This window comes from Diadema antillarum, unplaced genomic scaffold, assembly GCF_040938485.1.
Source record: "Diadema antillarum isolate AM-2024a unplaced genomic scaffold, OU_Dant_1.0 seq00000637_RagTag, whole genome shotgun sequence".
Lineage (NCBI taxonomy): Eukaryota > Metazoa > Echinodermata > Echinoidea > Diadematoida > Diadematidae > Diadema > Diadema antillarum.
In genome coordinates this window covers 10,273-260,169 of record NW_027271554.1, presented here as the reverse complement: position 1 = coordinate 260,169, position 249,897 = coordinate 10,273, and the positions used below count along the sequence as shown (strand labels likewise).

At 38.7% G+C, this 249,897-nt stretch overlaps 11 protein-coding genes across 43 annotated transcripts in view; 5 read left to right on the top strand and 6 right to left on the bottom strand.

Moving 5' to 3' along the window:
- Window positions 1–5,365: 5,365 nt before the first annotated feature.
- LOC139736343 (uncharacterized) lies at window positions 5,366–36,152 on the top strand. The gene is made up of 9 exons (XM_071647099.1): window positions 5,366–6,016; window positions 8,576–8,624; window positions 22,411–22,502; window positions 23,943–24,074; window positions 27,624–27,764; window positions 29,839–29,896; window positions 30,321–30,534; window positions 32,438–32,587; window positions 33,763–36,152. Exons 1-9 carry the CDS (start codon window positions 5,748–5,750, stop codon window positions 36,150–36,152), a joined length of 3,495 nt encoding a protein of 1,164 aa, XP_071503200.1. The 5' UTR covers window positions 5,366–5,747.
- A 930-nt stretch (window positions 36,153–37,082) lies between these two features.
- LOC139736342 (uncharacterized) lies at window positions 37,083–71,901 on the top strand. The gene is made up of 20 exons (XM_071647098.1): window positions 37,083–37,152; window positions 40,051–40,580; window positions 50,942–51,072; window positions 58,728–58,883; window positions 59,547–59,741; window positions 60,017–60,139; window positions 60,768–60,872; window positions 61,407–61,502; window positions 61,741–61,851; window positions 62,297–62,410; window positions 63,943–64,053; window positions 64,828–64,959; window positions 65,816–65,932; window positions 66,415–66,543; window positions 67,047–67,133; window positions 67,463–67,552; window positions 68,443–68,524; window positions 69,809–70,092; window positions 71,071–71,213; window positions 71,737–71,901. The coding sequence occupies exons 1-20, from the start codon at window positions 37,144–37,146 to the stop codon at window positions 71,899–71,901; spliced, it is 2,910 nt and encodes a 969-aa protein (XP_071503199.1). The 5' UTR covers window positions 37,083–37,143.
- A 14,604-nt stretch (window positions 71,902–86,505) lies between these two features.
- Window positions 86,506–123,073, top strand: LOC139736341 (mucin-5B-like). Its single transcript, XM_071647096.1, has 35 exons — window positions 86,506–86,780; window positions 88,556–88,611; window positions 89,436–89,534; window positions 90,311–90,500; window positions 90,996–91,345; window positions 94,472–94,620; window positions 96,441–96,621; window positions 96,900–97,146; window positions 97,869–97,915; window positions 98,895–99,208; window positions 99,791–99,935; window positions 100,402–100,569; window positions 101,105–101,272; window positions 101,762–102,005; window positions 102,802–103,089; window positions 103,452–103,498; window positions 104,177–104,377; window positions 105,142–105,326; window positions 106,555–106,662; window positions 107,174–107,459; window positions 108,512–108,793; window positions 109,535–109,770; window positions 110,505–110,709; window positions 112,336–112,659; window positions 113,458–113,619; window positions 114,381–114,488; window positions 114,662–114,897; window positions 118,232–118,439; window positions 119,161–119,484; window positions 119,898–120,068; window positions 120,745–120,849; window positions 121,154–121,389; window positions 121,789–121,996; window positions 122,568–122,891; window positions 123,069–123,073. The coding sequence occupies exons 1-35, from the start codon at window positions 86,698–86,700 to the stop codon at window positions 123,071–123,073; spliced, it is 6,690 nt and encodes a 2,229-aa protein (XP_071503197.1). The 5' UTR covers window positions 86,506–86,697.
- A 195-nt stretch (window positions 123,074–123,268) lies between these two features.
- Window positions 123,269–153,051, top strand: LOC139736335 (IgGFc-binding protein-like). Of its 4 annotated transcripts, none has more exons than XM_071647089.1 (27): window positions 123,269–123,469; window positions 124,140–124,244; window positions 124,549–124,784; window positions 125,182–125,389; window positions 129,914–130,237; window positions 130,594–130,764; window positions 132,706–132,810; window positions 133,123–133,358; window positions 133,755–133,962; window positions 134,538–134,861; window positions 135,262–135,432; window positions 136,109–136,213; window positions 136,518–136,753; window positions 139,521–139,728; window positions 140,457–140,780; window positions 141,197–141,367; window positions 142,070–142,174; window positions 145,881–146,116; window positions 146,517–146,724; window positions 147,649–147,972; window positions 148,330–148,500; window positions 149,085–149,189; window positions 149,502–149,737; window positions 150,130–150,337; window positions 150,909–151,232; window positions 151,845–152,015; window positions 152,910–153,051. In XM_071647089.1, exons 1-27 carry the CDS (start codon window positions 123,319–123,321, stop codon window positions 152,990–152,992), a joined length of 5,454 nt encoding a protein of 1,817 aa, XP_071503190.1. In that variant the 5' UTR covers window positions 123,269–123,318; the 3' UTR covers window positions 152,993–153,051. The 4 variants fall into 4 exon arrangements, with proteins under 4 accessions (XP_071503190.1, XP_071503192.1, XP_071503189.1 ...); XM_071647088.1 differs by lacking the exons at window positions 123,269–123,469; window positions 124,140–124,244; window positions 124,549–124,784; window positions 125,182–125,389 and adding exons at window positions 126,694–126,845; window positions 127,532–127,636; window positions 128,498–128,733; window positions 129,141–129,348; XM_071647091.1 differs by lacking the exons at window positions 123,269–123,469; window positions 124,140–124,244; window positions 124,549–124,784; ... (4 more) ...; window positions 150,130–150,337; window positions 150,909–151,232 and adding exons at window positions 126,693–126,845; window positions 127,532–127,636; window positions 128,498–128,733; window positions 129,141–129,348.
- A 133-nt stretch (window positions 153,052–153,184) lies between these two features.
- Window positions 153,185–207,742, top strand: LOC139736330 (uncharacterized). Of its 30 annotated transcripts, none has more exons than XM_071647073.1 (25): window positions 153,185–153,562; window positions 155,081–155,131; window positions 157,093–157,140; window positions 158,091–158,132; window positions 159,039–159,312; window positions 159,505–159,986; window positions 163,177–163,450; window positions 166,071–167,017; window positions 170,983–171,256; window positions 174,672–175,924; window positions 179,459–179,735; window positions 182,543–183,963; window positions 187,373–187,646; window positions 188,141–188,748; window positions 188,893–188,964; window positions 189,085–189,639; window positions 190,998–191,271; window positions 191,772–193,243; window positions 196,236–196,509; window positions 198,196–198,878; window positions 199,095–199,745; window positions 201,261–201,540; window positions 203,684–203,853; window positions 204,462–204,640; window positions 205,527–207,742. In XM_071647073.1, exons 3-25 carry the CDS (start codon window positions 157,110–157,112, stop codon window positions 205,698–205,700), a joined length of 10,941 nt encoding a protein of 3,646 aa, XP_071503174.1. In that variant the 5' UTR covers window positions 153,185–153,562; window positions 155,081–155,131; window positions 157,093–157,109; the 3' UTR covers window positions 205,701–207,742. The 30 variants fall into 30 exon arrangements, with proteins under 30 accessions (XP_071503174.1, XP_071503173.1, XP_071503178.1 ...); XM_071647072.1 differs by having other exon boundaries at window positions 188,141–188,964; window positions 189,085–189,132; window positions 189,226–189,639; XM_071647077.1 differs by having other exon boundaries at window positions 188,141–189,639; window positions 191,772–192,400; window positions 192,857–192,928; window positions 193,025–193,243.
- A 2,545-nt stretch (window positions 207,743–210,287) lies between these two features.
- On the bottom strand, window positions 210,288–217,444 carry LOC139736326 (mucin-5AC-like). The gene is made up of 5 exons (XM_071647051.1): window positions 217,024–217,444; window positions 215,830–216,109; window positions 213,932–214,002; window positions 212,389–212,549; window positions 210,288–211,759 (listed from the first exon to the last, which is right to left on the bottom strand). The coding sequence occupies exons 1-5, from the start codon at window positions 217,427–217,429 to the stop codon at window positions 211,577–211,579; spliced, it is 1,101 nt and encodes a 366-aa protein (XP_071503152.1). The 5' UTR covers window positions 217,430–217,444; the 3' UTR covers window positions 210,288–211,576.
- A 1,255-nt stretch (window positions 217,445–218,699) lies between these two features.
- Window positions 218,700–220,985, bottom strand: LOC139736329 (mucin-5B-like). Its single transcript, XM_071647055.1, has 2 exons — window positions 220,499–220,985; window positions 218,700–219,157 (listed from the first exon to the last, which is right to left on the bottom strand). The coding sequence occupies exons 1-2, from the start codon at window positions 220,968–220,970 to the stop codon at window positions 218,715–218,717; spliced, it is 915 nt and encodes a 304-aa protein (XP_071503156.1). The 5' UTR covers window positions 220,971–220,985; the 3' UTR covers window positions 218,700–218,714.
- Window positions 220,986–221,890: 905 nt separating this feature from the next.
- LOC139736327 (mucin-5B-like) lies at window positions 221,891–224,266 on the bottom strand. Its single transcript, XM_071647052.1, has 2 exons — window positions 223,780–224,266; window positions 221,891–222,438 (listed from the first exon to the last, which is right to left on the bottom strand). Exons 1-2 carry the CDS (start codon window positions 224,249–224,251, stop codon window positions 221,906–221,908), a joined length of 1,005 nt encoding a protein of 334 aa, XP_071503153.1. The 5' UTR covers window positions 224,252–224,266; the 3' UTR covers window positions 221,891–221,905.
- A 9,981-nt stretch (window positions 224,267–234,247) lies between these two features.
- On the bottom strand, window positions 234,248–236,336 carry LOC139736328 (mucin-5B-like). Its single transcript, XM_071647053.1, has 2 exons — window positions 235,850–236,336; window positions 234,248–234,771 (listed from the first exon to the last, which is right to left on the bottom strand). Exons 1-2 carry the CDS (start codon window positions 236,319–236,321, stop codon window positions 234,263–234,265), a joined length of 981 nt encoding a protein of 326 aa, XP_071503154.1. The 5' UTR covers window positions 236,322–236,336; the 3' UTR covers window positions 234,248–234,262.
- Window positions 236,337–238,762: 2,426 nt separating this feature from the next.
- LOC139736340 (mucin-5B-like) lies at window positions 238,763–240,860 on the bottom strand. Its single transcript, XM_071647095.1, has 2 exons — window positions 240,374–240,860; window positions 238,763–239,295 (listed from the first exon to the last, which is right to left on the bottom strand). Exons 1-2 carry the CDS (start codon window positions 240,843–240,845, stop codon window positions 238,763–238,765), a joined length of 1,005 nt encoding a protein of 334 aa, XP_071503196.1. The 5' UTR covers window positions 240,846–240,860.
- Window positions 240,861–246,291: 5,431 nt separating this feature from the next.
- Window positions 246,292–249,897, bottom strand: part of LOC139736324 (uncharacterized) — a 13,872-nt gene continuing 10,266 nt past the window's right edge. Inside the window, exons 11-13 of the mRNA XM_071647050.1 lie at window positions 249,267–249,698; window positions 248,178–248,603; window positions 246,292–246,839 (exon numbers count right to left, since the gene is read on the bottom strand). Of these exons, the coding sequence (XP_071503151.1) occupies window positions 246,307–246,839; window positions 248,178–248,603; window positions 249,267–249,698 (1,391 nt within the window). The 3' untranslated portion in view covers window positions 246,292–246,306. The remainder of the gene's footprint in view (window positions 246,840–248,177; window positions 248,604–249,266; window positions 249,699–249,897) is intronic.

Below are 249,897 nucleotides of genomic sequence, written 5' to 3'. Positions count from 1 at the left end.
AAGGACGCCCTCTAGACAATCTACTGTGATTTTTATATTTTGGATCAAAAATCTATCCCGCAGTGATACTTGCAGGTTGAAAGAGCTTCACATCAGGGCGGATCTACAGGGGGGTTCGGGGTTTAAACCCCCTCCTTGGGCTGCCAGGTTAAAAAAAAAAAGAAAAAGAAAAAGGAAACAAAGCAGAAACAAACAACAAAATTAATCAATTACTTTAAGACCAAAATGAACATAAAGGCACTTTTCTCGTCTAGAAGTTGTCAATTTCATAACTGAAAATGCACAATTATAATAGATTTAGTGTATATCAAGATGGCAGTAGCCTCGCGTCCTCGAGTGTGTCCCGTGGAACATAACTTTAGTATACCCTACATTTTTCCTTTTCATTTATGCTTTCTAGTAATATAAGAATAATTTTTATTGCTCGAACAATGCGATTACGTTTTAAGTTTTGATGAATACATTTCAGACGAATGACAAAGTGAGAGTGGCTCGCTCGCTCTGTCCGTTATGCTTATAGAAAAATGAATAGTTTGCATAAGTTATGATCATAGTCCTTCGCAGTGATTTTTTTATTATGTTTAATTCCCTAGAAATTTGCTTTTAAATGCTCTATAAACGCGACTTTTGTACTCCGTTTTTACAAAAAGTCCCTATCGTGGGAGGGGGTATCCCCCTCCACACCTTACCCCCACCCCCCCCCCCCCCCCGCTCGGTCGCTTCGCTCCCTCTCCGATGATCTCACACCGTCACATGAATGTGCCCCCCTCGAGATTTTGCCCCTCCCCCCCCCCCCAATTATTTGGGGGAAAAAATAGAGCATGCAAGTATGCTTAAAATCGCAAGCTGGCAACCCTAAAAATGAAAAATCTCCCTACCCTCGCTCGGGCACGGTCGCTACACTCCCTCGCAATATCCAGCTCAGCCCCTGAAACCCCCTTCTTGGCAAAAAAAAAAAAAAAAAAAAAAAAAAAGCTAGATCCTCCCCTGCACATGATTATGATTATGGATATTTTCAGCCATATCAGAGAGTTGGCGTGTTTGAATAAAGTAGGCCTACTATGTGCAAAATGACGTCACTCCTATGAAGACATTTTGCAAATACAAGGTGTAGTGTACTTTGCAAAAAGATGTCACAAAGCATTTCTGAAATTGTACGCAGCTTTTGTGAAATGTAACAATTTTTAACACACAATTGTTGCGTCACAAAACAATTCTGACATCGCGCACTGCTACCGTCTCTCTAAAATGTAACAATTTCTGAGAAAAAAAAATCAATAGTGATGTCACAAAGCAATTTGAACAATGCGCGCTGCTCGTACCGTCATGTCTCTGAAAATATTTATGTACAGCTGTATCCATACGTAGTACAGTGTATGTTATTTCTTGTAAAGCAATATTGTGACATCATAAAGCAATTCTGACATCGCGCATTGCTCCGTACCGTCACGAAATGCAATCACAAAGCAGCCTGAAATCGTGCGCTGTCTACTAGAGTCCCTTCACCGCAGGACGGTATGCACCCTGTATGCGAGCAATGCTTAGGCAAGGATTTTTTTTTTTTTTTAATCCGTCGGTTCGCTCGCCCACATCTTTACTTCTGCATGTCTTTCTTCCTGTATTGTTTTTATTTTTTCATTTCATTGCGCTCAAATTCATAATAAAAGACGTTGTGATGGTGAAGTACATTATTTTCATATTATAACATCCTAATACAAAACTGCCTGTTGCCCCTTATTGTAAACGCCAATGTGTCGTAAGATTTTGTATTCAATTATGCCGGATAAAATGGTCTCAAGTGGCCACAATCAATGTCACAAACAAAAAAGATAAGTCAAATTCACTTGTTTTGTTTGAACTTGAAACAGTGTTACTTGAAATCATTTTGTTAGTATCAACACGTCAAATGAACACGTACAGCTCTGCCGTATCACTTCGACTGTAATAAATAACAATGGTGTTTTAATTTTCCTATAGTGTTTATGTAACAATGGTGCATGCTCCCTTTTTTGTGTATTTTTGTGTGAGTGTGTGTGCTATATTGGTCACAACCATTTGCGCAATTGAAAACTAGATTGATGTTATGAATACCTAACTTGTATATGGTCGTGTGGAATCAACTATTTGAAGTCAAGACAGTGCATTTGTCAAAAGTATTTGCCAACACAAAAAGATTAATAATACAATTGTTATACTAATCTACAAGCCTATACGAAAAGAAATTTTGCCCACTTTGATTTTGACATTCATGTTGTGCTTGACATGAATTATAGGCCTATAATGAAAAGGGCTCTTGTAAACAAGGATTACAGGGCGGATCCAGGAATTTCGTAAGGGGGGGGGGGGGGGGGGAGGGGGGGGCAACGAATTTTTGGTGCTACTTCCGGGTTTCATCTCTTCTTTTTTCTTCTTTTTATTTCTTTTGTTTTAACAAGAAGTAGAGAGGGTGCGCGCGCCCCGTGCGCCCCCTCAGAGTCTGGATCCGCCACTGGATTATGCCGGTAGCTTCACAATGAAAAGTATGGATATCGGGCCTACTTGGCTTGCATTTCGTGTCAGACTAAGAAATGCAGTACAAACATTTTTATTGATTGTAACCATCGCGTCAATTAGACTCAAGATGTATCATTTAATCACTCTCTGGTTATTTGATTTACATTAAAAAAAATAGAGAGAACCTGTTCATAGACGATATATTTAGCTAAAAACCTTTGTATCCTTTAAAAGTAATCGTTATAACAGCTTATGACAAGACTGCAAAAAATTCGATGTTTATTGAAAAGAAACATTTTTACCTTTTTCTAGTCGAATCATGTCCAAAAGTGGAAGCAAAAATGATGAAAGTTATTCACAAGTCAAACGAAGATATGTGAAGAGATTACGTCATCCCCCTTCCAATTATAAGTCCATGTGTTCCATGCAGCAGTATTAGTAAAATGCATCAGTGAAAGTTGGGGGAAAATCGGATAATCCGTTCAAAAGTTATGAATTTTTGACGTTTCTGTGCAGTCACTATAACGGATGTTAGTGAGAAGACTATACAGTACTATACAGTATATGACATTGTATGGTGTCACATAAGCGTGGCATGATGAAGGAAAATATAAAGATATTATAATTTCACAAAATATGACTTTTTTAAGTGCACATTTCCTCGACTTATCACCGTAAAAGTATTCCCCCTGCCTTCTGAAAGAGGCAAGTGTAATGAAATATTCTTTTATTCTGCGAGAAATGTGATAAAAATTGTGAATTTTCTTTATAATAGTTCTACACGTATGTGACATCACAAGCTCTTTAGTCTTCTCATCCAGTAGTGACTGAGCAGAAACTTAAGAAATACATAACTTCTGAATGGATTGTCCGATTTTCCTCAAACTTTCACTGACGTGTTCTATACTGATATTGCTGCATTCACTCAATCCACATGTCTCCCTGAAGGTGAATACTCTCTAAAAAAATCGAGTGAAAATTTTCACTCTAAAAAGAGTGAATACAAAAAAGAGTGAATTTCGAGTGAAATTGGAGTGAATTTTGAGTGAAAATGCTCATTTTCACTCATTCGGAGTGACGTCAGGGATCACTCGAAGATTTTGGAGTGATCCTGACGTCACTCCAAAATGAGTGAAAATTAGCATTTTCACTCAAAATTCACTCCAATTTCACTCGAAATTCACTCTTTTTTGTATTCACTCTTTTTAGAGTGAAAATTTTCACTCGATTTTTTTTTAGAGAGTAGGGTCCTTCAATTGGATTACTATATCATTACATGTGCCGCCCTCTCTTATTTGTGGAACTCCATACAACAGTTCTCGAAATTGCAAGAACTGAAAGGTTAAATAATGTTCAAAGATAGAATGTGAAATTAACGTCACAAATCTTCGTATCTTATAAAATTACACGTTTTCTTAACCATCCAGCTACAACTGGAATATTTCTGAGGTATATCATTTTCCATATCACCTTTCGAAGGAGCGGGACAAGTACCCTCCCAATATCTGCATGGGAAGACTCTACATGTATATTAAAGTTTGAGAACATTTTGAAAATATTGTCAGGTTTTACCCACACTTTAAATCACTGAGGGATTTCCACAGCTTTCATCATTCGTTGAATCTCCTCAATATAGTAATAATCATATTTTCTGGAATTTTCTTCTCAGTGATCGTACTGTGACACAATCTTAGAAAACAAATGTTCATTTCCCGTGATGGAGGATGCATGCTTTTTCTTAAAACCGGTTATTTACATACAGTATCCTGTATAAGTGTGAATAAGGATAAAATTCGTAAAAGGGAGATCTGATATTTGATTCCCGAATTCGCGGCGGCGCATAGGCCTACATCTCAAGCCAAGTTGTGTAGCCACGTAATGTCCCTGCTGAAATATTTGCAAACGAAAATGTAGGCAATGTCAGGGAGAGCGATAATGAAATAACTATTTAGACGATCGGGTGCGTTGATGATGATGATGATGATGATGATGATGATGATGATGATTATGATGATATAATGATGATAATAATGATGATGGTAGTGATAATAATAATAATAATAATAATAATAATAATAATAATAATAATAATAATAATTATGATAATAATAACAATAATAATAATAATAGTTTATAATGAAAATAGACATAGGCAGCCTTAATAAGGTAATGATTATTCGTAATAATGATGGTATCATTATCATCATCATCATCATCACGATAATAATGATAGGTACCCTACTTATCATCATTATACCACTATCTGAACATTGATAATGTTTATCTTGATCATTGCTACAATGAATTGGACATTTGATTTATTTCAGTTCCTTATATTTTTTATACTGTATTTTAAAAGTATCTTAATTGTCCGAGAGCTACGATAAAGAGCATAAGTCACTAGTGACTATATAGTGACTTATGCTCTCTATATGGTTTCTTATCTCTTTGCTTTGATACGGAGATGTCTAATCCCGTTGACCGGTAAACATTTCCAACAAAGGCGTACCCTTTTAACTGACGATTAGGGATCACCCCGTCTGTTAGATTGTGTGTGGATTTATCTGGCTTCATGTCAGAGCCCCATTGAATTACTACAGTGTTCTCGCTAAACTCTAGCGGCACTTGTTACTATGGACAACCAACACAGCTGTTGACAAGCCGCTTGTAAACAACGTCCCAGCATGCACCACGGAAGTTACACGGCGAACATACGCGCGTACACTCGATACGTGCAATACTGCACTGATATGATACTGACCCTACCTACTCACAGCGCGAGCCCAGCTAGCTAGCCGCGGGTACTCTCGGTGTGGGCGCTCTGGCATTGCACGCAGTGTGGCATATCATAAGAAGGTACCCACCCAAGAAACAGTAGGGAAGAACAGGCAACTCAACAAAAACAATCTCAAGAAACCTGCGTATTACCTCAAATAAGTTTAATAACTGAATGTATTAGGAAGTTCATTCCAACATATGAATTTGAAACCAGTGGAGATTACTGCTATCCCGCGAACATGACATTACAAGAAGAGGAACGTGTGCTTCGGAAACCAAGTTGTCCGAGGTCGTGCTGGCTGTGAGCTCCGAACGAGGCGAGGGAAGCCCTGCAAAGGGCGGAGGCGAGAATTGCTTTGCGGCTGTGGAACTGCACGGGACCCTGTCGGCTTGCGCGTCCATCGAGATCAGCTGCTGAAAATTTTGAAGTCCAGATTTTCTTTTGCTGAGTGGACGTATTGGTGAAAATATTCAAGATGACTGCGGTAACGAACGGCAAGAACATCTTTGTGTACCGGAATGGTGATGTCAACTTTCAGTGTAAAAGGATTGTCGTGAATCCAAGACAAGTGAAGAACTGGGACTCGTTCATCGAGCTCATGACAGCTCAGATAAAGGCCAAAAATGGTGGTGCGATCAGAAGAGTTTTCACGCCAACAGGCAGAACTAAAGTTACAGCTCTGGAAAAGATTGAAAACAACCACTTTTATGTCGCAGCTGGGGTAGAATCATTCAAAAGACACGAGTGAGTATTCTACTAACAGTAGAAATCTAGAGTGGTCTTAGTTTCTATTTTAAATTTGATTGGTTTGGTTACTTCTTAGGCAATGTCTATCCAGATCTGGTGAGTTTGATAAACTGTTCAGCAGGAATGAAAATCCATTGTAACTTTTGTGAAATAACATTTGTATCAATTACTCTGTATTAGATTGGCTTCAGTAAGGTGTGAAGTAGACAGAAAGATCTGTTTGTCCGGAGGAGTCTTTTATTTTTTGGACGTTATTGCTCTCCTCCGGAGGAGGGGATCCGTGAAGCCAGACGCAGTCTCCGTGGAACATTTCTCCAACGACCAGATACAGACTGATCTTTCGGTCAAGGTGTTAAGTTACTGTCACTGATCAGTGTCTGCAATTTGGAACCCTAAATCTATATGCTAGGCAGCCTATCGTATTATCAGTATAAATCTACTCTATATTCGTTGATATTGATAGCAAGTTACTCATTTTAAAGTTTAAGTTAAATGGCATTGAATTTAAGAAACTTAATACTAATAGCTGATGCTGCCTAAATTGCGAACCATGTTTGGAAAGAAGTAGAAGGGGAGAAGAGTACACACTTTCTCAATGCTGTTATTAAAAAAGGAAACCCACTTACTGTTTTATCAGTTCGAAGTATGAATATGGTGTTACAACGTGTTTAATTCAGTTTCAAAGTTTCATGCCTTCACAAACCAGTGTTCTCAGTGGTAATGGCATTCACAAAAAAGGATGTTTTGGCCTCTTAAGGTCTATCAAAATTCAATTAAAAAGAAACAAAAACAACATTCATCCCTGACATCATTTCTAAATGTTGCAGCTACCTGATAGTGATGACTTTGAGGGGAAAGAGTCCAGAATCCAACATGGAGTAGAATTTCAGTTTTAATAGATCTTTTCTTGTGTAAGTTGTGGAATTCTTTATCATGTGACTAAATCTTTTCTGCACATAACATTGTGCATTGAACCAAAGTACTGAATCGTGCAGATAACCCATACCTCATGCTTCAATTTTGGTGCTGTACATTGTCTACAAAATGTGGGATATTATCTAGATGTATTATTGTACAATGGCATTGTAGTTTGGATGAAGGGCAATTACCTGTACTGTATATACCTCTGAAACTCAACAAATTGAAAAACTCTGATTCACTCAATGTGTTTTTAATTGGCAACATACATAAATTTGTTGTTTTTTATCTCCCCGAATTCTTATCAGCATCTGCTATAGGAATTAAGTCTTAATCCTTTAATACTGTTAGTGTGATAAGGAATATTTGACAACCAAGAAAGGATGATGCCTTTTTAAAAGGAAATGATCATACAAAGTGTTCAATATGAAAATGCTAAAGAGAAAAATGTTTTGAAAGATACATTGTATTTTAAATATATTGTACATGTATTAGATGTTTTCAAGTGAAATCAGAGCTACAGATTCATGGGGAATCAGACATGTGCTGAGAAGGATGTACGTGTTCAACAGTACAATAGGCTACATACAGTGTACTGTGCATTGTACGTGTATGTACACCGAATCTCGGGAGTAGTTTGTATCATGTTCAGATGCCATGACATCCTTTGAAAGAATCCTTTAATACAGTGTAACAACTAGTCATTGTTTTTTAGTATTGCACATGTGTGTCACTTTCCCAGAAGTTATTATTCATCATGTATTGTGACAAAAAAAAAACAACAAAATTGGAAATGATTCAGTATCATGATTTGCAATTTATGGTGTTTTTGTTTTGCTTTGTTCAAAGATTTGTTGTTGTTTTTTCTCTCAAAGATGTGTCATCAAGGTCCATTTCCAGTTTGAGTGTGATCCATGTACACATGTTATTTCCTAGGAGTCATAAATGTCACAGTGAACAAAAAAGATGACATAAATGTATGCTTCATGTGCAGAGTATGGGTTAAAGGAATGTTGTTACCATGAGTTTTGGATCTCATCATAGTTAACCTGTTGAGGACGAGTCAGGAGTATACTCTGTCAAGCGTCTGTGGAAATGCGTGTTGTAGCAAAATCTGTCCATCCTCAAGGGTTTACAACCACCGAGTTCAGTGTTGCAAAAGTAAAGATGAATTTCATGAGTATACCCAGATTTGTACGTTGAAAGCCTGTAATTTACTTTGCAATTGCCCTGTGATGCTGAAAGAATTCTCTGAGCAATAAATCACTTTCAAAATTCTTTGGAAATACAGTTAATCAAATATATTGGTACTACTGAAGAGATCTTCCCAGTTTAATAGCTAATATGCTATATTCACACTCTGTTGAGATTTCCAGAATTGGTATTCCAAATTCGAAGCAATTTTGAGACTGTCATGTAGTAGATTATCAAGTTACCCAAGAGAGTTATAGCCACCACAGTACCTTTCTATGTTTAAATACCGGTAAGATTGTATGTGTTCTGCCTCAGTTTATTAACCGAATTGTAAAAAGGATGGAAAATGAATGAGTTTAAGAGAAATGAGTGAACATTTGCCAAAAAGTCTGCAGGTTTTCCTTCTAACAATATGTTATACAATGTACCCTGTTTATGTTTCAGATATAACAAGATATCAGGTATAACAAATCACAGATCAAGAACAATAAAGGTAAGTTCACATACTTTAATAATTTGACAATTTCACTTTTGGAACAGATTTATCATGAATGTGGTGAATGACTGTGGGAAACAGGCTCTTAAAATGCAAAAGTTTTAAAAAAATATTAGGGTTGATACAGAATCCTCCGTGTTGTACTTTGCATGAAATTTGACTTGCATGTTTTTAGTAGAAACTGCCTTTTTGGCAATTGACTATGAAAGGTACACATGATGCAAAATATTTCCAGTCAACTTCATCGTTATTACCTACAATCTTATAGTATAGAGCTCTCAAAATAAAAAGTGGAGTCACTTTATAAATGCAAGAAAACAATGTGATTGTGATAACATTGTTTGAGAATATGAAAATGAACCATTTCCCTGTATTCCACAGTGAAATATCATGCTTAATTGGTAATTTCCCAGAAATTGTTTTCTTCTTTTGAACTTGATTCCTGTAGAGGACAATGATTGATGACGTGGTATTTGCATTCTCATTGTTAAACTCCAACAATGGGTTTGCTCACTTCTTTCAAATTTCATATTCCAAATTGCACTTGGAGCTTGATGCAAATGATGTTCTTTAAATTCACATTGACAGCTCCTGACTAAAGTGTGAATGTGATACAAATGTAAAAAGTACATTGTGTAGCAGAATTAACACAGTTCTTTCCCTTGCCTCCAAATGATATGAATTTAACATATCAAAACCTACATGGTACACTGTAAAAGAAGGTACAGACATATAACTTTCCACAAATGTGATGTGCTGAAAAGATCCATAAGAACAGAAGGGGATTTGTGCTACAGTAGGAAAATACAGTGAAAAATATTCAGGAGCATGCACTGTCAGTGGCAGATCGAGAGGGGGAGCAACCGGCACACGGCCCCCTTTATTTTTCATTAAAAACAGAAGGATGAAAAGAAAAAAGTGAAATGAAACCTGGAAGAGGTTCCAGAAATATTAGTTGCCTCCCCCCCCCCCCCCCCCCCCTTTACAGAATTCCTGGATCCGCTCCTGATTGCGATTCAAAGTTTGTATGCAGCACTAAAAATCTCTTGGTCAATGTTCTACTCTGTCCCAGAGGGAAATGGTTGAAGAAATAAACCAAAAAACAAACACACAAACAAACAGTTGGAAATAAAGAAAAAAGGGATGAAGGCAGGGGCAGATTGTGCCCAGCAACCCTGCAATACAGAAATAGTAAATACTATGTACATGCCTGTACAAAGTACAAATTGTACATTTTGTATAATACACATACAATGTACCTGTACAGTTGCAATCTGAGAAAGAATTCTCTTGAAACTACACTGTAAATTTTTTTTTCAAAGCTTGTGAATTTCAAAGCTTCTGAGTTTTTCACCTTAGAATCTAAGCTGTAGCTGGTAGAATGGATGCTGTTCCTTGGTATTTATTGTACCTGACAGGTGTTACACTGTACCACAGTGATTACGATGGCTGCATGCGTCTTCTGGACCTTTGCATTCTGTATGACATCAAACTGAAAGCCGCTGATGTCTTTCTGTCTTCTGGTGTTTTCAAGCACAGTTGATAAGGTGGTAGAAAGGAAACAGTCTTTAGGAGATGCTTTTCGAAGTGGATGCTGAATTGGTTACTGTGCAATCAAGAAGAGGCTTGTGAAAGGGGATGCTTTATTGGCTTTGAATACTGTGCAAATTTAGTAGACACTTCACAGTGGATGTTGAATTGGTTACTGTGCAAATTGCCGAAGGGTTACATGGAGCAGAAAGGAGTGCAGTTTGTTTTGCGTATTTGCAACTGTTTGACAGACCAATCATTCTTCTTGCTGTTTGCAGATTAAAGAGGATTTCTACATTTGTGTACAATATACACAACATGAGTGAGCCTTTTTCAAACAGGAGTGTACAAGCTTTCATTTTTTTTTTCCATTTTGTGTATGATGGATCTTGGGTACAAATATGCAGTATTAAGGTATTTTCAATAAAAAGTACCTTTCAAAAGAATTTTGATGAAAATTCATGACAAATAAGATGAGCTCAAATGCATTTTTTTTTTTTACCTTTAAGTTTTGATGTGTCTGAACCTTACCACGAAAGTTTGATAGACATTGTCAAATTCACTGTCATCACAAGAAAAGAGAAGAATTAATCAATGTCAAATCATGGGAGTACTATCAGAGTAGACATCGATGATTCAGGACAGTGCATTTTTATGGGTTCATGATACTTCCATTGTGAATCCACATTGGGCTTGGACTGGCAGAACTCTCCCAAGAGTACACTGTAAAAGCGCTACACCCACTGTTTTAACACCATACAAGTTCATGACTGGGTCTATCACTTGAGAGGGAGAGAATCATGTTTTAAAGTGCATTTCCAATGGTGTTTATTAGGAGCGTGGTTTGAAACAGGATTCTTGGGGTTGGTGCATTTACAGTATCTGACCATCATGTAGATTTGAGTGTTGTCACTGCACAGCTGCTTTGTGCCGTTTGACCCGGAAAGTAGGTACACTTGTAATCTGAGGCACATGTATGCTTTTTTGTAAGCGATGGGCGTGTATTTAAAATACTAGCAGTTGACTTCGGAAGTTCAGAGACATAAACATGTTCCTAAACAGCATTGCGTTATACTCGCAGAAGAGCAATCATGGTCTCAAACACATTTCAAATCATCCTTTTTTTTTTTCTTTTATAATTGCTAAAATTTCTAAACCCTGTTGAAAACACAAAATTGCATTAAAATTTTTCTATTTCCTGAATGTGCATCAAATGTGATTAGGATCCCAGTTACACTGTATGCCCCAGAAAATTATGTTCCTCATGTTGAACACTTGTCCCACTTAAGAATCTCTCACATCACAATGTTTGCACATTAAATAGTGTTTGGACTCACTTGTGAACGATCAACATTAAATGCTCTTCAAAGTTACTCTTGAAGGGGAACTTGGCAAATACTGTAACTAGCCCAACATTTACCTGTACAGTATGGTGTTTTCCCATTATAATTCCTTCTTTTGTTAATAGGGAGTATCAAAAAGGAGAGTGTTTGCAGGTACAACATATATTGTGTACTTGACTGAATGGGTACGTGTATCCACAAACTTGTACAAAGTATTCTTTCAAAGTCATAGACCGTGATACATATTTGCAAGCAGCGTCTTTTATGGTTGCCTGGTAACATGTCAACAAGATCGCCTCACAGGTCCACTGCAGGGTGGCAGTCCATATTTACAGAGCCTGTCAACACATCACAGGGAAAAAAAAAATAAGAGGCCCTTTGTGTGTGTGTGTGTGTGTGTGTGTATATTTGCATGCCCTTGACTGGAATCATCTTTAATGCCTCCGTTAAGATAAGAGTCCAAAAGAGTGGTCACATCAAAGTTCAGATCTTTGTAAAGTTTCATGGTAGATTTGACCTCCACTCAATATCACTACCATTTATTTATTTGTTTCTTACCATGGTGAATTCATTTTCTTTTCTTTCTTTTTTTTTTTGCTTTAAAGAGCTGCTCAGACATTTTGTAATGAATAAATCCAATATTTGTGGAAGGCAGTGTATGCACTTTATTTCATACAAGACCTTTGGACTTGATTTTGATGCAAGAAATTGATTGGAGTTGCTTTAATAGCAGTGATTGTATGTGGAGGACCCTTTCAGTTTAGACAGGACGAAAAACAATAGAAACAACAAGTCTTGTGTGCAGTTCTGACTGTTCAAATTGTTTGACACGTCTTCAACATGTGATTAGATTTTACATACAGTTGTAGGAGAATTCATTATCAAGTGTGGAGGTACAGTCTGTAGGAGAATTCATTATGTGGAGGTATCAGGTAAAGAAATGGCAAAGCTGCACAAAATCTGTACCAAGTAGTGAGTCATTCTTTTTTTAATTTGGCATAACACAAATCATTCCCAATCTATTTGTATACATCATCCAGTATTTGGTATCTATACTGGTAGTTACATGTATTTTGATCAAGGCACTAGGCTTGGTGTAAGCCAATATTACTGAAAGTTGCACGTAAAGTTGTGCAGGTCTGTGCTCGTAAAATGTATTTTTAGCGTTTGCTCCAGAAATAAACCTTTACTACATATACATGCAAAAACTTTATTAACATTTAATTTAGTGGCAGGGTTCCCAGCCAATCAGGGAAATCAGGCAAAATTATTTTACTTTTTTTCCAGTCAGGGAAAAGTCAGGGAATTTGATAAAACTGCCTCAAATCAGGGGAAAAGTCAGGGAATTTTGATTAGCCCATAAATCAAAAGTAACTGTCAGTCAGACTCTGTTATATTTTGTTGCATATCGAAACAATATCCATTGGATGACCAGTGCTTTATACTGCAAATAGTTCACTGCAACAACATAGAAGACATGTTAAACTGGAAATGGGTGGAAATAATTATCACAACTGGAATTTTGAGACTTCATCAGGGAAAAATCAGGGAAAAATCAGGGAATTTCGTTTTCTTGAAATGATGGGAACCCTGAGTGATTTTCATTTGAAGCACCATAGAGTGTACAAAGGATTCAAGTTTCTGCTTGATGTGCCAGAGCATTTAAAGTCCAAATAGTATAGGTCCTGCTATGTGTCGTCAGTTTAGAATCAGAAGGGCACTATTACATTTGTACATGTGTACATTCTAAGATTTGAACATTAAGTAGAAACAAAACCATTAATTTTCGTGAAATAGTTTACTTTAATAATCAAAAGTACTAGAGTCATCAGCATTGTTCCAAATATCAGGTAGAATAGCGCCCTTGTGGTTTTGGCTTTTAACATTTCACTGAAAGTGAAAAGTAGTTAAAAATTGACATAATAATGTAGAGGAGATCAAGCTGAACAATGTGGTACCAATACCTCAATATTCCCCAATTTTTTATTTACTATACCCTTTTGGTTCTCAGCCAACAATATGGAACAATGCAGCACTGTCGTCTTGTAAAAAAAGAAGAAGGTGTCAATGATAATGATAAAAAAAAACAAGAGAAAGAAATGGGGCACCTCTATAAAAGAAAAAGAAAAAAAAAGTGTAATTAATCAGACTGTGTTAAATATCATAGTGTTGAAGTCTCGTTCATAAAATTGTGTTTGGATATAAATGTAATCGACATGATATCTTTGCATTTAGCCATGCTCTAAAATGTACCCTAATTGCAATAGCTTTATCCTGAAAACTTACTTGGCCTGTCATGTACAACGTACATGTATCAAATTAGAATTTTGCCTTTTGGTGCTACAAATGTACTTGAGCAGTACACATGGTTGGTTAAATTTGCAGTGTTGCACAGAACTGGCAGGACTCCATATAATGTGTAATACATGTACAATGTACACTGTAGTGTTGAAAGCACTGTTATTAGATTAGGGGTACAGTGTAGTTGAAACCATGTTTTATGAGACTGAGTAGAAAAGATGCAGGATGGTTAGGAGACAGTTTCCATGGTAACATTCTGTGTGCGCAGATATGTAGTGATAATAAAATTTGCTGATATCTCAACTGTAGGCTGCTTGTCAGGTGAAATAAGTCTATATATACTGTTAGGTTTGTGGCAAATGGCTGAGCCAGTACATCATAGAACATGTATTGTCTGACAGCGAGCTACTTTAGTTGTTTATGACTGTATGAAATCGTACATGCTCAGTAAAGCAGGTTACGATTTGGTATCTTTTCACATTTGTTGAGATATTGATGTTGAATGATGATTGAATTGCATGCATATTCAGTGTAATTTCTTTGTAACCAATGATATAATAAACCATCCCTAAAGGTATCTTTTACTGTCTGTAGATCTGCTAGAAAATCTGTTTTATTTCTTTCTTCTAAAATAAAGTGAAAAATCAGCCCTTACAATCCTCCATATACAGTATGGCAAACCGGTGCGTGATTTCAAGATTCATTTCCTGACACCAAACTACCACCATGTGTGCAGGTCCCTATCCTACCGACCACGCTTTGCGGATCAGTGTTTGTTGCTAGGGACGTGGACTGCGGTCGCCGGGGATTAATTGATTTTCATCCCCTGTCCCCACCAATTTGTGTTCGCCCATTGTTGCCCCATCTCCCTGGCTTTATGCCCCGGAGATTGGGCCTATAGTGGTCCCCCTCTTTCGCACCATTGTTATCCCATTGATTTAAAAAAGCAGGGATCCTCTATGGAAGGGGCATGGCAAAGGATGGGCACAAATAACTTTCTGTTTTTGTTGTTGTTGTTGTTTTTTATTGATGAGATTGGAAAAATCTCTCAATGAACTCAGTCCATGTGTGCGTTGTATTGCTGTTTCCAAGGAATTGATATGAATGGCAGCTGCTGTGCACAGACATGTACAATAATTATAGACGTACACTGTATGGTAGCAGCAGCATACAACCTGTTCTTTTTGCAGCCATTTGCACATGTGCATGTACACATTTGTGTATTATTGCATCTTATTAAAGCACATTCCAAGATCATAACTTGAAAGATAAGCTGATCATCAGCTACATAGTATGGACTAGCTATTAGGGCTCTTCTGTTCTGCAGACAAAGTCCTGGGTATAATTCAATAAAAAATACCAAGCCAGCAAATTTACCAAGCAAACAAATTTGCCAATTGCAAAAGTGTCAACCTTCAGTTTGACTCAACCTACCATGGTAAACTTGTTGTATTACTACTGTAAATCTGCAATGTTGATGGGCAAGTCCAAGATAACACGCACGTTACGTATGGGACATTCAGAGACTTTTATGACCTGAAAAATAGTGTTAATGGCCTTTGATCATATTGAACTTCATCATGGTGATTGATATCTAGGAGAAGTATAATCTTGTAAAAAATTGAGAAAAATTACCTTGACAATTATATTCTAGAAGAGAAAATATGTGCCGTTACGTATGGGACCAGAAAAATTTTGTTTTTTTGAACATTTTTTTCAACCTCAAAACTCTCTGAAAGTATATCATTCTACAACTTGTAACTTACTGTGATGAAAGTCACAACACTCAAGATTATCACAGGTAAGTTTCATGTCATCAGGCAAAAAGCTCTAATTACAGGTTCTAATTAAAGACAGACATGACGTGTTACGTATGGGACAGTTACGTATGGGACAGTTTGTCCCCCATTCATTTAGTGTGTGAAGAACCATGTTTATGGGTATTTTGCATAATCATTGAAGTAGAATCAGTTGAAACTACTCAAATACTGATCCAGATTGTCAAGGAAACAATATTCCCCAAATATTCACCATCATAATCATATTCAATCATATTTTTATATCTTTATGACCAACCTGGGTATGCATGCCCTTTGTCCCCCATTCGTTAAGTGTGTGGAGAAGCATGTTTATGGGTATTTTGCAAAATAATTTTGCAAAATACCCATAAACAAATTTTTGTATAATTATTGAGGTGGAATCAGTTGAAATTACTCAAATACTGATCCAGATTGACAAGGGAACAATATTCCCCAGATATTTACCATCATAATCACATTCAATCATATTCTATATTTTTTATGACCAACCTGAGTATGTATGCCCTATTTTTATCAGGATAGTTACTACTGAAAAATTGAATACCTGGTAGTTTAAAGTGTTTACTTCCATTGATGAAGGGCAGTTTGCCATTTAGTTTCAATAAAAAACAACTTGACACAAGAAATATTAAGTTTAATAAATAAGCAATACCTGCTGCGTGGAACCCCAGTGATCGAGTAGACGATGATGTCTGTCTAGCAGTCAGGTCATTGATTCGAGTCACACCTCAGTATGTATACCCATGAATTTTGTTGTGGCTACTACTGGAAACTGAATAAGGACAATTTGTGTATAACTTGCAATAAAAAAAAAAAATCATTTTACATTTTATCTTTTTTTCTATATATATCGCAACCATTTCAAATTGGATCTCCATCACATAAACTTTGAATTCCTCTAGTCTTAGGATTTTATGCTCCTAAGTAATTCATATAATTGGTTTCCAATCATCTCTTTAAATGTTGAAAACTGAATCCCCATTTCTACAAAAAACTATACCATCCCTTTAATGCTGATTTTTCATTGTGTATTTTGCCATTTTCCCCTCCCCCTTTCTGAAAATTGTTCAGTCAAGTTCATGTATTGTTTCAAGTGTCTATAACTCAAAAAGTAGCTACAATGTTGGGATGCTTTCTTCAGGATGATTGACCATTTGTGTACTGAGAGACCTTCCCAGCTAGCTACATGCATTCACATGCAATATGTATGAGGATGTCCCATACGTAACGCATTTGTCCCACACGTAACATTATTTCAATGCCTAATAAACAATATTTCTTTTACTTTTTTTTCTTTTTTCTCTGGTATTTAATTTCTCTAAACAATAAATTAGAACTTTCCAAAAGGGCATTAAAATAACCTTAGCAATTTCAGAATAAACCTAAAAAAATGACCTCATTTTGTTACGTATGGGACATCTCATGATAGGACACGAGCTAATTTGCATAATCATTTGCATAATCCCTAAATTTTCATACCAAGTTAAACTATGTGATGAACTTCTTATGTCCACATATTAATCAAATATTATTTGCTTTCCTTTGAATTAATATGAATTTTCATAAATGTCCCATACGTAACGCTGTGTTTCACATTTATGCAAATGAAGCCCTTGAAATTTGCATAAATTTACATAATATCATTTTTTCCTCCACGGAAATCAAAACTTCAACTCATAAGCTTCAAAATGATACCAAACATGTCAATATTGAGCAAAGATGAAATTTTGCCTTCTGAGGGGACCTTATCTTGGACTTGCCCTGTAAACAATAGATGCTTACCATAGCAACCACTTGAGCCATAGCCTTAGCCATTCAAGGTTTTAGTAGTTTTGTTTATACCTATTGTTTTGAGAGCTGTAATTATTGTAAGATGTAATTATGAAATTAGACACCAACCTTGACATATACAGGTAGTAATATTCAAGCATATTTTTGTGTGAGGAGAGAACTTTCATGATAGAAATGTATGGGAGTGTTTGATCTCATCTTCTCCAATTTGATCTGTAACTTTCATTTTATTTTTCTGTCTAGTGACCAGGATGTTACTAAAAGCCCCTTGCTAACATTTATATATATATAAAAAAGTTTTTATTAAAAATTGTTTCTAGGATATACAGTACCGTCACCATGACGATTTATTGAGGAAACTAGTGATATCGCTCTACATGTATATTTGCAGTATTGTACTTGTATTGCAAATGTTTTAAACCGTACATTGTGTAGGGTGTTTGTGATACAACTGAACTATATCAAATTTGATAATTTGAACATTTTTGTAATCACTGCTCCAAATGTTAAATTGTGGCTTTATTGTAGAAGGGACTGATATTTGTATTAGATTTATAGATGCCCTGAACTACTGTGTGATACAGCAACAGCGCAATAATTATTTGTATACTGAGTCTCTTTGAGATTATGATAAATGTAGGACATCCTGTAATTGTTCCTTGTTATCATATTTTCTCTGCATTGTCTATGAATCATCAAAAACACATTTTATGATGCATTAATCCTCTGATGATACATGTTCATGTGCTGTTTATAATCATGGGTACAATGTGTACAAAATTGATAGTTTGTACCAGTAATTTTTAGAAAGATGGCCTACCAGTACACATAAACAAACACTCTGTCAAATTTTTCCTTTCAGTCATTTTGACTATACATGTACATTGTTTAATTATTTGCTTAAATTGCAAATGTTTGCTTGATTCCTTATAAATACTAGCAGTAATACAGGTCTATAGTAAGGAAAACAAAACAGCAACTAAAAGTTACTATTGTCTTTGATGTATACATTCACAACAGCTTCAACACATTATGTACATGTAGCATGCCATCTTTGATAACAATTGTATAGAAATATAACTTTAGTGATATTTGTCATGCCTTGAGCTACACTATATGCTGGATACAATGTACAAATTGAGGCACTTACATGTAACAACTGTACTATGCCATTTGACTGTAACTGTATGAATGCTGAGAAAAAGAAAAAAAAAAGAAATTTTGAATAGAATGATTATTGATTTATCTGCCACAGATGGGAGAAATATTGACTTTGTGTACAATGCGTATGATGATAAATGATATCCTCGTGGTAAAACGCAAGGCACGTTGTGAGTGTCCTCGGCATAAAAATCAATACCTCGTCAATTAAGGGGGGAAGATTTTGATTATAAACCCATACATCAATGCCTTTCAATGGCATGTGAATTATTCATGGGATGCGGTGGTGGTTTCTTTTTCTGGTTGAGGTTTAATTTACATTATGTGTGGGTACAATATAACACAGCCTTCATTGAATTCTTACAGTACTACTGTATAGGTACATGATCCATGCTGCATCCATTCTACTGTGACAAGTTATGTTTGCAGATAAAGGTAGCTAAAGCCCCATTTGCCCATGATAAACAAATCCTTCAATATTACAAAGCAAAAATAGAAAGGAAGAAAAAAAAAAGCTCCTGGATCCAGATGGTGATCTGAATCACTACCAAAATATATTCATCTGTTCCTTGGGTCATTATCAACCTTTTCTGTAAATTTCATACAAATCCACGACAACTCTTATTTTTGTATTTATTTTTATTTTTTTATACAAGCAGACGAAGAAACTTAATGCAGGCAGAAACATTTGAACCTCCTTGATGGAGGTAATGAATTGTTTAAAAAAAAAAATTATGCAAAAATGCAAGAGCAAACCACAGAATGTGTTTCTAGAATCTGATGGGTTTATAAACTTCTCAACTTCAGGCATTTACTGCAAGACAATCAAAAACTCTGTTTGTAGGTATTAACAGCAGATAAGACTGAAAAGAAAAGAGAAAACCATAGAAATGGGAAAACAGTATCTTAAAAAATAATGATGATACATTGTTTGTGCATTATAAAACACTGGATGATGCATATATTCTTCCATAGATTGAGTTAATTTGTAGATATATCTGGAAATTAACTCAATCTATGCAGGTCACAATATGTATTTTATGCTGCTTGGCAAACAGCATGAGTGGCCAATCTGCACTGTAATTGCCATCAGCCATCTGGTGTGCAATAGTGTACATTGTACTATACATTATGTACAGTGTATGTACAGCCTGTATGTAGAATTTATTCAGATTTGACCCGTAAAATCAACGATGTGGCAAAGATCCATGGAGGATATCATAGATTAAGATTAAGAAGTGACAAATCGTGTCATGTGTTTGATATCTTGAATTCTATGCTGAGAAAATGAGTTGAATTGAAATGAATGTGTGTACATGTACATGAACTTTGCCCTTCCAGTCTGAAGTGTCAGCATAATGCAGGCAATATTGTGCATAGTACACATTGTATTTTCCTCCAATTTTTCTTTTTTCATGTACTGTTTATTTTTTTTTTTCTCCTGCAGTTCACAATATCCCCCCTGCATAATATCAGGGTTGGGAGTCTTTTCAGTTTAAAGGGGTGGTACAGTTTCGGTTGAGATGGGGTTTGAGGTCTCCAATGTTTTTTGATGATGATTTTTTTTTTTTTTAGATAATGACAAAACTCTTATGAAATATGAAAGAGCATGTAATTCTAAGAGGAATTCAATGTTTATTTAATGAAAATTTGTTTTGTAATGGCTTTCTATCCAAAACCAAGAGATCCTAATAAAAGTTGGGACCACCTCTTATTAGGACTGCTTTGTTTTACTTTATTTTTTTTTTAAACTATGTATATCTCAGCAATTTCAAAACCAATTCTCATCAAATAAACTTTGAATTTCTTTTAGAATTGTATGCTTTTTAACATTTCGTAAAGTGTTTTTTTACATACAGTATCTTGCAAAAAGTTAAAAGCTGAATTTTCACCTCAACCAATACTGTACCATCCCTTTAATCAAATGTCCTCGAGGAGATAATTATATCGAAAGTCTTTTATAGTTCATGTAATGACTGGTGCTCCCTTGAATTGCAAGTCGTGAGGCGGGCTGTCGATATCAAGATTCGGAGCCGGGCATTGGATTGCACTCTGTGTACGCCGGCCGTGACTTACCAAACAATGGGGTGAAACCTGTCGCCATGGCGATGATAATAAACATGCAGGAGTGCCACTGCAGAATATATAAGGAATCCCGTAGCAGGTGGGAAGTGTAGAGCATCCATTATCTGGTTTCGCGGCAGATGAATAGAGAATTTTCTTACTTTTCTTTTTTTTTTTTTGTATCTACCGTCAGCCCTCATGCCGTGGCCATTCTGTATTAAATGCTCCTGTGCTCCAGTCAGCAAGAGGCACAAATGAGCAGCTCACCTCTTTGGTTTACACCCCAGTTTGGGCAGCTATTCATATTGCTATTATCATCGTCCATTTGATGGCAGGTGATTTTCTGTATGAACAGAGACGCCCCAAGTGCTCTCTAGCTATTAATAGTGTCTCCATGTCAATAGCTTCAATGTGACAGATATTCAAGTAGTGTCAACTTGCTCTTTCTAATCCTTCCCTGTCCCCCTTTCTACGCTACCCCAGTTTCTCCCCACCCCACCCTTACCCCTTCCCCATCCACCCTCACCCCTTCCCCACCCACTTGTCCGTTCGTACAACTGGGAAACGTCAACTTTCAGTACCATCTGTCTTTTGCAAAGTCCCGGAGGAAATGAAATAGATGGGAAGTTTATAATGAGCCTTTCACACTAACCGGTAGAACGGGAGAGGGATATAATTGGCAATTTATCGTTGGTGTCGTGCGGGTGTGATAAACTTTCTAGTTCTGCTCTAATTGCCGTTGGATGAGAGAGAAGAGATGGATAGAAAAAATGAGAGAAAAACCGGCCGAGTACTTAGCTCTCATTAGGGCAGAGAAGTGACTGCTAGGCAGCTTGATGCGCACAGAGGAAAGTGGATGGCCTTGGCGCAAAATAGATTTATGTCCACCCTCCATCTCTCAGCTCGGCGGTCATTTCTCAGATTTGCACTTGACTGCGTTGATGTCCTGTGCTTTCAGGCTCTTCATCGGCAATCTGCTCAATGCGGAATCTGCTCAATGTAGCGATTCCCATCTCGCCATAGGTGTCATCTCACCGGAGCTTTTGAGGAAATCTTGTTCTGGGAGATACTTTCATAGTTGTATTTAATGCTTCAGTGGCCATGGATGTGGACTTACTGAAGGTATCTTTGGAATGACATGATAACTTTGTCAAGCTTAACGTAGCATGCTCAGCTTGCGATAAATGTGTCTTGATGTTCAGTGCTGCCGTTTGCGGTATGAACAGAAATTTTAGTGAGGGAGATATCTCTGGAGCGTGTTAACAGATGTTTTACTGCCAAACTCACTGCAGCACCGATCTTGTATGAAATTATCAGACTCTGCATCAAAACTGATTCATTTCAGTGTAGAAGAATGTTAAGCTATTGCATCAATGTGAGGTTTTATTTGTTTGTATTTTTTTTTATGCCTGGGTGCCTTTCAGCTACCCTCCAGGTTTATATGAAGTGTCTGTTGTCAAAAAAATCTGCAATGGTGACATTTCATATTTGAATTTCATGAATCAAATTTGAGGCATCGCATGAAGGCTGTGTCAATTTCAATGCATAAGTGCAATGACCATTACTTTTCCCCCTTTTCTCTTTTGCATCAATTCTTCACTGATGAACAGTGAGTGTAGTTCACATGTACTTCATATCGTAATTCTTGACAGCATCTATCTCAAAACAACTGATATACACACATACTGGTATACCTATTTGAAATGATATGTCGTATTGTGTATCTTTCTTTGTTTTTCATTCTTCAATTGTGTGATTGTGTTTCTTCCTCAGCTTCCACCCATCCAACCTGTGAAGCACAGCAGGCTCAAGGTATCGGCAAGATGTCGGCGGGCGGCGATATCTGTCGGCAGCAAAGTCATCTAGTAAGTGTGGCCAAACTTTACTCTTCAAACTTTCTTTGCTCCTATTTTAAGTGAGCTTAAATGGATAAAATAAAATTAGATATAATATACAGAATGATACAGGCATCATCAAGATCAGACCTGGAATAAGAAGTTACATTTTGTGTGTAAGCTGTTTTAAAGGTTCCCAGACATTCAACAATTCAGAGATATCATTTGCAACCACTAAATTCAAATCAGAAGCATTGATGATGTCATCACTGAACTAGTCTCCCATTGGATAGAGAGTTGTGAGATAATGACATCATCGTCCCTTCTGATTTGTGTCTATTCAGCGAAGACATGTGGAACTTTAAAGGTACCATAACTTTTGCATTTTTTGTCCAATTTTGATGAAACTTCCCCTTTCTGTTTGTCAGAGTATGTCTTTTTGTATGTCTGATGGTCAGACTCTATTGGAGTCTTTTGAAATATCTTGTTTGCTCTGCTACTCGAATGATAATTTGTTTCCTTTTGCTTGATATTTCATCAAATCAAGTTCAGATTGAAATATTACTTGCAGTCTAATTCTGCTTCTGTAGTGGATACCACCATAGGAAAAGGGACATCTGGGCACCGTTTCATGAAAGTTGTCAGCTCCCTAACAAATTGTCAATCTCTGACAGTCACCATGGTAACAGTCAGTGACCAGAGCTTTTCAGCCAATCAAAACCAGGGATTTTTACTGAAATTGTCAGAGACTGACAACTTGTCAGGGCTCAAAACTCATGAAACGTGTCCAGAACCAGAGGACATACAGTTCTATAGATCAGTGTAAATTGTTGTTTGTTTTTATTGATTGTTCATATGTTAAAGGACAAGTCCACCTTCATGCATGGAGATACATAAGGATTGAGAGAATGCAGCAGTATAATAGTAGAACACATCAGTGAAAGTTTGAGGAAAATTGGACAATCTGTTCAAAAGTTACGAATATTTTAAGTATCTGCGCAGTCACTGCTGGAAGAGAAGACTACTACAGTGTATGATGTCACATGCATACAACTATATAAGGAAAATATTAAAAAGGAGAATTTCACAAAACTGTACTTTTTTAATAAAGTGCCCATTTCTTCGACTTGCTATTGACGTATGTTAAGGGTAATATCATTCCCCATGCCTTCTGAAAGAAAGAAGTCGAGTGTTCTTTTGTTATGCGAGAAAAATGGAAATATGTTGAATTTTCTTTATATCGTTGTGCTCATGTGACATCACAAGCTATAGTAGTCTTTTCATCTAGCCATGACTGAGCAGAAACTTCAAAAATTCATAACTTTTGAACGGATTGTCCGATTTTGCTCAAACTCTCACTGATGTGTTCTACTAATATTGCTGCATTCATTCAACCCACATGTCTATGAAGGTGAACTTGTCCTTTAGTGTATACAGCTTTCTTACCCTCATTGCCCTATTACCCTGTAGTGTTTTTCGCAACGGCGATGCCAACAGCCCAGCAGTCAAGATCCTCTTCACAAAGTTCATGCTGAAGAATTATGATGTCGTACTCAACGAGGTCACACGAAAGGTCAACATTCTCACAGGAGCAGTATGGAAGTAAGTACATACCAAATTCCGTAAATTTGTTTGTACATTATACTGTATGTGTGCGCTTTCTTCTTTTTCCAATAAAGCTCAATTCAGTGCAGTTGTTTTGGTTTCTTTCTTCTTCTTTTTTCATGTCAAGACAAGCATCTTAGACCTCAACTGATACTGGGTGATTGTTCACCTCTTACAAAAAAAAAAAATAATAATAATAATATCGGTGACAGCTCCCCCATCGCTATGACTTTTGGACCCTAGATGAAGAATGCTCACGATATTCCATCTCGGTAATGAAATTTTAAGGAGAATCGGGTTGGTGCAAGGAATTTGATGTCTGCGTTGCTTGGCAACGGAAAGTTGCAGGTGGGGATGAACGGAATGGAGTCCTCTTTTATTCATTGGGATGCCGTGCCTGCAGTTGTTGCTGTAGGGAGGAATGCAAGGGCGGGGCAGGAGTAGAGATGTCTTATGTGATATTGTATGCAAATTGTGAGAAAAAGAATCTATGCGGTGCTCCATGTACAATGTACATGAATGTCTGTGTCTGGTGCAAATGGTATCACCCCATGTATCACTTCTGTATAAGCCCTCCCTTATGATGTTTCAAATGTTGCATCATTTACCAATCTGACATTTGTGTACTTTGACAAGAAATTGCATTTTATACATTTTGTGAGTCTGTTTTGAAAGGCTGCGTACAGTATAGATGTGCAAATGTGTACAACTTGATAGATCACGGTAGTGTTAGATTCAAGCTTTCCCCTTTCTTTTTTGTATTGCAAGCATCCTCTAATTCTTGAAGTCTGATTAATTATCATTCAATCGCTCAAGATGTTATTACTTTTGCTTTATAATTTGAGATTCAGTCATGGATTACAGTTGTATAGTGTCATACCATTCGTAGAATTCGTAGTTGGTAACAATTAACGCCCCTTTTGTGAAAGGGCTCTATCACTCACTGAATGTTTTTCTCATGCTGTTATATGAAAACGTCAATTATGCAGAGTTTCAAATAAAGTAGAATCCAATATTCCACTACTGTCAGGGTACAAAAGTGATGATGTGGAAGGCTTTTATCCAAATTGATTTATCATGCGAGTGCCCACAAAGTTCTGACAATTAAGAGCTGTTGTCGAAAACCAACTTTGGTGAGAGGTTGACATTAATGGGCGTAGAACAGGCAATAAAACAATGGAGCCAGTAGCTCACTATTAGCTCATCAATTATCAATTAGGGCATCTTTTATTTATGTAATAGATTACAGAGGTTACTCCTTCACCATAGAACAAGGCCATTACAAATGGAGAACCTTCACTCAAATGGTTGTCTGTGTGCATGGTAACTCCGTGCCAATCCAGCGTGGTAGATTTTCAAGTTTTTTCATCTTCTGCTACCATCATCATCGATAATTAGTTTCCAAGCCTGTGGCTATAAAGTTTATAATACCAGCAGAGACAAATGCAGAAGATACTGTACATGCAAAATAGCCAGACACCACATGAGATTTCAGGGGAAAACATCGCTGCAATGTCGTAACTTTTACATCGGAAGCCAGATCTGTCTTTTGATGATGATGGTGGTGATGATGATAGCAATGCACTGTTCTCTGAATTCTACAGCCAGATTTGATGTACACTGTATGAGATGTGATTCTCTGGTGTCATATTTTTTAGTGTAGACCACTCACAGGTCACAAATGCTTGTTTGTTTGCGTGAAAAAAAATCCCAAATGGAACAACAACAATCTTACATGTTGTTGTTTTGAATGAGTGAGATATTATGGGCAAAGCAAAATGGTCTTCCTAGCTCCTAATTACACTCTTGAACATTTAAAAACAAGGCTAGGAGGTATGTGGTTCAATGCTTTTAAAATCATATTACGTTGGTGTTTATGTAGAATGCTTTATCGTTTGAACAGCCCAATTTGCATTGATGGTACAGCAGGTGTGTAGCCAGACCTGTTAGAATTGACACCATATTGTGTAGTGTGTCCATTGATGTAATTCAATTAGGGTTATTTAATACATAAAGAGAAGTGGGAAGGTCAAAATTATTATCTCAATTAAACTAACCCAATTACAGTTACTGTACATGTACCCCCTCTCTCCATTTCAAAGCTCACACTCTCCTCCAGAAATGTAAATTTTCACACCAGGATGAAAAAATGAAAAAATGCCACCATTCCTCACTGTTATCTGAATAGCCTCCTGCATCCTATTCAAACATGTTCTTGAAAGGTTGCATTTCTTACCGCCCCCCTTTAACTTGATTATCATTGTTGCTATGCCATCGAATCTAAGACTGTACATAAAAGAGACTCTATAATGTATCTGCAAGGAAGCATGCACAATCAGCAATGCGTAATGCCCTTCATAGTGAATAACGATCGAGTCCGGAATTAGAGGTGTGTTGAAAGCAGGAGCGACAATAGTGAGAGTTTACATTGGGAATAGTAAACTTGGAGGGGAATTTAACTTGTGAAGTGGAACAAATGCTACCTATTGTAGTTGTAGCTTTTTGTTTGTTTTCAGCACATACTGTCACGAGGTTTGATCTATTCAAAACAGGGTACAACTTTCCTTTTCTATTTGGTAAACTTCTACAAACAAAAACAAAAAGATTGATATTGTATCACGATTTAATTCATCTTATTAGTAAGATCGCAAAAACAAATTATATATTTGATGATATTGTAACATTTGTTGGAAAAAGAAGGGAGCTGTTTTACTTGGACAGACAGTCACACACACAGGCACACATTCATTTATAAGAAAAGTCATTGCACTGGAACCATATTGTCAAATGGTTTTCTTTATTTCTAATTTTCATCCGGGTAAAAGCTATTTGGTCAAGGATCCTGAACAAACTGATCCAATAGGATGTGCAAGTGTATAGAGGCACCGTAGTGTGGAAATTTCCCTGACAATGGTCTGGCCATGCTAAAGCTGCGTTTATACCATGTTCCTGGCAACCACAGCAGCCCTGTTTCCAGCCACCGTGGACAAAATGGGATGGACTTGAAAGAACGGGGTGAGACGTGATTGACGAACGCGACAGGCCGTGATTGCCGTAGATGCCGTGTGAGATTTTTAGACTGCGAAAAAATCTGCCGCGACAGTCCCAGTGCTAATGAGGAATCTTGTATGCAGTGATAAAGTGGGGTGAACGCAACGAAACGGGGTGGCAGGTAACAAAACTGGGAGCTGTCCGTTGCGGGACGCGATTGAAAATATTGATAGTCTAGCCTGACCAGATGCTGTGAAAACAGCGTCTGATAGCTGTATGTTCACCGGGGTGAGGACTGGAATGAACAAGACTGGAATGCAAAGGGGGGAAAACAGAATGTCTCATCTACCCATGGCGCACTACGTTACAGGCAAATGGGGCTGCCGTGGCCGCCAGGAACATGGCGTAAACGCAGCTTAACAGTTGTCATGGGCAGTCGGAGGTGTGGATTCCTTCCTCCCCTCTGTGTAGTTCTCCTACATGCCTCCGTCTCCATGTTGCCACGATAACGACCTCTAACAACACACTGATATGCTTCTTCTCCATCACCTGCAGGTTACACGCGCTGGACGGCCGCCAGCTGCAAGGGCCCGAGGAGTTTGAGGACCACCAGTTCTATGTCGCCTGCGGGCGCGAAGCCTTCAAGAAAGTCCCCTACCCCAAGGATGGGGAGATCATCTCTCCAAGAGCTATCAGGTGAGTACCATCACCAGGATTTCTGAGAGCAATGATGGCCTTTTTAATAACCTGCTGAGGAAGGACTGCTTTTGCTACAACACGCATTTTTCCCCATAGACCCCTGCCCGAGTATACCTTGGACGACTCCTCAGTGGGTTAAGGTGTATGTGGATTCGGCAACAAAAACAGAAATAGTTAAAGAACACGTCAGTGAAGTTTGATGAAAATCTGCACATCCATTCAAAAGTTGTGAATTTGTAAAATTTTCCGAAAATGAAGATAATTCCAGAACATTTCATTGTTTTTATGATAACATGAAAAGGACATGTTTCGTTGACTTGTGACTGACATATGATCGTGGGAATATTATTCCTTTGCCTTCTAAAGGAGGTAGCGCATGTCCTGTATTTATGAAGATGAAGCTATGATTGAAGACCAGGTATACATTCATTTTCGTAGAGGATATTTTGTTTCTTGAAGGCACCAGAAGAAAAAATGCAGAGAAACAGGTGAGTTTTTCTCTCCTGAAAATATACACAGCACTCATGGAGTACTGAGATGCAGTAAAATTGCGGCCCGCTGCTGGTCTGTTGAATAAGGGGTGCTTGGGGGTGGGGGAGGTGGAACGAAGGGACCTAGAGGCTGTAGCTTCAGCTGAAATGTATTGTGTGGTGCTTGGATACCATAGGATGTTCTCGTAGATGAAAGAGGATTCACAAGCCAGCATTATTCCAGTCACTTGTAGGATTTCTACTCCTTTCTCTCAAGGACTTCTTCTCTATATCAAAGTGTAATCAACACGCTGCCCTTTAGGCTGAAGCTGTAAAATAGCTTTGGCAATAGGCACCCGATCAAGAAAACATGGTTCGGGCAGCAGATCAGATTAGATGCAGTGGTGTTGGGCAGTATAGGTCTTCTCTGCTGCATGCTCAAAGTGTTGTTTGTTTGCAAACTATTCAGGCATTAATTCTGATAATGTTAACCTTGCGTCTCTCACAAATGCCTACCGGATGGTGGCTGGTACATTTGTCTGCATTACTTATATGTGTGTATAATGTTTGTACTTTGTAATAGATACTAACAGTGAAATAAAGAGAAAAAAAAGCCCTACAATAGCAACAACCAGGAGACCTCACAAAACAATTGCTGTGACATTATCCTTTTTTGATACCCTATGATGAAATGCCCTGTGTTGACAGGGGCTCTCCTGTTGCTATAGCAGCAGCTAAATAACTAGCAGTGAATACCTCTCTATCCCACTGTGGGATTTAGGGAAGTGGGGGAATGGGCTTACAGTACGAAATAGTTATTATGTTTCATGCACGGCGCATTAACTATAAATCCCATCGGTCAAATTACTATCTGGGAGATTACATGAAATGAAGTATGCTTCTCCACCCCTACCCCAATTTTGCATACGGTTAACAAATGGGAAGTTGAGATGAAACAGTTTATTAGCTGATGAAATTAGCCAACAACTTACAAAAGCATCTGCCCAAGAGCCTTTACGTTGACTGACCTCAGCTATACTAATTATCATTGTCATAAATGTTCTTGTGGTTGCCATAATTTATTTTTTGCTCCTTGAACAATTTGATCAGCAAAGGATACACGACATGGCAGACTTTACACTGTTACCACAACCACTGATTGGCTGATTAAAAAGATTAACAGAATGGACTGTAGAGCACTTTACCTATTTCCCTCAATCACATAGGCATGATTGGCTATTTTGATAGGGTCCAAGTACTTATGCTTTGGCAGAAATAAGATCGTATTCAACTAGCAGGATATTCTTTTACTCTTGACTAGTAATTGCAGATGCTAGAATAGGGGAGATGTATTGAAATATTACAAAATTTAGGAAGGCATTCTCTTTTCTTTATGCTTTGACTAATTAATATTTCCAGATTTTAGTAACATACTGTAATGAAGCAAGGGGAGGATTTCGTCTATGATCATTGTTATGATTAATATCATTCTTGATTAGTACATATAAATAAGGTTCATCTTCTGTGCATATTTCGTATTTTACAACTTTGCAAAAACACTAATTTACTTTTTTTGTCGATGCCATTTTTGCTCTCCGCAGACCGACAATGAAAAGGAGGATAACAAGGCCGCCATTAAAGCCGAAACCACCTCGACCAGTAAGTAACTGTCTCGTGAACACTCCAAGTGCATAGATAAAAAGCATTAATTTTTGCTTGTTTTATCAATGTCGTTTTGTATCTTTGAATGCAAGGTAAGCATATTGTGACAGTATGCTTATTTCTATTATGTGATTTGCAGTTTTCCTTCATGTTCACTAGTCCTCTAGTGTGAGTGAATTCCATGTCGCAATGGGGAGTGGTTACCTACCAAAGCCCCTAACTGCTGGGTAGTGGGAGCTGTTTTACAGTGTAAGTGCTCGCCCAGTTGTTGTGACAATCCGCGAAATTGAAACCATGTGAAATTCATCCTACCCAGCTGAGTGCAAAAATTACTGGCACAATATTTCTGCTTTTGCAGTATCATATTTTTTTTATTCATCTTTAATATCTATAATCCCTTGTCCTTCTCTCTGTCTCGCAGAAACCAGATCAGGAGGCGGAGTCGCCCAAGACCAGCAAGCCGGACTCCAAGGAGGCGCCGAAGCCCCCCACGATGGCCCCAAAGCCGCCCAAGAAGAAGAAGTCGGAGAAGACGCCGGAGCAGAGGGAGGCGGAGGAGGTCTTCCACTCCAAGCCCATGATGGTGAAGCGGAGCCGTGAGAAGGAGCACAAGGACAGCCTCGACTTCTCTGACGGTAAGACGGAGACTCCGACTCACCCGCTTTCAGGTCTCAAAATCTCCTGCTCAACTTTGAATTTCTTGGTTCCATGACATTTGCTCCTGCGACAATTGCGCCCATGAAATATCTGCATGCTAAGCTCAACATAAATTCTACCTACAAACATAACTCTACTCCAAATCCTCACATCAAACTAAATCTAAAACCCTATCACAACCCCAACCCTAACACTAAATCCCTGGAGAAAATAAGACCGGAGAAATTGTCGCGGGAGTAAATGTCATGACCCCAAATTTCTCCTACTCTAGCTGTACGTAAAATACCTCAAAATCTTTCCTATTAAAAAAACAAACAAAAAAACAGAGGAAAGATGTGCAGACCCAACCAAAAGAAAAAGGAATTTTTATCTGAAAAAGTAAGCCTGATCCCTGACCCTTGTCAGTGATGACATCAGTCCTCGTGGATCTGTGCCTAGAAAGCCTAAGATCACGATTTGTATTACTTTCAACTAGCCACTCTTGAATGTATGAACTAAGGGTTAGAATATTAAGCAATTGGTATAAAGGAAGTTTTTGAGAAGAAAGACTTCTGTAAGGGCTGAGTCGATTGTGTATCCAACATTATCTCGTACCATAAAGGTCATTGAACAGGAAGTGAAAGTGCTCTCATCACTTGTCAATTTTCTATATCTCATCAGCACGTTGAAACCATTGTCGTGATGTGGCTGTTCATCATACATTTTAGTCGTGAGTGCTGCATGTTTTGAAGCAACAAAAGCGCTTCGAAAGAATCTCATGAAGGTTGATGACAAATTGCCCTCAAAGTCATCACAGTAAATGATGTATGTCCATTTCCTCGCGATGGTATCTGCGACATATCTTGCCCAGCATCCGGATGTAATTGCGTCGTCAGGGCAACCGGCATGATGCTGATGATGTTTGGGAGTTGGGTGTTTTTGCGCGAGGTTGGCCGAACTGGTCGGTAATTGACATTGGAAAGCTGGGTGATAAAGGTGATTGGAGCAGTGCACCTCATCATGCACTCATCAGACTGTGTCATCCAATTCATTTTTTATCATAATATTGTGATAATAAGCAGAATAATGAGCACTGCGTGATGTTCAGGCACACGATGGGGCAGTGATAATTGGGAAAATTATATTTGAGAGTGGGAGAGGCAAGCGGAATGACATGAATGATACAACATGAAAGTTGGGGGCTTGGTTACAATCGTGCTACATGTAAATCTCCCTCATTGTGAACGTGGTTTTTTGTTTGTTTGTTTGCTGTTTTGGACTGTCATATTTTCCTCAGTACCTGTTCTGTCATTTTCTTTATTAATTTTTCTGTCTGATTTGATTTGATTTTTCTTCAATTTTTTCATGATCTCTTGCCTTCATGTCTGTCTAATTATTGTTTTGTTTTGATTTTATTTTATTTTATAAATTTTCTTTTAGCTGAGAATCTAATGTAATAAGTTTTTTGGTCATTCTGTTGTAACCAGATATCTCAGATATGTCAGCTGTTACTTTTTTTCTTCTGGCTGTATTTTTATTTTTAAGAAAAAAAAAATCCTGCAGATTTCATGAAAAATACAATTTTTCCCAAATTGTAATACTAGGCATGTCTATTGCAGGAAAGGTAGAAATACTGTTTTCTAACAAAAACAGGCTGTCTCATCCCTCAGTATACTGCAGTGCTGTTTGCAAGGTCGCCATCCCTGCATATACTCCGTGCACACAGCAACTTGTACAATTGTATTTACTGTTTTCAATAAATGACCAAAAAAAAAACCATTTAATCTTCTGTGTGCAACAATAATTTTCTTGTGCAGAGATTTGTGTGTGGAATTTGTGCACATTTAGCTAATCGGCACAGAAAGGGTTTAATTACACATGCTTTCTTCTCTTCCAACCAAGATCCCAACGGTGTTTTCAAAGCCAAGGAGGAAAGGGACGAGACCCAGGGCGCCACCGAGGTCCAGGAGACGAGGGAGACCGTGGTCGACCTCCCCATCGACCAGGTCGCCGCTGAGGAGATTGAAGACGAGGAAGACTTGGCCAATGCCAGTAAGTATCTCACTTTGATTGATGTACTAAATTTTGGAAGGAGTATGTGAGGCGATTAAAGGATTGAGTTTCCCTTTTGTTCCATCTGAGATTGTGTCTTTCAGTGCAATTTCTTCCTAAGTACTATATTCGCTGGTGTAACATTCCAGAGTTTATTAACAAAAGGATATCATCTCTCCCCCCCCCCCCCCAAAAAAAAAAAAAAAAAAAAAAAGATGATGCACTTAACACCTGTAATTATATGTAAGGGTCTGGCTTTCATTCATGGTCAGGTTTAGCTAATTGGTAGCTGAGGGTTATACATCTGTAATTATGATGGCCTTGAGTGTGTGCCAAGCTCAGCGGGAACTTGAAAGCGACTCGCCATGTGCTAAGCCAATAACATTAGATGTATAATAATCGATATATCACTTTCACTGAGAGTATTTTTTACAACATGGATGATTTACCATTAGAGACAGACTGTTTTTTTTTTAATTGGATCAAATTTTGTTGTTACAATGTTTCAACTGCACCCCTCTTGAGGATTTTCCTCTCATCAAAAACAAAACCTACTAATAATTTGGTATAAATGGCATGTCATCTCCCTTGGGGTGTCTTGTGTGTAAATGTAGCACTTTCACATGTATTCTTCTTTCTGTCCATGGCTTTTTTGGGGGGGTTTGTTTGTTGTTTTGTTTTTGTTTGTTGTTTTTTTTACAAGCAATCTTTTCTCTGACATTTTTAAAGTTGTCTGTCTGTTACCTTTCTGGGCACTTCAGCTCACTTATTCATAAATACTGATGCATCTCTTACACCTACAGAGGTTTTCAAAAGCATGCGTCATATATTCTTGATCAGATGTTTCATGACAAAATGCTACTAGGGCTTGGTAATGGGAGTGGATGGACGTGCACTCTTCTTGCCTGACTACATAGATGTTTCATTTGTGGTATAGTGATCACATGTACAACAGAAGTGATATTGGTCTCAACAGAATGTCAAGGTACTCTTGTGTTGAGACTCTCCTCAAGGTTTCATTTGGTCTAGCAGAGTTTCAAAAGGACAACAGACAAGATTTGAGAACTGTACCACAATATTTACTGAAAATTTAAGTGAATGAAACATGTAAAGTGGAGGATTCATTCATCCCAACCGATCTTAATATCAATTACTTTGCTTCTTACTTTTTACAGATCAAGACCCCATCCCACAAGAGGCATTCCAGGAAGCTCCTGCACCTCCTCAAGATCTCGGCCAAGACCCGGATCAGGAGGCAGTCAACCAATATGAGGCAGACACGAGAGACGAGGTACCAGAAGAGATCCCCGCTGCACTGGAGGTCACCAATGATGGTGGTGCTGATGCTGCTGGTGATGATGATGGCGTGGTCCCAGAAGACATCCCCACTGCCCCGCCCGGCGATGATGAAAATGGTGTTGATGGTCGCGATGGTGTTGATGAGGTACAGGAAGAATTGCCTGCTGTCCCTATTGAGAATAGCAATGTTGCTCCCAATGATAGTGTTGAAGAGATCCAGGAAGACTTACCCTTGCCTCCGGCTGATAATGTTGATGATGGACTCGGAGATGAAGTTGACGAGGAAATATCAGAGGAATTACCTCCTCCTGATCCTCATGGTCATGATGATGCTCATGAAATCAATACTGATGATGTTGCTAAGGTAGCAGAAGCAGAACAATCACCAGCAAGCCCTGCTGGTGATGTTGTTCCTGATGACAATATTGGTGATGCCACTGAGCAACCAGAAGATCTTGCACCCTCTGCACTGGCTGATGTCATCAAGGATGATGCTGCCAGTAGGGATGTAAGATTGGAGGAGGAATCGGTACCAACTCAAGTTGCAAACGTTGCACCAGATGGTGGTGGTGTTGATGTTGAAGTGGAAGAAGATATTAACCTTCCACCAGTAGAAAACTTGGAGGGTAATCCTAGCATTGTTGGTGATTCTGAAGTGCCACAAGAAATTCCTCCATCTCCACCACAAAGTGGTGGTAATGACATTGGTGGCAGTGCTGGTGATGAGGTTCAGGAAGCACTTCCCACAAATCCTGATGATGGTGTTCTTCCAGAATCACGGCAAAGTCCTCCAGCAGGAAACCCAGGTGATGCCAGTGATGAAATTCAGGAAGAAGCACTTCCCGCTGATGACTATGATGCTCCACTTGTTCAGCGTAGTCCCGTTGAACTTTCCGATGATCTTGTTGCTGCTCTTTCTGCTGTCAATAATGACGGGGATCCTGATGATGATCAAGGCAATCCTGCCGAGGTGGCAGACGAGATTCCTCCGGCAACCACTGATGGTGAAGGTGCTGGTGAATCTGCTCTTCCTGAAAGGGTTGATTCTCCTGCAGTAGTTGATGATGATGTTAATCTTGGTGATGATCAAGACAATGCCCCTGAGGTATCAGAAGAGATTCCTCCAGCATCCGCTGACCATGAAGATGCTGAAGAAGCTGCTCTTCCTGAAATAGATGGTGCTCTTTCCAATGGTGATCTTGGTGATGGCCAAGACGATGCCCCTGAGGTGGCAGAGGAGATTCCTCAAGCAACAGCTGGTGGAGGAGGTGGTGATGAGGATGCCCTTCCAGAAAGGGATGATGCTCCTTCTGCTGTTGATAATAATGGTACTCTTGGTGATGATCAAGATAATGCCCCTGAGGTATCAGAAGAGATTCCTCCAGCAACTGCTGATGTTGAAGATGCTGGAGAAGTTGCTCTTCCTGAAAGGGATGGTGCTCTTTCCAGTGGTGATCTTGGTGATGGCCAAGACAATGCCCCTGAGGTGGCAGAAGAGATTCCTCCAGCAACCCCTTATGAAGGAGGCGGTGGTGAGGATGCCCTTCCTCAAAGGGATGATGCTCCTTCAGCAGTTGATGGCAATCTTGGCGACGGTCAAGACAATACCCCCGGGGTGGCAGAAGAGATTCCTCCAGCAACCCCTGTTGACGGAGGTAGTGGTGAAGATGCCCTTCCTCAAAGGGATGATGCTCCTTTGGCAGTTGATAATGATGATAATCTTGGTGATGGTCCAGCCAATGCCCCTGAGGTGGCAGAAGAGATTCCTCCAGCAACCCCTTATGAAGGAGGCGGTGATGAGGATGCCCTTCCTGAAAGGGATGATGCTCCTTCGGCAGTTGATAATGATGATAATCTTGGTGATGGTCAAGCCAATGCCCCTGAGGTGGCAGAAGAGATTCCTCCAGCAACTGCTGATGGAGGAGGTGGTGGTGGGGATGCCCTTCCTGAAAGGGATGATGCTCCTTCGGCAGTTGACAATGATCATAATCTTGGTGATGGTCAAGACGATGCTCCTAAAGTGGTAGAAGACATTCCTCCAGCAAACGCTGATGGAGGAGAGGGTGAAGATGCCCTTCCTGAAAGGAATGATGGTTTAGGTGATAGTAATGACAGTGGTGTTGATGATGGTGTGAATGGTGATGCCTTGGCTGGCGTCAGCCGTGGTGGCAGTGGCGTTGAGGGCGTTGAGGGCGGGGCACCAGAGGCTAGCCAGTCGCCGGGGAGAGAGGATGGGGAGGAGGAGCAAGTGAGTGCAATCGAGTAGCGATAGAGGGTTCACATTGTCGTGATGGGAGCCCCTCGGTCCACTAATCACTGTCTTCCTCCTTGTCCCCTGTAGTTCAAACAAACAAAAATTCTTGCTGTCCATTGGTGACCTCATCAGAGCACCCACACAAAGAAAAGTGCATAAAAAATGTTGAAGTGGTCAGTCTCCATCTCACTCCATTGTATGTTGCATATTTTGTGTTGGGAGGGTTGCACATCGGCTGATCTCTATCTTTTGGCCAACACTATTCGCACAAAGACACTTTGAAAAATCAGACATGCTTGACCTGTACAACTACAACAACAAAGGAATACAAAGTCATGATGAACATTCATAACTCACCGATTCACACACATATGTCACTCTCCTGCAAGTGTATCCTACAAGATATCAATGATTTGAAGAACTGTAGACGGATAAATTTTGGGATGGTGATAACTGTATCAAGAACAAAAGGATCATTACTGACTGCATAGGCTAATTCACCAAACTAAGACAAACAGTATTCAACAACAACAGAGGTTGATTTGAAACAAGTTTAGAGTTACAGTACACCGGTGTATGTGAGGCAATTTGATTTGTGTTCTTGTGAAACATTGCTGTGAACACAAGCAAACATACTGAAAGGTTATATTGGTAAGAAGCACACAAAATACAAAAGAAAACAATATATACAAAAGTAAATATGAGAGGCATTAAAATGCTTTGGGATATTCTGTACACTAGTATTGTTCAGGGAGTTGTCTTAGATGGTATCACACATACATACAGGCAAATAAACACACAAACATACACATGTCTACCCAAACACATGTAGGCAAACACACATACAAAAACCCTCACATGAAAAGCAACCTTGGAGACCATGGAATTTGTTCTAGAACCTTCTTGCCATAGTATTTTGCTGTGCTTACCTCCCCACTGCCCAGGTGAAACAACCTTAACTGCAGGGCGAACTCAACAAGTGCAATAGAAATTCTCCCCATTCATGGTTGAGGTATAATCTTACATTGTTTGCATTCTACTTCCCCAACCAGCATGCCCGAAACCGCATGGTTTGCACTTCAGTATGTTTAGTTAGTTCGTTCATTCATCCTTTTTATAGTTCATAGCATGAATTAATCCAGCAAGGAATTTGAGAAATAAAGAAATTGCTAACCACAAATACATCTCTAAACTCCTTAAATACAAACACAGAAAAGAAAATTTGTAATCTGTGACCCCTTCCACACCTAATACCATTTTTCCCTTTCTCCTTGTGATCTCATTATTAGCTATTGCATGAGTAGATTAGTCAAGAAATCAACAGTGGACATGCACATACTCTTTGATACGGCCTTGTACAGAAGACTGTTTATTCTATTAAATAGGAAATATTTTGAATTCTATTTCACACTTCAGCTGTCTTTTAGAGTGGTATTAGGGAGCTTTAGATTTTAGACGCGCGGACGTTCAAAGGGAAAAAAACATGATCTGAGCATGCGCAGTAGCGCGGGTCAAGTTGACGCACGCTTCAGCACACACTCAGATCATGTTTTTTTTCCCTTTGAATGTATGCACGTCTAAAATCTAAAGCTCCCTATTTACAGTGGGAGCACACAATTTCCAGGGAACTTTGTAAACTCATCCTAATGTCTGTATCACTTTCTTATTTTCTTGTTATGAGGATTGGAGATTGTTATTTTCTTCTCAATATTTCTGATTTCTGATAAAGATCAATTTAGTATCATGTAATTGATATTTATTGCATACATTCTTACAAAGGTCAAACCTGAAAAGACAGTTTTGGCAGTAAATTAAATCATTTATGACAAGATTGCAGCTAAACAACTCATAATGTATCACAACTTTTGTTCTCCAGATGTCCTATCATTTTCTTGACAGTTGTTTAGATTCTCAAATTCAATGTTTAGTAAATAAGCTGTTGCAGATATGTTTAATCTAGGCAGAAATTACTGGCATTAAAGCTTTTCAGAGCATAGTTTGTTTCTGTTGGATTTGCAATTAATATGGATGATAAGATATTTAAAGTAGAGGAATAATTATATTCACTCCCTCTTTGTACAGCTTTTATTTGTCATTGCCAACAAGCAGATGTTAGTGAAGAACTATACTGCTTTCGAAAGGGAAACTATAGCCGAGGCAAATCACTTTGAAAAATTCTTTTTTCTCATCAACATCCCAAATATGGTCAGGTCAGTGATTAGGATCATTTGCCCTTGCGAAAAGGAAAGTACATGTGTAGTGCCTTCCCTTGTTCACTATAAGTAGCAAGTATTGGAGTGGCCTTGTTTACATTCTGTTCATGTTTCCTATGTTGCAATATTCATGTGAGGTTTACGTTCTCGTGTTTGTCCTTACCCCTTTCTTCCCAATAGCCCAATACTTTCTTGACAGATAATATAGGTGAGAGAAGAGTGTGACAGTACCGTGTGCCATGGTCCTATCGTTAACAAACCCCTTTCTTTAATCAGAATGTGTTTGTGCAGTGATACTTTTACATAAACTAACACCTGAATGTGCAGAAGGAGTCCAGAGTATTTTTTTGTTATCATCAAATTATAGGAGTTGATTTTTTTTTTTGTTAAATAAAACAGATATGTTACAGTTGAGTTACCTAACATCAAGATTTGATTGACTAATTGTTACTTGTTTTGTTCGACGGAGCCAGAGTTTTTTGTTACTAGCGAAGTTATTTCAGGCGCCGGCAGCAGTGCTGATTTCTTCACCGTATGTTTGGCGTGCTTCGTATAGTGGTATCTGTCACCTACTGATTTGCCTGTGAAAGAATTAGAAAGCCGGCCGTCATCAGATCGCACAGGCCATTTGGTGGCTCGGATGGCTGGTGGTCAACAAAGTTTGTTCTGAGGGTGAATGGACAGTCACTACGACACCAAGACAAAATGAAGTTTGCAATTTTATTAACCAGAGTCACACCATCAACTTTGAAGTGGCTTCACCTATACATTACACTTAATGATTTTTTTAATGTGATTGTGCACGTTTGTATCTGCACATGTGTTTGTATGTTTTTTGTATGTGTGTGTGTGTGTTGTTCATGAATGCTGAAGATTATTTGTCATACATTGTAGTATGCTTTTGTGCATTCTGCTATTCACAAATATTATGTTTGAAGTACCCCTCTATGATCATAGAGTTGTTTGGCGTGGATATCCCTCAGATTTGAATACAGTTGCACTTTATTTGGGTTTGTTTTATACTTGCATTGTAAGTTTCAAAGATATAGAACTTTGATGATACCTCAGTTTTGTTATGCTTTGCACAGTCAAGTGCCTTGAGATATTATGTAGATGTAATTTAACCCCTAAATGTACTTCTAAAAATGAGTAATACATTTTTTTTTTCAAAAATTTAGGAGGAAGAAACACATTCTTGCCAATCTATAGTTCGAAGCTTTCTAGCATGATATGGGTATTATTTGACTTTTACAGTATGTGGAAATATAAAAGTGTACTATTACGGTAAGCTGCTGCAGCATGGTTTCATGATTAAGATGTGCTAAAAGTTCTCGAAAATCCATACAACCAGTAATGATGGCATTGAACCGCACCATATATTAATTGTTCTTTCTTTTTCATAAATATCCTCAACAGTAAATATTCTTATTTTGACGAATGCTAAACAAGATTATATAGTACCCAAATTTATAATTCAATAATTTTTGTCTTCTTTAAACTTAATCAACTATTAAAACAGGTTCTAGTGTTTACACTAACACGCATGTGACTACTTCTTTATTATGATTGAATTTTTAAATACCCAACTCATCAACTTTAATAGCTTGTGAACAAAGTTTTAAATTCATTCATGTATTCCCGCAACTGTCAAAAAGTATAAATCTATGATTAAAGATGTTGCTATCTTTTAATTCCAGAATGATGAACCGTCCGGTTTCTACAGCAAGCGAACCCCTGTCACCAGCAAGAGCAACCCAAGCCTAGCCAACGTAACTAACAAGGAGGAAAGTGCCCCTCCCTCCCCCGCGGGAAGTGTTGGAAGAGCCCAGTCACCTAATGAGAACAACAGCAATAGTGCCGAGGTCCGGGAGAGCCCATTGCCGAGTGGGGGTGGTGATGGTGGTAATGAGGCAGAGAAATCTGCAAATGAGACTGCAGCGCTCCCCCAGGCCGATGGGGACGGGGCAGAGAGAGAGTCAGAAGCTGCATCGGCACAGGCGACGTCAGAACCCCCGGCAGAACCCGCGACAGAACCCACGGCAGAGCCGAAGGTGGACCCTGCATCAGAACCTGCACCAGAACCCACGCCAGAACCAGTGCCAGAACCCGCGCCAGAAACCCCCGCACAACCCCAGGCGGAAGAAATGGCGCCAAAGGACCAGAAAGTGTCGCAGAAGGAGAACAATAATGCGGGGAATGCGGAGGCGCGTGACGTCGAAATCGCAGCGTAGTGGAATCGCTTCTCTGCCCATCCGAGATCATCCCCCTGTACCCACAAGCCTTGTAACAGAGGACCACTTTAGCAGCGGAGGAAACCTCATTACTGACCCTTCCTATCCACCAATAGTAACTCAATATCTCAATGTGCCTGTGTCCGCACTTCTTACATTGTAAATATTCAGATCCAATTTGTGATGTACATAGTAGAGTTATATCAAGCAGCACTAAACTGATAGCTTCCTCATTAATCCAAACTTCATTTTTTTTTTGTATATATTGTACGCTTAGTTCCCCTGACCTGTGTTTATTATATTTTTTTTCTGTTTGCTTATTTTATTTAGTAAGTTATATTTGATGTGTGTTTCACTAACACATTCTGTGGAGTCTTTGTTATATGTATGCAGGTTCAGTCATAGAATAACGACATACCTTTGAGATAAGGTTTGATGTCAAGTTTAAGAGGTATAATCGTCTGTCCCACATCAGAGCATGGCATACGTGCTTCAGCTTCGATCTGCTGATATGATTTCTGGAGACCGTCGTCTATATTTCTTTCTTCCGTTGGACTCACACTTGTTCCCTTTGTATAATAAATCCTTCATCTGCGATATGAGTGTGTTCATTCATTCATTCATTCATTTATTCATTCATTCATTCATTCATTCAGTCAGTCAGTCAGTCAGTCAGTCAGTCATATTTTATTTTCATCAAGGTACTGGGCTCAGCCAGATGGCTGTTTATTTGGCCAGTCGGTGTCCAGCTAGTCCGTTTGTGAATTTGAGTCACAGATGCACTGTTTTTTAATATGTCTTCAATGACGACATTCCAGTCATGGTCCAGTCTTTAGTACTTCCGTGTTCGCAAGAAACCGAATTGTTGTTTCGAAAGATACACATTTGTGCATGTACTATATATGAAGGCTACACAGTCCATTTCTGCCGGAATATAATTTAGGGCTCAAATTCATGAAGGTGGTTTAGATTTAGACCATGGTTTAAATTCTAGTTCATGTATTATAAAGATAAGTGTGAAACACCATAGGCATACCTTTGATCTACGTGTATCAATGCGCGTTTGGTTATTGAACGTCTGTTAGCGTACATGATCTTTCATGCATATTTACCCAGGAGAAATTTGCATAAATCATGGTCTAAATTTAAACCACTTTTGTGAATTTGGGCCTAGGTGCGTGAAGTGTAATGATTAAGGGCATGTGTTTGTGTTTACTTTACAAGTGTAAACGATGCGTGTGAATGATACCTTGCTATATATGTAGTGGTTACATTTCGGCACAAACCAAGGTCTTGTTTATTTCACTGTCACTAGAGAACAGCATTTACTCCTACATCTGTAATTTTGTCTGACATTCCTCTTGGGTTTTTTCCCATTGTGCATTCAGGAAGTGTGTTGATGTTCCAGACAGATCATTTTGAAAAGCATATTTCAAATGCAATGGCGATATGTTTAAAACTGCCACAAGTGAGTCCTTTCCATAAAAAAAAAGGAATTCAGAACAAACAATAGTTAACTTCATTCATGCATTTTTCTGCCAAGAGCATACAAGGTCAATTTTCAAAAGCTTGTCAATTTTCAAAAGCTTGATAGACAAGGTTGTTTATAAAGGACCCTTGTATGCCCCTAGAAAATGAATCTTTTGTTTTTATCACGCACATGTAATACGTATATTTAGCTAACCTCATATCTTCTGTCAAATGCAAATAACACTTCATTCAATTTCTGTTGGAGGAAAACAAAAAGATAGTGAATGTGCAAGCATTTTTTAACATACTTTCACACTGAGAAGCTTTTCCACATGTCTCTTTTTTTTTTCATGTGAAAGAAAGTTGTAACATTTTGCTGAATATTACACTATATAAATGAAGAAATATATGTTTGAGTGGTGCTGAACATTGCCATATTGCCAGGTAAAGAAAAGAAATAAGAAAGACTCAATGAGGTAAATATATGAATTGAAGTTTTGATAAGCATGTTACAAGTTATATCTCATATTTGATTTTTGTATTTAACTAGACATAGAAAAAGTTACCATGAACGATGTGAACAAGGATAAATGTTATATTTCCTGGCATTTTTACCTAATTCTTTTCTTGTAGAACAATGGAGGTGATGAAATCATACATTTACCATAAAGTGCATAATCATAACAAAAAATAAACGATTAAGATGATGTGTTTGATCAAGTGCAGATCAAAAGTGGAACTAGAACAATGCATAGTCTCAATTGTGAGTGATGATTCTTTCAACAAATTTTTTCATAAATTTTGGACACAGACACATGTCAATGAGCAGTCTTCCAGTCAAGGAATGTAGAGTAGAAGAAAGGGGAAAATGAACCAGATGAAATTTGAACCACTCTGTAAAAGTTATGATTTTTTGTGGCAGATACATATTGCTTGTGCAGTATATTGTTTTGAAAGAAAAAAAAAAGGCCCAAGATGTCTATATTTTGAAAGACTTTACACTACATGCTAACTGATGTACCTTTGCCCATTTTGGTATTTTGTAGGAAACAAAACCAAACAAATAAGAAGGGTTATCTTCCAGCCATTTAGATTAATTTTTTCTTTCTGTTTATTACTATATCACATGCAGAAGTGAGTTACTTGGCATTGTAAGTACAAGTACATTCAATTGTATTTTTTTTTTCTTTTTCAGGAAGTTGCTTATTTTGCTATCCATAGGTGGAAAGGTACATAGATATTGAACAGCAAAATGATCTTTAATTTATTTGTGTATTTATTACTTATTGCTTTATAATGAGATATGAGTGGTCAGTTGCAGGGATAATTGCTTTGATTCAACACACATATATGGACAAATGCAACGCTTTTATAATGTGATACAAGATCATTGTTTTCATACTTTCATATTCAAATTTTCATTTGAAATGAGAAAAGAGACTTTTTTTTTTCTTTTTTTGCCTGAACAAACTTTACAAAAAACTGCTGAGGATCAAGTTTCTTTTGAAGTGGTCAATGGTATGGATCAAATGTAGTGCTAAAATAAAACAAACCTGAAGCAAGGGGTAAATGTGCTACAGAAAAAACATAGACATGCTTGGCGATAATGTGTAAACACGTAGTATGTTGACATTCTTGTGCTAAAGAAAAGTTGGTAAAGATTTTGCAGAGCAGTGAGCATGTAGATTCTTATGATTGTTTACTGACCCAGTTTGATGAAATGCATGTGCGTATTTACGTGTGCTTGATAGGAACGAGAAATGCTGGAATTTGGAGCAGTTAAAAGGCACTGAATGGCATTGCATAAACGTATGTCCAAACAGGTGTGCAGTAGAACTTTGTTTGAGGAGATTGCAGAGGACAGAACCCTCTTTATAATATATCTGGGTGACTTTTGCAGGTTTGAACTCTTTGTGTCTTTGTTTTGTGTGCCCTGATATGACAAGGTAATATTTATAGTTTTTAGGTTCTTGTTATACCAAGGTTCCCCTGCATTTTGGAATAACAATTGTGAGCTGGGTTAAGTACTTGCAAGATCTCTGCACATGCAAGTGTGTAAAGAATTTGTGAACATGTCCTTAAAAGAACATGTATCTGTAATGGTTTCATTGTATTTTCATAAATGATTGTACCTTAATGATGATTTTATTGGACTTCAGAGGGGCGTGGCACCTCATGGTATAAATCAAATAATAGATCTCAACAGGAGAGGAGAATGTCAGAAATACACAAAGCCTTCCTTTGGCACCATTGAGCTCGTTTGGTGTCTTTGACAATTTACATAAATCAGTTAGTTGCCAGATACAGAATAAAGACTTCTTTCATCTGGAAGCTATGCTCCATGCATTTTTTAGGCCCCACTGCAAGTAACAGTATCGATAAAAGTTCTTTATTTTTAGAGAACAAATTGGCCTTATTGTTGTTGGAGACATTATTACAAGTTTCCTTCTGTAATTGACCTGTTGCTACCTACACAATCAGACTAGATATTAACAACTACAACTTAAGAAATACCAAGATTTTGAATGCTTCAGTCCTTGCGTACTAAAGGCTAGTTTATTATCCAGGATGTGGATGATTTGGACATGTGCACCAGCCAACTTTCTTGTGACTTCTAAATGAGTATGCTAGGAATAAATTGAAGAAATTCTCTGTTAAGACTGTCATGGCATGAAAACGCTACATGCATTGTGTCTGAATGATTGATTATGTGCTGTTTATGTGGTTCAGTATTGTTTTTATATATATTGTACACCCTTGTGTAAAATTGTTTAAAAAGAAATAATGTATGTATATAATATGAAATCAGAACTTGGGTGAAGAGAGGTAGAGGTGTTATAAATACAGGTATATATTTTGTGTACATACATGCATATGATTATGCATGATTCTGCCAAGAATGCTGATGTTGACAAGTTGGAAACGTGTATTTATATTAATACCCCAAGCATTTCTTGCATACTTGTACAGTATACTAAGACTGCCTTGCTTAAAGATATGATGTATGATAAAAATAAAATGTGATACAAAACAGATAATGTTGTTGCTTGTCATATCAGTATTGTTGTGTGCTTTCATATTTTTATTAAAAAGCAAAAAAACAACAAAAACCTTCATATTTTTGCTAATGATTGCATGTGAGCAAGCAACGACCTTTAGCGTCGTAATGTAGTAAAATCCATTCTTCAGTTTCGTAAACTAAATCTTAGTAATTCAAACAGTTTATACATTGTAACGTTTAAAGGTCCTGTTTACCTTTGGGAACAGTGATTTACGTTTTTTTCAAGATATGGCATTTAATGCATTATGTGTAGGTCTGTTGTACCACAAAACATCCTATCATATAAATTTTTTGCGATAAAGCCTAAAATATAAGGAGATATCTGTATTTTTCTCAGTAAACCGTAACTGTAGACAGTTTAGTATGGAAACATTTTTATTATAACTATTGTTCACATTGTGCATATCTAACAATACCATTTTACTTTTTACCCATTTTACCCATTCAAATTTTTACAGTGGTTGTTTCTATCCCTAACTCACATTTTAGAACTATTTTAAAGCACTGATGGTGGGTTTTTGTTTCATCTGCAAATGGTAAATGATGCCTTTAATGTCAGAATGCATTTGAAGAGTTTGTTCGCAAAAAACCGATAAGTCCATTTTTATAGATGTTGAAGTACCGTTTCTGTCATAAAGTACAAAATAATACCTTTTAAGTGATATATTGGTTACTACCATAAAGGTACATTTTTGAAGTTATGGTCAAAAGAAGCAAAAATTTTCTTATTCTCTTTTATGTTTCTTGACCTTTAATCGCAAATATCTCCATTTGACAAATATGGACTTTTCGGTATTTGCGAACAAACTCTTCATTTATGCATTATTTTACCCTTCCTTTCTGTTTCTTGAAGCTTGGAGAGAGGGTGAAAGATAGGAAGTGAGATAAAGAGAGAGAAAGGGAGAGATGGGGAAGGCAAGTAAGCAAAATAAGGAGGGAGGGATAGAGAAAAAGGAAGAGGGGGATAGATAGATAGAAAGAAAGATAGATAGAAATATAGATAGATAGATAGACAGATAGATAGATAGATAGAGAGGGAGAGAGATGGGGAAATGCGAATACTGTACCTTGTGATGAAGCCAATCCTGACTGCACGTCTTCTTCGTAAGCCAAGAACAGGATGCCGCGGACTAAACTAGTACAGGTACCATGCAAAGAGATCTGTAGGGCTGACTACCACACCGCCCTCTAGTGACAAGATCTGGTGCAATCTCAAGCTGACTTGAATAAACGTCGTTACAACGGAAAGGTGTCTGAAACTCGGCGTCTAAGTAGTCCGCAGTCACGAGTGTGGATGTCATTTCTGCTAATGATAAAACAATGTACATGTAGTATTAATACAATACATTTATTAGGTGCTTAATGCAGATGTTTCTGCCTCATGACATAATATCGACTCCTGTTGGTTACGAGTGAATAATTGGAAGAAGGAAGTCGAAGCCTCTGAATACACAGTTCGAGAAATGACGACATTTTTAAAGAGTTTCATCGCAATACGAGCAAACTGTATTCATGTCAAGTTGAGATATTTGCGATTTAAGCTGCTAAAAAAGACAATAAAAGTAAATGCTATACGATTTTAATCATAACTTCGAGAATAATCTTGTTATGTTGTATAATAATGAGGTATCACTGGAAAGGTTTCATTTCGCTCTGCATGTCTAATTCGATGGACTTTAAAATGTTTGAAATGACGCTTGATTAGCCCATCTTGGGATGGATCTCTTCATATGTGAATAAAGTTAAAGGACAGGTCCACCTTCATATACATATTGTGGATTGAGTGAATGCAACAATATTAGTACATGTAGAACACATCAGTGAAAGTTTGGGGAAAATCGGACAATCCGTTCAAAAGTTATGAATTTTTTGAAGTATTTGCGCAGTCACTGCTAGATGAGAAGACTACTACAGTGTATGACGTCATATGCGTACAACGATATAGAAAAAAAAAATAAAAAGAGATATTTCACAACACTTTTTGAATAAAGTGCACATTTCTTCGACTTGTTACTGACATTATCATCAGGGTAATATTATTCCCCTGCCTTCTGAAAGAGAGAAGTCAAGTGTTCTTTTGTTATGCGAGAAAAGTGAAAATATGTTGAATTTTCTTTATTCTTTCTTTATATTGTTGTACCCACGTGACATCACAGGCTGTAGTAGTCTTCTCATCCAGCCTTGAGTGAGCAGAAACTCCAAAAATTCATAACTTTTGAACGGATTGTCCGATTTTCCTCAAACTGACACTGATGTGAGCTACTAATATTATTGCATTCACTCAACCCACATGTCTATGATGGTGAACTTGTCCTTTAAGAACACGATAAAAGACGAATCTTGGCAGCAATGCTGACTCTCCACAAAATTGTGTGTGTGTGTGTGTGTGTGCGTGTGTGTGTGCGTGTGTGTGCGCGCATGTGTGTGTGTGTTCGTCTGAACTGTGTTGTGTATAGTTCGGGCGCCTTGACAGATTACATTGTGCGGCGAAACCGCGGCGCCACCGTTCATCGGCGCTTTGAGCGGAGGACCTCTAAAACAGCCCGTTGATGCTACGGGGCAATCAAGCGTACTCTCACTTTGGCCCGATCTGCGGCTTTTCTTTCAAAACGCCGCGTGGGTCTTTCCAATTATTGAATGAATAACAAACTCCATGTTAAGATTCACGAAAAAGTCCATGTTGTCAAAAGTGTGACAAATCGCATTTTTAGCACAACGCCATCTCGTGGCGGCGTTTGTGACCAGCACTACAGTAAAGTTATTGAAACATTACGTTTTCGAACCTTGTAGGTACTGTACTATCAGAAAGGTTGTTACGAGACTCGTGGGGCTGATCTATCACTCCCTAAGTTCACACTATAAAAGTAGCCCCAAACGTTAAAAAAGACAGAACTATTCTAGTCATTGCAGTGTCTACGCTATGCTGCTTTGTTTTAATAAGCTATGATTCTATAAATTTTTAGAGCTCTATAATTCTATTTTTGTATTCAAAGTTGACCCATGTTACGGTGCATTCTTTTGACAAATTTCTGCACTGATATTGATTGACTGGGAAATAAATTTATTTTTGCCCCTGTGCGTTCGGTTTTCCTTGTAGATGCGCCATTCTTTTGTAAAACAAATAATTCACAATCTTGCTTCGCGAAATGGCGGAACTCCGGATGCACTCATTTTTACTCTCGCAACGATTTGAAACCAATTAATCGAACCATTCCAATTTGAACCCGTGATGATGCATGGCTAGATAGTACACAGTAATTTGGTACAGATCCTGACGCGAACCCACATTAAACACGGTGATACAAAACAGAGAAACAAAAAGAAACACACTTGGTCATAACCACGTATTTTACAGTTGTGGTATTGAGGAACAAGCATAAACACTACTACACGAACACATGCACCCACACACACACGCACACACACACACACAATTACAAACGCACACACTTAAAGTAAAAGATCATCATACCGTCCTGTTAGATTAATACGTGTGATTGTACTCACCATTACACACAAAAAAAGGGGGAAAAAACTTGCCCTTGCATCGGCTCACCCTCAATAGACTGGCCATGGACACGCGACATCGATCACGATGAAAAGCAGAGAGGCAAGCAATGTAGCAGTCACATTGATATACTCCCTGAACCCCATAAGTAATACATAAGTAATAGGGCCCATATCGAAAGCAGAGCTAAGAAGACTATTTTCATTCTGCACCAGCTTTGAGAGGTTGTGGCCGGTCTGAAATATTAGACACTACAGAGATGGGTGTACGAAATGGGTTCGTAAAATGATCATTTTGATATTTTTCTTTCACGATTATTGTTCTTGTTGTTTGATGCTTGCTGTGAAGTTCGATTTGCTGCTGTTATTTGGCTAACAGATACGTTTTTCAGCTAAGAGGAATAATGTCAAGGTTAGGCAATTGCGTTCAAAAGGGCATATGTGGTGTTTCAGCGTATCGTCTCCGCCACATGATTTCTTGTCGGGTTCTATGTGATTTTTTAAATAGTTTTTCATCATTTTCATCAGACTGTAATGGAGAATTCGTTTTTATCTCCATCCTACAATATAAGTCTGGAACAAGATACTAGTACAGCGATGTCTGTCATTTACTACATTTTTGTTTGCGTTCCCAAAACTTGATTCCTGCGCAACCGTTGTGGTTATTTCTGAATCTAGTAATCAGGACCGGGGTAAGTAAGACCGATCCGTAATCTTCCAATCAAATATTTATATAAGATGGAAGAATGAAGCAGCAAGTATCATTCATCACACCCAAAGAAAGACGAAGTATACACCAGCGATTTGTTAAAATAATCATGTAACCGGTATACTCTTAATACACCTAAAGTTATCCAGGATAACGAAACTCAACTTACTGAACAAAATTAATTAGACATAAGAATGGCCCGAATTCACGAAGGTGGTGCAAATGAAACCATGGTTTAAACCATGGACAAAAACCGTGGAGCGCCAAGTGTCGCATGGAATATCTCGTTACGAAATTGGTCATTTCGTCCATGAAATGATTGTTTTGTAACGAAATGGCAACATTTTGTAAGTAAATTAACATTTCGTCCATGAAATGATAATTTCGTAACGAAACGGTCATTTTGTCGACGAAATGACCAATTTCATAACAAAATGTTCCATGCGACACTTGGCGCTTCATGGTTTTTGTCCATGGTTTAAAACCATGGTTTCATTTGTACCACCTTCGTGAATTCGGGCCAATGACTCAGCTATCATCACGACAAATCAACTTTTAAATTGTGCGCAGGAGTTAATCAGCATGAGCATCATAGTGCTGATACTCAATAAACTCACAAGTGACGCTTTCTGATGTTTTCAATATTCAACTATTTTCCATGACTTCTTTTTGATCCGTTTATCCTCTTCGTTTCTATGCCGTTTACTTTACTTTCTGATACTTTGATGGTTTTGTATGTCTCTTGAACTACAATGGATCTGGAATGTAAAAGCTTTCTTTCTCGATCTCTCTCGCTCTCTAGCCATCTATCAATCAGTACACCCATCATTTTAACATTTGTCAAAATCTGCAAACACCTGAACACGTTAAAGAAAACGGCACCCATTCTAGTTTTCATATTATACCCTAAGTTTTATGTTTAGTTTAATGTGTTCGCTTTACTTTTGACTTTTGCAGCATGTGGCTTCTCTGAGTCTTATCATTATGTAGTAACATTAGTTTTACTTAATCACTCCTTTCTTCTTCTTTTTTTTTTTTTTGTCAATCAGCCCTGTTGTTTCGTCTAAATAGAAATCCCTGCTCCATAGTTCCCCAAATCCAATTTTATATAGGGGCCTGTAATCAAAGGATGCTCGCTTTTATATTATAGGCCCTATCCTATTTCGTATTGAAGATTATAGTCACCATATCACTACTACTGTAATTTGACCATTAAGTTTATATTCATATAGGGATTGTTTCATACATAATATCTTGGATAAATGTTTCACCTATATTTGTATATTGTTAGGTCTGTATGGTGGTATTCTCTTTTGTCTTGTGTAGGCCTATGTTATTTTCTCTACACACTGTAATTGAATTTGAAACATACTAGTACCAAGCACACACATACAAATCTCTAAATTCCTCATGTATCCACTCAATATAGAACATATTATTTTATTTACATTCAATTGTAGTCACTTTGCCTGCTTATTAGTTATTCATCACTATGTATGAAGCATTGGTTATAAACATTAACAAACAAAGAAACAAGCAAACAAAAAACAAACACACAAACGACTTAATCTTATAAAAGCAGACTTCTTTGTTGTTCTTATTTGAGGCAGCCGCGGTGCCGAAGAAGGCACGACGACGAAGTCGACGGGCACGCCGTTCGGCGTTGTCGTGATCGTCACCATGCTCGTACTCGTCATCGTTGGGATGATTCTCGGCATCGCTCTCTACATCTACTACACAGGTTGGTGTCTTTTTCAACAACAACAACAACAACAGCAAGTACTACTACTACTACTACTACCACTACTACTACTACTACTAATGATAATGATAATAATAATAATAGTAATGATAATCATAATAATAATATTAATAATAATGATAATGCTAATAATAATAATAATAATAACAATAACAATAATAATAATAATAATAATGATAATAATAATAATAATAATAATAACAACAACAACAACAACAACAAAAATGCCACCCTGAAACGTCGCCAAAAAAAAAAGCAAGTGTACAACCAATTCATAGACCTTATTAAGCACGCATGGTTTACACGACCAATGTAAATTCACTTAACATTCTGGAACATGGCGACTGGTCTATCAAGTCCATCCCAATTATTTCGTTTAAGTTTTTTGATTTTTTTGATTTTTGATTTGATTTGATTTATTGTTTTCTGTATTATCATTGTACATACACATTCATATACAAACATAAATATAAGTTGCATTTTCTTCTTCATTGCCTTTGTACAATGTACAGCAAGAGTGCAACAAAACATACAACAACAACAGGAAAAATGATAGAAGAAGAAGAAACAAAGGAAAGCACTTTTTATACCTCGTTTGGTTATCAAACGGCCTATGACATGTACAAATTCTGATTTTTGTTCTCTCTCTCTGTTGTAGTGCATTTGCTTCTCTATGTCAAACTTACATGGGTACCTGCTTTTGCGTATACACCAAGAACAAGGTTCTAACACAACGTGCCGTTAATACCGATAATCAATTTGACAAGAGGAGATTTCTCCTCATTCTATTCTGCTAAGATGATTAAATGAATAGCTACCTGCGGTGACCTTTATCCTTTGTTAATCTTGTTATTATAGTTATTATCCAGATGTTGGAAAAGAAAAACGTGACCAAATACACTCAATATCGTAGGTTGCGTCTTCAATTGATAAATGTATGTGATGCATGTATGTGTGTTTGTATGTGTTGGAGCTGTTATGAAATTGATCGAGATGCCCCTCGCTCAAGGCGTAATGGTAGATGAGGAATAATAGTAGACCTGAATAAACTATATAACCAATCTAAGGTAGTTTAATACGTTTTTGATTTTGTTTTTGGTTTGGTTTAGTTTGTTCTTTTTGAGGTTGCCCTCCAGGTTCTCGACGTCGGCCATGTCTTCTCTTAAACTCGACCTCTTTTTCCTCCAGGACCTCTTCTTCCTCTTCCTCCTTCTCCTCCTTCTTCTGCTACGTCATTTGTATGTCGGGATAATGGATTGTACAGAATATCTTCGTCCAATAAATATCATCGGCATGCGATGAAATTTTAATGCCTCAGCCCGTGGATTTTCTTCTTGTTGTTGTTGTTGCTTTTTGTTCAATTTTGTTCCGTTTAATCCTGGTTGATTACATGGGATTTTGTTAAGTTTTGTTGGTTTAGTTAATTAGTTAAAGAGCTTTGGGATTTAGGTTTTCCGTTATCGCTGTTCCCGCGCTAGGTCGACCTAGCATAATTTTGGGCGGAAACTATTTTTCCATTTTTGACGCTATACAGATTTATGTGGTTGAATGAGTACAAAAACCAGGTCGAGGTTATAATTCCAAAGCTATGCAGCGGCTATCATTCGACATTTTTCTGGTGGTTTACAAAATGATATGATTGAGCTTCGTGATCTGAATTACAATACCAAGGTGAATATCAAACTACGAAGTAAAAAGAGAATCAGAGGTGTTTTCATTTACAGTGTTTGCTCTATACATTTAATAGCATCTAGCCAAACGAGGTGATTCGCTCTTTCCTATACAGATATCGCCTCCTAAAAGGACAAAAGAAAATGAGTATAGAAAGAGATCGAGGACGATTCTGTCAACTCCCGAATATCGTCCATTCAGTTGTGAAAGGTCAACTCTTTTAAAGCCCATTGAAAGCTGGAGTTGGGGTGACGGGGAGGGGTGGCTTGTATGTAAACTACATGATCACAGAGTGCTTCAAAGCTCCTCTTAAGAGTCCATGGCTGTAAAAAAAATTGAAAGCCAAACAAAATGAATCCTCTTGAGGGGAAAAAGGGGGAGGGATTGAATTCTCTCATTTGATGTCCCTGGAACACAAAGCGAACCAACTTTCCGAAGATCTTCTTCAACAAGATCAGAATTTGTTTATTTGTTTGTTTTGCGCGCTGGCATGGAATATACAGTTCTATCTTCAGAGCTGAAATCAACTGATGCAACTATTTCACTGTTTTCACTCCCCTCTGAAAGCTAAACAACGCGTAGATAAACATGGAGTGTAACATATCTAAAGAACAAACTTATCAAAAGCGATATTACTCTTATGCAATGTGTCATTAATCTGACTGAAATCTATACAACATTGCCAAATACGGTAAAATATAAAGATCAAGCTACATTTCTTTCAAGAATCAACTTAAAGTTCTCACAGCGTGTGTGGATTCATCGAATGCCATATAACACCTTGACTTTGAATTCGAACAATTATTTCCTGAAATTCTAAATTAGTGCAAAACAGATACCGAGACAAATGGCAAATGCTATAAAAAATAATAGCGGTATGTCGTAATACACACACATTCAGTTGTTGCCAATTTACTTTTATTCGCACCTAATTCGTCAAGACATATCTAAATACGTTATATGTATGCTCTATAAGATGATTAAAAACATATCCCACATCTATATATGGCATGTATTTGCGGGATTTTGATAATGAAGGCATCTATAATGTCACGTGAAATACAATTTAGTTAACATCATTTCATGGCTGTCGTCATTGAACTTTTGAATGGTGGCTGGAAATATCATAATAAATCTAGTCAGAATCTCTTTCGAGTATCAGCAAACAGAAATATGATTGATGTTTGAGAACTAACCATTTCTCCTGAATACACTATATAATCCTCATACACTGTCCCTGACAACAGATTTCGATTCTTCATTTTTCATCTATTCCATAGCGCCTGCAACGACGTCTGACGTAACAACAATTCCAAACGGTGAGTGAAAATTCAAAAATGTTGTAAAATGATGTGATAACTTATCATCCTATTTTCCCAGACTTGACCTATGTTCTTGTGTTATGACGTATATATAGGCCTATATAACTGTGTGGAAATCTGTCCGCATGTAAATACTGACTCCTCAGATGGTCTTGCTGTTCCAAGTCGTAAATATCTATATATCAATATGATAATATGTCATAATCATTTATTGTTACAAGCTGTGTAATAAACTAAATTCAAAAGCCTTCACGCAGCCAGATATCAAGTGTGCTTTTGCCACAAAATTCTGTTTCGTAAATATCACAGTTTGTCCAGTATTTCCGGAGGCTAATTCGATAATGGAATAAATCTGGAATGTACAAAACAGAATTTCCATTGTTTGAACAAATAAAAGAGATGAAGAAAAGGATCCAAACATTTAGGAACGAATCGGAAACTTAGCTCTCTTGTGCATAGGAATATCCGTACCGTACACTTCTAATACGCCTGTAATAAACAGCCGAGCAAATCTGTCACGAACAATTACCTTTCAACAGAACTGCAGAAAGAGCGGAGATAGCGAACTATAGTTGTAAGGTTGTTGTTGTTGCTACTCGGGCCGAAAGGTTATTGAGGTCTGCACGGGGGGAATCTTGTGTGATAGCCGTATACATACAATTTTCTTTTCAAAATTGTCTATATTTTGCATCCCTTGAACTTTGTGATTGTGAAGGTGCAAGGTGGGTGTTTGCTGAATAGCAGCTTTGTTGCCCTGCCTAGAGGGCCTCAGAAAAAATCTTAGGCAAAAGATTCAAGGGTTGTCTGTTAGGTACCTAGGTAAACGAGGGACACATAGAATTTTCATAGTCTGTTTGACCTGGCCGAAGGGGGGGGGGGGGGGGGAGGGGTGGTAGGGGAATTGATGGAATGCAATAGGTGTGACAGCGTCAAAACCCATAGAACTTTCCGACGGGTAACTATCATACAATAGTCCTGTGGACCTATCTAGACTCAAAGGAGTAATGCGCGCTTCGCGCAGTACGATGTTCGCAATACCCACGTAACAATGTTAAGAACAACATCAAGAGTGATATTAATCAATCAATAGCTTTAAGGTAGTTGAAACAACAACGACAAAAGTGCGACTGTGTCGAATTTTCGAGATTCCCAGAGGCAACATCTTCCTTTCACTTTTATTTTTTATGCCAATGTAGCATGTTAAATAATGATCTTATTTGAACTTTGATTAAGTAAAACATTAAGATGGAAATACAGTAAACATTAAACGCATGAAAAACTATCAACCACGCGAACACAAACGAGGGATGTCAGAGAGCTGTATCAACATTAAATGAAGATGTACTTTTCGTTTCTGTTTCTTATTTGTGTTTTTGTATTTGTGTGTTTTTCTTCTTGATTTTGTTTGTTTGTGTTTGTTTGCTTGCTTGTTTGTTTGTTTCTTTTATTTACTTATTTTTGTTGGGGGGTATTTCTTGACTCTTTGTTGATGAGACACTCGAATGGATAAACCTGAAAGTGTACAGATGGGATTGGCGCTAGGATGGGTATGCCCTAATGGTAATGAAGGGGTAACGAAAACACATCTACGAACTTACATAAACAAACGTACACAACAAGAATAACTTAACATTAAGGGAAAAAACAAGAAGTCAAACTGAACTGTAAAGACGTAGTTGTTGCGAGATAATTATGCTCTCTGGCGCAACAGTGTTTATCTCTCTTTTCTTTAGCAACTGTGTTGTCCCAGCATTCTTTATAAAACATTCAATAATGATGTAAACAAGTTTCTTTTTATTAGTCTAGTTTTAGTGTGGGTGGTTATATTTTTTATCAAGATACAGACAAATAGACCCGAAAACATGGTAAAAAAAAGTTAGACTTGTATCCAGCAGAGTAGGCGCCTGCGTCTTTCAGAATGACCACTGGAGCTTAACTTGAAAAAGAGTTAGATATCATAAGAACAGGCCATCTGTAATGGATTAAGGCAAATAGCATGCTACCAAAGGAGCTCTGATTTGTAGGAAAAGACTGTCAGAGATATCTACCTTGCGTGGGGTATTCTACCATTAGGGAGTAATACCGAAATTCATACGTGTTTATAGATGAAAAGGATGGAATTATGACTACGCATTTTTTTTTTCATTTCATGATGATCGCGGATCATAATATTGGACAAACGTCTCAGTTGATGTTGTTGTCGATATTTTCCCTTTGAACAAAATTATTATCCTGATGTAGAAATACCGTGTGCTAAGTCATCCTAATTACTTACTTAATGGCTTGCACTTATGAAGTATTTAATGTAAAGTAATACTATGATGTAACAAGATGTAACAGCATTTGTATCTTTATCTTACAACAGCCCCTGCTGACGCGACGGGTCCAACACGTAAGTGTTCTAAATGCTCTTCCTATTTGTCTATCTCTCCATCCATATATACTCTACCCGTTTACCTATCTTAATTCAAACAGAATCTATGAACAAATTAAACCATAGGATATTATGATTATGTACTAGGAACAAAATGATGTAAAGAGTAACATTTATATATTGAATAGAATAATATATAGTAAAACACACACACACACAAAAACAAAACCACAGAAGTCAAAACTTTTTGACTCCTGAGGTGTGTGTATTTGACTCTTCCTTCGATATAATACATACACATATACCGGTACATTATTATCTATGTAAAACATAATTATTATCGTATCACATGTTTTCACAAAAAGCAATAAAAAATTAGGGTTATTCGATTCATAAGTGTAAACGGCAACGCTACTTAACACCGATTCCCGATGTTGCATATGCATTGATCTAGGACCAACGATATGACCATTAATGATTATTCAGACATGCTGTTTCACGGACTATGACTCTTTGTACATCACACCACTCTGATGGAAATCGCACTGAACTGAAAAGTGACTTTAGATATTGCCTCAGGGTATATTCGGCGCGGTCTTCTTTATGGCGAGTTTTTACCCAAACGACCCGAATCCAACAGGGAATAAAAGAATATGATATTAGAATTCTTACAGCTAATAACACTGCCTGTGCCTGCAATAACATTGTGAGTTCACTACTGGACTATTCCAATAGTGTTTGGGGGCTATGAACTAATAGTTACTTGTTTTTTCCTCCACTGTAAAAGACATGTTTAAACGAAACAATTGGGCTCTAAATGACGTGAAATTTGGAGGAATGTCATAATTCCACCATACCAGCGGTTGTCGAGTTATTACTTTTGTTTGTTTTTGTTTTTTTTTTTTGTTTTGGGCAGTGTTTTGGGGTGGTCTATCCAAGATCTAGTTCAAAATCGTTTGGGAACCGTAGAGTGTATTTTATGTTTATCATCAGTCATCATCAATATTACCCAAGGGGCAAGATAGGTTTACCAGACACGGGTTGTTGTAAAAGGTTGTTTGGTATCAACGTGTTCAAGAGACCCTCCTGAACAACTTCTACGTCGACTACCTTGACAATAAGCTGCTGGAAAAAAATGGCGGCCATTTTTTTTTTTCAAAATGGCCTTCATGTTTAAGTAATATTTAAATTTTTGCAAATAACTTTGGAGTCTTACCTTTAACTACAAGTAGGATGTGTATGGTATCATACTAAAGAGGATTTGATTTAATTTAGAATGATTCCTCGCTTGACTGGTTTGGTGATAGTTTACATAAGAATTTTAGGCAATAATATGATGTTTTATTACGCTTTTTACCAAAAACTTGAATTCTGCAAAATTGCATTTTTCATATTTCAAAAATTATCTTCTCTTGAGAATTAGAACTTTGTGGAAAACAGTCCATACATATGGGTAGTATTCTTTGAAAATTAGAGGTTCATTGCATTTCTCATAAAAAAAAAAAATTATATTGTAAGCGCTTTGAGACCATAGATTTTAGGTGAATATATCATTTTGGTGGTGGACTTAAATGGACGTTGATAGGAATTTGCAATTTAGTTTCTGATATTTCAATCATTTTCCATCAATATTTCAGAGTGCACAATGCCCGTCGAAGCTGGGATAGGTGAGTGTAAAATGTTGTAGTTATAGAAATAAGTATACTTGAACATTTAGTGACTTTATATGCCTCGTATCATAAACATAATAATTGTAACGAAGACCTTGATTGATTTGGATAATGAGGTGTATACTTATATACAAATTGTAAAAATTGTGTTCTAAGTCATTGAGTGTTCCATACCAGACACTATTTGAAAAAATGATAACATTGCAAGTCTATTGTAAACTCGAAAAATGTGTGTGTGTGTGTGTGTGTGTGTGTGTGTGTTTTGGTATTTATCTTCATACATCGCAAACGAGATTAGGATAGTTAGGTCTGTAATAACAATGTCTTTCAGAAGAATTATATGACTTTGTATTTTTTTAAAGATTTGAGAACTTGATGATGTTGTGCATGGGAACCAATTATGTAGAAACTAAAGTAGAAAAGAAGATGAAAGAATCTCCCTCGTAGAAACTGTTGTCGACCACCGTACGGAAGAAAGTCAAGATATTAATTCATAAAATTGCACAAAATTCTATCAGGAAAATTCATGTTTATCTCGATGTGACAGGAATATGATTGTCAAAAGATATATCTATTTTGTTCCTATTTCTTCCAAAGAGCGTATCTACCTCGGTACCGGGGAGACACGCATTGTGACGTCACCGTGTTTTCCCTCCGAGGACGACTCACCCGTGGGAAACACTTTCGTGGTGATCGCACCGGAAGGGTACAGGGTCAAAGTTCACTTCGACGAGTTCCGGTTCGACGACATTTGTACGTGCAGACCATTTTCAAATCTCACACATTGTTGAAAATAAAAGAGAGAAATGGGTGAGGGGAAGGAGTGTGCTATGTCGGTTTGAATTTACTTTAGTTTTGAGTAGCTTGATTTCTAGAAAGAAAACAAAAACAAAAGCTTTTCCTTACGTAATGACCTAAGAGGATAATCAACTTCAAACTTCAGCACTCAAAAATCGTCTTCAAGACTCAAAATGCGTTACGAAATGTGGAACATTGTCTAGTTAGATATGGCATACGTGGGATACGTTATAAGAAGTTATACAAAAAGAAGAAAAAGAAGAAGAAGAAGAAGAAGTTATAGAATCACTTCGAGAACACCATAAGGCATCAGAATATTCGATGTAGACTGACCCTGTCTTCTTGATGGGACGTATGAAAGGTGCAATGTCCAATCAGTATTATACCTGATCATTTCGTCGACGAAATGACTGGTTTCGTAACGAAATCGACCGTGCAACACTTGGCGCCCCATAGAACTTATCATCGAATTTAGCTTATCCTTGAGTTAGCTTATCGTCGAAGTTAAGGACCACCGTTTGAACGTAACTAAGGATAATAATTACCTAATGGTTACCAAAAATGTCTAGAATGGAATAAACAGATTGTTATTGTCATTGTTATTGTAATCGGCTGCAGATTTCGCTAATCGCCTGCTCATCGGCAATGGAGACACCCCGCGAGCGGTGGCTACCGTCATATCCTCATTCCAGGGCTGGGACTTACCACCAGACTTGGTGTCGCGAGACCACGGCATGTGGCTCGAAATGTTCTCCACTTATGTTGTGGTCAACGGCGCCTTCAACGCAACGTTTACGGCCGTGACAGACGAAGGTGAACCGAAAATTGCCTAACACGCCTACTTCTACGTCTAGCCCTCTGGTTGTCCCGTTTGTAGGACTCCAATTTACCGTTTTGAAGTTCTCCAACATAATCAATAACAATTGTACATCTGTAAAATGACTAACAACGGGGGTTCAGGTGTGTGATTCTTCAGTTTGTCTCCCTCTGCAAATCAAATTGATTAAGATTGCAACTGCTGATGTGTAAGTTAGCAAACATGTCGAAAAATGGAGGGGTTATTTGTTTTATAATAAATCTTCTCTCAGAGGCTGATATCGGATGCATGGGAACGGACAGGCAGTGCCGGTACGCTCAGAAGTGCTTCACCGAGCAGCAACAGTGCGATGGCGATTACGAATGTCCCAGCGGAACGGACGAAATCGGCTGTCGTAAGTAGGCCAAGGAAACAAACGAAGACTGGAAGAAGCTAACAAATAAACAAGCAAACACCAAAGTAACAGTAAATTTCATACTCAGTCGTTAGTGTGTTTGTCTATCTCTGTCGGAGGAAGTCAAGTACGAATCGTGTATTTACATTGGCATTTCACTGGTGTGATATAATACATGTAGACAAGATCGCTTCGGACACTTGTATCACAAAACATCTTAGGACTGGTGAAATTTAAACAAAGCTACTAGACAAGAATGCAATCGTTTAGGTTTAATTAAAAGTGCATCCACAGTCGTATGCATAATTATTCTAACTTGTTTTGTGCCATAGCAGTAGGGTCCTGGAGAATGAAGGGTATAATTTGAGGTTATAGGTAATGAGCAGCAACATCCGTTGGAAAAGGCGGATCTTATTTGCCATTTGTGTAATCACGTTGACGCAGCCGCCGCTTTGACAACAGATTTCCAGCAAACCCACAAGAGTTTAAGAATGGATTTGGCTGCCCAATTTCCAGTTGCAAATGGAAATATTACTTTATTAAAGCCCTCAAACATTAGGCGTAGAAAAATTATGATAATATATACATATTTTCTTTTACCACGTTCTTATTAAATCGTTCTTTTCAGCCTGCTTGGGGCAGAATGACTTTAAATGTGACGACGGGAAGTGTATCAGTCGAATTGCAGCGTGCAACGAATACCCGTCTTGCGACGATGATCAGTCCAACTGCAGTAAGTGGTAGAGAAAAAAAAATGGAATGGAACTACTCAGTAATAAGGATTTTATTTTTTCCTAAAGCGGGAGGAAGTGGGGCGTATCTGAGCATGTATGGTCTAGTTCTCTCATCAGACCTTTTAGTATTCTTTTCTTTCTTACTCCAGTTTTGTTTGTTTGTTTGTTTGTCTACCTCCAATTTGACTGGATCATTTTCCCTCCATACGGGACAAATTACATTTGGTATGCGATGTGTGTGTGTGTGTGTGTGTGTGTGTGTGTGTGTAAATAAGCGAATTAATTAATAATTCTAGTATTAATGTCTATAAATTCCAATTTACGATTAAAATTGAATTTTTGGAATAAGCTAGGTAATGACAGAAACAATATTTTCAAATTATAGACACTGGATGTAGAGTGACCTAACTATTTTTTTTTTCCGTTGGTTCGAGTGATCACGTTGGTGGAGTAATAAGCTATTTGGTAATCACCAAGTCCCACTAATTATTCATCAGATGACTTACTTTATTTGTCCGTTATTGCTTTACCAGCCTTTGCATGTCCCGCAGGCTTCAATATCTCGTCCAGGTTTGTGTGTGACGGCAAGAACGACTGTGGAGACTATTCCGATGAGATGCAGGATTGTCGTAAGTCTTCTTCGCTATTTTTTTTTTGAAGGTTGCATGAGATGAACTTAAACTCTGAACAGACCACTGTATGCTCCTTATGGAACATACCCATGACATCATTATCATGGACTGGTTAACACACGCCAGCATTGTTACCGTAAACTTTGATTTGTCGTATGATTATTATAATGCTTGTCGGTTTTTATAGAGAAGGAACAGACACCACTTGCGTCTTTTTTGCATGCCTTCTTCACAGCGTGCGACGGTGAGCAGCAATATCTGTGCGATAACGGGCAATGCATCTTCTTGTATAACAAGTGTGACGCTTTCCAACACTGTAGCGACGGTTCAGATGAGGTCGACTGTGGTAAGTATATTTGTATATGTGTGTATGTAACAGAGTCTGTTAGTGTGCATGTGTAAAAAATATATGCGTCTTTTCGATATCATACTCTTGCTCTGATTCGTTTCTTCTCCCCTGCTTTTCCCTTTCTTAACCATAGTTTCTTTCTTCACCGTTATGCCTTTTCTGATCTATTCCGATCATCATATACTTTTCTACACCTTGTTTTTAAATTTCATTTATTCATACACTTGTGTTCATCAACATCATCATCATCAACTTTTTGTCGTTCCTTTTTCACCTCCTTCTTCATCTCATTTCCCCGCCTCTTCTTTCTTTTTCTTTTATCTTTTCTTGCTTTCAATTCATCTCCTCTCACTCATTCCCGTCCTCCTCCTGATCTCCATCTCTCTGTTTATTTCATATGTTAAGTGATAACTTTTGTTACCCCTGTCTCCTATCCAAACAGTATGCCAGAGCTGGCAGTTCGAGTGCGCCACTGGTTCGGCCTGCATCCCGTTCTGGGATCGGTGTGACGGCAATGACACGTGCGCGGACGGCAGCGATGAGCTGAATTGCGAAGGTGAGTCAGCCCTTTCATAAACGATCACTGCAAAAAGTCCGGTGTTAAATATGAAACACCGAGCTGGTGTTAAATTTCCGGTGCTCATTCATGGTGTTAGATTAACACCTCCGGGTGTCATTTCAAAATATGAAATTGTTTTTTTGATAGTTTCTTAGTTACTGAATTTCTTGTTAATTCTGAACCTCAACAAGACGATGATGAATTTTCCGATAAAGTACTTGATTTTTGAAAAAATGTGTAAACACATTTACACCACAGTAACACCAGTTGGTGTGGTCTCCTATTGAAGCTGGACGGGTGTTATACCATTGAAATTAACACCATCAATATCAAATCAACATCAAATCAACACCATGCGGTGTCATTAATGAGTTAACTCTAGCGCAGTGTCAAAAATATCACCAGCCACAGTGTCAAATTAACACCATGAAGTGCCAGGTGAACACTTTTTAACACCGTCACAATACATTTTCTACACCTGTGGGTGTGGTCCTCTATTGAAGCTTGATAGGTGTTAGATTTAACACCCATGGTGTTAAATCTAACACCGATATTTTTATAGTGATGGTTCGGGAATCCCGCAATGGTAAGGGAATCTTGTGAGAAAAACTCCTCAACAGTGACCCGGGATTCATGCTATATGATATAAGGAAACTCCGTCACGGGACGAGAAGCTCATCATGACTTCGTAACTCCGCCATGGTAAGAGGCCTGGGGTAAGGGAAACCAGCCATATTCCGGAATTCCGTCATATAGTGACGGTACGCACTATACCTTGGACTCGGGACACTACAATATTCCGGGAACCTCGTTATGGCCGGGAATGCCGTCATGGTATGGTTACCACAACACCGTCGGGAAAACCAGCTTTCTGTTAATCCCATTGTGGCCAGGGAATCCCGCTAAGGTCCGAAATCCTCTACCATTCCTTTTTGGACGGACATAAATTGCCTTAGTGCGTGACAATTGAAATTTTGACACATTATAAACCTTTGCCTTTTTTTTTTGGTTCTGTTACATTTATTTCCACTTTTTTCTGAATTGGATCAGTTGTCAGCAATGCAGCATTGCTAAGCGATAATTAGTATGTATTGCTTAGAATATTGAATTTCAGCAGTGAAAGCTATGAACTTTGTCGTTTGTGCTCGCGCATAGTCTCCCAATATATGCAGGAAACAGACTAGGCTCCGAAAGAGCATCTCATTTTTATCATCTACGATTTTTCAATGTATAATAACGTTATTTCAGATTTTGTAAAACAATAGCAACAACAACAACAACAACAAAAACAACAACAACAACAACACACACACGCACACACACACACACACACACACACACCCCTAGCAAAAATATGCGACTCTTGCTTTTGAAGTTATCATGCAACAGAGGGCTCTTCCTTTTGTTCCAATGTTCTTGCCATGCATCATTTAGTTTCCTTTGCCTTATTTACGAATGTAAAGCAAGCAGAAATAAAAAATGACAATTTGTTCCATCTCTCTCTACCCCCCCCCCCCCTTCAAAAATAGACGCGTGTCCCGGAAACTTCTTCTCATGTCCAAACAAGCTCTGCGTTCCCGCCTCGTACCGGTGCGACGGAGCGGTCGACTGTTACGACGGGGAGGACGAGGAGAATTGTCGTAAGTCATTTTTGTGTTCGATGCCTCATTCGAGGATATTACGAACCAGGCGATGTCAACGGGCTATAGTCAGCGGCATCATATCTAAAATAATGAATACACACTTTGTCTATACCCCCGGCTACATCAACGACATATCAAAATTATGCGTTGTCAAACCTGTCTTAGCGACCATCTGTCTATAGCGGCCATCTGTCTATAGCGGCCATCTGCTGTATACAACCAATTAAAAACAATTCCCTCCAAGACAAAAAGCATGGTAAAGAACCTATCTATAACGGCCGCCTGTCTATAACGGTCACTCTTCATCTCCTCGGGTGGCCGCTGGTTTGACTGTATTAGGTTTGTAGTATTTTTTGTTGTTGTTGTTGCTACAATCTCTCAGTGCTATATTGAACGTGCGATCCAAAGGGAATCTGTTGAATCTGCTGAAGGGGCATCAGGATCTTTTCTTCTTTAAATTTTGTATTGTTTCATGCTAGAAAGTCAAAGAACAAAATTGAGTGATAGTTAAGCTGATAGACAAATAAATATGAAGGAATGTTATGATGATACTGACAGTATAACACATGTTGTTCAATTCAATTCAGTTAATTTTTATTCTCCTTTTTCCAACAAAACATAACACAGAATATATCAGGAATTATAGCATAAACATTGTATATTCGACTTATGATAGTTATGATGATAAGATTAGAATATACCACGTGTTCAAATTGAATAAGTTCATTATTGATTTGGTTAAGTAAGGTTTAACATCATCTTCATTCGCAGCCACACCGGAACCGTGTGCAGAAGGGGAGTTCGCGTGTGTCAACGGTCAGTGTCTGAGACCGTCACTCAGGTGTGATGGAGTCGAACAGTGTACGAACGGCGAAGATGAGGAGCCAGAACTGTGCGGGACAGGTAAACTTGTAATCACTTGCACCAGCTGTTACTATATCGCAACTCAAACAGTGTTTACTTCATCAAATTCAGAACCCAAACAACATAATATTCATATCTCCAATTTCTGTGTTATGGGTAATCCTTATAGGAAATTCCTTTGTGCCTGACTTCTTGCGGTAGTTATACTTCGGCGTGTCAACCCTGCTGATTTTGTGTGTTTGTTTCTTTTACGTCAAGATTCGCTGTGTGTTTATATCATCATACTATTTTCTTGTTATTTTCTTTGTGTGTATGTGGCATGGCTTGTACTGCTTAATGTAATTTATCATCTGACATTTTGTAATAGTTGTACACATTATGGTGTTTTCGAGGCAAAATAAACGAAAATAATTAGCGATCGTGATGTTAGAGCAGCGAATAATTCGAGGTAATTCTCTGCATACACTTGACTTCAGTCCGAGTGGTACATGTATCTATTGTGAAGATGACAAAATGATTAAGGTGCATGTATTTACACTTTGTTCAGGCCAGAAGATGCATCTTCAGCACAATTATCGATATATCTAAACACATTCATACCAAAAGTATTCTTAAAATGTCTACCTTTATACTTGATGAGGGGTTCTTTAATCATAGAGTCTTCAATGAGCTTTAACCATTCAGTTCAACTCTTCTTACTTTGTTTCAATTTGCTCTGTATATTATGAAAATGTATTTTTGTGTGTCGTTTTATTGTACTCCTGAAAATATAGTGAATAAACTGAATTAAATTGAATTGAATTGAATTGAATTGAATTGAATTGAATTGAATTGATTTGAACTGAATTGAAGAAGCATCAGGTGGTATTTTGTGTTTATGTAATTCCACTCCAAGAACCCGTTGACTGCTTTGAGTGCCAGGATGGCGACTGTATTCCAACCGACTGGGTGTGCGATGGATACACCGACTGCATTGATAATGATGACGAACTGGGCTGCCCGGATACCGGAGGTGAGAAACATCTCTTGTATCGTAGCAACTATTTGTATCTCTCTCTCTCCGCAACCTTTTCTTCCCTGCTGGAAAGAATACAGTGTCCCACAGTGTGAAACATAATGAAACACAGTGTGAACACATTGTGACCACAGTGTGAAATCTCTTCACACTGTTAGATTCGAGCGTTTTAACACTGCGAACACATCACGATTCATCAATTCAAAGTGAATCATCAATTCACAGTGTGAAATAGATTACATGTATTACTTTGTGAACACTCTGTGAAAAAAACCAAACCACAGTGTGAAATCATTATCACACTGTTAAAGTTGTGAACACACTGTGGAACCCTGCGTTCTTTCCGGCAGGGTTTTTCCCTCTCTTCCTCTATCTTGGCATCTCTCCCTCTCTCCTCATTGTTTTCCGACAAGTACAGCAAGCAAGATAAACAAGAAACACTTCAATCACTTCATCTTTCTTCTTCTTCTTCTTTTCAGAGCCCGAATGTGAAGAAGGATACTCCCCGTGCCCGAATAGGAGTTGCATCGGGAATGAATTCCTCTGCAACGGGATTACCGATTGTCCCGGTGGATCAGACGAGACGTCCAATTGCACCAATGTCCCAGGTACTTTGCGTTTACAACTAACTTAAAGTTTTTTCCTCATTCAGTGTAGACATGGTTTGAAAGAAAGGAACAAATTGAAAGATTCCGAAGAAGGAAGTTCCTCGGAATATTGTGATTTGAAGAAAAAGGCATTGAGAGATAGATAAAGAGACGGACGATCTCATAACCCACCTGCGCATGCATGGACGTGCACAGACACACGTGGATAATCAAAGTTTGAATTGAATTGAGTTGAATTGAATTGAATTAAATCAAATTGATATAAATACTTGTGTGATTGGAACGTTGGGGAAAGCAGAGAGAGAGAGAAAGAGACTAAGAAGGGAGAGAGGGGGAGAGAGAGACAGTCTGTGTGGGAGGCCGGGGGAAAGAAGGAGATGGAGATAGGGAGAGAGAAAAGGAAACAGAAAAAAGAAGAAAAATACAAGTGTCTTATTGGGAAGCATAATCTTGCCACGTAAAAACAGTTTTTTATTCTTGTTGAATACTCTGTTCAATGGTAGATCGTTGCAGTGTTATGTCATCTGGAGACTACTTTGTTTGTGATGGGAAGGAAGATTGCCCCGGTGGAGCCGATGAACAAAACTGTGGTATGTTCACTTGTCCTGTCTAAGTTTTACCTGTCCTTAAGGACCCTGGATTTTTTTTCTTTTGTCTCTATTATCAGCGCCTGTCCTAATATTGGTCAGCAGGCGAGTATGGAATTTTAATCCTTTTGGTACCTCAATACAATTCACTTACACTAGTTATTACAGCATATAATCAATACTTATTATTTTTGTTATATCACTAGATGTCATCATTGTCATAATAATACTTTTTATTGCTGCTATTAGTAATATCATGATGTTGATGATGATGAATAGGGTGGTGATGATTGTGTTTACGACTAAATTAGTGTTAAATGTTCTTATTTTAGCCTGCGGGACCCGCCCGATTACTATGTCCCGAATCTTTGGAGGACGTCCGTCGACAAAGGGACATTGGCCGTGGCAGATCTTGCTCTCTGGTACGTTTACAGATTGAATGCATCCCTCTCTTCGCGTTTTTCTCTTTTCCAAGAGTCATTTTCGTCACTGATATTATGGAAAGGATGGCATCATTTCATAACGCCTCCATGCTTTATGCTGAAACACAGTAAGATGTTATAATTTACTCGCTGACTTTCATCATCTTCATCAGCTAAAGATCACTGTTTTCGCACAATTTAGTTTTCTGACATCTGTCTTCGATATTGAATGTTGACAGGGAAATATAAGATCCTGTATGTACTTACAACGTCCACCAAACCAGTAAGATTGATGAGGCTTGCGTTCAAATAAAAATCAGGAAGAAAAATGACAAATGACGGGAGAAATTCACGTAACTGTATAATAATTTTCTGAATGACTTTGATATGCCTTGAGGCACGCTGATACTGCTTCGGTTTGTTTTGCGAATTTAGCTATTTCTTCCTAATCGCAGTGTATTCGTACATGAAGATAAGTACAAACATAACCCATGTCTGTGCACAATATGCATACGCTTGTGTATGATAGCGAGGATAGATCATATTTGTTATACAATGTAATTATCAATTTATTATCAATTATCACAAAGATATTTTGACAGAATGCCAAGATGGCCGAAAGTAATAGAGCACCTGTCTACTTCCTCCTTCAAACCCTATGTGATACGACCACCAAAGAGGTGTAAGGTACTAGACAACTTACATGCACCTTTATACAGTGTATATGATGATAATATGTATATAATATATGCCATGTATACTATTCATGTCGTCTGTCCTCAACAACTCTTATATATAATTATACTGAAATTGATGACTTTTACTGTCGATATACTCGAAGTAAAGAAGATTGCTGTTTTGATATTTTTCTTTTCTTGTCCATTTACCAGGCTACAATCATTCCGGTGAGGCGCCGATCTGTGGCGGAACACTTCTTAACCGTAGATGGGTGCTTACGGCCGGGCACTGTCTGTGAGTAAACATACTACCATAAAGCTAAAACATACATTTGGATTCAACGATAACAGACAAATCAGTGGTTAAAAAATGTGCCGCCCTCTCTCGACGGGAACTCGTCGACCACTTGTGATGTTACCGATTACTGAACTTGACTCAGTGGCTATCTACGGTAGATACACATAAACACTAAAAGAATTTCAAATATCTTGACTTCTCAAGTAAGAGAACAAAATTCCCTCGAAAACATTTAATTGATAACACTAGTGAATGTTGTTACGAGAAGAAGATCACGGTTTTTGTTGATCTATATACAGTATAATGACAGTGTCGTCTCGCTGGCTTGTGTGCTGTGTTAAGATATTATCCCTGTCGCTGAAGATGTTCAGAAGCCACACACCGCCATCTTCTCCCACTGAAATTAATACAATATTGTCGAGACAGAAAGGAGAATATAGCTTATTCTCTACAAAGTTCGCATTAAGCTTGGCCTATAGATATGTTCTATAGCCATCATAATCCTTGCACGGCTGTATGCAGCCACCAGCTGTCTGAAGCACCTCTTCAATTCCCTCTTCCGTTTCCTTGTTCAGCTTGTAGCCATTCTCTTTTTCCCTTCTTTTCTTCCATTCTTTCCATCCACTCTGTCAAGTCGTGTCATGTTGCCGTTGTGTTTCTCCTGTTTTGTTCCGTCTTGTCTTAAATCATGCCAGCTGTGCTAAGTATTTGCAAATAAGTATTTCATAAGATTTTCCTTTGAGTGGTCCACAATATACAAGCTTGCTTTTTACTGGACCTCTCAATTCTTGTTTTTTTTTTCTCAACTGAAACATAACTTTATTTTTTTTTTTGCCAGTATGCATGCATATATTATCTTTATTTTATATCATTTATTCTTTGCAATGTCGAATATATATGCTTATGATATAATTCTTGATTTATTCTATGTCATGTTTTGTTGAAAAAAAGAATGAAAATAAGCGAATTGAATTGAATTGAATTGAATTGAACTGAATTGAATTGAATTGAATTAGAATTGAAATATGTTATCAATGGCGCTCAATATGGTGAGAAGCCGCAAACCGCCATGTTCTCCTATTAAAATCAATATTACATAATCAATGAGACAGAAAGAAGAATACAATATATTCCCCCACAAAGTTCGCGTTAAGATGGGCTACAGATACGTTCAAGCAGGCCACCGTTGACATGAAAAAAGAAAGAAGTAAGCAAATGAAAATCCCGTGAGTATTTGAAAACCTTATAACCATTTCACATCATACATCGTTACATGTGCAGACCACCCCATTCGATTCGAAATCGTTACATCATCGCCGGCATCGTCGATCTCGACGCGAATGACACGTCGACATGGCAGAGCCGATTAGTCTACGACGTCATCTGGCATCCGATGTTCAACATCAATATCGAAAAGTACGTCGAACACGACCTCGCCCTGGTCCTCCTCGATAAGCCATTCGACTTCAACGACTACGTCCAACCGGCTTGCCTTCCCTACACCGATTTCCGGGTCGAACCCGGAACGTATGTGACTACCACAGGGTGGGGACAGACAGAAGGGGGTATGTGCAAAATTTATTTACATTTTCAGGATCATCACAATACGAAGAAAACCATGACGTGCCACTGATATGTTACGTACTTGAAACCAGGGACTATAATGTGAGCTTTTAATAGAACAACGGGAGATATGAAGAGTTGTATTGTAAAATGAGCTAAGCGACATACTTAAACCTTTCAAAGTAAGTCCATCATCAGAAAGAGCAAGATGAAATATTTCCAGTAAAACCTCACTTGTGACATAACAGTGAATATTCTAGAAGTTATGATTAAGAACATCCAGTATTTTCTTAATATTTTCTTTGTGTTTTAGCAGCTTTTATCACAAATACCTCAACCTAACAAGAATTGAGTTAGCTCGTTTTTGCGATAAAACTCTGCATGCGTTCACGGCATGATTAAATACTTATACTACAATTTGAAGGGGGTAAGCAGTTATACCATAACGGGGGTTGCGGAAAAAGAGAAGAAAACTCAAGAATACCCATGACTTCCAATGCTTGTGTAATCATTTTCCAGACCGAAAGAATATTATCGAAAGTACGTAATCATGAACCAATACTTTTCCTCATGTATTGAAAGAGTTACGTCAACGTTTAAAAATTAAATGTAGCTGTCAAAATGTAGCAGTCTTTGTCGGTGATATAGCAGTTTGTCACAATACCCCCATTCCACAGGGATTTTCTCTCATCGGTCATTCATCGGAAGCAAAGTTTATCGCTTCCGACCACCCACCGAAGTGTATCTAATGTATCTAATGTAAATCATTTTCATACGACTGAGTCTAAATGTTGCTACCGTTATCACATACTTTACGTACAGATGTAAATATTTTGTGTTTAGATAGTCATGCTGTGTTTAGGACTCTGTATGATTTCGTTAGAAATGGAAAAATAAATGACATGAAATAAAATGAGATGAAATGAGAAGAAATGAAATGAGATGAGATGAAATGAAATGAAATTAAATCTTTGATGTAGGCCGACGAAGCAGACGACTCCAGGAGGGACGGGTGCCCGTGTGGCCCGTAGACTTGTGCGACATGTACCACTTCATCAACCTCGAACAGGCCAAACGCTCCGTCTGTGTCGGCTACGAGCAAGGTGTCATCGGGCCCTGCTTCGTAAGTATTCACAGCTATAAGGACATACGTATTCTACGCTATAATATGATTGACAACATTAATCTCCAAATGAAAAAGAAGGACAAAAATATATGCAAGTGAGATAATAATGACTGCATTTACATAGTTTCAAACATCCTTTTATTGTGGAGTACACAGCCGCTAATTACTGATGGACATAATAATGATGATGATGATGATGATGATGATAATAATAATAATAATGACAATAATGATAATTATAATGATACTGAAATAATGATAATGATAATGATGATAATAATATTATTAGTATTAATCTTGATAATACTACTACATTTATAAAACGCATAATAAGCACATGCTTCTCTGTGCGCTGTAAAGAATTAAAATACAAAATAATGGCAATATTTGCTATTCAAGTCGCCAATGAACTAAGTGTTGTGATGGTCTGATTGTGTACGACGTATGCCCCTACGCAGGATACTGTGATTACTATGAGATGATTATCAGTATAATTATTTGCTTCCTTCGCTTTTACCAGGGCGACTCGGGCGGTCCTCTGTCTGTTGAGAGGAATGACACGTGGTACAGCATTGGGATCGTTTCCTCGGGAATCGCCTGTGGCGCCCCATACACACCTACCCTATTCACTAACGTCGCGTACTACAGCGAGTGGATAAGCAACATCATCAACCTTGAATATTAAAGATGAAAGACATACAGAAGGAAAAAAAAAGTTTGCTGCGGCGCCCCATAAAGTGCCACCTATTTTAGTGAGGTCGCCGACTGGAACCATAATGTGTAAGCGACGTCATCAAACCAGATCACTAAGGGTTGAATAAACAACCCAACAACATACACACTTAGACTGATCACTGCAGATTAATCAGGGGTCATCAATCTTGTATTATGAAGGATTACATAAGTATAAGTTGGTTTTTTTTTTCACACGGCTGGATGTAAGAATTACTTTATGAGACGCATTCGCTGACACACGCATTAAATTCAAACACATGAAATAGATGTATGTGCACACACATCCGTGAGTGTATAATTATATCAGCTTATTTCCATGAACTAAATCAGTTATGGTGATGGGAAGGGGAACGGAGACTAGGGTATGCTTCAGTAGTTAGGACGATTGATCATATCAACCTTGTATAACGTACATAGGCTTTTAATTTAACCGTATACCAGTATATACTTCTTCTTTTTTTCAAAACATAACTTTGTATTTTGCCGGTATGCATGTATAATTTTTTTTAAATATTTTAACCATTATCTATCATGTAAAGTCGAATACATGCCTATGTTATATCTCCTGATTCATTTTGTGTTATGTTCGCTGAAAAAAGAAAGAATGAAATAAATGAAATGAAACGAAATGAAATGAAAAATATAATTATGATAATATTATGCTATGTGTAAACATATCAAATTTCCATTATGTATTATGAACATGATGAATATACAATCAATAAATTGATTGTTGAAAGAGTGCTAGTGAGTGACCCTTTGGGCATCATGAATAGTTAACAAAAGATGTTGCATTACGACCAGAAAGTTTTCATTTCTTCTGTCAAAGAAAGGACAGATTAAGGAGAGACAGACAGACAGACATACAGACAGACAGACAGACAGAGAGGGGGAGGGGAAGGAGAATTTCAACTGTCGGCACTCTGTTTTAACAACTCATCATCATTATAGAGAAATTGATTTACTTGTCATCAAAGGCGCTTCTTTAGTATTACTCCTCTTTTTTCATAAAATCGTCAGAATTTCGGTGGATGATAATGCCACAACAAACAACAAACGATTTTATTTCATTTAATAGTTTAGTTCTCTGTCTGGTCATTACACATTACTGTCATTTGAAATATTTCTTACATTATACGTACAATAAGTTTTGACCTCGCGTGGTAATTGGACTATAGTTATTTCAATAGGGGCTATGGGATGTTCAATCGGTATAAGATAATTGTATGTAGTAAACTATGCAACATGTTCGTCATTGAGTGCACCCACGTGCGCATCGAAGAGCTACTGAGTATTGGACGAAATATCATGCAAGGTACGTTTTACTGGCATGGTCATTAAACAAGTTCACCTTTACGATTTTAGGGAAGGGTAACCCACCGAGAGTCTTCAGCCTCGAACATTTTCTGTTCAGCTGGTTATTATCTGATAATCTTCTGTATATATCTATTCGCCAGACTGGGTATCACATGATCAATGATGATGTAATTCCGGATTTATATGTGTTATGTTTTGTTGGAAAAAGAAGAATGAAAATAAATGAATTGAATTGAATTGAATAAACAACGCATGTATACTAAGAGCAGTTCACGATATTCTGTTGTATTTTTTATTCGTTAGTATATTTTTGGATGGTGAGTGAAGAAAGATCAGTATATGTAGGTTCATAAGTGCATCATAATCAATGATAATGTGAAGTGTTTTATCTGTTTAGAAGAAGTCAAATGATAGGCAAAGCTACCTCTGCAAAGAACAACAACAACAACAACAACAACAAATGTATAAAAGTATGTCAACAAAGAGGGCAGCATGTGAAACGGAGACAAAGAGTCATATTTTCATCGTTTGCTTTTTCTAGAAAGTGTATGCAAGCCGCAGGTAATCTCCATAGATGATTTGGTAGGAGGAAGTTGCTGCTCAGGTTTAATCTAAAAGGAATGTAGGCTCACTGAAAGGAGTGTATGCATGTAAGACGAGACGTCGAATGGTGTGTTGAATAAAGAGTTATAGCCATGGCAACCCATAGAATGTCGCCTTGTTATCCTGTCCACAAAACATATCATATTGTATAATATATATATATATATATATATATATATAATGTATTTATGTACAATATAAACAACTTGTAGTATATACTATTATGTATGTACATATGAATCAGAATATGTATACATACATAATTATGATAGGTATGTATACATATTTTGATTCATATACTATCAACAATGTGCGTACGCGAATACAATGATAATGCAGAAACTAATAATCAGATCAAATCAAATGAAATCAAAACTCTTACTTTTCCAGTATTCAACGTTAGAATGCAGACAAGCAACTCATTACCGAACATCAGTTCTGTTTGACCAACAGTTCTGTTTGACCAATGAAATACGCACGTTGATGATACGATTCTGTGGTCTTTGTACCTCTCACACTCTTTTAACTGTTCACTCCCCAATATACCTTCGCGGAAGAAAATGTAGTTCAGTCACTCCCAGCAGTCATAATTATAATGGATTATTGCATCAGAACTTAATAATACATCATACAGTGTGCGTGCCACACGGCGCGGCGCATTAATGACGGGTTTTTGCTTGCATGACAATGACTCGCTCAGTTATGACTAGGTTCTCCATGGCGTGCAGGTGCGAGTGTGTACAGAGGTTTGTACTTTTTTTTCTTTTCGTGTTACTCTGAGTAAATGCTGCAAAAAATTGTCCGAATCAAAATTTTAAAGCGTTGCGGTTATGAGCTTCACTCTCTTTCGCTTCCCTTATATGTGAAGCATGTTTAAGATGTTTTGTGACCATCTTCTCTTTTTTTTTCCTGACAAGTATATACTCTTTAATTGAATCCCATTCCTCTTTTTATTGATTAAATACAACGAGGGAAACCTAATCTGCGTATTCATTAGCTGTGCATAATCTCACGAAGTTGATAAATTCATAAGGATATTCACATTATCTTCAAGGGTGTGTCGTATGTTGCTTCACCGTCTTTTACGATAAATTATATTGCCGGACAGGACTGGGTACTTTTTCGCAACGGTTCTCTGTTTCAATATAAATTCGATGCAAGAAAATTCTCTCTACAATTTGAATTTGGTGAACTTCCTTGGTTTAAGTAGCGGTGGTTCCCTCTTGTTCAACTTGTTGAAAATCCACTGGGCATCGACGAAACTCATCGGCGAAGAAGGGTCCTAGAAGTCAGCAACTGAGTTCGTCTGCATGTCCAGTATTTCAGATCGATACCACGCCCCCCCCCCCCCCCGTGTTTACTTTGACCAACGAAAGAATTTGACGGGGTTTTCATGCCGTGCTTAGACCCCTCTCCTTTTCTGCACGGTCTTCGGAAGCCGAAATGTCACGACTGCGAATCGAGAGTCTTCCGATGACGGAGTCTTCAAGCCGAACTTACACCCTCTCCCTTTCTGCATGGTCATCGGAAGCCGAAATGCCACCGTTCTCCAGACATAACTTTGTATTTTGCCGGCATGCATGTATATATATTTTTTTAATTTGTTAACCACTATCTACCATGTAAAGTCAAATACATGCCTATGTTATATCTTCTGATTCATTTCGAGTTATGTTTGCTGAAAAAAAGAAAGAATGAAATAAATGAAATTAAATGACTCCGAGATGCCACGACTGCGATTCGAGAGTCTTCCGATGATGGAGTCTTCAAACCGAGTTGACATCCCTCTTCCTTTCTGCACTATCTTCGGAAGCCGAGATGCCACGACTGCGAATTGAGAGTCTTCCGATTTATTTCCGACTGAGGAAGAACCTCACTTCGTAGTTCTGGAACTTGGCTAGCCACACACAGAGTCGCTGCTCATGGGAGCGGAAGAAGTCATCTCTATCACAGCTTTTTGCCTATAGTTCGAAAGAGTTATTTTCTACAGTCAAGGTGAAATTATCATCCGTTTATACGTTTTGATTCTTATGTATTTCACATACACCCAACGCACACCAACTGAGCCCATCAAAGTCCATGTAATACGTAGTGGGCAATTCGGACAATGCAGTAGTAAACAAAGGGGAATGTGTTTTTAGACGTTTCTTTTCGCTATTGATATCTTCATAATTATGATGAAATGGTATGTTTGATCTGTATTACTAAAACAACGGGTAACATGACAGACAACAGCTTGGGATTTTAACCGATGATAATCTACTTCTTACCGGGCAGAGGCACAACTAAGTGAGCTCAGTTCACGACAGTGATACGATGATGAGGTTTCCTTTTGCAATATAACATTTGTGCATTTTGCTCTTACTCTCAGTAAAGTGGGATTACACGACCAATCTGTATTATGGGCACCAAGTAAAAAGACGTAACAGGCAAAGGACATGATATGAGAAGTTTTATAACAACTTGAAACGGGTTCATCGTCATTTTTAAACATACTGAAGTCCATCATCAGATAGAACAAAATAAAGACCTTCCAGTGATACCTTACCTCTTGCATAGTAGGCAATATTCTTGAAGTTATAATTAAAAAGTCCTATATTTTCTCAATGTTTTCGATTCTTTCAGCAGTTGTTTAGCAACTTTAATCGAAAATTTTCAAAGTAACAAGAAAGTATGAATTTTACTCGTGTTGCGATAAAACTGTTCATATATATAACATCTATGATGTCTCCGGCATTCAAATTCACTTTATATTCATGTAATACGCCTTCCTGGCCTAAAGCCCCTGTTCCACTATGCCGTTCTCGCTACGATTTGACAATTTTCTCAGATCAGGAAGGATCGGGTAAAACCTGAGCCGATCTGGACACAGTACGATGTTAGAACGCTCTAAGTGCGCTGCAGTTACGACTACCACGTGCTTGCTACGCTCTTACTACGATGATCGGGAATGAGGCATTACGATCCCTGCCGCTGCAGCTACGCTCTAGAACAATGTAGCTACGCTGTCAGTGCGATGTTGCCGATGTTATCCGATTGATGCACGCTGTATCTACGCTCTGAACGATCTATACGATCTTATCACGCTGTCACCCCGTTCAGAGAGCTGAAAAGTGCCCGATGTGCACCGATGTACCCCGATTCGACTGTCGATCTGCAGTCAGTCAACTTATTAGCATGCAGAACCGACGAAGAAATATACTGTGGACCTCGAAGAGGCTCCTCAACTCACGGTTCTTTTGCAGCAACGCATTGTTATAAACAAAGACGTGCTGATTTTTCCAAGGTTTTTTCTTGATGTCCTTGCTTTTATAGTCCGTCTTCCTCTAGTTGTAGATGATTTCATATTCTTCAAAATTCTGCTATGTCCTCTTCCTCCTCTTTAAGCATCACGTGCAGTCTCTCTTTCTTCGCCTTTTGGGTAGCTGCTTTGCTGCTTTCTTCTCTTCTTTTTCTTCATCTCTTCTCCTTCGAAAATTTGAGCTCCTTCTTCATGTTCTGCCCTGACAGGTGCAGCGACAATGCCATCCTCCTCCTTAACAGTTCTGCCTCTCGATCTCCTTGATCTTCTTCTGGCAGACATTTTTGTGTAAGTTTTCTTCCCGTTCTTGTGCCGATGTTACTACGCTCAGAAAGACCTTGTTACGCTCATCCCGCTGCGTTTACGCTGTCACTACGCTCTCCCCGCTTGCCGTACGATAAAAAACAGGTCAATTTTGATCGGGGAGATCGGGAAGAAATTTTGAGCAGGTTCAAAATTTCTTCCCGATCTGAAAAAAAATGTCCGCTCCAACCCCGACCTCCACACGCTGCTTCCGATCCCCTTACGCTTTTGCCGCTCTCTCCCGATCTGCTAGATCGGGACAGATTGGGGTCCAGATCGTGATAGTGGAACGGGGGCTTAACGTAAGTTTGTGCCGCTACCTATAAAAGGGGCAGTCGACATGCTCAAATACCAGACAAATCAATTAAAAAAACCCTTGAAAGCTAGATACATTTTTGGTTCACTCAAGAAATAGAGATAGAAAAGACAGAACGTTTAACAAATGAGGACGTAAATGTAGACACAACATAGAAACACATAAATAGATGCACATAATTTTGTAATGCAGAAAACCTATAAGCCTATCAACAAGCACGCAACGTTGAGTTTTCCGAAGGCGGTAAGTTTTCAGCGCGGGGATCTGTTGCAAAAATGTCGAGATCAAACTTAGGTCAGAAAATCAAACAGAAATCTTTGAATGTTCAATTCTGATTGGAAGATTCAATTCAGTTCAATCTTTATTTTCCACTCATGGGGTAGAACACCTTCGTCAGCCAAAGGCTGGTTTTCAGACGGGTCCACACATACAGGTTAAAATACAAACCTGATACCTGACTTACGTCTGATTTTCTGACTTACGTTTGATTGCATCTTTTAATGCAATATTAGGTAACTATAGGGTCCATGTTCAGGTAATCGGAGCTTTACGCAAAACAATAGGCATTTACACTACATAGCGATACAGATGTTTCGAATTAATTCTCTCAACTAAAACTCCTTGATATTCTTTCTAAAGCGATTGTGTGAATATGACTTTGATTTAATACACACTGACGACAAAAAGGTGATATTCGTTATTCCGAAGGTTTGTTACTCTGAAGCACACATAATTCCGTAAACCTGGATGTTCGTTAGTTCGAAAATGAAACAGGGTCCGTTATTCCAAAAATTTTCGTCGTTAGTCCGAAGGTTCGTTAGTCCGAATATGAAATAAGGTTGCGATATTCTGAATTTTCGATAGTCGGAATAAGAAAGGAGAACGTGAGTGCACTCATGAATCTTCGGAAATACGAATCTTATTTCGTTTTCGGACTGATGAAATTTCGGAAGAACAAACTTAATTTCATTTTCGGACCTGCGAACTTTCGGAACAACGAACTGGAATAACAAACTCCTCATACCCAGATGTTCATTAATCCGGAAATGAAATATGGTTCGTTTTTTCCGAACATTTGTGGCGTTTTCCGAAGGTTCACTATTCCGAAGGTTCGCGAGAATGAAAGGAATATGCGTACTAATGAACCTTGGGAATTAACGAACCTTACTTCGTTTTCGGATTAGCGAACCTTCGGAAAAGCAAACAGTGTAACCGATAGTACCGACTAACGCTCAGTTCGGATAAGACTCACATGATGAGAAGATTCAGCTTTTTAGGGACATATCGTTAGAATGCCTATTCTATGAGATCGGAAGACAATGAAAAATATTAAGCTAATCTTTGGAAAGAAAGATTAAATGAAGTCTAGATAATTATGTTACTTGGATTCAGCTCCTGAAAGGATTCCACATGGCTGGACGACTACGGACTCAGATTCCTGTGTATCACACGAAGAATAGGAATCTATTTCCTTGGTCATCGACCCATGAATATGGCAAGACGACAAGCAGATTACTCTCACTCTACAACGTCTGCTGCAAGATTATTGATCTACAGTAGGAAAGCTGTTCACATTGCACCAGTGTTACATTCTCTTCATCGGTTTTCCGTTGAAAAGCGAATTATTTTCAAAATTGCTCCTTTTGTTTATCATGTGGTCCATTCAACTGCACCTGAGTATCTTCAGAATTCTTTTTCTTCCCATATTGAACCAAAAGTTTGGAATGATATCCTTGTCACTGTTCGCCAGTCATCCTCAGTGGAATCATTTAGAAGTTTCATATGTTATAGGAAAAAAAAGTAAGTCACATACTTTTTTTCTTTTCTTAATCTCAAAGCCTAAAAGCATGTCTTTGGTGGATTGTTGCGCTATAGAAGTGTACACTATCATCATTACTATCATTATTTCTATACAACCTTCTTTTTCATCTGATTATCCCTTTCGGGAACGTTCATATTCATGTCAACATACTGAATATCGGTTTTGCGAAATACAGAGTACAAAAACAACAACACCAAATCAAAAGTACACTATATTACTTTATAGCTATAAACAATAAATGTGAACGTGTGCTTAAATTTAACAGCTATATTACATCACGGAAAGCACTCTTTCTCGCATCGAATTTTGAATAGACATCTCCCTTTGTCGTGGTTGGAAATATGGTTTGGTTCAGATTGCTTTGTTTTGTTTTTTCTGCATTAAGATAATACATGAAGCAATACTAACATAACAAAACAAACATCGAATGCATACCAGAATAGACAGTGCACTTTGCTATACAATTAAACCTATAGTAATGAACAAATAAAACCATTTGTCTAACAAGTAGTGAAAATAAATTTCCATATAAATAATTGTCATCAATCTCTTGGAAATAATATAATGATAACTGAAAAGTACAGGAGACCACCATCTTAAACACTGTTTGGATTCAATAACGGCCTCGGGTATACAAAATATATAGGCTTTGAGTTAATACAGGGAAAAATACAAACAAAATAGATGAAAGCGAGTGAAAAGAGAAGAGAAAAATATAATTATATAGAGAGAGTGCCAGAGGTTATGGTTTTTTGTACATTTCAATACCGTCTGTAAATAAATATTAATGATAATAAAAATAATGATACCAATTTATAAAGCGCGGAACCAAGGAACATGATAATGATTATCTGCGCTGGTAAAGCTCTAGCCTTTAGCCAACTCTGTCTGGACGTATGTCTCCTCTGTGTCTGAATTGAGACTAATCGCGATACAACAACAATCACATCCGGGACGCCCAGACCGCCAAGCTCATGATGTGTTTAACAATCAATAATGAACAATAATGGAAAGAAGTGAATTATCTATCTGTCAGTTGTTGGTGATCGTGTAGGATTATGTCAGCGTGAGCTTGTGTGTGCATGCGTGTGATTTTGTTTATGAATAATGCATGTGTGTATGTGTGTGTGTGTGTGTGTGTGTGTGTGTGTGTGTTGTAGTGTGTGATTCGTGTGAGCGTGTGTGTGTGTGTGGGGGGCAGGGTGTATTTTTGGTAGGTAATTCAAAGGAGGCAATCCTACAAAGTGATAAAATTGCATGTGAACAGTTGGCATGATTCAAAGATAAATTTTATACAAACAGTAGGCCCTATTTAGACTTTTTAGCAATAAAGCGAGTAATGCATCTACACAATCCATGTTTCCATTTTACTAATATAATTGACAATTTAATACATTGCAGAGAACCATGAGAGTTGTGTTCAGTCAAGGAAAAGGTGCATTCTAAAGTCTTTTTTAAATCCTATTAGTACTTTAGCAATTTATTGATAGATGATGTCGTTGACAAAATCATCATTTGGAAAGTTTTTTTAATGGGTGCATTTAAGTAATCTGAAGAAAAATAGTATAACATTCATCATAAAATGAATACCACGTGTCTAGATATTCATTTCCATTGGCCACATTAGTGATGTTGAAGGTATGAATAATCAATACAAGTAAACATGCATTAGGGTATTTTAGCAGACGAAAATGCGATAGGTCGGTCAATCCTAGTAACATACGTTCACCAGAACAAGAAATAATAAAAAAACGCACTGTTCAATCGAGTTTTAGGGCTGTTATTATGGTTTCAAATCTATATATGGTCATTCAGATGAAAAAAAGATCAATTTTCATTGACCTTCATTATTATGTTAGTACATAGATGTCAGTCCGGCGTAGTCCTTGTATACGTTCTCCCCAGAATTTTTCATTTGGCAAAAAATTCTAGTAGATTGCTTGTTTGAATCAATTTAGAGGCAAGCAATAAAGATCAAATTGTGTGTGTGTGTGTGTGTGTGTGTGTGTGTGTGTGTGTGTGTGTAGGGGGGGGGGGGGTGATGCACAACGGAAACATGAGACCATCCGACATGCATGAAACTGCCTCTTTTACCATGGAAATGTCCATTAGCATTGCGTAGTTCCCTTAAACTAAGAGAGTTAGATGGGGTTATAAGCATCTCTCCTTCTCTTCTTAATGAAAAGGTTTCCTTCACAATTGTGTTAAAAAGCCTAAATTAATCCAAAGGGGCATCGTAGATCGAAATGCCAAGCAGAAACGATCCTTTTTTTGTTGCTGTCATCTGATTTTCAGATTGATTACCCTGTGATAAAAACAAGCTGATCCGTGTCTGACCACTTGCAAAAGTACTTGAGTAGGTACTCCAGTGCGTGATCTGTAAACAAAGTAGACAAGTTTTATGAGAATGATATCGCTTAAGTTTAAGAAAGTTTTGGGCTTACAAGAATCTCTTCCACCGTTCCGAATGAATGGATTTCCTTAAAAGTCACATTAAAGAGTGTCATTCGCGAAAATCATGGAAATGTGTGGCTCATAAGAGTCGAAATGTCAATCCGAATCGATGCTCTATATGTAAACATGTTCTGTGGAAACGTGTCATGCACAAGAGGGGCGTGTAGGTTGTTGAAATATAGCCAGACATACAGGGTGTGAAAGCTCTCTACTTTTGCCAATGAAGAGGTGTACCTAGCCATCGATCACAGACACATTCACACGTCACAATGAGGAGTGAACGCCATATTACACACACACCACGGAATGTTCGATCTGAGAGCGTCAAAGGACCCCTCCCCCCCCCCCCCCCCCCCGAAAAAAGAAAGAAAGAGCAAAGACAAAACCCAAAGAGAAATAGATGCTTCTGAGTGGGAGAAAGAATATATGAAGAGAGAGAAAATGAAAATGCCCCCGAAAAATACACATGACAACAAAAAGAAGCGCATCACTTCTTAGCAATGTAGAATACATAAGGAATCATGAATTCGATACCAAACGAGAGGAAAAAACTTAGAGCAACTCATATAATCATGTCGATAGAGCATTATTATGTTCAATATGGTGGTCATTGTGCATGCATTTTAACTGGAGTGTTACATGATAATTATGATGAAAGCCTAAAATTGTAATAGAATCATATCATTGATACCATGTAATATCATTCAAAGCTTTCGACTCAAGATGTACAGTTTATGTCTGCGTGTATACAGGATGATTATTATACAGCCAAACGTTAGCAAGCAGGTTGAGTATAATAGACAGATGATATCATGCCCTGTTTGTACTATATATACATTGTTTGGAGATTGTGCGTGCGTGTGTGTGTGTGTGTGTGTGTGTGTGTGTGTGTGTGTAGGTGTGAATTTCACAAAATATACAACCCACAAATGGAAATTTGTATTGCCCGTCCGACATAACTACTGTTTTTTATTTGTTTACAGACCTTCTCTTCGTAATGAAAGTAAGGGTATCTGTTTCTCTTTTTTTTTTCAAGGGTAATCTTTTCCAGAACTAAATGATAGAAATCAACCGTCCTGAGAATGTCAAAGACTGATTATCAAAGCACACAAATCTACCGACAGATGAACATATTGGCGAAAAAGAAACAATTCTGTTCTCGGTAAATCTGACAGCTTACTCTAATTATTTTGTTCAAAGGATACCCAGTTTACACCATGAAGCTCCTCTGTTTACATTCCTATGCCAATTAAATTTTATTTTCCGATAAAACCATGTTTTATACCTACTCAGAGTAGATTGTCCATACGGTCTTCTTGTCGTAAAACCAAAACCTATACGTAGACAATGGCAGAGTTACTGTAGGAGGTGTGCAAGCAATGAGAAATCCCATATTTCATATAGTGCCTACAGCTTTTCACCCTCCAAGAGAAGAAAATCTGTGTAAAGGAGTAAGAAAGTAGTGATCAAACATAGATAATGGTCTTTCAAATCGGATTACGAAAAGGACATTGACAGCAACAGCCGCCCCTTCCCAACAACAACAACAACAACAACAACACAAAGCGCCATATGAATGTAATTGTTATTATGATGATGAATGAATAGAAATAGAAAAGAAGCAGACAACATCAATGATTAACAAGACATTTACTTCAAATTTACTTGAAGCGTGGCCCATTCTTTAATAATTTCCTTTGTGCTCACTCTTCCGTTCTTTAATCGGACCTTTCCATTATACTGGCTTATTTCATTTCATTTCAATTTATTTTCATATTTCTCACATATATCACAATAAAGTATTATAAATACGAAAATTATACAAAACATAATTCAGATGAGACTTCATCAGAATGTACAGAAGTTTGATTTGGTATAAACACGAGGTCTGTATGCATGCGAATTACACTGTGGTCATAATGCGAAAATATATGATGGGGCCTGCGTAAAAGCATTAGCTTGTACAGCCGCAGGTCCCGTGAGTAATCAGATTATCTAAGTATTTAAAAATTGCTTATACAAAACCATCTGAAGTTATGATAAATAATTGACAAATATGAGCTTACAGTAAAAAAAAAAGTCAAGAAGAAAGAAATGTCACTCTTCTGCTCCAAAATTTTACACACACACACACACACACACATACACATACATAGACACACACAAAGACCAAGACGTTGAGATGACTGACCATGATTGACACATTGAATGATATAATTTCACTTTTTAATATTTTCCTGTGATTCCAGTGTTATACCATTAAAAACATATTCGAATTACTATTATCATCACTTCTTCGTCATACACTGCAGTCCCTGAATCATAAATAAATATAATTTTATAAGTACAAAGCAGTGATGCAGGGCCTAGTTACAATGATAATGACGTTTATGATCACTCGGTTAACCTGGGTTCCGTAAAGAATCACGACAATTATAACATTGTAGCCGCGTGATTGGGATATTGCTTTGTCATGTTTGTGATATCTGTTCAAGACAAAGGCCCTGTCAATGTTACGTATATATTCGAAAGATTTGCATGATGGAATCATGCATGGATTTTCATCAACTTGGAGACGTGTTTGGAAAGAGTAATTTCCACCTATGGTGCAATACTTGCGAACTTGATGACAAAAGTTAGTCTAGCTTTTGATTGACGACTAACCCGCTCTAACACTTCAGGTAATTCCATGACATTTGTCAGAAAACAAATGTCAGAAAACAAATGTATTGATCCAAAATAATCAAAGCAATTCTCTTCACCCTGTGATCTCAATACAAAATAAAGGATAACAAAGGATAAAAGAAATTTAAGACAGACAGGACTTAAGTGAGCGTCATGATCACAACGTTTTATTTGACTGTCAGTATTCGTGATATGTGCAAAAATGATTGATGCTGATGCTAATTGACATTTAAAATGTCATGTTATTCAAGAACCAGGTTTACACAGGTGTGTGCGAAAGACAAATGCAACTCAAACATGACAAATGTTATGCTTGTCTTTCCAAGTTTGTCATGAAAAGTACGTGTTTACATTGTCATTTTCATTAACCTTAAAATCCCAACTCTTTTTTCTTTGATTGCTGGGATAGAACTTTCAGGTGGTTCGAGTCGAAGTTATTGAAATTAAAAGTAAAAAAAAACAACAACAACAACAAGCACAACAACTCAAGCTAGTACAAGGCCAAGATTTCAATGACGTCATTAACGGGTTCTATGGTATTATAGTTATCGGTAGATATAAAGATAATGATGTCTACACTGTTACCTGCAATGCCAATGCTACTTCTAGAACTCGTAAAAATTACAATGATTATATTGGAAAGAGATTTCACGGCAACAGAAAAAGCACGGATGAGATAAGGAAGACAGATTGAGTAAGATGTTGAGGGAACAGGATGATTCTATATTCAAAAACTTTAGGGCTGTGAGTTGGCTCAGTCGGTAGCGCGTCTGCCTCACGATCCCAGGGACCCGGGTTCGAACCCGAGTGTGGACTGAGCAATGTTAAGTGTAATCATACCGTTCCCTCTAGCAGGAGGCAAAATACTCTGTCCCTCGGATAGGACATAAATTGGAGGTCTCGTGTATGAGAGAGTCACAACTCATGCACGTAAAAGATCCTGCTTCATTCATCGCAAAGAGCAGGGTGTTTAACCCGGTGAAGTGGTCAAGCCTCACATCCAACTGGACCCAATGGAAGACCAGCTTTGCGTAGCTGAATATGGGCTATCCGGCCATCTTCTCAGATGGAAATGAACAAACAAACTTAGCAGATTGACAGAGCTAATATAGAAAGGTGTTATTATTGCTCACCGCTGTAAGCAAATCATTTCATTTAGTCAATACTAATGCGCAAATTGTACATTACTAAAGGGTTGGAAGTAAACTTGCATTTGAATGCTCAACTCCTCCTAGGTGTAGAAATGCTACTGAAAAATATATCGTCATGAGATAACACGTCAAATTATCAGAATTTCATACATTTATAAAGAAAAGATGTGAGACAAAAGGAAATCACACACACACACACACACACACACACAACACATCAAAACCTATAACAAAATCCGTTGACAGGTATAGAACCCACCATGTCTAACTGGCTGAAAAATAAAAAAAAGACAAAAATAAGTAAACAAAATATTGTCAGCAAATTTTAGGTAATGGATGGCGATTATTAATTTCTCTATAAAGTTTAGTTGCCATGACACGACATAAAGTAATTAAACTACGTATTTCCGACTTTTGACAGTTCTCAAACGACCCATGATAAATGAGGGCGGTGGTCTTCAGTTTTGTTTTATTCGTTCCATATGATCAAGACGCAAATATTTGTTAAGATAAAAAAAATGTCACCACGCAGTTGTTTTCGGCGGTTCCTGGCACGCTACGTGCCTCCACTACTTTTTTGTGGTATATATACGTTCCTTCAGCCTTCCACAGCACATGTCACCGCTAGCATTGGCTAGGGGACGATAGATTTCACACTTCGCTAATTACTCGTCACACTTCTAATGGTTGGTATTGACATCGCAGTGACTTTAGCTCGCTAGACAAAAAAAAAGTTTGGGGAAACTTTTGTCACCCTTTCGGCTGCGGAGCCTTTAAACAGGCTGCCTAAAGAGATGAAGATGGGTGGTTTAACGTTCGCCATCATTCTGTTGGCGATCGCTGGCTTTGCGGGCGGCCATGTTAGCTACAGAAGACGGTAAGAATTCGGTGTGGTTTCATTTGTAGCTTTTTGTTTTGTTTATGTAACATTTTTATCTAATTAAAACATGGATAAATTATAAAGTATTTTTCGCAGTAACTATGATCAACATCATCACAACAGTAATTTCATCTTGTTCTTGTCATGATGTCTATGTTGTCAGCGTTCATTTTCTATTAACAGAAGACGAACGAGATGTTCCTCCTATAACACCAGAGATAAATCATTTTAATCAGGGGTCTGTTTCATCAAGATTGATCGTAACATTGATCTTACGATTGATGCAATTAAAGAAAGTTACGCTCGATCTGCCATCACATCTGTGGTTTAAATCAAGCGTAAGTATCTTTATGAAACAGACTTACGGTCAGTATTAATACCCTCGATTCGCCGAGATTCGTTCGATAAATGGAGCGTAAGATCAATCGTACCTCTTTACAAAACAGGCCCAATGTCTTTGAATTCTTTTTTCCCACTATAGGGAGTAGTATTTTGCGTTTCGTTATAAAACCTATACTGTTCTCGTCTTTTTTTAATGATAAAACCAACTTTTCATTTCTTGTTACTTAAGCACAATATCACAATTATATGATATATTATAATATATACATAAAAAATATGATATGATTATAAATATAAATAATATGGTGAATATATTAATCCCCCAATCAAACCAATTTCATTCTTTCATGGCTAAGGCTTGCTATGAATTATTCTTCTTCTGGTGTCCACACTATTTTGTGTTTATTATTGGGTACTTGTTACTTTTCAGTCATCAGCACCTCAATTGAATGAAAAAAAAAATACACACCAAAAAATTCTTTTCGAAGGAAATAATTTTTGTGGTTACAGCGAAAACACGCCACCAGACCTGTATGTTGAACTTGTATTCTTGGTTTTTTTTAATCTCATTTCAGGTCGTCGTTAGATATGCAATTTCGCTTATTCTCTCACTTGATCATTGTGTGAAGTTAAATGGTATTCTTCATTGAAATTTTGAAAACAGAAACTCCAAATCATCTATAATATGAAAGATGAGCAACAAAAATACGTTCAGAGTGACCCATCAAGCAATTTGGTCCGTAGCGATTACATGTATTATGATACTTCAATCTGTATGTAATACTGGAGAATGGTTGCTGCGCTGATTATCATGTACCCTTCCCTATACTTTCAGCCCAAGGGAAAAGACTAAAAAACAGACTCAATTTTTTTTTTTGCTTGTTATCACTGCATAGATTTGTAAAGCGCAAACTCCGATGGCCATTCATCAGCATGAATGGGTTTGAATCTTTCAGGCACATCGGATAGGCCCTATAGACCGAAATACGATACTTAAAGCCCGGTGCTGACATTTACAGATGGGAAAAAACAAACAGCTTTAGTGCTTCAAAGTTTGTCTAAAATGTGATTTGGGGATAAAAATAACCAACATGAAAATGTTAATCCTAATAATTAATGTTAATTATTATTGTTAAGTAATTATACTAAATGTGAATAACAGTTTTATCAAATATCGTTTCTAGAATTAACCGTCTACAGTAATGGTTTATTGAGAAAATTAGTGATATATCCTTATATTTGCGGCTTTATAGTGAAATATTTGTGCGGTACAATAGGGCATTTTGTGCTACAACTGAACTATAGGTATTCATCATGTGTAATAATTCGAACAGTTTTTTGGGTGTTTTTTTGTTGTTGTTGGTTACCACTGCTCTCAATGTTAAATAGGGGATTTAAACATTTTCTCTTCACTATCACACCGTTCACAGACCTGAATACTCGTTCTACAAATACAACGGCGATCGTGCTCCGATACTCAACCAACGTAAGTCCATAAACTGCAATCCTTTTTTTTTTCTTTGCCTTCCAAAATGGCAACCTGGTCATTGCTGGTGCAAATGTTTGTTCGTGTACATGCGTACGTGCATATCCGTGTATAGGTTAGTGTCGGAAACCATCTAACTCCACAGACACTCTTGTTTAACAGCAGCCTTGTTTGATATGATTTTGATTCTGTTTGATCATCCTGCGTATATACACAAATAATGGCTGTGCCTTTGCTATAATGGATTCATTACTGCCCCAGATTGCCATATGGACAGGGCAAATTTACCTTTGGCGCTTTGATCCAGATTGCCGCATGATTTTGGTGTTCAGGGGAAAAAAACCCCCGATATTTGCAACATGATGGTTAACAATTATTAAATCCGCGCGGGTTTTACAATAAACAGATTATCGAAAGAATGATACTGTTTGCTAAAACATGCTTATTTGCTTATCATCATTACTTTTAAGATGGAGTTGTACCCAATACTATAATACGGATGCGAGAATTGTGATATCGGACGGATATCGAGGCAGGTATCAAAACGATTAACTGCAAATAATTGGGACACTTCATTTCTCGTCTCTCAAACTGTCATTATCAAAGACGCAAAATATGTAAGAACACCCTTAGAATGCGAAATATACCAATGTGTATGGATATCCAGTGATTAGAGAAACACACATTAATACCAATAGCAATACGAGTAATTCTAACGATACCATAGTGACGATAATATCAAAACCATTGATAAGACAGGCATTGTTATAAACATCGCTCTTGTTCCAGATTGTTCTGCATATCATTACATGTTACTTCAACAGCTGGACATAAGCGCAGTGTCCGTTCGGCCATGGTCAATCAGCAAGCGTCCAGCGGGACTCTAACCGATATTGACTTCGGCGCCGCAACCCAGGTCCAGTGTAAGAAATCGATGCAGTGGCCTCTTTGAGTACTTATTTCGTTTTGAGAATGTCATCAAAATCTTTATCATTATCATCTCTCGTCTATATTCATAATTATTTTCATACAGCGATTAATCCGGTTTAAAGTAAAACAATGATTTTTCATTACTTATACTTTTTCGTATTTCGAATTAAAACGGCGAACTATTGTTTAATTTGAGTATGTTTCGGGATATGCGTTTGTTTTTACAATTGGAAGATTATATCGTTGAAGACCAAAGATTGACGATGATTTTTCCATGTTTTAATTGTTGTTACATAGATTTACTTCACTATATTTGACAACAGAAATCTGATTCAGATGTTAATTCTGTCCTAGCAATAAACGGCATGTAGATGTATAGAGATCTTTTCTTTTTTGTCATAACATTTTCTATTGGTTGTTCTTCTCTTTTTTCAAACGAGGTGTTAAATACAGAGTCACATTGCGCGTCACATTATTTTGTAGACTGTTGGTGTCGTAAAAGTTAATAACATCTCGATGATACATGTCACACCTATGGTTTCCTCCACATACGCAGACACTGTTTCATATCCACAATTACGTAATTACTAATGAGGTGCTTCATAAGTGCTTGAGCCAAATACGAAAGACTTGATATCAATTTCCGACTTTAGAGATTAGAGTAGTTGAGGGAAAAGATAAGATAATATTGCCTCATAAATTTGAGTACGAGACATAGTGTGGTATTATACTACTGATGATTTGTTGAAACCATGTCTGATCAATGCAGCCATTCCGTACGCGGGATACTGCCAGGCCTGGTCGCAGCAGCACTACCGTTCCTTCGACGGGAAACTCTTCAACTTCCACGGGGCCTGCACCTACACCCTGGTCACCGACTGTATCGACTTTTCCTTTCATGTCTACGTCGAGAACGACCTCGACTGCCAGGATGAGAAGGCTAACAACACGTGCTTCAGGTAGGACATCATTTCCACTATCGTGAAAAACAATAGAATATTTAGTGGCAGCGATATTCTTGCATCCAGGCTGCATTACTAGTATTTCGCATCCACCCACGTGTGCTATGTGCAGCTTTTTTGTTTTTAATTCAGGCGCACACTGTTGACAATCCGAAAACTCTTATTTGCTCAAGAAAGCACTATACCGTCAGATAAATTCATTGTAAGTGATCCGTAGACTACTGTTGAAGTACTTCTTTACACCTAAATGACAAAGATCGTTTCGGTAGTTTTATTTAATGAGTAGCAGTATAGATTGAGGGAAAAGCAATTTGTGAATTTACGTGAGCTGAATGAAATTGCAGTGATAATACGTCGTATGATATTAGCCATAATGCTTGCCATTCCCATGAGCAAACTATAAGTTTTAAGTTGTTAGTTGTAAGGATACGGATGCTAATGGGTGTATGGTCAATTTTTGTCAATGCCACTGTTATTCATCTTAACCCATAGATCCATTTTAGTGGACAATGGAGATCCAACCGCTCTAATTTACCTGAGGCCTGGTGGCGTCGCCTTTTACAAGAACGAGGAGCTGACCCTCCCCACCAAGGCAGGTGGACTGGTCCTCGAGAGCGTCGCCAACTACATTCTAGCTACGAGCGGACTGGGCTTTACCATTCTCTACGACGGGAAGGAAGCCATCACGATTTTCATCACATCCGACTCATTGTCAGGCAGCACGTGCGGCTTGTGCGGTGTCTACGACAATGACCCTGCAAACGACTTTAGAAAGCCTAGCGGAGCCCTAGCTGAGGATGCCTACAGCTTTGGCTTGTCGTGGAAAGGAATGGACGAGCGAGGTAAGAAAATCACATAGCAGTCCGAAATTTTGAAGGTGTGTACTGAGTGTAACTAATGAAATGAGCCCACTGTACGAATTCTCGATGAAACTTTCACATTGTCAAATTTAACACATTCCGTACTGAATTCTGAAATCCCCATTGACTTATTAGGCCTACATAGGGCACCAGGTTCTAGTAGGGAACGGGTTAAATCGCAAGGTGGCTCTCAAACTGTTGGAACGATTTTGTCTGCTGGTACTGACCAGCTGTGACCAGATTTAACTTATCATAAGACAAAATTGTTAGATATTGACTTTGAATGTTGTTGAATGTACTCGAGGTTCAAGTTATTTGCCTTCGTGTGTGTGTGTGTGTGTGTGTGTGTGTGTGTGTTTTGTTACTTTAGATAAAAACGAGAAAATTATATATAAGATACCATATCGCCTTGGGGTCTTGGGGTCTTGGGGTCAGTAAGGCAAACTGTTTATTGATGACCATCTCTTCTCATTGGTCCTTAAAGGGGATGGCTAGTAACTGATCAGTGGGAATGCTGGGGGATGATTGTTCTGCCAATTCTTGTGGGATTCATTTAAGAGTACATTACATATCTATTGTTGTGTGAAAATTATTTGCTTCAGAATGGTCTCATATTCAAGTAATGTACAGTTTAATGGTTCCAGGCTAGCATGCCTGTACAGTGACGGGGCATTAAACAGCACATTACTTGAATATGAGACCGTTCTGAAGCAAATAATTTTCACACAACAATAGATATATAATGTACTCTTAAATGAATCCCACAAGAACTGGAACAATCATCCCCCAGCATTCCCACTGATTCCCACTGATCAGTTAATAGCCATCCCCTTTAAGAAAGGTTATAATGTATCCTCTTGTATACAAGTATAATGTAGTTGTATCTCTTTTCTGCAAGTACTCTTATTCAGATTTTGAACGCTGTTGATTTGCTACAATGATTTCTTTTTTCCAAGTTAAGAAAATAAAACAAACTGAAATTGAAACTAAAAAAAACAAAAGCAAGAACAAAATCGGTAATGGAGCTACCTTTGAGTAGATACCTTTCGTGAATTGCCATTTTTAGTTTTTATTTTTGTTTTGTTTCACTCGATATTTCCCTTTTCAGGCTCTCCCCTTTAATAGCTGAGACTTTTGAAACTTTGCAAAAGTTAATTAAAAAGTAATGAGTAAAGAAGTAGCTCTTTAACCCTTTAAGCTCCATTTGACTTGAAACTGTGATGAATGTATATCCCACAATCATTATTTTCAAGCTAAAGTATTACTTCTTTATATAGATCTTCATTAACAATAAATGTATTCATATCTTGAAAGTGAGAATCAATCAACAGCGTTGTCCCTGGTGTGTAAAAACCACGACGAGATATTCTCTTTTGACTTTGATTTTCAATTCAATTCAATTCAATTCACTTTATTGATAATCATAAAAATGGAAATATATACAGAGTAAAATGTGTTGGGGAGTTCACAAAGAAAGCCAAAGGCTCGAGACAAGTGATCCCCTTTAGGAGAGTTGGATACATAAGAATATACATGCAAATGCAAATTCAGAGTTACATTCAGATTACTTAACGACAGTTACAGATAACATAGACAAATAAGATGAAATAAAAGACATATGCTACTACATTACACAAATAAAACAAACAGACAGAACAAGACTAACAAAGAGGGACTAATACAATTCAATAGGCATTTAAAAGATATTGTTTATATCTAGACTTAAAAGCACTTTGAGTGGATACATTCTTAAAAATTGAATCCAAATCATTCCAAAACTTAGCACCTTTATATAAAACAGAATTTTTTTACTTTATGCTCAAGCGACAAAATGGCAACACAATGTTATCCTTATTTCGAATTTCAATGTTATGTAATGCACAATTCAGTGTAAAAGAACCATTAAAAATGTCAGGTAAAATTGCATTCGAGTATTTATACATAAAAAGACCAAGTTTGACTAAGACACTGTCAGACAGAGTGAGAGTATTCAATTTTTTGAAAAGTGGAGCGGTGTGGTCAAGAGAGTTGGCGTTTGAACAAATTCGAATTGCTTTTTTCTGTGAAACAAATAAACGACACAAATTAGTTAAACTGGTTCCAGACCATACGAGACTACAATAATCAAAATGAGGCAAGATAAAGGCATTATACAACATAAAAAGAGTATGTTTCGGCAGTATTGAACAAAGCTTATGCATTATACCAATAGAGATACTTATCTTCCCATGAATGTTATTTATATGTTTAGTCCAAGTCAATTTATCATCAATAATAACTCTTAAATAATTAATACTATCAACTTGATCAATAATTCGATTATCTATCTTAATTTCTGAATACGAAACCAATGAAACATCTTGCCGAAAACTTCTGTTAGAGTGGAATATCATATATTTTGTCTTATCAACATTTATCTGTAGCTTATTAGCTCGGATCCAGTCACAAACGTACATCATTTCAGTGTTGACAGTACTATACAGAGTATTTACATCTCTATGTGAAAACAATATATTTGTGTCATCTGCATACAGAATGAATTGTAAAAACTTTGATGTATTTATTATATCATTAACGTATATTAAAAAAAGAAGAGGGCCCAAAATACTGCCTTGAGGGACCCCACACGTTAAAGGTAAAGTACTAGAGTTTGTGCCATTAATACATGTGAACTGCTTACGATTTGTCAGATAATCCCTGAACCAACTGAGGGGTACACCTCTAACACCATAGTGTTCCAGTTTGTGCAGCAAAATGCTATGGTCGAGCGAATCAAAAGCTTTACTTAAATCAACGTACAGGGCAATCACGGTTTCTTTGTTGTCGAGTGAAGAAAGGATTTGTTCGAGGGTATGTAAAAGAGCTAATTCATTTGAGTATAAAGGTCGAAATCCAAACTGTTCTTTGGCCAGTATTTTGTTGTGGAGCAAATGATCATACAATCTATTATAGATAATGCGTTTTGCCGGGTTTGTGGCGTAAAATCACAACTGGATGTGTGGGCATTACATAATTATTTCGTTGTATTATCCGTAGGCACAAAGTAACGTTTTAATATTTAGCGATAATCCAGTAGTGCTAAACCACACCCTTCCGTCACCACTACAGATCCGGCCTACTGTCCCGATGTCCCAACGGTTCCGCTCCGCTGCACACAGTACTCCACGTTCGAGTCCGAGGAGTTGGAAGCCAAGGCGCGCTACGCGGAGTCGGAATGCTCGCAGCTACTACACGGAACATTCACCGCCTGCCATCAGGTACAGTTAGTTGCCTTTCGCGCTTTCTACACTCCGCATTCAAATTTGATCCTCGAATGCACTTAGCTTCCACTTATGACATGGTCATTATATCAAATCAAGTCATGGTCATTTTTGTATTCTACCATAGGGCATATATTCTTGATATAAAATCGATATTAAGGGATTAGCAGAGGATACGGCTAACATCAAATACGGCTTTACCGTCAGTAAAAAGTGACTGTGTGACGTCATCATCTGTGATAAGTAAAACAGCACTATTGAAAAGATATGTCATTACACAACACTGATTTTTAATAATCCGAGGGACTGGCGCCAAGAGAATGTATCGTATGCAAGTTTACAAAATAGAAATTTGCGCAAACTGTATAACTGATTGAAGAATAGGCACCATGTTTTTCTTAAAGAAAAAAAACCCAACATTGTACTCTTGAAATTTAATTGTGAAGGTCGGTTATCTAATGAATTTCAATTCATCATTTTTAGAAACCATTTCTGCCATTGCATGGAGTCTACTCTTGTTCAATCTTCTTTCTTGCTAGGCCTATAATGAAAGTGCAATCGTTTATGGCTTCCCTGACATATCATGCAAGAAAAGGAGAAAAGATTTGAATAGGTTCAAATTAAATTTGTTACGTGCATGTCATTTTCCAATTGTCCCTTCTTCCATTCTCCTGTCAGCAGCGGTTCTTTGGAGGGGACCTACATAATTTGTTGCTTTTTTGACAGCCATGTAAAACAACTAACTCCACTCAAGTCTAATTCAATGCGCGTATTTTTTATTGTACCCGTGAAAGACACGTGTGTCCCCTACCCGCATTGATTAACTTCGGTTAATTATCTACCCAATGAAAATAAAATGACTCACCTTATACAAGAGATTTTGTCCATATGGTATATAGCTGTATGTGAAAAGTAGATATTAACATCTTGATACCTGACAACCTTGATTTTTGTCTTACCCAACACTTATTTTAAAAGGATACGCAAACATGATCCTTGATATATCAATATTTAGGGTCCCAACCGTAAAGGTATCGTCGAAAGTACGTGTACTGAACTCTATGCAGAATATACTGACATAGCGAAGCACTGTTTACATTTGAAATAGGCATTCGATATACATTTGAATGTTTAAAGAAAAAGAGCTAACATCTACATCTCTCCCTTCCCCACCCCGAAAAATAGCGCAAGGGCCTGCACTTTTAACGCTGAAAATATCCAGAAAAAAGAAATTGACAAAATGTTACCGTTTTCAGTTTAAAGGGGTGGTATAGTATTGGTTTAGATGAGGATGCAGCTTTTTACTTTTTTTTCGAGATACTTAGAAACCACTTCATGAAATGTTAAAGAGCAGACAATTCTAGAGGAATTCAAAGTTTATTTGATGAAAATCGGTTTTGAAATGGCCGAGATGAAAAACAACAACAATAAAGTAAAACAAAGCAATCACGAATAAAATGTGTGTCCCACTTTTCATTAGGATCGCTTTGTTTTGGATATCTCAGCCATTTCAAAACCAATTTTCATCAAATAAACTTTGAATTCCTTTTAGAATTGTATTCCCTTTCATATTTCATAAGAGGTTTCTCATTATCTTAAGAATCATCATTAAAAACGTTGGAAACTTGAAATCCCATGTCAATAAAAACTGTACCATTGCTTTAAGAAGAAAACCTCCACCGTGTTCCGTTTTATTTCGTACTGAGTTTTCTATCGAAATGCGTGAGTGGTTGTAATACCTATAGGGTTTCGAACGACGGACGCGTCCGGTAAATGAACACGAACTCCTATTTCTTTTTTTATCACACGTGTCCAAGGTTGTGGATCCGGATCCCTACATTGTAGCGTGTGAGCAAGATATCTGCGCATGCGAGATGGTTACGCAAGAAGACAACCAAACCGTCGGAAACAACTGCAAGTGCGCCGCCTTCTCGGCTTACACCCAGGAGTGCTCTCGGCGAGGATTCCAGGTTCCATGGCGTTCCAGCACATTTTGCCGTGAGTGCAACCGAATCACTTACTTCATATACACGAAAACAAAACAAGGCAAACGTCCCCGGGAATTCAACTAGATTTCATTTCAAGAAACGTAATTGTCAAAATAAAGTTTTGCATTTTGTATTGTATATGTAACTGATTATCTCCCGTGCAGCCATGAATCTCTGGCGGAAAAAAAGAGTTAGCAAAACTATATAGATGGTACCTCAAGACACCTTAAGTAGTCCTTGTACTATTAAGTGACACTAATCGTGCTGTACTATGCATACCGTAAACAGCTTACGGATGCTCCGGCGACAAGGTGTACGATCAGTGCGGGTCTGCATGCAGCCAGAAGAGCTGCGGGGCGGCCATAGCAGACTGCGAGACGGACAAAACGGTGGGCTGTATCGAAGGTTGCCACTGCCCAACGGGCACCTACAGCTCTTCCTCGGGACTCTGCCTGAGCATCGACCAATGTTCGTGCACCTGGCAGGGGAAAGAGTACGATCCAGGAATGCTTGTCTCCGATGGCTGCAACGAGTGGTGAGTGCGTCTGCTATTATATTATGAATATGCAATGCAATCCTTTCTTAAATGAATATTCATGAGGAGAAAAACAGAAGGGAAAAATCTACTCACTTTAAACAGTCCAATATTTTATACATGTAGATTGCATATAACGTATATCTATATTCGCAGTAATATGTTTGTTTTTGTTTTTGTTTTTGTTTTTGTTTTTGTTTTTGTTTTGTTTTGTTTTGTTTTGTTTTGTTTTGTTTTTGTTTTTTTTTTTTTTTTGGGGGGGGGGGGGGGGTTGTTAGCGAGCAACGTTTATGTTCGAAATTACTCTTCCCTGTATACAAACGTATAACAGCTGTATTGGTTGGAGTCAGCAGGGACCTGAGCTTCGATCCTAGCATAATCTTTGTCAGAGACAATGACCAAAATGTCGGGTCATTTTGCCTCTGACGAAGATTCTGCTGAGGGCGAAAGCTCATGTCCCTTTTATCTCCATTTTGCTTCTCTTGCTTGTCTCTGCTGGATTATGCAATTTTCAGCAACTTTTCCCTCTACAAATCATTGCGTAGTTACATTGTTCCACGGTTAACCTTACTTCAAATGGTATTCATGACAGAACCAGATCCTAATGTTTGCTAGACAAGATTGCATTCGAATGTTTTTTGTCTATTCTCACATCGAAAATGTATTACCTTTATAAAGTATATCCAATATTTTTCACTTTCCTATTTTCCTTTTTTTTACAGCAAATGTGTGGACAGCAAATGGCAATGCACCCAGAATGACTGCGGAGGTAATAATTTACCAGCTGATATTGCTACAACATAGTCTTGCATGCCATTTGGGAGCAATACGGATGTAAATTAATTAGTGAATTCATAGAAGAGTGTGTTAAAGGGGTCAGCTAACACCGGATGATAACAAAATACTGCTTGGTAAATATAAAGTTACACCCTGGATCTGAAGATAAATAACTGACGGATCATATTTGTATTTGGAGAGTACGTACAGCACAAATCCATTCTTACTATTCTTCACTATAACCCGGGATTAACAAAATCCTATTTTATTCAAATTTATTTATTTTTCCGTCGAGATGTTTTCATTGCAACTGATTGACAAATTGCCCTACATCGACGTAAATAAGCACTGAATTGATCAGTGTTTTAGTAGTAGCCATGATAAAAAAATCATGGGCGTACAATACTCGAGCAGGATTCGAACCCACGACCTCCTGATCACCGGACAGGCATCATCTCCACTAGACCACCGAGCTTTCGCCCGACAGCAAGTGTTGGTTCTAATCCTTATAGCATGCAGCGGGTACTGCTTTTGTTATTCAAATTTACGTCGATGTAGGGCAATTTGTCAATCAGTTGCAATGAAAACATCTCGACGGAAAAATGAATAAATTTGAATAACAAAAGCAGTACCCGCTGCATGCTATAAGGATTAGAACCAACACCTGCTGTCGGGCGAAAGCTCGGTGGTCTAGTGGAGATGATGCCTGTCCGGTGATCAGGAGGTCGTGGGTTCGAATCCTGCTCGAGTATTGTACGCCCATGATTTTTTTATCATGGCTACTACTAAAACACTGATCAATTCAGCGCTTATTTACGTCGATGTAGGGCAATTTGTCAATCAGTTGCAAAATAATCCTATTTTGTTGTAACAGGCAGTGACAGGGCAGTCAATGAATTCAATTAGATTTGCCGCCTTAATGTATGAACAAAATGATTTACCCTTCTCTTTGAATTCAATATACATGATAGGAATGTGCCAAGTTAGCGGTCAGGGTCACTACCACACGTTTGACAGCTACGACTACGATTTCTCCGGTACCTGCACCTACACGCTGGTCAAGGATTGTTGGGACACCCAGGCAAGCTACTCCGTGAGCATCGAGAACGTCGAGTGTGGAATGGAGGGTGCTTCGTGCGTGAAGGCGGTCACCTTGCAATACGAATCCAATTCCGTGAGGTTGAGGAGAGGGCATCAAGTCATCATCAACGGGCAAGAGGCGACGGAGTTCCCGGTAACCGCCGGTGGCATTTACGTCAACCAGCCGACTGAGCACCAGACTGCGGTAAGTTAGCCGGAAAAGGCATTATTTACCATTTACTGATGAAACAGAAACCCAGCTTTAGTGCTTCAAAGAAAAATATGAAATCTTTTATTCTCGGCTTTATAGCGGAGTTTTTACATAATATGATGTTTTGTGATACAACTGGACCTACACATTATGCATCAAATGTGATATCTTGAACATTTTCAAAATCACTGCTCCCAATGGTAAACGGTACCTTGAAGGGGCATCATCGAGGCCTTAAAGCATTTTTTAGCAGTCTTCTGCACTAATCGCAATTGTATTTATTTCACCAAACAAGTTTGTGTATTAGAATATATCTTATTTAACTGTATAGTTTGCTTACAGTCTCATAATTTTGTCATTTATACATCACGTTATCACTGTTACCATTAATTTAAAATAAAAGCAGAAAAGTAGTCCTACTTGCAAACAAACAAGCAAATATACGTTGGTTGTTATGGTGTGGTGTTTCTTTTCAGGATAAGAATATTTTACATGATGGTAAGATGGAATATGCAGCGGTCCAGAAGTTTTGCATTGCGATTTCCATTCCTTCTGATCATGTTCATTGCATCTTAGGCCGTGCTTGCTAACGGACTCACCATTTTGTACGACGGCAATGATCACGTTGTCGTTATGGCGGATGAGAGACATATCAACTCCACCTGTGGTCTGTGTGGTACCTATAACAATAACCAACGAGACGACTTCTACACAGAGGCTGGCGAGTACTATCTTTACGTCCTGATCTCTTCATATGCATCCCCTCCCTCTCTGTATCATATGTAGGCCTAGTATGTAATACATGTATCTGACATACATTAAATTATACTATATGTGTTCTATGATATATTCTATGTTAATATACTATGTTTATTCCGTGATATATTCTATAATATAAAAATACAATATATATAGAACTGCACCTCAAGATATACCCTATCGACGCTACTGGTATATCTAATTCCTAAACTCAGTTTGTTTAATGACAGCTGGAGGTCTAATAGGGTCCAACTTTGAAGCCAACTTCACATATTCATTTATTAATTGTTACTTTGTCCAGTAAACCTCGTACAATCTTCGTGGATGTCAGAAAAAAAGGATCGATATCATAATCTAAATAGAATGATACCATAAAATTTGAATATGTTAATCACACTGGTCTATGCCATCACTGACCTGCATTTTAGGCGACATTGAGTCGAACTCCGCGTCCTTCGCCAACAAATGGAGTATCGGATCCTCCTGCGCCGACGCTGCCGACGAATCCGGCACAGATCCCTGCGACCTGTACTCCCAGAAGTCCATCACGGCTGAAGAAGAGTGCTACAGGCTTTACACCGACGATGCATTTGCTCGTAAGACAGAAATCCTGCACTAATCCTTCAGGCGACCAGCACTTTCTATCTTTGAAGACCTTGTCCCTTCGTTTTCCATAAAGAAATGGATATTAAAAGGACACGTCAAGCCAAAAGTTCAAAGTATGTAGACAGTTATTTGAAAAAGAAAGATTGAACTATTTCGTAAATTTCCACGATTTTCGTTCCAGTCAGTAGACATCATCTAGGCCTATATAATATTATTATAAATCATTACGAGATTATAAGGTATGCTGTTCATCAAATATTGCCAGAAGATCATAGTTTTGAATTGAGAAAAGATAAACTATGTCTCTTTGATCATCAAATAAAGACGAAAAGCTGCATAATTTGTCTGTCTGCGCTTAACAGATTTTCTGTTTCTGGAAGTCTACTGTAAATCTTCCATAATTGTATAGAGATTAACAATAGCATTAAGCGTCAAAACTCCTTTCCTCTTCATTTTCAAGAAACACTTTAATAGCAACACTTCACTTATTATTATAACTGTAACTTGTCTATTCTCTCTCTCAAGCTTGCCGACAATACATTGACCCGGAAGTGTATTATGATGCTTGCCGAAGTGACGTGTGCAACTGCGTTTCCGGTGACTCGTGCAAGTGTCAGATCTTTGCTATGTATGCCTCCAAGTGCGCCCAGAAGGGAGTAATCATCAGTTGGCGAGAGCATATGTCTGGCTGTGGTGAGGTTTTTTTCTTTTTACATTTATTGTTTTTTGTGTGTGTTATTTGTCGCTTGTTTGGTGCCTTGTAAAACCTATAGATCGTGCTATGGTACATCTGATAAATGGTTAGGATCAGTTCGAAGATTCCGCATACTATACAACAATGTTTATCGTAGAGAAAACAGGTTTTATATGATCAGATTATTCGCAAGGTTCTTTACAAAATCCAATGTTTTACTTATTACTTTAAGTTTTAGAACATTATCTATGTATCACTCTACTAATGATAATACCTAACTTTTGGATATATACACACAGACGAGTTAATGGCGTACTGACTGCAAATGATAGTTGCCATGGAAATAAATGTGCGTGTGAGTTTTCCTACCTACTTTATATCTATCATAGCATAAGAACATACAATACACCTGTAAATGTATTCAAATGTACAAAATATATGACTAGATAAGATGTAAATGCCTGTACCAAAATTTTTCGTGATACCAGAAATGAAGTGCGAGGGAGGACTCGTGTACAGTGCCTGCCATTCCATGTGCGCAACCACTTGCAACGCGATCTCCACCAACATGGTATGTGACGAAACATGTGTGGAAGGCTGCGCCTGCCCAGAAGGATCCTTAATGTCACCCACGGGCGCATGCGTGACGCGCGAAAACTGCGGCTGTGTAGATCCAGACTCGGGCGAACGTTTCTCTAGGGGGGACAAAGTCGCCAAGGGATGCGGATTCTGGTAATAATTGACATTTTCTTTATCTTTTGTTTTGTCCAAAATCTCGTGTTGTCGGAATACTTCTTATCATCTTCTAATTTTGTTTCACTAGTATTTTCAAGAGACAATTCCCTGACGGAGACCATTCCATAGTTCCTCAGTAAGGTTATCCTAAATTTCGATATTTGCTCGATATAGGCAAACATCGATATAGCGAGATACACGTGTACCTAATATAAACCGTAAGTTTTGATCGTTATGATTTGTACCACGGACGTGCATCAACACTGGTAAATTCTCGTGAAAAATGAAATTACGTCCGTGCCTCTATGTCTATAATTCGATTCGTCGAACATATGTATACGGAAAGTATTCACAAACATATACACCTGTATGCATATAATCTATTCAATATAACATAAAACATTATTACTTCGAAGTTTCTTATGTTTGTTCGTTTTTTCTTGCAATGTTACAGCTACCCATTAAAACGTATCAAAATACGGTTTCCATGGAAGCACAATGATGATAGTTCTACACCTATTCAATTGTTGTATAGCCGAACGGCACGCTCGTGTATGTATTGCGTAAACCAAAATACAATTTAACATACCTGTTACTTGATAGCAGCATCCTTATTACATCGTTTATCCCCCCCCCCCCCCGCAAAAAAAAAGAAGAGAAAAATCATCATCAACAACAACAACAACAAAACAACAACAACAACAACAACAACATCAAACCCATCATCTTTTCAAGTACTTTTACAACCACTTTCAATGTTTAACATGTTTAACCTGTTGATTCCGTTCGTCAGCACCTGCGACTCTGGAGACTGGATGTGCGAGGACCTAGACTGTCCGGCAGATGCATGCGGCGTGAACGAGGCGTACGTCGCCTGCGTCAGCCCGTGCGTCAAAACTTGCGCTAATATGCACGAATTTGAGGCTTGCTCGGCCGCCACCTGTTACAGCGGCTGCGCCTGCACCGAATCCACCGTGTGGAACGGTACCCAGTGCGTCGCATCGTCCAGTTGCCCGTGCCACCATGGCAAGCAGAGCTACGAGGAGGGGGCGAGCATTCAAACGGACGAGTGCCACACCTGGTGAGAACAAGTTTTGCTTTCTCCTTGGAATATCACAAAGGACTGATACATTTCTCTTATCTCTTCCTCCTTACCATTGTTTGTGAGTTATTTTTTTTAGTTGTTAGATTAGCAAGACACTCTTCGTTTTGACAGTACTTTTATACTGATGTTTCATCGGCCTCTGTATAGGCATTTTAGGGTTACGCTATGAAATATAGAATAAACACAGCCTATATTTGAACTGAATGGCATCGTTTCAAAAATTATGCAAGCTAGCTAGACGTGTTAAGAAAGACTTGGAATGGAGTGTTGTGGTTAAGTTGTTTTCAATGCATCAAAATATAGTTTCCTTTAAAAATGATTGTTTTTCTTCACTACAGCGTTTGTGAGAACAGCAAATGGATGTGCGAGGAGAGCAATTGCCATGGTAAGAGAGAGAAAACAAATGTTTTTTAAGATAAATTTTATCGATACCAACTGCACAAATGCTCAACTTGTAGCTTGCCCACTTCGGAGCATCAAAAGTTGTACATTTACGATTAGAGTCAGTCATCTACTGAGTTAATAGATCTAATCCGTCGATACAGAAATATGTTGTCTGCAGTTCGTAATCGTGACGTAAGGAGGATGTGAACAAGATTGCACGAGATAAACGAAGCTATTTGTAAGTAAGCAATCAATGCTGCTAACAATGAAGGTGATCAAAAAGTGACCACATTTTGTGACAAGTCCTGCTGATACCTGGCAGGAGGTTCAAAGCATCCCCCATTTCATTCATAGATTCTCATATCACCTTTAACAAGTGCCGTCGGAACAATTAAAACGTTCCACACAAAAAACACCCACATGCACTCTAATTTGCCTCTCTCCAGCAAACAACAATATCATCACCCTTTGATTTACAAGAATGGCGAAAAATACATGTACAAAGTCTTTTAACACTCTTACTCCTACTACTTAAGACTCTAGGACTAAGAGATCCTTTCACTGTAGATTCTATAAGGGTTGTCCTTAATCGTCTTAAAATCATTCTTCACGTCACAATATCCTGCGACATGATCTAACGTTCACGAATCTCGGAAAAATGTCCTCCTTATTTAATCAGGAACATGCACGGCTTGGGGCGACCCTCACTACAAGACATTCGACGGTAAGCTCTTCGACTTCCAGGGTGACTGCGACTACGTGATGGTGACCGACAGCGTCAGCCAGGCTTCTGGAATCGCTTTCTTCCACGTCGTCATCGGCAACATCCCATGCGGAAGTAGCGGCGTCTCCTGCACCAAGTCCATCACGTTTACGATCGGTATGGTCTTACAAAATAATGTGCAGTACACGTAACAGTTTAACCTTTGAACTTAAGAATACAATTGACGACTCGTAAAGTAATGTTTCCACTAGTTTTGCGCAGAAGTATGGTTGAGATTTGACATAAGAAGTCGTTTTAGTCGTAGCAAAGAAATAATAAATGCAACACAATTTATTACTCAATCTATTACATTTGTAACAGTTGTAAAGCTCTATATAGTTCAGTACCTACTGTACGTTTCTCGTGCTTGCGGCCCTTGCGTTGTTACAGGTTATTGGTAGGACCCCTACATACAGCTGTAGATGCGATAATTACGAAACAAGCACAGGATTAGCATATCACACTTGCTCGTCGAGTTTGTACTTGATAACCTGCGTAAACGCCAATAATCATTTCTTGGATCTCACTTCACAAGAATCATATCAATATAGATTTGCCATTGGTATTTTATCAAGAAAAAGACAGGTGAACAAAAGTCTTCCCTATCGCGGCATTACCCATAAAGTTTACTGCTTTCATGACTAACATTAAATATCAATAAAGATTATTTCTCATAAAAAGTCTATAGAATGTATATTCATTTGCATTTACTCTTCTACGAGAACTCATTTTTCTATATCGATTGTGTATTGGCAAAAGAAAAAAAACAAACAAACAAACTTCATTTCAATATCATCATTGAAAATGATGGAAGATAATTTATTCTCAATTTTCATAATCATACCCAGAGTCTCTTTTTGTTGTTGTTTCGATGCATATAGGAACCGGGTCTAACCAAGAGAAGTTGTCCCTAGTCCGTGGCGCAGAAGTCCCGAAGTCAGCCGGATCGTTCCGGATATCGCAAGTCGGAGCCTACGTCTACGTTCACACTGATTATGGCATCACCTTGCTTTGGGACCAGGGCACTTGGGTCCAGGTCAAACTAGATCCCTCGTACAAAGGAAAGGTAAGATCTCTATGCTCGAAACTTACGATGTTTCACCTAAGCTGTGATTTGACAAAACGATGCGACCAGAAAACTCTTATAAGGTATTAGGTTAGTGTGTTGGCGCACAAATGATATTAACCTCGTCGGAAATTTCACCTCAACACATTTCTATGGTTATCAACCTCACAGGAAACAGTCGAAGTAACTTCGAAACTTCGAATGGGAGTGATACGACTATCAGACGAAGTCCAGAGGAAGATAAAATCAAAACTTTTTGAGTGCAACTTTGGGTAAAGCAGATTTAGGGAGAGGCTTTGCTCAACGCAGTCAAAAAAAGAAAAGAAAATTCCAAACAAACAAACTTCCCATTGGCTAATGAAAGTACGTAGTAGTTATTGATTGGCTATAGTTTGAATAAACACCTATATTGCCGAAGCAGGTGTGTATCTAAACAATCATGACTACGCGCAAAGTTGTGGAATTTGCACCTGGTCGAAAACTGCGTGTAATGCATTCTCAGCTGTTTGAACGAAAAACCACACAATTTGGTGTTAGAGTAATGAATAACACGCGGAGGTGTTACACTGCTGACTTTGCTGTGTAGCCTTAAAAAAAAAAAACATGATCCAACAAACTGTTTGAATCCTACTCTGGACTATTTTTTTCTTTCTCTTTTCTTTTCTTTTTCGTCTTAACGCGATAGTCCTTCAATCTTTTAGCAGTAAAAACGGCGTACATAGAAATGGCACGATAATTCTTCGACATCTTTCCAATGTGCTGCCTTCTCACACGCACGCACAGGAAAAAAAAACATCCATAAATTGTAAAAAATTTAATGCAGAAAAGGCCTATTCAAAGCATACACATTGATTGGTGCATGTACGTAAATGGAAAGAGGGAGCGAACTGCAACAGAGGGAAGCGTTTTCTGCTGTGAGAGAGCTAGTCCTGATAACTGAATTCTCTTGTTAGTCAAAGTACAAAGGTATATATCACCTGTAGTTTAGCGCATAACTTCTCAGCGGCGCCAGTCGACGATCGAGTATGACTCCAGGGATAGCAGGTGTTCTTTCTCCACCTCTGACGCCCCCTGCCCTATTTTCTCCTGCATTTCATCTTTCATCGGGTCGCGAAGACATCTCCGTTTCCGCAACACGAGACTAGCCTGGTCTCCGGGAAGTCACGAGAGAATCTTCTTTGTTGTTGTTGTTATGTTCATGCTCATTTTACTTTATCAAACCTGATAGGTTGGCGGTCTCTGCGGCAACTTCAACGACCTTGTCGGCGATGACTTCTTGTCCCCAGCCGGCGGACTACCCGAGACGTCTTCAGTCGACTTCGGTGATAGCTGGAAGGTAAACCCAAACCTTGTAGTAAAAAGAATGATACATAAATTCAAAATATCTGACAAAACAATCTTGTTTTCTTGTCCTGCTCTCCACTGTTTTGTGAGATTACGATCTGCAGTGTGTGCTGTACATTGAGTAAACACAATTTCAGTGATTCAATAATTCTACACCTTGAGTGGCTGCTAATACAGAACTATTGTGACAAGTTTTGTCTGTTGCCTGCGGTAAACAATGCGGGATTATCATTTAAAGTCTAGTAAGCTATTAAAAAATAATACATATTCGTAGGATCTATGTATAAATATTAGTAAAATAGTGGTAAACGTTACTAGCGATGAAAACGAGGCATGTCACAACGAGGTCAGAAGTTAGAATAGAAGCTACCAGCGACGAATTACATTGTAAAGAATAGCAGTGCCAGTCTTAAATAGCAGTTGTATGGTGGCTCTATCTTTCAGGTTCCGAGCAACGTAAAAATGCGGCTCCGCTATAGATGTCTATACCTTTATTTTGACAGGTTCACGACTATTGCCCAAGATCATCGCAGGTGACCAACCCGTGCACCACCAGTCCGCACCGCCGCGCTTGGTCCATGCGCCAGTGCAGCGTGCTCAAGTCGAGCCTGTTCGAAGACTGTCACAACGAGGTCAGCTACAAGTCTTACTACACGCGGTGCGTGTACGACGCGTGCGGCTGCGACTACGGCGGCGACTGCGAGTGTCTGTGCACGGCCATAGCGGCCTACGCGCAAGAGTGTAACGCACGGGGTGTGCCAATCAAATGGCGCTCAAACGACCTCTGTCGTAAGTCAACTTTCTCCTCCTTATGTTTTCGTATCGTTTTGCCTCCAAAATAACTGTGTATAAAGCTGTCTGTTGATCGCAAACGAATACGTGAATGTTCGCATCCTTTCCTTGTGTTAGTTAACCAGAATACGTCCTTGGAAGATCTTCCTTCATTGTATAAGCATGGACCTACTACACACATGGACTAGTAACGAATGTCTTTCTTTGATCCTATCATCACCGCCGCCACCTGATTATGTGCATCTTAATCAGTACATTCAGGTGCTTGGATAATGACGATTGTGCAATCGTGCATCGTCACTAACAAAAGAAACATTTCCCTCATTACGGTCTTATTTTGCTGAGGTGCCTTTTCAGACTCAACTGCCTTTGAATAAACATCGATGAAAGGGAGCAGCAAACCCCAAAACATGACAGTTTTCCTGTTACAAAATTGGAAATTACTGAAGTGGACACTTGTGGACAAGCATGTAACATGGCTTAACGATTGGACATACAAGTCATCCACGGTTCCTGTCCATGTTTACTCTGAAACAATGTGCGAAAATTGGGGAAAATTAGATTACAAATCACAACCAAACTGCCAAAATAATTGCTTTCTCTCGTAAAGTATGCACATTTCGCAAATGAAATTACTTGAGCGATAATTTCCCAATTTACACTACAACTGCACATGCGTTTTTCTTGATTTAAGAGAATTAGTATCTTCTGCGCATGTAATTTTTATATTCCTCAAAGCGCCGTCTTTTTTTTCATCCAGGCTGCCTGTCGGCGGTGATGATGAGATCAAAGCAGGAAAGCATGTTTAAAATGCTTTTGTGACGCCTTTGACATAAACAGGTGCATGAATTAATTACGCGCGATAAAATGTCCATATGTGTAGTAGGTCCGTGGTATAACGGTCTTATTTTGTGTATGGCATATTCTGAATAACAGAGTCTCGTTAAAATGCATGCTAATACTGTCCACCCAAGCTGTCAATTGCAGTCTTAGAATTCAAAATCTGCAATTCGTGACTCCCCCCCCCCCCTTTCTCACTATCATTGCAGCTTACCAGTGCGATGGCTGCCGCGAGTACGACCCTTGCATACCCGTGTGCAACGTCTGCGGCCTCGAGGACCGCTGGGACGAGCACGGCCTCTGTCCCGATACCTGCGTGGAGGGATGCAACTGTCCTCCGGGCCAGTTCTACCAGGACGGCGAGTGCGTGGAGGAGTGCCAGCGGACCACCCCGTCAACGACGACGCCTTACGTTACCACCACACCTCCCTGGAGCGTCACAACCGAGCCGACAACCACTACGCCAGTGCACACGCCAGCCTTCAATACGTGTAGGTCAAAAACACCATTCCCACCAACAACACCAGTGGGCTCAGCTCGTAGCGCGTCTGCCTCCCAATCCAGATGACCCGTATTCGATTCCCGAGTCTAACTGAGCATTAGTGTTGTGTACAATCATACCTTCCCCTCGACAACTCGAGGCAAAACACTCTGTCCCTCAGATAGGACATAAAATGAAGGCACCGCGTGTGTGAGTCATGATTTATACCAGTAAAAATCCCGCCGCATTCATTCATTCATTGCAAAGAGCAGGGTTCATGTTATCTTGGTGACGAAATTCCTATGACCAAGATTTAAAAAAAAAAAACGTCAGAAAGGTAAGCCCTATTTTTGCAAACCGCTAATAAGAATCTGATAAATAGACTTAATGAAAGTGTAATAAGGATTATTTTGAGGGTTTTATTAGGGTTTCAATAGGAACTTGGTTGTAAACATAACTAGAATTTCACTTTCTATATAAAGGCAGTTCTCATCTAAAATACAGAGCATTTTTGTACTTAACTCATTGTACTACAACTTTACACCTTTACCACTAACTCGATGTAGTGTGAACTGATCTATTCATAAACAGTCATTCATTTGTTACATGTAGATTTTGTGCACTAATCAATACCTTAACCAATTCATTCGTTCATTCATTCATTCACTCTTTTATTCATTCATTTATTCATTCATTCATGTCGTTTGTAATTGAATTCTCTGTCTAAGAATTAATCTTACTATACTTCAAGGTGTCTGCAACGGTTACGGCGATCCACACTACTATGACTTCAACGGCAACGAGTTCGATCACCAGGGGAACTGTACGTACATCCTCAGCCAGGACTCCAGCGATCCGCCCGTCTATATCGTTCTCATACACAACGTAGAGTGCGCTAATTTTCCAGGCACCACGTGCCCGAAGGAGCTGACGATCATCTACGGAGACTACATCGTTGATCTCCTGTCGACGTTCACAACACTGGGAGTGAGTTCTGGAATGGACACACAAAATGAAACGAAACGAAACAAAGCGAAACAAAACAACCACAGCAAAACAGAACACACAAAAAGCTCCGTACAGTAGTTGTATCAGTGTTATTATATATATATATATATATATATATATATTTTTTTTTTTTTTTTTTTTTTTTGGGGGGGGGGAAGGGTAGATGCGTTTCGACGTTCTTATTTCTTTATAATCGGAACAATAATATACAGTCAAACCTGCCATAGCGACTACCTGTCTATAGCGTACGGTATGCTACTAAACTCAGTTCCTCAAAAGAAATGACATGTTAAAGACCCTGTGTATAGCGGCAACCCGTCTACAACGGCCATTTTTTTTGTCTCCCTTTGGTAGCCGCTATAGACAGGTTGAACTATTACATATCATATGCATTTGCCTGTTTTGAAGAGACCGCTATTTCGCTAGATGCATTTAAGATAAGAAGATGTAATCTTCCTTGATAAAATAAAAAATATATAGAAAGTTTTTCTCTCACCATTAGATAAGCATTGGACCAGGGAAGCTGCAACGTACTGGTGATATTGGCATTAAAGCATGTACAAAGTTAACTTGGTGAAACAAAAGTGTCATTCCTAAAAAGTAGTGTGCCTGTGTAGCTGTTTTGTAGTTGGGTTAAATAGGGGAAGAAACGTGAATGGTATTTCAAAGATATTAAAGCGGTTTGGTGTGTCTCCTTTGTTTTCTCCTATAAGGTGCATCAAATTCGAGTGAACAACGTACTGATGAACGCGCCCGTCGACTATAATAAGACGTTCAGAGTGCTGGCAAGTGACATGTACCTCATCTACCAAGCGCCGGACATTGGCTTGGAAGTCCGGTTTGTGCCCGTTGGCATGCATTACTTCCGTGTCGAGATTCCAGAGGCCCGTTTCTACGACAGCACCGAAGGCTTGTGTGGTGAGTTTTCATCACTGGATGAAAGACATTCTTCTCTACAGTTTGTGTTAGATCGATCACCTTCTCCTTTTCCTCAAATTCCTCATCCAACTTCTTCAATTCAATTCAATTCAATTCAATTCAATTCCATTCAATTTCGGTTTTACTACAAATAAAAAAAGAGCATAACAGTACGTGCGCAGACCAGTTATGTCATGCGTACAGAGGAAACGTGCAAATATGATAACAGAAAACTCACAGTTAAAGAAAAAACAAAATGTAAAAAGCCTAGATACTCCGTCAAATCAATGTCATATCACCCTACAATCCAACAATTAAAGTCGCACAGGCAGGAAATTAGAACTGAATACACGTTTGGTTATATACAAACAATGTAGACATAAAGCCAGGCTGACACTTGCACGACTTTTGGCCACGATTTTGTCGTGGCAAGTCGTGACCAAAATTTTGAACAATTCAAAATTCTCGTCCGGACATGGCACGCAGGTCACGACGGGTCTACGCACAGTTCACGCCAGTTTACGACTAGTTTGCGCACTCGCACGACTCGAGTCGTGCCAATGCGTGCCACAGAATCGTGCAAGTGTCAGCCTGGCTATACACATAAATGCAGATACATTCAAAATAGATAATAATCATACATGTAGGCAGAATAGATTTCCACACGCAGCATAACGAATAAAAAGAAGCATAACATCGATTCAGTGGATTTATAGTACCATACATACAGAAAAAATATGGTTACAAAAAACAAACATGCAACTGCACATATCCCCTTTTTCGTCCTGCTCCTAACTTCTCCTTTCGCGATTCCTCTCTCCTCTTCTTCTTGTCCCTCTTCCTCCCCTTTCTTCCATTTTCCTCTGGTTATATACCCAAAACCATCCATTCTATGACTGCTCTTTATCTACCATCACTGCTTCAACTCCGCTCAGTTTTATTAGCTCTTTAGTTAACACTTCCCAGCTCCTACCATTCTTGACAAGTCTACCACGACTGAAACTTCTAGGTCACAACCTGTTCCGATCCTTCACAGCACTACCACTTCTAGAATGCTATTGCTGTTACGTCGGTCTCCTACCAACTCATCTCCCTTCTCCTCTTCGTGTCTGACAAAGAGTGTTTAAAATAATTATCCTGCTTGAAAGGGGAAGTCCAGACGATTTTCATAATTTTATATCATGTACCTGTACATAAATCGACAGCTCCGCTCATAGATTTGTGGAATTTATTGTGGTCCTTGAGCATAGAGACCAATACCAAGACCCAAAACAGATTACACTGAACAAGGATGATGACACGGGAGGCTCATTATATTCCAGTTGTGTACAATGCTTAACAATTTCACCAAACTTTGTAGAATTTATACATACTTCCTTCTTTTATTCTGCTTCCTTGTGGCCAAACTCAGGTATTCCTATCGTGAAGCTGCCACATCATTGTTGGTCATCGTGATTTTTGTTATAAATCTTTAAATCATTCTCATTCCTCATCCCAATCATTATAAGTTCTGAAACTCTGAGCCCAGTATAGCCATTTTTTTTTCTCTTCAAATGCAAAAGTCTGAAAATTATCCGGAAGTCGCGTTTTAAAAAAATGTGATTTTCCCTGTGACTCCGTTCTCAGGTAACTGCGGCGTGAACGGCACCACGTGCGAGGAGGACAATGACTGCTGTGACTGGATGGTACCGGAGGACAGGGAGAGGTGCGGCTGCGAAGACGTCGGCACGGAGCTCCCGTGTACGCCGGACGCCTCGTGGTGCCAGAACCTCTACGACCGGCCCGAGTTCGAGCCTTGCTACGACACGGTGGACCCGGAGCCGATTTTCCAGAACTGCCTCTACGACTTCTGCCACACCGACAAGCACCCGTGCGACTCGTTCGAGTTCTACGCCACCGTGTGTGCCGAGAAGGGGATATGTCTGCAGTGGCGGTCTGACGATTTCTGTCGTGAGTTAAGAAAACAAACAAACAAACAAACAAGGAAACAAACAAACAAAAAAAGCATTCGCTTTTCAGCATTTTTTAAAGTCCTGATAATAGCCGACGAGTTTTCTTTTTGCATTTTTGTTCCGATTTTGTTCGTTTCTGCCTTTTTTAAAAACAAATTCACTTTCACTCATTGAATGAAACAGGAAACAGAAATGTAGATCCATACTCGAAACAAATAACGCAATTCACTGAAAGAAATGAGTGAGGGAAGTAGATGCAAGAAAAGGCCTATGTGTAAGTAATGAATATATATGAAGAGCTTGCTTCCAAAAGGCGCTAAATCCATCATTTTCAACGGATTTAGCGCCTTTTGGAAGCAAGCTCTTCATATATATATCATATATATATATATGCTTGCATATTACATATATGATGTACATCTAACTAAAAGAAAACCACCGAACAGATTCAGGGCCTGCTGATGATTAAAGGTGTGTAGATTGAAATGGAATTTGTTACATCGTTAACGGTTATTGTTTATACTACTTTGATTGAGAGTATTTTACATAGGTCCACGATTTTACATGAACATGTTATGAAAATATGGCGTGATGCCGTGTTGGATCTAGAGGTCGTGCAGATCAATGCTACACACAAGAAGCCATGTGTGGTGCTGGTAACAATCTTTGAACTGTGATGTTTTGCGAGCGCACCCAGTTGTGTGAGTTGTTACCTGGAGAGCACTTCGCAGTACACGTATGTCGCCAGGAAGATAAAGTATTACACGTGGATTATCTTCACCATTCCTCGTTTTAGCTGTCAACTGCCAGCCACCCTTCGAGTTCAGACAGTGCGTATGTCCGGACGAGGAATATGCCACTTGTGGGGAATTCAGCGCGGACTGTCCGACAGAGCCAATCTCTGGCTGTTTCTGTCCGGTTGGCTATACCCGCCGGAACGACACCTGTATTCCGTGCCGTAAGTGTTTCGATTATCTATCTATCTATATGTCTGTCTATTTATCTTTCCATCAGTCCATTTATCTATTCATCTATCTGTATGGCAAAATCATGTATGTATTTCCAGTGTTATATTAGTTGGGATAGCGTATACCTGAAAAGTAGATTGATATTGAATGTTATCATATCATAATACATAAATGATAACATATGACGAAGAAAACTATGGACGCTTGAAAAGTGACAGAACGGTACTTCAGTAAAAGGGTACATGCGAATAACATAACCAAAGTTTCAGAAATTTATTTTCTATCTTGCAAGTCATTGTGCATTTACTGGTCACAATGGCTAATGCAAGTAACAAAATGTCGCATAGAAGTCAAACTCTGATGCTCATATTTATAGTATATTTGCGAAAGGCAAGAAAACTGTACAGATTATGCGAAAATGTACAGACTATGAGGAAAACATAAATGACTTAATATGCTACATTTGGGCAGGTAAAACAACGTACAATAATAACATATAATTGGTAAATGAGTGATGTGCTGTAAAATATATGAGTAGATAAAATGAACAATGAGTATAGGTAAAGGTGCTAACTCGACCAGACGGTCATATTTTGACCTTAAACATAACATTGGATTCGATTATCCAGCCGAAAGGTGTTAGAGTTACATGTCCATTTATAACAGTTATCTTAGCAATTGTAACATATTGAGCAGTGAAACTAATTTTCGGCTAGTTTCATCATGGAAAAACATTTTTCTCTATTTACAGCCACACCCACGGTACCTGTTACCAAGCCAAGGACAACCACGCCTACCACCACCGCGCCCCCTACACCCAGCTTCACGCCAACACCTTATATACCACCGCCCAATGACTGTAAGTGATCGTGTAATTCTGTCAATCTAAGAAAATTGAAGGGGCAGCCATCAGAGTGGCTGGCCGATACTTACGTCGACTTTCATTTTTTGAATATCACATACTTATTTTCCTTACATTTCACGACACCTGAGTGTGACCAGTGACCACATTAACTTTTTTTTTTCTTCAAGGTATCTGCACGGGCTACGGCGATCCTCACTACAGAGACTTCAATGGTAACGACTTTGATCATCAAGGCAACTGCACGTATGTTCTGAGCGAAGATTCCAGCAAACCACCAAAGTACACGGTACTCATCACCAACGTGGAATGTGAACGGTTCCCCGGAACCACGTGTCCTAAGCAGCTGACAATCATCTACGGAGGTTATGAGGTCGTACTGCTGTCTGATCATACGTCCGGAGGGGTAGGTATAACGTGTTGTGATGTTTTCGAGTACCTCGTAGTTCTGAAGAGTACAGAACAATCTCTTTCTACTTGGGTGCACTGATTGCACTACGGTTGCAGTCAGCGATATAAGAAGTACAAGAAGCTAAATGTCTTCAAACTTAAGAAGGAAATGGTTGGGGATGGCCTTGTCAGTGACCTGAAAAGTAAACTGGAAGACCCCAAGCTAGGTAGCTCTCCTGTGGAGGACGACTGCTCTACCCTCAGGCAGGTAGTGTACTTAACCGCCTTTGAGCATCTGGCCCTTCAAAGAGAAGAAATCAAGAATAGTTTGACTAGAATGATGAGCATATATCATCCCTACAGGACGTAAAGCACCGTCTTCGCAGAATCGATGAGTGACTTCTCATCAATCCCTACGAGGGTAGCTTTCACCAACATCTGCAGGGAAGTTCAGGCCAAGCTTCGCAAGATGCAGAACAAGTGGCTCAGTAACAAAGCTGAGGAAATTCAGGCTGCTGCTGACATGAAAGGTTCTAAACGTTTCTACGCATTAAAAGCCCTCTTTGGACCTCAGCCCTCCAGCTCCTTCCCCACCTGCTTAGTGCAGACGGGGCAGCACTAATCACGGATCGTGCTAAGATCCCTGAGCACTGGGCTGAACACTTCGAGACTGTCTTGAATCGACCATCCCCCATCAATGATGAAGGTATCCAACACCTCCCACAGATTCCAGTCAACCAGGGACTTGATACACCACCCACCTTCAAAGAGACTCAGAAGGCCATCTTTCAACTGTTCTGCAGAAGGGCACCTGGCATCGATACCGTCCATGCAAAGTTGTACAAGTCAGGAGGCCCTTTCCTCACCCGAAAGCTGATAGACATCTTTCAGTCCATAAGGCAGCAGAGTGTCATGCTCCAGGACCCCCTTTGATGCTTTCATTGAACACATTTACAAAAGGAAATTTAAGGTAATACAATACAATACAATACAATACAATACAATCGGATCATTTATTTAGCGCCCTTACACAGTCAATGGCTGGTTTCACAGCACTTCACAACAAAATTCAGTAACAGATTAGCATCAAAAAGGAAAGTCTTAAAATTCTTCTTGAAGACATCAAGGGATGGGGAAATGCGGACAAACCGAGGTAGATCGTTCCACAATCGCGGTGCAGCCGTCACAAAAGCATTGTCCCCCGCTGTACTGTTGGTTTTGGGTACATGGAGTAAGGTGTTATCTGCACTTGAACGTAGTCCAGGTCGAGCAGAACAGTATGGAATGATTACAGATCTAAGATAAGTAGGGGCTTTCCCTTGAAAACACTTGTACACAATTGTCAAGATCTTGAAGCAGTTCTGTGACGACCATCAGGACATGTCCCTCCTGTCCATAGCCGGCAAGATTCTTGCCAAAGTCCTTCTCAACCGCCTTATCCAGCAGGGACACCTTCCCGAAAGTCAGTGAGTATTCTGGGCGGATAGAGGCACAGCGGGCATGATCTTTGCATCAAGAAAGCTTCAAAAGAAGTGCCAAGAACAGAACAGGCACTTCTACGCCACCGTTGTTGATCTCACAAAGGCATTTGATACAGTCAGTAGAGAGGTCTTGTGGAAGATTTTGACAAAGTTTGGATGTCCAGAGCACTTCGTCACTATGATACGCCAGTTCCATGGCGGTGTGATGGCCCGTGTACAGGATAAGGGTGAAACATCAGAGAGCCTTCCCGGTGACAAACGGTGTCAAGCAGGGCTGCGTAATAGCGCCAACACTCTTCAGCCTCATGTTTTCTGCCATGCCCATTGATGACTTCCATGACAGTCACGAAGAAATGGCTATCAGATCTATACAGATGGTAAACTCTTTAATCAGTGCCGACTACAGGCAGTATCAAAGATGAAAGAAGTTGTTAGAGACTTCCTTTTTTTGCCGACGACTGTGCTCCCAGTGCCTCCAGTGAACAGGCAAAGCAAGCGACTACTGACAGAATATCTAGGTCTTGCGACAACTTTGGCCTCACCATCAGTACCAAGAAAACCGAAGTCATGTATCAACCCTGCCCTGACAAGCCCCACCAGAAATCTGCTATCAGAGTAAATGGTACAGTGCTCAATAATGTTGACAAGTTCACATTCCTGGACAGCACTCTGTCACGTCAGATCACCATTAACGTGGAAATCAAGTGTAGAATCTCCAAGACCAGCAGTGCCTTCGGGAGGCTCCGAGAAAATGTCTGGGAGCGAATGGGTATCAGCCTCAGCACCAAACGCAAGGTCTACCAGGCAGTAGTCGTCACTACACTTTTCTACGCCTGTGAAACCTGGACCATATAAAGCAGACATGGTCGAAAGCTGGACCATTTCACACGTACAACCTGTCTCCTCAGACTAATAAAGATCAGATGGCAGAATCACATTCCCGACACAGAAATCCTCATCCATGCAATTATGACCAGTATTCACACCTTCCTTAGGAAGGCACAAACAAGATGGGCAGGACATGTCCCACAAATAGATGACCAACGCATCCCTAAGGTCCTTCTGTATGGTGAACTAGCAGAAAGGAAATGCCAAGATGGAATTCCCAAGCTCCACTTCAAAGATTGCCAGAAGGCCACCCTGAAGAGCCTCAAAATTCCTGTCGGAACTTGGGAAGACCTTGCCTTAGACCGACCTCTATGGCGTTGTCTGATCAGTAGTGGTGCCAAGTCAGCCGAACAGCATCGCAGAGCCACAGTCGAAAACAACGGGTAGCAAGGAAAGCGAGAGCAGCTAGATACTCGAGACCACCCAATTAACCACCGGCTCAAAGTGTGAAATTGGCGCCCGACAGCTCAGATTTGACATATCAGTCACCTCCGAACACACTAGGTCAAGCAACAAAAACCACAACAACAAACACAACAACAACAACAACCACAACAAAAAAAAAAGAAGCCAATGATGAGGGCTATTGCCCTTAGCCTACTAATGTCAAACAGATGTTTTTACTGTAACTGATTGACAAATTGCCCTACATCGACGTAAATAAGCACTGACTTGATCAGTGTTTTAGTAGTAGCCATAATTTTAAAAAGATCATGGGCGTACATACTCGAGCAGGATTAGAACCTCCGAGGTGAAAACATCTCGACGGAAGAATATCACGAATTTGAATAGACGTTTTACTGTATAAATTATTGAAGGTGGGCAGCACTACCCAAGGATATGTGAAAAGATAATTTCATTACGTTTACATGGGTAAGCTCTAAATAAGTCGCGTGAACCTCCCCCCCCAAAAAAAAGAAAAAAGAAAAAAAAGAATGGAACTATTTATGTTGCTTTTCAATTTAATCTTTTCTCATGAAGCACAACCGTGTCGACATAGACGGAGAGCCATACACCGCACCAGTGCAGAAATACAATCCTACCTTCGACATCTTTGTTGACGGTATCTTCGTCGTCTATTACGCACCCGAAATCCGCCTGGAAGTCCGTTTCGTCCCCTTCGACTTGCACTACTTCAGCGTTCGGGTTGCCTACGAGATATACTACAACAGCACAGAGGGACTGTGCGGTAATCCACACGTTTCCACTTCTCCTAGCTAGGGGTAGATAGGAAAGCGTGTCTTTTCGTTTTTGTTAAATTGAATTCGTTTGGTATGCTTGAAAAGAAGAATGCCTTTTATATTGATTTATAGAGCGGAGTAGATATCTTTCTAAGATTTATAACTCAATATAAGCGTCTATGGCAATTACTCCCTGGGCAATTACCCTGGACCGTTCCCTTCACCCTAACCCTAACCGTAATCCTAATCTTGAACCTAATTCTAGCCCTTACCCAAACGCTAACCCTATAAACGTAACCCTAACCCAAATCTTTACTCTAACTAAGGGGGATTGCCCTGATACGGAATATAAGTTTTTAGAACAGTGACATTCAAAACTTCGAAAAAGATAAATGGGTAAGTGTTGATTTTTGAATACATACGGCACTGATCCTCAGTAGATAGTAAATGATACATTTCTTTTTGCTATGACATGTCCAAGAAGGGGTGGGGTTGGGTTTTAGCTGCATACTCATAGATGTATCGCGAGAAAATGTAAGAGATTAAAGACGTAGCAAATGACGTTCCGCTTGAGGTGGTCTAGTATTTGCCTTAATGTGTGTAACACAAAATCACATGAATGATCAACTTGTGCTAGTCTATTTGTTTTGTTTTGTGTTTGTTTTTGTTTTTTTCACCAAGAATATTATGCATTTTTTATGCTTAAACTGAACAAAAACAAACAAACAGGGATCTGTGGCGTCAATGAGACAACGTGTGAAGAGAATAATGACTGCTGTGAATGGGTACCGATCGAAGAACGGAGAGATTGTGGCTGCGGCGAGCCTGTACCTCCTTGCCCGAACCCACCCGATGTGGACTGGTGCAAACTGCTGTACACGCGGCCCGAATTCCAAGTGTGTCACGAGGTTGTTTCACCAGACCCATTCTTCAGGAACTGCCTCTACGACGAGTGTTTCTCCAACGAAACTACGTGCGACGCATTCGAGTACTACGCCATTGCGTGCGCTAGAGCTGGTGTGTGTATCGACTGGCGAGAAGAAGACTTTTGTCGTAAGTTCTTATCATTCAGTCATCGGTATATTTTTTTTTTTAACAAATGGAGTGTGTCATCATGGTCTGTTTGAAACAAACATGAAGTTTTGTTGTGTTTATGTATCAATATACTGAAATTTGTTTGGGACCGTTGAGTTGGGACTGCTTGGAATTTGCTTTTCAACATACTTTCTCCGTCAGTATAGAATCCCTGAGAACGTGTTGTTAAATATTTTACACATCCTATCAATCAAGGAAATTAAGAATGAAGAAGAATTGGCGTTACATTTCTGTAGGTAATTTTAAGACGTTGCTATAGCCCCTTATTGTAGAGCTACTCAGTAAATAATCTAAAGCTATTTATGCCTGTAATGCACACGTCTGATACCTGTCTTATACTATTTGTTGATTGCTGTTTATCAACCCACCAGCATTCCACTGTGAGGAACCTATGGAATACCACGAGTGTGAATGTATTCCGTCTCCACATGACCAGTGTACACGTTTCCATGACGACAACAAAGAATGTCCTGTCGAGCGAGTCAATGGCTGTTTCTGTCCTGAAGGAACCATGCTCGTTGATGACGAATGTGTGCCCTGTTGTAAGTATTCAAAATCTTGGAGATCCTTGACATTGAACAACGACGCAAAATTTTACGCAAGAGTAGTAACGAGATGCCAAGACCTGATGCGGACTCAACAGATTTTTGTATTCGTTTGAAATGTGAGACTACTAGGTATTTCGAAATAGACATGGTTATAAACATGCTAGTGTATGCGTTGCAGGAACTCTGGTAAAAGAAAACGAACTTTAGTTCAAAGGAAGTGTCAGTTAGACAGATTGATAAATAGAATGAAAAATGAGAAACAAGCGAGACAAGCGGATATGGGCTGAGATAAAACCAGAAATGTTTCCAATATAGACATAATAGATAGCCACACTGAAAATAGATATCATGTACATTATGTTACGCCTATTGCTTCGCGTAAAAGTGTCTTCGCGTAAAAGTGTACTTTCAATTCATGAGAATATCTTAGAGAGTGATCTTTACCTATGTTTAAGGTCCACTGGTTGTCTTCATCGGAATTAAAGCCATCAGAGTGACGTCACGAGAGACGCAGTCAAGAGATCAGGGAAACTCGCTTTCTTTAAGGCTATCGCCGGAACACCCAAACGAGGTCCTTCGCAAAAGGCTTAAGATCAATAACATAAAGTTGACATTCTTACTGCAGTTAGGTTTGTTGTAGTTGTGAACAGAACATTTCTCTGTTTTACAGCCACACCCACTGAATCCGTCTCCACGCCTACGACGAGGCCTGCCACCACCGCGCCCCCTACACCCACTTTCACACCAACAGCTTATGTACCACCGCGCAATGAATGTAAGTAATCGAAAAATTATTCCAACCTTAAAACCATTCTGATCGTACCGGTAGCTGCCTGGCCAGGAGTCACTTTCACATTTTTCTATATGATTGAAATTGTTACAGGCTTGAAGACTGAAATTTTTGAAATTCAGCTGTTTTTGTTCAAAGGCATCTCAGAGAAGGCATGTTTGGAAGTTGCCTTTCAGTCAGAAATGCGTAATTTACTTGTATTATTACACTAAGAAATCTAAACCTTATCACTTCCGTCCATGACACCCCTAAACACATTAACATCGATACTCGTGCTCTGTTCTTCAAGGTATCTGCACGGGATACGGCGATCCTCACTACAGAGACTTCAATGGTAACGACTTTGATCACCAGGGCAACTGCACGTACGTTCTGAGCGAAGATTCCAGCAAACCACCAAAGTACACGGTACTCATCACCAACGTAGAGTGTGAACGGTTCCCCGGAACCACGTGTCCTAAGCAGCTGACAATCATCTACGGAGGGCATACGGTCGTACTGTTGTCTGACCACACGTCCGGAGGGGTAAGCATAACGTGTTACGATATTTTCGAGTACCTCATAGTTCTGAAGAATACTAATCGATTTCTTTCTATTCGGGTACACCGATTGCCGCGCTGCTGTTGCACTATTGTTGAACGAAATACTGGCTTAAGTAGGAATCAATGCATAGGTGGAACAACAAGAATGTGAATCACGACAGCGATGATCCTCAAAGTGAACTTTGGAATAATAATAATGAGCGTTATTAGGATTAAACAACCACTGTCAAACAGCATAACTGTATTGTAAAGATCAACGAATGAAGAATATTTGAAACCATGAATTTACTGCTGTTACACAGGAAATTTCTAAACATGTCGTTTGAAGTCTACAATGTCGAGTTGTTGACTTTGCTTCTTAATTAAATCTTACATTATAAAGCACAACCGTGTCGACATAGACGAAGACCAATATACTGCACCCGTGAGTGATTTCAATCCTACCTTCGACATCTGGGTTGATGGTATCTTCGTTGTCTATTACGCACCTGACATCCGCCTGGAAGTCCGTTTCGTCCCCTTCGACTTGCACTACTTCAGCGTTCGGGTTGCCTACGAGATATACTACAACAGCACAGAGGGACTGTGCGGTAATCCACACATTTCCGTTTTTTCCTAGTTTGGGGTAGATTGTAAAGTTTATTTTTTCGTTTTCATTGGAGTGAATTTAAGTGATAAGCTTTAAAAAGAAGTATGTCTATTGAGTCATTGATTAAGTAGTTATTTTTCTATTATCTATAACTGAATACTGTTTTTGAAACAGTGATATTGGAAAACCCAAACAAACAAACAAACATTAAATTAATAAGTAACTGTTGACTCATAAAAACAAACGGCACTGATTCTCAGGAGATAAAGGACTTACAAATTTCACCCGTGCCAGGCAAATCAAGGCCAACCCCAAATTTTGTTCATTTAGTAATAAATACCTATAGAAATCGAAGAAATTTCATTCCTTTTTTTTTTCAAGTCAAACTAGAGTACGTTATACCCATTTCAAAAGTTGGTCTATTATTTGCTATAATGCGTCCACTTTTAATCTTTTTTCCATCTACACAAAATTACATGAATGAACAGTATGTGCTATGTTTTCTTGCTTTTTTACCGAGAATATTACAAATAGTCTGTACTTCAACTAAACCAAAACAAACAAACAAACAGGGATCTGTGGCGTCAATGAGACAACGTGTGAAGAGAATAATGACTGCTGTGAATGGGTACCGATCAAGGAACGGAGAGATTGTGGCTGCGGCGAGCCTGTACCTCGTTGCCCGAACCCACCCAATGTGGACTGGTGCAAACTGCTGTACACGCTGCCCGAATTCCAGGTGTGTCACGAGGTTGTTTCACCAGACCCATTCTTCAAGAATTGCCTTTACGACGAGTGTTTCTCCAACGAAACTACGTGCGACGCATTCGAGTACTACGCCATCGCGTGTGCTAGAGCTGGTGTGTGTATCGACTGGCGAGAGGAAGACTTTTGTCGTAAGTTCTTATCATTCAGTCATCAGTATGATTTTTTTTCTTTTTTTTTAACAAATGGAGCGTGTCTTTATGTTCTGTTTGAAACAAACATAAAGTTTTGTTGTGTTTATGTATCAATATACTGAAATTTGTTTGGGACTGTTTGGAATTTGCTTTTCCACATAATTTCTCCGTTAGTATAGAATCCCTGAGAACGTGTTGTAAAATATTTTACACATCCCATCAATCAAGGTAATTAAGAATGAACAAGAAGTTGCGTTACATTTCTGTAGGTAATTTTAAGACGTTGCTATAGCCCCTTATTGTAGAGCTACTCAGTAAATAATCTAAAGCTATTTATGCATGTAATCCACACGTCTGATACCTGTCTTATACTATTTGTTGATTGCTGTTTATCAACCCACCAGCATTCCACTGTGAGGAACCTATGGAATACCACGAGTGTGAATGTATTCCGTCTCCACATGACGAGTGTACACGTTTCCACGACGACAACAAAGAATGTCCTGTCGAGCGAGTCAATGGCTGCTTCTGTCCTGAAGGAACCATGCTCGTTGATGACGAATGTGTGCCCTGTTGTAAGTATTCAAAATCTTGGAGATCCTTGACATTGAACAACGACGCAAAATTTTACGCAAGAGTAGTAACGAGATGCCAAGAGCTGATGCGGACTCAACAGATTTTTGTATTCGTTTGAAATGTGAGACTACTAGGTATTTCGAAATAGACATGGTTATAAACATGCTAGTGTATGTGTTGCAGTAACTCTAGCAAAAGAAAATAAACTTTAGTTCAAAGGAAGTGTCAATTAGACAGATTGATAAATAGAATGAAAAATGGGAAACAAGCGAGACAAGCAGATATGGGCTGAGATACATCCAGAAATGTTTCCAATATAGACATGATAGATAGCCACACTGAAAATAGATAGAATGTACATTATGTTGCGCCTATTGCTTCGCGTAAAAGTGTATTTTCAATTCATGAGAATATCTTAAAGAGTAATCTTAACCTATGTTAAAGGTCCACTGGTTGTCTTCATCGGAATTAAAGCGATCAGAGTGATGTCACGAGAGACGAAGTCAAGAGATCAGGGAAACTCGCTTTCTTTAAGGCTATCGCCGGAACACCCAAATGAGGTCCCTCGCTAAAGACTTAAGTTGTCTAAAGATCGATAACATAAAGTTGACATTTTTACTGCAGTTAGGCTTGTTGTAGTTGTGAACAAAACATTTCTCTGTTTTACAGCCACACCCACAGAATCCGTCTCCACGCCTACGACGAGGCCTACCACCACCGCGCCCCCTACACCCACTTTCACACCAACATCTTATGTACCACCGCGCAATGAATGTAAGTAATCGAAAAATTATTCCAACCTTAAAACCAATTTGATCATACCGGTAGCTGCCTGGCCAGGAGTCACTTTCACATTTTTCTATATGATTGAAATTGTTACAGGCTTGAAGACTGAATTTTTTGAAATTTAGCTGTTTTTGTTCAAAGGCATCTCGGAGAAGGCATGTTTGGAAGTTGCCTTTCAGTCAGAAATGCGTAATTTACTTTTATCATTACACTAAGAAATCTAAACCTTACCACTTCCGTCCATGACACCCCTAAACACATTAACATCGATACTCGTGCTCTGTTCTTCAAGGTATCTGCACGGGATACGGCGATCCTCACTACAGAGACTTCAATGGCAACGACTTTGATCACCAGGGCAACTGCACGTACATTCTGAGCGAAGATTCCAGCAAACCACCAAAGTACACAGTACTCATCACCAACGTGGAGTGTGAACGGTTCCCCGGTACAACGTGTCCTAAGCAGCTTACAATCATCTACGGAGGGCATACGGTCGTACTGTTGTCTGACCACACGTCCGGAGGGGTGGGTATATCGTGTTATGATGTTTTTCGAGTACCTGATAGTTCGTAAGAATACTGATCAATCTCTTTCTACCCGGGTGCACCGAGTGCCGCATTACTGTTGCACTGTTGTTGAATGAAATACTGGCTTAAGTAGGAATCAATGTATGGGTGCAACAAGAATATGAATCACGACAGCGATAATCCTAAAACTTAATTTAGGAAAAGTAACAATGAGGGTTATTAGGATTAGACAGCTACTGTCAAACAACATTACTGTATTGTGAAGATCAACAAAGGATATTTCAAACGATGAATTTACTGCTGTTACACAGGAAATTTCAAAAGAAGTCGTTTGAATCCTCCAATGTCAATTAAGTTGCTGACTGTGCTTTTTCATCAAATCTTATATCATAAAGCACAACCGTGTCGACATAGACGGAGACCCATATACTGCACCCGTGAGCGATTTCAATCCTACCTTCGACATCTGGGTTGACGGTATCTTCGTCGTCTATTACGCACCCGAAATCCGCCTGGAAGTCCGTTTTGTCCCCTTCGACTTGCACTACTTCAGCGTTCGGGTTGCCTACGAGATATACTACAACAGCACAGAGGGACTGTGCGGTAATCCACACATTTCCTCTTTTTCCTAGTTTGGGGTAGATTGAAAAGTTGACTTTTTCGTTTTAATTGGAGTGAATTTGAGTGGTAAGCTTCAAAAAGAAGTATGTCTATTGATTCATTGATTTAGTACTTATCTTTCTATTATCTATAACTGAATACCGTTTTTGAAACAGTGATAATGGAAAACCAAAACGAATAAACGTTAAATCAATGAGTAACTGTTGACTCATAAAAACATCTACGGCACTGATTCTCGGAATATAAAGGACTGACAAATTACACCTGTGCCAGGCAAATCAAGGCCAACTCCAAACTTAGTTCATTTAGTAATAAATATCCATAGAAATCGAAGAAATTTCATCCCTTTTTTTAAACTCAAACTAGAGTACGTTTTACCCATTTGATCTCTTATGCTCCAAAAGTTGGTCTATATTATTTGCTACAATGCGTGCCACTTTTAACCTTTTTTCCATTTACACAAAATTACATGTATGAGCAATTTTTGCTACGATTTTTGCTTTTCACCGAGAATATTATAAATAGTCTATACTTAAACTAAACCAATACAAACAAACAGGGATCTGTGGCGTCAATGAGACAACGTGTGAAGAGGATAATGACTGCTGTGAATGGGTACCGATCGAAGAACGGAGAGATTGTGGCTGCGGCGAGCCTGTACCTCGTTGCCCGAACCCACCCGATGTGGACTGGTGCAAACTGCTGTACACGCGGCCCGAATTCCAAGTGTGTCACGAGGTTGTTTCCCCAGACCCATTCTACAGGAACTGCCTCTACGACGAGTGTTTCTCCAACGAAACTACGTGCGACGCATTCGAGTACTACGCCATCGCGTGTGCTAGAGCTGGTGTGTGTATCGACTGGCGAGAGGAAGACTTTTGTCGTAAGTTCTTATCATTCATTCATCAGTATAATTTTTTTTTAAACAAATGGAGCGTGTCATCATGTTTTGTTTGAAACAAACATAAAGTTTTGTTGTGTTTATGAAATTTGTTTGGGACTGTTTGGAATTTGCTTTTCCACATACTTTCTCCGTCAGGAGAATCCCTGAGAACGTGTTGTAAAATATTTTACACATCCTATCAATCAAGGTAATTAAGAATTAACAAGAATTAGCGTTACATTTCTCTAGGTAATTTTAAGACGTTGCTATAGCCCCTTATTATAGAGCTACTCAGTAAATAATCTAAAGCTATTTTTGCATGTAATCCACACGTCTGATACCTGTCTTATACTATTAGTTGATTGTTGTTTATTAACCCACCAGCATTCCACTGTGAGGAACCTATGGAATATCACGAGTGTGAATGTATTCCGTCTCCACATGACCAGTGTACACGTTTCCATGACGACAACAAAGAATGTCCTGTTGAGCGAGTCAATGGCTGTTTCTGTCCTGAAGGAACCATGCTCGTTGATGACGAATGTGTGCCCTGTTGTAAGTATTCAAAATCTTGGAGATCCTTGACATTGAACAACGACGCGAAATTTTACGCAAGAGTAGTAACGAGATGCCAAGAGCTGATGCGGATTCAACAGATTTTTGTATTCGTTTGAAATGTGAGACTACTAGGTATTTTGAAATACACATGGTTGTAAACACGCCAGTGTATGCGTTGCAGTAACTCTAGTAAAAGAAAACAAACTTTAGTTCAAAGGAAGTGTCAATCAGACAGATAGATAAATAGAAGGAAAAATGAGAAACAAGCGAGACAAGCGGATATGGGCTGAGATAAATCCAGAAATTTCTCCAATATAGACATGATAGATAGCCACACTGAAAACAGATAGCATGTACATTATGTTGCGCCTATTGCTTCGCGTAAAAGTGTCTTCGCGTAAAAGTGTACTTTCAATTCATGAGAATATCTTAAAGAGTGATCTTAACCTATGTTAAAGGTCCACTGGTTGTCTTCATCGGAATTAAAGCGATCAGAGTGACGTCACGAGAGACGAAGTCAAGAGATCAGGGAAACTCGCTTTCTTTAAGGCTATCGCCGGAACACCCAAATGAGGTCCCTCGCAAAAGGCTTAAGTTGTGTAAAGATCAATAACATAAAGTTGACATTCTTACTGCAGTTAGGTTTGTTGTAGTTGTGAACAAAACATTTCTCTGTTTTACAGCCACACCCACTGAATCCGTCTCCACGCCTACGACGAGGCCTACCACCACCGCGCCCCCTACACCCACTTTCACATCAACAGCTTATGTACCACCGCGCAATGAATGTAAGTAATCGAAAAATTATTCCAACCTTAAAACCATTCTGATCGTACCGGTAGCTGCCTGGCCAGGAGTCACTTTCACATTTTTCTATATGATTGAAATTGTTACAGGTTCGAAGTCTGAAATTTTTGAAATTTAGCTGTTTTTGTTCAAAGGCATCTCAGAGAAGGCATATGTTTGGAAGTTGCCTTTCAGTCAGAAATGCGTAATTTACTTTTATTATTACACTAAGAAATCTAAACCTTATTACTTCCGTCCATGACACCCCAAAAGACATTAAAGGTAGGGAATCCCATTTGCATGCCTTAAATGAAGAGTTGTATAAATACAGTGGTATGTTGAAGAGAGTATCATTTTAGAAACTCCCATAAAGTATTGAAAGTGGAAGGTAACATTTAGTACACTTTTTTGACCGTTAGATTTTGAATTGAATTTTTTTCGGGGCTCACCGTAAATTCCAGTACATTACTAGGCTACCTTTGCAGACCCATGCATTGCATGTGTGTCCATCATGTATATTTTGTGAAGAAATTTTATCAAAACTTACAAACATTTCTATATACATTCTTGCCACACACTCTATATGTTATTACATCAGCTCTTATACTTTTAGATATGTGTTTATAGATAAAAAATACAGAAGACTGCAACAAAAAGGCTTAGGTGTGGCTGACACACAGAACTACTGAGTAGTTGAGTTTTGTGCATTATTCAAATTGTAGATAACTGTTGACTTCCAAATTTCTCAGCAGTGGCCTAAACAAGTCCCCTGAGGTTCATATTTAATGTTTTGCTGCATTTTGGGAGGTCTGTAAAAGGTATCCCCTACCTTTAACAGCGATACTCGTGCTCTGTTCTTCAAGGTATCTGCACGGGATACGGCGATCCTCACTACAGAGACTTCAATGGTAACGACTTTGATCACCAGGGCAACTGCACGTACGTTCTGAGCGAAGATTCCAGCAAACCACCAAAGTACACAGTACTCATCACCAACGTGGAGTGTGAACGGTTCCCCGGAACAACGTGTCCTAAGCAGCTTACAATCATCTACGGAGGGCATACGGTCGTACTGTTGTCTGACCACACGTCCGGAGGGGTAGGTATAACGTGTTATAATGTTTTTGAGTACCTCATAGTTCCGAAGAATACAGATCAATCTCTTTCTACCCGGGTGCACCGAGTGCCGCATTACTGTTGCACTGTTGTTGAATGACATATTGGCTTAAGTAGCAATCAATGCATGGGTGCAAGAAGAATACAAATCACGAAATCACGAAATCACGATAAATATGAACCTGAACTTAGGAAAAGTAATAATGAGAGTTATTAGGATTAAACAACCACTGGCAAACGACATTACTCTATATGCAAAGATCAACGAATGAAGAATATTTGAAACCATGAATTTACTGCCGTTACACAGGAAATTTGAAAACAAGTCGTTTGAACCCTTCAATGTCGAGTTGTTGACTTTGCTTCTTAATCAAATCTTACATCATAAAGCACAACCGTGTCGACATAGACGACGACCCATATACTGCACCCGTGAGCGATTTCAATCCTACCTTCGACATCTGGGTTGATGGTATCTTCGTTGTCTATTACGCACCCGAAATCCGCCTGGAAGTCCGTTTCGTCCCCTTCGATTTGCACTATTTCAGCGTTCGGGTTGCCTACGAGATATACTACAACAGCACAGAGGGACTGTGCGGTAATCCACACATTTCCATTTTTCCTAGTTTGGTGTAAATTGTAAGGTTTATTTTTTCGTTTTTATTAGAATGAATTTGAATGGTAAGCTTCAAAAATAAGTGGCTAAGGTCTATTGATTCATTGATTAAGTAGTTTTCTATCTATTGTCTATAACTGAATGCCGTTCTCGAAACAGTGATATTTAGAACCAAAACGAACAAACATCAGATTAATAAGTAACTGTTGACTCATAAAAACATACAGCACTGATTTTTAGAAGATAAACGACTGACAAATTACACCTGTGCCAGGCAAATCAAGACCAACTCTAAATTTAGTTCATTTAGTAATAAGTACCTATAGAAATTGGAGAAATTTCATTCCGTTTTATTCAAGCCAAACTAGAGTACGTTTACCCATTTGATTTCTTATGCTCCAAAAGTTGGTATATCATTTGCTATAATGCGTGCCACTTTTAATCTTTTTTTTTCCATCTACACAAAATTACATGAATGAACAGCTTTTTTTTCACTGAGAATATTACAAATAATCTATACTTAAATTAAACCAATACAAACAAACAGGAATCTGTGGAGTCAATGAGACAACGTGTGAAGAGGGTGGTGACTGCTGCGAATGGGTACCGATCAAGGAACGGAGAGACTGTGGCTGCGGCAAGGAAGTACCTCCCTGCCTGTACCCACCCGACGTAGACTGGTGCAAACTGCTGTTTACTCGGCCCGAATTCCAAGTGTGTCACGATGCTGTTTCACCAGAACCCTTCTTTAAGAACTGCCTCTACGACGAGTGTTTCTCCAATGAAACTACGTGCGACGCTTTCGAGTACTACGCCATTGCGTGCTCTAGAGCTGGTATATGTATCGACTGGCGAGAGGATGACTTTTGTCGTAAGTTCCTATAATTCAGTCTTTAGCGTTAAAAGTTCTCTTGCTTCTTTTTACAAATGTTGCGTGTCTTCAAGATCATATCGACAGAAACATGAAGTTTTGATTTTATGTAGCAGTGCGCTGAAGATTGTTTTGGAATGTTGAGTTACCTGTTTAGATATTTTTTTTTTGTCATGTACGTACCCCGTCACATAATGAGAATCCCTAATGACGAGCTGTGGCATACTTTGCAAGCCAATAGCACAGGTAACCAGGAACGAACTAGAATAAGCGTTACATTTCAAAGAAGCTATAGGTAGTTTTTAAAACGTTATTCTCTGATACTATTTGCCGATTGCTGTTTATTATCCCATCAGCATTCCACTGTGAGGAACCTATGGAATACCACGAGTGTGAATGTATTCCGTCTCCACATGACGAGTGTACACGTTTCCATGACGACAACAAAGAATGTCCTGTTGAGCGAGTCAATGGCTGCTTCTGTCCTGAAGGAACCATGCTCGTTGGTGACGAATGCGTGCCCTGTCGTAAGTATCTAGCCACATCTTGGAGATCCCTGACATCGAACAACGACGCAGCATCTAACACAAGTGTAGTAACGAGATGCCGGGAGCTGATGTGGACTCGACAGACTTTCTATTCGTTTGAAATGCATGACAACTAGGTAGTTCGAAATACACATGGTTATAAACATATGAGTGTATGTCTTCAAGTAACTCTAATGAAAGAAAAGAAAAGAAAAGACAACTTAAATTCAAAGAGGATGTCAAGTAGACAAATTGACAGAAAAAAGCAATTGAGAAACAAGCGAAACAAGCATATATGGGCTAAGATAAATTCAGAAAAATCGACCATATGAATAGCCACACTGAAAATATATAGCACGTAGATTATGCTGCCGTATTGTCTCGAGTAAAAGAGTACTTTGATTTCATGAGGATATCTTAGAAGGTAATCGTAACGTATGTTAAAGGTCCACAGTGGTTGTCTTCATCGGAATTAAAGCAATCAGAGTGACGTCACGAGAGACGAAGTCAAGAGATCAGGGAAACTCGCTTTCTTTAAGGCTATCGACTGAACACCCAAATGAGGTCCCTCGCAAAAGGCTTAAAGGACAAGTTCACCTTCATAGACATGTGGGTTGAGTGAATGCAGCAATATTAGTAGAACACATCAGTGAGAGTTTGAACAAAATCGGACAATCCGTTATAAAGTTATGAATTTTTGAAGTTTCTGCTCAGTCACGGCTGGATGACAAGACTACTATAGCTTGTGATGTCACATGAGTACAACGATATAAAGAAAGAATAAAGAAAATTCAACATAATTTAAATTATTTCCATTTTTCTCGCATAACAAAAGAACACTCGACTTCTCTCTTTAAGAAGGCAGGGGGAATAATGTTACCCTTAGCATGCGTCAGTAAGTCGAAGAAATGTGCACTTTATTCAAAAAGTAAAGTTTTGTGCAATTCTCTTTTTATTTTCCTTGTATAGTTAGTTGTACGCATGTGACATAATACACAGTAGTAGTCTTCTCTTCCAGCAATGACTGCGCAGATACTTAAAATATTCGTAACTTTTGAACGGATTGTCTAGTTTTCCTCAAACTTTCACTGATGTGTTCTACTGATATTGCTGCATTCTCTCAATCCTTATGTATATGAAGGTGGACTTGTCCTTTAAGTTGTGTAAAGATGTATAAAATGTGACCGTGCACCTCAAAACGAACATAAAGTCGCACACACTGATTTTGCGTGAGGACTGAAAATAAGTGAAATGGGTCAACCCAGCCGAACTTGACTTTTTAATATTTTCTGAAAGAGCGAATCTTCTTTTAAATTATGCTAAAATTTGGTATCATAAAACTGGCAGGAAAGTGTGTTTTCTTAGCAGTTTATCTCGAACATTTTTGGTAGAATAGTGTGATTAGGTGTGTCTTTAGAATCCCTTTTTCATTTCTAAAAAAACCTTGTCCACACTCTTCACTTTCAACTCTAATAACTTTTGAAAGGATGATGCTACTGCTTTGGAAGTTGGCATTAATTATGGACAGAATGTGTTAATGAGGCATGATTAATTTCGGTTTAATCTGATAATCCCTTCATTGTTGTTACTCTGGCGGTTTACTTCCTGTTTTTTGTCCCATTCATCGCACAGCCAGGATGGTTTGGTAAAGATTAAGCGCTTGAATACACACTGTACTTCAGAGCCTCTTTTCTCAGTTCACACTTTTCCTGAGTTTGTGCTTTCTTTCCAATATTTAGATAGGTTAGGAGAGTCCATTTGATTTGAGTTATACATCATTTTAAAGCTTAAAGTCTCCTCTTTCAGAATATGGTCTTAACTAAAAATTCATGTCTGGCGACTTTTTGTTTGTTTTGAGGTGCAGGGTCACAAATAAAGTTGACATTCTTACTGTAATTAGGTTTATTGTAATTGTAAACAAAACATTTCTCTGTTTTGTAGCCACACCCAGCGAGCCTGTCTACACGACTTCGACCACGCCTACCACCACCGCGCCCCCTACACCCACTTTCACACCAACAGCTTATATACCACCGCGCAATGAATGTAAGTGAACGAAAAATTCTTCCAACCTTAAAACCAATTTGATCGTACCGGTAGCTGCCTGGCCAGGAGTCACTTTCGTAGTTTTCTATATGATTTAAATTGTTACACGCCAAAGGTTTGAAGTCTGAAAATCTTTCGAATTTGGCTGTTTTTGTTCAAAGGCATCTCAGAGAAGGCATGTTTGGAAGTTGCCTTTCAATCAGAAATGCGTAATTTACTTTTCTTATCAAATTGAGAAATCTAAGCCTGATCACTTCCGTCCATGACACCCCTGAACACATTAACAGCTATACTCGTGCTCTGTTCTTCAAGGTATCTGCACGGGATACGGCGATCCTCACTACAGAGACTTCAATGGTAACGACTTTGATCACCAAGGCAACTGCACGTACGTTCTGAGCGAAGATTCCAGCAAACCACCAAAGTACACGGTACTCATCACCAACGTGGAGTGTGAACGGTTCCCCGGTACAACGTGTCCTAAGCAGCTTACAATCATCTACGGAGGGCATACGGTCGTACTGTTGTCTGACCACACGTCCGGAGGGGTAGGTATAACGTGTTATGAAATTTTCGAGTACCTCATAGTTCCGAAGAATACTGATCAATCTCTTTCTACTCGGGTACACTGATTGCCGCGCTGCTGTTGCACTATTGTTGAACGAAATACTGGCTTAAGTAGGAATCAATGTATGGGTGCAACAAGAATATGAATCACGACAGCGATAATCCTAAAACTTAATTTAGGAAAAGTAACAATGAGGGTTATTAGGATTAGACAGCTACTGTCAAACAACATTACTGTATTGTGAAGATCAATAAAGGATATTTCAAACGATGAATTTACTGCTGTTACACAGGAAATTTCAAAAGAAGTCGTTTGAATCCTCCAATGTCAATTAAGTTGCTGACTGTGCTTTTTCATCAAATCTTATATCATAAAGCACAACCGTGTCGACATAGACGGAGACCCATATACTGCACCCGTGAGCGATTTCAATCCTACCTTCGACATCTGGGTTGACGGTATCTTCGTCGTCTATTACGCACCCGAAATCCGCCTGGAAGTCCGTTTTGTCCCCTTCGACTTGCACTACTTCAGCGTTCGGGTTGCCTACGAGATATACTACAACAGCACAGAGGGACTGTGCGGTAATCCACACATTTCCTCTTTTTCCTAGTTTGGGGTAGATTGAAAAGTTGACTTTTTCGTTTTTATTGCAGTGAATTTGAGTGGTAAGCTTCAAAAAGAAGTATGTCTATTGATTCATTGATGTAGTACTTATCTTTCTATTATCTATAACTGAATACCGTTTTTGAAACAGTGATAATGGAAAACCAAAACGAATAAACGTTAAATCAATGAGTAACTGTTGACTCATAAAAACATCTACGGCATTGATTCTCGGAATATAAAGGACTGACAAATTACACCTGTGCCAGGCAAATCAAGGCCAACTCCAAACTTAGTTCATTTAGTAATAAATATCCATAGAAATCGAAGAAATTTCATCCCTTTTTTTAAACTCAAGCTAGAGTACGTTTTACCCATTTGATCTCTTATGCTCCAAAAGTTGTTCTATTATTTGCTACAATGCGTGCCACTTTTAACCTTTTTTCCATTTACACAAAATTACATGTATGAGCAATTTTTGCTACGATTTTTGCTTTTCACCGAGAATATTATAAATAGTCTATACTTAAACTAAACCAATACAAACAAACAGGGATCTGTGGCGTCAATGAGACAACGTGTGAAGAGGATAATGACTGCTGTGAATGGGTACCGATCGAAGAACGGAGAGATTGTGGCTGCGGCGAGCCTGTACCTCCTTGCCCGAACCCACCCGATGTGGACTGGTGCAAACTGCTGTACACGCGGCCCGAATTCCAAGTGTGTCACGAGGTTGTTTCCCCAGACTCATTCTTCAGGAACTGCCTCTACGACGAGTGTTTCTCCAACGAAACTACGTGCGACGCATTCGAGTACTACGCCATCGCGTGTGCTAGAGCTGGTGTGTGTATCGACTGGCGAGAGGAAGACTTTTGTCGTAAGTTCTTATTATTCAGTCATCAGTATAATTTTTTTTTTAAACAAATGGAGCGTGTCATCATGTTTTGTTTGAAACAAACATAAAGTTTTGTTGTGTTTATGTATCAATATACTGAAATTTGTTTGGGACTGTTTGGAATTTGCTTTTCCACATACTTTCTCCGTCAGGAGAATCCCTGAGAACGTGTTGTAAAATATTTTACACATCCTATCAATCAAGGTAATTAAGAATTAACAAGAATTAGCGTTACATTTCTCTAGGTAATTTTAAGACGTTGCTACAGCCCCTTATTGTAGAGCTACTCAGTAAATAATCTAAAGCTATTTTTGCATGTAATCCACACGTCTGATACCTGTCTTATACTATTTTAGTTGATTGTTGTTTATTAACCCACCAGCATTCCACTGTGAGGAACCTATGGAATACCACGAGTGTGAATGTATTCCGTCTCCACATGACCAGTGTACACGTTTCCATGACGACAACAAAGAATGTCCTGTTGAGCGAGTCAATGGCTGTTTCTGTCCTGAAGGAACCATGCTCGTTGATGACGAATGTGTGCCCTGTTGTAAGTATTCAAAATCTTGGAGATCCTTGACATTGAACAACGACGCAAAATTTTACGCAAGAGTAGTAACGAGATGCCAAGAGCTGATGCGGATTCAACAGATTTTTGTATTCGTTTGAAATGTGAGACTACTTGGTATTTCGAAATATACATGGTTATAAACATGCTAGTGTATGCGTTGCAGGAACTCTGGTAAAAGAAAACGAACTTTAGTTCAAAGGAAGTGTCAATTAGACAGATTGATAAATAGAATGAAAAATGAGAAACAAGCGAGACAAGCACATATGGGCTGAGATAAATCCAGAAATGTTTCCAATATAGACATAATAGATAGCCACACTGAAAATAGATATCATGTACATTATGTTACGCCTATTGCTTCGCGTAAAAGTGTCTTCGCGTAAAAGTGTACTTTCAATTCATGAGAACATCTTAGAGAGTAATCTCAACCTATGTTAAAGGTCCACTGGTTGTCTTCATCGGAATTAAAGCGATCAGAGTGACGTCACGAGAGACGAAGTCAAGAGATCAGGGAAACTCGCTTTCTTTAAGGCTATCGCCGGAACACCCAAATGAGGTCCCTCGCAAAAGGCTTAAGATCAATAACAGAAAGTTGACATTCTTACTGCAGTTAGGTTTGTTGTAGTTGTGAACAAAACATTTCTCTGTTTTACAGCCACACCCACAGAATCCGTCTCCACGCCTACGACGAGGCCTACCACCACCGCGCCCCCTACACCCACTTTCACACCAACAGCTTATGTACCACCGCGCAATGAATGTAAGTGATCGAAAAATTATTCCAACCTTAAAACCAATTTGATCGTACCGGTAGCTGCCTGGCCAAGAGTCACTTTCACATTTTTCTATATGATTGAAATTGTTACAGGCTTGAAGACTGAAATTTTTGAAATGTAGCTGTTTTTGTTCAAAGGCATCTCAGAGAAGGCATGTTTGGAAGTTGCCTTTCACTCAGAAATGCGTAATTTACTTGTATTATTACACTAAGAAATCTAAACCTTATCACTTCCGTCCATGACACCCCTAAACACATTAACATCGATACTCGTGCTCTGTTCTTCAAGGTATCTGCACGGGATACGGCGATCCTCACTACAGAGACTTCAATGGTAACGACTTTGATCACCAGGGCAACTGCACCTACGTTCTGAGCGAAGATTCCAGCAAACCACCAAAGTACACAGTACTCATCACCAACGTGGAGTGTGAACGGTTCCCCGGTACAACGTGTCCTAAGCAGCTTACAATCATCTACGGAGGGCATACGGTCGTACTGTTGTCTGACCACACGTCCGGAGGGGTAAGCATAACGTGTTACGATATTTTCGAGTACCTCATAGTTCTGAAGAATACTGATCGATTTCTTTCTATTCGGGTACACCGATTGCCGCGCTGCTGTTGCACTATTGTTGAACGAAATACTGGCCCTTAGTACAGTGGCGTATCTAGGGGGGGGGGGGGGCAAGGGGGGCACGTGCCCCGGGCGCCACTCCTTGGGGGCGCAAAAAACGAAAAAAAACCGAAAAAAAAAGAAGAAGAAAAAGAAAAAAAAACGAAGAAGAAGAGGAAAAAAAAAGAAAAGAAGAAGAAGAAGAAGAAGAAAACGCCCGGAAAGGGGGGGGGGGGGGGGAAGCGGGAGAATGGCGGGGGGGCAGAAAACCAAATCAAACAAGATAAAAACAAAACATGATGATGACGCGGACAAAATGACAATGTTTATTGTGTTCACACAATTAAGAATTCCATGTTCTGCCAGCTGAAATACAAAAATTTTCGGCTCGCTCGCTGCGTTCGCTCGCCAAAATTTATACAAATAAAGAAGGTAAGAACAAAAGGTGATACTGACGTGAACAAAATGATAATGTCTATTGTGTTCACACATGTCATTTTATATTTAGCAAGCAAAATGTTTCACGGAGCAGCGGCTGCAATTTCTTTCGTTCTGAAGCGATCGCCAATTGGATCAAAAGAATGCGCCAACGGTTTCAAACATACGGGGGGGGGGGGGAGGGGCGCAAAGAAATCAAGCAAGATAAGAACAAAACGTAATGATGACGAGGAAATATGCAAATTTCGGCTCACTCGCTCGTACAAGTTAGAGTATTTTTTTCAAGTCCACAGTTTGTTGGTATAAATCGTTATAAGGCCGTCACTATTATCTTGATTAGGATTGTAAGATTAAATAAGCAAAAAATGACAAGAATTCAATGTTTTGTAAGCTGAAATACAAAAATTTTCGGCTCGCTCGCTGCGCTCGCTCGCCAAAATTTATCCCCCCCAAAAAAAAACGAAAAGAAGAAGATAAGAACAAAACGTGACGATGACGCGCACAAAATGATAATGTCTATTGTGTTCACACAATCATGTCATTTTATATTAAGCAGGAAAAATGTTACACGGAGCAGCGGCTGCAATTTCATTCGTTCTGAAGCGATCGCCGACTGGATCAAGAGAGGACGCCAACAGTTTCGAACATAATTATGGGGGGGGGGGGGGGGCGCAAAAAAACAAAACAACAAATCAAAAAAGATAAGAACAAAACGTAATGATGACGCGGAAATATGCAAATTTCGGCTCACTCGCTCGTACTAATTTAGAGTACTAGTATTATAAGTCCTCAGTTTATTGGTATAAATCGTTATCTATAAGGTCGTCACTATATCTTGATTAGAATTGTAAGATTTAATAAGCAAAAAATGACAAGAATTCCATGTTTTGCCAAGCTGATATACAAAAATTTTCGGCTCGCTCGCTGCGCTCGCTCGTCAAAATTTATCAAAAAAACAAAAAAGAACAAAGAGATAAGAACAAAACGTGATGATGACGTGGAAATTTACAAATTTCGGCTAACTCGCGCGTACTAATTTAGAGTACTTTTGAAATTCCTCATGCAGTTTGTTGGTATAAATCGTTATCTATAAGGCCGTCACTATATCTTGATTGGAATTGTAAGATTTGATTAGCAAAAAATGACAAGAATTCCATCTTTTGTAAGCTGAAATACCAAAATTTTCGGCTCGCTCGCTGCGCTCGCTCGCCAAAATTTATCAAAATTCATTACATTTGAATCACCCTCAAAAGACCCCTTTAAAGTGCTTGAAAAAGCGTATCATGTGGACTTTGTTTAAAGTCCCTACCGAGATGGGGTTGGGGTTGAACACTTTTTAAAGGACAAGTTCACCTTCATAAACATAAGGATTGAGAGAATGCAGCAATATTAATAGAACACATCAGTGAAAGTTTGAGGAAAATTGGACAATCGATGCAAAAGTTATGAATTTTTAAAATTTTTGTGTTGGAGCCGCTGGGTGAGGAGACTACTACAGCTTGTAATGTCATATGCGTACAACCGTATAAAGAAAATGTAAAGAAAATTCAACATATTTTCACTTTTTTTCGCATAATAAAAGAGCACTTGACTTGCCGCTTTCTAAAGGCAGGGGGAATAATATTACCCATAACATATGTTGGTAACGAGTCAAGGGAATGTGTACTTTTTTCAAAAGATGATATTTTGTGAAATTCTCTTTATATTGTCCTTATATTGTTGTACGCATGTGACATTACACACTGCAGTAGTCTTCTCATCCAGCGGTTACTGCACAAAAACTTCAAAAATTCATAACTTTTGAACGGATTGTCCGATTTTCCTCAAACTTTCAATGATGTGTTCTACTAATATTGCTACATTCTCTCAATCCTTGTGTTTATGAAGGTGAACTTGTCCTTTAAGAAATTAGGGGCGCAATTTTCGCGCTTGCCCCGGGCGCCATTTTCCCTAGATACGCCACTGCTTAAGTAGGAATCAATGCATGGGTGGAACAACAAGAATGTGAATCACGACAGCGATGATCCTCAAAGTGAACTTAGGAATAATAATAATGAGCGTTATTAGGATTAAACAACCACTGTCAAACAACATAACTGTATTGTAAAGATCAACGAATGAAGAATATTTGAAACGATGAATTTACTGCTGTTACACAGGAAATTTCAAAACATGTCGTTTGAAGTCTACAATGTCGAGTTGTTGACTTTGCTTCTTAATCAAATCTTACATTATAAAGCACAATCGTGTCGACATAGACGAAGACCAATATACTGCACCCGTGAGTGATTTCAATCCTACCTTCGACATCTGGGTTGATGGTATCTTCGTTGTCTATTACGCACCCGACATCCGCCTGGAAGTCCGTTTCGTCCCCTTCGACTTGCACTACTTCAGCGTTCGGGTTGCCTACGAGATATACTACAACAGCACAGAGGGACTGTGCGGTAATCCACACGTTTCCATTTTCCTAGCTTGGGGTAGATAAGAAAGCATGTCTTTTCGTTTTTGTTAAATTGAATTCGTTTGGTATGCTTGAAAAGAAGAATGCCTTTTATATTGATTTATAGGGCGGAGCAGATATCTGTCTAAGATTTAGAACTCAATATAAGCGTCTAGGGCAACTACCCCCTGGGCAATTACCCTGGACCCTTCCCCTGACCCTAACCCTAACCCTAATCCTAATCTTGAATCTAATTCTAGCACCTAATTCTAGCCCTAACCCAAACGCTAACCGTAAACGTAACCCTAACCCAAATCTTTACTCTAAGGGGATTTCCCTGATACGGAATATAAATTTTTAGAACAGTGACATTCAAAACTTCGAAAAAGATAAATGGGTAAGTGTTGATTTTTAAATACATACGGCACTGATCCTCAGTAGATAGTAAATGATACATTTCTTCTTGCGATGACATGTCCAAGAAGGGGAGGGGTTGGGTTTCAGCTGTATACTCATAGATGTATCGCGAGAAAATTAAGAGATTAAAGAGAAAGCAAATGACGTTCCGCTTGAGGTGGTCTAGTATTTGCCTTAACGTGTGTAACACAAAATCACATGAATGATCAAGTTGTGCTAGTCTGTTTGTTTTGTTTTGTGTTTGTTTTTGGTTTTTCACCAAGAATATTATGCATTTTTTATGCTTAAACTGAACAAAAACAAACAAACAAACAGGGATCTGTGGCGTCAATGAGACAACGTGTGAAGAGAATAATGACTGCTGTGAATGGGTACCAATCGAAGAACGGAGAGATTGTGGCTGCGGTGAGCCTGTACCTCCTTGCCCGAACCCACCCGATGTGGACTGGTGCAAACTGTTGTACACGCGGCCCGAATTCCAAGTGTGTCACGAGGTTGTTTCACCAGACCCATTCTTCAGGAACTGCCTCTACGACGAGTGTTTCTCCAATGAAACTACGTGCGACGCATTCGAATACTACGCCATTGCGTGCGCTAGAGCTGGTGTGTGTATCGACTGGCGAGAAGAAGACTTTTGTCGTAAGTTCTTATCATTCAGTCATAGGTATATTTTTTTTAACAAATGGAGCGTGTCATCATGGTCTGCTTGAAACAAACATGAAGTTTTGTTGTGTTTATGTATCAATATACTGAAATTTGTTTGGGACCGTTGAGTTGGGACTGTTTGGAATTTGCTTCTCCACATACTTTCTCCGTCAGTATAGAATCCCTGAGAACGTGTTGTAAAATATTTTACACATCCTATCAATCAAGGTAATTAAGAATGAACAAGAATTAGCGTTACATTTCTGTACGTAATTTTAAGACGTTGCTATAGCCCCTTATTGTAGAGCTACTCATAACCAGTAAATAATCTAAAGCTATTTAGGCATGTAATCCACACGTCTGATACCTGTCTTATACTATTTGTTGATTGCTGTTTATCAACCCACCAGCATTCCACTGTGAGGAACCTATGGAATACCACGAGTGTGAATGTATTCCGTCTCCACATGACCAGTGTACACGTTTCCATGACGACAACAAAGAATGTCCTGTCGAGCGAGTCAATGGCTGCTTCTGTCCTGAAGGAACCATGCTCGTTGATGACGAATGTGTGCCCTGTTGTAAGTATTCAAAATCTTGGATATCCTTGACATTGTAACAACGACGCAAAATTTTACGCAAGAGTAGTAACGAGATGCCAAGAGCTGATGCGGACTCAACAGATTTTTGTATTCGTTTGAAATGTGAGACTACTAGGTATTTCGAAATACACATGGTTATAAGCCTGCTCGTGTATGCGTTGCAGTAACTCTATTAAAAGAAAACAAACTTTAGTTCAAAGGAAGTGTCAATTAGACAGATAGATAAATAGAAATGCATCCAGTGGAAAAGACGCTCTATAAATGTCTATTATTATTAAAATGAGAAACAAGCGAGACAAGCGGATATGGGCTGAGATAAATCCAGAAACTTCTCCAATATAGACATGATATATAGCCTCATTGAAAATAGACAGCATGTACATTATGTTGCGCCCATTGCTTCGCGTAAAAGTGTACTTTCAATTCATGAGAATATCTTAAAGAGTAATCTTAACCTATGTTAAAGGTCCACTGGTTGTCTTCATCGGAATTAAAGCGATCAGAGTGACGTCACGAGAGACGAAGTCAAGAGATCAGGGAAACTCGCTTTCTTTAAGGCTATCGCCGGAACACCCAAATGAGGTCCCTCGCAAAAGGCTTAAGATCAATAACAGAAAGTTGACATTCTTACTGCAGTTAGGTTTGTTGTAGTTGTGAACAAAACATTTCTCTGTTTTACAGCCACACCCACAGAATCCGTCTCCACGCCTACGACGAGGCCTACCACCACCGCGCCCCCTACACCCACTTTCACACCAACAGCTTATGTACCACCGCGCAATGAATGTAAGTGATCGAAAAATTATTCCAACCTTAAAACCAATTTGATCGTACCGGTAGCTGCCTGGCGAGGAGTCACTTTCACATTTTTCTATATGATTGAAATTGTTACAGGCTTGAAGACTTAAATTTTTGAAATGTAGCTGTTTTTGTTCAAAGGCATCTCAGAGAAGGCATGTTTGGAAGTTGCCTTTCAGTCAGAAATGCGTAATTTACCTTTATTATTACACTAAGAAATCTAAACCTTATCACTTCCGTCCGTGACACCCCTAAACACATTAACATCGATACTCGTGCTCTGTTCTTCAAGGTATCTGCACGGGATACGGTGATCCTCACTACAGAGACTTCAATGGTAACGACTTTGATCACCAGGGCAACTGCACCTACGTTCTGAGCGAAGATTCCAGCAAACCACCAAAGTACACGGTACTCATCACCAACGTGGAGTGTGAACGGTTCCCCGGAACAACGTGTCCTAAGCAGCTTACAATCATCTACGGAGGGCATACGGTCGTACTGTTGTCTGACCACACGTCCGGAGGGGTAGGTATAACGTGTTATGATGTTTTTCGAGTACCTCATAGTTCCGAAGAATACAGATCGATCTCTTTCTACCCGGGTGCACCGAGTGCAGTATTACTGTTGCACAGTTGTTGAATGAAATACTGGCTTAAGTAGCAATCAATGCATGGGTGCAAGAAGAATACAAATCACGAAATCACGATAGATATGAACCTGAACTTAGGAAAAGTAATAATGAGGGTTATCAGGATTAAACAACCACTGGCAAACAACATTACTGTATATGCAAAGATCAACGAATGAAGAATATTTGAAAAACATGAATTTACTGCTGTTACACAGGAAATTTGAAAAGAAGTCGTTTGAACCCTTCAATGTCGATTTGTTGACTTTGCTTCTTAATCAAATCTTACATCATAAAGCACAACCGTGTCGACATAGACGACGACCCATATACTGCACCCGTGAGTGATTTCAATCCTACCTTCGACATCTGGGTTGATGGTATCTTCGTTGTCTATTACGCACCCGACATCCGCCTGGAAGTCCGTTTCGTCCCCTTCGACTTGCACTATTTCAGCGTTCGGGTTGCCTACGAGATATACTACAACAGCACAGAGGGACTGTGCGGTAATCCACACATTTCCGTATTTTTCCTAGTTTGGGGTAGATTAAAAAGTTTATTTTTTCGTTTTTATTGGAGTGAATTTGAGTGGTAAGCTTCAAAAAGAAGTATGTCTATTGATTCATTGATTGAGTAGTTATCTTTCTATTAGCTATAACTGAATACCGTTTTTGAAACAGTGATATTGGAAAACCAAAACGAACAAACATCAAATTAATGAGTAACTGTTGACTCATAAAAACATACGGCACTGATTCTCAGAAGATAAAGGACTGACAAATTACAGCTGTGCCAGGCAAATCAAGGCCAACTCCAAATTTAGTTCATTTAGTAATAAATACCTATAGAAATCGAAGAAATTTCATTCCTTTTTTTTCAAGTCAAACTAGAGTACGTTATACCCATTCCAAAAGTTGGTCTATTATTTGCTATAATGCGTCCACTTTTAATCTTTTTTCCATCTACACAAAATTACATGAATGAACAATATGTGCTATGTTTTCTTGCTTTTTTACCGAGAATATTATAAATAGTCTGTACTTCAACTAAACCAAAACAAACAAACAAACAGGGATCTGTGGCGTCAATGAGACAACGTGTGAAGAGAATAATGACTGCTGTGAATGGGTACCGATCAAGGAACGGAGAGATTGTGGCTGCGGCGAGCCTGTACCTCCTTGCCCGAACCCACCCGATGTGGACTGGTGCAAACTGCTGTACACGCTGCCCGAATTCCAGGTGTGTCACGAGGTTGTTTCACCAGACCCATTCTTCAAGAATTGCCTTTACGACGAGTGTTTCTCCAACGAAACTACGTGCGACGCATTCGAGTACTACGCCATCGCGTGTGCTAGAGCTGGTGTGTGTATCGACTGGCGAGAGGAAGACTTTTGTCGTAAGTTCTTATCATTCAGTCATCAGTATAATTTTTTTATTTTTTTTTATTTTTTTTTTTACAAATGGAGCGTGTCTTCATGTTCTGTTTGAAACAAACATAAAGTTTTGTTGTGTTTATGTATCAATATACTGAAATTTGTTTGGGACTGTTTGGAATTTGCTTTTTCACATAATTTCTCCGTTAGTATAGAATCCCTGAGAACGTGTTGTAAAATATTTTACACATCCCATCAATCAAGGTAATTAAGAATGAACAAGAATTAGCGTTACATTTCTCTAGGTAATTTTAAGACGTTGCTATAGCCCCTTATTGTAGAGCTACTCAGTAAATAATCTAAAGCTATTTTTGCATGTAATCCACACGTCTGATACCTGTCTTATACTATTAGTTGATTGTTGTTTATTAACCCACCAGCATTCCACTGTGAGGAACCTATGGAATACCACGAGTGTGAATGTATTCCGTCTCCACATGACGAGTGTACACGTTTCCACGACGACAACAAAGAATGTCCTGTCGAGCGAGTCAATGGCTGTTTCTGTCCTGAAGGAACCATGCTCGTTGATGACGAATGTGTGCCCTGTTGTAAGTATTCAAAATTTTGGATATCCTTGACATTGAACAACGACGCAAAATTTTACGCAAGAGTAGTAACAAGATGCCAAGAGCTGATGCGGACTCAACAGATTTTTGTATTCGTTGGAAATGTGAGACTACTAGGTATTTCGAAATAGACATGGTTATAAACATGCTAGTGTATGCGTTGCAGTAACTCTAGCAAAAGAAAACAAACTTTAGTTCAAAGGAAGTGTCAATTAGACAGATTGATAAATAGAATGAAAAATGGAAAACAAGCGAGACAAGCAGATATGGGCTGAGATAAATCCAGAAATGTTTCCAATATAGACATGATAGATAGCCACACTGAAAATAGATAGCATGTACATTATGTTGCGCCTATTGCTTCGCGTAAAAGTGTATTTTCAATTCATGAGAATATCTTAAAGAGTAATCTTAACCTATGTTAAAGGTCCACTGGTTGTCTTCATCGGAATTAAAGCGATCAGAGTGATGTCACTAGAGACGAAGTCAAGAGATCAGGGAAACTCGCTTTCTTTAAGGCTATCGCCGGAACACCCAAATGAGGTCCCTCGCTAAAGACTTAAGTTGTCTAAAGATCGATTACATAAAGTTGACATTTTTACTGCAGTTAGGCTTGTTGTAGTTGTGAACAAAACATTTCTCTGTTTTACAGCCACACCCACAGAATCCGTCTCCACGCCTACGACGAGGCCTACCACCACCGCGCCCCCTACACCCACTTTCACACCAACATCTTATGTACCACCGCGCAATGAATGTAAGTAATCGAAAAATTATTCCAACCTTAAAACCAATTTGATCATACCGGTAGCTGCCTGGCGAGGAGTCACTTTCACATTTTTCTATATGATTGAAATTGTTACAGGCTTGAAGACTGAATTTTTTGAAATTTAGCTGTTTTTGTTCAAAGGCATCTCGGAGAAGGCATGTTTGGAAGTTGCCTTACAGTCAGAAATGCGTAATTTACTTTTATCATTACACTAAGAAATCTAAACCTTACCACTTCCGTCCATGACACCCCTAAACACATTAACATCGATACTCGTGCTCTGTTCTTCAAGGTATCTGCACGGGATACGGCGATCCTCACTACAGAGACTTCAATGGCAACGACTTTGATCACCAGGGCAACTGCACGTACATTCTGAGCGAAGATTCCAGCAAACCACCAAAGTACACAGTACTCATCACCAACGTGGAGTGTGAACGGTTCCCCGGTACAACGTGTCCTAAGCAGCTTACAATCATCTACGGAGGGCATACAGTCGTACTGTTGTCTGACCACACGTCCGGAGGGGTGGGTATATCGTGTTATGATGTTTTTAGAGTACCTGATAGTTCGTAAGAATACAGATCAATCTCTTTCTACCCGGGTGCACCGAGTGCCGCATTACTGTTGCACTGTTGTTGAATGAAATACTGGCTTAAGTAGCAATCAATGCATGGGTGCAAGAAGAATACAAATCACGAAATCACGATAGATATGAACCTGAACTTAGGAAAAGTAATAATGAGGGTTATTAGGATTAAACAACCACTGGCAAACAACATTACTCTATATGCAAAGATCACCGAATGAAGAATATTTGAAACGATGAATTTACTGCTGTTACACAGGAAATTTGAAAAGAAGTCGTTTGAGCCCTTCAATGTCGATTTGTTGACTTTGCTTCTTAATCAAATCTTACATCATAAAGCACAACCGTGTCGACATAGACGACGACCCATATACTGCACCCGTGAGCGATTTCAATCCTACCTTCGACATCTGGGTAGACGGTATCTTCGTTGTGTATTACGCACCCGAAATCCGCCTGGAAGTCCGTTTCGTCCCCTTCGACTTGCACTATTTCAGCGTTCGGGTTGCCTACGAGATATACTACAACAGCACAGAGGGACTGTGCGGTAATCCACACATTTCAATTTTTCCTTGTTTGGTGTAAATTGTAAGGTTTATTTTTTCGTTTTTATTAGAGTGAATTTAAGTGGTAAGCTTAAAAAAGAAGTAGGTCTATTGAGCCATTGATTAAGTAGTTATCTTTCTATCATCTATAACTGAATACTGTTTTTGAAACAGTGATATTGGAAAACCAAAACAAACAAACATTGAATTAATGAGTAATTACTGTTGACTCATAAAAACATACGGCACTGATTCTTAGGAGATACAGGACTAACAAATTTCACCTGTGCCAGGCAAATCAAGGCCAACCCCAAATTTTGTTCATTTAGTAATGAATACCCATAGAAATTGAAGAAATGTCTATTCCTTTTTATTCAACTGAAGCTAGAATACGGTTTACCCATTCGATTTCTTAGGCTCCAAAAGTTGGTCTATTATTTGCTGTAATGCGTGCCACTTATAATCTTTTTTTTTTCATCTAAACAAAATTACATGATTTAACTTTTTTGTTCACCGAAAATATAGCAGATAGTCTTTACTAAAAGGACCTGTTTACCTTTGGGAGCAGTGATTTCGATAATGTTCAAGATATCACATTTAATACATGTGTAGGTCTGTTGAATCACAAAACCTGCTACCATATAAAACTTTTGCAATAAAGCCTAAAATATAAGGAGATATCAGTAATTTTCTCTTTTAATCGTAACTGTAATCGGTTTAGGCTGGAAACGCTTTTATTTTAACTATTGTTCACATTTTGTATATCTAACCATACCTAACATTGATTATACGGATTCAAATTTTACAGTGGTTGTTTCTATTCCAAACTCACATTTGGAACAATTTAAAAACACTAATGCTGTTTTTTTTGTTTCTTCTGCAAATTGTAAAGTATGCCTTTAAACTAAACCAATACAAACAAACAGGGATCTGTGGAGTCAATGAGACAACGTGTGAAGAGGGTGGTGACTGCTGCGAATGGGTACCGATCAAGGAACGGAGAGACTGTGGCTGCGGCAAGGAAGTACCTCCCTGCCTGTACCCACCCGACGTGGACTGGTGCAAACTGCTGTTTACGCGGCCCGAATTCCAAGTGTGTCATGACGCTGTTTCACCAGAACCCTTCTTTAAGAACTGCCTCTACGACGAGTGTTTCTCCAACGAAACCACGTGCGACGCTTTCGAGTACTACGCCATTGCGTGCTCTAGAGCTGGTGTGTGTATCGACTGGCGAGAGGATGACTTTTGTCGTAAGTTCCTATAATTCAGTCTTTAGCGTTAAAATTTCTCTCGCTTCTTTTTACAAATAATGCGTGTCTTCATGGTCATATCGACAGAAACACAGAGTTTTGATTTTATGTAGCAATACGCTGAAAATTGTTTTGGAATGTTGAGTTACCTGTTTAGATATTTTTTTTTGTCATATACGTACCGCGTCACATAATGAGAATCCCTAATGACGAGCTGTGGCATACTTTGCAAGCCATGTTAGCACAGGTAACCAGGAACGAACTAGAATAAGCGTTACATTCCAAAGAAGCTATAGATAGTTTTTAAAACGTTATTCTCTGATACTATTTGCCGATTGCTGTTTATTATCCCATCAGCATTCCACTGTGAGGATCCTATGGAATACCACGAGTGTGAATGTATTCCGTCTCCACATGACGAGTGTACACGTTTCCATGACGACAACAAAGAATGTCCTGTTGAGCGAGTCAATGGCTGTTTCTGTCCTGAAGGAACCATGCTCGTTGATGACGAATGTGTGCCCTGTTGTAAGTATACAAAATCTAGCAGATCCTTGACATCGAACAACGACGCGATATTTTGCGCAAGTGTAGTAACGAGATGCCGAGAGCTGATGCGGACTCAACAGACTTTTGTATTTGTTTGAAATGTAGAGAGTGTCAAGTTGATAGATAGAGAAAAAAAGACACTGTGAAACGAGCGAGACAAACGAATATGGGGTAAGATAAATTCAGAAATATCGGCAATATAAATAGCCACACTGAAAATTGAGATCAAGATGTACCTGTTGTTGTGTCTATTGCCTCGCGTAAAAGTGAATTCGGGACTCGTCTTCAACGGGTTAAATATAATGAGGTGTAATTGAGAATTCTTAGCCTTTGTTAAAGGCCATCCCGCTGTCTTAATTGGAAGTAAAGTGAACAGAGTGACGTCACGAGAGACGTAGTCAAGACATCAGGGAAACTCGCTCTCCTCAAGGCTATCGCCGGAATACCACAATGAGGTCCTCGCTAAAGACTTAAGTTGTGCAAAGATGTATAACATAAAGATGACATTTGTACTGTAATTAGGTTTGTTGGAGTTGTGAACAAAACATTTCTCTGTTTTACAGCCACACCCACCGAGCCTGTCTCCACGACTTCGACCACGCCTACAACCACCGCGCCCCCTACACCCACTTTCACACCTACAGCTTATGTGCCACCGCGCAATGAATGTAAGTGATCGAAAAATTATTTTAATATTAAAACCAATTTGATCGTACCAGTAGCTACCTGGCCAGGAGTCACTTTCGTTGTTTTCTATATGATTTAAATTGTTACACGCCAAAGGTTTGAAGTCTGAAAATCTTTCGAATTGAGCTGTTTTTGTTCAAAGGCATCTCAGAGAAGGCATGCTTGGAAGTTGCCTTTCAGTCAGAAATGCGTAATTTACTTTTCTTATCAAATTAAGAAATTTAAGCCTGATCACTTCCGTCCATGACACCCCTGAACACATTAACATCGATACTCGTGCTCTGTTCTTCAAGGTATCTGCACGGGATACGGCGATCCTCACTACAGAGACTTCAATGGTAACGACTTTGATCACCAGGGCAACTGCACGTACGTTCTGAGCGAAGATTCCAGCAAACCACCAAAGTACACAGTACTCATCACCAACGTGGAGTGTGAACGGTTCCCCGGTACAACGTGTCCTAAGCAGCTTACAATCATCTACGGAGGGTATACGGTCGTACTGTTGTCTGACCACACGTCCGGAGGGGTAGGTATAACGTGTTATGATGTTTTCGAGTACCTCATGGCTCCGAAGAATACTGATCAATCTCTTTCTACTCGGGTACACTGATTGCCGCGCTGCTGTTGCACTATTGTTGAACGAAATACTGGCTAAAGTATGAATCAATGCATGGGTGCAGCAAGAATACAAATCACGACAGCAATAATCCTAAAAGTGAACTTAGGAAAAGTAATAATGAGGGTTATTATTATTAGAAAGCTACTGTCAAACGGCATTACTGTATTGTCAAGATTGACGAAGAATATTTGAAACGATGAATTTACTGCTGTTGCACAGGAAATTTCAAAACAAGTCGTTTGAACCCTACAGTGTCGAGTTGTTGACTTTGCTTCTTAATTAAATCTTACATCATAAAGCACAACCGTGTCGACATAGACGGAGACCCATATACTGCACCCGTGAGCGATTTCAATCCTACCTTCGACATCTGGGTAGACGGTATCTTCGTTGTGTATTACGCACCCGAAATCCGCCTGGAAGTCCGTTTCGTCCCCTTCGACTTGCACTATTTCAGCGTTCGGGTTGCCTACGAGATATACTACAACAGCACAGAGGGACTGTGCGGTAATCCACCCATTTCCATTTTTCCTAGTTTGGTGTTAATTGTAAAGTTTATTTTTTCGTTTTTGTTTTCTTAGAATGAATTTGAATGGTAAGCTTCAAAAATAAGTAGCTAGGGTCTATTGATTCATTGATTAAGTAGTTATCTATCTATTGTCTATAACTGAATGCCGTTTTCGAAACAGTGATATTTAGAACCAAAACGAACAAACATCAAATTAATGAGTAACTGTTGACTCATAAAAACATACAGCACTGATTTTCAGAAGATAAACGACTGACAAATTATACCTGTGGCAGGCAAATCAAGGCCAACTCCAAATTTAGTTCATTTAGTAATGAGTACCCATAGAAATTGGAGAAATTTCATTCCTTTTTATTCAAGTCAAACTAGCGTACGTTTTACCCATTTGATTTCTTATGCTCCAAAAGTTGGTATATCATTTGCTATAATGCGTGCCACTTTTAATCTTTTTTTCCATCTACACAAAATTACATGAATGAACAGTTTTTTTTTTTCACTGAGAATATTACAAATAATCTATACTTAAATTAAACTAATACAAACAAACAGGGATCTGTGGCGTCAATGAGACAACGTGTGAAGAGGGTGGTGACTGCTGCGAATGGGTACCGATCAAGGAACGGAGAGACTGTGGCTGCGGCAAGGAAGTACCTCCTTGCCTGTACCCACCCGATGTAGACTGGTGCAAATTGCTGTACACGCGGCCCGAATTCCAAGTGTGTCATGACGCTGTTTCACCAGAACCCTTCTTTAAGAACTGCCTCTACGACGAGTGTTTCTCCAACGAAACCACGTGCGACGCTTTCGAGTACTACGCCATTGCGTGCGCCAGAGCTGGTATATGTATTGACTGGCGAGAGGATGACTTCTGTCGTAAGTTTTATCCTTATTTATGTTCCAATTAAGCAGTGCTAGAATATCTTAACGTTGCTGTTTTTTTTTAACAGCGTCAGAGATGAATATTGAACGTGGACCATAGAATTGATTGCTATAATCTTAATGGATGGGTACTTGGAAATGAAACGTAACTGACTGACTTAAGATTAAGGAGAGCCATTCTAAAACTTTCCTGGACTAGGTCCTTATCCCTTATTATGGTGGAATAAACGATGTAAAGAGTAAATTAACAACGTATAAGATGTAATAAACATGAAGAAAAAGTGGAGATACAAATATGAGATGATTTTTTGGTGATTACATGCTAATACACATTATTACTTTGATTATACGTGTATGATTATTTGTATAATCATGTTTGCATTTTTCAATACACTTTTCTAACCTAATTTTGACGCATACAATGATTCTGGACAAAATGGCGTCTGTATTATGTTAGAATATACAATATATTATACATTTTGTACCAAAGTTTCATTTTAACGGAGAGAAACTAACTTCTTGACATCTTGTAACTATGCCACCGTCTTCAATATAGTTCTCTTGTTTGTTTGTTTCTTGTTGGGTTTTTCTTACCACCATGACCAGCATTCCACTGTGAGGAACCTATGGAATACCACGAGTGTGAATGTATTCCGTCTCCACATGACGAGTGTACACGTTTCCATGACGACAACAAAGAATGTCCTGTTGAGCGAGTCAATGGCTGCTTCTGTCCTGAAGGAACGATGCTCGTTGATGACGAATGCGTGCCCTGTCGTAAGTAGTCGCAATATCTTCGTAGATCTTCCGAGGCCGGAATCGGCAAAGCAAGCTTTCAGGCTATTATGATATTGTCAAAACAGTGTCTATAAGAGATTTAAAAAAAAGAAATCAACATCAGTGTTTTCCACATTTACTAACTTCGGTGTTGTCCGGACAGTGTATCATCAGAAGAATACAATGAATCCATGGTGTCTATATGCGATTATAAGGCTCGACACCAGCAGTGGCCGGATGGCCCGGCACCACTGTCCAGAAATTGATGTCGGACCACCAACTTTTAAGAAAACATATGTTTTTGGTGGCCCGATTGGGCCACCAAATTTCATTGTCACTAAAAGAAAAGATTAGTCTCGAGCCTTGGATTATAGCTATAAAGTACCAGTTTATGCATATTATCCTTTTGATCAGACAATTGTTGGGTAGTTTGCACAGCACGGAATGAACGTGAACAAACAAATGTGTGTGCATCATGTGTGTAATGAACTCCACGTAGATCGGGGGTTCACAAAGTTTGCATTACGTATGCGATATGAAGTGGATATTCACCACTTGTTCACTTGAAAACAAACGTTGGCTATTTCGATGTTGGAAATACATAATTTTATCTACTTTTCCCGTCAGCTCCAACCTTACAGTGGCAACAGTGTTTTTAGTTCCACTGAAAATCTTTAATAAGGCCTTCTTGCATTTTTTTTTAATTTCCTGACTAGAGACTGAAGCTGTGAAAAGCCACGGTCACACTGGCAAAAAGATCTAGATCTTAAAGACCGCAGTCTTAAACTTCGCGATCTCAGACATGAGTGCATGTATGTATATAGTTCTGTAGATAATAACAACGTGTTTTTGATTTTCTTTGCACAATTTCCTGTCTTTATTCTGTATATACAGTAACCGAGGGTCCGACAACTCTCTCAATTTCTCCAAGCATCATCACCGACCGCTGTATGTTTTCATTATCTTTTCCTTCCTGAGATAATGTAATCTGACGCAAGCTTCTGCTGGGAGACAATACAATATTGTAAACACTGTTTAACAGCAAAAGAACAATCACAACAAACAAACAACATACAATTGGGGGTAATTTTAGAGGAAATTTTTTTTAAGCTCATAATTGAGAAAGTCGGTGTGTTAATGGCTACTTAAGTGCAAAATAAGGGCAAATAGAGATCTGTAGAGATTGTTTAAAATTTAGCTTTTGAAAGAAGTAGATTGTGATCAACTTAAATTCTTATTTGTTGCGTTTTTCGGCTCATGCAGGATTTAGGCTGTGTTGCTTTCTTCACAGTATAATTCAACACGGGAGAGTTATTTTTTTTTTCTAAATGCGACTCGTGTATGGTCGTTCACCCAATTTTCGAAAGGATGATTCAGAAATTCATTAACATTCAAATAAATGTACTGGAAATTGCAATCAACTGGAACTATCATTGAATCAAATTCAACGGTTTCGTTTATAATTATGCCCCAATTTGTCTGTTTCCACTTTACATTCTAAAAAGGGTCAACGTCTCCAACTCCGCGGACCACCACAACACCACCTTGTAAGTCTCTAACTTCATATCTTCTTTTTCACCCTCTCATGTAATCAGCTCTGAAGCATGATATCCCGCGGAATACTTCAGCCTGTAAAGAGTTATAAACTCTCTTCTTTTAATTGCCTTATAGGCAGTGAGGAGAGATAATCCACAAGGAGTCACTGCAAATATTTGATCACTTACTAATGCATCGATTTCTTGACCTCCGGATGATCTTCAGACTTTCACATTTGAACGACTATAAACTAGTTAAACCGAGCACGGAGTTTCAGATTTTGTAGTGATTGGGATGAGGAATGAGAATGTTTTCAAAATTTATAACAAATTGCAATGAACGAGGATGATAACATGGCATCCTCGCCGTAAGAGTGCATGAGTTGGGCCTCAAGGAAGCAGAACAAAAGACTTAGGCATGCATAGATTCTTCTGTCCTGAAGGAACCATGCTCGTTGATGACGAATGTGTGCCATGTCCTAAGTATAACCAATATCTTCATAGATTTTCGACGCCAGAATCGGCAAAACAAACTTTCGGGCTCTTTATTGTCGAAACAGTGTCTATAAAGGATTGAAAAAAGAAATCAGCATCTGTGTTTTCCACATGTACTAACTTGGGTGATTTTCAGTGTATCATTAGAAGAATACAATGAATCCATGGTGTCTAGATGCCCATGAGGCTCGACACTAGCGGTGGACGGATGGCCCGGTACCACCAGAAATTGATGTAGGACCACCTCCTTTTAAGGAAATATATGTGTTTAGATGGGCCACCAAATTTCATCGTCACTAAAAAAAAGTTAATATCATGTCATCAAGACTGTTCAGTGTAATATGTTTAAGATTTTCAGTTTATTTGTTTCTCTGGACGATAATAAATTCTACGAATCTATACATGGAACTGTCGATTTATGTACTTCATGATGTGAAATTATGAAATTGTCTGGAATGCCCCTTTAATTTTTTCAGTAATCATTGAATGAACACAGAGCTTGACTTAATAATGGCCCGATGCCACTAATGTCTGGCCACCAAAAATCATAAACGGTTATCTTTATTTGGTCCAATTTTAGTCCGGTTGGGCAACTAAGATTCAAAATGGATTGTTACTCCTCCTCGGGCCACCCACCGAGATTACAGGTTTGAAACTTTCATTGGCCGGAATGTCCCACAAGAGAGAATAAAAAAGTCGAGGTAGAGACCCTGATGTACACGTTCATAAATAAGATACACAAAGTATGCATTTAAGTATAAGAAGTGTGTGAGTCTCCTCTCCTTCTAGCTACGTTTGCCGGGAACTTAAATTTGATAATACTCGAAATTCATACTGTAGGCCTACAACGAGAACAGATGTGATTTACTTTTAAATGCAGCGGGGAAAAAAGATAGCAGAGGTTCTTTTTTTCGTTGCTGTCGATAGCGTTTCATAGATTTCCCTTCATGGATTTACTTTTGTTAGTTAGCTTGAAAGTTGTGCAAGAGTGCCCCTTTTAATTTATTTTTCCTTTTCAATTTTCATATGCTTCAGTCCCGACACCATCAACGCCAACAAAGACCACAACACCTTATTGGGACATTTGTAAGTCTGGTCTCTTTATAGTCTTATACATTGAGTCATCTAGGACTACAATCATTCATTCATTGAAAGACAGTTTGCCATCATAATTAGGACATTTAGTGTTCTGTGCCGTATTGAATGCCCTTCTCAATATTGCCATGAGGATTTCCACAAGTTCAGAGACTGACTTTGTGCTGTTATTATTTTTCATTGTATTAACTATTGTAGAAAAAAAAAAAACTATCGTGAGGTGCCCGTACGGGGACTCTATGGGCTAATGGCCATTATATGAATGCGCCGGGGTATAGCTCCACGGACCTGTAGAGCTGCTGTGTCTAAAAAATGTAATTCAATTCTGAATTAGAATTAAATTTCAGCTGAAAATTATCGGCAAACAAACAGGATTTTAAAAAACTTAAACAACATTGTCAGATCATGATCATTATGGAAGTTCATGATTGCCCATATTTTCACGAAAAATTTCAAAAAAAAAAAAAAAAAAACCGATTATGAGATGAGACGAAGGTCATCGGCGTCCCTCAAACCTCTTGTCCTTCTGGATAAAAATTCTCAACTTAAAGGGAACCAAAACCCAAAGAGCAATGATGACTGAGTGAAAGCAGCGACATTAGTAGAACACATTAGTGAAAGTTTGAGGAAAATCGGACAATCGATGCAAAAGTTAGGAATCTTTAAAGTTTTTGTGTTGGAACCGCTGGATGAGGAGACTACTAGAGGTTATGATGTAATACGTGTGGACAACAATATAAAGAAAATATAGAGATAATTCCACAATAATTCACTTTTCAAGCGTAATGAAAGAGCACTTGACTAACCACTTTTAAAAAACAGGGGGAGTAGTTGATTCCCTTAATGTCAGTATCAAGTTGATGGATTGTGAAATTTTCATTAAAAATAGTTTTTTTTTTGAATTCCCTATACATTTTCTTTATAGTGTTGTCCAAACATACGTCATAACCTACAGTAGTCTCCCCATCCAGTAGTTCCAACACCAAAACCGTTTGCATCGATTGTCTGATTTTCCTCGAATTTTCACTGATGTGTTCTACTAATGTTGCTGTTTTCACTCTATCCACGTTGCTCTTTGGGTTTGGGTTTCCTTCCAATTTCCTGTGCAGGATGCCATCAAACAAAGAGTTAATACATGTAACATCAATTTTCATAGCAATCAAAGGGATGGCATAGTTTTGGTTTAGTTCTGGTTGAGACATGGTGATTCGGGTTTTGGTTTTTTGCAAGGTAGTTAGAAACCATTATTTTGTGTGAAGTATAGAGGAGTATGCGGTTGTTGAAGGAATTGAGGGTTTAGGGTTTGTCTGATCTTTTTTATTTATTTTTTTGAGGGGGGGGGGATGTTGTGGTGTCTCGGAGCAGGAAGGGGCGGGATGGTCCTGATAACAGGTAGGTCCCACCTTTAATTAGGACTACACTGTTTTGCTGAGTTTGTGGATGTCTAAACTTCTCGTTCCTCTTGGAATTGTGTGCTCTTTGATATTTCATGTATAATGATTTCTGATTGTCTCGCAAAGGGTTGAGGCCTGGGTCCCCATTTCCACCAAAACTATACCGTCCCTTTAAGCAACAGCCTCGTAGTTGACGTCTTGCGTCATTTATGTGTACGTCCAGTTTCCCGTCACACTGAAGAGTATACATACGATACTAAACAACCACCCCGTTATCAACTATGTAATTTAGATCGCGGGTCACTCAGAACATAATTTTCATGCTTACTCGCTTTCATGGCTTTTGCACGTGACTCAGTGCTTGAGCTGACTACGTAAATTCACGAAGCAGGTTGTTGATAAGAGCGTACTCATTGAAACAGTTGAATAATATCCCTGAAGTAATAAAAAAGAAACAACTACATTACATATGCTCTCCGAGTGAGCCAATATTTTTTAAGGCCCTTACGCTGTATATTTTGTTTGTTTGTCTGTGCGTGCCGTAATCTTCACTAATAGTCTCTACACCAACGACGATGCCATCCCCCACAACTACACGAGAGGGATGTAAGTTTTCTTTTACTAATACATCTTTTTGCATCTTTTTCATTCCCTGTCTGTCTGTCTGTCTCTCACGTATGTATGTAAACATGAAATGAAATGGTGATTTATAGGCAGCAGCTACACATGCCACACACACACACACACACACACACACACACACACACATATATATATATATATATATGTTTACTTAATATATACATATAATGAAGAAATTATATATATATATATATATATATATATATACATATATATGTGTGTGTGTGTCCGTGTGTGTATGTGTATTTTATCTTCCACATACTATCCGTTGCCGTTTACACCTCACTTTGGTTGTTCTGCTTTTCTTTTATTTATCCATTCTTGTGTCTGTTCGCTTTCTGTCTATTAGTAGGGCCTCTAAAAATCATTGTGTGTTCGTCAGGGGTCGCAAGGATCCGTGGGAAGGTCTCCTTGATCCCCTTGCTGGCTAGACACGTGTTTGAAGAACGATTGAAGTACTGTACAGTTTACGTGTTAAGACAGGGGAATTTAAAAATTACTAGCATAGATATGGAGCATTAGCACGAGTAGGGATTAATATAGTAATGATTATGAAAAGCATAAGGAAAGCATAAGGAAAACAAAAAACTGATTTTACAACGCGTAATTTCACCATGACAACGCTTATCATGCTTATACTAAAGACCTGACCACTGTGTATTTGGTAGGCATTTCTTCATCATTCCATTCTTTTTTTTTTCTGAGAATGAAAGACGATTTAGACAACCAATATCTTACCCTATATATATACTCGACTAGTCAAGCTTTCACATGAGTTTTCTGACTATTCTAAACAAATAACATCATTTTGTATCTTGACGGTAGTGATACTCTCCATTCATGTCATTTGGATCAAGAAATTATATTCCCCTCCCCTGCAATTAGAAGTTTTCACTTATTGTCTTTGTTAATAGCTACGACTACCGTGGCTACAACACCAGAGGTGACAGGAGTAGGTAAGTAGTGCAAATTGCCTTAGATATAGAAAATGCAATTTTGGTGAAGGGAGATGTCGTTCACACCCATTGCTTATTCCACTGGATAAGTCGACTGCTGAAGATGACACATTCTCAAAAACGGGGAAAATCTTTTTTTTTTTAACGTGAACACAATTTTCTCATCATCAGCAATATGTCACATCATTCGCTTCCATCGTACAAAGTGATATCAGAATTGAACTCATCATTCAACCCAGTCATATTTTCATTCTCAAGAAGCACAGATAAAACCACGAACGAATGTAGAACGTGTATAAAACTTACACGTTAACCACTGATTTGACTGAAGGACGGAAAGAAGACCGGTATACAGAAAGTAACAGTCATTGAGCAGTCCATTAAAAAGTCATGAAATGTTTAAGCTTTGGTGCAGCCATCGATGGACGAGAAAGGTATTCACTTCATGACGTCACTTTATATTCGACGATGTTATAAACAAGAAAATGTACAGAGAATGTGATCTTATTTGATAACAAGTACACATTCCCTCTACCTCTTACTGACAAAATTATGATGAGGGTCACATTATTTCCTTTGAGTAAGTCAAGTCCTGTTTCATGTACCGTTTGAAAAGTGAAAATACGTGTACGTTGAACCTGTTAAAGATACATCGTTGCCAATAAATGAAGTTAGAAATTGTTGTAGTCTTCTCATCCAGCGATGACACTCCACCAGCACTTTAAACATTCATATGACTAACCTTTGAGCAGATCGTATTGTTATCCTCAAACTTTGCTGATGTGTTCTAATGACATTGCTACATTCCCTCATTTCACATACATATTCGGGTTTCATTCTTAAGTTTTAATAACATGGAGACTGAATCAAAATGACCGCATTTGGCCCATTTTCATTACAATACAGATTGCACTCCACCTACCCCAGTTTGCGAGTGGACACCCTGGTGCAGTGATGATGTAAAGATCCTACCATCAGACGATGGCGAGTTTGAGTTAATCAAGGATTGTCGCACACAGATGGAAATCTGTGACTATCCACTAGCTGCGGAATGTCAGATGGTAGACGAACCTCATTACGACTGGAAGTTCATAGGTCAAGACATGATATGTGATGTGGAGACTGGATTGGTTTGTAATCACACAAAAGAGCAGCAGCTATGTCTGGATTACCGAATCAGGTATGAAGTAACTAATTTTACCTCTTGAGCAAAAATTTTACTTTTTTCATTTCATTTTCAACGCTAGTTCTATAACGAACAGTTAAGTACGTAGTGCCAAGGGAAAATGCTTTAGACCATGCCAAAAGAAATATAAAGCTATAAAATGAAATAAGATTTGTTAATTTCCTTTCACTACATTTGTGTTTCAAGATTTTATTGCTGCAACACACCAACGCTGCCACCTACATGCTTCCCTGAAACAACACCACATATAATTACAACGCCTTCCGGGGGAAAAACAACTACACCACCTAGTGGAGGAACAACCACGCCACCTGGAGGAGGAACAACAACACCGCCTGGTGGAGGAACAACACCACCTCTTCCAGAAACTACTACACCTGGTGGAGGAATATCCACACCTGGTGAAATACCAACCACACCATCTGGAGGAGGAACAACCACACCACCTGGTGGAGGAACTACAACACCACCTGGTGGAGGACCAACAACACCACCTGGTGGAGGACCAACAACAACACCTGGTGGAGGAACTACAACACCACCTGGTGGAGGACCAACAACACCACCTGGTGGAGGACCAACAACAACACCTGGTGGAGGAACTACAACACCACCTGGTGGAGGACCAACCACACCACCTGGCCCAGGAACTACTACACCACCTTTTGGTGAGACAGCAGCCTTAAATATTTATTAAGGACTGATGATAAATCAAATTTTGTATTGCTTCTTTCCTGAAATGATTAAAAAAATAGTTTTATTATTTTTTGCCTTTAATTGCATTATCTATTACTGTTTTAATTCTTAATCTCTCGTATAAAATATTGCCAGACACAAAACATACTTTGTATAATCAGTTAGAAACGAAAAACTATGACTAGTCCTTGAATTCTTATGTGATATATACATTGCTTCTTAAGTTGTTTTTTTTTTTGTTATTCACTATGTAGGGAAATTGATTATTAGCACTCACCACAAGCAACCAATAAGATATTCTGATAAGTGACTTTTTGTACAAGACTTCAAAAAGATTGAATGCGGCAAACTGGAGTGACGACATAATGGAGCCATTCAAGTAATTACATGAAAAGAAAATGGGTTAGGTATCTCTTTCATGAAAATACTGTCTTGCCGTAGGCGTTGTTTGTAGATAAATGATTGTGTTTAAGATAATCGGTATGTAATTAGTGTGAAAATCTTGTGTTTCTGTAAAACATACATTTCATGTATCGGCCTATCTATCTCCATTTATGAAGAGTTTGCTTCCAAAAGGCGCTCAACCAATATTTTTCAATGGATTTAGCGCCTTTTGGAAGCAAGCTCTTTGTAAATAATGACAATTAGTGTGCTAGGCGCTCGTCAAAATTTCAAAGTGCTACAAATGGCATAAAAGTAATTTTGCAAACATGTAAAACTAGTTCCAGCATTTCAAAAAATTGCGTGCGCTTACGACATGAATTACAATCACATGCCCATACGACACGTGCGTCTCCGTTGTACCCATGAGACAATTGGATTGTGTTGACAATTTACTCATCGGCGCTGGCTGAAGAGTCTAACTTGCTCCTCCCGCCAGATCATGTCTAACTAATCAACGATAGTTTCGCTAGTACTAGTACCTCCGCAAGGTGCTCTGTTCTGCTTCTATATTGGGAAATAGGGCGGTTTCAGCACGCATGTATAATGGGTTGAAAAAAGCTGCTTGGCGGAGGTCTGCGCTCTACTAATGCGTTTCTAGCTATTATTATGATTATGTGCGTATTATTACTCTAATTGAATTTACGTTATTCCAGTAGCTTATTAATTACGATCAAATGATATAGACTGTAAGTAATGGAAAATGGGGGCGGCTACAGATGCAACAACTTGTTCAAGTAGGGACTGGCTGGAAGTCATGCTTGGAACTTTCCCACAAATTCTTCGTCTTGATTGTGGTATTAAAAGTGCATAATCCCGGTATAGTGTAGAGGGCGCTGTTGATGATACTGCCGATCAGCGTTAGCACTGATACGAACATTGCTGAAGTTGAGCTGTCATCAAGAGTAAAGTGTGTAGGTGTTGCTAAGTAACGTTACCTTCGTTGTCTTCGCTGCGCATCGCGCTGTCTGTAGTAATGCCAGGGTGCATGCATAATTATTTGCTTGCTATTATGACATCACAAAAGAAGTTTGCTAAAGCTCTCATCCCCCTCAGCCGAATCATAAGCCGAACTGTGATCCGACCACTGACTACAGTGAATCGGACTTCATCCGACTCGGTGAAGTGGGCTCCAGCGTAAGCGCTAATGATCAGTCGATAGCGTATAGGTCTCTATATGAAACTTGCGCCGTGCGCCTGCTTACGCATTTGACTAAAACACCGGGACCATGCACCTTCAAAGGGTGTGTACAGTTCTGGTCAAGGTGAGGATTTTGCTTTTAACGTTTTGCAAGATATTCAGAAACCACTCTTACGATATGTCAAAGAGCATGCAATTCTAAGGGGTATCAAAAGTTTATTTGATGAAAATCGGTTTTGAAATGGCTGAGATATCCAAAAACAAGGTGAAACAAAGAGATCCTAATAAAAGGCGTGGCCTGTAGTCATTTATCATTATCACTTTTTTTATATCTCAGCCATTTGAAAAATGATTTTCATCAAATAAACATTGAATCCTTCTTAAAATGCCATGCTCTTTCTTATTTCATAAGAGGTTTCTCATTATCTCACTTTACAGGAATGTAAAAAAAATTAATACCCACCTCAACCAGTACTGTACAGCCCCTTTAAGGACAACTTTGATCGCGAAACAATGGACAAATAAGAAATGAGGAAGATCACGAGTCTCAATGCTGTTCTCATCACGTATTTTATCTAGATAGGAACGATCTAATTTAGGAAGTAATAAATCATTGAAAATAGAAAATGGGTTTAGGAATCATACTCATGAATTTTTTTATTTTAGCTGATTTACGACAAGAACTCAGAAACACGCGCAAAAGAAAAAATGTAGCCACCATTGCAGACTTCTGTCCAAGGTGAAGTAATGGATCCACTGTGAATTAACACTGCCTCTAAACATTCCAGAGTTCACAAGGTGGGTGGGTGGGGGTTACATAAACAATCATCCCCCCCCCCAGGTTTCGTTTTTTTTTTCGTGACAAGTATTTTTGTTATATATCGATATCAACGCTCTTTTATTCTTCTTCTTTTTCTTCTTTCTCTTTTTCCTTTCTCTCTTTTTTTCTTCTTCTTCTTCATCGTCACCTAGACTTTTTTCCATATTTCTGATTTGTAAAATTTATTCTATTCTGACTCTAATAGGACGGCGCGGAGTCTTTAGTGCTTAACACGAGACGATTAGACTACCTTGAATATTCATTTTCTTACTTTTCGATTGACATTTTGTCCAAATACTCCTTCAAAAGTATGCACGGGGTTGTTGAATTTCAGTTCTACTGTGAAAAAGCTCCCTCGTGAGACGAGAGGGATATCCACTCCTACACTCTCCCTTTCTGTCCATCTCTATAGACTTATAGCACAGCGAAGACCCAGACGCGGGGGAAAAGTGACAAATGCCGTTATTTAGCCATTTACACTGCCTTGAATATTCATCTTCTTACTTTTTGATTGAGCTTCTTCCGTAGGCCTTACATTAATTAACGGATCTCGTAATTTGTCAGTTTTGAAAAAAAATACATATTTTGTTCTCTTATCGATGATGTCTATGGCCTACTTTTCATAACCAAGAGCAATCATTAAACATTTTGCTGTGACATAGTAGCATCTGGGCTTATATTTGACTAATTAAATATAGCCGAGTCAGAGAACCTATGGCGGCTGTATTGAGTTATTTCTAACTTTGTTTGTGAAACGCAGATTGCACTACACCTACCCCCGTTTGCGAATGGACACCCTGGTGCACTGATGATGATAAGATCCTGCCATCAGACGATGGCGAGTTTGAGTTAATCAAGGATTGTCGCACACAGATGGAAATCTGTGACTATCCACTAGCAGCGGAATGTCAGATGGTTGACGAACCTCACTACGACTGGAAGTTCATAGGTCAAGACATGATATGTGATGTGGAGACTGGACTTGTTTGCAATCATACAAAAGAGCAGCAGCTATGTCTGGATTACCGAATCAGGTATGAAGCAACTAATTTTACAAAGCGATATAGCGGCTCTTGGTTATTATAAGGCACATCCACAAAATACAAGCAACTCCGGTTTGAGTTTTTCTTGTGGACCGTTTAAGTTACTCAGAATTACCTTCTCTACCACTTTAAATAGTACTTTTGAGTTGAATTATCTAAATGAAAACAAAAATTGTTGGATATTTTAACATTTGGTCAAGAAAACATTCACAACCATCGGGAAAAATGTTATATTAAAATTTTTATGCCTCCGCCGACGAAGTGGCCGGAGGCATTATGTTTTCTGGTCGTCCGTCCGTCCGTCCGTACGTCCGTCCCGTTTTGTTTTTGTCGATATCTCAAGAACCGTTTGGTGGTTTTACATCAAACTTGGTATGATGGCATATCCTGGGGGGATAATACTTTGTTTTGATTTTAGGGTCACGGGGTCAAAGGTCAAAGGTCACAGGTCATTTTGTAAAAAAAAATTGGTACAGTATTTTACATACTATGAGACATGAACGTTTTACTTGGTGTGAGGGTAGAGTATGACAAAACAAATATTCACTGGTATTTTGGGGTCAAAGGTCAAAGGTCACGAAGGTCCTTATGATATAACAAAAATAAAATATTTTTATAATATTACAGATGATGTTAGACCCATGAAAGCCACTGATTAACATTGTGTTTGATCGATTTAAAAAATTCTAAAACTGAGCTGCCTGACCAGTCTAATTATGTTCAGATGGATGACACAAGAATGTAGAAATAATGAAAGCAACACATTAACTACGAAGATATCTATGATAATTGCATTTATTCTCGGTCCGAGAATAATTCTAGCACAGTAGTCTATGGAGGTGATTTAAAGTTTTTACTTTTTTGAAGTACTAAATGATAAGTTTGAAGCAAAATATTTTCACAGCTCATTTTTTACACCTTATCAGATATTCTGATAGCATTTAGGACCATGCAGCTCAGATTTTTAAAACTGAACATATTGGGAGAATCATGCATTATGGCGGAGGCATATCAGTCGCCATAGCGACATTTTTAGTTTACTCTGAATTAGTTTTTCGGTTTTTTTTTTTTTGGTATTACCTTTTCCACCAGCACAATTTATAAAAGAAATAAAGCATTTTCTTTTATCTGGGATGATAGACCAGGTAAAATTTCCCGATGAACAATAATTGGATATTAATGTCAGGGAGGGTTAAAGATGTTCATTTTCGATCTTCTTGACTTAGAATCACCTTGGTGGAAGGATTATTGAACGATCAAAACAGAGGAAAATGGAAATGCCTTTTTGAATATTATTTAGATAACTTATGAGGTAATATAATTTGGTATTGCAATATGGCTGGAACAGAAACGAAGATCAATTTGATTCAAAGTTGTTTTATACGGGAAATTCTTGAGCCTTGGTGTAAATATACTTTTCTCCCTGATTTATCCGTAGAACAAGTGAAAAAGCAGGTAATTTGGATTAATTCATTAATTCGTATAGATAATGAGATTGTTTTCAGAAAGTAATGTTTCAAAGGGGTATATCAAAGATTAAACAATAGTGATGGTGGTTCACCTTTTTAAAATGTTGAACAGTTTCGGGCTGAATAGGGGGTTTGTATTTTCATTTATTCATGCAATCCCCGTAGAGTGGAAAAATATGTTGAAAGAATTCAGTTAATGATAATGAAATAAAGACGCAACAAGAAGATATGATGTATAATTTGTTCAAAAGAACCAAGATACTTCGACGTATACACCGAATATTGTGTGATAGACTATTTCAAGCACCTAAATCTGAAAGGAAATAGGAAAAATATCTAACCGAAGCTTAGATTAGATTAATATATGCAATGTTCCTTACGTATCTGCCCTGAATCAAAGACTTTGTTATTTGCAGCATAAAATTCTCCATAGAAATATTGGTGATAACAAATTACTTTTTGCAATAGGACTATTTGACACAGACCTATGTACGTTTTGTTCGAGCCCCACTGAAACAATTGATATTGCACATATTATGTTTTGGGAATGTGATGTTAATCAAGGTTTATTGCTCAAATACGGGAAACATCATACAGAATCAAACTCAAATTACTAGAAGTGCTTTTATACTTGGTTCTACGGAAAACCTCAAGTGTTACAACGTGGTTTTTTGTATACAAAATACTTTTCTATTTTTTTTTTTTTTGGGGGGGGGAGGTTAAAAATGAAAAAAAAAATATGATTGCATGTTAGCCAATTTCGTCAATTTTTAAAGCAAGCGAAGAAACTGGAGGAATATAGTAATTTTTTTTTTTAGTTTTGTATCTAATATCAAGTGGAATCGTATTTATATTATTTAGACGTTTTGTAGCTGCCTGTCAATTTTGTAATATTTCTATGTGACATTTAGTTTGTACCTGAATGTTTAAGTGAATAAAATTTCTCTGTCAAAAAAAAAAACACACCTAATTTTACCTCTTGAGCAAAAATGTTTTTTTTTTTCATTTCATTTTCAACGCTAGTTCTTTCACGAATAGGAAAGTACGTACTGCAAACGGAAAATGCTTTGCACTATGTCCAAAGAAATATAAATCTACAAAAAAGTTATGTCGGTTTCCTTTTACTCCGCTTGTGTTTCAAGATTTTATTGCTGCAACACACCAACGCTGCCACCAACATGCTTCCCTGAAACAACACCACATATAATCACGACGCCTTTTGAGGGAGAAACCTCCACACCACCTGGTGGAGGAACGACAACACCACCTGGTGGAGGAACAACCACACCACCTGGTGGAGGAACTACCACACCACCTGGTGGAGGAACAACACCACCTCCTATTGGGGGATCGACAACACCACCTGGTGGAGGACCAACAACACCACCTGGTGGAAGAACTACAACACCACCTGGTGGAGGAACTACAACACCACCTGGTGGAGGTCCAACCACACCACCTGGTGGAGGACCAACAACACCACCCGGTGGAGGACCAACAACACCACCTGGTGGAGGACCAACCACACCACCTGGTGGAGGACCAACCACACCACCTGGTGGAGGACCATCAACAACACCTGGTGGAGGAACTACAACACCCCCTGGTGGAGGACCGACAACACCACCTGGTGGAGGAACTACAACACCACCAGGTGGAGGACCAACAACACCACCTGGTGGAGGACCAACAACAACACCAGGTGGAGGGACGACAACACCACCTGGTGGAGGACCAACAACACCACCTGTTGGGGGGCCAACAACACCACCTGGTGGAGGACCTACAACACCGCCTGGTGGAGAACCAACAACAACACCTGGTGGAGGAACTACAACACCACCTGGTGGAGGACCAACAACACCACCTGGTGGAGGGCCAACAACACCACCTGGTGGAGGACCAACTACACCGCCTGGTGGAGAACCAACAACAACACCTGGTGGAGGAACTACAACACCACCTGGTGGAGGACCAACAACACCACCTGGTGGAGGGCCAACAACACCACCTGGTGGAGGACCAACAACACCACCTGGTGGAGGACCAACCACACCACCTGGCCCAGGAACCACCACACCACCTTTTGGTGAGACAGCTGGCTTGAATATTTATTAAGGACTGATGATGATTCAAATTTTGTATTGCTTCTTTCCTGAAATAAGTTTTATTTCAATAAATAAGTTTTATTATTTTTCTTGCCTTTAAGTGCATTATTCATTACTGTCTTAACTCTTAATTTGTCGTATAAAATATTGCCTGACACAAAACATACTTGGTACAATCAGTTAGAAACGAAAAACTATGACTTATCCTTGAATTTTCATGTGATATATACACTGCTTCTTAATTTTTTTTTGTTATTCACTATCTAGGTAAATTGATTATTAGCACTCACCACAAGCAACCAATAAGATATTCTGATAAGTGACTTTTGGTACAAGACTTTAACAAGATTGAATGCGGCAAACTGGAGTGACGACATAATGGAGAAATTCAAGTAGTTATATGAAAAGGAATGGGTTAGGTATGACATCTCTTTCGTGAATATACTGTCTTGCCTTAGGCGTTGTTTGTAGATGAATGATTGTGGTTAAGGATGGTAGTCGGTGTGTAATTAGTGTTAGAATCTTGTACTTCTGAAAGAATTACATTTCATGTAAAGATCTATTTGTTTCCAATACAATATCTGAAGATTTTTCTTCCAATAGGCGCTAAATCTATGTTTTTCAATTGATTTAGCGCCTTTTGGAAGCAAACTCATTATATATAATATGACAGTTAGTGCGCGTGGGCGCTCGTCAAAATTTCAAAGTTCTCCAAATGACCTAGAAGTAATTTTGCAAACATTTCAAACTAGTTCCAGCATTTCAAAAAATCGGGTGCGCTTACGACATGAATTACAACCACATGCCCATACGACACGTGCGTCTCCGTTAAACGCATGCCCCAATGGAAATTTGCTGACAATTTACTCATCGGCGCTGGCTGAAGAGTCTAACTTGCTCCTCCCGCCAGATCATGTCTAACTAATCAACGATAGTTTCGCTAGTAATAGTACCTCCGCAAGGAAGGAGGAGGTTACGCCATCATCGGCGTTAGGTTGTCTGTCTGTTTGCAAACTCAAAACGTTATAAACGGATTTGAATGAAACTTGCTGGAAAATGTGAAAATGACACAATGAACAGATATTCAATTTCGGTAATGAATTATATTTACGCAGATAGTGTCAATGAACTTCTGAGTTCTAGCTGCGCGTGCCCTGTTCTGCTTCTATATTGGAAATTTGGGTGATTTCAGCATGCGTGTATAATGGGTTGAAAAAAGCTGCTTGGCGGAGGTCTGCGCTCTACCAATGCTTTCCTAGCTATTATTATGATTATGTGCGTATTATTACTCAAATCGAATTTACGCTCGGCCAGTAGCTTGCAACTTACGATCAATTAATAGACTATTAGTAATGGAGAATGGAAGCGGCTACAGATGCAACAACTTGTTCAAGTAGGGACTTTCCAACAAATTCTTCATCTCGATTGGGGTATCAAAGGGTGTGTACAGTTCTGGTCGAGGTGAGGATTTAGCTTTTAACGTTTTGCGAGATATTCAGCAACCACTCTATGAGATGTCACAGAGCATTGCAATTCTAAAGGGTATCAAAAGTTTATTTGATGAAAATCGGTTTTGAAATGGCTGAGATATCCAAAAACAAGGTGAAACAAAGAAATTCTAATAAAAGGCGTGGCCTGTAGTCTTTTGTCATCACTTTGTTTTGGATATCTCAGCCATTTAAAAATAATTTTCATCCAATAAACATTAAATCCTTCTTAAAATGACGAGCTCTTTCTTATTTCATAAGAGGTTTCTCATCATCTCACTTAGGAATGTTTAAAACATGAATCCCCACCTCAACCAATATACTGTACAGCCCCTATAAGGACAACTTTGATCGCGAAACAACGGACGAATAAAAAATGAGGAAGATCACGAGTCTCAATGCTGTTCTCATAACGTATTCTACCCAGATAGGAACGATCTAATTTAGGAAATAATAAATCATTTGAAATAGAAAATGGGTTGAGGAATCCTACTCGTGAATCCATTATAATAGAGTAGATTTTATTTTTATCTTAGCTGGTTTCTGAAAAGAACGCAGAAACACGCGCAAAAGAAAAGGATTTAGCCACTACAGCAGACTTCTGTCCAAGGTGAAGTAATGGATCTACGGTGAATTAACACTGCCTCTAAACATTCCACAGTTCCAGGTTTCGGTTTTTTTGTGACAAGTATTTATGTTACATATCAATATCAACACTTTAAAAAGCATTACACAACAGAACGGTTACCATATCCCTCAACTCTAAAAACGCAAAAACCCTCTATTGAATAGTTGGGGGGGGGGGACGGAGAGACCCACACGCTGAAATACCACAATCTAATCATTTATATTCTCATGAATCCTTGTATAGGCGTGAGTTTCTTCAGTTTGTCTCCCTTTACAAATTGAATTTGTTAAGATCGCAACTGTTGATTTGTAAATTAAAAATCATGTCGGAAAAAGGAACCAGTGGGACTCGAACCTGTCATCTATTGCTTGTTCCCTGTTCATCGTGTCACTGCCGGCAACCAGGTATAGCCTGGCGGTAGTGTCGCTGCCCGGAAAGCAGAAGATGACAGGTTCAAGTCCCACTGGTTCCTTTTTCGACATATTTGTTAATTTACAGATCAGCGGTTGTGATCTTAACAAATTTAATTTGTAGAGGGAGACAAACTGAAGAAACTCATACCTGGACCTTCACCCTTCTGAATAATATCTTTCTTTCAATATTTGTATACTTACGTTTTTGATGTAAATTATCTGATATTCCCCCCAAAATTATGCACCAGATTGTTGAATTCAAAATCTAAAAATGGAAAAATTTCCTCCCCAATGGAAAGGGTATAGACTAGCTCTCCCACACCCTCAGCCTTTTGTCCATTTTTATATAACTGTAATTGTTACACAATCGACCAGACGCGGAAAACTGCTAATACTGTCCCCGGTAATTCGGGTGTACAATTTAGCAGTTCAAACTACCTTGAATATTCATTTTCTTACTTTGCGATTGACATTTTGTCCAAATACTCCTTCAAAAGTATGCACGGGGTTGTTGAATTTCAGTTCTACTGTGAAAACGATCCCTCGCGAGACGAGAGGGATATCCACTCCTACGCTCTCCCTTTCTATCTATCTCTACAGACTTATAGCACAACGAAGACCCAAACGCGGGGGAAAAGTGACAAATGCCATTATTTAGCCATTTACACTGCCTTGAATATTCATCTTCTTACTTTTTGATTGAGCTTCTTCCGTAGGCCCTACATTAGTTAGCGCATCTCGTAATTTGTCAGTCTTGAAAAAGAAATATTTATAGTTTTGTTCTCTTGTCGATAGTGTGTAGGGCCTATTGCACATTTTGCTGTGAGTGGTAGCATCTGGGCTTACTTTTGAGTATATGAATATAAGAACGACCCAAGTCCATGGAAGACCATTTCGAGTAAACATTAAAAAGTTTCATATCTTTTTTATTTATCCAATAATATTCTATTCAACTGTGATAGGAAGGCACCATTGTATATACAAATTAGAACAAATATTATTATGACAATCAACATTTACATTAATTGTGGAGAGGCCATTTTGTGTGATGGACTTAGGTCGTTCTTTGAATCATATACATGATATTCTGCTATAGAGATGAGAGACGGATGAGAGAGGGTGCTATAATATGAATGTAAGAATGACCCAAGTCCCTCATTTTTACATTCATGTAAGATTTAACTCATTAATTTCAGGCACTTCCGGGGGTAATTAGGATTTATCATTTATACACAAGATGAGTCTATGCATAAGCTACAATTTCCCATGTCAAACTGAATTTGGCCAAAAATTGGACTTCGGTGGTTCTTATACAGTATTCAGGTCTTCATTTGATTGTTTTAACATTTCCGAATCAAACAATTTATGGCAGCCGTTACTAATATTGAATCATTTTTAACTTTGTTTCTGAAACACAGATTGCACTACACCTACCCCAGTTTGCGAATGGACACCCTGGTGCACTGATGATGATAAGATCCTGCCATCAGACGATGGCGAGTTTGAGTTAATAAAGGATTGTCGCACACAGATGGAAATCTGTGACTATCCACTAGCAGCGGAATGTCAGATGGTTGACGAACCTCATTACGATTGGGAGTTTATAGGTCAAGACATGATATGTGATGTGGAGACTGGACTTGTTTGTAATCATACAAAAGAGCAGCAGCTTTGTCTGGATTACCAAATCAGGTATGAAGCATGGGCGTAAATCCCTGGGGGATGGGGGGGGGGATGACTCCCCCCCCCCCCCCCCGAAATGGAGGAGGGGGTGGGTATGGCCTGTACAATCATCCCCCTCATTCCTCATTTCTGGAGGAAGCAGAAATGTGATTGTAACAATTTTGGCATATTACTGTGTATGACATGACGTTCGTACGCCCGCCTCCAGACAGGAAACAGAGCTGAACAGTATTCTATCTTGTAGGATACTAGTATTGTATACAGTACATAATTTTCTCAAGCGCTCGCTCGCTTCGCTCGCTCGCGAATAAAGTAATATCGACATAAGGTATGGCCCAGACGTTGACAACGTCAAATAGTATAGGCCTACACGTAAACATGTAAATCAAAACTTTCACCAAAAGTGTGCACCAGATCGCTTAATTTCAGGTCTGAAACGGCAAAATCTTCCTCGTCTGAGAGGGGGGAGGGTATCCCCCCTCCTACACCCTCCCCTCACTCGGTCGCTGCGCTCCCTTGCACAGATATTCCAACTTCAAGTCCCTCCCCCACTCACCATCATTTAAACGGAACAATGCCACTGGGATGATTGTTTTATTGACTTAAATCAAGAAAATAGAAAAATACAATACCTACAGGAAGATAATACCGGTACGTTATTACATACAGTACAAAGAAATGGAGATCCATATAACCATTTTATTGAATATATTTGGGAATTATTCAGGGCTAAGCTACGTTTTTAAAGAGGGGGGGGGGGGGATGGGGTGTCAAAATCGCCTGTCAGTCAAGAAGAAAGAAAATCAAAAGATAAGAGAAACAACAACAGAAATTCTTCGTTCTTTTAAGGTCTGATTTTCCGCCAAAAGTCGGCTGACAAGCAAAAGAACCCTCCCCCCCCCAAAAAACACCCCAAACAAACAAACCAAAAAAGGTCTTCATATTTTTGCTGCCACTTCCCTCATACTTTATATTTCGTGCGAAAGACTGGTACATTCGATCCCTGTTAAGTCTGTGTGTGTGTGTGGGGGGGGGGGGGGGGGAGGGGCGCCAAGCTTCCCCCCTCCCCCATCCGCTGGTAAAAAAAAGAAAAAAAAAACTAACCAAAATGGTAATTCAAGGGTTAGTAAACTGCTTTTGAATTCGACATGCATGAAAGGGTGATCAAAAAATAAGATATTTTTCTAAGATTTCTTTTAGCCATACTTAAAGAGGTATATAGCGTGGAACACTGTTCAAAAAGCCCGGAGCCGACAAAATATTGCGATTCAGCGTGATTCCTGGTTGGCATTCTGAATATAAGCAGGGTGTGCGCAGTGTACTACTCAGAACATCCGAACGGCAAAAAGAGTCGCTGCCATGTTGCGCAATGTGATGTAGAATGTACACCTTTGTGCTTTACGCTTCGTTATATCAAAACTAGATCATTAATGATTTTTCAGTGTTGCTTTACATACTAGTCTATATTGAAATACCTTGCATTGCCAATAATAAGACTTGACATGGGCTATTTCCTAACTTTTTCATGTATATAAAACACACACACACACACACAAACACAAACAATAATATCAGTGCAGATTTTGGATATCCTTCCCCCATTTGGTCACTTCGACGCCCCCTCGCTGGTCATACCTCCCCAAATCATGAACATAAACCGACACCCTTGACTACAAGTGGCGGATCCGCCCCCCTTAATTTCCAAAGCGAAAAAAATAAAGCTACAAACGGCAGTTTTTGGACTGTAAAATGTCAAAATTTTCAAGCTCGCTCGCTCCGCTCGATCGAAGTTAATCGCTGTGCCATTCTCCTGATGTTGCTGCCAGTAAATGTTTGCAGTTACGCCCGGTGCGCCCCGCCCCCCCCCCCCCCCTTGTTCCAAAGTATAGCTACAAACGGCAGTTTTGAGACTGGAAAATGTCAAAATTTTCAAGCTCGCTCGCTCGCATTAAATCGTTATGCTATTCTTCTGATGTCACTGCAAGTAATTGACAGCAGTTGCGCCCGTTGCACCCCCTTGATTTTAAACGCCAAAAATGTATAACGACAAACGACATTTTGGGGACTGTAAAATGTCAAAATTTTCAAGCTCACTCGCATTTAGCAGCTATGCCATTCTCCTGATGTTGGTACGAGTAATTGCCAGCAGTTGCGCCCGGTGCGCCCCCCCCCCCCCTTAATTTTCAAAGCGAAAAAATATAGCTACAAACGGCAGTTTGGGGACTGTAAAATGTCTAAATTTTCAAGCTCGCTCGCTTCGCTCGCTCGCATATAATCGTTATGTCACTCTCCTGATGTTGCTGCCAGTAATTGCAAGCAGCTGCGTCCTAAGCGCCCCCCTTAATTACCAAAGCTAAAAAATATAGCTACAAACGGCAGTTTGGGACTGTGAAATGTCAAAATTTTCAAGGTCGCTCGCTTCGCTCGCTCGCATATAATCGTTATGTCATTCTCCTGATGTTGCTGCCAGTAGAGTGGAAAAATATGTAGAAAAAAAAATCAGTTAATGGTAATGAAATAAAGACGCCCAAAAGAAGATACGATGTATAATTTGTTCAAAAGAACCAAGACATGTCGATGTAAACACCGAATATTGTGTGATAGACTATTTCAAGCACCTAAATCTGAAAGGAATTAGGAAAAAATATCTAACCGAAGCTTAGATTAGATCAATATATCAATGTTTTTTATATATCTACCCTTGAATCAAAGACTTCGTTATTTTCAGTATAAAATTCTCCCTAGAAATATTGGTGATAATAAATTACTTTCTGCAATAGGACTACCTAACACAGACCTCTGTGCGTTTTGTTCGAGCTTCACAGAAACATTTGATACTGCACATTTGTTTTGGGAATGTGATGTTACTCAAGGTTTATTGCTCAAATACGGGAAACATCATACAGAATCAAACTCAAATTACTCGAAGTGCTTTTACACTTGGTTCTACGGAAAGCCTCAAGTGTTGCAACGTGGTTCATTTCTATGCAAAATAATTCTCTATTTTTTGTAAGAAATTAAAAAATGATTGCATGTTAGCCAATTTCGTCAATTTTTAAAGCAAGCAAAGAATCTGGAGGAATATAGTTTGTTAAAAATTTAAAGTTTTGTTTTTAATATCAAGTGGAATCGTACTTATATCATCTATACGTTTTGTAGCTGCCTGTCAATTTTGTATTTTTCTATGTGTCATTTAGTTTGTACCTGAATGTTAAAGTGAATAAAATTTCTTTGTGAGAAAAAAAAACTAATTTACCTCTTGAGCAAAAATGGTTCTTTTTTTTTCATTTCATTTTCAACGCTAGTTCCTTTACGAATAGTAAAGTACCTACTGCAAAAAGAAAATGCTTTGCACTATGTCTAAAGAAATATAAATCTACAAAAAAGTTATGTCAGTTTCCTTTCACTCCGCTTGTGTTTCAAGATTTTATTGCTGCAACACACCAACGCTGCCACCGACATGCTTCCCTGAAACAACACCACATATAATCACGACTCCTTTCGAGGGAGAAACAACTACACCACCTGTTGGAGGACCGACAACACCACCTGGTGGAGGACCAACAACACCACCTGGTGGAGGACCAACAACAACACCTGGTGGAGGACCAACCACACCACCTGGTGGAGGACCAACAACAACACCTGGTGGAGGAACTACAACACCACCCGGTGGAGGACCAACAACACCACCTGGCGGAGGACCAACAACACCACCTAGTGGAGGACCGACAACACCACCTGGTGGAGGACCAACCACACCACCTGGTGGAGGACCAACAACAACACCTGGTGGAGGAACTACAACACCACCTGGTGGAGGACCAACAACGCCACCTGGTGGAGGACCAACAACACCACCCGGTGGAGGATCAACAACACCTGGTGAAGGAACTACAACACCACCCGGTGGAGGACCAACAACACCACCAGGTGGAGGACCAACAACACCACCCGGTGGAGGATCAACAACACCTGGTGGAGGAACTACAACACCACCCGGTGGAGGACCAACAACACCACCCGGTGGAGGACCAACAACACCACCTGGTGGAGGACCAACAACACCACCTGGTGGAGGACCAACAACAACACCTGGTGGAGGAACTACAACACCACCCGGTGGAGGACCAACAACACCACCTGGTGGAGGACCAACAACAACACCTGGTGGAGGACCAACCACACCACCTGGTGGAGGACCAACAACACCACCTGGTGGAGGACCAACAACAACACCTGGTGGAGGACCAACCACACCACCTGGTGGAGGACCAACAACAACACCTGGTGGAGGAACTACAACACCACCCGGTGGAGGACCAACAACGCCACCTGGTGGAGGACCAACAACACCACCTGGTGGAGGACCAACGACACCACCCGGTGGAGGACCAACCACACCACCTGGTGGAGGACCAACAACAACACCAGGTGGAGGACCAACAACACCACCTGGTGGAGGACCAACCACACCACCTGGTGGAGGACCAACAACAACACCCGGTGGAGGAACGACAACACCACCTGGTGGAGGACCAACAACACCACCTGGTGGATCACCAACAACACCACCTGGTGGAGGACCAACAACACCACCTGGTGGAGGACCAACAACACCACCTGGTGGAGGACCAACCACACCACCTGGCCCAGGAACTACCACACCACCTTTTGGTGAGACAGCAGCCATGAATATTTATTAAGGACTAATGATAAATCAAATTTTGTATTGCTTCTTTCCAGAAATTAGTTTTATTTTAATGAATAAGTTTTATTATTTTTTTTGCCTTTAATTTCCTTATTCATGACTGTCTTAATTCTTAATTTCTCGCATGAAATATTGTTAGACCAAAAGATACTTTGTACAATCAGTTAGAAACGAATTACTATGACTTGTCCTTGAATTCTTTCTTGAAATATACATTCCTTCTTATTTTTTTTTTGTTATCCACTATCTAGGTAGATTGATTATAAGCACTCAACCACAAACAACCAATAAGATATTCTGATAAGTTACTTTTTGTACAAGACTTTAACAAGATTGAATGCGGCAAACTGGAGTGACGATATAATGGAAAAATTCAAGTAGTTATATGAAAAGGAATGGGTTAAGTATGACGTCTCTTTCATAAAAATACTGTCTTGCCTTAGGCGTTGTTTGTAGATGAACGGTTGTAGTTAAGGATGGTAATCGGTGTGTAATTAGTGTTAGAATCTTGTGCTTTTGAAAGAATTACATTTCATGTAACGATCTAATATATGAAGATCTTGCTTCCAATAGGAGCTAACTCTATATTTTTCAATTGATTTAGCGCCTTTTGGAAGCAAGCTCATTATATGTAATATGACGGTTAGTGCGCGTAGGCGCTCATCAAAATTTCAAAGTGCTCCAATTGACCTAGAAGTAATTTTGCAAACATTTCAAACTAGTTCCAGCATTTAAAAAAATTGCGTGCGCTTACGACATGAATTACAACCACATGCCCATACGACACGTGCGTCTCCGTTAAACGCATGAGCCAATGGAAATTTGCTGACAATTTACTCATCGGCGCTGGCTGAAGAGTCTAACTTGCTCCTCCCGCCAGATCATGTCTAACTAATCAACGATAGTTTCGCTAGTACTAGTACCTCCGCAAGGAAGGAGGAGGTTACGCCATCATCGGCGTTGGGTTGTCTGTCTGTTTGCAAACTCAAAACGTTATAAACGGGTTTGAATGAAACTTGCTGGAAAATGTGATCATGACACAAAAAACAGATATTCAATTTCGCTAATGATCCGGGTTTTTTTTTTTCAGATATTTGAAGGATTTTTTATATTTACGCAGATAGTGTCAATGAACTTCTGTGTTTTAGCTGTGCGTGCCCTGTTCTGCTTCTATATTGGGAAATTGGGCGATTTCAGCATGCGTTCATAATGGGTTGAAAAAAAGCTGCTTGGCGGAGGTCTGCGCTGTACTAATGCTTTTCTAGCTATTATTATGATTATGTGCGTATTATTACTCAAACTGAATTTACGCAAGGCCAGTAGCTTGTAACTTACGATCAAATAATGGACTGTAAGTAATGGAGAATGGAGGCGGCTACAGATGCAACAACTTGTTCAAGTAGGGACTGGCTGGAAGTCATTCTTAAAACTTTCCCACAAATTCTTCATCTTGATTGGGGTATCAAAGGGTGTATAAGGTTCTGGTCGAGGTGAGGATTTAGCTTTTAAAGTTTTGCGAGATATTCAGAAACCACTCTATGATATCTCAAAGAGCATGCAATTCCAAGGGGTATGAAAAGTTTATTTGATGAAAATCTGTTTTGAAAAATGGCTGAGATATCAAAAAACAAGGTGAAACAAAGAAATCCTGATAAAAGGCGTGGCCTGTAGTCTGTTATTATTATCACTTTGTCTTGGATATCTCAGCCATTTGAAAAATAATTTTCGTCAAATTAACATTTAATCCTTCTTAAAATGACATGCTATCTCTTATTTCATAAGAGGTTTCTCATTATCTCACTTAGGAATGTAAAAAAACATGAATCCCCACCTCAACCAGTACTGTACAGCCCCTATAAGGACAACTTTGATCGCGAAACAATGGACGAATCGAAAATGAGGAAGATCACGAGTCTCAACGCTGTTCTCATCACGTATTCTACCCAGATAGGAACGATCTAATTTAGGAAATAATAAATCATTTAAAATAGAAAATGGGTTGAGGAATCCTACTCGTGAATCGATTGTAATAGGGTAGATTTTTTTAATATTTTAGCTGATTTCTGAAAAGAACTCAGAAACACGCGAAAAAGAATTTAGCCTCCACAGCAGACTTCTGTCCAAGGTGAAGTAATGGATCCATGGTGAATTAACACTGCCTCTAAATATTCCACAGTTCCAGGTTTCGGTTTTTTCGTGACAATTATTTTTGTTACATATCAATAACAACACTTTAAAAAGTATTGCACAACAGAATGGTTACCATATCCCTCAACTCTAAAAATGCAAAACCCCTCTATTGAATAGTTGGGGGAGGGGGGGGGGGGGGACGGAGAGACCCACATGCTTAAATACCACGATCTAATCATTTATATTCTCATGAATATTTGTATAGGTATGAGTTTCTTCAATTTGTCTCCCTCTACAAATTAAATTTGTTAAGATCGCAACTGCTGATCTGTAAATTAACAATCATGTCGAAAAAAGGAACCAGTGGGACTCGAACCTGTCATCTACTGCTTGTTCCATGTTTATTGTGTCACTGCCGGCAACCAGGGATAGCCTGGTGGTAGTGTCGCTGCACGGAAAGCAGTAGATGACAGGTTCGAGTCCCACTGGTTCCTTTTTCCAACATGTTTGTTAATTTACAGATCAGCAGTTGCGATCTTAACAAATTTAATTTTTAGAGGGAGACAAACTGAAGAAACTCATACCTGGACCTTCACCCCTCTAAGTAATATCTTTTTTTTTCAATATTTGTATACTTACGTTTTTTGATGTAAATTGTCTGATATTCCCCCCAAAATTATGCACCAGATTGTTGAATTCAAAATCTAAAAATGGAAAAGTTTCCTCCCCAATGGGAAGGGTATACACTATTTAGCTCCCCCACACCCTCCCCTTTTGTCCATTTTTATATAACTGTATTGTTACACAATCGACACAGACGCGGAAAACTGCTAATAATTCGGGTGTACTACAATTTAGCAATTCAAACTACCTTTAATATCAATTTTCTTACTTTTCGATTGACATTTTGTCCAAATACTCCTTCCAAAGTATGCACGGGGTAGTTGAATTTCAGTTCTATTATGCAAAAATTCCCTCGTGAGGGGAGGGGGATACCAACTCCTACGCTCTCCCTTTCTATCTATCTCTACAGACTTATAGCACTTCGAAGACCCAGACGCGGGGGAAAAGTGACAAATGACGTTATTTAGCCATTTGCACTGCCTTGAATATTCATCTTCTTACTTTTTGATTGAGCTTCTTCAGTCGGCCCTACATTAGTTAACGGATCTCGTAATTTGTCAGTCTTGAAAAAAAATAGGCCCTATTTATATTTTGTTCTCTTGTCGATGATGTGTAGGGCTTATGACACATTTTGCTGTAACTGGTAGCATCTGGGCTTACATTTGATTAATTGAATATATCCGAATCATAAAACCTATGGCGGCTGTTACTAACATTGAGTTATTTCTGACTTTGTCTCTGAAAAGCAGATTGCACTACACCTACCCCCGTTTGCGAATGGACACCCTGGTGCACTGATGATGATAAGATCCTGCCATCAGACGATGGCGAGTTTGAGTACATCAAGGATTGTCGCACACAGATGGAAATCTGTGACTATCCACTAGCTGCGGAATGTCAGATGGTAGACGAACCCCATTACGATTGGGAGTTTATAGGTCAAGACATGATATGTGATGTGGAGACTGGACTTGTATGTAATCATACAAAAGAGCAACAGCTGTGTCTGGATTACCAAATCAGGTATGAAGAAACTAATTTTAAAAAAGTAACATTGCGGCTCTTGGTTATTATGAGGCACATGTACAAGATATAAGCAACTCCGGTTTTAGTTTTTCTTGTGGACCGTTTAAGTTATTCGGAATCACATTTTCCACAACTTTAAATGGCATTTTTTAGTTGAATTATATACCTTAAAACGAAAATTGTTGGATATTTTTAACATTGGTTAAGAAAATATGTAACCCCCATCGGAAAATTGTTATATCAAAATCTTTGGCTCTTTCCCTATTAATTTTTCTGTTTTCGGTATTACCTTCTCCACAAGAATAGATATAAAAGAAATAGATCAGATAGTATTTTCTTTTATTTGGGATGATAAACTATGCAAAATTAGCCGACGAACAATATTGGAGATTATTGCCAGGGAGGTTTAAAGATGTTTCATTTTCCATCCGTAATTTCAGGACTTGAAATCACCTGGGTGAAAAGATTACTAAATGATCAAAACAGAGAAAATGGATTTTTAAAGAATTATTCAGGTAACTTATGGGATAACATACAGTAATTTGGTATTGTGATATGGCCGGAACAAAAAAAGAAGAAGATCAATTTGATTCAAAACTGTTTTATATGGGAAATTCTTAAGGCTTGGTGTGAATATACTTTCCCCCTTTATTCATCCGTAGAACAAGTGAAAATCAGGCAAACCAGGTAATTTGGTTTAATTCATCAATTCGGGTAAATAATGAGATCATTTTAAGAAAGCAATGTTTCAAATGAGTGTATTTAAGATTAAACAATCATTGAGTGGTGATGGTGGTTCATCTTTTTGAAGTTTTGAACAGTTTGGGTATTTTTGCAGTTATTCATGCAATCCCATTAGAGTGGAAAAATATATTTAAAAGTGAATAATGATAAAATAAAGACGCAAAAAGAACATACGATATATAATTTGTTAAAAAGATCCAAGGTATGTCGATGTGTTCAGTTCAGTTTATTTCCATTATAAAGTAATACAAAGTAATATACATACATGTGTACACCGAATATTATGTGATCAACTATTTCAACCACCTAAATCTGAAAGGAAATAGAAAACAAAATACTGAACCAAAACTTAGATTAGATTAAAATATACAATGTTCCTTATATATCTACCCTGAATCAAATACTTCGTTATTTTCAGTGTAAAATTCTGCATAGAAATATTGTTGTTAATAGATTACTTTTTGCAATGGGAGTATCTCACGCAGAACTCTCTGCGTTTTGGTCGAGCTCCACAGAAACAATGCTTATTTGTTTTGGGAATGTGATGTTACTCAGGGTTTATTGCTCAAGTACTGGAAATTATCTTACAGAATAAAACTGAAATTACTAAAAGTGCTTTTTATACTTGGTTCTACAGGAAAACTCGAATGTTTTAACGTGGTTAATTTGTATGGAGAAAACTTATTTTTGTAAGAAATAAAAAGTAATGATTACATCTTAGCCAATGTTGTCAATTTTTAAGGTAAGTGAAGAAACTGGAGGAATATGTCTGACAAAACTAAAGGTTCTGTACCTAATAGCAATTGGAATCGTATTTATATTATTTAGACGTTTTGTAGCTGCCTGTCAATTTTGTATTATAGGCCTTCCCGCCCAATTTCACCAGGTTTGCATTCAATTAAACGATGCGGGCATTCAAGTGAATTCGAATGAATTTTAATGATCACCGAGATCGACATTGAAAAAGGTACTTAGTTCATTTAATTTAATTTCATCAGCATGCAATTTTATGAGTTTCTTGCACAAGGGTGTAATAATGGCATTCAAATTAGGTATGCAAGTGCAACGCATTAAAATTCGCATCACCACTGCCGTGGAGAGCGTTAAGGGATTCAAATTCACGATAAGGCAAACAATTACAAAGTATTGGCAGTCTTTTTGGTTGTTGTTTGTATTCTTTGTAGTTACTCAACTGATTGAATATGCAAACTCAATCTACATAGAAAAGCGATATCTAACTAATGCAAGCTAATAACTCGTCATTATCCCACTTTGATACACATGCATTTACCTTTTATTCATTTACGGTTTTAGACGCTACTGCATTACAGTGCATGCGTGATCATTCGAATACGGACAGAATTAGTAGATGAATGATGATCTTGACAACCAGCGAAAATGGAGATATAACCCTTTTGTGAAATAGGTCCATCTACAGCTGATCCGATTACGGCAACTTATGATATCGACACCAGGAATTAAGGAATAGAATCAAAATGGATCATTATGGATTTGGGCGTATAGGACCCCTAAGATATTCTAGGAAATGGCTATTTCCTAAGGGGTGAATTAAAAATGAAAGAAATGTCGATAGGAAAGACATACATACAAGAAATGAGACTTTGAAATGAAAATTAAATTTTATCATCCAAAAATGACAGTCAAAAAAGGCCCGTAGAAGTTGTGCATGTTGATTGAATTCGAACGTTAAAAGTGCGAAGTTGTGTTAATTAAAATTAAATTGAAATTGGTATTTTGTGCGAATATGAACGTCTGTCCAGCTGGCGCGAAATCGAATGCCAACATTAAGCCGTTTAAAGAATTATTTTCCCTCTAAATTGAATGAAATAAAATTTAAAAGAAATATCCAGAAATGAAAGTGAATACTCAAATAATTAAAATGAACCGTGAGAGAAGAGCATTTTTCTCTTTATGTATTGTATGTGACATTTGTTTTTTTTACCAGAACGTTTAAGGGAATGAAATTTCTTTTTGAAAAAATAAACTAATTTTACCTCTTGAGTTATGTTTATTTCCTATCATTCCGTTTGTATTTAAAGATTTTATTGCTGCGACACACCGACGCTGCCACCAACATGCTTCCCTGAAACAACACCACATATAATCACGACACCATCCGAGGAACAAACAACTACACCACCTGGTGGAGGACCAACCACACCACCTGGTGGAGGACCAACAACGCCACCTGGTGGAGGACCAACAACACCACCTGGTGAGGGACCAACAACACCACCTGGTGGAGGACCAACCACACCACCTGGTGGAGGACCAACAACACCACCTGGTGGAGGACCAACAACACCTGGCGGAGGACCAACAACACCACCTGGTGGAGGACCAACAACAACACCTGGTGGAGAAACTACAACACCACCTGGTGGAGGACCAACAACAACACCTGGTGGAGGACCAACGACACCACCTGGTGGAGGACCAACAACACCACCTGGTGGAGGACCAACCACACCACCTGGTGGAGGAACAACAACACCACCCGGTGGAGGACCAACAACAACACCTGGTGGAGGACCAACAACACCACCTGGTGGAGGACCAACAACAACACCTGGTGGAGGAACTACAACACCACCTGGTGGAGGACCAACGACACCACCTGGTGGAGGACCAACAACACCACCTGGTGGAGGACCAACAACACCTGGCGGAGGACCAACAACACCACCTGGTGGAGGACCAACAACAACACCTGGTGGAGAAACTACAACACCACCTGGTGGAGGACCAACAACAACACCTGGTGGAGGACCAACGACACCACCTGGTGGAGGACCAACAACACCACCTGGTGGAGGACCAACCACACCACCTGGTGGAGGAACAACAACACCACCCGGTGGAGGACCAACAACAACACCTGGTGGAGGACCAACAACACCACCTGGTGGAGGACCAACAACAACACCTGGTGGAGGAACTACAACACCACCTGGTGGAGGACCAACGACACCACCTGGTGGAGGACCAACGACACCACCTGGTGGAGGACCAACCACACCACCTGGTGGAGGACCAACAACACCACCTGGTGGAGGACCAACAACAACACCTGGTGGAGGACCAACAACACCACCTGGTGGAGGACCAACAACAACACCTGGTGGAGGAACTACAACACCACCTGGTGGAGGACCAACAACACCACCTGTTGGAGCACCAACCACACCACCTGGTGGAGTACCAACAACAACGCCTGGTGGAGGAACTACAACACCACCTGGTGGAGGACCAACGACACCACCTGGTGGATTACCAACAACAACACCTAGTGGAGGACCAACCACACCACCTGGTGGTGGACCAACAACAACGCCTGGTGGAGGAACTACAACACCACCTGGTGGAGGACCAACGACACCACCTGGAGGTGGACCCACAACACCACCTGGTGGAGGACCAACAACAACATCTGGTAGAGGAACTACCCCACCACCATTTGGTGAGACAGAAGCTACAAACACTCATTAAGGGCCGATAGTAAATCATATTTCGTATTGCCTTTTTCCTGAAATAGGTTGTCCATTATTCATATATGATAATGTAATTTACACAAAACATACCAACACGAAAAACCATGGCCAGTCCTTGAAATCTTATGTTATACAGAAAACTGATTTCTTCGAAATTTTAATGGCTATTCACTATGTAATGAAATTGGTTATAAGCACTCTTACAAACAACCGCTATGATATTCTGATAACTGACTTTTTGTAAATGACTTTAAGAAGATTGTATACGCCTAAGTTTTTTTTTTCTTCTATTTTCCTCATTTGAGCTACTTTATTTTCCACATGACTTCGCATATGAGGAAAATAGAAAAAAATGCGGCAAAATTGAATGACGACAAAGTGGAGTCATTCAAGTGGTTATATGAAAAGAAAATGGGTTAGGTATGACATCTCATTCATGAAAATATCGTCTTGTCGTACGCGTTGTTTGCAGATAATGATTGTGGTTAAGGTGATTCGTGTGCAATCAGTGGGAAAATCTTGTGTTTCTCCAGGACTTATCTACTTATTGTTGTTGTTATATCGTACATAATGCTAATGCTGTACCTTACTTCAATATTTTTCCCGCACTGAGCATTATTATTATTATAATTATTACTTGGTTTTATTTATACAGGGTGGCCCCGTCAGCAATCAAGTACTGTTTTTCAGGGGGCCCTATGAACACATATATGCAATGGGCTTAGAAACATCAGTCCTAAATAATTGCGATTCATTATTATTCCTTATTTCTTGTTGTACAAATCGGATCTATGAATTATATCAAAAAGTTCAATTGCTTATCACTCAAAACTTCGTCGTTTATTTTGTATGATCTATTAATGGTATATTTACACATATACACTGGACAGCAAAAGAAAGTACCCACTTCTGTCAAAGACCGCAGACAAAAGTTTACTCCTCCCTAGAAATAAACAATTTTTGTACACAGGTATGCTGCAAAATCTATCAGTAATCACATACTCAATAGCAAGTGATTATCTTTATTAAAAAGAACTTGACATGCACAGCATCTTGGTCATTGAATCAAAAGTCACAAAATGTAACAGAATGAGCCTTACAAGTTTGACGCAAAAATCAGTGTGACAAGACGAAAAAAGCAGTCACAAACATCAATTTTCAATAATGTGTATGTCCTTCTCGTGCCTGGACACATTCCAGGCATCTCTGATGCATGCTCTGGACAAGCTGTCTGGGGAAGTTCTGTCCACTCTTCCTGCAGAGCTAAAATCAATGTTGGCTGATTAAACATGTTGTCCATTCAGTGGCCATTGTTGCGTGGTGGAAAGTGCTTTTGTGTGGGACTTTTGATTCAGTGACCAAGATGCTGTGCATGTCAAGTTCTTCTTTGTTATGAAGACATTCACTTTCTTATGTACATGTGATTAGTAAGGGGCATTGTAACACACCTGTGTATAAAAAAATGTTTATTTCTAGGGGGTGCATTTTTGTGCTCGGCCTTTGACAGAAGTGGGTACTTTCTTTTGCTGTCTAGTGTAGGCCTATATTGTAGCCTTCCATCGCTTGTGTGTATGCGCTGTGCCACCCCGACCTATGTCTAGGGTCTATTTGGTTGAGATATACAACCAGGCGTAGGGAACGGCGTTCAATATCAATTTGCTGGGTTACTACCAATTCATACCAGTTACTCACTTACCAGTATCATATCAGTTGCTATTCATCCACACCCACATATCAGTACAACTCATCCAACGCATATACCAATACCAGATACTACCAGTGCACTGCCCACCGACACTTGTGTTGTACTGCTGCAGATTCACAGAAAACGATCCAGGCAGCAGTATCCAATGCAATCAATACTTTATTAACACTGAACAACACTGATCATCCACACTTTGGCCTGTGCCCGGGCTAACCCAATTGTAATGTTTCAATTTGGACCCCTATCTAAATTCTGGCCGCTATATTTTCTAAACAGTTACACATTTTACTCCCCAAATAATAACGCTTATTTACTCTCAACATCGTACAAAAATGATTGGATAATGAAGTAAATAATCATATTATGAGAGATTGTTACTGAAAATAATCACATTTCCAGCCCTTATTACCCCTCTAAAACTTCTAAATTGAAATAATCAGGGTTTAATCGTTATTTCCCCTCCAAAAGATCGATTTATAATCCGTTTTTAAAACAATCGATCAAACTATCGATTATGCAATCGGTCACGCAACTTCCATGATTTGGCTGGTTGAATCCCGTTTCCTTTATGATTTATGCCAAAAATAATTCCAAAGTGTCCTTAAAAGATTCCTCATAATCAGCTCTGTCTGAATGATTGCTAGAAAGCTTAGCTGATAGGCCCAATTTGGTATCAAAGTAGCCGAACTGGACGATCGCAAGTGATGATCATTTATCTTCATTGGTTACAATATATATTACCTTCAGCCATGATGTTTTTATTGATCTTCTTCCATACATTCCCCAAAGCGTACACGAGATCGTTTAATTTCAGTTCTAAAAATGCAAGAGATCCTTGAGAGGGATAAATACTCGAAACCCCCTTACGCTCTCCAATAGGCTTCTGTCCATCTCCATAGACTGATAGAACACAGTGAAGACGCAGACGCAAAAAAAGTGGTGACAAATTCCATACTAGCCATTACCATTGCCTTGAATCTTGATTTGCCTTACCCGTTGATAGAAAAGTTTCCGAACATTTTACCCCAGAGTGTGCACCAGATCCTTGAATTTCAGTACTGAAAATGTAAAAAGTTTCACACCCATTCCATTTGATCGATCTCCTTATTTTTTTTTCATAATGATGGAATTTATCGAACATTTCTAGAGGCAACATAATTATACAGAGGATCCACGAAATACATAAATATTACTTGAACACAGTATAAAGTCATTTTTTGGCACACAACATTTAAACAAATATCGGTGTTTTTTTTCCACTGTGTACTAACAGTGGAGGCACACACGCGGAAAAAGAGGTGACAGATGCCACTTAACAATTTGCACTGTCCGTGTACATTCAGTTTTTCTACTTTTTGATTGAAAATTTTCCCTATAATATGCGAGGGGGACGTCTCCTTCCACACCTACATCTCCCCCTCCCTGCTCGGGTGCATCACCCTCTCGCGTGAGTAATTTGTCAATTTTGAAAAAAATAAATCTAGATTTACATTTTTGTTCTCGTGTTGATGTGTAGGACCTGCTTTTCATTACCCAGAGCAAGCATTTAACCTTATTCTTGTGACTGATAGCATCTGGATTTACATTTGATTGATTTGATATACCCGAGTCAAAGAACCTATGGCGGCTGCTACTGATATTGAGTTATTTTTAACTTTGTTTGTGATGCGCAGATTGCACTACACCTACCCCAATTTGCGAATGGACACCCTGGTGCACAGATGATGATAAAATCCTGCCATCAGACGATGGCGAGTTTGAGTACATCAAGGATTGTCGCACACAGATGGAAATCTGTGACTATCCACTAGCTGCGGAATGTCAAATGGTAGACGAACCCCATTACGATTGGGAGTTTATAGGTCAAGACATGATATGTGATGTGGAGACTGGACTTGTTTGTAATCATACAAAAGAGCAGCAGCTTTGTTTGGATTACCAAATCAGGTATGAGATCTATTCATTTTTTTTTCTATTTCCAACAGAAACATTTGAATATTTTACACAACTTTAATACATAGATTACATCACAATGCACAATTACAGATACGTTTACAAATGTTATATGTGTCCGGAAATGCTGGAAATGGGGAGGAATGTTAAAAGGCAGTTCCTTTAGGGTGCATTCCCACAAAACGTAATACAACAGATGATATGATTGGTATACTGTTATGCTTTAGAAGCGGCATTGCAAAATGAAATATGATATGGAAACCTACCTAATCCCAAACAGATCCGCTGAACAAATCCCTCGATAAATAATTCTATGTCTTATTTGCCAATAGTAGGCTATGGATTTCATTTTCATCGCTAATTCTTTTCTATCAAGAGCTGAAGCATGTAATAAATAAAGCCAAAGGTGCATATCATCTCCAAAGAAGTATAGAGTTGTAAACCGTCCCTTTGATTTTTCTCTCATACTCCTTGCTTGTCTTATTAAGATTTTATTGCTGCGACACACCGACGCTGCCACCAACATGCTTACCTGAAACAACGCCATCCGAAGGAGAAACAACTACACCACCTAGTGAAGAAACTACAACACCAAGTAGAGGAACACAAACTCCACCCGGTCCAGGAACTACCACGCCACCCGTTGAAGGAACTACAACACCTACTGGTCCTGGAAGTACTACACCACCTGCTCCAGTGAAGACAACACCACCTGCTCCAGGAACTACAACCCCACCTACTCCCGAAACTACAACACCACCTGTTCCAGGAAGTACCACACCGCCTCCTCCCGGAACTACAACACCACCTGCTCCGGGAACTACAACACCACCTGTTCCAGGAAGTACTACACCGCCTGCTCCCGGAACTACAACACCACCTGCTCCAGGGACAACAACACCACCTGCTCCCGGAACAACAACACCACCTGTTCCAGGAAGTACTACACCGCCTGCTCCAGGAAGTACTACACCACCTGCTCCAGGGACAACAACACCACCTGCTCCCGGAACAACAACACCACCTGTTCCAGGAAGTACTACACCGCCTGCTCCAGGAAGTACTACACCGCCTGTTCCCGGAACTACAACACCACCTGCTCCAGGAACTACTACTCCACCTGCACCAGGGACAACAACAACACCTGTTCCAGGAACTACAACCCCACCTGCTCCAGGAAGTACTACACCGCCTGCTCCAGGAAGTACTACACCGCCTGCTCCCGGAACTACTACACCACCTGCTCCAGGAACAACTACTCCACCTGCTCCTGGAAGTACCACACCGCCTGTTCCAGGAACTACAACACCACCTGCTCCAGGAACTACTACTCCACCTGCTCCAGGGACAACAACAACACCTGTTCCAGGAACTACAACCCCACCTGCTCCAGGAAGTACTACACCGCCTGCTCCAGGAAGTACTACACCACCTGCTCCCGGAACTACAACACCACCTGCTCCAGGAACAACTACCCCACCTGCTCCTGGAAGTACCACACCGCCTGCTCCAGGAACTACAACACCACCTGCTCCCGGACCTACAATACCATCTCCAGGAACAACTACTCCACCTGCTCCCGGAACTACAACACCACCTATTCCAGGAAGTACTACACCGCCTACTCCCGAAACTACAACACCACCGGCTCCAGGGACAACAACACCACCTGCTCCAGGAACAACAACACCACCTGCTCCCGGAACTACTACTCCACCTGCTCCAGGGACGACAACACCACCTATTCCAGGAACTACAACCCCACCTGTTCCAGGAAGTACTACACCGCCTGCTCCAGGAAGTACTACACCACCTGCTCCAGGAACTACAACACCACCTGCTCCAGGAACAACTACTCCACCTGCTCCTGGAAGTACAACCCCACCTGCTCCTGGAACTACAACGTCACCTGGTCCAGGGACAACAACACCACCTGCTCCGGGAACTTCTACTCCACCTCATCCAGGAACTACAACTCCACCTTTTGGTGAGACAATAGCTACACAATTCTTCTAATGGCTTCGAATAATCCTAACTGTCATTGCGGCGTTTTGATTTTGCATCTGAAAACCTCAATTTTATATTTTGCTAATACCATAGGATCCCATGTAAAGTTAGTCAGGTGAGGTGACTTCCTGGGAAGTTTCTGCAAAAGGTCTGCTCCATTGACTTGTTAGCTTGTTTTTTCCATAATTTTATTCAAAGGTGGCGCCCCATTTATTTTTCTTAAAAAGAAATAAAAGAAAAAGTGAAAAAGGTTTCCGGACGCTCTCTTTCATTTTTGAAGAAACCATCTTTACCAGCTGATTGTAGTGGCAGCAGAAAATTACGCTAAAGCTATTTTTTGTTTTTTGGTCAAGCCCGGAGGTGGCCCGGAGGTGGCACCAGAAATGTATCTGTCACCCCACCTTCTTTTCGGAATTCCTGGATCCGTCCCTACTATTTTCTGCCTATCAAAAATTTCTTACCCATTTAATTTTGTGTTGCTGAAGCCTCCTCTTGACATCAGTACTTCCTGTCCATGGAAATTAGAAATTCTCTGATATGGCCCGGTCTTGACCAAGCTGTGAACTTGTACTGTGTTACTTTTTATAGATCCACATTCCAGACAGTATGGAACATATTATTTCGGATGCCCTCTCCTCGTTCTTTTAAAGTCACATAGGGTCTACTCACGCTGGTAACATTTATTTCCAACCAACTGTTTTTTTCATTCAGTGTGCACCACAAAATCTTATCAGTTGGTCATAAATATGGCATACCATGCCAGAGATCACGTCTGGAAATTTGATTGAAACTTAGCTGGAAGGTATCGAGTTCGAGTCCCAGCTTAGGTATCCTTTTTTTTTTAAATCTGTTCCAGATAAATATCTCAAAAGTTACACGGACAATCGCTCTCAATCGCACTAAAAACGAATCACAATATCTGCCACTCTTGAAAAAATCATCCAAATGTAGCTATAGGCCCTGTTCACTTTATTTGTCATTGATATGTCCTTGTCGTTACTAATCACACACAAAAAAGGCAGCACAGTCTGAGACTGTGAGCATCTCGGTATACATTTGATCGTTTGGAGTATTCAGAATGGATAGAGCAACACCTAATTTTTCATCATGGAAACTAGGAAATTGTTTATACGTAACAGCGAATGTACAAAGCCATTATGCGCAATTTTATTGTCACGCACGTCTGGGTCTCAAAACATGGATATTTAACAACAATAAGTATAGTGTCGGAATTCCAAAAACAAAGTAATATTTGAATCTGTGAAAACATAATTGCACCCTTTCAGGCGCCTATTACTAAACGTAAAGTCATTTTTAAAATTTGTGTGTGAAACGCAGATTGCACTACACCTACCCCCGTTTGCGAATGGACACCCTGGTGCACTGATGATGATAAGATCCTGCCATCTGACGATGGCGAGTTTGAGTTAATCAAGGATTGTCGCACACAGATGGAAATCTGTGACTATCCACTAGCTGCGGAATGTCAAATGGTAGACGAACCCCATTACGATTGGGAGTTTATAGGTCAAGACATGATATGTGATGTGGAGACTGGACTGGTTTGTAATCATACAAAAGAACAGCAGCTGTGTCTGGATTATCAAATCAGGTATGAGATCTATTCATTTTTTTTTCTATTTCCAAGAGAAACATTTAAATATTTTACAGAAATTTAATACATAGATTACATCACAATGCACAATCACGCAATTTACAGATACGTTTACAGATGTTATATGTGTCCGGAAATGCTGGAAATGGGGAGGAATGTTAAAAGGCAGTTCCTTTAGGGTGCATTCCCACAAAACGTAATACAACAGATGATATGATTGGTATACTGTTATGCTTTAGAAGCGGCATTGCAAAAGGAAATATGACATGGAAACCTAAGTAATCCCAAACAGATCCGTTGAACAAATCCCTCGATAAATAATTCTATGTCTTATTTGCCATTAGTAGGCTATTGATTTCATTTTCATTGTTGATTCATTCCTATCAAGAGCTGAAGCATGTAATAAATTAAGCCAAAGGTGCATATAATCTCCAAAGAAGTATAGAGCTGTAAAACGCCCCTTTGATTTTTCTCTCATACTCCTTGCTTGTCTTAAGATTTTATTGCTGCGACACACCGACGCTGCCACCAACATGCTTACCTGAAACAACGCCATCCGAAGGAGAAACAACTACACCACCTAGTGAACAAACTACAACACCAGGTAGAGGAACAACAACACCACCCGCTCCAGGAACTACCACACCACCTGTTGAAGAAACTACAACACCTACTAGTCCTGGAAGTACCACACCACCTGCTCCAGTGACGACAACACCACCTGCTCCAGGAACTACAACACCACCTGCTCCGGGAACTACAACACCACCTGCTCCAGGAAGTACTACACCACCTGGTCCAGGGACAACAACACCACCTGCTCCAGGAACTACCACACCACCCGGTCCAGGGACAACAACACCTGCTCCAGGAAGTACTACACCACCTGCTCCAGGAACTACAACACCACCTGCTCCCGGCACTACAACACCACCTGTTCCAGGAAGCACTACACCGCCTACTCCCGGAACTACAACACCACCTGCTCCAGGGACAACAACACCACCTGCTCCTGTAACAACAACACCACCTGTTCCACAAACTACAACACCACCTGCTCCAGGAACTACAACCCCGCCTGCTCCCGGAACGACAACACCACCTGTTCCAGGAAGTACTACACCGCCTGCTCCCGGAACTACAACACCACCTGCTCCAGGAAGTACTACACCGCCTGCTCCTGGAACTACAACACCACCTGCTCCAGGAAGTACTACACCCCCTGCTCCCGGAACTACAACACCACCTGCTCCAGGAACTACAACACCACCTGCTCCAGGGACAACGACAACACCTGTTCCAGGAACTACAACCCCACCTACTCCAGGAACTACTACACCGTCTGCTCCTGGAACTACAACACCACCTGCTCCAGGAAGTACTACACCCCCTGCTCCCGGAACTACAACACCACCTGCTCCTGGAACTACTACTCCACCTGCTCCAGGGACAACGACAACACCTGTTCCAGGAACCACAACCCCACCTGTTCCAGGAAGTACTACACCGCCTGCTCCAGGAAGTACTACACCGCCTGCTCCCGGAACTACAACACCACCTGCTCCAGGTACAACTACTCCACCTGCTCCTGGAAGTACTACACCGCCTGTTCCCGGAACTACAACACCACCTGCTCCAGGAACAACTACTCCACCTGCTCCCGGAACTACAACACCACCTATTCCAGGAAGTACTACACCGCCTACTCCCGAAACTACAACACCACCTGCTCCAGTGACAACTACTCCACCTGCTCCTGGAAGTACCACACCGCCTGCTCCCGGAACTACAACACCACCTGCTCCCGTAACTACACCATCTGTTCCAGGAAGTACTACACCGCCTGCTCCAGGGACAACAACACCACCTGTCCCAGGAACTACAACGCCACCTAGTCCAGGGACAACAACACCAACTGCTCCGGGAACTTCTACACCACCTAGTCCAGGAACTACAACTCCACCTTTTGGTGAGACAATAGCTACACAATTTTCCTAATGGCTTCTAACAATCCTAACTGTCATTGCGGCGTTTTAATTTTCCATCTGAAAACCTCAATTTTTTGGCCCAAAAAGAACGGAACACCTAAGATCTTTAATTACAGCAGTATTGCAGCACATATGTCATTATTTTGCATACTATTGGAAATACCATTCCTTTTTCAATAGAATGACACCAAGTTCTTGAATTTTGGTTAATGCGTTATGATTTAAGGACCATTTTTGTGAACCCTTTGCAATTTTCAAAATGTGATCATTTTGCACTCTCAGAGATACCGAAATCAGCGATAATTCGGCTTGCCATAGAACCAGCAGCGTTCATATTGCGTAGAATGTGGACAACAGCTCTTTACTGTGAATGGAAGAGAGAGTGGGTGGGGCGGACGGTGCTTATTGTCATTGTCCGTTGGCATTGTGAATGAGACGACATGTTGGACTCAATGGAATGCTAAATTTAGCTGGAAAGTAGCCAGGCTAATTCAAAGACATGATTGGCAATGACGTAAGTAAGGCTGTTCATGATTGGTTTGGGAATAAAGCACGTACTTTTAAGTAAGTGTGCATTGATGAATACAGTGAGAATATCCCTGTATCTATTGGTGCATTAGGCCGGTAAACTTGAATCATATCAGGCAAGTTCTAAATACGCACTAATATAGGCGGTTCTGTGAACAGGGATACAAGTACACGAAGGGCAAGTTTTTTTCAACCCCATTTTTTTCTTTTTTTTAACCAGCAACCCCCCCCCCCCCCCATCTCCACCCCTGCTTTTCCTCGCTGGCATGGAAAGTAGAATCGGATTAGAAGCTGGTCAAATTCGGGTACCCTTTTTTTTTTCAAAATCCTGGATCCGTGCCCGCACCAGATAAGCAAATTGATATCTTAAAAATTAACCCATGATCTACGTTATGCTTGTTTCTCTTTAGAGTTTTCATCCATCTGAGCATAATTGTAAAGGTCAGACAGCTCAGATTGAGATTTTTTAACATCGCGGTCGGCCACATTGTTAAATCGTGTCTTTAAATTTCTTGCGACTCCTCGGAGACACCGTAATATCACAATAGACGTCTCTAGTCGTTGGCTAGCGGAGACATCTCTGCAACTGCTCTGCAGTCGCGAACTACATGTAGTCTCAAGCCGGGTGAGATGCCTCTTAATTCGTTCATAAACCGATACAGCAAAATTTCTCAGTTCTCACTGTATTTATCAATGCATACTTGATTAAAAGTATGTACTTTATTCCTAATCAACTCATGAACTCACGTCAGCACTGCCAATCATGCGTCTAATTTCACCTTGCTAGTTTTTCAGCTAAATTTACCATTCCATTGAGCCCATTATGTCGTCTCAACGGGCAATGACAATCACACCGCCCGCCCCGCCCACTCTCTCTTCCATTCACAGTAAAGAGCTGTTGTCCACATTCCACGCATTGTGAACGCTGCTGGTTCTATGACAAGCCGAATTATCGCTGATTTCGGTATCTCTGAGAGTGCAAAATGATCAAATTTTGAAAATTGCAAGGGTTCACAAAAATGGTCCTAAAATCATAACACATTAACCAAAATCATAGAACTTGGTGTCTTTCTATTGGAAAAAGAATGGCCTATCCAATAGTTTACAAAATCATGACATATTTGCAAGAATATTGCTGTAATTAGCGATCTAAGGCGTTCCGTTCTTTTTGGGCTACCCTGTATTTTGCTAATCCCGTAGGATCCCATGTAAAGTTAGTCAGGTGAGGTGAATTCCTGGGAAGTTTCTGCAAAAGGTCTACTCCATTGACTTGTTGGCTCGTTTTTCCATAATTTTATCCAAAGGTAGCGCCCCACTTATTTTTCTTAAAAAGAAATGAAAGGAAAAGTGAAAAAGGTTCTCGGACGCCCCCTTTCATTTTTGAAGAAACCATCTTTACCAGCTGATTGTAGTGGCAGCAGAAAATTACGCTAAAGCTTTTTTTTTTCTTCTTTTTGGTCAAGCCCGGAGGTGGCCCGGAGTTGGCACCAGAAATGTATTTGGCACCCCACCTTCTTTTCGGAATTCCTGGATCCGTCCCTGCTATTTTCTGCCTATCAAAATTTTCTTAACCATTTGATTTTGTGTTGCTCAAGCCTCCTCTTGACGTCATTACTTCCTGTCCATGGAAATTAGAAATTCTCTGAAATGGCCCTGTCTTGACCAAGCTGTGAACTTGTACTGTGTGACTCCTTATAGATCCACATTCGAGACAGTATGAAACATATCATTTGGAATGCCCTCTCCTCGTTCTTTTGAAGTCACATAGGGTCTACTCACGCTGGTAACATTTATTTCCAACCAACTGTTTTTGACATTCAGTGTGCATCACAAAATCTTATTATTTGGTCGTAAATATGTCATACCATGCCAGAGATCACGTCTGGAAATTTGATTGAAACTTAGCTGGAAGGTATCGAGTTCGAGTCCCAGCTTAGGTATCCTTTTTTAAAATCTGTTCCAGATAAACATCTCAAAAGTTACACGGCCAATCGCTCTCAATCGCACAAAGAACGAATCACTATATCTGCCACTCTTGAAAAAATCATCCAAATGTAGCTATAGGCCCTGTTCACTTTATTTATCATTGATATGTTCTTTTCGTTACAAATGACACACAGTGGCCCCACAGTTTGAGACTGTGAGCATCTCGGTATACATTTGATCGTTTGGAGTATTCAGAATGGATAGAGCAACATCTAATTTTTCATCATGGAAACTAGGAAATTGTTTATACGTAACAGCGAATGTACAAAGCCATTATGCGCAATTTTATTGTCACGCATGTCTGGGTCTCAAAACGTGGATATTCAACAAAAATAAGTATAGTGTCGGAATTCCAAAAACAAAGTAATATTTGAATCTGTGAAAACATCATAATCGCACCATCTGCGGCGCCTATTATTAAACGTAAAGTCATTTTTAACATTTGTTTCTGAAACGCAGATTGCACTACACCGACCCCAGTTTGCGAATGGACACCCTGGTGCACTGATGATGATAAAATCCTGCCATCAGACGATGGCGAGTTTGAGTACATCAAGGATTGTCGTACACAGATGGAAATTTGTGACTATCCACTAGCTGCGGAATGTCAAATGGTAGACGAACCCAATTACGATTGGGAGTTTATAGGTCAAGACATGATATGTGATGTGGAGACTGGACTTGTTTGTAATCATACAAAAGAGCAGCAGCTATGTCTGGATTACCAAATCAGGTATGAGATCAACTAGTTTCATTTTTAATACATTCTTTTTTGTATTTATAACTACCGCCCCATCTCAATCTTACCAACCGTGAGTAAAATTATCGAAAGGGCCGTACATCAACAACTGAGCGAAATCTTGAATGCAAATGATATACTACACCCTAATCAATCTGGTTTTAGACCATTTCATTCCACATCAACTGCTCTTGCAAAACTTTATGACAGAGACCGTACTTCAAAATCTTCAAAAATGGACTTGTCGGTTTTTGCGAACAAACTCTTCAAATGGTAGTCTGATTAAAAGGGTTCAGTTCACCAAATGTTTAGGTGTTTTAATAGATGAAGAACTGAAATGGTCTAAACAAATCGAAAATGTATGTAAACGTACCGAGAAAAGTGTCCGTATGATAAAGAGAGCGAAGGCTTTTTTTTGCCCCAACAATCCTTAAAATTACTCTATAACAGTCTAGTGTTACCACAATTTGATTACTGTTCTGTTGTTAGGTCAAACAGATTTCAATCCCATACGACTAAGCTACAAAAAATTCAAAAGAAGGCAGCACAAATAATATTGGACGAAACATATGACACACCGTCGGCTGATTTATTCAGAAGTCTTAAATGGATGACACTAGACAAACGTTTCGAGTTCAGTCACGTGATGATGTTATATAAATGCGTTCATAACTTAGCACCTTCATACCTTCAGGTACACTTAGTTAAGCCTAGTGATGTACATGAACATCCACAAGGCTGATAGACAGTGGAAGTCTAAGTGTGCCAAGATTTCACTCTGACTGTCACAAGTGCAGCCCAATCGTATCCTCTTTACTTGAATGGAAAAAAATAGATTATTCAATCAGATCAGCTTCTTCCATATATTATTCATTTAAGAGATTGTTTAGGCAAAGTTGTTATTTGTATAAAGTAACACACCAAATTTACTCTGGACTAGCTAATCATTCCTGTATAATAGCGTTTTAATATTATTGTTATGTCAGCATTCTGGTGAACTCTTGTGGCATAATCAACATACACTGTATTTTTATGTTACTTTGCAATGTACAGTATGTATCTACGTTTTATCTTCTGCATACATTTTTTTGCTATTTAATGTACATATGTTCATAAATATCATTCAGGGCTCCATGGAAGACCACTATTTATTGATGAATGGGCTACCCTGACAAAAGATTAGAAATAGATAAATATTAAACTAAATAAATAAAAAATAAATTTCCAACAGAAACATATGAATATTTTACAGAAATTTAATACAAAAATTACATCGATCACAATGCACAATTACAGATACATTTACAGAATATTATATGTGTCCGGAAATGCTGGAAATGAGGAGGAATGTTAAAAGGCAGTGCTTGTAAGGTGCATTCCCACTAAAAGTAATACCACAGATGATATGATTGGTATACTGTTATGCTTTAGAAACGGCATTGCAAAAGGAAAAAAAGATATGGAAACCTAACTAATCCCAAACAGATCCACTGAAAAACTTCCTGGATAAGTAATTCTATATCTTATTTGGCAATAGTAGGCTATTGATTTCATTTTCATCGCTAATTCTTTTCTACCAAGAGCTGAACCATGTTATAAATTAAGCCAAAGGTGTGTATAATCTCCAAAGAAGTTTAAAGCTGCAAACCATCCCTTTGATTTTCTCCTTGCTTGTCTTAGATTTTATTGCTGCGACACACCAACGCTGCCACCAACATGCTTACCTGAAACAACGCCATCCGAAGGAGAAACAACTACACCACCTAGGGAAGAAACTACAACACCACCAAGTAGAGGAACAACAACACCACCCAGTCCAGGAACTACCACACCACCTGTTGAAGGAACTACAACACCTCCTGGTCCTGGAAGTACTACACCACCTGGTCCAGTGACGACAACACCACCTGCTCCAGGAACTACAACCCCACCTGCTCCAGGAAGTACTACACCACCTGGTCCAGGGACAACAACACCACCTGCTCCCGGAACTACTACAACACCCAGTCCAGGAAGTACTACACCACCTGCTCCAGGAACTACTACACCACCTGCTCCAGGAACTACTACACCACCTGCTCCAGGAACTACTACACCACCTGGTCCAGGGACAACAACACCACCTGCTCCAGGAACTACTACACCACCCAGTCCAGGAAGTACTACACCACCTGCTCCAGGAACTACAACCCCACCTGCTCCAGGAAGTACTACACCACCTGCTCCGGGAACTACAACACCACCTGTTCCAGGAAGTACAACAACACCTAGTCCAGGAACTACTACACCACCTTCTCCAGGAACTACAACCCCACCTGCTCCAGGAACTACAACCCCACCTGCTCCCGGAACTACAACACCACCTGCTCCAGGAACCACTACTCCACCTGCTCCAGGGACTACAACACCACCTGCTCCGGAAACTACAACACCACCTGCTCCAGGAACTACTACTCCACCTAGTCCAGGATCTACTACACCACCTGGTCCAGTTACGACAACACCACCTGGTCCAGAAACTACAACACCACCTGCTCCAGGAACTACAACCCCACCTGCTCCAGGAACTACGACACCACCTGCTCCCGGAACTACAACACCACCTGCTCCAGGAACTACTACTCCACCTGCTCCAGCCACAACAACACCACCTGCTCCAGAAACTACAACACCACCTACTCCCGGAACTATAACACCACCTGTTCCAGGAAGTACTACACCGCCTGCTCCCGGAACTACAACACCACCTGCTCCAGGAACTACTACTCCACCTAGTCCAGGATCTACTACACCACCTGGTCCAGTTACGACAACACCACCTGGTCCAGAAACTACAACACCACCTGCTCCAGGAACTACAACCCCACCTTCTCCCGGAACTACAACACCACCTGCTCCAGGAACTACTACTCCACCTGCTCCAGCCACAACAACACCACCTGCTCCAGAAACTACAACACCACCTACTCCCGGAACTATAACACCACCTGTTCCAGGAAGTACTACACCGCCTGCTCCAGGAACTACAACACCACCTGCTCCAGGAACTACTACTCCACCTAGTCCAGGATCTACTACACCACCTGGTCCAGTTACGACAACACCACCTGGTCCAGAAACTACAACACCACCTGTTCCAGGAACTACAACCCCACCTGCTCCTGGAACTACAACACCACATGTTCCAGGAACTACCACACCATCTGAAGGAGAGACTACGACAGTTCCAGGTATTGAAACTAACTACATGGCCTAGATTCTATACTAAAAATTTAGTTTTCTTGTGTCAATTATTAAGGCAAAAATTTTGATATTATTAGTCTACGGAAATCAACCATTATGACCCATATGTTTGTTTTCTCAATGTTTTCACCTTATAATCACTTTATTAACAATGCGTAAACCTCCATCTTGCGGACTATTTCAAATCAGTTTTGCACATGTCAGGTATCCTACCGTACCTAACGGAGAAGTCACAATTATATCAGTATCATTAGTCCTTTTTTCCCCTCCACCATGGTATCTCGAAATAAATAAAAACAATATAGCCACATTTTGTTTTCTGAAGTTCTAAAGCGATGACCCCCTGGGCAACTACCCCAGACTGTTCCGCTGACCGTAACCCTAATTCTGAACCTAATCCTAACCCTAACCCAAACTATAGCCTTAAACCTAACCCTAACCCTAATCTTTACTCTAACCTTATCAATAACAATATGGGGGGGGGGGGGGGAGGAGGAGGAAGAGGAAATATGTCGAGGGGAGGGTAATTGCCCTGATACGGTTTTATGCATTATGTATTCGTTTTCAGGGAGGTTATGGTATCTTTAAATGCACATACTGTCACAACAATTATAACAATCGAAAATGAATACTCTATGTTGATAATAAGGTACTCTAAATTGGATCACCAGTTGGCCATTAAAGACTTAGTGTATGACGCCTTTGCTTTGGTTTAGTTTTATTTCTATATTTATTTTGTTGTTTTCTTTTTTTCTCCACGTACAGTCACAAATCCATACAAATTAATACAAGTTATGCCCCCTCTTCCCCTCCCAAAAAAACAGTGAAACGTGAAAGTCCATTTAGAAGTTTTTAATTTTGTAACAGTACCGTCCCCGATAATATGTATGAAAGCTCAACGTCATAATGCATAATATACTTTGATCAAAAGCAGAATTTGATGTGGATGATGCCCTATCATGATACATTCATACCATATATGGGAAGAGACTAACTTCTTTTTATGTTCTAGCAAATTTGAGAGCAAGAGCGTGTGACGGGGGAAATCAATTCATAATGAATGGTTGACTTTCCGATATATCTAGACATTATGGAATTTTTACAGCAGGTTTTGGAGTAACTCTGCAACATTAATTTTTACTGCTATCCGCTATTAAACAACGATTTGATTTTAAAGAATATTTCCAATCTCCCTTCTCTCTCACAAATAATAGTAATAGTAGTAGTAGTAGTAGTTGTTGTAATAATAGTAGTAATAATAATAATAGTGGCGTGCATTCAAATCACATTTGAATATGCAAAAGTCACATTGTACTTTACTTTATTTATATGCAAATGTCATATTGTATATTATACTTTCGTCAGAAATGAATGAAATGAATGATAACAATAATAATGATAATAACAACAACAATAATAATGATAATAACGACAATAATGATAACAATAACAATGATAATAATAATGATAATGACAATCACTATTCAAAATGTTATCGCAAGAATGCCGCAACGAAACGATCTGCGAGTGGACTCCCTGGTGCGACGATGAAGCTGGAGGCGGGAAAGTTACGCCGTATGACCTCGGCGAATTCGAACTCATCGGCGACTGCCGTCAAGAGATGGACATCTGCGAAAACCCCGTCGACATCGAGTGCCAGATGTCTACCCCGCCCTACCTTGATGCGGACGATGTCGGACAGGACCTAACGTGTGACGTGAAGGAGGGGCTCAAGTGCTTCCACTCCGACGCACAACCTATCTGTCTGGACTATCGTGTGAGGTAGGGGTACTTCTGAGTTTCCTGCCAATAACAAGGTGTTCAGCCTCTAGGTTACTCACTTTTAGGACGTTAGCTAACCAACAGCCGTCGACCTCGGTAAAAAAAAAGAAAAGTTATCACAAAAGATAAATCGGACTGCCGGAAGTTTATCTAACAAGTGGAGTATAAAAATCTTACATTGCAAATAGCTACACTTTGTAAGACCCACAAACAATACCTGTATGACGATTTCGAGTAAACAAAAACACGACCGCGATCGTGTTCTTTTGAGGTTCAAGGCATTTCATTGAAGGCGAGTAAGCATTGACGTTGCCAGTTTGGGTTGATCTTTACTCTGTTCTTACGTTAGCGCCAGTAGAACAGACGCATACGCCATAAGAGAAAAAATGAAACACTCGATCTTTTACATTATTTATTCCTCAGACGTCATTTCATCTTCTATTCAAAGATTAGGCCTGTTCTCGATTTATTCATTTAGCCGTTGATAATCTTTTCAGATATGAGATGTTAAACTAATGATAATATCAATATTATTGTAATCATTTTCGCACTGTTAAATGTTTCGTGGTAATGTGAGAGAACTGAGAGAATCTTTCTTTTCTTTTTTTCTTGACAAATGTTGCTTGTAATACTATTGAAAACTAATTGATACATATGTAATAACAACAAGCAACAAATATCCTTTGCCATTGTATCGTTTATACTACAGCTATCAATTAGTTTTCTTTTGTTGAGGTTATGAAGTGACGTGTGAGGAATAATTGATATAAGAGATCGAGTGCTTCATTTTTTCTCTTATGGTGTATGCGTCTGTTCTACTGACGCTAAGGTAAGAACAGAGTAAAGATCAACCCAAACTAGCTCTCGAAAAAAATGCAAGAATTGGAAACACTGCATCCCTATTGAAGGTGACTCAGTTGAAACTATATTTTGAAATCAGGACAGTCAACTCATGCACTGAGCAGAAAACTTATGACATATAGTTATTATTGCAGATGAAGTCCCGTATAATATTATGTATAAACGTAACATGAAATATCAATTTAGAGACTATTCGTTTGATTACTACTACAATTAACTACTCACGAGGGGACTGCATTCTACAAGCTAAGCTTTTTAGCCGTCCCCTCCATTTCCGACTTTTGTTCTTTGTTACGATTCAGTTACAGTTTGCCCATGCATTTCTTTACCAAATAGTATGTTTTGTTTCATTATAAAAAATGGCGTACATTTGAATCTCATTTGAATATACAAAAGTCACATTGTACTTTACTTTGTCTATTTGCAAATGTCATATTGTATACTTTCGTGGGAAATGAAATGAAATGAAATGAATTATATGTGTATATAATATTATATACCAAGAACTTGTGTTGTGAACAAACGGAAGTCTCAAAAAGTATCACCACCATGTGACACTTAATATACTCAGGAACTTTCATATCACTTTCTGAATACGAAGCCCGGGTTTAGTCTATACAGCATGGGCAGAGAACCTTGTAGAGATGCTTAATTATTTTCCTTATATTTTTCTGGATTGTGTGATTCCAAACAAATACAATGACAGAAAAAAAATATCAGCAACCAAAGCTTAGTATGATAAAACACCAATTTTCATCAATTACATCATACCGGACTGAACTTTAACCACGGAAGTTACATTTTCTCAAATTTGAACATTGACGCCTCAAGAATTTGTAGGGTTGTTGAAACAAAGCGTTTCGAAAGAAGTTCCCTTGGGACAGCAGGAAAAAGAAATGATTAAAGGCTAATGACACATACCAAATAGTAGAACAAAATGTACAATATTCATCCAAAAGGGATATCGTTGACAAAAATCTGTCATTAACCATTAACGTCAAAAAATAACACCATCAGTTACAAATCACACTCAAGACCAGAGTTTAACAAATAAGCAAAAGACCTCCCATCCCCTCCCCCCCCCAAAAAAAAACAAACAAACAAACAAACAAAGCGAGGCAAAGAGTGCGAATAGGATGGGAAAAATTCAGTATGTCATGTAGAAGAAAGCTAGCTCATGGCAGTATGGGCCACTTTTCATATTGAGCCCATGACAATTTGCACGTACTGTAACATTGGCAGGAAGCTTTATGTTATGGAGCCCTACACACTCTGTCCGCAGGTTCTTGTGCTGTCGAAATGTCACAGTGGGTGTGACTTGCTTCACCACGGAGCCACTGGAGCCCACCGTACCAACGACCAGACCAGAGGAAACGCCCTCGGTTACCCCACCAAAAACACCCTCGGAAACACCCTCAGAAACACCGTCGGAAACGCCAACCCGTACGCCAGGTCAGCGAAAACTCCCTAGTTTAGAGCTCATTGTGTGTATCGAAAGGGGACACAGGTTCCTTATCGTATATCATACGAATACGTACAGTATATATGATATGCGTATCATATGCCCCTTGATTGATTCAGTGACCATAAGTTATACAATACTACTCAAGTTTTTGTGTTTTTTGTGTAGGACTATTACCATGCTTACGGGCACAATCGTCTTGATATCGGCCCTTGTGAAATAACTCGTTATCATTGAAATTTCCTCGATTTCCCTGGGGGCACTATGAATTACTACATTTATTTCAGAATGTGAGAAAAAAAATTAAAGAATGTGATGTGACCCAAAGGCTCGAATTCACATAGTTGGTAAAATCTTTTGTTCATGGTTTAAACTATGGATAAAGATTGTACCACCTTCGTGAATTTAGGCCTTTAACTGCCAGTTGGCAGCAAGATTATACACTCCATTTGTAAGTTAGAAAATATTGATATGCCAAGACTACATACGAAGCGCCAACATCAGTAATTGATGCTCACATAATTGTACTATCATTCTCCATCGTAAAATAACTTTCCATAATGTTTGTTTGCTTGTTTATTTGTTTGTTTGTGTGTAGAGCCCACCACCAAATACGAAGAGAGTACGACCCCACCCGAGGGAATCTGCGAGCCCTGTTCCGTGAAGACCGACGAGAAAGCGACAGTGATAACCTACAAAAACTGCACCCTGCTCGAGCCGCTCTATCTACGTTCGTGCTCCGGTTATTGTCCTTCATCGCGCAGATTCAACCATGAGGTGATTAAAAAGATATTCATCACTGAACTGAATAATGCTGATTCTTATAAGAGGAGTTTCTGTCTGTCTATTAAATTTTTTTTTCGGGCATGTGCATCACAATTTTGGTAATTAGATGCTGTTCAAATTCATGACATTCTTCTGTCGAGATGTTTTCATTGCAACTGATTGACAAATTGCCCTTTACGTCGATGTAGGGCAATTAGTCAATCAGTTGCAATTAGATGCTGTATTTAAATTGAAGTATTTTTTTGGTATAAATTCACTTAGAAAAGCTAGTATTGAAGGCATTTTTCACCATCTGCAGGTGAAACAAAAACCCCAGCTTTAGTGCTTCAAATATAGTTCTAAAATGTAGGTTAGGGATAGAAACGAGCAATGTAAAAATGTTAGTCATCATAATCAATTTCAAGCATTGTTGAATATACATAATGTGAGCAACAGTTATTCTAAAATTGTTTCTACAATAAACCGTTTACTATTATGGTTTATTGAGAAATATAGTGATATCACGTTATTCTTTGGGCTTTATTGTGAAATTGTTGTATGTTAGAATGTTTTGTAATACAACTGACCTACACATACATGTATACATCAAATGTGATAACTTTTTGAATCACTGCTCCCAATGATGAACAGTATCTTTAACAGATTTAAGAGCTTTATAAGTATCATTGACTATTATTATCATATTTATTATTATTATTATTATTATTAGTAGTAGTAGTAGTAGTAGTAGTAGTAGTAGAAGTGTTACTATTTTGTTTATTCTATTGGTAAATTAGTGACATTGTCTGTATGCACATTATTTGAATGTATCACATTTTACGTTCTCGTCACACTCCCGATCTCCCCTCCTCTCCCTCCGGCGTGTCTCGACCACCAGGTGGTAGACGGCAGACTCAAGATGGTGGAGGAGTGCTCCTGTTGTCGACCGACCACCGTGGACGAGACGCGCCTGATGTCGTGCCCGGACGGCTCCACGGAGCTCCTGACCGTGCCGATGATCACCAGCTGCTCCTGCGACTACGTGGAATGCCAGGATCATGCCGCCTGGTAATCGGCGACGACAATAGGCAGTGGCATACTAACTTCCACTCGACAAAAAGATATCTTGACATGTCTGGGTCCACATTGCTCGGTTTTTTTTCATCCTAATTAGAATTAAAATAAAGTAATACTATGCTTTATTTCCATTCGGAACATTGAAAACAAAGCGCGGTAGTCATGACGTCAGTGTGACGTTTTTGACGGGAAAACTTTTCCATTTGAGAAAATAAAGACAAAGTAATAAAAGTTGGCACTATCGCAGAGAATCGAAAACTGGTGCTTGTAACATGTAGAGCATTCAAAAACGGATAGAGCCGTGCATTTCCGTTACTCACGCTACACAAACAAATTTTGAATATTCAAGATTAAATACTGGTAATCACATGAGGTTAAAAAAGTATCACGTTTTAAAAACTACTGAATACTTGACCACAAGGTGACCAAGGTAATCGTATCAGACACTGTACCGCTTGTAGTATGACTTGAGAAATGAGGACATGATGAAAACCGGCATATTGGTCTTGAAAATTCTGCTAAGTATCTTTATTATTTTACAGATTCGGCATTTGCAGGCATCTGAATTGAGCTTTGAAGTTGAGCAAGACTCATCTGTATTCATATAAACTCCTCAAAAAAGTCCCGCAATTCTAATTTGATGAATAATATTTCTCTTCAAACTATATCATTTCATTAAAGTGTGACAGCATAAGAAAGCCTGATTAATTTTCTTTACAATGATAACTCACTTGTTTACATTATGCATTCCTGAAATGCACAGTATGACTGAGTATGAGGAATGGTCAAATGTGAAATGTTGCAAAATAGAGCAAACGTGTTATGTCAAACAGTATAGTTCGCATTTGCTTTGTCGTTTCAGGCAAGGAAATGTGCTTGAAAAGAATGCATTATGAGATTATCATTAGATTCCAATATCCATGAATTATAAACTACAGCAGTTTCTGCAGATTAAAATTCAACATAGAGGTTGACAAAACAGTCATCTAATGTCTAGGAAATGGGAGTTTTTGAACCCCCCCCCCCCCAAAAAAAAAAAATGCTCCCATTTCAGCATTGCTTACTCCAGTGCCTTTTTCATCCAAACTCTACACTATGAATAGCAGAATTGTTGCGACTTTTCACTTTTAATCTGTCCCCATACTCAGCTGTTTTACACATTCAAAGAAATCACTAATCATAGCAAGTGAGGTGTCATTTTAAAGATAATTAACCAGGCTTTCTTACGATGTCATGTTTAATAAAGATAATGAGGGTATAAGAGAAATATGATATATCAAACTTTGATTGCAGAACTTATTTTGAGGAGTTTAGTTTGCGTTTTTATTGACAATGTGTAGCCTGTATAAACTCAAAAGTCCGACGCACGAGAATAAGGCAAAGGCATTGCTTGGATTTGTTTGATAGAGAAGAGAGTTTGACAGTCGTACCACTGCTACGCCTGATAGTCTGATGCGGTTTGTTTTGTAAAAAATCTGTATTTTCTCTCATTTGGTTTTCTTTCTCTCTTAAAAACAACAACGATGATAAGACAGCGACAGATGTAATATCGGTCTGTGTCTTTTACAAATAGCAATGTGTTACCCGGACCTTGCTTGACAATGGAATTCAGCCAACTCTTTCTTCTTCAATTAGCAGATTAGAATTGCTTTTGTCAAAACTTAAAAAAAAAGAGAATGATCGGAAGATGCTAATTTGAACATGTTGAAACAAAAAACAAAAACAAACGTTGATATCGCAAAGTACCAATTCATTGAAGCTTTTTCTTTATTTCTTGATTTAGCAACTCGAATTTCTTGTTTTAAAATGGAAAAAAAGTCCTGTGTTGTTTAATCTGGTAACTTGGATATCAGGAAAAAAAATCCTACGGAGTTTCAAATAGTTGCGTTATATCAAATCGCGCTCCCGCACTCGTTAAGAATATAGCGAAATCAGTGTCCGTTCTATTATGGAAAATTTAATTGAATGATGTAATCTCCTTCAAAGAAATGAAATATTAAACTGATCATTTACTGTGTCTTTTCCTGCATATGAAAACATGTTTGTCACTGGTCTTTTTTTTTTTTTTTTGTCATGAGTCCTTGTACATTGTCACGTGACTAAACAGCCTCAATCTTATGTGACCTGTTTGAAGGGTGTTCCTTTTATTTTGAGGGGAATAAGTGTTCCTTGGTGATTCTGTGATTATATTGGACTAGAACTCAAAGAACAGTACAGAGAAATAGATAGATAGATAAATAGACAGATAGATAGCTAGATAGATGGATAAATAGATAGATAGATAGATGGATAGATAGATAGATAGATAGATAAATAGATAGATAGATAAATAAATAGATATATAGATAGATAAATAGATAGATAGATAAATAGATAGATAGATAAATAAATAGATAGATAGATAAATAGATAAATAAATAGGTAGATAGATATAGATAAATAATTAGATAAATGTCTTCTGTGATCATATTTGACTAGAAATCAAAGAACAGTACAGAGATAGGTAGGTAGGTATAGCTAGATATAGATAAATGAGTAGATATAGATAGATCAATAGATATAGATAACAAACAATTATATAAGATATAGATAGATAAGTTGGTAGAAAGAGAGAGAGAAAGGAGGAGGAGGAGGAGGCAGAGGAGAGACAGGGTGCCAGTTTTCACCTATCAAAATCAAGGGGATTTCAAAAAGTCACCAGGGATATACTTGGACGTTATATGCATCTTGATAGAAATAGCTGATACCCGAGCCACGAACGATTTCTTTATATTTATATTTCTTTACGAAGATTATTGTGTGTGATATGAAGAGATTTCCAAATTTTTAAGGAGCCTTCTAGAGAATCGGTGAAACTTGGTAGCTCTGAAATCAAAAGGCTGCATGACATGTATGAAAACGTTACGTTGTTACAAGACAGCGTAAAATAAGATGTGTCTGTGGGTTATTCTTACCAACTGTTATAATCCCCGTGACATGATACATTACACCGATCAAACACTGGCGCAATAGCCTTCAATTCCATGTTCTCAGAAGCTAAAGGCGAGCATTTAGTGTCTTGATAAATTTGATAGGATCACCCATTCTCTGTCTATGTTCACGATCATCAATGTCCGGCAGGATTCAATTAAAAAAGATGACAAATTCACAAGTACACGTACTCGCCTCTAAAAATAAAAAAATAATATAATAACATAATAAAAATCCGACATACCAGAACGAAGAAGTTTCTACCGCCATACCCATCAGCATGACCATACATTCATCAATCATACACACATACACACATACTCTTTTTGTTCTCAATGCCTGCAAAGTTGATTTCTATATGTATACTACCCCAGACGGAGGTATGTATTCACACACAGGACGCACAGGACACTCTCGCACGCGCACGCACACACACACACACACCCACACATGTACACACATTCGCATACGACATTTTTTGTTTTGCATTCACCTAATAAAGTAATGTCGGTGTTGCAAAGGTTTTACCAGTGCAAGTACTTGTCAGCATAACATATGATTGTTCTTCCAATGCAATGTAATATGAATATAAAGTCAGACGTAAGTGTCTAGTTTAGAACTACCCACCAAGAGAATTCAACTGAAATTCTAAGCCAAAAAAGAATGGCTAAGTCAGCGTGCTTTAAGCTAGACTTTGTTTTTCACCTAAAGCATAAACTAACACACTCTCTCTCCCACAGTTGCGTTACGACTTGGAAGAAATAAGTAGACAAAGATACCGGATTGCGAACTATGCGAGGCAGGCTACAGCAGCGTAATTTAATTCATGACATATTGGGTGGATCAAACATAAAATTATTCGTGACCAGAATACAAATCAGATGCAAACAACAGAAGTGACATATAGCTCAAGAATCTACATTACAATATACTTACGAGACTTAATTCACTGCACAATGAGTCATCTAATTTAAGATACACCAATCAGTAGACAGACGTGTCATCCAACCTTCTTCTTCATCGTGTTTCCAACCAATTTGCAACTAAGATTCAAGATATCTTCTGAATCACATTCTTTCACAGCTACTTTGTGAAGTATTTTGCAACCAAAAAGAGGAAAGCGGTACTGCAATATAAACAGTCGTACTCAAATCATGTCCATGCGCGTTTCATCCTATGACCAAGGGGTTTTTCAACAGCAATAGTAATAGTAATAGTGATAGTAATAGTAATATAAGGGTAATAGTAGTAGTAGTAGTAATACTTGTAGTAATAGTAATAGTAATAGTAATAGTAATAGTAATAGTAATAGTAATAGTAATAGTAATAGTAATAGTAATAGCAAGAGTAATAGTAAGAGTAATAGTAAGAGTAATAAGGTCTTCTTTACCCGGGGTAGTTGCTACTGCTCTACCAGAGGGCCCGGCCGTTATTATTACCCTATAGCGTTGTAGCGTTGGGAGTTGGGAGTCGTATCCACTATGCCACAGCGCCCCCACCAGTTAGAGAATACAGAGAGAACAAAAGTCTACCAAGCATGTGGTACTGTATGATGATATACTGACGTCATACCGCTAAAAAATGCCAAAGTTCCCCCGCAAGAACATCAAAGCTTCCGGCCTTATTTTCCTCCTTCACAAAGTTAAACCGACTTTACTTTCATTACACGTTAGTGGATGTTAGGTTCTTTTTATGACGAATATTCCTGAAAACGTGTTTCGTTTCTATTTGAATTCAACTGCATATGACATAAATCTCCATAGAGCACTGTCGTACAGTTAAGGGCGATATGGTCATGATTTTTTTTTTTTCTGGAGATGTGGTATGGTGGGTGTGCCAAATACTAAAAAAAAATAGTGATTCGTGCTTCAAATTTTATTCAAAACTAGAGATAATCATCATCATCATTACAAGAAGAAAAAGAGGAAGATTGCTTTGCGTCAATTCGTTAGCCACATGTTTGTTATTCGGGTGAACTCATCGTATCATTTCACTGTTTAATTACAGTTGTACTAAAGCACTTTAGCAAAACAAGCGTTTGGTAGCGTCTACTAGCTTAAAACTAAAAGCGACTACGCGGATTTATTTCTTTCCGTGGTCATAAAACGTATCCCAAGCAACCATCTGCAGACCTCTTGCACTCGTGTTAATCTTAGATTAGAGTAATACTGGTTATCACTGTATATGATATAGAGAACTCCTTAATTCTGTCTATGCGGCAGCCAGAGCAGCTACAGTGTTTGGGGGTAATGTTAGATAAACTTTATTATGTGGAGATTCTTTCACAAAGTAAAAGAATATACAGATCAAAACCAAGTTGAAGAGACACATGTAACGATAGAGAATCAACAAAGAGTTTTCATCTCTCCTATTCATTTTGTTTTTCCCTTGTTTTCCTTCGAAAATGAGGGGTGGGGTCAATGGATGGACATCTCACGTGTTAAACCATATTTCATTAGCCTCCAAAATCTAAACTTTGGAAAGTTTTCATAAATGATTTATCATCTATTCTGCATTAATGAAATATCACTGATCACCAAATGCTCTTGTATGTTTACATCGATAATAACCAAATAATTCAAATACATCTCAAGGGCATGCTAGTATACGGACAGCATGGGAAAGGAAATCTGGATAACTTTTGATAGTGAAAGAAGCGCAAAATAACATCTTTATCTTTATAGTTGCGGTCTAGTATACCCGAAATGATATTGTGCGAGGTGCCACAAAGTTGATGCAAAATCTACTCCGATTTTATTTTCATCATGGTTATACGATGTCAGTGGTATTTCAAAAACAAATCAACAAACAATAATATAATATGGCTTTGAGATTGTTGAACACGGGGCAAGGGCTCACAGTGGTGCTATAAGGGTTCGAGTCCCATACCGAGCAGGCCGATCACTCCCCGTAATGCTGGCCGGCAGTACAGTCCACCGGGTTGCACGAGCACGCAGTGATGATGGGTATACTGATGACAATCTTGGATCCGTCGGGGCACTTGAGATCGACGTCCGTCTCCGAGGTCGATGTCGCTCGGCAACAGGAACATTCCTCCTTCACCTTGGCGACGCCATTGATGATCTGAAAAAAAAAAGGAGTGGAAAGGAAGATATGAAGATTAATGTAATCATGTCGCAGATTTTTAAACCCGAATACCACCTGCGTGGCTGACTATATGAATGCGAAAGAACAAGAATGCATTGAAGGACCCAAAGCCAAAGGGTAATATTTTCTCCATTGTTCGATTTCAATTTTGTAGAATATACATGTACATGAGCATGATGTGCACACGATTCTATTAGTGTCGAATGTTTCCACAACAAAATTGTGATGTCGGTCAAAACTATTTTATGCAAAGCAAAGCAGATTAGGAGATGCTAGTCTTGCCTGACGAAGGGAGAAAAACAATCATTTTGGGAAATATCAGCTGTATGTGTGCTGGTATACATTAGTCCTGAACAGGGGTTTTTATCTAGGTATCCAATCCCCACATTAATGCTGGTCGTGAACAAAACCTTCAAGATCAATCATCTTTAAACAGTCGTTCAATTAAGATTAAATCTGCTATCTGCAAGTTCTTTCTGCAGCGTTGTGCTCTGTGACGTCATTCATGACGTAATTATAAACAACAACAACAACAACAACAACAACAACAACAACAACAACAACAACAACACACCCATAAACCAACCAGGAAGTGTCTTACGTACCTCATCGTATGAGTAGCGCGATAAGCACCGTCCAGCGCATTCGTTGGTGTAGATAGGCCTCTTGCTGACGCAACCCCTGTACTCGATGTACGTTGGCTCAGATCGTTTTCTCGGCTTGCAGTCATCATGGGTGGGCGGAGTTTTGGGCGGGGTCGTTGGTACTGTGGGAGGGGCGAAGAGGAAAGAAACGAACACGTTATTACCCATATTTCTTGTAATGTATGGGACAATAACATGCATCTAATGTACCGTATGTGTCCCCCCCCCCCCAAAAAAAAAAAATACAACGGGACCCTCCGCAATGATATCTTTAAAAGTGGATGAATCTAAATATAAATTCAGGGTATGAAACTATAACTCATTGCCCACATCTTACAGAAAAACCCATTCGATTTGCTTCAGTTGTAAAGGAAATGAGGAATTTTGTACAGGATGTCGGGAATCTCTTCCCTCCAAGTTCTGTTTATTGTATTCACACACTAGATCATTGAAGTGCTAAACTTGGAAGAATCAGACTCAGGAAATGCTTTACAACAATCCACATTCTCTGTGACCGCTCAACCAAATCGAATGAGATTTTCTGCAAAATAAAGATAAAATGTTGTGGTTTAAGACCCTGAAGTAGTATTTAGACAATTTAATCGTATCTGGTGTTATCAATGCGAAAATCTGATTGTAATTTTTTTTGGGGGGGGGGGACATATTGTATATGAAGAATTCCTTATCAAAAGGTGATAAATCCATTTTTATAATTTTAGTAGTCCGTTCATTCATCTCTTCTACGTAATGAAATCCTGTGAGAAAATGGAGAAATCCGCCATTGGAAAATGAGTTTCGTTCCATTAAAGGTGCTAAACTCAGCAAGATCCAATCAGAATCCCGAGTGCATGCTTGAACGCACTTTGACCCCAGAGTATAATAAGCCAGTTCACAGTGAGCTCATGGGCACATTGATACAAATGACCTTTCTTTTTTCTCAATAGGTTAGGCACTTCACTCGTTTTCTTAAAGCAGCATGATGCATAAGCATGCCCACAATTTATGAAATTCACGTTCAAAGAATGAACTTGCACAGAGCAGGTGACAAGAATGGTCTGTCAATTGACACTTCGGCAGGCATTCATTTCATTGGTTTGTGTTGAATGCATAAACAAACTTTTTCTACCAGCATTGCTAAATACCAAGCTAGCTGTCAGATCGATGTGCTAGCAAGCACCATTTACAAGGGTTACATGAATAATCATTACATCTGGTATGCTTATCTCAGTGAATTAAAAAAAGAACATGGCTGATTGTACAAATTTCCTTTTTCTGCTCATGTGCAAAGTGGAACTGTAAAATGGCTTATAGAGGCCATGCTGGTCAATGCTGGTTAGCCTTCCTGCCTGTGTATAGCTTTCCAACTAACCTACCTATTACTTGATTATTGGCTGTGAAATGTGACATTTCCATGCGTACACGTTCTTTAGAGAGATGGGTTAAACAGAAGAATATGTAGGGATATTAAACTGCCCAAAAGAATTCTATGGGTAGATGACCATACCTGTGATGGTTGTGACTTCTTCCGGAGTGGTGCAACCGGGGCCAACAGTTACATTCTTGCAGCACAGGAATCTATGTTGTTAAAAAAAAAAAAATTAAAGGAGACCTCCGGATGATTTTCAGATTTATCCATTTGAAAAAAACTATGAATTAGTTATTCTGAGGGCTGAGTTTCAGAATTTATGATAACTGAGATGAATAATAAGAATATCTTCAAAATTAAGAACAAATTGCAACGAACAAGGATGATGACATGGCAGAGTCACAATAAGAATGCAGGTGTTGGGGCTTAAGGAAGCAGAACAAAAAAAGGCATGCATAGATTATACACAGATGAACTCGCACGCAAGCGGTATTGACATGGAATTACACTAACTACATCTCTGAAATATGTGAACCTCTATGTCATCATCCTTGTTCAGTGTAATTTGTTTGAGGTTTTTCAAAGTATTGTTTCTCTGATCAAGAACCACAATAAATTCCACAAATCTATACATGGAACTGTCGATTTATGGACTACATGATGTGAAATTATGAAAATCGTCTGGATTTTCCGTTTAGGAAAATACCAATATTTAATGCATAAACAACTTTCTAAAAAAAAAACACCTTAAGACAAAACCCCCTAAGAAAATGCAGTCTGCCAGTTATATACAAAAGCTCCTACTGAGTACTAGAAACTGTGTATTTTATCTAAAGTCACACTTTTAACTTTGTATTAAATGAAGTTGTGGCGAGGTACTGAATTCGTAGTCTACAAGATGATATCATTCCAAATTATGCAAGCTACAAAGAATGTTGGATCTTTCCACTAGTGAGTGCATTGTACTTGTTACTCTAAATCTAGGTATAATCAATTAGATTTTCATCTCATCAGCGTTGCTATAGCTCCAATGATTACCACCTCAGATTGTATCACAAAGGTAAACATCTCGAATATGATATGTCAAGACGAAATCATCATTCTCTCTGATGAATAATAAAAAAAAAACAGTTTCAAAATATTCAAAATCTTTGAAGTCAGAAGTTTTTTAGGCAGCTACCTTCAAAGATTAGATGAAAATCTATTCTCTTGGAACCTATTTCTAAAATCTAAAATTTCAAATTTATATTCGTTCGTTTAAATGTACTCTTTTTGCTATATTTTCAGTATAAAATACCAATTGATACTGTGGGTGCAAATAACTACCTAAATTTAGTTGGTATAGGAAATCATGAGCTATGTTCATTTTGCTTAAGTGCTTTCAAATCAAATCGCATTTATTTTGGGAATGTTCAGTGACAGAAACACTTTTACCACAATTTTAACTCCCCCCCCCCCCCCCAAAAAAAAAAAAAAAAAAAAATCCGGTATTCGAGCTCGACTAATTCTCAACATTTCATGTTTTGGTGCATTCGAAGGTGATATCTTCCAGTTTGATTTTGTTACTTTATATGTAAAATACAATATCTTCAGTTGTAAACTTAGAAAACATTGACAGATGTGGTCCACACAGATTCTTAAATTTATCACAGAAATGGCAACCATTTTCCGTGGAACAGGCGAATGAGTCGCTGCACGAAACCGATCGGTTGAAGTTGCTTACAAAAATGAGTAACAATAAGCGCGCTTGTAAAGTATTGTTGAGTGCGCGCGGTAATTGAATGTTTATTGTGACATCAGAGCCGTGCTATGGAAAAAAAAACCCCGAGTCAATCGTGAGTTGAACACGGGAGTCAATGGAAATGGGTGACGTCATTCATGCGCTATCCGAATTTGCTCACACAAATTTGCACGGCTGACATCAACAGCGTCTTGCGGTGGCACTTTTAAATGAAAGTCACGTGATGGACAATTGACCAACTGGATAGCTACATTCTTTTTAGGTGTCGTATAATGGTGTATATCCGGGGGCGTACCTGACGCGGAAATCTAGGCAGTAAGGCTGGCTGTCGGAATGCAAGCAGGCAAGGCCGAGATCCACGTCGCACGTGACTTCCTGCGGAATGACGCTCGAGTCGAGGTGCGGCGACATGGACATCTGGCATTCCACGTCGGAGGGTTTCTCACAGATGTCGACATGCTTGCGGCAGTCATCGATGATCTCGAATTCCCCGACGTCGAACGGCGTCAACTTTGGGCCGAACTTTTCGTCGTCACACCACGGAGTCCATTCGCAGACCTCCTCAACTTGACAAGCTGTGAATGGATGACGTGGAATAATTTAGTTCCTCTAGCTGGTATAATCGTAATTCATCGTTTGGTGACACTTTCACACTCGAATGTAGGCCTCTAGACAACGGCATTAGAAGGTTATCAGAATATGGAATGAAAGGGTCAGCTAACCATTGCAAATTATGACGAAAGAAAATTATTGGCAGAATTATGATGTAATTGATACAATCTGAAAAAGTTTCTAAAACATAAAGGCCCGAATTCACGAAGGTGGTACAAATACAACCATGGAGCGCCAAGTGTCGCATGAAATATTTCGTTACTAAATCAGTCATTTCTTCGATGAAATGATCATTTTGTTGAAGGGAAATGACAACATTTTGTAACTAAATGAACATTTCGTCCACGAAATGATAATTCAGTTAACGAAATGGTCATTTTGTCGACGAAATGACCAATTTCGTGACGAACTATTCAGCGCGACACTTGGCGCTTTAAGGTTTTTGTCCATGGTTTAAACCATGGGCATATGAAACCATTTGTACCACCTTCGTGAATTCGGGCCAAAAAGGTGAACGTCGCATACAGCCAAGCCTTTTCAGGTTCCCACTGATTTGGTTTTCTCTCGCATGTCTCTTGGGATGGACACGATTTTGATAAGCGTGTAAAATAAATGAAACATTTTACAAACACAAGAGTTCTGAAATTGCTTTCACAGATAAACTGATAAAACTTAAATGCAAGTACCGTTACTACCATTACGACAACTAACGGAACTAAAAGTATGATTAGTACTGTTACTACAGTACAACAGCAACTACAACTACTATTATTATTACTACTATACTAATACTACAACAAACTGCAAACTACAACAACTGCTAGACCATGACTGCTTGAATAACATATGTTGAAATTGACAGGAACAAGATACGAACCCGGTGTTGTTGATATTGGGGGCGGTGTAGTTGGTTTTGGCCAACATTTAGGAGGACACGTGCTACCACAACAGAGGAACCTTATTTCGTAATCCCTACAAGGGGGACGCAGAGGACCATTTCTACACTGAAGACCAATCTCAGGGTCACACGTTGCAGCGTCGTCGGTCTCGTTGGAGAATATATGCGTGTCGACAGTTCGGCATTCCACGTCTTTGCGGATGATGCAGATGGCTGGGAATCCAGGATAGTGCTGAACATCCGAAAGAAGTTCCTCTTCCACAAGAGCATCGCTTGCCAACCTACCAGGGGCCTCATCGTTGCACCAAGGTGTCCAGACGCAGAATCTCAGACATTTCTCGCACTCTGAAAAATCAAAATAAACGTAATGAGTCAAGTTACTCATAAGAAACAAATCGTCTCACGCTTTCTCATATATTCGTTCACGATCTCTTCTTTCTTTATCCACAGTGAAAGTCAGCTAACTATTTTAACCTCTGCTGCAAGTTATCTGTGTCAATTCAATAAAAAAAAGGGCAAATTGATGGAGAATTCAAAATTGAAATAGTAATTGGCGCTAGTTTCCTCTCGTGTCAATGAAAATTGCCAGCACTTTATCTTTCAAAACGATTTTAAATTTTTAGATTGTCCGATGACTTTCTTTCTAATGAATGTTATTTTGCGATTTTCAATACTGAATATACATGAAGAGTTTATTCGAAAAAAATCGATAAGTCCATTTTTTGAAGATTTTAAAGTACAGTCTCTATCATATAGTACAAAATATTACCTTTACAATGATATATTGGTCACTACATATAAAGGTACATTTTTGAAGTTATGGTCAAAAGAAGCAAAAAACTTCTTATTATTCTCTATATTTTTCTTGACCTTTGATTGCAAATATCTCCATTTGACAAATATGGACTTATCGGTTTTTGCAAACAAACTCTTCACATGACCTTTGGTTACAGAGATACGTCACGTTCTCACATTTAACCAAAAATCACATCTGAATTTTGTTTTTCTGTATTATCAGGGTTTGAGTATTGGAAGCAGAATTACAAATGACGTTTTCAAACTTCTCTTACAGCGTAGTCTAATCTAGAAGTAAATATGGTACCTTCAAATATCCGTTTTGTATTATCAAAGCAAACTATATCGGACTTGAAAAAAGGAAAAACATGAAATTCAGAAATAACTACCGCCATAAATTTATCGTGACAATTATCGATGCATGAAACACTAAATATAAAAGTAATTATACAACTTAAATCTTTGATTTCGTAAGCAATATTATATAAAGTCATGCCATTACAGTCTCTGTAAAAATAACTTATATTCGAATGATTCTTTATTTCAAGGTTAAAGATAGATATATCAGTATCAAAAAGGAAATATTCAGTTGAAACCAAAAATAATGATGAGTAAAAACGCCTTATTTTCTTGTAATCGAATTATCAACAGCCAAAAACCTACGGAGATGTTCAGCCATTGGTTTTCAGTCTTTACTATTCACACTTTTCTCCATTTATTACCAAAAGTCTAAACTGCAATTTCTACACATATTTCTTCTTCGTAGATAAAAAGGTTGACTAGCCCATGTTGATTTCAAATAATATACAAGTAATCAAACTGTTATATTTGATCTTGTGTTTCTTCCTGGAATAAATCATAAAAGAAACAGGATGTCATGCATTACCTGGCCTTTCCGGCGTAGTTGTTTCAGGTGTCGTTGTCTCGATAGTTGTGGTAGGTGGTGGTAGTGACGTGGTCGGTGGTGGAGTTCTAGGCGTTGTTGGTTTTGGCCAACATTTAGGAGGACACGTGCTACCACAACAGAGGAACCTTATTTCGTAATCCCTACAAGGGGGACGCAGAGGACCATTTCTACACTGAAGACCAATCTCAGGGTCACACGTTGCAGCGTCGTCGGTCTCGTTGGAGAATATATGCGTGTCGACAGTTCGGCATTCCACGTCTTTGCGGATGATGCAGATGGCTGGGAATCCAGGATAGTGCTGAACATCCGAAAGAAGTTCCTCTTCCACAAGAGCATCGCTTGCCAACCTACCAGGGGCCTCATCGTTGCACCAAGGTGTCCAGACGCAGAATCTCAGACATTTCTCGCACTCTGAAAAATCAAAATAAACGTAATGAGTCAAGTTACTCATAAGAAACAAATCGTCTCACGCTTTCTCATATATTCGTTCACGATCTCTTCTTTCTTTATCCACAGTGAAAGTCAGCTAACTATTTTAACTTCTGCTGCAAGTTATCTCGGTCAATTGAATAAGAAAAAAGAAAGGGCAAATTGACGGAGAATTCAAAATTGAAATAGTAATTGGCGCTAGTTTCCTCTCGTGTCAATGAAAATTGCCAGCACTTTATCTTTCAAAACGATTTTAATTTTTGAGATTGTCCGATGACTTTCTTTCTAATGAATGTTATTTTGCGATTTTCAATACTGAATATACATGAAGAGTTTATTCGAAAAAAATCGATAAGTCCATTTTTTGATGATTTTAAAGTACAGTCTCTATCATATAGTACAAAATAATACCTTTACAATGATATATTGGTCACTACATATAAAGGTACATTTTTGAAGTTATGGTCAAAAGAAGCAAAAAATTTCTTATTATTCTCTATATTTTTCTTGACCTTTGATTGCAAATATCTCCATTTGACAAATATGGACTTATCGGTTTTTGCAAACAAACTCTTCACATGACCTTTGGTTACAGAGATACGTCACGTTCTCACATTTAACCAAACAATCACATCTGAATTTTGTTTTTGTGTATTATCAGGGTTTGAGTATTGGAAGCAGAATTACAAATGACGTTTTCAAACTTCTCTTACAACGTAGTCTAATCTAGAAGTAAATATGGTACCTTCAAATATCCGTTTTGCATTATTCAAAGCAAAATATATCGGACTTGAAAAAAGGAAAAACATATGAAATTCAGAAATAACTACCGCCATAAATTTATCGTGACAATTATCGATGCATGAAACACTAAATATAAAAGTAACTATACAACTTAAATCTTTCATTTCGTAAGCAATATCATATAAAGTCATGCCATTACAGTCTCTGTAAAAATAACTTACATTCGTATGATTCTTTATTTCAAGGTTAAAGATAGATATATCAGTATCAAAAAGGAAATATTCAGTTGAAACAAAAAATAATGAAGAGTAAAAACGCCTTATTCTTGTAATCGAATTTTCAAGAGCCAAACACCTACGGAGAAGTTCAGCCATTGGGTTTCAGTCTTTACGATTCACATTTTTCTCAATTTTTTACCAACGTCTAAACTGCAATTTTTACACAAATTTCTTCTTCGTAGATATGAAGGTTGACTAACCCATGTTGATTTCAAATAATATAATCAAACTAAACTGTTATATTTGATCTTGTGTTTCGTCCTGGAATAAATCATAAAAGAAATAGGATGCCATGCATTACCTGGCCTTTCAGGCGTAGTTGTTTCTGGTGTCGTTGTCTCGATAGTTGTGGTAGGCGGTGGTAATGTCGTGGTCGGTGGTGGAGTTCTAGGCGTTGTTGGTTTTGGCCAACATTTAGGAGGACACGTGCTACCACAACAGAGGAACCTTATTTCGTAATCCCTACAAGGGGGACGCAGAGGACCATTTCTACACTGAAGACCAATCTCAGGGTCACACGTTGCAGCGTCGTCGGTCTCGTTGGAGAATATATGCGTGTCGACAGTTCGGCATTCCACGTCTTTGCGGATGATGCAGATGGCTGGGAATCCAGGATAGTGCTGAACATCCGAAAGAAGTTCCTCTTCCACAAGAGCATCGCTTGCCAACCTACCAGGGGCCTCATCGTTGCACCAAGGTGTCCAGACGCAGAATCTCAGACATTTCTCGCACTCTGAAAAATCAAAATAAACGTAATGAGTCAAGTTACTCATAAGAAACAAATCGTCTCACGCTTTCTCATATATTCGTTCACGATCTCTTCTTTCTTTATCCACAGTGAAAGTCCGCTAACTATTTTAACCTCTGCTGCAAGTTATCTGTGTCAATTCAATAAAAAAAGGGCAAATTGATGGAGAATTCAAAATTGAAATAGTAATTGGCGCTAGTTTCCTCTCGTGTCAATGAAAATTGCAGCACTTTAATTTTCAGAACGATTTTAAATTTTTAGATCGTCCGATGACTTTCTTTCTCCCGAATGTTTTTTGCGATTTTCAATACTGAATATACATGACCTTTGGTTACAGAGATACGTCACGTTCTCACATTTGACCAAAATTCACATCTGAATTTTGTTTTTGTGTATTATCAGGGTTCGAGTATTGGAAGCAGAATTACAAATGACGTTTTCAAACTTCTCTTACAGCGTAGTCTAATCTAGAAGTAAATATGGTATCTTCAAATATCCGTTTTGCATTATCAAAGCAAAATATATCGGACTTGAAAAAAGGAAAAACATATGAAATTCAGAAATAACTACCGCCATAAATTTATCGTGACAATTATCGATGCATGAAACACTAAATATAAAAGTAACTATACAACTTAAATATTTGATTTTGTAAGCAATATTATATAAAGGCATGCCATTACAGTCTGTGTAAAAATAACTTATATTCGTATGATTCTTTATTTCAAGGTTAAAGATAGATATATCAGTATCAAAAAGGAAATATTCAGTTGAAACAAAAAATAATGATGAGTAAAAACGCCTTATTTTCTTGTAATCGAATTTTCAACAGCCAAAAACCTACGGAGATGTTCAGCCATTGGGTTTCAGTCTTTACTATTCACACTTTTCTCCATTTATTACCAAAAGTCTAAACTGCAATTTTTACACACATTTTTTTTTCTTAGATATCAAGGTTGACTAATCCATGTTGTTTTCAAATAATATTATCAAACTGTTATATTTGATTTTATGTTTCTTCTTGGAATAAATCATAAAAGAAACAGGATGCCATGCATTACCTGGCCTTTCCGGCGTAGTTGTTTCAGGTGTCGTTGTCTCGATAGTTGTGGTAGGTGGTGGTAGTGACGTGGTCGGTGGTGGAGTTCTAGGCGTTGTTGGTTTTGGCCAACATTTAGGAGGACACGTGCTACCACAACAGAGGAACCTTATTTCGTAATCCCTACAAGGGGGACGCAGAGGACCATTTCTACACTGAAGACCAATCTCAGGGTCACACGTTGCAGCGTCGTCGGTCTCGTTGGAGAATATATGCGTGTCGACAGTTCGGCATTCCACGTCTTTGCGGATGATGCAGATGGCTGGGAATCCAGGATAGTGCTGAACATCCGAAAGAAGTTCCTCTTCCACAAGAGCATCGCTTGCCAACCTACCAGGGGCCTCATCGTTGCACCAAGGTGTCCAGACGCAGAATCTCAGACATTTCTCGCACTCTGAAAAATCAAAATAAACGTAATGAGTCAAGTTACTCATAAGAAACAAATCGTCTCACGCTTTCTCATATATTCGTTCACGATCTCTTCTTTCTTTATCCACAGTGAAAGTCAGCTAACTATTTTAACCTCTGCTGCAAGTTATCTGTGTCAATTCAATAAAAAAAAAGAAAGGGCAAATTGATGGAGAATTCAAAATTGAAATAGTAATTGGCGCTAGTTTCCTCCCGTGTAAATGAAAATTGCCAGCACTTTATCTTTCAAAACGATTTTAAATTTTTAGATTGTCTGATGACTTTCTTTCAACTGAATGTTATTTTGCGATTTTCACTACTAAATATACATGAAGAATTTGTTCACAAAAAATCGATAAGTCCATTTTTTGATGATTTTAAAGTACAGTCTCTATCATATAGTACAAAATAATACCTTTACAATGATATTTTGGTCACTATATAAAAAGGTACATTTTTGAAGTTATGGTCAAAAGAAGCAAAAAATTTCTTATTATTCTCTATATTTTTCTTGACCTTTGATTGCAAATATCTCCATTTGACAAATATGGACTTATCGGTTTTTGCAAACAAACTCTTCACATGACCTTTGGTTACAGAGATACGTCACGTTCTCACATTTAACCAAACAATCACATCTGAATTTTGTTTTTCTGTATTATCAGGGTTTGAGTATTGGAAGCAGAATTACAAATGACGTTTTCAAACTTCTCTTACAACGTAGTCTAATCTAGAAGTAAATATGGTACCTTCAAATATCCGTTTTGCATTATTCAAAGCAAAATATATCGGACTTGAAAAAAGGAAAAACATATGAAATTCAGAAATAACTACCGCCATAAATTTATCGTGACAATTATCGATGCATGAAACACTAAATATAAAAGTAACTATACAACTTAAATCTTTGATTTCGTAAGCAATATCATATAAAGTCATGCCATTACAGTCTCTGTAAAAATAACTTACATTCGTATGATTCTTTATTTCAAGGTTAAAGATAGATATATCAGTATCAAAAAGGAAATATTCAGTTGAAACAAAAAATAATGAAGAGTAAAAACGCCTTATTCTTGTAATCGAATTTTCAAGAGCCAAACACCTACGGAGAAGTTCAGCCATTGGGTTTCAGTCTTTACGATTCACATTTTTCTCAATTTTTTACCAACGTCTAAACTGCAATTTTTACACAAATTTCTTCTTCGTAGATATGAAGGTTGACTAACCCATGTTGATTTCAAATAATATAATCAAACTAAACTGTTATATTTGATCTTGTGTTTCGTCCTGGAATAAATCATAAAAGAAATAGGATGCCATGCATTACCTGGCCTTTCAGGCGTAGTTGTTTCTGGTGTCGTTGTCTCGATAGTTGTGGTAGGCGGTGGTAATGTCGTGGTCGGTGGTGGAGTTCTAGGCGTTGTTGGTTTTGGCCAACATTTAGGAGGACACGTGCTACCACAACAGAGGAACCTTATTTCGTAATCCCTACAAGGGGGACGCAGAGGACCATTTCTACACTGAAGACCAATCTCAGGGTCACACGTTGCAGCGTCGTCGGTCTCGTTGGAGAATATATGCGTGTCGACAGTTCGGCATTCCACGTCTTTGCGGATGATGCAGATGGCTGGGAATCCAGGATAGTGCTGAACATCCGAAAGAAGTTCCTCTTCCACAAGAGCATCGCTTGCCAACCTACCAGGGGCCTCATCGTTGCACCAAGGTGTCCAGACGCAGAATCTCAGACATTTCTCGCACTCTGAAAAATCAAAATAAACGTAATGAGTCAAGTTACTCATAAGAAACAAATCGTCTCACGCTTTCTCATATATTCGTTCACGATCTCTTCTTTCTTTATCCACAGTGAAAGTCCGCTAACTATTTTAACCTCTGCTGCAAGTTATCTGTGTCAATTCAATAAAAAAAGGGCAAATTGATGGAGAATTCAAAATTGAAATAGTAATTGGCGCTAGTTTCCTCTCGTGTCAATGAAAATTGCAGCACTTTATCTTTCAGAACGATTTTAAATCTTTAGATCGTCCGATGACTTTCTTTCTCCCGAATGTTTTTTGCGATTTTCAATACTGAATATACATGACCTTTGGTTACAGAGATACGTCACGTTCTCACATTTGACCAAAATTCACATCTGAATTTTGTTTTTGTGTATTATCAGGGTTCGAGTATTGGAAGCAGAATTACAAATGACGTTTTCAAACTTCTCTTACAACGTAGTCTAATCTAGAAGTAAATATGGTATCTTCAAATATCCGTTTTGCATTATCAAAGCAAAATATATCGGACTTGAAAAAAGGAAAAACATATGAAATTCAGAAATAACTACCGCCATAAATTTATCGTGACAATTATCGATGCATGAAACACTAAATATAAAAGTAACTATACAACTTAAATCTTTGATTTTGTAAACAATATTATATAAAGGCATGCCATTACAGTCTCTGTAAAAATAACTTATATTCGTATGATTCTTTATTTCAAGGTTAAAGATAGATATATCAGTATCAAAAAGGAAATATTCAGTTGAAACAAAAAAGAATGATGAGTAAAAACGCCTTATTTTCTTGTAATCGAATTTTCAACAGCCAAAAACCTACGGAGATGTTCAGCCATTGGGTTTCAGTCTTTACTATTCACACTTTTCTCCATTTATTACCAAAAGTCTAAACTGCAATTTTTACACACATTTTTTTTTCTTAGATATCAAGGTTGACTAATCCATGTTGTTTTCAAATAATATTATCAAACTGTTATATTTGATTTTATGTTTCTTCTTGGAATAAATCATAAAAGAAACAGGATGCCATGCATTACCTGGCCTTTCCGGCGTAGTTGTTTCTGGTGTCGTTGTCTCGATAGTTGTGGTAGGTGGTGGTAGTGTCGTGGTCGGTGGTGGAGTTCTAGGCGTTGTTGGTTTTGGCCAACATTTAGGAGGACACGTGCTACCACAACAGAGGAACCTTATTTCGTAATCCCTACAAGGGGGACGCAGAGGACCATTTCTACACTGAAGACCAATCTCAGGGTCACACGTTGCAGCGTCGTCGGTCTCGTTGGAGAATATATGCGTGTCGACAGTTCGGCATTCCACGTCTTTGCGGATGATGCAGATGGCTGGGAATCCAGGATAGTGCTGAACATCCGAAAGAAGTTCCTCTTCCACAAGAGCATCGCTTGCCAACCTACCAGGGGCCTCATCGTTGCACCAAGGTGTCCAGACGCAGAATCTCAGACATTTCTCGCACTCTGAAAAATCAAAATAAACGTAATGAGTCAAGTTACTCATAAGAAACAAATCGTCTCACGCTTTCTCATATATTCGTTCACGATCTCTTCTTTCTTTATCCACAGTGAAAGTCCGCTAACTATTTTAACCTCTGCTGCAAGTTATCTGTGTCAATTCAATAAAAAAAGGGCAAATTGATGGAGAATTCAAAATTGAAATAGTAATTGGCGCTAGTTTCCTCTCGTGTCAATGAAAATTGCAGCACTTTATCTTTCAGAACGATTTTAAATCTTTAGATCGTCCGATGACTTTCTTTCTCCCGAATGTTTTTTGCGATTTTCAATACTGAATATACATGACCTTTGGTTACAGAGATACGTCACGTTCTCACATTTGACCAAAATTCACATCTGAATTTTGTTTTTGTGTATTATCAGGGTTCGAGTATTGGAAGCAGAATTACAAATGACGTTTTCAAACTTCTCTTACAACGTAGTCTAATCTAGAAGTAAATATGGTATCTTCAAATATCCGTTTTGCATTATCAAAGCAAAATATATCGGACTTGAAAAAAGGAAAAACATATGAAATTCAGAAATAACTACCGCCATAAATTTATCGTGACAATTATCGATGCATGAAACACTAAATATAAAAGTAACTATACAACTTAAATCTTTGATTTTGTAAACAATATTATATAAAGGCATGCCATTACAGTCTCTGTAAAAATAACTTATATTCGTATGATTCTTTATTTCAAGGTTAAAGATAGATATATCAGTATCAAAAAGGAAATATTCAGTTGAAACAAAAAAGAATGATGAGTAAAAACGCCTTATTTTCTTGTAATCGAATTTTCAACAGCCAAAAACCTACGGAGATGTTCAGCCATTGGGTTTCAGTCTTTACTATTCACACTTTTCTCCATTTATTACCAAAAGTCTAAACTGCAATTTTTACACACATTTTTTTTTCTTAGATATCAAGGTTGACTAATCCATGTTGTTTTCAAATAATATAATCAAACTGTTATATTTGATTTTATGTTTCTTCTTGGAATAAATCATAAAAGAAACAGGATGCCATGCATTACCTGGCCTTTCCGGCGTAGTTGTTTCTGGTGTCGTTGTCTCGATAGTTGTGGTAGGTGGTGGTAGTGTCGTGGTCGGTGGTGGAGTTCTAGGCGTTGTTGGTTTTGGCCAACATTTAGGAGGACACGTGCTACCACAACAGAGGAACCTTATTTCGTAATCCCTACAAGGGGGACGCAGAGGACCATTTCTACACTGAAGACCAATCTCAGGGTCACACGTTGCAGCGTCGTCGGTCTCGTTGGAGAATATATGCGTGTCGACAGTTCGGCATTCCACGTCTTTGCGGATGATGCAGATGGCTGGGAATCCAGGATAGTGCTGAACATCCGAAAGAAGTTCCTCTTCCACAAGAGCATCGCTTGCCAACCTACCAGGGGCCTCATCGTTGCACCAAGGTGTCCAGACGCAGAATCTCAGACATTTCTCGCACTCTGAAAAATCAAAATAAACGTAATGAGTCAAGTTACTCATAAGAAACAAATCGTCTCACGCTTTCTCATATATTCGTTCACGATCTCTTCTTTCTTTATCCACAGTGAAAGTCCGCTAACTATTTTAACCTCTGCTGCAAGTTATCTGTGTCAATTCAATAAAAAAAGGGCAAATTGATGGAGAATTCAAAATTGAAATAGTAATTGGCGCTAGTTTCCTCTCGTGTCAATGAAAATTGCAGCACTTTATCTTTCAGAACGATTTTAAATTTTTAGATCGTCCGATGACTTTCTTTCTCCCGAATGTTTTTTGCGATTTTCAATACTGAATATACATGACCTTTGGTTACAGAGATACGTCACGTTCTCACATTTGACCAAAATTCACATCTGAATTTTGTTTTTGTGTATTATCAGGGTTCGAGTATTGGAAGCAGAATTACAAATGACGTTTTCAAACTTCTCTTACAACGTAGTCTAATCTAGAAGTAAATATGGTATCTTCAAATATCCGTTTTGCATTATCAAAGCAAAATATATCGGACTTGAAAAAAGGAAAAACATATGAAATTCAGAAATAACTACCGCCATAAATTTATCGTGACAATTATCGATGCATGAAACACTAAATATAAAAGTAACTATACAACTTAAATCTTTGATTTTGTAAGCAATATTATATAAAGGCATGCCATTACAGTCTCTGTAAAAATAACTTATATTCGTATGATTCTTTATTTCAAGGTTAAAGATAGATATATCAGTATCAAAAAGGAAATATTCAGTTGAAACAAAAAATAATGATGAGTAAAAACGCCTTATTTTCTTGTAATCGAATTTTCAACAGCCAAAAACCTACGGAGATGTTCAGCCATTGGGTTTCAGTCTTTACTATTCACACTTTTCTCCATTTATTACCAAAAGTCTAAACTGCAATTTTTACACACATTTTTTTTTCTTAGATATCAAGGTTGACTAATCCATGTTGTTTTCAAATAATATTATCAAACTGTTATATTTGATTTTATGTTTCTTCTTGGAATAAATCATAAAAGAAACAGGATGCCATGCATTACCTGGCCTTTCCGGCGTAGTTGTTTCTGGTGTCGTTGTCTCGATAGTTGTGGTAGGTGGTGGTAGTGTCGTGGTCGGTGGTGGAGTTCTAGGCGTTGTTGGTTTTGGCCAACATTTAGGAGGACACGTGCTACCACAACAGAGGAACCTTATTTCGTAATCCCTACAAGGGGGACGCAGAGGACCATTTCTACACTGAAGACCAATCTCAGGGTCACACGTTGCAGCGTCGTCGGTCTCGTTGGAGAATATATGCGTGTCGACAGTTCGGCATTCCACGTCTTTGCGGATGATGCAGATGGCTGGGAATCCAGGATAGTGCTGAACATCCGAAAGAAGTTCCTCTTCCACAAGAGCATCGCTTGCCAACCTACCAGGGGCCTCATCGTTGCACCAAGGTGTCCAGACGCAGAATCTCAGACATTTCTCGCACTCTGAAAAATCAAAATAAACGTAATGAGTCAAGTTACTCATAAGAAACAAATCGTCTCACGCTTTCTCATATATTCGTTCACGATCTCTTCTTTCTTTATCCACAGTGAAAGTCCGCTAACTATTTTAACCTCTGCTGCAAGTTATCTGTGTCAATTCAATAAAAAAAGGGCAAATTGATGGAGAATTCAAAATTGAAATAGTAATTGGCGCTAGTTTCCTCTCGTGTCAATGAAAATTGCAGCACTTTATCTTTCAGAACGATTTTAAATTTTTAGATCGTCCGATGACTTTCTTTCTCCCGAATGTTTTTTGCGATTTTCAATACTGAATATACATGACCTTTGGTTACAGAGATACGTCACGTTCTCACATTTGACCAAAATTCACATCTGAATTTTGTTTTTGTGTATTATCAGGGTTCGAGTATTGGAAGCAGAATTACAAATGACGTTTTCAAACTTCTCTTACAGCGTAGTCTAATCTAGAAGTAAATATGGTATCTTCAAATATCCGTTTTGCATTATCAAAGCAAAATATATCGGACTTGAAAAAAGGAAAAACATATGAAATTCAGAAATAACTACCGCCATAAATTTATCGTGACAATTATCGATGCATGAAACACTAAATATAAAAGTAACTATACAACTTAAATCTTTGATTTTGTAAACAATATTATATAAAGGCATGCCATTACAGTCTCTGTAAAAATAACTTATATTCGTATGATTCTTTATTTCAAGGTTAAAGATAGATATATCAGTATCAAAAAGGAAATATTCAGTTGAAACAAAAAATAATGATGAGTAAAAACGCCTTATTTTCTTGTAATCGAATTTTCAACAGCCAAAAACCTACGGAGATGTTCAGCCATTGGGTTTCAGTCTTTACTATTCACACTTTTCTCCATTTATTACCAAAAGTCTAAACTGCAATTTTTACACACATTTTTTTTTCTTAGATATCAAGGTTGACTAATCCATGTTGTTTTCAAATAATATTATCAAACTGTTATATTTGATTTTATGTTTCTTCTTGGAATAAATCATAAAAGAAACAGGATGCCATGCATTACCTGGCCTTTCCGGCGTAGTTGTTTCTGGTGTCGTTGTCTCGATAGTTGTGGTAGGTGGTGGTAGTGTCGTGGTCGGTGGTGGAGTTCTAGGCGTTGTTGGTTTTGGCCAACATTTAGGAGGACACGTGCTACCACAACAGAGGAACCTTATTTCGTAATCCCTACAAGGGGGACGCAGAGGACCATTTCTACACTGAAGACCAATCTCAGGGTCACACGTTGCAGCGTCGTCGGTCTCGTTGGAGAATATATGCGTGTCGACAGTTCGGCATTCCACGTCTTTGCGGATGATGCAGATGGCTGGGAATCCAGGATAGTGCTGAACATCCGAAAGAAGTTCCTCTTCCACAAGAGCATCGCTTGCCAACCTACCAGGGGCCTCATCGTTGCACCAAGGTGTCCAGACGCAGAATCTCAGACATTTCTCGCACTCTGAAAAATCAAAATAAACGTAATGAGTCAAGTTACTCATAAGAAACAAATCGTCTCACGCTTTCTCATATATTCGTTCACGATCTCTTCTTTCTTTATCCACAGTGAAAGTCCGCTAACTATTTTAACCTCTGCTGCAAGTTATCTGTGTCAATTCAATAAAAAAAGGGCAAATTGATGGAGAATTCAAAATTGAAATAGTAATTGGCGCTAGTTTCCTCTCGTGTCAATGAAAATTGCAGCACTTTATCTTTCAGAACGATTTTAAATTTTTAGATCGTCCGATGACTTTCTTTCTCCCGAATGTTTTTTGCGATTTTCAATACTGAATATACATGACCTTTGGTTACAGAGATACGTCACGTTCTCACATTTGACCAAAATTCACATCTGAATTTTGTTTTTGTGTATTATCAGGGTTCGAGTATTGGAAGCAGAATTACAAATGACGTTTTCAAACTTCTCTTACAGCGTAGTCTAATCTAGAAGTAAATATGGTATCTTCAAATATCCGTTTTGCATTATCAAAGCAAAATATATCGGACTTGAAAAAAGGAAAAACATATGAAATTCAGAAATAACTACCGCCATAAATTTATCGTGACAATTATCGATGCATGAAACACTAAATATAAAAGTAACTATACAACTTAAATATTTGATTTTGTAAGCAATATTATATAAAGGCATGCCATTACAGTCTGTGTAAAAATAACTTATATTCGTATGATTCTTTATTTCAAGGTTAAAGATAGATATATCAGTATCAAAAAGGAAATATTCAGTTGAAACAAAAAATAATGATGAGTAAAAACGCCTTATTTTCTTGTAATCGAATTTTCAACAGCCAAAAACCTACGAAGATGTTCAGCCATTGGGTTTCAGTCTTTACTATTCACACTTTTCTCCATTTATTACCAAAAGTCTAAACTGCAATTTTTACACACATTTTTTTTTCTTAGATATCAAGGTTGACTAATCCATGTTGTTTTCAAATAATATTATCAAACTGTTATATTTGATTTTATGTTTCTTCTTGGAATAAATCATAAAAGAAACAGGATGCCATGCATTACCTGGCCTTTCCGGCGTAGTTGTTTCTGGTGTCGTTGTCTCGATAGTTGTGGTAGGTGGTGGTAGTGTCGTGGTCGGTGGTGGAGTTCTAGGCGTTGTTGGTTTTGGCCAACATTTAGGAGGACACGTGCTACCACAACAGAGGAACCTTATTTCGTAATCCCTACAAGGGGGACGCAGAGGACCATTTCTACACTGAAGACCAATCTCAGGGTCACACGTTGCAGCGTCGTCGGTCTCGTTGGAGAATATATGCGTGTCGACAGTTCGGCATTCCACGTCTTTGCGGATGATGCAGATGGCTGGGAATCCAGGATAGTGCTGAACATCCGAAAGAAGTTCCTCTTCCACAAGAGCATCGCTTGCCAACCTACCAGGGGCCTCATCGTTGCACCAAGGTGTCCAGACGCAGAATCTCAGACATTTCTCGCACTCTGAAAAATCAAAATAAACGTAATGAGTCAAGTTACTCATAAGAAACAAATCGTCTCACGCTTTCTCATATATTCGTTCACGATCTCTTCTTTCTTTATCCACAGTGAAAGTCCGCTAACTATTTTAACCTCTGCTGCAAGTTATCTGTGTCAATTCAATAAAAAAAGGGCAAATTGATGGAGAATTCAAAATTGAAATAGTAATTGGCGCTAGTTTCCTCTCGTGTCAATGAAAATTGCAGCACTTTATCTTTCAGAACGATTTTAAATCTTTAGATCGTCCGATGACTTTCTTTCTCCCGAATGTTTTTTGCGATTTTCAATACTGAATATACATGACCTTTGGTTACAGAGATACGTCACGTTCTCACATTTGACCAAAATTCACATCTGAATTTTGTTTTTGTGTATTATCAGGGTTCGAGTATTGGAAGCAGAATTACAAATGACGTTTTCAAACTTCTCTTACAACGTAGTCTAATCTAGAAGTAAATATGGTATCTTCAAATATCCGTTTTGCATTATCAAAGCAAAATATATCGGACTTGAAAAAAGGAAAAACATATGAAATTCAGAAATAACTACCGCCATAAATTTATCGTGACAATTATCGATGCATGAAACACTAAATATAAAAGTAACTATACAACTTAAATCTTTGATTTTGTAAACAATATTATATAAAGGCATGCCATTACAGTCTCTGTAAAAATAACTTATATTCGTATGATTCTTTATTTCAAGGTTAAAGATAGATATATCAGTATCAAAAAGGAAATATTCAGTTGAAACAAAAAAGAATGATGAGTAAAAACGCCTTATTTTCTTGTAATCGAATTTTCAACAGCCAAAAACCTACGGAGATGTTCAGCCATTGGGTTTCAGTCTTTACTATTCACACTTTTCTCCATTTATTACCAAAAGTCTAAACTGCAATTTTTACACACATTTTTTTTTTTCTTAGATATCAAGTTTGACTAATCCATGTTGTTTTCAAATAATAGTATGAAACTGTTATATTTGATTTTATGTTTCTTCTTGGAATAAATCATAAAAGAAACAGGATGCCATGCATTACCTGGCCTTTCCGGCGTAGTTGTTTCTGGTGTCGTTGTCTCGATAGTTGTGGTAGGTGGTGGTAGTGTCGTGGTCGGTGGTGGAGTTCTAGGCGTTGTTGGTTTTGGCCAACATTTAGGAGGACACGTGCTACCACAACAGAGGAACCTTATTTCGTAATCCCTACAAGGGGGACGCAGAGGACCATTTCTACACTGAAGACCAATCTCAGGGTCACACGTTGCAGCGTCGTCGGTCTCGTTGGAGAATATATGCGTGTCGACAGTTCGGCATTCCACGTCTTTGCGGATGATGCAGATGGCTGGGAATCCAGGATAGTGCTGAACATCCGAAAGAAGTTCCTCTTCCACAAGAGCATCGCTTGCCAACCTACCAGGGGCCTCATCGTTGCACCAAGGTGTCCAGACGCAGAATCTCAGACATTTCTCGCACTCTGAAAAATCAAAATAAACGTAATGAGTCAAGTTACTCATAAGAAACAAATCGTCTCACGCTTTCTCATATATTCGTTCACGATCTCTTCTTTCTTTATCCACAGTGAAAGTCAGCTAACTATTTTAACCTCTGCTGCAAGTTATCTCTGTCAATTCAATAAAAAAAGGGCAAATTGATGGAGAATTCAAAATTGAAATAGTAATTGGCGCTAGTTTCCTCTCGTGTCAATGAAAATTGCAGCACTTTATCTTTCAGAACGATTTTAAATTTTTAGATCGTCCGATGACTTTCTTTCTCCCGAATGTTTTTTGCGATTTTCAATACTGAATATACATGACCTTTGGTTACAGAGATACGTCACGTTCTCACATTTGACCAAAATTCACATCTGAATTTTGTTTTTGTGTATTATCAGGGTTCGAGTATTGGAAGCAGAATTACAAATGACGTTTTCAAACTTCTCTTACAGCGTAGTCTAATCTAGAAGTAAATATGGTATCTTCAAATATCCGTTTTGCATTATCAAAGCAAAATATATCGGACTTGAAAAAAGGAAAAACATATGAAATTCAGAAATAACTACCGCCATAAATTTATCGTGACAATTATCGATGCATGAAACACTAAATATAAAAGTAACTATACAACTTAAATCTTTCATTTCGTAAGCAATATCATATAAAGTCATGCCATTACAGTCTGTGTAAAAATAACTTACATTCGTATGATTCTTTATTTCAAGGTTAAAGATAGATATATCAGTATCAAAAAGGAAATATTCAGTTGAAACAAAAAATAATGAAGAGTAAAAACGCCTTATTCTTGTAATCGAATTTTCAAGAGCCAAACACCTACGGAGAAGTTCAGCCATTGGGTTTCAGTCTTTACGATTCACATTTTTCTCAATTTTTTACCAACGTCTAAACTGCAATTTTTACACAAATTTCTTCTTCGTAGATATGAAGGTTGACTAACCCATGTTGATTTCAAATAATATAATCAAACTAAACTGTTATATTTGATCTTGTGTTTCGTCCTGGAATAAATCATAAAAGAAATAGGATGCCATGCATTACCTGGCCTTTCCGGCGTAGTTGTTTCTGGTGTCGTTGTCTCGATAGTTGTGGTAGGTGGTGGTAGTGTCGTGGTCGGTGGTGGAGTTCTAGGCGTTGTTGGTTTTGGCCAACATTTAGGAGGACACGTGCTACCACAACAGAGGAACCTTATTTCGTAATCCCTACAAGGGGGACGCAGAGGACCATTTCTACACTGAAGACCAATCTCAGGGTCACACGTTGCAGCGTCGTCGGTCTCGTTGGAGAATATATGCGTGTCGACAGTTCGGCATTCCACGTCTTTGCGGATGATGCAGATGGCTGGGAATCCAGGATAGTGCTGAACATCCGAAAGAAGTTCCTCTTCCACAAGAGCATCGCTTGCCAACCTACCAGGGGCCTCATCGTTGCACCAAGGTGTCCAGACGCAGAATCTCAGACATTTCTCGCACTCTGAAAAATCAAAATAAACGTAATGAGTCAAGTTACTCATAAGAAACAAATCGTCTCACGCTTTCTCATATATTCGTTCACGATCTCTTCTTTCTTTATCCACAGTGAAAGTCAGCTAACTATTTTAACCTCTGCTGCAAGTTATCTCTGTCAATTCAATAAAAAAAGGGCAAATTGATGGAGAATTCAAAATTGAAATAGTAATTGGCGCTAGTTTCCTCTCGTGTCAATGAAAATTGCAGCACTTTATCTTTCAGAACGATTTTAAATTTTTAGATCGTCCGATGACTTTCTTTCTCCCGAATGTTTTTTGCGATTTTCAATACTGAATATACATGACCTTTGGTTACAGAGATACGTCACGTTCTCACATTTGACCAAAATTCACATCTGAATTTTGTTTTTGTGTATTATCAGGGTTCGAGTATTGGAAGCAGAATTACAAATGACGTTTTCAAACTTCTCTTACAGCGTAGTCTAATCTAGAAGTAAATATGGTATCTTCAAATATCCGTTTTGCATTATCAAAGCAAAATATATCGGACTTGAAAAAAGGAAAAACATATGAAATTCAGAAATAACTACCGCCATAAATTTATCGTGACAATTATCGATGCATGAAACACTAAATATAAAAGTAACTATACAACTTAAATCTTTCATTTCGTAAGCAATATCATATAAAGTCATGCCATTACAGTCTGTGTAAAAATAACTTACATTCGTATGATTCTTTATTTCAAGGTTAAAGATAGATATATCAGTATCAAAAAGGAAATATTCAGTTGAAACAAAAAATAATGAAGAGTAAAAACGCCTTATTCTTGTAATCGAATTTTCAAGAGCCAAACACCTACGGAGAAGTTCAGCCATTGGGTTTCAGTCTTTACGATTCACATTTTTCTCAATTTTTTACCAACGTCTAAACTGCAATTTTTACACAAATTTCTTCTTCGTAGATATGAAGGTTGACTAACCCATGTTGATTTCAAATAATATAATCAAACTAAACTGTTATATTTGATCTTGTGTTTCGTCCTGGAATAAATCATAAAAGAAATAGGATGCCATGCATTACCTGGCCTTTCAGGCGTAGTTGTTTCTGGTGTCGTTGTCTCGATAGTTGTGGTAGGCGGTGGTAATGTCGTGGTCGGTGGTGGAGTTCTAGGCGTTGTTGGTTTTGGCCAACATTTAGGAGGACACGTGCTACCACAACAGAGGAACCTTATTTCGTAATCCCTACAAGGGGGACGCAGAGGACCATTTCTACACTGAAGACCAATCTCAGGGTCACACGTTGCAGCGTCGTCGGTCTCGTTGGAGAATATATGCGTGTCGACAGTTCGGCATTCCACGTCTTTGCGGATGATGCAGATGGCTGGGAATCCAGGATAGTGCTGAACATCCGAAAGAAGTTCCTCTTCCACAAGAGCATCGCTTGCCAACCTACCAGGGGCCTCATCGTTGCACCAAGGTGTCCAGACGCAGAATCTCAGACATTTCTCGCACTCTGAAAAATCAAAATAAACGTAATGAGTCAAGTTACTCATAAGAAACAAATCGTCTCACGCTTTCTCATATATTCGTTCACGATCTCTTCTTTCTTTATCCACAGTGAAAGTCCGCTATTTTAACCTCTGCTGCAAGTTATCTGTGTCAATTCAATAAAAAAAGGGCAAATTGATGGAGAATTCAAAATTGAAATAGTAATTGGCGCTAGTTTCCTCTCGTGTCAATGAAAATTGCAGCACTTTAATTTTCAGAACGATTTTAAATTTTTAGATCGTCCGATGACTTTCTTTCTCCCGAATGTTTTTTGCGATTTTCAATACTGAATATACATGACCTTTGGTTACAGAGATACGTCACGTTCTCACATTTGACCAAAATTCACATCTGAATTTTGTTTTTGTGTATTATCAGGGTTCGAGTATTGGAAGCAGAATTACAAATGACGTTTTCAAACTTCTCTTACAGCGTAGTCTAATCTAGAAGTAAATATGGTATCTTCAAATATCCGTTTTGCATTATCAAAGCAAAATATATCGGACTTGAAAAAAGGAAAAACATATGAAATTCAGAAATAACTACCGCCATAAATTTATCGTGACAATTATCGATGCATGAAACACTAAATATAAAAGTAACTATACAACTTAAATATTTGATTTTGTAAGCAATATTATATAAAGGCATGCCATTACAGTCTGTGTAAAAATAACTTATATTCGTATGATTCTTTATTTCAAGGTTAAAGATAGATATATCAGTATCAAAAAGGAAATATTCAGTTGAAACAAAAAATAATGATGAGTAAAAACGCCTTATTTTCTTGTAATCGAATTTTCAACAGCCAAAAACCTACGAAGATGTTCAGCCATTGGGTTTCAGTCTTTACTATTCACACTTTTCTCCATTTATTACCAAAAGTCTAAACTGCAATTTTTACACACATTTTTTTTTCTTAGATATCAAGGTTGACTAATCCATGTTGTTTTCAAATAATATTATCAAACTGTTATATTTGATTTTATGTTTCTTCTTGGAATAAATCATAAAAGAAACAGGATGCCATGCATTACCTGGCCTTTCCGGCGTAGTTGTTTCTGGTGTCGTTGTCTCGATAGTTGTGGTAGGTGGTGGTAGTGTCGTGGTCGGTGGTGGAGTTCTAGGCGTTGTTGGTTTTGGCCAACATTTAGGAGGACACGTGCTACCACAACAGAGGAACCTTATTTCGTAATCCCTACAAGGGGGACGCAGAGGACCATTTCTACACTGAAGACCAATCTCAGGGTCACACGTTGCAGCGTCGTCGGTCTCGTTGGAGAATATATGCGTGTCGACAGTTCGGCATTCCACGTCTTTGCGGATGATGCAGATGGCTGGGAATCCAGGATAGTGCTGAACATCCGAAAGAAGTTCCTCTTCCACAAGAGCATCGCTTGCCAACCTACCAGGGGCCTCATCGTTGCACCAAGGTGTCCAGACGCAGAATCTCAGACATTTCTCGCACTCTGAAAAATCAAAATAAACGTAATGAGTCAAGTTACTCATAAGAAACAAATCGTCTCACGCTTTCTCATATATTCGTTCACGATCTCTTCTTTCTTTATCCACAGTGAAAGTCCGCTAACTATTTTAACCTCTGCTGCAAGTTATCTGTGTCAATTCAATAAAAAAAGGGCAAATTGATGGAGAATTCAAAATTGAAATAGTAATTGGCGCTAGTTTCCTCTCGTGTCAATGAAAATTGCAGCACTTTATCTTTCAGAACGATTTTAAATCTTTAGATCGTCCGATGACTTTCTTTCTCCCGAATGTTTTTTGCGATTTTCAATACTGAATATACATGACCTTTGGTTACAGAGATACGTCACGTTCTCACATTTGACCAAAATTCACATCTGAATTTTGTTTTTGTGTATTATCAGGGTTCGAGTATTGGAAGCAGAATTACAAATGACGTTTTCAAACTTCTCTTACAACGTAGTCTAATCTAGAAGTAAATATGGTATCTTCAAATATCCGTTTTGCATTATCAAAGCAAAATATATCGGACTTGAAAAAAGGAAAAACATATGAAATTCAGAAATAACTACCGCCATAAATTTATCGTGACAATTATCGATGCATGAAACACTAAATATAAAAGTAACTATACAACTTAAATCTTTGATTTTGTAAACAATATTATATAAAGGCATGCCATTACAGTCTCTGTAAAAATAACTTATATTCGTATGATTCTTTATTTCAAGGTTAAAGATAGATATATCAGTATCAAAAAGGAAATATTCAGTTGAAACAAAAAAGAATGATGAGTAAAAACGCCTTATTTTCTTGTAATCGAATTTTCAACAGCCAAAAACCTACGGAGATGTTCAGCCATTGGGTTTCAGTCTTTACTATTCACACTTTTCTCCATTTATTACCAAAAGTCTAAACTGCAATTTTTACACACATTTTTTTTTTTCTTAGATATCAAGTTTGACTAATCCATGTTGTTTTCAAATAATATTATGAAACTGTTATATTTGATTTTATGTTTCTTCTTGGAATAAATCATAAAAGAAACAGGATGCCATGCATTACCTGGCCTTTCCGGCGTAGTTGTTTCTGGTGTCGTTGTCTCGATAGTTGTGGTAGGTGGTGGTAGTGTCGTGGTCGGTGGTGGAGTTCTAGGCGTTGTTGGTTTTGGCCAACATTTAGGAGGACACGTGCTACCACAACAGAGGAACCTTATTTCGTAATCCCTACAAGGGGGACGCAGAGGACCATTTCTACACTGAAGACCAATCTCAGGGTCACACGTTGCAGCGTCGTCGGTCTCGTTGGAGAATATATGCGTGTCGACAGTTCGGCATTCCACGTCTTTGCGGATGATGCAGATGGCTGGGAATCCAGGATAGTGCTGAACATCCGAAAGAAGTTCCTCTTCCACAAGAGCATCGCTTGCCAACCTACCAGGGGCCTCATCGTTGCACCAAGGTGTCCAGACGCAGAATCTCAGACATTTCTCGCACTCTGAAAAATCAAAATAAACGTAATGAGTCAAGTTACTCATAAGAAACAAATCGTCTCACGCTTTCTCATATATTCGTTCACGATCTCTTCTTTCTTTATCCACAGTGAAAGTCAGCTAACTATTTTAACCTCTGCTGCAAGTTATCTCTGTCAATTCAATAAAAAAAGGGCAAATTGATGGAGAATTCAAAATTGAAATAGTAATTGGCGCTAGTTTCCTCTCGTGTCAATGAAAATTGCAGCACTTTATCTTTCAGAACGATTTTAAATTTTTAGATCGTCCGATGACTTTCTTTCTCCCGAATGTTTTTTGCGATTTTCAATACTGAATATACATGACCTTTGGTTACAGAGATACGTCACGTTCTCACATTTGACCAAAATTCACATCTGAATTTTGTTTTTGTGTATTATCAGGGTTCGAGTATTGGAAGCAGAATTACAAATGACGTTTTCAAACTTCTCTTACAGCGTAGTCTAATCTAGAAGTAAATATGGTATCTTCAAATATCCGTTTTGCATTATCAAAGCAAAATATATCGGACTTGAAAAAAGGAAAAACATATGAAATTCAGAAATAACTACCGCCATAAATTTATCGTGACAATTATCGATGCATGAAACACTAAATATAAAAGTAACTATACAACTTAAATCTTTCATTTCGTAAGCAATATCATATAAAGTCATGCCATTACAGTCTGTGTAAAAATAACTTACATTCGTATGATTCTTTATTTCAAGGTTAAAGATAGATATATCAGTATCAAAAAGGAAATATTCAGTTGAAACAAAAAATAATGAAGAGTAAAAACGCCTTATTCTTGTAATCGAATTTTCAAGAGCCAAACACCTACGGAGAAGTTCAGCCATTGGGTTTCAGTCTTTACGATTCACATTTTTCTCAATTTTTTACCAACGTCTAAACTGCAATTTTTACACAAATTTCTTCTTCGTAGATATGAAGGTTGACTAACCCATGTTGATTTCAAATAATATAATCAAACTAAACTGTTATATTTGATCTTGTGTTTCGTCCTGGAATAAATCATAAAAGAAATAGGATGCCATGCATTACCTGGCCTTTCAGGCGTAGTTGTTTCTGGTGTCGTTGTCTCGATAGTTGTGGTAGGTGGTGGTAATGTCGTGGTCGGTGGTGGAGTTCTAGGCGTTGTTGGTTTTGGCCAACATTTAGGAGGACACGTGCTACCACAACAGAGGAACCTTATTTCGTAATCCCTACAAGGGGGACGCAGAGGACCATTTCTACACTGAAGACCAATCTCAGGGTCACACGTTGCAGCGTCGTCGGTCTCGTTGGAGAATATATGCGTGTCGACAGTTCGGCATTCCACGTCTTTGCGGATGATGCAGATGGCTGGGAATCCAGGATAGTGCTGAACATCCGAAAGAAGTTCCTCTTCCACAAGAGCATCGCTTGCCAACCTACCAGGGGCCTCATCGTTGCACCAAGGTGTCCAGACGCAGAATCTCAGACATTTCTCGCACTCTGAAAAATCAAAATAAACGTAATGAGTCAAGTTACTCATAAGAAACAAATCGTCTCACGCTTTCTCATATATTCGTTCACGATCTCTTCTTTCTTTATCCACAGTGAAAGTCCGCTAACTATTTTAACCTCTGCTGCAAGTTATCTGTGTCAATTCAATAAAAAAAGGGCAAATTGATGGAGAATTCAAAATTGAAATAGTAATTGGCGCTAGTTTCCTCTCGTGTCAATGAAAATTGCAGCACTTTAATTTTCAGAACGATTTTAAATTTTTAGATCGTCCGATGACTTTCTTTCTCCCGAATGTTTTTTGCGATTTTCAATACTGAATATACATGACCTTTGGTTACAGAGATACGTCACGTTCTCACATTTGACCAAAATTCACATCTGAATTTTGTTTTTGTGTATTATCAGGGTTCGAGTATTGGAAGCAGAATTACAAATGACGTTTTCAAACTTCTCTTACAGCGTAGTCTAATCTAGAAGTAAATATGGTATCTTCAAATATCCGTTTTGCATTATCAAAGCAAAATATATCGGACTTGAAAAAAGGAAAAACATATGAAATTCAGAAATAACTACCGCCATAAATTTATCGTGACAATTATCGATGCATGAAACACTAAATATAAAAGTAACTATACAACTTAAATATTTGATTTTGTAAGCAATATTATATAAAGGCATGCCATTACAGTCTGTGTAAAAATAACTTATATTCGTATGATTCTTTATTTCAAGGTTAAAGATAGATATATCAGTATCAAAAAGGAAATATTCAGTTGAAACAAAAAATAATGATGAGTAAAAACGCCTTATTTTCTTGTAATCGAATTTTCAACAGCCAAAAACCTACGGAGATGTTCAGCCATTGGGTTTCAGTCTTTACTATTCACACTTTTCTCCATTTATTACCAAAAGTCTAAACTGCAATTTTTACACACATTTTTTTTTCTTAGATATCAAGGTTGACTAATCCATGTTGTTTTCAAATAATATTATCAAACTGTTATATTTGATTTTATGTTTCTTCTTGGAATAAATCATAAAAGAAACAGGATGCCATGCATTACCTGGCCTTTCCGGCGTAGTTGTTTCTGGTGTCGTTGTCTCGATAGTTGTGGTAGGTGGTGGTAGTGTCGTGGTCGGTGGTGGAGTTCTAGGCGTTGTTGGTTTTGGCCAACATTTAGGAGGACACGTGCTACCACAACAGAGGAACCTTATTTCGTAATCCCTACAAGGGGGACGCAGAGGACCATTTCTACACTGAAGACCAATCTCAGGGTCACACGTTGCAGCGTCGTCGGTCTCGTTGGAGAATATATGCGTGTCGACAGTTCGGCATTCCACGTCTTTGCGGATGATGCAGATGGCTGGGAATCCAGGATAGTGCTGAACATCCGAAAGAAGTTCCTCTTCCACAAGAGCATCGCTTGCCAACCTACCAGGGGCCTCATCGTTGCACCAAGGTGTCCAGACGCAGAATCTCAGACATTTCTCGCACTCTGAAAAATCAAAATAAACGTAATGAGTCAAGTTACTCATAAGAAACAAATCGTCTCACGCTTTCTCATATATTCGTTCACGATCTCTTCTTTCTTTATCCACAGTGAAAGTCCGCTAACTATTTTAACCTCTGCTGCAAGTTATCTGTGTCAATTCAATAAAAAAAGGGCAAATTGATGGAGAATTCAAAATTGAAATAGTAATTGGCGCTAGTTTCCTCTCGTGTCAATGAAAATTGCAGCACTTTATCTTTCAGAACGATTTTAAATCTTTAGATCGTCCGATGACTTTCTTTCTCCCGAATGTTTTTTGCGATTTTCAATACTGAATATACATGACCTTTGGTTACAGAGATACGTCACGTTCTCACATTTGACCAAAATTCACATCTGAATTTTGTTTTTGTGTATTATCAGGGTTCGAGTATTGGAAGCAGAATTACAAATGACGTTTTCAAACTTCTCTTACAACGTAGTCTAATCTAGAAGTAAATATGGTATCTTCAAATATCCGTTTTGCATTATCAAAGCAAAATATATCGGACTTGAAAAAAGGAAAAACATATGAAATTCAGAAATAACTACCGCCATAAATTTATCGTGACAATTATCGATGCATGAAACACTAAATATAAAAGTAACTATACAACTTAAATCTTTGATTTTGTAAACAATATTATATAAAGGCATGCCATTACAGTCTCTGTAAAAATAACTTATATTCGTATGATTCTTTATTTCAAGGTTAAAGATAGATATATCAGTATCAAAAAGGAAATATTCAGTTGAAACAAAAAAGAATGATGAGTAAAAACGCCTTATTTTCTTGTAATCGAATTTTCAACAGCCAAAAACCTACGGAGATGTTCAGCCATTGGGTTTCAGTCTTTACTATTCACACTTTTCTCCATTTATTACCAAAAGTCTAAACTGCAATTTTTACACACATTTTTTTTTTCTTAGATATCAAGTTTGACTAATCCATGTTGTTTTCAAATAATAGTATGACACTGTTATATTTGATTTTATGTTTCTTCTTGGAATAAATCATAAAAGAAACAGGATGCCATGCATTACCTGGCCTTTCCGGCGTAGTTGTTTCTGGTGTCGTTGTCTCGATAGTTGTGGTAGGTGGTGGTAGTGTCGTGGTCGGTGGTGGAGTTCTAGGCGTTGTTGGTTTTGGCCAACATTTAGGAGGACACGTGCTACCACAACAGAGGAACCTTATTTCGTAATCCCTACAAGGGGGACGCAGAGGACCATTTCTACACTGAAGACCAATCTCAGGGTCACACGTTGCAGCGTCGTCGGTCTCGTTGGAGAATATATGCGTGTCGACAGTTCGGCATTCCACGTCTTTGCGGATGATGCAGATGGCTGGGAATCCAGGATAGTGCTGAACATCCGAAAGAAGTTCCTCTTCCACAAGAGCATCGCTTGCCAACCTACCAGGGGCCTCATCGTTGCACCAAGGTGTCCAGACGCAGAATCTCAGACATTTCTCGCACTCTGAAAAATCAAAATAAACGTAATGAGTCAAGTTACTCATAAGAAACAAATCGTCTCACGCTTTCTCATATATTCGTTCACGATCTCTTCTTTCTTTATCCACAGTGAAAGTCCGCTAACTATTTTAACCTCTGCTGCAAGTTATCTGTGTCAATTCAATAAAAAAAGGGCAAATTGATGGAGAATTCAAAATTGAAATAGTAATTGGCGCTAGTTTCCTCTCGTGTCAATGAAAATTGCAGCACTTTATCTTTCAGAACGATTTTAAATCTTTAGATCGTCCGATGACTTTCTTTCTCCCGAATGTTTTTTGCGATTTTCAATACTGAATATACATGACCTTTGGTTACAGAGATACGTCACGTTCTCACATTTGACCAAAATTCACATCTGAATTTTGTTTTTGTGTATTATCAGGGTTCGAGTATTGGAAGCAGAATTACAAATGACGTTTTCAAACTTCTCTTACAACGTAGTCTAATCTAGAAGTAAATATGGTATCTTCAAATATCCGTTTTGCATTATCAAAGCAAAATATATCGGACTTGAAAAAAGGAAAAACATATGAAATTCAGAAATAACTACCGCCATAAATTTATCGTGACAATTATCGATGCATGAAACACTAAATATAAAAGTAACTATACAACTTAAATCTTTGATTTTGTAAACAATATTATATAAAGGCATGCCATTACAGTCTCTGTAAAAATAACTTATATTCGTATGATTCTTTATTTCAAGGTTAAAGATAGATATATCAGTATCAAAAAGGAAATATTCAGTTGAAACAAAAAAGAATGATGAGTAAAAACGCCTTATTTTCTTGTAATCGAATTTTCAACAGCCAAAAACCTACGGAGATGTTCAGCCATTGGGTTTCAGTCTTTACTATTCACACTTTTCTCCATTTATTACCAAAAGTCTAAACTGCAATTTTTACACACATTTTTTTTTTCTTAGATATCAAGGTTGACTAATCCATGTTGTTTTCAAATAATATTATCAAACTGTTATATTTGATTTTATGTTTCTTCTTGGAATAAATCATAAAAGAAACAGGATGCCATGCATTACCTGGCCTTTCCGGCGTAGTTGTTTCTGGTGTCGTTGTCTCGATAGTTGTGGTAGGTGGTGGTAGTGTCGTGGTCGGTGGTGGAGTTCTAGGCGTTGTTGGTTTTGGCCAACATTTAGGAGGACACGTGCTACCACAACAGAGGAACCTTATTTCGTAATCCCTACAAGGGGGACGCAGAGGACCATTTCTACACTGAAGACCAATCTCAGGGTCACACGTTGCAGCGTCGTCGGTCTCGTTGGAGAATATATGCGTGTCGACAGTTCGGCATTCCACGTCTTTGCGGATGATGCAGATGGCTGGGAATCCAGGATAGTGCTGAACATCCGAAAGAAGTTCCTCTTCCACAAGAGCATCGCTTGCCAACCTACCAGGGGCCTCATCGTTGCACCAAGGTGTCCAGACGCAGAATCTCAGACATTTCTCGCACTCTGAAAAATCAAAATAAACGTAATGAGTCAAGTTACTCATAAGAAACAAATCGTCTCACGCTTTCTCATATATTCGTTCACGATCTCTTCTTTCTTTATCCACAGTGAAAGTCAGCTAACTATTTTAACCTCTGCTGCAAGTTATCTGTGTCAATTCAATAAAAAAAGGGCAAATTGATGGAGAATTCAAAATTGAAATAGTAATTGGCGCTAGTTTCCTCTCGTGTCAATGAAAATTGCAGCACTTTATCTTTCAGAACGATTTTGAATTTTTAGATCGTCCGATGACTTTCTTTCTCCCGAATGTTTTTTGCGATTTTCAATACTGAATATACATGACCTTTGGTTACAGAGATACGTCACGTTCTCACATTTGACCAAAATTCACATCTGAATTTTGTTTTTGTGTATTATCAGGGTTCGAGTATTGGAAGCAGAATTACAAATGACGTTTTCAAACTTCTCTTACAACGTAGTCTAATCTAGAAGTAAATATGGTATCTTCAAATATCCGTTTTGCATTATCAAAGCAAAATATATCGGACTTGAAAAAAGGAAAAACATATGAAATTCAGAAATAACTACCGCCATAAATTTATCGTGACAATTATCGATGCATGAAACACTAAATATAAAAGTAACTATACAACTTAAATCTTTGATTTTGTAAACAATATTATATAAAGGCATGCCATTACAGTCTCTGTAAAAATAACTTATATTCGTATGATTCTTTATTTCAAGGTTAAAGATAGATATATCAGTATCAAAAAGGAAATATTCAGTTGAAACAAAAAAGAATGATGAGTAAAAACGCCTTATTTTCTTGTAATCGAATTTTCAACAGCCAAAAACCTACGGAGATGTTCAGCCATTGGGTTTCAGTCTTTACTATTCACACTTTTCTCCATTTATTACCAAAAGTCTAAACTGCAATTTTTACACACATTTTTTTTTCTTAGATATCAAGGTTGACTAATCCATGTTGTTTTCAAATAATATTATCAAACTGTTATATTTGATTTTATGTTTCTTCTTGGAATAAATCATAAAAGAAACAGGATGCCATGCATTACCTGGCCTTTCCGGCGTAGTTGTTTCTGGTGTCGTTGTCTCGATAGTTGTGGTAGGTGGTGGTAGTGTCGTGGTCGGTGGTGGAGTTCTAGGCGTTGTTGGTTTTGGCCAACATTTAGGAGGACACGTGCTACCACAACAGAGGAACCTTATTTCGTAATCCCTACAAGGGGGACGCAGAGGACCATTTCTACACTGAAGACCAATCTCAGGGTCACACGTTGCAGCGTCGTCGGTCTCGTTGGAGAATATATGCGTGTCGACAGTTCGGCATTCCACGTCTTTGCGGATGATGCAGATGGCTGGGAATCCAGGATAGTGCTGAACATCCGAAAGAAGTTCCTCTTCCACAAGAGCATCGCTTGCCAACCTACCAGGGGCCTCATCGTTGCACCAAGGTGTCCAGACGCAGAATCTCAGACATTTCTCGCACTCTGAAAAATCAAAATAAACGTAATGAGTCAAGTTACTCATAAGAAACAAATCGTCTCACGCTTTCTCATATATTCGTTCACGATCTCTTCTTTCTTTATCCACAGTGAAAGTCAGCTAACTATTTTAACCTCTGCTGCAAGTTATCTCTGTCAATTCAATAAAAAAAGAAAGGGCAAATTGATGGAGAATTCAAAATTGAAATAGTAATTGGCGCTAGTTTCTCCCGTGTCAATGAAAATTGCCAGCACTTTATCTTTCAAAACGATCTTAATTTTTGAGATTGTCCGATGACTTTCTTTCTACTGAATGTTATTTTGCGATTTTCAATACTGAATATACATGAAGAATTTGTTCGCGAAAAATCGATGAGTCCATTTCTTGAAGATTTTAAAGTACAGTTTCTATCATATAGTACAAAAAAATACCTTTACAATGATATATTGGTCACTACATATAAAGGTACATTTTTGAAGTTATGGTCAAAAGAACCAAAACAATTCTTATTATTCTCTATATTTTTCTTGACCTTTGATTACAAATATCTCCATTTGACAAATATGGACTTATCGGTTTTTGCAAACAAACTCTTCACATGACCTTTGGTTACAGAGATACGTCACGTTCTCACATTTAACCAAACAATCACATCTGAATTTTGTTTTTCTGTATTATCAGGGTTTGAGTATTGGAAGCAGAATTACAAATGACGTTTTCAAACTTCTCTTACAACGTAGTCTAATCTAGAAATAAATATGGTACCTTCAAATATCCGTTTTGCATTATCAAAGCAAAATATATCGGACTTGAAAAAAGGAAAAACATATGAAATTCAGAAATAACTACCGGAATAAATTTATTGTGACAATTATCGATGCATGAAACACTAAATATAAAAGTAACTATACAACTTAAATCTTTGATTTCGTAAGCAATATTATATAAAGTCATGCCATTACAGTCTCTGTAAAAATAACTTATATTCGTATGATTCATTATTTCAACGTTAAAGATAGGTATATCAGTACCAAAAAGGAAATGTTCAGTTGAAACAAAAAATAATGATGAGTAAACACGCCTTATTTTCTTGTAATCGAATTTTCAACAGCCAAAAACCTACGGAGATGTTCAGCCATCGGGTTTCAGTCTTTACTATTCGCACTTTTCTTAATTCATTACCAAAAGTCTAAACTGCAATATTTATACACATTTCTTCTTCGTAGATATGAAGGTTGACTATTAACCCATGTTGAATTCAAATAATATAATAAAACTGTCATATTTGATTTTGTGTTTCTTTCTGAAATAAATCATAAAAGAAACAGGATGTCATGCATTACCTGGCCTTTCCGGCGTAGTTGTTTCTGGTGTCGTTGTCTCGATAGTTGTTGTAGGTGGTGGAGAATGTGGTGTTGTAATTTCGGGCGGTGTTGGTTTTGGCCAACATTTAGGAGGACACGTGGTACCACAACAGAGGAACCTTATTTCGTAATCCCTACAAGGGGGACGCAGAGGACCATTTCTGCACTGCAGACCAATGTCAGGGTCACACGTTGCAGCGTCGTTGGTCTCGTTGGCGTACATATGAGTGTCGACAGTTCGGCATTCCACGTCTCTGCGGATGATGCACATGGCTGGGAATCCAGGATAGTGCTGAACATCCGAAAGAAGTTCCTCTTCCACAAGAGCATCGCTTGCCAACCTACCAGGGGCCTCATCGTTGCACCAAGGTGTCCAGACGCAGAAATTCAGACATTTGCGGCAATCTGTCAAATCAAGGTACGTTTTATATATCGGACTGTCAACAAATAACAAAGACTAGAATCCTCGGCTGAGGCCATTGATGACAAAAGGATACTGAAATCTTCCTGAAACTCAAGTTCAACAGCTGATATCACATGATAATCGATAGCTAATTCTACACCTTTTATGTTTCAATTTCAAGCAACATGTTAACCTCGTATCAAAAGTATCTTTTTACCTTCTATTTTGGACATAGCTGAGTCTTTCATATTTGATTACAATCAAGTCTTTAATCAACAAAGAAGTAATCGTTTACCAAGCGATATTCCGTTATTGTCAAATTCATCAACTCATTTAGAATTCCTTTAATACCTGGACATGAAGAAAGGTTTCTTTATTTTTTCTTTGGGATGGGTAACCAAATTGTGTGCAGGTCCGGTTTAAAGTACGATCGCCATTTCAACTGTTATGATTCTTTTCAGTGTTGCTCGAAAGAAAAACAAACAAAGAAACAAAGAAATACAAAATTGATTTTTAGGTTTTAAAACATGCAAATGCTCTCAGTTTATAGTAAACTTTGATCATTCATTTAATATTCGGATGCCATGCAATTACATCATGGTATTCTATGAATATGACATTTTCCTGAGATCAGTCACGATAAAGACAATATGATATTGCATTACCTGGCGGTGGCTTTGTCGTTGTTGTTTCTGGTGTCGTTGTTTCGGGGGGAGGTGTTGTAGATGGTGGAGGTTGTGTTGTTGTAATTTCGGGCGTTGTTGGTTTTGGCCAACATTTAGGAGGACACGTGGTACCACAACAGAGGAACCTTATTTCGTAATCCCTACAAGGGGGACGCAGAGGACCATTTCTGCACTGCAGACCAATGTCAGGGTCACACGTTGCAGCGTCGTTGGTCTCGTTGGCGTACATATGAGTGTCGACAGTTCGGCATTCCACGTCTCTGCGGATGATGCACATGGCTGGGAATCCGGGATAGTGCTGAACATCCGAAAGAAGTTCCTCTTCCACAAGAGCATCGCTTGCCAACCTACCAGGGGCCTCATCGTTGCACCAAGGTGTCCAGACGCAGAAATTCAGACATTTGCGGCAATCTGTCAAATCAAGGTACGTTTTATATATCGGACTGTCAACAAATAACAAAGACTAGAATCCTCGGCTGAGGCCATTGATGACAAAAGGATACTGAAATCTTCCTGAAACTCAAGTTCAACAGCTGATATCACATGATAATCGATAGCTAATTCTACACCTTTTATGTTTCAATTTCAAGCAACATGTTAACCTCGTATC

Bases quoted from the DNA above. Each gene is read 5' to 3' on its own strand.
- LOC139736343 (XM_071647099.1), top strand. From the start codon at position 5,748: ATGACTGCGGTAACGAACGGCAAGAACATCTTTGTGTACCGGAATGGT. The intron at 22,503-23,942 runs GTAAGTGTGGCC...ATTACCCTGTAG, and splicing joins GTCGGCAGCAAAGTCATCTA to TGTTTTTCGCAACGGCGATG. The intron at 30,535-32,437 runs GTAAGACGGAGA...CTTCCAACCAAG, and splicing joins CAGCCTCGACTTCTCTGACG to ATCCCAACGGTGTTTTCAAA.
- LOC139736342 (XM_071647098.1), top strand. The intron at 51,073-58,727 runs GTTGGTGTCTTT...TTTCTTCCAAAG, and splicing joins TCTCTACATCTACTACACAG to AGCGTATCTACCTCGGTACC. The intron at 60,873-61,406 runs GTAAGTGGTAGA...TTGCTTTACCAG, and splicing joins CGATGATCAGTCCAACTGCA to CCTTTGCATGTCCCGCAGGC.
- LOC139736341 (XM_071647096.1), top strand. From the start codon at position 86,698: ATGAAGATGGGTGGTTTAACGTTCGCCATCATTCTGTTGGCGATCGCT. The intron at 97,916-98,894 runs GTAATAATTTAC...TATACATGATAG, and splicing joins CACCCAGAATGACTGCGGAG to GAATGTGCCAAGTTAGCGGT. The intron at 103,090-103,451 runs GTGAGAACAAGT...TCTTCACTACAG, and splicing joins ACGGACGAGTGCCACACCTG to CGTTTGTGAGAACAGCAAAT.
- LOC139736335 (XM_071647089.1), top strand. From the start codon at position 123,319: ATGGAATACCACGAGTGTGAATGTATTCCGTCTCCACATGACGAGTGT. The intron at 135,433-136,108 runs GTAAGTATTCAA...TCTGTTTTACAG, and splicing joins TGACGAATGTGTGCCCTGTT to CCACACCCACAGAATCCGTC. The intron at 146,725-147,648 runs GTAATCCACACA...ACAAACAAACAG, and splicing joins CAGCACAGAGGGACTGTGCG to GGATCTGTGGAGTCAATGAG.
- LOC139736330 (XM_071647056.1), top strand. From the start codon at position 157,110: ATGCCATCCCCCACAACTACACGAGAGGGAT. The intron at 158,133-159,038 runs GTAAGTAGTGCA...ATTACAATACAG, and splicing joins ACCAGAGGTGACAGGAGTAG to ATTGCACTCCACCTACCCCA. The intron at 204,641-205,526 runs GTGATTAAAAAG...CTCGACCACCAG, and splicing joins CGCGCAGATTCAACCATGAG to GTGGTAGACGGCAGACTCAA.
- LOC139736326 (XM_071647051.1), bottom strand. From the start codon at position 217,429: ATGAGTAACTTGACTCATTACGTTTATTTTGATTTTTCAGAGTGCGAG. The intron at 216,110-217,023 runs GTTCGTATCTTG...ATCCATTCACAG, and splicing joins CCCAATATCAACAACACCGG to CTTGTCAAGTTGAGGAGGTC. The intron at 214,003-215,829 runs GTACGCCCCCGG...TTAACAACATAG, and splicing joins TGCCTAGATTTCCGCGTCAG to ATTCCTGTGCTGCAAGAATG.
- LOC139736329 (XM_071647055.1), bottom strand. From the start codon at position 220,970: ATGAGTAACTTGACTCATTACGTTTATTTTGATTTTTCAGAGTGCGAG. The intron at 219,158-220,498 runs GTAATGCATGGC...TTGATTTTTCAG, and splicing joins AACTACGCCTGAAAGGCCAG to AGTGCGAGAAATGTCTGAGA.
- LOC139736327 (XM_071647052.1), bottom strand. From the start codon at position 224,251: ATGAGTAACTTGACTCATTACGTTTATTTTGATTTTTCAGAGTGCGAG. The intron at 222,439-223,779 runs GTAATGCATGGC...TTGATTTTTCAG, and splicing joins AACTACGCCTGAAAGGCCAG to AGTGCGAGAAATGTCTGAGA.
- LOC139736328 (XM_071647053.1), bottom strand. From the start codon at position 236,321: ATGAGTAACTTGACTCATTACGTTTATTTTGATTTTTCAGAGTGCGAG. The intron at 234,772-235,849 runs GTAATGCATGGC...TTGATTTTTCAG, and splicing joins AACTACGCCTGAAAGGCCAG to AGTGCGAGAAATGTCTGAGA.
- LOC139736340 (XM_071647095.1), bottom strand. From the start codon at position 240,845: ATGAGTAACTTGACTCATTACGTTTATTTTGATTTTTCAGAGTGCGAG. The intron at 239,296-240,373 runs GTAATGCATGGC...TTGATTTTTCAG, and splicing joins AACTACGCCTGAAAGGCCAG to AGTGCGAGAAATGTCTGAGA.